The 288,358-nt window shown below is 39.7% G+C and overlaps 13 protein-coding genes across 14 annotated transcripts; 2 read left to right on the top strand and 11 right to left on the bottom strand.

Moving 5' to 3' along the window:
• Window positions 1-24,388: 24,388 nt before the first annotated feature.
• meaf6 (MYST/Esa1-associated factor 6) lies at window positions 24,389-30,533 on the bottom strand. Of its 2 annotated transcripts, XM_088932761.1 has the most exons (8): window positions 30,356-30,533; window positions 29,278-29,393; window positions 29,094-29,181; window positions 28,842-28,887; window positions 28,352-28,541; window positions 27,346-27,375; window positions 25,272-25,305; window positions 24,389-24,948 (listed from the first exon to the last, which is right to left on the bottom strand). In XM_088932761.1, exons 1-8 carry the CDS (start codon window positions 30,443-30,445, stop codon window positions 24,940-24,942), a joined length of 603 nt encoding a protein of 200 aa, XP_088788887.1. In that variant the 5' UTR covers window positions 30,446-30,533; the 3' UTR covers window positions 24,389-24,939. The 2 variants fall into 2 exon arrangements, with proteins under 2 accessions (XP_088788887.1, XP_088788888.1); XM_088932762.1 differs by lacking the exon at window positions 27,346-27,375.
• Window positions 30,534-33,629: 3,096 nt separating this feature from the next.
• Window positions 33,630-40,760, bottom strand: LOC148820645 (uncharacterized). The gene is made up of 10 exons (XM_088933119.1): window positions 40,686-40,760; window positions 39,789-39,915; window positions 39,298-39,398; window positions 38,823-38,892; window positions 38,509-38,617; window positions 38,216-38,249; window positions 36,565-37,666; window positions 34,354-36,110; window positions 34,009-34,075; window positions 33,630-33,748 (listed from the first exon to the last, which is right to left on the bottom strand). The coding sequence occupies exons 1-10, from the start codon at window positions 40,758-40,760 to the stop codon at window positions 33,630-33,632; spliced, it is 3,561 nt and encodes a 1,186-aa protein (XP_088789245.1).
• A 4,304-nt stretch (window positions 40,761-45,064) lies between these two features.
• On the bottom strand, window positions 45,065-52,745 carry LOC148820646 (uncharacterized). The gene is made up of 10 exons (XM_088933101.1): window positions 52,671-52,745; window positions 51,774-51,900; window positions 51,283-51,383; window positions 50,808-50,877; window positions 50,494-50,602; window positions 50,201-50,234; window positions 48,550-49,651; window positions 46,339-48,095; window positions 45,514-45,580; window positions 45,065-45,253 (listed from the first exon to the last, which is right to left on the bottom strand). Exons 1-10 carry the CDS (start codon window positions 52,743-52,745, stop codon window positions 45,135-45,137), a joined length of 3,561 nt encoding a protein of 1,186 aa, XP_088789227.1. The 3' UTR covers window positions 45,065-45,134.
• A 4,304-nt stretch (window positions 52,746-57,049) lies between these two features.
• On the bottom strand, window positions 57,050-64,740 carry LOC148820647 (uncharacterized). Its single transcript, XM_088933120.1, has 10 exons — window positions 64,666-64,740; window positions 63,759-63,885; window positions 63,268-63,368; window positions 62,793-62,862; window positions 62,479-62,587; window positions 62,186-62,219; window positions 60,535-61,636; window positions 58,324-60,080; window positions 57,499-57,565; window positions 57,050-57,238 (listed from the first exon to the last, which is right to left on the bottom strand). Exons 1-10 carry the CDS (start codon window positions 64,738-64,740, stop codon window positions 57,120-57,122), a joined length of 3,561 nt encoding a protein of 1,186 aa, XP_088789246.1. The 3' UTR covers window positions 57,050-57,119.
• Window positions 64,741-69,114: 4,374 nt separating this feature from the next.
• On the bottom strand, window positions 69,115-76,724 carry LOC148820648 (uncharacterized). Its single transcript, XM_088933103.1, has 10 exons — window positions 76,650-76,724; window positions 75,743-75,869; window positions 75,252-75,352; window positions 74,777-74,846; window positions 74,463-74,571; window positions 74,170-74,203; window positions 72,519-73,620; window positions 70,308-72,064; window positions 69,483-69,549; window positions 69,115-69,233 (listed from the first exon to the last, which is right to left on the bottom strand). Exons 1-10 carry the CDS (start codon window positions 76,722-76,724, stop codon window positions 69,115-69,117), a joined length of 3,561 nt encoding a protein of 1,186 aa, XP_088789229.1.
• A 4,304-nt stretch (window positions 76,725-81,028) lies between these two features.
• Window positions 81,029-88,239, bottom strand: LOC148820649 (uncharacterized). Its single transcript, XM_088933138.1, has 10 exons — window positions 88,165-88,239; window positions 87,258-87,384; window positions 86,767-86,867; window positions 86,292-86,361; window positions 85,978-86,086; window positions 85,685-85,718; window positions 84,034-85,135; window positions 81,823-83,579; window positions 81,478-81,544; window positions 81,029-81,217 (listed from the first exon to the last, which is right to left on the bottom strand). Exons 1-10 carry the CDS (start codon window positions 88,237-88,239, stop codon window positions 81,099-81,101), a joined length of 3,561 nt encoding a protein of 1,186 aa, XP_088789264.1. The 3' UTR covers window positions 81,029-81,098.
• Window positions 88,240-92,543: 4,304 nt separating this feature from the next.
• LOC148820650 (uncharacterized) lies at window positions 92,544-99,754 on the bottom strand. Its single transcript, XM_088933172.1, has 10 exons — window positions 99,680-99,754; window positions 98,773-98,899; window positions 98,282-98,382; window positions 97,807-97,876; window positions 97,493-97,601; window positions 97,200-97,233; window positions 95,548-96,649; window positions 93,338-95,094; window positions 92,993-93,059; window positions 92,544-92,732 (listed from the first exon to the last, which is right to left on the bottom strand). Exons 1-10 carry the CDS (start codon window positions 99,752-99,754, stop codon window positions 92,614-92,616), a joined length of 3,561 nt encoding a protein of 1,186 aa, XP_088789298.1. The 3' UTR covers window positions 92,544-92,613.
• Window positions 99,755-104,031: 4,277 nt separating this feature from the next.
• LOC148820651 (uncharacterized) lies at window positions 104,032-111,250 on the bottom strand. Its single transcript, XM_088933100.1, has 10 exons — window positions 111,176-111,250; window positions 110,269-110,395; window positions 109,778-109,878; window positions 109,303-109,372; window positions 108,989-109,097; window positions 108,696-108,729; window positions 107,044-108,145; window positions 104,826-106,582; window positions 104,481-104,547; window positions 104,032-104,220 (listed from the first exon to the last, which is right to left on the bottom strand). Exons 1-10 carry the CDS (start codon window positions 111,248-111,250, stop codon window positions 104,102-104,104), a joined length of 3,561 nt encoding a protein of 1,186 aa, XP_088789226.1. The 3' UTR covers window positions 104,032-104,101.
• Window positions 111,251-115,554: 4,304 nt separating this feature from the next.
• On the bottom strand, window positions 115,555-122,770 carry LOC148820652 (uncharacterized). The gene is made up of 10 exons (XM_088933070.1): window positions 122,696-122,770; window positions 121,793-121,919; window positions 121,303-121,403; window positions 120,822-120,891; window positions 120,508-120,616; window positions 120,219-120,252; window positions 118,567-119,668; window positions 116,349-118,105; window positions 116,004-116,070; window positions 115,555-115,743 (listed from the first exon to the last, which is right to left on the bottom strand). The coding sequence occupies exons 1-10, from the start codon at window positions 122,768-122,770 to the stop codon at window positions 115,625-115,627; spliced, it is 3,561 nt and encodes a 1,186-aa protein (XP_088789196.1). The 3' UTR covers window positions 115,555-115,624.
• Window positions 122,771-125,603: 2,833 nt separating this feature from the next.
• Window positions 125,604-130,071, bottom strand: snip1 (Smad nuclear interacting protein). Its single transcript, XM_088933147.1, has 4 exons — window positions 129,779-130,071; window positions 128,745-128,850; window positions 127,331-127,896; window positions 125,604-126,506 (listed from the first exon to the last, which is right to left on the bottom strand). The coding sequence occupies exons 1-4, from the start codon at window positions 129,952-129,954 to the stop codon at window positions 126,254-126,256; spliced, it is 1,101 nt and encodes a 366-aa protein (XP_088789273.1). The 5' UTR covers window positions 129,955-130,071; the 3' UTR covers window positions 125,604-126,253.
• A 2,634-nt stretch (window positions 130,072-132,705) lies between these two features.
• Window positions 132,706-139,085, top strand: LOC148820654 (caspase-13-like). The gene is made up of 8 exons (XM_088931908.1): window positions 132,706-132,809; window positions 132,999-133,333; window positions 133,482-133,603; window positions 134,666-134,839; window positions 135,548-135,791; window positions 137,027-137,161; window positions 137,574-137,683; window positions 138,992-139,085. The coding sequence occupies exons 1-8, from the start codon at window positions 132,763-132,765 to the stop codon at window positions 139,082-139,084; spliced, it is 1,260 nt and encodes a 419-aa protein (XP_088788034.1). The 5' UTR covers window positions 132,706-132,762; the 3' UTR covers window position 139,085.
• A 735-nt stretch (window positions 139,086-139,820) lies between these two features.
• Window positions 139,821-145,072, top strand: dnali1 (dynein, axonemal, light intermediate chain 1). The gene is made up of 6 exons (XM_088931909.1): window positions 139,821-140,007; window positions 141,035-141,171; window positions 142,192-142,361; window positions 143,455-143,633; window positions 143,824-143,988; window positions 144,477-145,072. Exons 1-6 carry the CDS (start codon window positions 139,927-139,929, stop codon window positions 144,510-144,512), a joined length of 768 nt encoding a protein of 255 aa, XP_088788035.1. The 5' UTR covers window positions 139,821-139,926; the 3' UTR covers window positions 144,513-145,072.
• On the bottom strand, window positions 144,229-169,684 carry gnl2 (G protein nucleolar 2). Its single transcript, XM_088931907.1, has 16 exons — window positions 169,487-169,684; window positions 168,290-168,374; window positions 164,893-164,987; window positions 163,962-164,101; window positions 159,718-159,902; window positions 154,621-154,687; window positions 153,666-153,824; window positions 152,482-152,595; window positions 151,473-151,601; window positions 149,722-149,826; window positions 149,294-149,452; window positions 148,516-148,623; window positions 146,390-146,832; window positions 145,986-146,062; window positions 145,341-145,417; window positions 144,229-145,232 (listed from the first exon to the last, which is right to left on the bottom strand). Exons 1-16 carry the CDS (start codon window positions 169,548-169,550, stop codon window positions 145,086-145,088), a joined length of 2,154 nt encoding a protein of 717 aa, XP_088788033.1. The 5' UTR covers window positions 169,551-169,684; the 3' UTR covers window positions 144,229-145,085.
• Window positions 169,685-288,358: the final 118,674 nt, after the last annotated feature.

The following is a 288,358-nucleotide window of genomic DNA, read 5'->3' on the forward strand; positions in this document are numbered from 1 at the left end:
CTAGGTTCCTTCAAGAAACCAATATATAACAGTCTAGTAAAAATGGCCTCCTCATTTGCAAACTTTCGTATGTATGAACCAATCCACGGTTAAAACGATTACAATGACCTTGTTCAGTATTTAGAAGTTGACGGTTTAATGGTTGCTTTTAAAGCTAGGGATCATCAGGACCCGGTTTGGCAATTACTGTCTTAGAGATTTGAAAAGGTCTTACAAATACACAGCAATTTCCACAAACTAAAAATGAAGAATTGTGATATTAGCCATGATCATCTGTGAATGGATTTACCACATGACGTCATTTTATCATGGACTCTGTAGCACAATAAAAATATCAATATACAGTCTTTATTTTCCATATATTTTTGGATGGTTAATATTTTTAAAGGGCAAGGAACCCCCTCATCCTCACAAATATAGTGGCAACAAGTTGCTGATGGACTGGTTTAATTTACAAGTAGAATGAATTGATCTCCATTTAAAAACTTACTCATACAGTACATGTGTTGCTTTGGTATTTGCACAAGCAAGGATAAACAGCTTGTTCTACCAAGTTTGACAAGTATTTGCCCTGCTAGGCTGAGATCCCCCTACTGCCTTGGAGAACAGATACATCAGCTGAAGGAATGCAAACAGAACTGGCTGACATTCAGGAAAGCTGTGTTTTTCAGTGTATCTGGTCCTGTGGTATTAATTAAAAGAAAGCTTTTAAGTACTGAGGATTATTGAAAGAGAAGAATTTGCTCGATTTCAGTCGTACCTGTTCTTGGCTCCAATAAAATTTAGACATGGAAGAAAATGTACACGAACATTGTACTAGCTTCTGGGTTTCAGGAATTCTGTTTTAGTGACCAGGATTTTCTGCAGCTTGGCCCCATGATCAACTAAAAGGATGATTATTAGGGGAGTGTTTGATATAGTGGAATTCCTACCCATGCCTGAGTGTCTTTAATGGGTAAACTATTAAGAGCTGTTTAGACAGCTATAGGGAGGCAACTATTTATTAAGCTAAGGATTACATGCAGAACAGAGATGTTGTCTAAATGTCTTGGCAACGATTCTCCTAAATAGAGTGTTTCGAAAGCCAAAGTTTCAAAACAGAACAGTTAAATAGATTTGAGGGGCTCAGCTAGGAAAAGTGTTCACTCAGAGTGCAGGCTGAGGCTTGTGGTCAAGATGTCACCAGCTGGCCATGTGAGTGACTAGAATTCCGCACTCCTGGCTGAACAGCACCAGGTTAAGAAGACAGGCTATTAGACAGGGTTCTCTCAGGTTTCGGTGTATCAGCTGCTCCTTTGACTTGCTGGGTGGGTGCTAATTTGCAGTGATGTCCTTAAGACACACGTTGCTCCTTCTCTCAGTCGCTAATTCTCCCATAAGACACTGCAGGGCTCTGAGCATGCCAGGTGGTGAAAGACTCTGAGATGGAGGCGTGTTGAAGGAACTTACCTGTTGGTGTAGCTAGCGCTCATTTTAACTGTCAGGCACAGGGTTTGTAGCTGTAATGCCAAGTCATAACTGTTAATTCCAAATAAAGTGGGTGGAAAAAAAGAAAATATTTGATGGTCAGCTTAAGAATTAGTTCTAATCTAGATCAGTTAGGGCAGTAGAAACCCTAAATAAGAATTGGGCAAGAATGAAAACCAGTGAGACATATTCTGTGACCATGGATGAAAATCTTTTGATTTATCTTGGCACTTTTTAATGATTTTCTCCCTGCGGTGGTCTCTGGTCTTTTACTCACTTACACACCTTGACCTTGTCGCATGGAGTCAAGAGGATATATCAGAGCTGAAGACTTGTAATTGTATCCTAAACAAGACAAGCCCGATTTCCCTTGTGTTTCTCAAATTGACATTAATAAACCTGAAACATCCAGTCCAGGCAGAAGACACCCAAGGTTTCTTGGGTTGAGCGCTTGTCTGTTCTCAGGGCTTGGGAGCGGAGTTAGATAAAACACACTCCAGCTTACAACAAACAGACCCCTGGATACACTTTCCAGTTGGGGGTTTTCAGAACCTTTAGATTTTTTCACCAAAAAAGGAAATGAAAAGCTAAACATGCTCTCATGGAGGAGGGGGGGGGGGCAGAGGAGTGGTGGACGCAGAATTGTAACATCTGGATTCCATCCATGCCGTGATGGGGTCACTGATATACGCAGCCCAGCTTCTGATTTATGGAAAGAAATGGCCATTATGACGCAAAGCTGTGGGTCCCCTAAGAGTCTTGAAAACAAGTGAGAAATTCATTAAAGCTTCAGGACTAGCAATTAGCTCCCAGTGGTTTTGAAATGAGGGGCAGTAATTGCACAGTAAATGAGGATTTGCATCTGTGCCATTAAATAGAAAAAGTACACAAAACAAACAAACAGCTAAACAGCTTGTGATGTCAGAAAACTGCAAGTGCCTGTTGAAAACCAAGCACAGGAAGCCTGATGCAAAAAGACAACATTATTTGATATACAGTAGCACTTTATAGATGTTATAGTTTAAATACTGTACAACCAGACTCATTTAAATATTTGGAGGTGATCAGTGTTTTATCAGCACACCAGCCATTCCTGCAAGGACCATGTGTTGCTGCTTACGAACTCTAAACTGTAGATGCCATGGTCTTGTGATGTGGGAAATGGCAAATGGCTCTGGCAGTGCTACGTTTTTAAGGAGTGCACTGGGCTCACTGCTCCCATGATGCTATGAGGACCATAGTGCTGAGTTTTGCAAAAGCCAATAGCTGTGCACTTACAACCATACTGAGGATTATTTAGAGAATAATTTAGATCATAAGTAACTAACCTATGTGGAAGAAATCCAGAGCATTTAGCAAAAAACCAAAGATGCTACAGGGAAGTCATACAGACACCTCACGGAAGGCACTACCCTAGTTCTGAAGGCAGGACTCAAGAGCTCTGAGACAGCAGCACTAATCATCACCCTGGTGTGCCTCTAATGATGTTAAAAACAGGTTTTGTAACTAAGGACTTGTCTAACTAGTTTTCTGGATACCAGACAGAAAACAGTTTAGTTCAGTATTAGTTATTAGTCAGCACACCTTCAGATGCCAGAGAAAACCACTAATTGCTCTGGATGTGGCAGGAAGAAAACAGTGACTAGCAAGAAAAGACACGTCCTCAGTGCTGCAGAACGTCAGAGGACTCTGTACTGCATCTTGCTTGAGGGGAAGAAACAGGAATCTAAATTTTCATCTGCTTGCAGGCTTGTCTTTATAAGGGAGTCTGCAATTACATCAATAATAAATAAAGCAATAAAGTGAATGAATGAAGAGATTTATTAGAAGCTCTAGACAATGTTATGCCAGTCCCCACACAAAAGGTAACTGAGAAGTAATTCTAAAACCCTTTTTCATTGTTGACAGACAAGAGTAAGACCAAAAAAATCGGGGGAAGTCATGACCTTCCAATAATTTAAATGTACTTTAATACAACAAAAATATTTGTTTTTAATGGGTGTGAAACATCCTGTGATTTACATCTAGGTTTAATATTGTTATACCAGATTATTGAGGCCATATTTGTGTATATTGTTTGATAGTATTGTACTCTGTAATGCATACAGTACATTTTGCATTGCCTGACAGTCTATTTGCAACATATTTGACAATATTTTCTTTTTTTTCTCCAAAAATTATATAGGAAACAATTAAGGAGTTTTATGTGGTGAAACATTTTAAACATTGTAATGCAAAGCTTCCTGGCACACTAAATCATAAAAAGGATTTGTATTATTTTTATGAGGGCAAACATCTTAATTTCAGGATCTTTCTAATGTGTACAATTAATATTAAGACATCAATACATTACACATTGCCCCGTAAACATGCATGAACTGACAAATCTCATCACAGTGCCAAAACGGAAAGGAAATCGTCTAATCGGGTGGTTGATCAGTAAATCTTGAACTGTATGTGGTCTGGCTGGTGTCTTTTACTGCATTCCCACCTGATCCATGTTCTGAGCTCTGCTGTTTGCCAAGAGCCCAAACTTTGACTCTTCTGCTCTCTGACACTGGCTGACACCTGTAGTCTGCTTTCACAGACTGGGATTACCGCCACACTGAAAGATGACGGATAAGCCAAGAGGAACAGCTTTCGCTCTCACTAGGCCTTTAGAGCACTGTTTTCTTTAGCCTTTATTTTTGGTGTTAATTGTTGCTTTTGATTTGGTGCCATGAGTCACAAGACTTGAAGCGCACGGAGTCCTGTAATATCAGAATGCAGACGACACAGCATGAAGTGCAAAATAAGAGCTCTCACAATGAGCAGCTCATTGTGTGCAATATGTTTCTCCTACTGTTCCACTAGACTCTTGGGCCACAATTTGGTCACAGTAACACCTTGGTATTCCTCATACTATGTGTAAATCACACCGAAATCATTATTGGAGATGGCTTTTTTCTAATGAACAGTCATCTACAGAGTTTTTGCTAAAAAATGTCAATTGGCATTTGGTGTTACACAGCTAAATAGGTCATAATGACATCTTGTGGCAGTGCTGCATTTTGTGCGATTTTATAGAGGAGTATATTGTTACTGGTGTCTTTCTCCCCCTGGCAACATGGAGGTGGCAGGACATTTGAGTTTCCCCAACTCTGCATAATTTGCCTCTGAAGGGAAAAGGCTGCTTCGGGGAAGACAGAAAGAGAAGGTCTGTGATTTCAAGGCAGGTCCCAAACCTGGGAGGATGGGCTGCCCTACACTGCATAACTGATTGGCACTTCTGGAATATGAATTGGTCGAAGGTCCCAACTCAAGGACACCCAAATATATTTTTCTTCCACCACAGCCAAGGGCTGCAGACTGGCAGCAGAATGGATTAGCCTGCCATGAGCCCTTTTTTTTTAATACAACTGACACATAACTGTATTTAGCAAATACTTCACTGAAGGTCAGATACGCTGGTTTTTTTTTGGTATTTCAAGACTGCCATAGAGGTCTCCAGCAGAAATGTTTCTCTATCAGAGCAGGCTGTGTTTAACCTTGAATAAGTGCAATAAAAAGTTTGTTTTTTTACATCTTCTTCAAGTAGTTCAGTAGCAAGTGTGACACAATTATCATACAAAGACATAAACCGCAGTTTGGTGTAACTGGTGTGTGATTGTTGTTTCATGCCAGATTTCCACTTCAGCATTACTGCTGGTTTGGCAGCTCAAAATGAGCAACTGTCACACAATGCAATTTGTCTCCAGACAGGAATTGATCTTTTGTCTACTGAAGTCATGTAGTACACTGGCAGGTGAACAAATCCTGTGAGCCAAAAGACTGGTCATGTGGGTTTTGCAACACCTTGCAAAATCCAGCAGGATTCATCACTTTAATATGCTCACCCCACATAAACAGTACACAAACACATGGCTGTCATATATGGAAGGATTGGCGGCACAGTGGTAAGGTTAGCATTGCTGTTCTTGGGTCCTGGGTTCAATTCCGGGGTGTTTATCATCCTTCAAATTAGTTGTATGAAATCATATTTCAAATAAGATTGTTTTTTTTAAGAACCACTGATCGGAACAGTTCCAAATATCTCAAAATCTGCCAAACAAGGAAAAGGTTCAGTTTGTATTTATGTCACAGTATGTTTTTTTCTCACTTTCTTACATTTACTAAAGTAATTGAATGGCTAATCGCAGTTCTATTAATAACTTCACATGTGTGTCATTTTCATATCATTCGCCTTCACATTTGGAGGGTGGCAGAGTGGTACAGTGGTACAGCGCAGGGCTCCCTGGACCCGAGTCCTGGGGTGCTGTCTGCAGAGAATGCTGCTCATGCTCATGTGCGTTTCATCCTGGTTTTCTCGGGGTCTCCCACAGTCCAAAGTCCTGCTGGGAAGTCAAGGGGTTTTTGCGAAATTAGCCCTGGTGTGAGTGTATGTGTGTCCTGTAATGGACTGGTCTCCTGTACAAGCCTTGCGCCTGTTGCTTGCTGGGCTGAACTGGATAAAGAGGATAGAAAATGTATGGATGTAGAAGGGAGACCGAAGTTTACAGGGGGAATATTACACCACTCAACCTGTATTGTGGCAGCATCATTTATGAAGGAGGACTCAACTCTTCAAAAGGAACATTTCCCTCATCTACATTCCCACCCCTAAAGCACAGCCGAGAAACGAAACAAAGAGTGAGAGATGAAAGGGCCTTTGAAAGTGATATATTTAAACAGGAGACAGCCCCACTGGATCAGCAGATAAGAAAAGTATCTCCTACTTATTTTTTTACGCTCCAACAAGATCTAAAGCTGGGGGCCAAAAAAGAAACTCATATTCATGTATGTGTTGAAAGCCCCTCTTCTGTAGCTTGTGAGGATCCAAAACACAATCACTAGCTCAGTTAATTTCAAGAATCCACAAGCTTCCTTCATCTTGTCACTAGTACTCAATTATTTTTTTAATTCCTTGTTCTCTATCTCATCCTGTTTAGGCTTTTTTATTCCTCGTTACTGGCTTGTGACCATGGGGAGGTCATCCTGTCTTCGCAGACAGCCACTGTATCGAAACCTTGATTTAAAAAATGCTGCTGGCCTTGGCTCCTGATACTGAATCATATTTGGTCACCCTTAAAAGGCAAGTTAACAAGAGGAGAGGTCTGAGGAGAGGGGGCGGGTGAGTGTGTGGGCCGTGTGTGTGTGTGTTGGAAAATTGCCACCTTTGTTGGTTACAGAGTACATCATTCTCCTTGAAATGTCTGACCACTGTAAGAAGACTCAGAGAAAAACACCACAAGCTGGCTCTCATCGCTAAACATTTGTAGGTCCGTGTTCAGATATTTAGTTAAGTTGTTAAGGTTTGCCACACAGAAGAAAAATGCCACCTTAGAAATAAAACAGATATGCTAGTGTACCGTGTTGGCTTCAAACACTTAAGGGTATTGCTTCACTGTAAAGGTATTCAGGCCCTTGATCAAAAATCTATGTCTGATATTCGCTCCTTTGGTTGTGTCACAACCTTACACATTTGTCAGGTTCCCGTGTTTGACAAAAGTTTAATTTGCCAGAAAGCTTAGATAATTAGAAATGAGAGGAATGGTTTGTTTGGCTCAAAGAGATGGTGCAAGTTTTATGAGAAAATGTTCACACACAAATGTGATTTTGTGTTCACATCAGTACATAGAGGGCTGTGGTTGCTTCTTTCTTTGCATGGATTAAACAACAAAATCATTACCACAAAGATAACACTTTTTGGGGGGATGGCAGTCCTTCTGTGTTTTCAGATAAATCTTCTTTTTCTAAACTAGTTAAATTTCCAAATGTGCAAACCAGGTCAAAGAAAATTCAGCAGCTATATTTATTTGTCTAACAGTTTAAACCAATAAAACCTTCTTTTGGACACATTTACAAAACTGGGCATTTTAACAGAGCAACCTGAGACAAGTACATTGTTAAAAGTAGTCTTTTATCCTGAGATTGAATAATAATAATCTAATAATGGTAGTCAGTGCTGTTAATTATTGTAGAAGAGTGTACAGAAAAAATGATAAAGTATTTTAAATTTCCTTGAAAATCGTATTGTGGAAAATGTTTATAAGGCTTTTTTTGTAAAACTGTTCAAGGCTCTTCCCTGTCAAGTAGTGTGTAAATGAAATATTCTGTTGCTTTTTTTAATTCACATGTGTCCCAGAAAGCTTATTAAATGCCCAGGCCTACATTGAGGTTTGTAATGAACTGAGTTATTGATTGATCAATGCCATATTTTTCTTCCAAGACAAACATAAAATCACCAAAAAAACATTTTAAGGACTTCAAAACATTAAACATTATGGCCTTGACATGTGAGTGTCACATGAATATATTCTTCCATTTATTATTCAAACAACTGGGAACATTGATTGTAAGAACACAGCACTTCGATCGTATCTTAAAAGAGTAAAGCCATCAATGCAGTGAACTTTCTTTTCTGTACTGCTAAAGGAATCAAGGGTCTTTACAGTACTAGGAAGGACACCCCTATATTGCTCCCAGATGTTTTTCCCAGGTTAGTGGTAGGTCTAATTATGAATAAATACAGCTGGTTGATTCATAGCTTTTGGATTGACTCATTGGCTCAATTTCATTGCAACTGACATGATCAATATATTGTACAGTATAGAGAAAATTCACCCAGATCTACCCTCCCTGATTTTTGTGTATGCCAATGGTTTATTACTCAGAGTACAAATTAAAACATCTGTTCAATCAAGCTTGAGATGCTAGGGCAGGGTGTTGCCATGACAACATAAGCTACATCATTCGTGAACAATTCATTACATCACCACACTTAGGTCTGGCTCAGGAGACTCATGTCTGGGGTTCTTTGTAGTGACTAGACAAGACCTTCCTGATGAAGACTGTAAATAATGTTTAAAGTATTCCAACATGGTACAATATAAAGCCCCCCGTGGAATAACCACATGACTGATATATACCTGAGAAGGATATTAAATCTAAAATGACAGGCACAACACCAAGCACAAAACAGAGCAGGCACAAACACACCCACAACTCCCATATATTCCATATATTACAGGGCCTGATGTAGGTAGAAAATCATGCAGTGTTTTAATATCATTCTTAATTTGTATATGATCCTTACATGCAAAACATATATGACAAGAAAAGTTAAATTATTTGCCATGAAAGCATGGATGCATTTCATAAGGACTGGAGAACAAAGGATGGATGGGGATATAAAACCCTCAGCAGCTGAAATAAAGTCTCAATCAAGACAATGTGGGAAAGCAATAAAAAGCAAACAGAATACTTATGTGTGTGTGCAGCACAAAGTGTGGAATTTAAATTTAGTGAAGTTATGCTCAAACTTTACAATGCATTTTTAAAACCTCACTTAGAATACTGTGCTCAGTTGTGGCCACTATACCACAAGAAACACATTACAATATCCGAAAGAGTTCAAAGAAGACCACCAAAAATGATTCTAGATCTCAGGGAGTTGTGTTCAGCAGTACAATACAGAAAGGTTAAAGGACCTAAATCTATTTAGCCTTGAATTAAGGGAAAATAGTTGAGATTTGATTCTAGTGGAGACAATCTTAAACAAAGTGACCCAGGGGACAATTTCAGATCAGAAATTACATTTCACATTTGGAAAATGACCGGGAATCAATTTAGAACAGAGAAAAGGATGCTCTTCCCATCCAGGTCTGTTATGTCACAACCTGACAAAATGGCTGTGAAATCGCTAATGCCGTAACAGGGTGTCAAAACATGAATACAACCAATGTTGTAACAACAAACCCTACACTATGTGTCAACATAACCTGAAATGTTCTGATTCACTCGGCAGACAAATTTCCCAACCAGAAAGATCAGCATCCTCTCATGTGCAACCTTTCTGATGTTCTTAAACTGAGAGGTGAAGGGGGAATGGGATCACAGAAGTGGCAAAAGGCGCATCAAAGAGTAAAGATGAAGGATGAGATGACATTACGTGGACAGATGGAACTAAACCAACAAGAGGTTCCAAATTCCAGTTCCAAGCTAATCAAGTTATAATGTGTTCTTTTAAGCAGATGAAGCATTCCATTTCATTTGATATGCAATTGGCATGTTCTCTTGGCTTCAAACCAAGCAAACGTTCCTATGACAGGAGAGACTCATGATCAATGTTGAACATGACTCTGGGATTCTGGGACTGCTAGCTCAGAGTTAACAGCACATATTTCCTCCGTGGTCACAACACATCAGATGCAAATAATTACCTAATTTACTTTCGTTTAAAACTCATTTCAATGTTTTAGAACGAGAAAATGTTTTGAACATTAAAAACATGCACCACTTTAATGCTCGAAATGGAAGCAATTATATTGACCGCGATGTTGTGCTTTCTAAGACTAATTCAATGGAAGAAGATTTCTGTAACTTAATAGTTTTCTGCAGTCACTTGATGAGTTAAACAGATAGGTGCGGTATTTTCAGCATTGCCTTCATCTTCTAGAAGAATGGTTGTAGTGTTTAACTGCTGACATGAGTTTTTTGTTTTGTTCCCTGTGACTCTTTGTGAAATGCAATTAAAACCTTGTCTGGTTTGCCTGAGCCAGCAAACTGAAGGCTGCTCCAATTGAATAAAATGAAAGTTACTGGCATAACAACAGAGGACCTTCAACCTTCAGTGTTGAAGCCCTAACGTTTTGTTAGGAGGCAAAAAGAAATGTACTAAGCAAGAAAATGTAAAAGACTGTCCTTAAATCCAACTAAGGAACTAAAAGCAATGGAAAAGTTTCTCCAAGAGTCATTCAACATGCTGTTATCATCTCTGGGCTTTAACTGGACAGCTATTCCTTACCAGCATCACCTTGCTGGTGGAGGCAAAGCTTCCTGTCACCATGGCAACATTTATCTCAGTGAGCCCCCTACACTTTTGTCATTGGCTGTTGAATGCTAAGAACACCATCTAAATCCTTTGAGATTTCCATTGAGAAGTCTGATGAGTGCATCATCAACAAGAACTGTTAGAAAATATCACCACGGGAGGTCTGAAGCACCCATCTCAAAAATCAAAGGATATAACAAACTTTCCCTACATTAAAAGCATCCAGACTGAAACTCACTTTTGGAGTTTGCTTGTTGACTCTCCCAGATTCATCCTAGACAGTGAGCTGCAATTTGGTCTTTACAATCCATATGACTCCTTAGCATTTTAACAGCTCTTGAAAATGTGAATGTGTCTCACAGCAAAGAGACACAACCTTCTGATACAACAAGGGGAGCACAATAACTTTTACCACCAAGGACAATAAAGGGAATTGTTTGGAAATGGAACAGTATGCAGGACATCGGAATGGAAGCAGAGCTTTAATCCTTCCACCCATTTTCAAGAAGAACTTAGTCAAATATACAGTTCTGCTGAGTCATTGCCTGGACATGGGGTGCAAGGCAGGAGGCACCCTGAGCAGGACAGTTAACCTAACAGCGTGTCTATGAACTTTGGGAGGAAGCCAGAGCTCCTGGAGAATATGCAAGCTTCATACTGACAAACCCACAGGCTAGGACCAAATCCAAAAACTTTGAGGCATCAGCACTGACTGACAACCCATTCTTCTTCTTGTTAATATTACACAAAAGTATTTCTATACATTTGGGCAGCAGGTCAGGACTAGAGGAGCCCAGATGCCACTTGTATTATATAGATGGTGTAAATCAAATTAAATCAGGTACAATTAAAGTGCTATAACATGTCATCACACCAGCTTGTCTAAAAAGTTCATTTAGGGGAAGGTATAACCTGGAAAAGCTTGAATGTGTTCATATTGCTCGTCTAGTACAATTTCAGAATGACAGGCAGATAACAGGTTAGAAAAAACAAATACCTTTATTATCTACCAAACTAACAAACTAAAAGTTGAAAAAAAAAAACTTTGCCTTTTAGCTTGACTTTATCGAAGAATCTTTGGTGGAGACCTCTGCGTATTCCTATCCTTTCACTCCAAGAAGGGTTAAAGTTTCGTGTTTATGTCCGAATCCCAAGCTGGACCTGATATGGCTCGCATATGTGCATGCTGGAGGTTGGTTGATATTTATACAAAGGTGCACAAGAGTTACAGGGAAAGGGCTGAATTTCCCTGTGTTTAGATATGTGTGTGGGATTGTTCATCATGTCAAGGGTTTGTTTCTTAAATTATTTGTGTCTTTGGAGTAACAATAAAAAGAATTAGGCTGGGTTGCAGAAAGAAAAGGTTGTGTTATTTAACATAGCTTTGAGCACGGAGCAAAAAAACAAAATATTTCATGGCAATCCTGTTCCAGAGTGCAGTTCCAGAGAAGGGACACCACACCTTTCTGCTTTTTGTAAATTCTTATCGTAAACTGGGCTAGCACTGGTGTTTGCTCAACGTTATCATCACACACACCACTGTTCTCCAGCCAACATGCATCCCAGTGGTGAGATTCAAGGTCTGTCAGGCACGCTTGCCAGTTTCTGAGTGAGGAGACAGAGCGGATGTGGAACGGCCCCACGAGATCAAAACTTTATTATTATTATCCTTGCGAGAAAAGGATAATGAGCCAGCAAGCCAATCGCTGTCCCCATAATCAGCTCTCCACAGATCCCTTTGGGGCCAAAACGCTGTTCAAAGAAAATCACTTTGGGTTGGTTTGTTACAGAGCGGTAGACGCTAAGCACTACCCTGGAACCTGGAAAAATAACACACTACTCTGGCGTCTTCAAGGCCTTGTATATATTGTTCTAGGATAAAAACGCGATTGCTTCTGCCAATCATAGCAACACAAGACTCCTGGCATGTGGATTAAAATGTGAAATCTAAGGGCATAGAAAAATAAGATGGGTCATGGCATTCGTAAGACACAAAGGGAAGGGAATTGTTTATTTCCACTCCAAGCCAGAATTAGTCTCTGATCACTGATGTTTTTCTGTGATTAAGTTTATCTCTCCGTCAGGACCCAAAGAGACCTGAAGCATATGTAGGGCCTCACCTTAAGTCAAGGCCTGGGGACGGACAGATGAGGGAGAAGGGAGAAAGCTGATGGAGAGAGAGGGAGAGGAACTCCTGCCACCAGGTCCCACACATGGGCTTCATTAGGATAGCGTGGGAACTTGTGGGCATGGAGGAGAAGACAAGAGACACGACGCAAGCTCATATTCTGCCCTCCTGCTGCTTACTTGCATGCATAAACACAACCCTCTTCCACTGTTCTTTGAAATGCAGTTAAAGATTCAAGTCTGAGATATACCTTGGAATGTTTTCTTTCTACACGGTTTAATACAGTTGTATAGATTTGTTGAAAATGTCAGCTATAGGCAGTAGTATCATATGACCTGAACAACTGTTACTGACCTATACCTTGACACCTAACGGTTTTCTCCTTAAAAGAACAGTTTAGTCTCAGATGCGGTGTCTCTGGGGCTTCTTACCTTTGTACAACATCAAGAGATTCCCAATGCCCATTGAAGAATTCATTTTGCTGGTTACAGTTCTACTTTTATTATCATTATAAGATTGTAATTCTTCATGTGCTTGAATACTTGATTTCCCTTTGGATCTCCCTCATCTATTTATTCTGTAACAAATCATCAAAGCTATTGCACTGAATATTGGTGCCTCTCAAGGCTTCACATTTCCTCCACTGTTACTCTCATTATTCACAAAAGCCTGCATGGCTCTGGACAGACATTAACATAAGCTCCTGATACTGTTGGACAGGAGATTGGTTATGAGTGCCAATGAACTGTGGAACTTAAAGATGAAGAGACAAAAGAAATCATCATTCACAGTAGAAGGAAAAGGAGCTCGTACAGTACAGCTGGTCATAAAGAATCTCTAAAAATGTTTGATGAGTGGAGGTTTCTTGATACAATCACGTCCCACTGTCCAAAGTAAACGTTAATGCTGTTGTATAAAAGCTAATATATTATATATAGGTTTGTATAGCTTTCTCGGCTACACAATGTGATCCAGGGCATTATAACTAGGGTATTATATCCAGGGCAGGGTATTGTAACATATGCCAGGCTGTATAGCCACTGGTCTCTTAGCAAGGCTAGGTCTAGTGTTATTGATCAGTCTGGTCTTGCTGAACAACTGGGTCAGCTTTTACCATCTGGCAGGTGTTATAAATCAATTACAAAATGAATTCTTTCAGACTCGTGTACCCCCTTCTGCTATGTGAATGTTGTCCCATTATTAAACAGCCTGAAAGGTTTGAGATGTACAGAGCAACGTATAACCAGTGCAGGAATGGTTGTGTGCAACAGGGCGGTAAATTCCATTATTTGTCACTTGACAAAATATAGCAACTGTGTCTGTGCTTAGTTATGCACTAAACAAACCAGTAATAATTTAAACACACACAACTATGTGATAAACACAAACTATGTGACAAGTATTGCATGTGTTAGCTAGATAAAAACTGCATAAATGTGGACATATTTTACACAAATACACACATTATGTCATCACTACATGTGTGATATACAGATCACTGTATATGTGTGCAAGGCTATGACACAAGTCCTTGTCCTATGTTGAATACACATACTGTTTATATTGAAAACATAATGGAACACCTCACAAAACCCACTTATTTTAAGAAACAACAGTATATTAGTTTCTGAGTCTGGTTTGTCATCATCTAAGAATTGTCTTTGAACCTCATTCTCATTTGAAGAAATACAGGCTGGCACTTCACAAAGCTGGACATTCTGGAATGGGAACTTTGGAAATTCTGTGGGATGTCTACAAAAACTGAACCAAAAAAATGATGAGGAAACAGTAGAAAAACCTCTAATTGAAGAGACCATATACAGTATGTTTGTGTGCACAGAGTGACAGTGCGTTTGTGTCTGTGTAACCTGTGATGCACGGGTGTCCTGTCCAACTCAACTGGTAAAATTGGTGTTATTTTAAATAACTTTCAGGTTTCAGTTAAAATACAGGAGAATGTACGTACAATATCATATTCAATATACTTTTTGATAACTCAGAGAGTAGGGCATTGCAGTAATCAATTCTGGAAAAGACAAATGTGTTGACCAGATTTTCTGCTACAGTCAGAGACAACAATGGATGTAGTCTGGCAATGTTTCTGAGACAGAAGAAAGATATTTGTACAATATTTTGCACATGTGGGTTGAAGGTCAAGTCTGGATCAAATATCACCCCCAAATTCTTCAATTTAGATTGAAATTCAAGTACAGTGCCCCCCACAGATAAGATTACTGCAATTGCTTTAGATAGTTGATGGGAGGTGCTGGGAGGGATGACTTCATTCTTCTTCTGGAAATTTTGAGTCATCCAGGATTTTATGTCAGGGATGTACTTAGAGAGTACAGAAAACGCTACTTTAGTGTCTGCTTTAGTATGAATGTAGATTTGAATATCATTGGCACAGAAATGATCATTCAGAACATGTGATTTCAAGAACTGACCAAGTGGAAACATGTAAATGTTGAATAGTAGGGGACCCTGTATCAAGTGTGAGGGACACCAGACTTATTGAACCCAGCATCAGAACTAAGCACCCCCAAAAAAGACAGTGTTGGCGATCAGTAAAGTAAGAGATGAACCATTTAAGAGCAACGTCAAAACCTCCAAACACAGATGAGAAAGTAGGATGTTTTGATTAACAGTCTCAAAAGCAGCACTGAGGTTAAGGAGAATAAGAATAGAGAACTGGAATCAGCAGCCAAAGATTGTTAATATCATATATACAATGAACAAGTAAAAGTTAATTCCAAACTGGAAGGCAGAATGAGGAAAACTTTTGGCTGTTGAGCCTTCTGCAGGTGTGAGAAAGAAGAACACCAGGGATATAAAGCACAGGTCAGTAAGGAGAATGGACAGAGAGAAGGTGAGAAGGATTTTCCCCAGGAAGGGAGCTCTGTGGGAGAATTGTGAGGAGCTGTAAATGAGGAGACATTGAGAAAGAAATTAGTCTTTCTTTGAGAGAAGGGGTAAAGGTGAAAGTTTAAGGAGCGCTTTGACTTCTACTGTCTACTACTGTCCTGAAACTGTTCTAGACGAATGTCCTGAAATCCCTGTAAAAAGACACAGACATTCAATATTTCATGAGTAATGAAATGTTGCTGAAATCATGGCTGGAGAGATGAAATGGGAAGCAGTCGTTATGATCCACACTACTCTGACATGTTTCCTGTTCCAACACACTGTTAATGCATTATCCACCACTCTTCCTTTTCTGGACATAAGCCTTTCTATCTGCTCCCTGGGACTGTTAACGTCTGTGCATTACAAACCCACTGAATCATCTAATCTCCCTTATTCAGTGCTGAAAGAATTCAGGTACCTTAATCATTTAACGTACACCTGTGACTTTCATTTTAGATTTAGAATTGTTCTGGTCACTCTTCTTGAAATATTCCTAGTTCATTATTGTCCCTTTTATAGTGCAACGTCCTGTATTCTAGACTATATTCTAAGTGGATTAGTAAATTTGTATAAATGAGGTGTAATTAGTACGTTTTGCATCATTAACATTTCTGTCTTTGGTTTAAATTCTACATTTACAAATTCCTCCAAAGAAGAATGAAGGCATGTGGCACCAGATTCCTGGCAAACGTACTGTTGCAACAGGCAACCACGGTTCTGCTCTGATCCCTAAAGAAATTATATATTGTTCCAGCATTTTTTGGTAACACATGTTTCAGAATCTTCAAAAGAGCCTTTTCCCCTGTCATCACTCGTGTAAAAACAGGAAAAGACTCTACAGCAAAAACATGCAAAAAACTTGGCGCGTTCCAAAATGTGAAGTGCAAGTTTATGGCGACTTTGAATCAGTGCATAAACAAAGAGTTCATTACTTTCTCGTGTGGAGACACAAGGATGTCTGATCGCACAACAGTGTTGTGTGTTTATCAGATGGGAGCCACAAGCTGTGTGCAGGACATGTCTGGACTGTTTCTATAGCAACGGGATTGCACATCCACATTCTGTGGCTGGCTTCAGTGATGAGCAGCAGTGTATGGAATGTTAAGCAAGATGCAAACAATTTCATCAGCAGAATCAAGCACTTTTCAAATGCCAGGGGGGGTTTAGTAACAATCCATCATTCTCTACGAAAAAGACCTCGGGGAGGTGTCATACATTACAAGTATCAAAAAGAATCTTGATTTGCCTAAACTCAAGGCTCAAAGGTTAAACGTTCACCCGTGGAAATTCAAAAACTTCAGATGTTAATACTTACTGTACACACCGGCTCTTACGTGCAGCTCTTTGAAAAAGCATGTTGTGAATCACAGCATGTTGGCATAGTGTCTCGTGTCACTACTGTCCTGGTCTGTACTATCACTAACTGTGCCCCAGTGCTAACCTTCTGCAAAGCGCTCGGAGAGACAGCATATTAGACCAAAGCAGACATGGGGCAACACCAGCGTGCTCTACTGTATCTAATGCAATACACTTTAACAAATAGAGTGTGTAAGAAAAGTCAGTACATTTGTAAGACAGAACACAAAAAGTCACAAATGAAAACAGGCCATGCTGAGAAAAAAATGTGTACACCCTTTGTTGGTCTCCTCTATTTTAGACCTAAAATGTTATTAGGTCTTCATGAAAATATAAATAGAAGAATGAAGGTCAACTGATTAAATGTATTACACAAAGGCAGAATATACTGTATATTTGGATAATTTAATTAACAAAATGAACCAACAGTAAATATCCCCATTTGAATAAGCTTGTGAAGCCATAGGTTCAGTAACTGGTGGCACCTCCTTGAGCAGCAATGACTTCAACTTCATTTCCTATAAGTGTTTTTCAGTCTTCACCATTGGCTTTTAGGAATTTTGGACCAATTCTCCTCACACAACTATTTCCAGTTGGTGACATTTGAGGGTTTCCATCCGTGAACAGCTCCCTTCAGGTCCTGTCATAACACTTCAATGGGGTTTAGATCCAGAGTTAGACTTGGATAGTCCAAAATAAGAAATATCTTCTTCAGGCATTCTGTCCTAGGCTTCGCTGTATGCTTAGGATCACTGTCCTGCTTCATGACCCACTTTCGACTCGGCTTCAGCTGATGAATGGATGGCTGGACCTCTGGAATTCGCTGATACAAAGCTCAGTTCTTGCTCCAGGTCCTGAGGCAGCAAAGCAGACCCAAATCACAGTTCTCCCACCACCATGCTTGGATGTTGGGATGAGCATCTTCTGTTGGAAGGCAGTGCTTCGTTTTCCACACCAAACATTTATCGTTGTCATCAAAAAGAAACATTCTTCCAGCAGTCTTGGGGATCGTCCAGGTGCTTTTTTGGTGAAGTCGATAGAGGCAGCAACATTGTTTTTGGAGTGGTTTCTTCCTGGCTCTCCTCCCACAAAAACCATTCCGACTCAGTGTTTTCCTGAAGGTTGAGGCAACAACACTGTCTTTAGCTCCAGCAAGAAAGAGACCTGCAGGTTCTTTGATGTTATTCTGGGGGTCTTTGTGACTTCCTGGATAATTCTTTCAGGTTGTTCTTGGAGAGAACAATCTTGGCATGATGACCAGTCCCGGATAGGTCACCATGCTCTTGAATATTTTCTTTCTGTAGACTGCTTGACAGTGGACGGACGGAGCCCCAAAGGTTTAGAAATGCTTTTCTAACTATTTCCAGATTGAAGAGAATCAACTATTATTTTTTTCTGAAAACTCTTTCGAGTATGGATTGATGTGTTTCCCCTAATCTGTATGGCGAAAACCAAACTCACCAAGTTTCTCACCATTGTATACGTCAGAACTGAACAAAGACCTTATTTACTTGTTAATCAATTTACCGCCTGATTCTAATGGCCCTCTTAAATGTGCTAAGTAAACTTGGAGGTTTACTTATAATATCATATACAGTAATTCTTAGCTATTTATTTTGTTTCATACAGCATCACTTCTCAACAAAACATTGGAAACATTGAAAACAGTGGTGGATGACCTCGCTCCACTCCAGTCTAAAAAGTGTTCTGGGTTGCTCTGGGGTGAAATGCACTATATAAACATGAGGAACTTTTTTTAAGATGCTTTATGACACCACTTTAAGGTCTTTTCAAACCTTCTCATTGGGTCCACTACAGTTGGTGCTTTTTTTAGGCAACTGAGTAAAGACTCTCATCACCCAAGCAAGTTCTTTTTGTTCCACTCTTCCTTTCCTACGAACTGGGAATCGCCAATGATTTTGTCCCCACCCTCTGGTAGCGACTCCCACGTGCCCTGTGAAGAAGATGTGACGAGCGTGCACATCAACTCTGGCCTGCAGGTGTCCGAGAAGTCACAGGAGTCGCTGGGCCGCTGAAAGACCCTATCGGGCTAATCCTAAGACATTCCAGTGCTACAAGTGTTTACAATCCTGCACCACTGCTGGAGAAACCACAGTCATCTAGGCTCAGGCTTCAGCTGCGACGAGCAAACACCTCTAGAGGTTGAACTCTCAACCAGATGCGTACCAAAAAACAGACTGACCAGCTGTCCAACCAGAATTACTCACTCCCTCACTGAACTTCGGTTAAATACAGTACACCTCCCCAACATCTGCCTTTACTCACAGACCACATCATTGCCAAAAATCTTTTTTTTGCCAGTACAGCATGCAACAGTGGCAATTATGCTTTAGTTTCCCACAGATTGGAATGAATAATCTGTGTTTACATTAATGCTGGCTGGAAATGCAGATGATTGATTACATGCAGGGTCAAGTGGAACTCATTCACAATAACAAAATTTGAATACACATAAGTCTACTGAGATAAAGCTTGTTGAGTGCAACTTTTAACTTTTAGAGAGCCTCTTTAGCATAAACCTGTATAGCTTGCTGCCTCCATCACGATACCCTTTTTAGCACCAGTTTCAGTTGGTGGTGGAGGTGGTGAGCTCTGGATATAGACAGAAAAATTACAGGGTTCGACATGTTTGGAAGATTTACACTAAGAGTAGCTTTAGCCAGTGTGTATTTAAAACGCATAATGCAATAAAGGGGTTAAGGTAAATTCTTAAATTAATTTCACACATCAGAAGTTGGATAACTGAAATAGCTACTGATTTTGCTCTTGAAAGAGGTTTTGTGTTCGATGCCAATTTCACAATCTCAGCCTTACACAATCTGATTCTGTCTGGCTTTTCCAGTTTCCTTTAATATACAATTTAGCACTTCTGTGCTTCATTTGCAAGGTGCCCTATATAACAACATCCTAATGGCTCTTTACATGGCTGAGACAGAGGCTTTTAGTCTTAGGGTGGAGTAAACTGTATGCCTTTATGTGCCTTTAATAACATAACCAAGAAGGAACCTAATTTAGGAACCAATTAGCAATTTCTGTCGCATGCTAGATTAGCATACCTTTCCGGTTAAGAATAACCTTCCAGGACCCCACTAAAGCTCAGGTTTTGAAAGTGTCAATAAGGTATTAAAAATTCACCAGTTTGCAGAATGTTTGCCCTAACACATGGATTTGTGCAATGAATACTTTTTTCCAGCACAATGGCCAAATTCTTCAATTACGACAAAAACTGGTTTTGGGAGTCGTAGCCGCAGTCTAATAACTTGCAGTCACTGCACTCAGAGGTGTTGTTGATGTTTCCAGCGACCCACAAAACCAACAGCTGGGTTGAACCAGATCTGATGGAGGGACCCACTGGATACGTTAACTTACAGGAAAACAGCACCTGGAATGTATTAGGGGCTCTTGTTATTTAAGAAAATTGGTCTGTGGGTCAGATAAGGTAAGCATTGTAATTTATGAGAAACCAGTTCAGAAAACAGAACCATGACGCTACAGAAAATTAACATTCATCCTGAAAAGTGTCAGTGAATATACCCTTTTACCCTGCTCTGTTGTCGGCATTAGTAGATACTGTATCTGTAGCTTCCAAACTATTTAGTTAAGTTAAATAACACTGTACAATCTAGCAACAGAATGAAATGTTCAGGGAGAAAAGCTATAATAACCTACTGTTCTTTTTTTCTTTTACAACATATAAACTCATTTGAAGTTTTTGAATCCACGGCCAAAAGGAAATAGAGATTTACAGTGATAAAAAATTCCTAATTTGTCTCTGTTCTTGACCCTGGGTTATCATATTTTTCACATGACACAATTTCCAAATAAGGCAAACCCGGACCTGAGGACAAAAGTGACTAATTTGTAACAATTTTCAGCAAGGAATGTTTTAATATGGAGGACAGGGCTTAGACTCAAATGTTATATTAGCATATCCCTGTCTGTGCTGACTTTTTAAAAGTGAAAGCTTTGAACAGGTTCGAAATTAATGTTTCCCATCCCAGAAAAAAAAAAGATCAAAACAAGCTCCTTCACCTGAACCAAAATGACCTCTGACAAACACAAAGGTTTGCCAGTTACTGAGGGTGAGAACCTGCAGAAAAGTACCTCATTTCAAGCTTTATAAAATGAATCATGCTTTAATAAGCAGATGTCTTTCTCCATAAGCCAGCAAAGCTTTCTTCACTAACCTCTGATGCAAGTGTGTCAATTCTGGTTTGTTCAGCTACAGTTTCCAGATGCTGACGTCAGTTTAAAGTTCCAGGTGTGTTTCAGTTAGATCGCTGAAGCTGTTCTTGGCTTCTCCTAGTAACAAACACAGGTCTGGCTGCAGTTAAAGTACATGAAGATAGTTTTATGTCTGCCCCCTAGCTAAAGCATCCAATTTAACGATTGTCATACGTGATATGATATTCTGGATGTAGATGTAGTTATTTACACTGCTAAAGGAAAAAACAGCAAAATCTTGAAACTCGGACAAAAAATGTGAAATGTATTCGTTCTATCCTGTTAGGAAATAAAAACTGATGACTGACAAATGTTTTCATTCCTGTTTATCCATAAAGATGTGGTAAAACTAAAGATTATATACTTAGTTTCCAAAATAACAAAACCACTTGTTGTATAACAGCAGGACTTATTCACAGCACATTTATCAACTATAATGCACATGCTATGAATAGCTAGTTTAGTTTAGTATTTAAAACATCATAAAACAAACCCTGCCATGTAAAAAAATGACATTTACATCTTCTTCTGTAACTTATTACCAGTTCTGTATCGTCTGTATGAGCTCAAATATTTATGGTAATAAACTGGATACAGTATATCTGTTATCAGTCAGCTGGCTGGTAATCGTATTTGAGTTTCATTAAAAATAGTTCACAACAAAAACCTCAAAACATTAAATGTAATGCATATGTCTGAGAACAATTACAAATAATTTTGTGCCAAAAGCAATGTATTCAAATTACTTACAGACCACAGTTTTTGGGTTTAGTGCATCAGAACCAGGAACGAAGAGAAAATTAAGCTAACAGTTTACATGTGTTCTTTCACAAAATCTGGTCCTGCATTGCTTTCTGTTTAAAAACAGCATTTTCCCCAATACTCAAAATCAATTGTTCTGAAAAGTATTATTTGCTCACTCCGTAAATATACACCAGAAAGCAAGCATAATTCAGAAGAGATCTAGGATTTTTTTTCTCTCCTATCTAAAAATCATTGATGTCCTTTCTTATCTCCAATCACTTCATCCATTTCCTTACATGTGGCCCTAATTCTCTGGTGTGTATCGACTAATTAGGAGTCATGTTAAATTTGTGAAAAATAACTATTCTGATAATCGGAGAACATCCGCACTGTGAAAAGTTGCTTTTATTCATTAAGTACTTTAAACAACCTCTGTTAAGTAAGAAGAAAAAAACTTCTAGAGGATCATTTAGATTGTTTCAAGCTTTTGTGCAAAATAGTGTTTACTCTGAAGCAGATGTTTGCCTCTTTTAATATCAAACCCCATCCTGACCAAGTAAGGCTTTGATATTGTAGAGAAGTACCACTTGAAGCTAGAACTACAGAAAACAGCTGATCGTGACAAACATCTTATGAAAGGAGCATAACATCCATCCATTTTCTAAACACTTTAACCAATACTGGGACAAGGGGCCTATCCTGGCAGGCAATGGGTACAAGGCAGGATAGACCCTGAATGGGACACCAGTCCATCGCAGGGCAAGCCAACGCAAACACAGACGTGTGTGAACTCACACCAGAGCCAATTTTCTCAGAAGCCAATTAAATCTACCCGTGTGTCTTTAAGCTGTGGGAGGACCAAAGAAAACCCAAGAGAAAGTGGGGACACATGCAAACATACAACTCCATTTTGAGCTACTCCGATACTATTCAGTAACAATGACAAAAGGCACCCAGGGTGTGCTGCTCTGCAGGAGACAAGCTAAAAAGACAAGTGCTTGTTTGTTTTTTTTGAAGCACACAGAAGACATCACTTGATCACCGATCGTCTGGATTACAAAAATTGTTATTCATTGAGCTAATGTTTCTTATCTAAAATATAGAAAATCTTCTTGGCCAGGTATTGATTTATTAAGCTGAGTTTTCTGGACTACAGCAAGTGAAGTCATTTTGCCTTGCTGGCCCGGCACTCAGAACTCAATCCCCCTGGCTTACACAGGTTTGTCTGTGAAGTATGCGTCTTTCACTGAAACGGTGAATCAATAGAAACTTTATGTTTCGCCTACAGGGAACATAAACGAGTCACAGGCAGACGGTGACTCACATGTCACCAGGCTTCTAAATTGCATGACTGCCAGACCCTGATTCTGCTTACTTTTAGGTGTGAAGTGGAAGGTCAATTCGTTATCCATTAACTTGTCAAAGATCCTAGTGAAAACAGCTGTTCTTAACAGTTACACTTTAACAGGTTTAAAAATGTACTTCAGCAGCCAGCCTGTATCAAGATCCTCCTGAGCAAGCAGGAAATCTCCATATACTGTAATTCTAAACAAAAAACTGCCAACTGTCACTTATTTCATATTATCATTCCAATTATTGTAATATACTCTCATACTAAGACATCTTTCAGCTTTACTGAAAGCATGGAAAGCAATTCCAGCACATTTATAAAGAACCTTTTAGAAATATTTACTGAAATAGGCTCTGGCTCCACAGCGACCCTGAATTCCATTAAACGGATAGAAAAGAGATGGAAAGATGATGTATTTTAAAGTATTCTTTCAAAAACCACGCTAACTGCTGCAAATAATAAAGTGCGATTGTTTTGTGCAAAACTTCTCAACAATGTAACAATAAGTAAATGTAAAACTAATCGCATTCTAAAAAGATAACATTACTCTGCGTTAAAACTACTAATCGTTTAGGGTAGAAGTCCTATATTATAACATCCTTTAGCTCCCTCTAGTGGTTCACATGGAGACTGCAAGTAAAAAGTTTTTTTCTATTTACGCTGATGAATTTGACTTTAAAGCCATGTCATAACAGACCAGTTAGAGGAACTGAACCGCTTCAGTCTCAAAGACAAAAAACTGGAGCAGACCCGATTCAAGCATAGTTATAGGGCACGATAACTACTTCCTCCAATTTGACAAAATTTGTGTTGATCAGATTTTCTTGTTCTCCACAATTAGCTTGCCTTGTCTTTATTCTTATGTACTGAAGTTTGGCATATCCTTATTCTCCAACTGATCACCTTTCTTATTGAAGTGCAAAAGTAAAACTTGTTGGATTCTGTATTATCTAGATAGTGTCAGAGAATCAATGGTTCCAGTGTTTTGCACACAGAAAGAAATACAGGCCAGCATTCATGTGACAATTTCAGAACAAATCCAGTTTTGCAGTTTTAATCTTCTATTACTTTTTTTGGTTTTGTGGTTTTTACATCTCTGTCCCAAGTCTGGCTGGGATCCTGTGTAGCACATTTGAAAGTTGGTCTCAGACTGAGAACAGTGTTGAGCCTCCTTGTGCTCTGATCCAACTGCATAAAATACACCCGGATATAGAAGGAATGCTAGATTCTATATACTAAACTACACAACAAGCAAAAAAAGACTTAAACACCTCCTTAAGGAGATAAATGCTACAGGGTTCTTCAAACACACTTGTTTTGTAATAAAACTGAAAGCTTATGACATTTCATATTTTTATTTTTCTTACAAATGTTAAACTCTTAATTGTACAAAAAACTCCAAAGAAAAAATAACATTGCATGTAGATTAAGGAACAATTACACAACAAAAAAAATAAAAAATAAAATTGCAGGTCTAAACTGCAGCAGCCAAATAATTTTGATGAAAACTAGGTGTTCATGATGTGGGAACAATTTTGAAACAAAAACTCTCCCATTCTACATGCTTTATGCGTCTTCCCACAATGCAGTTACTTTGGGACCCAAGTCTGTGCTGAAGCTTTGGCACATACAGAACTAACTATGTACCTCACAATCCTTCCTCCTGCATTATCAATAAAAAAAATACAAGGGCCATTTACACAATGCACTTGTACTGTAAAAAAAACAGGAATTTATCATTGGAAACAGTAGCTAGGAGAAGGTAGTGGAAACATTTTCTCCATTACTTTGTGAACATTTTTCACACTATAGCTTCTGACAATGCCTGTGAATCCAAGACACGGTATGCCTTCGCTGTACGTCCACTATAACATGCGACTGGTCTGGAACCCTTCAATAGTCCTGTCAAAGAGCAAGAGAAATAAAGAATAAGCTGGATAGCTTTCCAATTTCCAAAGATCAGCTGGTAAATGTACCAACAGCTCACAAATGTAATGAGAATTCAACCTGGATGCTTTTTTAAACATAACTACAAAATGTGATGCACCTTATCCTGCAAGGAAAGAAAGATCACTTTTAGCTTTATATTTTTAATTTTACTTTGATAGGTTTCATGAAGTTTTGAACTACTGTGAAACAAGACTAACTGCAGCTAAGTTTTCACACGACATAGGTTTTAATTCTTCAAACTGAAGATAAAGCAAAGAGGAAAACTGATAACTTACAGCTCTCGGTTTCTTATTCATCTTCAGATCAATTCTAGAACGAAAAAAAGTTTTAAATATTTTAATCTATGGAAAAAAGCAAAGTATGGCTGGTCAGCACAAAAAAAATGAGCACCTCGCTCACCTTTTACCCATATCAACAAGGCTAACAATGAAAACCATGCGTTTGGGATGGACAGGTATAAAGTGTGTGAAGAAATGGCCTGATTCAAGACAGCTGGGATGAAGCCCGTTTCTTAAACACTGCACATTATGGAAACTCAGCAGTCAGCAGAAAAACAATCAAAGCTAATTTTCAAAATGATTTTTCCATGTTTGCTGCAGAACAATTTCACACCTCAAGGCGTTTGTTACTCAGTGTGTATCCACTAAAATGTAACACCACGTTGAGATCTGTAGGAAGCATTCACTTGAAAATTCACCATGAGGTGCATGAATGCATGAGAGGCATACCCCAAGGGATGGCCCTTTCCTGATCTCAGGATTTTATAGTAACTCTTGAAAATTGAGCTCCAGAACACAAAGCAAATGCCACAATATCTGAATGCGAAGAGGAAATGTTGTGTTTGGTGATTTATATTTTATGATATTGCACTCCCTGCCCCTTTAATGGAAATTATCTTTTCAACAATATATTGAGCAACAAAAGAAACTACTAGTAATTTCTACAAATTCACAATCTTTTTTGTAGCATATGCACTTAACAGACATAGCACAGGTAAATTCATTAAGTGGGTTAACTTTTGTGATCAAATGATACTGCAAGACGATGTACCATGAATATCACAAGCTAGAGGCATGTTTGACCACGGTTGGAAGCAGCACAAGTTACATATCTGTGACTCATGCTTCCTACCATTCAGATGCATTCTCTTCTCTTGCATTACACTCTCAGTAGTCCCATAACTCTAGCAGGACCTGGACGAACATGCATCTTTTAACTGGTTTCTGAGCCCTAGAACCCACAAATTTCTGCTCACCATATAAAAGTTCAATGGAGTTCAAGTCTGACATTAGCAGGGTACCCTGTATAAGAGTGAAATTCTTAGATCACAAGAAAGTCATTATTACACTAGCAGCATTAAGATGTGTGAGGTCCCAAAACCTGATCAATGTAGTGCCATGCACTCAGGCTGCAATCTGTCACTACCGGTGTAACTCTGTAACAACACTCTTGTCTGGATCATCACACTAAGGCATCACCATCGCCTCTGACAATGTGTTTCGACCTGTGGTCTCCTCACGGTGACATATCATTGATAGGTAGCATTTGGCTCTAAATGTCTTAACAGATTAGAAACTGTTTGCTGTGATCACACAAAAAGGCAAATAACTGAATGCTGATGGAGTGACTGTCCAGTTCCATACAAATCAGTGAAACAAAGGTAGTGATTTTCAACAGACTTGCCAGGCTTAAATCAATTAATCGTCATCAACTCTCATTAATGGGAAAATGTATTATACTTACAGAATTGTAAATTACCCGTTTATCAAGGTCATTGATAAAACAATCCCCAAAACATCTCTATCTAAAGTATTTATACTTTATTTTTCTAAAAATACAGCAGGAAAAAGTTTCTTTTGATGCTCAGTATACAATTGGCAATTATAACTTTCTCACCTTTCCTTAGTAGAGGGCTACTCAAAACAAAGGGCCCATCAATCATCTCCACAACAGGACTTCTAAAGAACCAAAATATTCATTGCTGAATGAATCCTGCTGATTACTAATTAAGGAGCTGGTTCTAGTAAAGTTCTGTAATAGAGTGAATTCAAAGGGGCATAGTTCGAGTAGACTTTCATTAGCAGTTAGCTGAATTTTTTTCAGAAGTGTGCAAGTATCAGCACTGAATGAAAAGCTGCATCACACAAAGCTTTTATATCTTGCTGGTTTTCAACTATTTTTCTTTCAGAAGAAAACTAAAATAAATTCTCCCTTCACAATGTTTAAGAAAAAGGGTATGCTGTCTACAGTAATGTATGCACAATAACTTGAACAGTGGGATGGCTTCACAAAGACAAAAACTACACTACACAAGAACCACAGCACAAGGAGATTAAAATTCGAACTTACTCAAAGTCATAATCAAACATGCCAGACGGGCTGAAAGGCAGCATTAAGAAGGAAAAAAGCAGTATACAATTAATACACTATTAATTGTTTGGTTGACCTGGTAATGCTTCCGCAAGATTCATTTCTAGAGTTTCGGATAAGAGAACAAAAGGTATTTAGTTAAGTTAAGGATCACTAGTAAGTCATGTTAATTTATTTGTCAAATCATCTCCTCAAATGTAGACTGTAGCAACAATGTACATCTATGTATTTATCATATTCACTGGACAAAATATTATGAACCCCTAGTTAAAGGAGTATACACTAGGTCTCAGGACATGCATGGCTATAGCCACCAGCCAGGGCAATGCCCAGATATAAAAAGGGCTGCTGCATTCTAATCCCACACTTCACTCTGACAATCCTGACTGAAGGCAAAGCAGCTGAAGAATGGGATACCGGACAAGATCAGAACACATGCCACATCTTGTTCAAGCAGATTTTAATGTTTTCAGGGTTCACGCAGCAGAGTTGAATGCCTGGTGGATGGCATTGTTTGGGGGTTCCTAATACTTTGACCCACGTGTGTTTTTGTTCAGAACCTTTGCCAGTACCTATACATCAAGTTATTTTAGCAAAGAATTTAACATTCAACTAATCCTCTGACAACTTACAGTAGGGGTGAAGGTCATGTCATGCTGAAAATAGTTTTAAGGACATATAAAACTTACATGAAAAAAAGACTTTGCAATTTTGTTTTGAAGCATTCACAGAACACACTGAATATTAAGTTTTCAAACGTAAAAAACAAATATGCTCAAATTTTTGCCAAACGTCTGCGACTAAAAGTTAAAGTCTGCGCTTTCTAAACAATTAAATAATTATGACAGAAAGTTTTAGCTCTTTCTCCACACTCTCCCTGCATGGCCTTTCGAAACTGGTCACACTGTGCAAAAGCTCCATTACAATGATCACATTAACTGTAGCTTAAGTGAAACAAAAGTTTTAACACATCACAAGTGGATACCTGTGCCGGTTTTTGTTTTTCCTCTTCTTGTGGTTGCCATGGTGACTGCCAGAAGAGGACGAGGCAGCCTTTTGAGGCTTCATCCCCTGCAAGGGCCCATCCATATCCTCCGTGTCCTCCTGACTGGGCTCGTTCTCCTGGTTCTGGAAATCCGGGGAATTGTCACTCTCCGTTCCACTGCCTGGCTCCCCTGATGGAGAAAATTAAGGAAATCCTTACTGTGAAGCAGCAATGCTCATCACAGCACCACAAGGACTCCCATGACATTTACAGGGCAAGACAAATTCCTCTAGAACCCGGAAAAGAGCTTCACAGAATTACTGCTGGCTGGTCTGACAGAAATCAAATAGGAACAATCTAGGCTTATCTAACTTGTAGTTGTGCATTTTGTGTTAATGTAAATGACAAATATCCTTGATGTCTACTGAGTCGTGTTTACAGGCAGGAATGATGAATGTGAAGAGCACAAGGACAGAAATAAAATGCCTACTTTTTTCTATAAGTTGGTCCTGTATTCCTCCTAGAGCACTAACCGCCTGGAAAAGAAACAGGGACAACAAAAGTTAAAAGCATGAAATGTTAAGAATTCAAACAAATTCCATCACCTTATTTCACAACAGGCTTAACATCTCGTCAATATATGAAGTATTTTACATCTCCAGATAACGTTTAAAGAAACGTTAAAGTTAAAGAAACCTGACGATTTTGCTAACTTCATATGAAATACAAGCGTTTAACTTACTGCGACGGATGTGACAGATGATTTGCTAAAGAGCCGCTCTGCTTCTTTGAATTTTCTGTTCCTTCTGTCATTTTTGCTGTTGGAATTTCTGCAACAGAGGTTAAAAAAAGTGAAGCAAAGCCAAGCTTAGCACAAAATCGCTATTGACTATCGGTATCAGAAGAAAGACATGAACTGATCTTACTTCTGGTTGGTTAGGTACCGATCCCATCCTCTAATGATGTTGCCATACATTTGAGTGTCTTCCAGGTAGCTGCCTTCAAACGCATAGATCTGTCTCTCCAGGTTCGCCAGCGTCTCCTGCAGGATCGGGGCGGGAAATGAGCGCCAGCTGCTGTGCGTCTTACAATTCGACAGCAACCCTCCAGCGGGGCAATATAAGCTAAGGGCTACTGAAATCCACACATTGTCGTTATATGTGGGGTTGAGTGTAAGCAGAAGATAACATTCCTCGGGAGAAGGGTTTCCTCTCTCGTCTAGCTTGTTCGATTGTTAGCAGGCTGTTGATCCGACCTCATCCTGTCATTTATTGAAAGAATCCAAGGAATCGGGTTCGACAACACGACTAGAGAGCCATGCAATGTTGCATAATTCTAAAAAGATCTGGAATTTCTCATGCAACACGATTCCTCGTCGTTCATTCGTCTGCGACATGATGCATTAGTCGCTATGAAGTGCCATTTCATTTATGCACCAAGGTAACTACTTTACATTGAGGTAAACGCCGTATTATACTTGAAATTGTCAGGATGATATCGAATGATGCCGACCTTATTACCACACACACCAAGCAAAGCTGCTATATCCGATGCTAACATCACCTTACTATGTATCGTAACAACTAAATTCCCAAATTTAATACGTGAAGTCATCGTTTAATCTGCTGAAAGCCGTTAATTATTTCTTAAACAAGCCTATATCCAAAGCACAGAACCGACACTTGAGTCCCCTTCCTTCACGCCAGGAACCAACATTAGCGGTGTAGAAAAGGCCGCTAAGCCTGACAATAAGCGGATTTTCCTAAATCTGCTAACCGGAGTGCACAGCCTCTACACCCGGCACTTCTTTGGCACAAGACGGAGCTGCTATTCACTAAAGTCGGTTACGTACGTTCCTCAAACGAACGCAATACAGCTGCAGCAACATACGCCTGTAAACATGACGTTTTGCTTAGAACACTCTAGCAAAAATACACATTTACCCAGATCAATGGCGACTCGAAAAACGGTTTAAAAGACGGTAATGTACAAAAAAGGATTTACCGCGAGCTCCTGTTTCCTCTTCACCAGCTCCGACAGCTCCCTGCGTGTATCTGGAATCTGCGGAGGAGTTACTTTGGTGTGCATCGCCATGTTGGATTTTCAGAGCGGATAGGAGAAACAAAGCGCGTAACGGCAGCAAAACGCCCGACACTACCTGTGCTGTGACGAATTAACCACAAGGGGGCGTTCCACCTGCGAACACGTGGGTATCTACGTCAGATCTGGCTGATGGTCACACCGTCGATGAAGAGAAAACCATTCATTATTCCTGCACCCGCAGATAATTACATTAAAAACTATCACTGAACGGTAAAATATTATCACTACAAACAGTTAACAAAATAAAATGACTAAAATGTTTTTTTTTCCAGATCTCCCGTTATTCATTTTGATCCTAATTGCATTGTTCTTAATTCTCAGCTGAAAGCGTGATTTCCTTTATGGTCTTTATTCATGTCAGGTTCTTCTCATGTTGTATTTAAGACTTAATGTCACAAGTAAGTTTCACACTTGGGAAGAGCAGAAACTCTCGCCTGTGAGTGCATTTATACTCCTTTTTTACTTATTCCTATAATGCCAGATTGTTCAGGCAAAGACTACCCACCCAGTAAAAATACCTTTATCATGCTGGAATTCTGGAAATCTAAGTTTTAAGTGTAATGAGACCAAGATTTTCTGACGGCAAAGGCCTTATTTATTAAATTTTTGTTTTTTAGGTAGTTTTACCGTATATTATGAAACTTATTTCAGAATTGTAAAAAAATTAAGTTTGGGAAGTAAGATAGGAATACACTTAAAAGGTAAAACAGTAAGATCAAAATATTTGCTAGGTCTAAGTACCTTGAATTTTCTGTATACAGTAGATGTACAAATGGAGTCAACACTTAATGGTTCTTGTAAACCAACCCCTGACCTGAAACGCATGCTCATATCAAAACCATCCGTACAGCAATATTCCACTGATTGAAAATGTACCTAAAGAAGACACATTATTGAAGAATACAAGTCTCCAAGGGCCTTTTTCAATGGTTTGGATTCCCACACATCTTAGACAGTGAAAATTTGCTCATATATGCACCTTTTTTTCGGAGACTTTTGGCTTCTTATATTGTATAATGGCCAGTTCTGTGGCTGTAGTCCAATAGTGGAGCAGGGTGCGGAGGAACACAGTTGGGAAGGAGCAGGCCTCTGTCAGGTGGGCTCTGATGCCGTTTTTGACTGTCTGATTCAGTCGTTCACCCCACTGATTGCCGTTGGGTTGTATAAGGCCATACAAGTGTGTCGTATGTCCTGGTCAGCCAAACTCAGTGGACACAAACGGTGGCCCATTGTCGGTGGTGATGTTGGTTGGTAACCCCAGTGGGCAAAGAGGGAATCCAGGAAGTCAATGACTGCCTGAGTGGTGACCGATCTAGTGGAGGCCACTTCTAGCCATTTCAAGAGCAAATTAGAAACCATAATGAGGAAACTGTGATGGGGAAAGACACCATGCAGCTCCCCACAGATGTCCAGCTGGAGATGATCCCAGGGCTCGGCTGGCCAGTCTGGGGGCTGGATGTGGTGCTAGGCTCTCTGTTTTCCTACTTCCTACTTTCCCAGGAGGAAGGCTTCACAGTTCCTGACAAGTGTTTCGATGTCTCTGTCATTTCCTGGCCACAAAACCAGATCCAGACACTGCTGTTTGACTTTGACTATTCCCAAGTGGCCCTCGTGTGCCATCTGCAACACTCGCACCTAAAGGCAGGCAGGAATAACAGCGCAGGTGCCCCGAATGACACACGACTCATTCCAGCAGGAGAGCTCATCTTTAACATGATGGAAGGGGCTCAGGTCAGTGGAGACCTTGGAGGGCCACCCCGAGTATATGAAAGTGTGGAGCTGGGAAAGCACTGGGTCCTGTCCTGAGGTCTGCTGAAGCTCCTGAAGAGAGGCTGTGGCTTAGAGTGGAGTAAGATAAGATAAGATCACTTTATTGGCCATATACAATTTCTTGTTTTAGGAATTTGTCTTTTTTCACAGACCCCAGCTTGCACTCCATAAGACACAGAGACAGGGAGAGAAGCTTTGGGGCAGAGCACAGGGGCAGCCATTTATACGGCACCCCTGGAGCAGTTGGGGTTAAGGGGCTTGCTCAGGGTCCCAACGGAGTAGGATTCCTCTGCCAGCCATGGGATACAAACCAGCAAGCTTCCAGCCACAGGCGCAGATCCTTAACCTCAGAGCCACCATGTAGGTGAGGTTGGGCTTGAGGATCACAGTTACCAGTTGTGCTGGGAGAGAAGTGGGACAGCAAGTCTGTCACTACATTGTCATCTCCGGGAACAAACTGCAGGGAAGAATTGTACCTGCGCTTGTATTGGTGAAGTTCCTCAGACCAGCGGTGGAGCCTGAGCAGCCGGTGGCCAGTGCCTGATGTGGAGAGCAGTGCTGTAAGTGCCTGGTGGTCTGTCTGCATGTATGGCCAGGTACATGTCCCACCTTTCATGTGCCCAAACGCAGGCTAAGACCTCTCTCTCTCACCCATGAGCACTTCTGTCTTGTCGTGCAGAGAACCCGGGAGGAAGTGAGCCATCAAGACTCCCTTTGTGCCAGACCCCAGTATCCCCATATTACCACGACAGTGTCACATGAACCAACACTGCATGTCGACATAACAGGTAAGTAATCCTGTGTTTAAATTGCTCATTAATATAACTGCGATCAATGGTGACAGAACCATTCTCTTTATGTTTCAAATTGTTCCACACCTGGGCTGCTATCTGCCTGGCTTTTACATGTTCTCTCTGTGTTCACATGACTTTCCTACCGCAACACAAAGGCATGCTTTAGTGTCACACATGGTGAACCTTCAATACAGAAGCCTTGATTGCTTTTATAGCCAACTACGCCTTCTAGCAATTTTAAAGGATGTTAGGACCCTTTTCTTCTGCAAAAGGATAGATATACAGTATATCTCCCAGAACCAAGACTGCACCAACAAACCAGACAAGACAGTCATACTTCATAATTCCCTTTTTATTGCGTAGCAATTACAATATCTATTACTGCCTACCCAACACAGTATACAGCATGTACGGATCATTCTAAGCTGCTGAAACATCTGGTTGAAAGATTGTCCTTAATGACACTCTGGTCATGCTGATGACGTTGGGCTATTGACACCTGCTGCCTCACACCCATTCTTTCATTCCGTGACATTAAATTTTAAAAATGGAGTTTTTTTCCTTAAAATGCTAAAATATTCTATATATTAAAATACGACTTCTTCTGAAGATCAATCATCCAACACTGGCTTCACACAAACCAGTTTCCTCATTGCCTGTGAGAATAATTTAAAGATGTTTTTACGTTTCTTCTTGGACTTTTTAGTTTCCACTGCAGGAGATGGAGAATCTGAAAAGAGAGAGCAGAACATTTCTCCCATATTAAACTTTTGCTCAATAGAAAGCTTGAGTGTGTATGCTAAAAATAAAAAAAACATTAATGCACTTTAAAAACATCAGTTCACTTATTCAGTTGTTATGGTGTTGATAAGTTCCACAATAACGACATCAATTTTTAAACAAAAAGAGAACATTCCATGGAATGATGAGCAATCTCCATTTATCTGTAAATGACCAGGTGGGACATGCTATCATTTCTGGGGGACTCACCTGCTTGGTGGCCCTCAGCCTCACTGTATTGTGTTCCTTTATCAAGGCTCAGAGATTTCTGGCTGGCCTGTGTATAGACAAAGAACATGAGGTTAGATTATTCCATCACAAGCAATACCAGGAAAAGCTCTTTGTATTAAGTTCCTACCCAAAAGTCCTCAATACTACGGGGCTATGCATCAGTTACTGGGGTGTGCAATTTGGGTAGTTAAGTAGAGAAATGTAAAAACTTCAAAAACTTTTTTATACTGTGTCTGCAGCTTTTCCACATGCTGCCAACAAAATGTTATATAAAAACAATCACTCCAAGCGTTTGACATCTACATTGCTCATCCCTGTGCTTACCTTTTTGGCCTCCTCCTTTATTTTTCCAGGCTTTCCCTTTTCATCTCTTGCTCTCTCCCGCAACGACAGTGGTTCAGCAGCCATGGCATAGCCTGAGCTGTTCTCCTTTAGAGCTGGGACCGAGCCTGGAGCTGCACTGTGAAAGGCTACTGAATCCAGGGCACCATCGACAGCTGCAGAACCCACTTGACAGGAGGCTTTCTGGCCAGAATGACTCTTCAGGTTTGTGGAGGAAAAGGTGTCTGATTTAGAAAGTTCACTTTGGCTGTTAGGTTGCAGACAGCTTTCATGTATTTCTACAGCCTCCTTCACAGCTGTGCAGCAGCTTTTTTCAGAAAGTACTTCTTCTGTGCCTCTGTCACAGCTCATCTCAGATTCCTTTGGGGCCAGGTCAAAAGTGCCAGCAGGCCCCGAGGAAAGGATACACGGACTGGAACATTCGCTCCCTGAAACCAGGATTTTTAAGACTTCGCGGGTCACATGTGCTATCATCCTTTTGATCACAGCCGGGCTTTGGGAAGCCACTGCTAACTGAAGGTCAAACTTTGAGCCCATTCTCTGGACAAGTTCTCTGTAAATGCAGCTCACAGCATTTTTAATCTTGTCAGGTGGTGGAAAGGTGGTGTTGTGTCCCTCCTCTTGGACTACAGACACCCCAGGGGCATTCATCAGTGCAGCCAAGGTTTGGTAAATCATATGCAAGGCCATCTGGCTAAACTGAAACCTTGGCAGCCCATCTGGCTTGGAAGAGGGATCCAGTGATTTTGAAAACTCAGGATCTATTTTCAGCAAAAGGCACGATACTACTTCCTCTACTAAACCTAAGGGCAAGGATATGGAAGGAGGATCAGCCTCCCTCAGATTTACAGTAGGGTGTCTTGTGCTCATATTGGTAGAAGACTTCTGGTGGGAAATCACAGACTTATTTGGTTTTAGTTTTAAAATCTCTTTAACCACAAGCAGTGCAGTGCTGTTGAGAACCACCTCATTCTTGGCAGCTACTGCAAACTGGATAATGTACATGGAATCATATCCCTTCTCCAGTTGTCTGAGAACACTGTGTACAATCTCACTGATGGTCCCGGATTGACAGCAGACATTGCTTTCTTCTCTCTTCTTGCAGACCGTCATCCCTGGGACAGCAGACAGCCGCTTCACCACATTATTGAACAGAGAGTGGATCAGGAATGTATGTTCAGACACATACCATGGGCTTCCTCCTCTACACAAATTTGGGACTATCTCCAAGAGCAGTGTGGAGATAATTTCTTTCACTGTTTCAGAACACACAGCGAGGCACTCTGAAGAGGGCACCGATGGTGCCGCTGCACAGCTTTGGCCACTGAATTTGACCAATTCATGTGTGGGGGAACAGGAGGATGAAGAATTTTCCCTGCTATTGTAAGACTTCAGTTGCTGCTGAAGAAGTGGGACACATATATTTTGGGAATGATTTGGAATTCTTTTGCCCGATCTGGACTGGCCCTTAGCTGATTCTCCCAAGTCCTTCAAAAATAGTTTGGGTCTCACCACCATCTCAGAAGAGCTCTCTTTATCAGAAACTCTCATTCCTGTTTCAGTGGGGTTTCTGCATGTCTGTTTGCTGTCAACCACTTCACAAGACATTCTGGTTCCGGAGAAGTCCTCATCCTGGACACATACGGTTTGGGGACTCTCTGCATACTGAACCCCTTTTGCACAGGCGTCCTCTTTGGCTGACACCCCTTCTATAGAGGGCAAGCCTGCCTGCCTGAGGTCTGTAAGAGAGAAATGGTTTGTGTTCACAAAAAAAATGTTCAATTTGGAGTGAGAACAAGAACTCAGATTCAGAAGTTTTATATCTCCTAAGATTGCTTTAACTTAATGGCGCTAAAGTGGAAAAAAAAATAGGCTGAAGTGTCTAACATAAAACCACAGCTGACATGTTTTCCCATAATATCTATCCTGTAAAAAACAGACAAACAAGCCTACTTTTCAAGAGCCAGAAGTGTGTAATAGTGATTAAGGGCTATTTCCACATGGGACACTACTACTATACCAATGAGAAAGGTAACTTTACCATGAATAACCCCACAATAATGGCCTGCTTTTGATTAACATACAGTCTGTTAAATAAATAATACAAGTTGGTTCCATTAAGCAAGAAAAGAAAAACCCAATATTCATATACTCTGACAAGAATATTGAATGCGCAGGCAACTGAATACTCACCTTGATGATCAATGTACAACACTTTAATTGTAGAGGTGACAACAGTCATCTGAGATCCTATGAAGGATTTCATCATCAGGCTGCTGAGAACTGATAGTTTGTCATTGTACACCAGTGAACTGGGAGATGGGTGTTTTTTTGTCTCTTGCAGGCTGTTCTCTTTTCCAGGCAGGGATTTCAGATATAGCAATCTGTTTTCATTCGTGCAATGAGGAATACAATTCCATCCCTTGTTCACCTTGAAAGTGATGTATCGTGAGTGGTTAGGGAATTGCGCTGTCGGCTTCCCATCCAAATTCTCAATCTTCAGGGTGAAGATCTGAGGAGATCTGCTGAGTGTGATCAAGGTTATTCTGGAAGAGCATGGAGTATTTTTTGGATTGTAGGCAAAGGTCCGGTCCCTTTCATTGGCAACGCGAGTGGTCACTGCCCTTACAGTCATTGAAGGATGCACTCCTGAAGTCCGTGCTGACATTGATGATGCTTGCGATGATGAGACGCATTTCTGAATCTCTCTTCCAGTCCCATGGCCTTCAAGGGAAAATTCCTCTATAGCCATTTTTTGGACAGCCATGTCTACGCAGCTGAACTGAGGCTTGATCACCAGATTCTCTAAGGTGAGAGTTTTGACTGGTTTCTTGTTCATTATGACTTTCTGAGCCCTCACCTCAGATTTCTCAGGCAGGATTGATGTGATTGAATGGGAAAGGGGCTCATCCAGCTCCAAAACTGAATTGCAGTGTGTGAGATAGCGCTGGACTTGGTGGGATGGGTGCAGTGCTACCTCCCTGTCCTTTCTCTCACACGAGTCTTGACACATGGGGTTTATTATGGAATTAGAGACTGGATCCAGCCACAGAGGTGCCTTCTTCCTGGCCTGCCCCAAGGCATCTAAGTGAGTGAACTCACTGCAGGGAAACAAGTTGCTCAGCAAGGGGCTAAACAAGACTTTGGAGCTGCATGGGGACGCCTCCATATGCAGCACTTTCTGGGAGCACTGTTCCTCTCCAAGCTGTGGAATGGCATGGATCGGCCTGTGGCTCACTCTCTCCATTCTTGTTGTTATAATTTGCAAAATGAGGTTCTGCCCCTCATTTGTAGCCTATTAAAAAAAAGACAAATACAAGACAAACAAGTCCTTAATTGAACAGAAATACACTAAATGGGTCCCCACTTTGTTATTATTAGGATACACAAAACAACTTTAATACATTGTTACGGTATAATTGTATACATTCTGAAATCTGAAAAACAGTTGAATCAGGTGTGTTAGTCTCTGAGTCAAGTGAAAGTTACTGAAGCAGCTACCAGTATGGGATACCAGAGGTGACCAGTCTCCCTTAGTTTTATGAGATATCCTTAAAAAAGCTCTCGAGTTACCCCCAGAAAGGAGGTACCAGGTGCTGTTGAGTACTTGTTTCACTAGATGGCGGCATTGGCCAAAAAGCTGCCTGTAGAGCACAGTCACTAGTGCTCAGTACAGCAAACAAATTCTCTACAAGATTGACATCATGTCATATCCTCCACACTTTGAAGACAACCTCAGTATATTGGGTGTATTTATCATACTGATAGTGATGCAGTGTCTAAAGCACACTACTCATCATTATGATTGTTTTGCCCCAAAGAACTTATACTCATATGTACTCACTATTCCTCTTATGTCCTTTACTATCTTCCTTTCTCTGTAAAAACATAAGCAATGGATTTTGATCAGTGCAAAATTACTTTAAAATCTGACAAACTCTTCAGAGAGTCCTGCACATTTAAAAATAAAGATGAATTACAAGGAATTATAAATAATATTTTTACTGATGTTTTACTGCATGGTGGCATATGGTAATACTCAGGATCGCACCTCTGCTTTACAAAATCTGAAACACATGACGTGACCATATATCTGCCCACTGAAATGACATACAAAATCAGAGAAGAAAGACTCACAAAGCAGAGTGCTTCTGATTCCTGAACTTCGTGACGATTCCTGAACTTTCTACTATAGATGAAGTGTGGCTCATCTTTCCCAAGAACATGAGATGGACAGAATCTGTTCCTGAAGAGAGGAGAAATATCCATTGCTTCAGTTCACTACGTCTGTTAATACAGGGCAGTTAGTAAGGCAAACATATCCCAGCCTGGTCTAAAAGCACTTGTGATTTTTGATTATTGGAAAAGATTTGTATGATTACAGATTTTCTTTATGGATGTATAACAGTGTGCGTTTGCCCTGAACCCTTCTTTGCCTCTGCTGGTCTTACTTGTTTCATTGCCAAAAACATCTGAGGCCTCTTTCTCTGTCTCCATGTCATTTTCAATTTCCAAAATACTCTGCAATTACACAAATAAAGTAGAAAGATACTGTAAACAGCTAGCAAAGAAATCACTGTTTGCATCTGCTTCTATGAACAACATTTCAGAAATTCACTTGTATGTTCGCAGTTATTGTTTGAATATAACAAAACCACAAGGCCCAATTCTATCAGTCTGACAGAAGAGCTGTTCAAAGGTGTTTGGAAGTACAGTGATCAGTTTAAGTGACATAGAACTTTAGAAGCCAAGGTCATTGTTAAAAAGGTTATTCCAAGTTTTGACTTAAGGAAAGGACTAAAAGTAAGATACTGATTATGCTTTTGTGAATGCTCACTTTTCCATTAAAACACAATCCACCCCTGGATTCCACAATAGTCCTCAATAGTTGAGGTCCTTAAAATGTTTTCACCCTGTCTTACTTACAAATAAAAAGTTGCTCAGCATCAGGTGAGATCTGGGTTTGCAGACTGAAGAGATGTTCTCCTCAAGTGGACTGAGAACACTGACATCAGGGCTGCTGTCAGCTGTAAAAAAAACCCTATCATTAACTGCAATAATAGAAATACTAAGAGAGACTGTGCTCTCCCCCCTGATCACAGAAGACTCCACAGCTGAAACGTTGTGCCTCTTTTCTTTTCCTTTCAACATGGAATAAACCTTTACCTGTTCCTTTGCAACCTACACATGCTGACGCAGCTCCCTACTTGAATTTCTAATTCCCAGTACATAGCCCATTTCTCTCAAATAATAGACCTCATCTTAGAATACAGAAATGAGTGCAATAACTACGGTGCGACTGTGTAACAGCTGTATCGAGAATGAATGCTGTTATTGACAATGCAAGTAAAATGTGAATAATTAGAACTGCTAAGCTTCACAAGCTGCTTGTGAAGAGATGTCATGTTATTGCTTACCCTGGTCAGCGCCTGGGGGTATTTCTTTGACCTGTCCGGTCTTGGAAACGCTCCCATGATCTGCTGGTTCATCGCCAGCTTGCAGGTGAGCCTTGAGCTTGAGGGCCACTGTCTCCTGAAGTGCCTGCTGTTAGGGAAAGAGGAGAGACAGCCTGAATGAGAACACGCCACGCGAGTATATTTCAAACTTTATTACACTTCCCACCGTCCTCGATGTCTGTGATGTGTTAGTGAAGATAGCAAAAACAAGAAAACACACGGTTAAAATATAATAAATACATGAATATCTTTAAATTGTTTTTTGGCCGAGCATGCGTTCACTAACTTGATCGAGTCGTTCGTTAAAAGCCGGTTTTGAAGTAAAAATTCACATTTCACTTCCAGCTGAAGACTGACCTTAGTGACATTACTTTTTAAACAGAAAAAATAACAGTTGACATAAGAGCACCAAACCAGGCTATTCCTTTTGTCCAGTAGGCTTGGACTGTATTAAATATATGATTTTGAAAAACAGTGTCTTAAAGGATTGATTATTAAATAACCGAGTGTTAGATAAAATAATTAAAAGCGTTACAAGAATACATAAGTAAAACGTAATTGAACGTAACAACTTCGTCAATTTAAAGTAAACGACGTAAACTAGTTTAAAAGTATTTTGCTTTCCATTTTAACCTTTTAATTTTATTTGAACGTAACTGATATTAACTCCGCTTAACAGAATTGCAAGGAAAAACGTTAACGTTTTAAAACTGCTCACCAGCGATTAACAGGTTCATACATGCCTGGCTAGATATGTACATCATCTATAAAACAATGTAAATCTTTTATGTAAAAAGCTACTTTAATTGAAGTAATATGATGGAGGCGGCGCCCCGACCATAGCCTCCAGAGCATTACCTCAGAAACCATGTGATCGGTTTTAACAGGTGCAGGAACACTACCGCGGGCTTTCCTACGACGTCTTCTTCCCATCTTTCTCAGAATAAAGTGTGTTAATTGTTTATATTAATTCAATTATATTAAATTAGACAGAGCAAACGCGAGGAATTACACCAAGCTAGCTGCAGGTACAGTGTAATTTTAAAAAACCACGGTCCTTCTGTACTATGGCAACCTTTGTGACGTAACATACGGCATACCAGTTGTTGTGATTACGTCATCAATACTAACGGGGAATACATACTGTACATTAAAGCTATGTCCTTTTCACCCATCACACTCGAGGTATAGGCCATGTATATATACTTTATCTTTATATAATTTGTGACAGTCATCAAGTTAATGAAAGCAAATAAATAGCTTTGGCTTCAGCAAGAATATTTGTACAAATTCTTGTATAACAAAATATAATATTGTGTAACGAGTTTAGAAAGCCAACATAGTTTCTAAATATCCATCCATAAAACAGTACTGTACTAACATGATAAATGCTACAAATTCAAATATATCCATTCTTTCAACTAAATGCATCCTTTTAAATAAACATGAGCCACCTCTGAATGCAAAGTGAATGAGATTTCCCATATACGAATTCACATGGTAGGAGTGAAAACTTTGAAATGATCAGAGATTAATTTAAACCACTGTAAGAAAGAGAACAAAGCAGGAATTCAGAAACACAAGGAGAACAACTACAGTATAAGAATAGGATGATACTCTTGATGGAAACAAATGTCATTTGCGTGGAACAAAGTCAAATGAAGGCTACACCATCCATCTCCTCATACTGCAGTTGTATAGAAAATCAAGAATAGGAAGGCTCATTGTTGAACTGTGTTAGATAAAAATTAAGAAATTGAAAAAGGTTTTGAAAAAGTGTGTAGTGTTCCTTATAGCTTAACAACAGCTCTCAATTGTTTTCTTGCACAACATTTTTTTCTGGCAAATGCTTTACAATCGTCTTCCATGGTCTGATAATAAAGAAGTCAATTAAAAGAGTCAGCCAAGTCATACAAGATTGCTCAGCTCTTGGCTGGGAGATGGAACAGTGTGGAGACGACAAGACTGGGCTGAAATGATCAGAGAACCAAGAGCTAAGGGATCCAATGCAGATGTCTACATAGCTGCGCGGGGATTTCTAGGTGTTGTGGTCTTACTGTTTGACAGGAAAGGCTGTTCACCATCACAGCTTCCCAAGTGTCTGGACGTCTGTCATGTGGGCTCATCCTGCATGAGGTTCAGGAGAGGAGCAGGCAGTGCTGCACCAGGCCCAGCAAGCCAGTAGGCTGTGAAGTTGTCCTGGACACAGCGGGTGACAGCAGAGCAGCCCCTCCAGGCACGCGTCTGGGCTCCTGCCCACACCCGCATGGCTCCCACCACCCGGCCACCAGCCAGAGGAAACACCCAGGGCTCATGAGTGACCAGAAGAGTGAGCACTGGATCAGTACAGGACTGAAGAAGACGAGGGAAGAGACCTGCTGAGAACATGAAGAGAGACAAAAGAGCAGCAGCACTGATAACGGCTGCACTGACACACACTGAAGATCAAGGTTAGAAAGAACACTTTCAAACAATCCCACTGGATTGTTGGAAGATGCTGTTTATTAAGAAAATGGTAGACAAACAGGTGCTTTAGTGTTGGTTCCCATGCGTTCTCTATAACACTATACCATTGGGAAAGTCAACTCTGCGGAAGTCTTTTGAATTTTTAAACGCCCAAGACACTTCCTTACCTAAAAGGTTATAAGAGCATGGAACAAGGTACCCAGCCCTGTTGTTAAAGACTGCATCAGTATCTTTCAGGAAATGGCTGCATGAATCATGTACGATCAAAAACCCACCGAAAAGTTATCAAAAGGGACCACTGTATGCTTATTTTTGTTAAAATTGCTTTTCTGTTTAAAAAAGCCATATCACAGACATTCACAAAAAGACAAACAGAAGTGACCAAATACGTAAAAATCTCTTGCTGTTTTGATTCTTTTACCTTCAGATAATTTTACAGAATTAGATTCAATTCTATTGGTTTTAGTCATATGGAGTCAGTGCACGATTTTAAATTGTATTAATAAGCGACGTGCACTAATGCAGGAGGTGTGTAACTTACAGAGTGCAGATGTCCCGCCTCGATCTGAAAAACTGACATCGAGATCGTCTTCCTAGGCATCTCTAATAAAAGATGAACACCTTCTTAGACAGTGAAAATTTGCTCATATATGCACTTTTTTTTCGGAGACTTTTGGCTTCTTATATTGTATAATGGCCAGTTCTGTGGCTGTAGTCCAATAGTGGAGCAGGGTGCGGAGGAACACAGTTGGGAAGGAGCAGGCCTCTGTCAGGTGGGCTCTGATGCCGTTTATGACTGTCTGATTCAGTCGTTCACCCCACTGATTGCCATTGGGTTGTATAAGGCCATACAAGTGTGTCGTATGTCCTGGTCAGCCAAACTCAGTGGACACAAACGGTGGCCCATTGCCGGTGGTGTTGTTGGTTGGTAACCCCAGTGGGCAAAGAGGGAATCCAAGAAGTCAATGACTGCCTGAGTGGTGACCGATCTAGTGGAGGCCATTTCAAGAGCAAATTAGAAACCATAATGAGGAAACTGTGATGGGGAAAGACACCATGCAGCTCCCCACAGATGTCCAGCTGGAGATGATCCCAGGGCTCGGCTGGCCAGTCTGGGGGCTGGATGTGGTTCGAGGCTCTCTGTTTTCCTACTTCCTACTTTCCCAGGAGGAAGGCTTCACAGTTCCTGATAAGTGTTTCGATGTCTCTGTCATTTCCTGGCCACGAAACCAGATCCAGACACTGCTGTTTGACTTTGACTATTCCCAAGTGGCCCTCGTGTGCCATCTGCAACACTCGCACCTAAAGGCAGGCAGGAATAACAGCGCAGGTGCCCCGAACGACACACGACTCATTCCAGCAGGAGAGCTCATCTTTAACATGATGGAAGGGGCTCAGGTCAGTGGAGACCTTGGAGGGCCACCCCGAGTATATGAAAGTGTGGAGCTGGGAAAGCACTGGGTCCTGTCCTGAGGTCTGCTGAAGCTCCTGAAGAGAGGCTGTGGCTTAGAGTGGAGTAAGATAAGATAAGATCACTTTTTGGCCATATACAATTTCTTGTTTTCGGAATTTGCCTTTTTTCACAGACCCCAGCTTGCACTCCATAAGACACAGAGACAGGGAGAGAAGCTTTGGGGCAGAGCACAGGGGCAGCCATTTATACGGCACCCCTGGAGCAGTTGGGGTTAAGGGCCTTGCTCAGGGTCCCAACGGAGTAGGATTCCTCTGCCAGCCATGGGATACAAACCAGCAAGCTTCCAGCCACAGGCGCAGATCCTTAACCTCAGAGCCACCATGTAGGTGAGTTTGGGCTTGAGGATCACAGTTACCAGTTGTGCTGGGAGTGGAGCGGGACAGCAAGTCTGTCACTACATTGTCATCTCCGGGAACAAACTGCAGGGAAGAATTGTACCTGCGCTTGTATTGGTGAAGTTCCTCAGACCAGCGGTGGAGCCTGAGCAGCCAGTGGCCAGTGCCTGATGTGGAGAGCAGTGCTGTAAGTGCCTGGTGGTCTGTCTGCATGTATGGCCAGGTACATGTCCCACCTTTCATGTGCCCAAACGCAGGCTAAGACCTCTCTCTCTCACCCATGAGCACTTCTGTCTTGTCGTGCAGAGAACCCGGGAGGGAGTGAGCCATCAAGATCCCCTTTGTGCCAGACCCCGGTATCCCCATATTACCACGACAGTGTCACATGAATCAACACTGCATGTCGACATAACAGGTAAGTAATCCTGTGTTTAATTTGCTCATTAATATAGCTGCGATCAGTGGTGACAGAACCATTCTCTTTATGTTTCAAATTGTTCCACACCTGGGCTGCTATCTGCCTGGCTTTTATATGTTCTCTCTGTGTTCACATGACTTTCCTACCGCAACACAAAGGCATGCTTTAGTGTCACACATGGTGAACCTTCAATGCAGAAACCTTGATTGCTTTTATAGCCAACTACGCCTTCTAGCAATTTTAAAGGATGTTAGGACCCTTTTCTTCTGCAAAAGGATAGATATACAGTATATCTCCCAGAACCAAGACTGCACCAACAAACCAGACAAGACAGTCATACTTCATAATTCCCTTTTTATTGCGTAGCAATTACAATATCTATTACTGCCTACCCAACACAGTATACAGCATGTACGGATCATTCTAAGCTGCTGAAACATCTGGTTGAAAGATTGTCCTAAATGACACTCTGGTCATGCTGATGACGTTGGGCTATTGACACCTGCTGCCTCACACCCATTCTTTCATTCCGTGACATTAAATTTTAAAAATGGAGTTTTTTTCCTTAAAATGCTAAAATATTCTATATATTAAAATACGACTTCTTCTGAAGATCAATCATCCAACACTGGCTTCACACAAACCAGTTTCCTCATTGCCTGTGAGAATAATTTAAAGATGTTTTTACGTTTCTTCTTGGACTTTTTAGTTTCCACTGCAGGAGATGGAGAATCTGAAAAGAGAGAGCAGAACATTTCTCCCATATTAAACTTTTGCTCAATAGAAAGCTTGAGTGTGTATGCTAAAAATAAAAAAAACATTAATGCACTTTAAAAACATCAGTTCACTTATTCAGTTGTTATGGTGTTGATAAGTTCCACAATAACGACATCAATTTTTAAACAAAAAGAGAACATTCCATGGAATGATGAGCAATCTCCATTTATCTGTAAATGACCAGGTGGGACATGCTATCATTTCTGGGGGACTCACCTGCTTGGTGGCCCTCAGCCTCACTGTATTGTGTTCCTTTATCAAGGCTCAGAGATTTCTGGCTGGCCTGTGTATAGACAAAGAACATGAGGTTAGATTATTCCATCACAAGCAATACTGTAACGACCAGTTCCTTCCGGACCCTATGCGGACGACACAGTCCGACGGAGTGGGGAAACACTAGGGAAACGTCATGCAGGAAAACGGGGCTGAAGACAGGGGGGCGTGTCCAAGGTGCGCTGGTGCACGGGGGAGGTGTGGCCGAGGCGAACAATCCTAGAGAGTAGTCCTTAGGGAATATCCAAAACACAAGGGTAAGTCCAAAACCAGAAGATCCATCAGAAGAAAGAATTAAAACCACGAAGGCCGGGTCGGAACCGGCGGACGGGGAACGGGAACAGAGGTTAAAACCTTAACGGGACCAGGCGCCTCCTGGTCCCGGACTCGCACGATATGGAAATCAGATGCAGAGCCCGGATGAGCGTCAGCGCCTGGCTTTTAAGGTGGGCTGGGAATAGGGAACAGGTGCAGAGAATAAAGTCTTAGTGAAAGGGCTGGAGCACCCTTAAGGAGGGGGAACTATAATCGTGACAAATACCAGGAAAAGCTCTTTGTATTAAGTTCCTACCCAAAAGTCCTCAATACTACGGGGCTATGCATCAGTTACTGGGGTGTGCAATTTGGGTAGTTAAGTAGAGAAATGTAAAAACTTCAAAAACTTTTTTATACTGTGTCTGCAGCTTTTCCACATGCTGCCAACAAAATGTTATATAAAAACAATCACTCCAAGCGTTTGACATCTACATTGCTCATCCCTGTGCTTACCTTTTTGGCCTCCTCCTTTATTTTTCCAGGCTTTCCCTTTTCATCTCTTGCTCTCTCCCGCAACGACAGTGGTTCAGCAGCCATGGCATAGCCTGAGCTGTTCTCCTTTAGAGCTGGGACCGAGCCTGGAGCTGCACTGTGAAAGGCTACTGAATCCAGGGCACCATCGACAGCTGCAGAACCCACTTGACAGGAGGCTTTCTGGCCAGAATGACTCTTCAGGTTTGTGGAGGAAAAGGTGTCTGATTTAGAAAGTTCACTTTGGCTGTTAGGTTGCAGACAGCTTTCATGTATTTCTACAGCCTCCTTCACAGCTGTGCAGCAGCTTTTTTCAGAAAGTACTTCTTCTGTGCCTCTGTCACAGCTCATCTCAGATTCCTTTGGGGCCAGGTCAAAAGTGCCAGCAGGCCCCGAGGAAAGGATACACGGACTGGAACATTCGCTCCCTGAAACCAGGATTTTTAAGACTTCGCGGGTCACATGTGCTATCATCCTTTTGATCACAGCCGGGCTTTGGGAAGCCACTGCTAACTGAAGGTCAAACTTTGAGCCCATTCTCTGGACAAGTTCTCTGTAAATGCAGCTCACAGCATTTTTAATCTTGTCAGGTGGTGGAAAGGTGGTGTTGTGTCCCTCCTCTTGGACTACAGACACCCCAGGGGCATTCATCAGTGCAGCCAAGGTTTGGTAAATCATATGCAAGGCCATCTGGCTAAACTGAAACCTTGGCAGCCCATCTGGCTTGGAAGAGGGATCCAGTGATTTTGAAAACTCAGGATCTATTTTCAGCAAAAGGCACGATACTACTTCCTCTACTAAACCTAAGGGCAAGGATATGGAAGGAGGATCAGCCTCCCTCAGATTTACAGTAGGGTGTCTTGTGCTCATATTGGTAGAAGACTTCTGGTGGGCAATCACAGACTTATTTGGTTTTAGTTTTAAAATCTCTTTAACCACAAGCAGTGCAGTGCTGTTGAGAACCACCTCATTCTTGGCAGCTACTGCAAACTGGATAATGTACATGGAATCATATCCCTTCTCCAGTTGTCTGAGAACACTGTGTACAATCTCACTGATGGTCCCGGATTGACAGCAGACATTGCTTTCTTCTCTCTTCTTGCAGACCGTCATCCCTGGGACAGCAGACAGCCGCTTCACCACATTATTGAACAGAGAGTGGATCAGGAATGTATGTTCAGACACATACCATGGGCTTCCTCCTCTACACAAATTTGGGACTATCTCCAAGAGCAGTGTGGAGATAATTTCTTTCACTGTTTCAGAACACACAGCGAGGCACTCTGAAGAGGGCACCGATGGTGCCGCTGCACAGCTTTGGCCACTGAATTTGACCAATTCATGTGTGGGGGAACAGGAGGATGAAGAATTTTCCCTGCTATTGTAAGACTTCAGTTGCTGCTGAAGAAGTGGGACACATATATTTTGGGAATGATTTGGAATTCTTTTGCCCGATCTGGACTGGCCCTTAGCTGATTCTCCCAAGTCCTTCAAAAATAGTTTGGGTCTCACCACCATCTCAGAAGAGCTCTCTTTATCAGAAACTCTCATTCCTGTTTCAGTGGGGTTTCTGCATGTCTGTTTGCTGTCAACCACTTCACAAGACATTCTGGTTCCGGAGAAGTCCTCATCCTGGACACATACGGTTTGGGGACTCTCTGCATACTGAACCCCTTTTGCACAGGCGTCCTCTTTGGCTGACACCCCTTCTATAGAGGGCAAGCCTGCCTGCCTGAGGTCTGTAAGAGAGAAATGGTTTGTGTTCACAAAAAAAATGTTCAATTTGGAGTGAGAACAAGAACTCAGATTCAGAAGCTTTATATCTCCTAAGATTGCTTTAACTTAATGGCGCTAAAGTGGAAAAAAAAATAGGCTGAAGTGTCTAACATAAAACCACAGCTGACATGTTTTCCCATAATATCTATCCTGTAAAAAACAGACAAACAAGCCTACTTTTCAAGAGCCAGAAGTGTGTAATAGTGATTAAGGGCTATTTCCACATGGGACACTACTACTATACCAATGAGAAAGGTAACTTTACCATGAATAACCCCACAATAATGGCCTGCTTTTGATTAACATACAGTCTGTTAAATAAATAATACAAGTTGGTTCCATTAAGCAAGAAAAGAAAAACCCAATATTCATATACTCTGACAAGAATATTGAATGCGCAGGCAACTGAATACTCACCTTGATGATCAATGTACAACACTTTAATTGTAGAGGTGACAACAGTCATCTGAGATCCTATGAAGGATTTCATCATCAGGCTGCTGAGAACTGATAGTTTGTCATTGTACACCAGTGAACTGGGAGATGGGTGTTTTTTTGTCTCTTGCAGGCTGTTCTCTTTTCCAGGCAGGGATTTCAGATATAGCAATCTGTTTTCATTCGTGCAATGAGGAATACAATTCCATCCCTTGTTCACCTTGAAAGTGATGTATCGTGAGTGGTTAGGGAATTGCGCTGTCGGCTTCCCATCCAAATTCTCAATCTTCAGGGTGAAGATCTGAGGAGATCTGCTGAGTGTGATCAAGGTTATTCTGGAAGAGCATGGAGTATTTTTTGGATTGTAGGCAAAGGTCCGGTCCCTTTCATTGGCAACGCGAGTGGTCACTGCCCTTACAGTCATTGAAGGATGCACTCCTGAAGTCCGTGCTGACATTGATGATGCTTGCGATGATGAGACGCATTTCTGAATCTCTCTTCCAGTCCCATGGCCTTCAAGGGAAAATTCCTCTATAGCCATTTTTTGGACAGCCATGTCTACGCAGCTGAACTGAGGCTTGATCACCAGATTCTCTAAGGTGAGAGTTTTGACTGGTTTCTTGTTCATTATGACTTTCTGAGCCCTCACCTCAGATTTCTCAGGCAGGATTGATGTGATTGAATGGGAAAGGGGCTCATCCAGCTCCAAAACTGAATTGCAGTGTGTGAGATAGCGCTGGACTTGGTGGGATGGGTGCAGTGCTACCTCCCTGTCCTTTCTCTCACACGAGTCTTGACACATGGGGTTTATTATGGAATTAGAGACTGGATCCAGCCACAGAGGTGCCTTCTTCCTGGCCTGCCCCAAGGCATCTAAGTGAGTGAACTCACTGCAGGGAAACAAGTTGCTCAGCAAGGGGCTAAACAAGACTTTGGAGCTGCATGGGGACGCCTCCATATGCAGCACTTTCTGGGAGCACTGTTCCTCTCCAAGCTGTGGAATGGCATGGATCGGCCTGTGGCTCACTCTCTCCATTCTTGTTGTTATAATTTGCAAAATGAGGTTCTGCCCCTCATTTGTAGCCTATTAAAAAAAAGACAAATACAAGACAAACAAGTCCTTAATTGAACAGAAATACACTAAATGGGTCCCCACTTTGTTATTATTAGGATACACAAAACAACTTTAATACATTGTTACGGTATAATTGTATACATTCTGAAATCTGAAAAACAGTTGAATCAGGTGTGTTAGTCTCTGAGTCAAGTGAAAGTTACTGAAGCAGCTACCAGTATGGGATACCAGAGGTGACCAGTCTCCCTTAGTTTTATGAGATATCCTTAAAAAAGCTCTCGAGTTACCCCCAGAAAGGAGGTACCAGGTGCTGTTGAGTACTTGTTTCACTAGATGGCGGCATTGGCCAAAAAGCTGCCTGTAGAGCACAGTCACTAGTGCTCAGTACAGCAAACAAATTCTCTACAAGATTGACATCATGTCATATCCTCCACACTTTGAAGACAACCTCAGTATATTGGGTGTATTTATCATACTGATAGTGATGCAGTGTCTAAAGCACACTACTCATCATTATGATTGTTTTGCCCCAAAGAACTTATACTCATATGTACTCACTATTCCTCTTATGTCCTTTACTATCTTCCTTTCTCTGTAAAAACATAAGCAATGGATTTTGATCAGTGCAAAATTACTTTAAAATCTGACAAACTCTTCAGAGAGTCCTGCACATTTAAAAATAAAGATGAATTACAAGGAATTATAAATAATATTTTTACTGATGTTTTACTGCATGGTGGCATATGGTAATACTCAGGATCGCACCTCTGCTTTACAAAATCTGAAACACATGACGTGACCATATATCTGCCCACTGAAATGACATACAAAATCAGAGAAGAAAGACTCACAAAGCAGAGCGCTTCTGATTCCTGAACTTCGTGACGATTCCTGAACTTTCTACTATAGATGAAGTGTGGCTCATCTTTCCCAAGAACATGAGATGGACAGAATCTGTTCCTGAAGAGAGGAGAAATATCCATTGCTTCAGTTCACTACGTCTGTTAATACAGGGCAGTTAGTAAGGCAAACATATCCCAGCCTGGTCTAAAAGCACTTGTGATTTTTGATTATTGGAAAAGATTTGTATGATTACAGATTTTCTTTATGGATGTATAACAGTGTGCGTTTGCCCTGAACCCTTCTTTGCCTCTGCTGGTCTTACTTGTTTCATTGCCAAAAACATCTGAGGCCTCTTTCTCTGTCTCCATGTCATTTTCAATTTCCAAAATACTCTGCAATTACACAAATAAAGTAGAAAGATACTGTAAACAGCTAGCAAAGAAATCACTGTTTGCATCTGCTTCTATGAACAACATTTCAGAAATTCACTTGTATGTTCGCAGTTATTGTTTGAATATAACAAAACCACAAGGCCCAATTCTATCAGTCTGACAGAAGAGCTGTTCAAAGGTGTTTGGAAGTACAGTGATCAGTTTAAGTGACATAGAACTTTAGAAGCCAAGGTCATTGTTAAAAAGGTTATTCCAAGTTTTGACTTAAGGAAAGGACTAAAAGTAAGATACTGATTATGCTTTTGTGAATGCTCACTTTTCCATTAAAACACAATCCACCCCTGGATTCCACAATAGTCCTCAATAGTTGAGGTCCTTAAAATGTTTTCACCCTGTCTTACTTACAAATAAAAAGTTGCTCAGCATCAGGTGAGATCTGGGTTTGCAGACTGAAGAGATGTTCTCCTCAAGTGGACTGAGAACACTGACATCAGGGCTGCTGTCAGCTGTAAAAAAAACCCTATCATTAACTGCAATAATAGAAATACTAAGAGAGACTGTGCTCTCCCCCCTGATCACAGAAGACTCCACAGCTGAAACGTTGTGCCTCTTTTCTTTTCCTTTCAACATGGAATAAACCTTTACCTGTTCCTTTGCAACCTACACATGCTGACGCAGCTCCCTACTTGAATTTCTAATTCCCAGTACATAGCCCATTTCTCTCAAATAATAGACCTCATCTTAGAATACAGAAATGAGTGCAATAACTACGGTGCGACTGTGTAACAGCTGTATCGAGAATGAATGCTGTTATTGACAATACAAGTAAAATGTGAATAATTAGAACTGCTAAGCTTCACAAGCTGCTTGTGAAGAGATGTCATGTTATTGCTTACCCTGGTCAGCGCCTGGGGGTATTTCTTTGACCTGTCCGGTCTTGGAAACGCTCCCATGATCTGCTGGTTCATCGCCAGCTTGCAGGTGAGCCTTGAGCTTGAGGGCCACTGTCTCCTGAAGTGCCTGCTGTTAGGGAAAGAGGAGAGACAGCCTGAATGAGAACACGCCACGCGAGTATATTTCAAACTTTATTACACTTCCCACCGTCCTCGATGTCTGTGATGTGTTAGTGAAGATAGCAAAAACAAGAAAACACACGGTTAAAATATAATAAATACATGCATATCTTTAAATTGTTTTTTGGCCGAGCATGCGTTCACTAACTTGATCGAGTCGTTCGTTAAAAGCCGGTTTTGAAGTAAAAATTCACATTTCACTTCCAGCTGAAGACTGACCTTAGTGACATTACTTTTTAAACAGAAAAAATAACAGTTGACATAAGAGCACCAAACCAGGCTATTCCTTTTGTCCAGTAGGCTTGGACTGTATTAAATATATGATTTTGAAAAACAGTGTCTTAAAGGATTGATTATTAAATAACCGAGTGTTAGATAAAATAATTAAAAGCGTTACAAGAATACATAAGTAAAACGTAATTGAACGTAACAACTTCGTCAATTTAAAGTAAACGACGTAAACTAGTTTAAAAGTATTTTGCTTTCCATTTTAACCTTTTAATTTTATTTGAACGTAACTGATATTAACTCCGCTTAACAGAATTGCAAGGAAAAACGTTAACGTTTAAAAACTGCTCACCAGCGATTAACAGGTTCATACATGCCTGGCTAGATATGTACATCATCTATAAAACAATGTAAATCTTTTATGTAAAAAGCTACTTTAATTGAAGTAATATGATGGAGGCGGCGCCCCGACCATAGCCTCCAGAGCATTACCTCAGAAACCATGTGATCGGTTTTAACAGGTGCAGGAACACTACCGCGGGCTTTCCTACGACGTCTTCTTCCCATCTTTCTCAGAATAAAGTGTGTTAATTGTTTATATTAATTCAATTATATTAAATTAGACAGAGCAAACGCGAGGAATTACACCAAGCTAGCTGCAGGTACAGTGTAATTTTAAAAAACCACGGTCCTTCTGTACTATGGCAACCTTTGTGACGTAACATACGGCATACCAGTTGTTGTGATTACGTCATCAATACTAACGGGGAATACATACTGTACATTAAAGCTATGTCCTTTTCACCCATCACACTCGAGGTATAGGCCATGTATATATACTTTATCTTTATATAATTTGTGACAGTCATCAAGTTAATGAAAGCAAATAAATAGCTTTGGCTTCAGCAAGAATATTTGTACAAATTCTTGTATAACAAAATATAATATTGTGTAACGAGTTTAGAAAGCCAACATAGTTTCTAAATATCCATCCATAAAACAGTACTGTACTAACATGATAAATGCTACAAATTCAAATATATCCATTCTTTCAACTAAATGCATCCTTTTAAATAAACATGAGCCACCTCTGAATGCAAAGTGAATGAGATTTCCCATATACGAATTCACATGGTAGGAGTGAAAACTTTGAAATGATCAGAGATTAATTTAAACCACTGTAAGAAAGAGAACAAAGCAGGAATTCAGAAACACAAGGAGAACAACTACAGTATAAGAATAGGATGATACTCTTGATGGAAACAAATGTCATTTGCGTGGAACAAAGTCAAATGAAGGCTACACCATCCATCTCCTCATACTGCAGTTGTATAGAAAATCAAGAATAGGAAGGCTCATTGTTGAACTGTGTTAGATAAAAATTAAGAAATTGAAAAAGGTTTTGAAAAAGTGTGTAGTGTTCCTTATAGCTTAACAACAGCTCTCAATTGTTTTCTTGCACAACATTTTTTTCTGGCAAATGCTTTACAATCGTCTTCCATGGTCTGATAATAAAGAAGTCAATTAAAAGAGTCAGCCAAGTCATACAAGATTGCTCAGCTCTTGGCTGGGAGATGGAACAGTGTGGAGACGACAAGACTGGGCTGAAATGATCAGAGAACCAAGAGCTAAGGGATCCAATGCAGATGTCTACATAGCTGCGCGGGGATTTCTAGGTGTTGTGGTCTTACTGTTTGACAGGAAAGGCTGTTCACCATCACAGCTTCCCAAGTGTCTGGACGTCTGTCATGTGGGCTCATCCTGCATGAGGTTCAGGAGAGGAGCAGGCAGTGCTGCACCAGGCCCAGCAAGCCAGTAGGCTGTGAAGTTGTCCTGGACACAGCGGGTGACAGCAGAGCAGCCCCTCCAGGCACGCGTCTGGGCTCCTGCCCACACCCGCATGGCTCCCACCACCCGGCCACCAGCCAGAGGAAACACCCAGGGCTCATGAGTGACCAGAAGAGTGAGCACTGGATCAGTACAGGACTGAAGAAGACGAGGGAAGAGACCTGCTGAGAACATGAAGAGAGACAAAAGAGCAGCAGCACTGATAACGGCTGCACTGACACACACTGAAGATCAAGGTTAGAAAGAACACTTTCAAACAATCCCACTGGATTGTTGGAAGATGCTGTTTATTAAGAAAATGGTAGACAAACAGGTGCTTTAGTGTTGGTTCCCATGCGTTCTCTATAACACTATACCATTGGGAAAGTCAACTCTGCGGAAGTCTTTTGAATTTTTAAACGCCCAAGACACTTCCTTACCTAAAAGGTTATAAGAGCGTGGAACAAGGTACCCAGCCCTGTTGTTAAAGACTGCATCAGTATCTTTCAGGAAATGGCTGCATGAATCATGTACGATCAAAAACCCACCAAAAAGTTATCAAAAGGGACCACTGTATGCTTATTTTTGTTAAAATTGCTTTTCTGTTTAAAAAAGCCATATCACAGACATTCACAAAAAGACAAACAGAAGTGACCAAATACGTAAAAATCTCTTGCTGTTTTGATTCTTTTACCTTCAGATAATTTTACAGAATTAGATTCAATTCTATTGGTTTTAGTCATATGGAGTCAGTGCACGATTTTAAATTGTATTAATAAGCGACGTGCACTAATGCAGGAGGTGTGTAACTTACAGAGTGCAGATGTCCCGCCTCGATCTGAAAAACTGACATCGAGATCGTCTTCCTAGGCATCTCTAATAAAAGATGAACACCTTCTTAGACAGTGAAAATTTGCTCATATATGCACTTTTTTTTCGGAGACTTTTGGCTTCTTATATTGTATAATGGCCAGTTCTGTGGCTGTAGTCCAATAGTGGAGCAGGGTGCGGAGGAACACAGTTGGGAAGGAGCAGGCCTCTGTCAGGTGGGCTCTGATGCCGTTTATGACTGTCTGATTCAGTCGTTCACCCCACTGATTGCCATTGGGTTGTATAAGGCCATACAAGTGTGTCGTATGTCCTGGTCAGCCAAACTCAGTGGACACAAACGGTGGCCCATTGCCGGTGGTGTTGTTGGTTGGTAACCCCAGTGGGCAAAGAGGGAATCCAGGAAGTCAATGACTGCCTGAGTGGTGACCGATCTAGTGGAGGCCATTTCAAGAGCAAATTAGAAACCATAATGAGGAAACTGTGATGGGGAAAGACACCATGCAGCTCCCCACAGATGTCCAGCTGGAGATGATCCCAGGGCTCGGCTGGCCAGTCTGGGGGCTGGATGTGGTTCGAGGCTCTCTGTTTTCCTACTTCCTACTTTCCCAGGAGGAAGGCTTCACAGTTCCTGATAAGTGTTTCGATGTCTCTGTCATTTCCTGGCCACGAAACCAGATCCAGACACTGCTGTTTGACTTTGACTATTCCCAAGTGGCCCTCGTGTGCCATCTGCAACACTCGCACCTTAAGGCAGGCAGGAATAACAGCGCAGGTGCCCCGAACGACACACGACTCATTCCAGCAGGAGAGCTCATCTTTAACATGATGGAAGGGGCTCAGGTCAGTGGAGACCTTGGAGGGCCACCCCGAGTATATGAAAGTGTGGAGCTGGGAAAGCACTGGGTCCTGTCCTGAGGTCTGCTGAAGCTCCTGAAGAGAGGCTGTGGCTTAGAGTGGAGTAAGATAAGATAAGATCACTTTTTGGCCATATACAATTTCTTGTTTTCGGAATTTGCCTTTTTTCACAGACCCCAGCTTGCACTCCATAAGACACAGAGACAGGGAGAGAAGCTTTGGGGCAGAGCACAGGGGCAGCCATTTATACGGCACCCCTGGAGCAGTTGGGGTTAAGGGCCTTGCTCAGGGTCCCAACGGAGTAGGATTCCTCTGCCAGCCATGGGATACAAACCAGCAAGCTTCCAGCCACAGGCGCAGATCCTTAACCTCAGAGCCACCATGTAGGTGAGTTTGGGCTTGAGGATCACAGTTACCAGTTGTGCTGGGAGTGGAGCGGGACAGCAAGTCTGTCACTACATTGTCATCTCCGGGAACAAACTGCAGGGAAGAATTGTACCTGCGCTTGTATTGGTGAAGTTCCTCAGACCAGCGGTGGAGCCTGAGCAGCCAGTGGCCAGTGCCTGATGTGGAGAGCAGTGCTGTAAGTGCCTGGTGGTCTGTCTGCATGTATGGCCAGGTACATGTCCCACCTTTCATGTGCCCAAACGCAGGCTAAGACCTCTCTCTCTCACCCATGAGCACTTCTGTCTTGTCGTGCAGAGAACCCGGGAGGGAGTGAGCCATCAAGATCCCCTTTGTGCCAGACCCCGGTATCCCCATATTACCACGACAGTGTCACATGAATCAACACTGCATGTCGACATAACAGGTAAGTAATCCTGTGTTTAATTTGCTCATTAATATAGCTGCGATCAGTGGTGACAGAACCATTCTCTTTATGTTTCAAATTGTTCCACACCTGGGCTGCTATCTGCCTGGCTTTTATATGTTCTCTCTGTGTTCACATGACTTTCCTACCGCAACACAAAGGCATGCTTTAGTGTCACACATGGTGAACCTTCAATGCAGAAACCTTGATTGCTTTTATAGCCAACTACGCCTTCTAGCAATTTTAAAGGATGTTAGGACCCTTTTCTTCTGCAAAAGGATAGATATACAGTATATCTCCCAGAACCAAGACTGCACCAACAAACCAGACAAGACAGTCATACTTCATAATTCCCTTTTTATTGCGTAGCAATTACAATATCTATTACTGCCTACCCAACACAGTATACAGCATGTACGGATCATTCTAAGCTGCTGAAACATCTGGTTGAAAGATTGTCCTAAATGACACTCTGGTCATGCTGATGACGTTGGGCTATTGACACCTGCTGCCTCACACCCATTCTTTCATTCCGTGACATTAAATTTTAAAAATGGAGTTTTTTTCCTTAAAATGCTAAAATATTCTATATATTAAAATACGACTTCTTCTGAAGATCAATCATCCAACACTGGCTTCACACAAACCAGTTTCCTCATTGCCTGTGAGAATAATTTAAAGATGTTTTTACGTTTCTTCTTGGACTTTTTAGTTTCCACTGCAGGAGATGGAGAATCTGAAAAGAGAGAGCAGAACATTTCTCCCATATTAAACTTTTGCTCAATAGAAAGCTTGAGTGTGTATGCTAAAAATAAAAAAAACATTAATGCACTTTAAAAACATCAGTTCACTTATTCAGTTGTTATGGTGTTGATAAGTTCCACAATAACGACATCAATTTTTAAACAAAAAGAGAACATTCCATGGAATGATGAGCAATCTCCATTTATCTGTAAATGACCAGGTGGGACATGCTATCATTTCTGGGGGACTCACCTGCTTGGTGGCCCTCAGCCTCACTGTATTGTGTTCCTTTATCAAGGCTCAGAGATTTCTGGCTGGCCTGTGTATAGACAAAGAACATGAGGTTAGATTATTCCATCACAAGCAATACTGTAACGACCAGTTCCTTCCGGACCCTATGCGGACGACACAGTCCGACGGAGTGGGGAAACACTAGGGAAACGTCATGCAGGAAAACGGGGCTGAAGACAGGGGGGCGTGTCCAAGGTGCGCTGGTGCACGGGGGAGGTGTGGCCGAGGCGAACAATCCTAGAGAGTAGTCCTTAGGGAATATCCAAAACACAAGGGTAAGTCCAAAACCAGAAGATCCATCAGAAGAAAGAATTAAAACCACGAAGGCCGGGTCGGAACCGGCGGACGGGGAACGGGAACAGAGGTTAAAACCTTAACGGGACCAGGCGCCTCCTGGTCCCGGACTCGCACGATATGGAAATCAGATGCAGAGCCCGGATGAGCGTCAGCGCCTGGCTTTTAAGGTGGGCTGGGAATAGGGAACAGGTGCAGAGAATAAAGTCTTAGTGAAAGGGCTGGAGCACCCTTAAGGAGGGGGAACTATAATCGTGACAAATACCAGGAAAAGCTCTTTGTATTAAGTTCCTACCCAAAAGTCCTCAATACTACGGGGCTATGCATCAGTTACTGGGGTGTGCAATTTGGGTAGTTAAGTAGAGAAATGTAAAAACTTCAAAAACTTTTTTATACTGTGTCTGCAGCTTTTCCACATGCTGCCAACAAAATGTTATATAAAAACAATCACTCCAAGCGTTTGACATCTACATTGCTCATCCCTGTGCTTACCTTTTTGGCCTCCTCCTTTATTTTTCCAGGCTTTCCCTTTTCATCTCTTGCTCTCTCCCGCAACGACAGTGGTTCAGCAGCCATGGCATAGCCTGAGCTGTTCTCCTTTAGAGCTGGGACCGAGCCTGGAGCTGCACTGTGAAAGGCTACTGAATCCAGGGCACCATCGACAGCTGCAGAACCCACTTGACAGGAGGCTTTCTGGCCAGAATGACTCTTCAGGTTTGTGGAGGAAAAGGTGTCTGATTTAGAAAGTTCACTTTGGCTGTTAGGTTGCAGACAGCTTTCATGTATTTCTACAGCCTCCTTCACAGCTGTGCAGCAGCTTTTTTCAGAAAGTACTTCTTCTGTGCCTCTGTCACAGCTCATCTCAGATTCCTTTGGGGCCAGGTCAAAAGTGCCAGCAGGCCCCGAGGAAAGGATACACGGACTGGAACATTCGCTCCCTGAAACCAGGATTTTTAAGACTTCGCGGGTCACATGTGCTATCATCCTTTTGATCACAGCCGGGCTTTGGGAAGCCACTGCTAACTGAAGGTCAAACTTTGAGCCCATTCTCTGGACAAGTTCTCTGTAAATGCAGCTCACAGCATTTTTAATCTTGTCAGGTGGTGGAAAGGTGGTGTTGTGTCCCTCCTCTTGGACTACAGACACCCCAGGGGCATTCATCAGTGCAGCCAAGGTTTGGTAAATCATATGCAAGGCCATCTGGCTAAACTGAAACCTTGGCAGCCCATCTGGCTTGGAAGAGGGATCCAGTGATTTTGAAAACTCAGGATCTATTTTCAGCAAAAGGCACGATACTACTTCCTCTACTAAACCTAAGGGCAAGGATATGGAAGGAGGATCAGCCTCCCTCAGATTTACAGTAGGGTGTCTTGTGCTCATATTGGTAGAAGACTTCTGGTGGGAAATCACAGACTTATTTGGTTTTAGTTTTAAAATCTCTTTAACCACAAGCAGTGCAGTGCTGTTGAGAACCACCTCATTCTTGGCAGCTACTGCAAACTGGATAATGTACATGGAATCATATCCCTTCTCCAGTTGTCTGAGAACACTGTGTACAATCTCACTGATGGTCCCGGATTGACAGCAGACATTGCTTTCTTCTCTCTTCTTGCAGACCGTCATCCCTGGGACAGCAGACAGCCGCTTCACCACATTATTGAACAGAGAGTGGATCAGGAATGTATGTTCAGACACATACCATGGGCTTCCTCCTCTACACAAATTTGGGACTATCTCCAAGAGCAGTGTGGAGATAATTTCTTTCACTGTTTCAGAACACACAGCGAGGCACTCTGAAGAGGGCACCGATGGTGCCGCTGCACAGCTTTGGCCACTGAATTTGACCAATTCATGTGTGGGGGAACAGGAGGATGAAGAATTTTCCCTGCTATTGTAAGACTTCAGTTGCTGCTGAAGAAGTGGGACACATATATTTTGGGAATGATTTGGAATTCTTTTGCCCGATCTGGACTGGCCCTTAGCTGATTCTCCCAAGTCCTTCAAAAATAGTTTGGGTCTCACCACCATCTCAGAAGAGCTCTCTTTATCAGAAACTCTCATTCCTGTTTCAGTGGGGTTTCTGCATGTCTGTTTGCTGTCAACCACTTCACAAGACATTCTGGTTCCGGAGAAGTCCTCATCCTGGACACATACGGTTTGGGGACTCTCTGCATACTGAACCCCTTTTGCACAGGCGTCCTCTTTGGCTGACACCCCTTCTATAGAGGGCAAGCCTGCCTGCCTGAGGTCTGTAAGAGAGAAATGGTTTGTGTTCACAAAAAAAATGTTCAATTTGGAGTGAGAACAAGAACTCAGATTCAGAAGCTTTATATCTCCTAAGATTGCTTTAACTTAATGGCGCTAAAGTGGAAAAAAAAATAGGCTGAAGTGTCTAACATAAAACCACAGCTGACATGTTTTCCCATAATATCTATCCTGTAAAAAACAGACAAACAAGCCTACTTTTCAAGAGCCAGAAGTGTGTAATAGTGATTAAGGGCTATTTCCACATGGGACACTACTACTATACCAATGAGAAAGGTAACTTTACCATGAATAACCCCACAATAATGGCCTGCTTTTGATTAACATACAGTCTGTTAAATAAATAATACAAGTTGGTTCCATTAAGCAAGAAAAGAAAAACCCAATATTCATATACTCTGACAAGAATATTGAATGCGCAGGCAACTGAATACTCACCTTGATGATCAATGTACAACACTTTAATTGTAGAGGTGACAACAGTCATCTGAGATCCTATGAAGGATTTCATCATCAGGCTGCTGAGAACTGATAGTTTGTCATTGTACACCAGTGAACTGGGAGATGGGTGTTTTTTTGTCTCTTGCAGGCTGTTCTCTTTTCCAGGCAGGGATTTCAGATATAGCAATCTGTTTTCATTCGTGCAATGAGGAATACAATTCCATCCCTTGTTCACCTTGAAAGTGATGTATCGTGAGTGGTTAGGGAATTGCGCTGTCGGCTTCCCATCCAAATTCTCAATCTTCAGGGTGAAGATCTGAGGAGATCTGCTGAGTGTGATCAAGGTTATTCTGGAAGAGCATGGAGTATTTTTTGGATTGTAGGCAAAGGTCCGGTCCCTTTCATTGGCAACGCGAGTGGTCACTGCCCTTACAGTCATTGAAGGATGCACTCCTGAAGTCCGTGCTGACATTGATGATGCTTGCGATGATGAGACGCATTTCTGAATCTCTCTTCCAGTCCCATGGCCTTCAAGGGAAAATTCCTCTATAGCCATTTTTTGGACAGCCATGTCTACGCAGCTGAACTGAGGCTTGATCACCAGATTCTCTAAGGTGAGAGTTTTGACTGGTTTCTTGTTCATTATGACTTTCTGAGCCCTCACCTCAGATTTCTCAGGCAGGATTGATGTGATTGAATGGGAAAGGGGCTCATCCAGCTCCAAAACTGAATTGCAGTGTGTGAGATAGCGCTGGACTTGGTGGGATGGGTGCAGTGCTACCTCCCTGTCCTTTCTCTCACACGAGTCTTGACACATGGGGTTTATTATGGAATTAGAGACTGGATCCAGCCACAGAGGTGCCTTCTTCCTGGCCTGCCCCAAGGCATCTAAGTGAGTGAACTCACTGCAGGGAAACAAGTTGCTCAGCAAGGGGCTAAACAAGACTTTGGAGCTGCATGGGGACGCCTCCATATGCAGCACTTTCTGGGAGCACTGTTCCTCTCCAAGCTGTGGAATGGCATGGATCGGCCTGTGGCTCACTCTCTCCATTCTTGTTGTTATAATTTGCAAAATGAGGTTCTGCCCCTCATTTGTAGCCTATTAAAAAAAAGACAAATACAAGACAAACAAGTCCTTAATTGAACAGAAATACACTAAATGGGTCCCCACTTTGTTATTATTAGGATACACAAAACAACTTTAATACATTGTTACGGTATAATTGTATACATTCTGAAATCTGAAAAACAGTTGAATCAGGTGTGTTAGTCTCTGAGTCAAGTGAAAGTTACTGAAGCAGCTACCAGTATGGGATACCAGAGGTGACCAGTCTCCCTTAGTTTTATGAGATATCCTTAAAAAAGCTCTCGAGTTACCCCCAGAAAGGAGGTACCAGGTGCTGTTGAGTACTTGTTTCACTAGATGGCGGCATTGGCCAAAAAGCTGCCTGTAGAGCACAGTCACTAGTGCTCAGTACAGCAAACAAATTCTCTACAAGATTGACATCATGTCATATCCTCCACACTTTGAAGACAACCTCAGTATATTGGGTGTATTTATCATACTGATAGTGATGCAGTGTCTAAAGCACACTACTCATCATTATGATTGTTTTGCCCCAAAGAACTTATACTCATATGTACTCACTATTCCTCTTATGTCCTTTACTATCTTCCTTTCTCTGTAAAAACATAAGCAATGGATTTTGATCAGTGCAAAATTACTTTAAAATCTGACAAACTCTTCAGAGAGTCCTGCACATTTAAAAATAAAGATGAATTACAAGGAATTATAAATAATATTTTTACTGATGTTTTACTGCATGGTGGCATATGGTAATACTCAGGATCGCACCTCTGCTTTACAAAATCTGAAACACATGACGTGACCATATATCTGCCCACTGAAATGACATACAAAATCAGAGAAGAAAGACTCACAAAGCAGAGCGCTTCTGATTCCTGAACTTCGTGACGATTCCTGAACTTTCTACTATAGATGAAGTGTGGCTCATCTTTCCCAAGAACATGAGATGGACAGAATCTGTTCCTGAAGAGAGGAGAAATATCCATTGCTTCAGTTCACTACGTCTGTTAATACAGGGCAGTTAGTAAGGCAAACATATCCCAGCCTGGTCTAAAAGCACTTGTGATTTTTGATTATTGGAAAAGATTTGTATGATTACAGATTTTCTTTATGGATGTATAACAGTGTGCGTTTGCCCTGAACCCTTCTTTGCCTCTGCTGGTCTTACTTGTTTCATTGCCAAAAACATCTGAGGCCTCTTTCTCTGTCTCCATGTCATTTTCAATTTCCAAAATACTCTGCAATTACACAAATAAAGTAGAAAGATACTGTAAACAGCTAGCAAAGAAATCACTGTTTGCATCTGCTTCTATGAACAACATTTCAGAAATTCACTTGTATGTTCGCAGTTATTGTTTGAATATAACAAAACCACAAGGCCCAATTCTATCAGTCTGACAGAAGAGCTGTTCAAAGGTGTTTGGAAGTACAGTGATCAGTTTAAGTGACATAGAACTTTAGAAGCCAAGGTCATTGTTAAAAAGGTTATTCCAAGTTTTGACTTAAGGAAAGGACTAAAAGTAAGATACTGATTATGCTTTTGTGAATGCTCACTTTTCCATTAAAACACAATCCACCCCTGGATTCCACAATAGTCCTCAATAGTTGAGGTCCTTAAAATGTTTTCACCCTGTCTTACTTACAAATAAAAAGTTGCTCAGCATCAGGTGAGATCTGGGTTTGCAGACTGAAGAGATGTTCTCCTCAAGTGGACTGAGAACACTGACATCAGGGCTGCTGTCAGCTGTAAAAAAAACCCTATCATTAACTGCAATAATAGAAATACTAAGAGAGACTGTGCTCTCCCCCCTGATCACAGAAGACTCCACAGCTGAAACGTTGTGCCTCTTTTCTTTTCCTTTCAACATGGAATAAACCTTTACCTGTTCCTTTGCAACCTACACATGCTGACGCAGCTCCCTACTTGAATTTCTAATTCCCAGTACATAGCCCATTTCTCTCAAATAATAGACCTCATCTTAGAATACAGAAATGAGTGCAATAACTACGGTGCGACTGTGTAACAGCTGTATCGAGAATGAATGCTGTTATTGACAATGCAAGTAAAATGTGAATAATTAGAACTGCTAAGCTTCACAAGCTGCTTGTGAAGAGATGTCATGTTATTGCTTACCCTGGTCAGCGCCTGGGGGTATTTCTTTGACCTGTCCGGTCTTGGAAACGCTCCCATGATCTGCTGGTTCATCGCCAGCTTGCAGGTGAGCCTTGAGCTTGAGGGCCACTGTCTCCTGAAGTGCCTGCTGTTAGGGAAAGAGGAGAGACAGCCTGAATGAGAACACGCCACGCGAGTATATTTCAAACTTTATTACACTTCCCACCGTCCTCGATGTCTGTGATGTGTTAGTGAAGATAGCAAAAACAAGAAAACACACGGTTAAAATATAATAAATACATGCATATCTTTAAATTGTTTTTTGGCCGAGCATGCGTTCACTAACTTGATCGAGTCGTTCGTTAAAAGCCGGTTTTGAAGTAAAAATTCACATTTCACTTCCAGCTGAAGACTGACCTTAGTGACATTACTTTTTAAACAGAAAAAATAACAGTTGACATAAGAGCACCAAACCAGGCTATTCCTTTTGTCCAGTAGGCTTGGACTGTATTAAATATATGATTTTGAAAAACAGTGTCTTAAAGGATTGACTAGGATTGATTATTAAATAACCGAGTGTTAGATAAAATAATTAAAAGCGTTACAAGAATACATAAGTAAAACGTAATTGAACGTAACAACTTCGTCAATTTAAAGTAAACGACGTAAACTAGTTTAAAAGTATTTTGCTTTCCATTTTAACCTTTTAATTTTATTTGAACGTAACTGATATTAACTCCGCTTAACAGAATTGCAAGGAAAAACGTTAACGTTTTAAAACTGCTCACCAGCGATTAACAGGTTCATACATGCCTGGCTAGATATGTACATCATCTATAAAACAATGTAAATCTTTTATGTAAAAAGCTACTTTAATTGAAGTAATATGATGGAGGCGGCGCCCCGACCATAGCCTCCAGAGCATTACCTCAGAAACCATGTGATCGGTTTTAACAGGTGCAGGAACACTACCGCGGGCTTTCCTACGACGTCTTCTTCCCATCTTTCTCAGAATAAAGTGTGTTAATTGTTTATATTAATTCAATTATATTAAATTAGACAGAGCAAACGCGAGGAATTACACCAAGCTAGCTGCAGGTACAGTGTAATTTTAAAAAACCACGGTCCTTCTGTACTATGGCAACCTTTGTGACGTAACATACGGCATACCAGTTGTTGTGATTACGTCATCAATACTAACGGGGAATACATACTGTACATTAAAGCTATGTCCTTTTCACCCATCACACTCGAGGTATAGGCCATGTATATATACTTTATCTTTATATAATTTGTGACAGTCATCAAGTTAATGAAAGCAAATAAATAGCTTTGGCTTCAGCAAGAATATTTGTACAAATTCTTGTATAACAAAATATAATATTGTGTAACGAGTTTAGAAAGCCAACATAGTTTCTAAATATCCATCCATAAAACAGTACTGTACTAACATGATAAATGCTACAAATTCAAATATATCCATTCTTTCAACTAAATGCATCCTTTTAAATAAACATGAGCCACCTCTGAATGCAAAGTGAATGAGATTTCCCATATACGAATTCACACGGTAGGAGTGAAAACTTTGAAATGATCAGAGATTAATTTAAACCACTGTAAGAAAGAGAACAAAGCAGGAATTCAGAAACACAAGGAGAACAACTACAGTATAAGAATAGGATGATACTCTTGATGGAAACAAATGTCATTTGCGTGGAACAAAGTCAAATGAAGGCTACACCATCCATCTCCTCATACTGCAGTTGTATAGAAAATCAAGAATAGGAAGGCTCATTGTTGAACTGTGTTAGATAAAAATTAAGAAATTGAAAAAGGTTTTGAAAAAGTGTGTAGTGTTCCTTATAGCTTAACAACAGCTCTCAATTGTTTTCTTGCACAACATTTTTTTCTGGCAAATGCTTTACAATCGTCTTCCATGGTCTGATAATAAAGAAGTCAATTAAAAGAGTCAGCCAAGTCCTACAAGATTGCTCAGCTCTTGGCTGGGAGATGGAACAGTGTGGAGACGACAAGACTGGGCTGAAATGATCAGAGAACCAAGAGCTAAGGGATCCAATGCAGATGTCTACGTAGCTGCGCGGGGATTTCTAGGTGTTGTGGTCTTACTGTTTGACAGGAAAGGCTGTTCACCATCACAGCTTCCCAAGTGTCTGGACGTCTGTCATGTGGGCTCATCCTGCATGAGGTTCAGGAGAGGAGCAGGCAGTGCTGCACCAGGCCCAGCAAGCCAGTAGGCTGTGAAGTTGTCCTGGACACAGCGGGTGACAGCAGAGCAGCCCCTCCAGGCACGCGTCTGGGCTCCTGCCCACACCCGCATGGCTCCCACCACCCGGCCACCAGCCAGAGGAAACACCCAGGGCTCATGAGTGACCAGAAGAGTGAGCACTGGATCAGTACAGGACTGAAGAAGACGAGGGAAGAGACCTGCTGAGAACATGAAGAGAGACAAAAGAGCAGCAGCACTGATAACGGCTGCACTGACACACACTGAAGATCAAGGTTAGAAAGAACACTTTCAAACAATCCCACTGGATTGTTGGAAGATGCTGTTTATTAAGAAAATGGTAGACAAACAGGTGCTTTAGTGTTGGTTCCCATGCGTTCTCTATAACACTATACCATTGGGAAAGTCAACTCTGCGGAAGTCTTTTGAATTTTTAAACGCCCAAGACACTTCCTTACCTAAAAGGTTATAAGAGCGTGGAACAAGGTACCCAGCCCTGTTGTTAAAGACTGCATCAGTATCTTTCAGGAAATGGCTGCATGAATCATGTACGATCAAAAACCCACCGAAAAGTTATCAAAAGGGACCACTGTATGCTTATTTTTGTTAAAATTGCTTTTCTGTTTAAAAAAGCCATATCACAGACATTCACAAAAAGACAAACAGAAGTGACCAAATACGTAAAAATCTCTTGCTGTTTTGATTCTTTTACCTTCAGATAATTTTACAGAATTAGATTCAATTCTATTGGTTTTAGTCATATGGAGTCAGTGCACGATTTTAAATTGTATTAATAAGCGACGTGCACTAATGCAGGAGGTGTGTAACTTACAGAGTGCAGATGTCCCGCCTCGATCTGAAAAACTGACATCGAGATCGTCTTCCTAGGCATCTCTAATAAAAGATGAACACCTTCTTAGACAGTGAAAATTTGCTCATATATGCACTTTTTTTTCGGAGACTTTTGGCTTCTTATATTGTATAATGGCCAGTTCTGTGGCTGTAGTCCAATAGTGGAGCAGGGTGCGGAGGAACACAGTTGGGAAGGAGCAGGCCTCTGTCAGGTGGGCTCTGATGCCGTTTATGACTGTCTGATTCAGTCGTTCACCCCACTGATTGCCATTGGGTTGTATAAGGCCATACAAGTGTGTCGTATGTCCTGGTCAGCCAAACTCAGTGGACACAAACGGTGGCCCATTGCCGGTGGTGTTGTTGGTTGGTAACCCCAGTGGGCAAAGAGGGAATCCAGGAAGTCAATGACTGCCTGAGTGGTGACCGATCTAGTGGAGGCCATTTCAAGAGCAAATTAGAAACCATAATGAGGAAACTGTGATGGGGAAAGACACCATGCAGCTCCCCACAGATGTCCAGCTGGAGATGATCCCAGGGCTCGGCTGGCCAGTCTGGGGGCTGGATGTGGTTCGAGGCTCTCTGTTTTCCTACTTCCTACTTTCCCAGGAGGAAGGCTTCACAGTTCCTGATAAGTGTTTCGATGTCTCTGTCATTTCCTGGCCACGAAACCAGATCCAGACACTGCTGTTTGACTTTGACTATTCCCAAGTGGCCCTCGTGTGCCATCTGCAACACTCGCACCTAAAGGCAGGCAGGAATAACAGCGCAGGTGCCCCGAACGACACACGACTCATTCCAGCAGGAGAGCTCATCTTTAACATGATGGAAGGGGCTCAGGTCAGTGGAGACCTTGGAGGGCCACCCCGAGTATATGAAAGTGTGGAGCTGGGAAAGCACTGGGTCCTGTCCTGAGGTCTGCTGAAGCTCCTGAAGAGAGGCTGTGGCTTAGAGTGGAGTAAGATAAGATAAGATCACTTTTTGGCCATATACAATTTCTTGTTTTCGGAATTTGCCTTTTTTCACAGACCCCAGCTTGCACTCCATAAGACACAGAGACAGGGAGAGAAGCTTTGGGGCAGAGCACAGGGGCAGCCATTTATACGGCACCCCTGGAGCAGTTGGGGTTAAGGGCCTTGCTCAGGGTCCCAACGGAGTAGGATTCCTCTGCCAGCCATGGGATACAAACCAGCAAGCTTCCAGCCACAGGCGCAGATCCTTAACCTCAGAGCCACCATGTAGGTGAGTTTGGGCTTGAGGATCACAGTTACCAGTTGTGCTGGGAGTGGAGCGGGACAGCAAGTCTGTCACTACATTGTCATCTCCGGGAACAAACTGCAGGGAAGAATTGTACCTGCGCTTGTATTGGTGAAGTTACTCGGACCAGCGGTGGAGCCTGAGCAGCCGGTGGCCAGTGCCTGATGTGGAGAGCAGTGCTGTAAGTGCCTGGTGGTCTGTCTGCATGTATGGCCAGGTACATGTCCCACCTTTCATGTGCCCAAACGCAGGCTAAGACCTCTCTCTCTCACCCATGAGCACTTCTGTCTTGTCGTGCAGAGAACCCGGGAGGGAGTGAGCCATCAAGATCCCCTTTGTGCCAGACCCCGGTATCCCCATATTACCACGACAGTGTCACATGAACCAACACTGCATGTCGACATAACAGGTAAGTAATCCTGTGTTTAATTTGCTCATTAATATAGCTGCGATCAGTGGTGACAGAACCATTCTCTTTATGTTTCAAATTGTTCCACACCTGGGCTGCTATCTGCCTGGCTTTTATATGTTCTCTCTGTGTTCACATGACTTTCCTACCGCAACACAAAGGCATGCTTTAGTGTCACACATGGTGAACCTTCAATGCAGAAACCTTGATTGCTTTTATAGCCAACTACGCCTTCTAGCAATTTTAAAGGATGTTAGGACCCTTTTCTTCTGCAAAAGGATAGATATACAGTATATCTCCCAGAACCAAGACTGCACCAACAAACCAGACAAGACAGTCATACTTCATAATTCCCTTTTTATTGCGTAGCAATTACAATATCTATTACTGCCTACCCAACACAGTATACAGCATGTACGGATCATTCTAAGCTGCTGAAACATCTGGTTGAAAGATTGTCCTAAATGACACTCTGGTCATGCTGATGACGTTGGGCTATTGACACCTGCTGCCTCACACCCATTCTTTCATTCCGTGACATTAAATTTTAAAAATGGAGTTTTTTTCCTTAAAATGCTAAAATATTCTATATATTAAAATACGAGTTCTTCTGAAGATCAATCATCCAACACTGGCTTCACACAAACCAGTTTCCTCATTGCCTGTGAGAATAATTTAAAGATGTTTTTACGTTTCTTCTTGGACTTTTTAGTTTCCACTGCAGGAGATGGAGAATCTGAAAAGAGAGAGCAGAACATTTCTCCCATATTAAACTTTTGCTCAATAGAAAGCTTGAGTGTGTATGCTAAACATTAATGCACTTTAAAAACATCAGTTCACTTATTCAGTTGTTATGGTGTTGATAAGTTCCACAATAACGACATCAATTTTTAAACAAAAAGAGAACATTCCATGGAATGATGAGCAATCTCCATTTATCTGTAAATGACCAGGTGGGACATGCTATCATTTCTGGGGGACTCACCTGCTTGGTGGCCCTCAGCCTCACTGTATTGTGTTCCTTTATCAAGGCTCAGAGATTTCTGGCTGGCCTGTGTATAGACAAAGAACATGAGGTTAGATTATTCCATCACAAGCAATACTGTAACGACCAGTTCCTTCCGGACCCTATGCGGACGACACAGTCCGACGGAGTGGGGAAACACTAGGGAAACGTCATGCAGGAAAACGGGGCTGAAGACAGGGGGGCGTGTCCAAGGTGCGCTGGTGCACGGGGGAGGTGTGGCCGAGGCGAACAATCCTAGAGAGTAGTCCTTAGGGAATATCCAAAACACAAGGGTAAGTCCAAAACCAGAAGATCCATCAGAAGAAAGAATTAAAACCACGAAGGCCGGGTCGGAACCGGCGGACGGGGAACGGGAACAGAGGTTAAAACCTTAACGGGACCAGGCGCCTCCTGGTCCCGGACTCGCACGATATGGAAATCAGATGCAGAGCCCGGATGAGCGTCAGCGCCTGGCTTTTAAGGTGGGCTGGGAATAGGGAACAGGTGCAGAGAATAAAGTCTTAGTGAAAGGGCTGGAGCACCCTTAAGGAGGGGGAACTATAATCGTGACAAATACCAGGAAAAGCTCTTTGTATTAAGTTCCTACCCAAAAGTCCTCAATACTACGGGGCTATGCATCAGTTACTGGGGTGTGCAATTTGGGTAGTTAAGTAGAGAAATGTAAAAACTTCAAAAACTTTTTTATACTGTGTCTGCAGCTTTTCCACATGCTGCCAACAAAATGTTATATAAAAACAATCACTCCAAGCGTTTGACATCTACATTGCTCATCCCTGTGCTTACCTTTTTGGCCTCCTCCTTTATTTTTCCAGGCTTTCCCTTTTCATCTCTTGCTCTCTCCCGCAACGACAGTGGTTCAGCAGCCATGGCATAGCCTGAGCTGTTCTCCTTTAGAGCTGGGACCGAGCCTGGAGCTGCACTGTGAAAGGCTACTGAATCCAGGGCACCATCGACAGCTGCAGAACCCACTTGACAGGAGGCTTTCTGGCCAGAATGACTCTTCAGGTTTGTGGAGGAAAAGGTGTCTGATTTAGAAAGTTCACTTTGGCTGTTAGGTTGCAGACAGCTTTCATGTATTTCTACAGCCTCCTTCACAGCTGTGCAGCAGCTTTTTTCAGAAAGTACTTCTTCTGTGCCTCTGTCACAGCTCATCTCAGATTCCTTTGGGGCCAGGTCAAAAGTGCCAGCAGGCCCCGAGGAAAGGATACACGGACTGGAACATTCGCTCCCTGAAACCAGGATTTTTAAGACTTCGCGGGTCACATGTGCTATCATCCTTTTGATCACAGCCGGGCTTTGGGAAGCCACTGCTAACTGAAGGTCAAACTTTGAGCCCATTCTCTGGACAAGTTCTCTGTAAATGCAGCTCACAGCATTTTTAATCTTGTCAGGTGGTGGAAAGGTGGTGTTGTGTCCCTCCTCTTGGACTACAGACACCCCAGGGGCATTCATCAGTGCAGCCAAGGTTTGGTAAATCATATGCAAGGCCATCTGGCTAAACTGAAACCTTGGCAGCCCATCTGGCTTGGAAGAGGGATCCAGTGATTTTGAAAACTCAGGATCTATTTTCAGCAAAAGGCACGATACTACTTCCTCTACTAAACCTAAGGGCAAGGATATGGAAGGAGGATCAGCCTCCCTCAGATTTACAGTAGGGTGTCTTGTGCTCATATTGGTAGAAGACTTCTGGTGGGCAATCACAGACTTATTTGGTTTTAGTTTTAAAATCTCTTTAACCACAAGCAGTGCAGTGCTGTTGAGAACCACCTCATTCTTGGCAGCTACTGCAAACTGGATAATGTACATGGAATCATATCCCTTCTCCAGTTGTCTGAGAACACTGTGTACAATCTCACTGATGGTCCCGGATTGACAGCAGACATTGCTTTCTTCTCTCTTCTTGCAGACCGTCATCCCTGGGACAGCAGACAGCCGCTTCACCACATTATTGAACAGAGAGTGGATCAGGAATGTATGTTCAGACACATACCATGGGCTTCCTCCTCTACACAAATTTGGGACTATCTCCAAGAGCAGTGTGGAGATAATTTCTTTCACTGTTTCAGAACACACAGCGAGGCACTCTGAAGAGGGCACCGATGGTGCCGCTGCACAGCTTTGGCCACTGAATTTGACCAATTCATGTGTGGGGGAACAGGAGGATGAAGAATTTTCCCTGCTATTGTAAGACTTCAGTTGCTGCTGAAGAAGTGGGACACATATATTTTGGGAATGATTTGGAATTCTTTTGCCCGATCTGGACTGGCCCTTAGCTGATTCTCCCAAGTCCTTCAAAAATAGTTTGGGTCTCACCACCATCTCAGAAGAGCTCTCTTTATCAGAAACTCTCATTCCTGTTTCAGTGGGGTTTCTGCATGTCTGTTTGCTGTCAACCACTTCACAAGACATTCTGGTTCCGGAGAAGTCCTCATCCTGGACACATACGGTTTGGGGACTCTCTGCATACTGAACCCCTTTTGCACAGGCGTCCTCTTTGGCTGACACCCCTTCTATAGAGGGCAAGCCTGCCTGCCTGAGGTCTGTAAGAGAGAAATGGTTTGTGTTCACAAAAAAAATGTTCAATTTGGAGTGAGAACAAGAACTCAGATTCAGAAGCTTTATATCTCCTAAGATTGCTTTAACTTAACGGCGCTAAAGTGGAAAAAAAAATAAACTGAAGTGTCTAACATAAAACCACAGCTGACATGTTTTCCCATAATATCTATCCTGTAAAAAACAGACAAACAAGCCTACTTTTCAAGAGCCAGAAGTGTGTAATAGTGATTAAGGGCTATTTCCACATGGGACACTACTACTATACCAATGAGAAAGGTAACTTTACCATGAATAACCCCACAATAATGGCCTGCTTTTGATTAACATACAGTCTGTTAAATAAATAATACAAGTTGGTTCCATTAAGCAAGAAAAGAAAAACCCAATATTCATATACTCTGACAAGAATATTGAATGCGCAGGCAACTGAATACTCACCTTGATGATCAATGTACAACACTTTAATTGTAGAGGTGACAACAGTCATCTGAGATCCTATGAAGGATTTCATCATCAGGCTGCTGAGAACTGATAGTTTGTCATTGTACACCAGTGAACTGGGAGATGGGTGTTTTTTTGTCTCTTGCAGGCTGTTCTCTTTTCCAGGCAGGGATTTCAGATATAGCAATCTGTTTTCATTCGTGCAATGAGGAATACAATTCCATCCCTTGTTCACCTTGAAAGTGATGTATCGTGAGTGGTTAGGGAATTGCGCTGTCGGCTTCCCATCCAAATTCTCAATCTTCAGGGTGAAGATCTGAGGAGATCTGCTGAGTGTGATCAAGGTTATTCTGGAAGAGCATGGAGTATTTTTTGGATTGTAGGCAAAGGTCCGGTCCCTTTCATTGGCAACGCGAGTGGTCACTGCCCTTACAGTCATTGAAGGATGCACTCCTGAAGTCCGTGCTGACATTGATGATGCTTGCGATGATGAGACGCATTTCTGAATCTCTCTTCCAGTCCCATGGCCTTCAAGGGAAAATTCCTCTATAGCCATTTTTTGGACAGCCATGTCTACGCAGCTGAACTGAGGCTTGATCACCAGATTCTCTAAGGTGAGAGTTTTGACTGGTTTCTTGTTCATTATGACTTTCTGAGCCCTCACCTCAGATTTCTCAGGCAGGATTGATGTGATTGAATGGGAAAGGGGCTCATCCAGCTCCAAAACTGAATTGCAGTGTGTGAGATAGCGCTGGACTTGGTGGGATGGGTGCAGTGCTACCTCCCTGTCCTTTCTCTCACACGAGTCTTGACACATGGGGTTTATTATGGAATTAGAGACTGGATCCAGCCACAGAGGTGCCTTCTTCCTGGCCTGCCCCAAGGCATCTAAGTGAGTGAACTCACTGCAGGGAAACAAGTTGCTCAGCAAGGGGCTAAACAAGACTTTGGAGCTGCATGGGGACGCCTCCATATGCAGCACTTTCTGGGAGCACTGTTCCTCTCCAAGCTGTGGAATGGCATGGATCGGCCTGTGGCTCACTCTCTCCATTCTTGTTGTTATAATTTGCAAAATGAGGTTCTGCCCCTCATTTGTAGCCTATTAAAAAAAAGACAAATACAAGACAAACAAGTCCTTAATTGAACAGAAATACACTAAATGGGTCCCCACTTTGTTATTATTAGGATACACAAAACAACTTTAATACATTGTTACGGTATAATTGTATACATTCTGAAATCTGAAAAACAGTTGAATCAGGTGTGTTAGTCTCTGAGTCAAGTGAAAGTTACTGAAGCAGCTACCAGTATGGGATACCAGAGGTGACCAGTCTCCCTTAGTTTTATGAGATATCCTTAAAAAAGCTCTCGAGTTACCCCCAGAAAGGAGGTACCAGGTGCTGTTGAGTACTTGTTTCACTAGATGGCGGCATTGGCCAAAAAGCTGCCTGTACAGCACAGTCACTAGTGCTCAGTACAGCAAACAAATTCTCTACAAGATTGACATCATGTCATATCCTCCACACTTTGAAGACAACCTCAGTATATTGGGTGTATTTATCATACTGATAGTGATGCAGTGTCTAAAGCACACTACTCATCATTATGATTGTTTTGCCCCAAAGAACTTATACTCATATGTACTCACTATTCCTCTTATGTCCTTTACTATCTTCCTTTCTCTGTAAAAACATAAGCAATGGATTTTGATCAGTGCAAAATTACTTTAAAATCTGACAAACTCTTCAGAGAGTCCTGCACATTTAAAAATAAAGATGAATTACAAGGAATTATAAATAATATTTTTACTGATGTTTTACTGCATGGTGGCATATGGTAATACTCAGGATCGCACCTCTGCTTTACAAAATCTGAAACACATGACGTGACCATATATCTGCCCACTGAAATGACATACAAAATCAGAGAAGAAAGACTCACAAAGCAGAGCGCTTCTGATTCCTGAACTTCGTGACGATTCCTGAACTTTCTACTATAGATGAAGTGTGGCTCATCTTTCCCAAGAACATGAGATGGACAGAATCTGTTCCTGAAGAGAGGAGAAATATCCATTGCTTCAGTTCACTACGTCTGTTAATACAGGGCAGTTAGTAAGGCAAACATATCCCAGCCTGGTCTAAAAGCACTTGTGATTTTTGATTATTGGAAAAGATTTGTATGATTACAGATTTTCTTTATGGATGTATAACAGTGTGCGTTTGCCCTGAACCCTTCTTTGCCTCTGCTGGTCTTACTTGTTTCATTGCCAAAAACATCTGAGGCCTCTTTCTCTGTCTCCATGTCATTTTCAATTTCCAAAATACTCTGCAATTACACAAATAAAGTACAAAGATACTGTAAACAGCTAGCAAAGAAATCACTGTTTGCATCTGCTTCTATGAACAACATTTCAGAAATTCACTTGTATGTTCGCAGTTATTGTTTGAATATAACAAAACCACAAGGCCCAATTCTATCAGTCTGACAGAAGAGCTGTTCAAAGGTGTTTGGAAGTACAGTGATCAGTTTAAGTGACATAGAACTTTAGAAGCCAAGGTCATTGTTAAAAAGGTTATTCCAAGTTTTGACTTAAGGAAAGGACTAAAAGTAAGATACTGATTATGCTTTTGTGAATGCTCACTTTTCCATTAAAACACAATCCACCCCTGGATTCCACAATAGTCCTCAATAGTTGAGGTCCTTAAAATGTTTTCACCCTGTCTTACTTACAAATAAAAAGTTGCTCAGCATCAGGTGAGATCTGGGTTTGCAGACTGAAGAGATGTTCTCCTCAAGTGGACTGAGAACACTGACATCAGGGCTGCTGTCAGCTGTAAAAAAAACCCTATCATTAACTGCAATAATAGAAATACTAAGAGAGACTGTGCTCTCCCCCCTGATCACAGAAGACTCCACAGCTGAAACGTTGTGCCTCTTTTCTTTTCCTTTCAACATGGAATAAACCTTTACCTGTTCCTTTGCAACCTACACATGCTGACGCAGCTCCCTACTTGAATTTCTAATTCCCAGTACATAGCCCATTTCTCTCAAATAATAGACCTCATCTTAGAATACAGAAATGAGTGCAATAACTACGGTGCGACTGTGTAACAGCTGTATCGAGAATGAATGCTGTTATTGACAATGCAAGTAAAATGTGAATAATTAGAACTGCTAAGCTTCACAAGCTGCTTGTGAAGAGATGTCATGTTATTGCTTACCCTGGTCAGCGCCTGGGGGTATTTCTTTGACCTGTCCGGTCTTGGAAACGCTCCCATGATCTGCTGGTTCATCGCCAGCTTGCAGGTGAGCCTTGAGCTTGAGGGCCACTGTCTCCTGAAGTGCCTGCTGTTAGGGAAAGAGGAGAGACAGCCTGAATGAGAACACGCCACGCGAGTATATTTCAAACTTTATTACACTTCCCACCGTCCTCGATGTCTGTGATGTGTTAGTGAAGATAGCAAAAACAAGAAAACACACGGTTAAAATATAATAAATACATGCATATCTTTAAATTGTTTTTTGGCCGAGCATGCGTTCACTAACTTGATCGAGTCGTTCGTTAAAAGCCGGTTTTGAAGTAAAAATTCACATTTCACTTCCAGCTGAAGACTGACCTTAGTGACATTACTTTTTAAACAGAAAAAATAACAGTTGACATAAGAGCACCAAACCAGGCTATTCCTTTTGTCCAGTAGGCTTGGACTGTATTAAATATATGATTTTGAAAAACAGTGTCTTAAAGGATTGACTAGGATTGATTATTAAATAACCGAGTGTTAGATAAAATAATTAAAAGCGTTACAAGAATACATAAGTAAAACGTAATTGAACGTAACAACTTCGTCAATTTAAAGTAAACGACGTAAACTAGTTTAAAAGTATTTTGCTTTCCATTTTAACCTTTTAATTTTATTTGAACGTAACTGATATTAACTCCGCTTAACAGAATTGCAAGGAAAAACGTTAACGTTTTAAAACTGCTCACCAGCGATTAACAGGTTCATACATGCCTGGCTAGATATGTACATCATCTATAAAACAATGTAAATCTTTTATGTAAAAAGCTACTTTAATTGAAGTAATATGATGGAGGCGGCGCCCCGACCATAGCCTCCAGAGCATTACCTCAGAAACCATGTGATCGGTTTTAACAGGTGCAGGAACACTACCGCGGGCTTTCCTACGACGTCTTCTTCCCATCTTTCTCAGAATAAAGTGTGTTAATTGTTTATATTAATTCAATTATATTAAATTAGACAGAGCAAACGCGAGGAATTACACCGAGCTAGCTGCAGGTACAGTGTAATTTTAAAAAACCACGGTCCTTCTGTACTATGGCAACCTTTGTGACGTAACATACGGCATACCAGTTGTTGTGATTACGTCATCAATACTAACGGGGAATACATACTGTACATTAAAGCTATGTCCTTTTCACCCATCACACTCGAGGTATAGGCCATGTATATATACTTTATCTTTATATAATTTGTGACAGTCATCAAGTTAATGAAAGCAAATAAATAGCTTTGGCTTCAGCAAGAATATTTGTACAAATTCTTGTATAACAAAATATAATATTGTGTAACGAGTTTAGAAAGCCAACATAGTTTCTAAATATCCATCCATAAAACAGTACTGTACTAACATGATAAATGCTACAAATTCAAATATATCCATTCTTTCAACTAAATGCATCCTTTTAAATAAACATGAGCCACCTCTGAATGCAAAGTGAATGAGATTTCCCATATACGAATTCACACGGTAGGAGTGAAAACTTTGAAATGATCAGAGATTAATTTAAACCACTGTAAGAAAGAGAACAAAGCAGGAATTCAGAAACACAAGGAGAACAACTACAGTATAAGAATAGGATGATACTCTTGATGGAAACAAATGTCATTTGCGTGGAACAAAGTCAAATGAAGGCTACACCATCCATCTCCTCATACTGCAGTTGTATAGAAAATCAAGAATAGGAAGGCTCATTGTTGAACTGTGTTAGATAAAAATTAAGAAATTGAAAAAGGTTTTGAAAAAGTGTGTAGTGTTCCTTATAGCTTAACAACAGCTCTCAATTGTTTTCTTGCACAACATTTTTTTCTGGCAAATGCTTTACAATCGTCTTCCATGGTCTGATAATAAAGAAGTCAATTAAAAGAGTCAGCCAAGTCCTACAAGATTGCTCAGCTCTTGGCTGGGAGATGGAACAGTGTGGAGACGACAAGACTGGGCTGAAATGATCAGAGAACCAAGAGCTAAGGGATCCAATGCAGATGTCTACGTAGCTGCGCGGGGATTTCTAGGTGTTGTGGTCTTACTGTTTGACAGGAAAGGCTGTTCACCATCACAGCTTCCCAAGTGTCTGGACGTCTGTCATGTGGGCTCATCCTGCATGAGGTTCAGGAGAGGAGCAGGCAGTGCTGCACCAGGCCCAGCAAGCCAGTAGGCTGTGAAGTTGTCCTGGACACAGCGGGTGACAGCAGAGCAGCCCCTCCAGGCACGCGTCTGGGCTCCTGCCCACACCCGCATGGCTCCCACCACCCGGCCACCAGCCAGAGGAAACACCCAGGGCTCATGAGTGACCAGAAGAGTGAGCACTGGATCAGTACAGGACTGAAGAAGACGAGGGAAGAGACCTGCTGAGAACATGAAGAGAGACAAAAGAGCAGCAGCACTGATAACGGCTGCACTGACACACACTGAAGATCAAGGTTAGAAAGAACACTTTCAAACAATCCCACTGGATTGTTGGAAGATGCTGTTTATTAAGAAAATGGTAGACAAACAGGTGCTTTAGTGTTGGTTCCCATGCGTTCTCTATAACACTATACCATTGGGAAAGTCAACTCTGCGGAAGTCTTTTGAATTTTTAAACGCCCAAGACACTTCCTTACCTAAAAGGTTATAAGAGCGTGGAACAAGGTACCCAGCCCTGTTGTTAAAGACTGCATCAGTATCTTTCAGGAAATGGCTGCATGAATCATGTACGATCAAAAACCCACCGAAAAGTTATCAAAAGGGACCACTGTATGCTTATTTTTGTTAAAATTGCTTTTCTGTTTAAAAAAGCCATATCACAGACATTCACAAAAAGACAAACAGAAGTGACCAAATACGTAAAAATCTCTTGCTGTTTTGATTCTTTTACCTTCAGATAATTTTACAGAATTAGATTCAATTCTATTGGTTTTAGTCATATGGAGTCAGTGCACGATTTTAAATTGTATTAATAAGCGACGTGCACTAATGCAGGAGGTGTGTAACTTACAGAGTGCAGATGTCCCGCCTCGATCTGAAAAACTGACATCGAGATCGTCTTCCTAGGCATCTCTAATAAAAGATGAACACCTTCTTAGACAGTGAAAATTTGCTCATATATGCACTTTTTTTTCGGAGACTTTTGGCTTCTTATATTGTATAATGGCCAGTTCTGTGGCTGTAGTCCAATAGTGGAGCAGGGTGCGGAGGAACACAGTTGGGAAGGAGCAGGCCTCTGTCAGGTGGGCTCTGATGCCGTTTATGACTGTCTGATTCAGTCGTTCACCCCACTGATTGCCATTGGGTTGTATAAGGCCATACAAGTGTGTCGTATGTCCTGGTCAGCCAAACTCAGTGGACACAAACGGTGGCCCATTGCCGGTGGTGTTGTTGGTTGGTAACCCCAGTGGGCAAAGAGGGAATCCAGGAAGTCAATGACTGCCTGAGTGGTGACCGATCTAGTGGAGGCCATTTCAAGAGCAAATTAGAAACCATAATGAGGAAACTGTGATGGGGAAAGACACCATGCAGCTCCCCACAGATGTCCAGCTGGAGATGATCCCAGGGCTCGGCTGGCCAGTCTGGGGGCTGGATGTGGTTCGAGGCTCTCTGTTTTCCTACTTCCTACTTTCCCAGGAGGAAGGCTTCACAGTTCCTGATAAGTGTTTCGATGTCTCTGTCATTTCCTGGCCACGAAACCAGATCCAGACACTGCTGTTTGACTTTGACTATTCCCAAGTGGCCCTCGTGTGCCGTCTGCAACACTCGCACCTAAAGGCAGGCAGGAATAACAGCGCAGGTGCCCCGAACGACACACGACTCATTCCAGCAGGAGAGCTCATCTTTAACATGATGGAAGGGGCTCAGGTCAGTGGAGACCTTGGAGGGCCACCCCGAGTATATGAAAGTGTGGAGCTGGGAAAGCACTGGGTCCTGTCCTGAGGTCTGCTGAAGCTCCTGAAGAGAGGCTGTGGCTTAGAGTGGAGTAAGATAAGATAAGATCACTTTTTGGCCATATACAATTTCTTGTTTTCGGAATTTGCCTTTTTTCACAGACCCCAGCTTGCACTCCATAAGACACAGAGACAGGGAGAGAAGCTTTGGGGCAGAGCACAGGGGCAGCCATTTATACGGCACCCCTGGAGCAGTTGGGGTTAAGGGCCTTGCTCAGGGTCCCAACGGAGTAGGATTCCTCTGCCAGCCATGGGATACAAACCAGCAAGCTTCCAGCCACAGGCGCAGATCCTTAACCTCAGAGCCACCATGTAGGTGAGTTTGGGCTTGAGGATCACAGTTACCAGTTGTGCTGGGAGTGGAGCGGGACAGCAAGTCTGTCACTACATTGTCATCTCCGGGAACAAACTGCAGGGAAGAATTGTACCTGCGCTTGTATTGGTGAAGTTACTCGGACCAGCGGTGGAGCCTGAGCAGCCGGTGGCCAGTGCCTGATGTGGAGAGCAGTGCTGTAAGTGCCTGGTGGTCTGTCTGCATGTATGGCCAGGTACATGTCCCACCTTTCATGTGCCCAAACGCAGGCTAAGACCTCTCTCTCTCACCCATGAGCACTTCTGTCTTGTCGTGCAGAGAACCCGGGAGGGAGTGAGCCATCAAGATCCCCTTTGTGCCAGACCCCGGTATCCCCATATTACCACGACAGTGTCACATGAACCAACACTGCATGTCGACATAACAGGTAAGTAATCCTGTGTTTAATTTGCTCATTAATATAGCTGCGATCAGTGGTGACAGAACCATTCTCTTTATGTTTCAAATTGTTCCACACCTGGGCTGCTATCTGCCTGGCTTTTATATGTTCTCTCTGTGTTCACATGACTTTCCTACCGCAACACAAAGGCATGCTTTAGTGTCACACATGGTGAACCTTCAATGCAGAAACCTTGATTGCTTTTATAGCCAACTACGCCTTCTAGCAATTTTAAAGGATGTTAGGACCCTTTTCTTCTGCAAAAGGATAGATATACAGTATATCTCCCAGAACCAAGACTGCACCAACAAACCAGACAAGACAGTCATACTTCATAATTCCCTTTTTATTGCGTAGCAATTACAATATCTATTACTGCCTACCCAACACAGTATACAGCATGTACGGATCATTCTAAGCTGCTGAAACATCTGGTTGAAAGATTGTCCTAAATGACACTCTGGTCATGCTGATGACGTTGGGCTATTGACACCTGCTGCCTCACACCCATTCTTTCATTCCGTGACATTAAATTTTAAAAATGGAGTTTTTTTCCTTAAAATGCTAAAATATTCTATATATTAAAATACGACTTCTTCTGAAGATCAATCATCCAACACTGGCTTCACACAAACCAGTTTCCTCATTGCCTGTGAGAATAATTTAAAGATGTTTTTACGTTTCTTCTTGGACTTTTTAGTTTCCACTGCAGGAGATGGAGAATCTGAAAAGAGAGAGCAGAACATTTCTCCCATATTAAACTTTTGCTCAATAGAAAGCTTGAGTGTGTATGCTAAAAATAAAAAAAACATTAATGCACTTTAAAAACATCAGTTCACTTATTCAGTTGTTATGGTGTTGATAAGTTCCACAATAACGACATCAATTTTTAAACAAAAAGAGAACATTCCATGGAATGATGAGCAATCTCCATTTATCTGTAAATGACCAGGTGGGACATGCTATCATTTCTGGGGGACTCACCTGCTTGGTGGCCCTCAGCCTCACTGTATTGTGTTCCTTTATCAAGGCTCAGAGATTTCTGGCTGGCCTGTGTATAGACAAAGAACATGAGGTTAGATTATTCCATCACAAGCAATACCAGGAAAAGCTCTTTGTATTAAGTTCCTACCCAAAAGTCCTCAATACTACGGGGCTATGCATCAGTTACTGGGGTGTGCAATTTGGGTAGTTAAGTAGAGAAATGTAAAAACTTCAAAAACTTTTTTATACTGTGTCTGCAGCTTTTCCACATGCTGCCAACAAAATGTTATATAAAAACAATCACTCCAAGCGTTTGACATCTACATTGCTCATCCCTGTGCTTACCTTTTTGGCCTCCTCCTTTATTTTTCCAGGCTTTCCCTTTTCATCTCTTGCTCTCTCCCGCAACGACAGTGGTTCAGCAGCCATGGCATAGCCTGAGCTGTTCTCCTTTAGAGCTGGGACCGAGCCTGGAGCTGCACTGTGAAAGGCTACTGAATCCAGGGCACCATCGACAGCTGCAGAACCCACTTGACAGGAGGCTTTCTGGCCAGAATGACTCTTCAGGTTTGTGGAGGAAAAGGTGTCTGATTTAGAAAGTTCACTTTGGCTGTTGGGTTGCAGACAGCTTTCATGTATTTCTACAGCCTCCTTCACAGCTGTGCAGCAGCTTTTTTCAGAAAGTACTTCTTCTGTGCCTCTGTCACAGCTCATCTCAGATTCCTTTGGGGCCAGGTCAAAAGTGCCAGCAGGCCCCGAGGAAAGGATACACGGACTGGAACATTCGCTCCCTGAAACCAGGATTTTTAAGACTTCGCGGGTCACATGTGCTATCATCCTTTTGATCACAGCCGGGCTTTGGGAAGCCACTGCTAACTGAAGGTCAAACTTTGAGCCCATTCTCTGGACAAGTTCTCTGTAAATGCAGCTCACAGCATTTTTAATCTTGTCAGGTGGTGGAAAGGTGGTGTTGTGTCCCTCCTCTTGGACTACAGACACCCCAGGGGCATTCATCAGTGCAGCCAAGGTTTGGTAAATCATATGCAAGGCCATCTGGCTAAACTGAAACCTTGGCAGCCCATCTGGCTTGGAAGAGGGATCCAGTGATTTTGAAAACTCAGGATCTATTTTCAGCAAAAGGCACGATACTACTTCCTCTACTAAACCTAAGGGCAAGGATATGGAAGGAGGATCAGCCTCCCTCAGATTTACAGTAGGGTGTCTTGTGCTCATATTGGTAGAAGACTTCTGGTGGGCAATCACAGACTTATTTGGTTTTAGTTTTAAAATCTCTTTAACCACAAGCAGTGCAGTGCTGTTGAGAACCACCTCATTCTTGGCAGCTACTGCAAACTGGATAATGTACATGGAATCATATCCCTTCTCCAGTTGTCTGAGAACACTGTGTACAATCTCACTGATGGTCCCGGATTGACAGCAGACATTGCTTTCTTCTCTCTTCTTGCAGACCGTCATCCCTGGGACAGCAGACAGCCGCTTCACCACATTATTGAACAGAGAGTGGATCAGGAATGTATGTTCAGACACATACCATGGGCTTCCTCCTCTACACAAATTTGGGACTATCTCCAAGAGCAGTGTGGAGATAATTTCTTTCACTGTTTCAGAACACACAGCGAGGCACTCTGAAGAGGGCACCGATGGTGCCGCTGCACAGCTTTGGCCACTGAATTTGACCAATTCATGTGTGGGGGAACAGGAGGATGAAGAATTTTCCCTGCTATTGTAAGACTTCAGTTGCTGCTGAAGAAGTGGGACACATATATTTTGGGAATGATTTGGAATTCTTTTGCCCGATCTGGACTGGCCCTTAGCTGATTCTCCCAAGTCCTTCAAAAATAGTTTGGGTCTCACCACCATCTCAGAAGAGCTCTCTTTATCAGAAACTCTCATTCCTGTTTCAGTGGGGTTTCTGCATGTCTGTTTGCTGTCAACCACTTCACAAGACATTCTGGTTCCGGAGAAGTCCTCATCCTGGACACATACGGTTTGGGGACTCTCTGCATACTGAACCCCTTTTGCACAGGCGTCCTCTTTGGCTGACACCCCTTCTATAGAGGGCAAGCCTGCCTGCCTGAGGTCTGTAAGAGAGAAATGGTTTGTGTTCACAAAAAAAATGTTCAATTTGGAGTGAGAACAAGAACTCAGATTCAGAAGCTTTATATCTCCTAAGATTGCTTTAACTTAACGGCGCTAAAGTGGAAAAAAAAATAAACTGAAGTGTCTAACATAAAACCACAGCTGACATGTTTTCCCATAATATCTATCCTGTAAAAAACAGACAAACAAGCCTACTTTTCAAGAGCCAGAAGTGTGTAATAGTGATTAAGGGCTATTTCCACATGGGACACTACTACTATACCAATGAGAAAGGTAACTTTACCATGAATAACCCCACAATAATGGCCTGCTTTTGATTAACATACAGTCTGTTAAATAAATAATACAAGTTGGTTCCATTAAGCAAGAAAAGAAAAACCCAATATTCATATACTCTGACAAGAATATTGAATGCGCAGGCAACTGAATACTCACCTTGATGATCAATGTACAACACTTTAATTGTAGAGGTGACAACAGTCATCTGAGATCCTATGAAGGATTTCATCATCAGGCTGCTGAGAACTGATAGTTTGTCATTGTACACCAGTGAACTGGGAGATGGGTGTTTTTTTGTCTCTTGCAGGCTGTTCTCTTTTCCAGGCAGGGATTTCAGATATAGCAATCTGTTTTCATTCGTGCAATGAGGAATACAATTCCATCCCTTGTTCACCTTGAAAGTGATGTATCGTGAGTGGTTAGGGAATTGCGCTGTCGGCTTCCCATCCAAATTCTCAATCTTCAGGGTGAAGATCTGAGGAGATCTGCTGAGTGTGATCAAGGTTATTCTGGAAGAGCATGGAGTATTTTTTGGATTGTAGGCAAAGGTCCGGTCCCTTTCATTGGCAACGCGAGTGGTCACTGCCCTTACAGTCATTGAAGGATGCACTCCTGAAGTCCGTGCTGACATTGATGATGCTTGCGATGATGAGACGCATTTCTGAATCTCTCTTCCAGTCCCATGGCCTTCAAGGGAAAATTCCTCTATAGCCATTTTTTGGACAGCCATGTCTACGCAGCTGAACTGAGGCTTGATCACCAGATTCTCTAAGGTGAGAGTTTTGACTGGTTTCTTGTTCATTATGACTTTCTGAGCCCTCACCTCAGATTTCTCAGGCAGGATTGATGTGATTGAATGGGAAAGGGGCTCATCCAGCTCCAAAACTGAATTGCAGTGTGTGAGATAGCGCTGGACTTGGTGGGATGGGTGCAGTGCTACCTCCCTGTCCTTTCTCTCACACGAGTCTTGACACATGGGGTTTATTATGGAATTAGAGACTGGATCCAGCCACAGAGGTGCCTTCTTCCTGGCCTGCCCCAAGGCATCTAAGTGAGTGAACTCACTGCAGGGAAACAAGTTGCTCAGCAAGGGGCTAAACAAGACTTTGGAGCTGCATGGGGACGCCTCCATATGCAGCACTTTCTGGGAGCACTGTTCCTCTCCAAGCTGTGGAATGGCATGGATCGGCCTGTGGCTCACTCTCTCCATTCTTGTTGTTATAATTTGCAAAATGAGGTTCTGCCCCTCATTTGTAGCCTATTAAAAAAAAGACAAATACAAGACAAACAAGTCCTTAATTGAACAGAAATACACTAAATGGGTCCCCACTTTTTTATTATTAGGATACACAAAACAACTTTAATACATTGTTACGGTATAATTGTATACATTCTGAAATCTGAAAAACAGTTGAATCAGGTGTGTTAGTCTCTGAGTCAAGTGAAAGTTACTGAAGCAGCTACCAGTATGGGATACCAGAGGTGACCAGTCTCCCTTAGTTTTATGAGATATCCTTAAAAAAGCTGTCGAGTCACCCCCAGAAAGGAGGTACCAGGTGCTGTTGAGTACTTGTTTCACTAGATGGCGGCATTGGCCAAAAAGCTGCCTGTACAGCACAGTCACTAGTGCTCAGTACAGCAAACAAATTCTCTACAAGATTGACATCATGTCATATCCTCCACACTTTGAAGACAACCTCAGTATATTGGGTGTATTTATCATACTGATAGTGATGCAGTGTCTAAAGCACACTACTCATTATTATGATTGTTTTGCCCCAAAGAACTTATACTCATATGTACTCACTATTCCTCTTATGTCCTTTACTATCTTCCTTTCTCTGTAAAAACATAAGCAATGGATTTTGATCAGTGCAAAATTACTTTAAAATCTGACAAACTCTTCAGAGAGTCCTGCACATTTAAAAATAAAGATGAATTACAAGGAATTATAAATAATATTTTTACTGATGTTTTACTGCATGGTGGCATATGGTAATACTCAGGATCGCACCTCTGCTTTACAAAATCTGAAACACATGACGTGACCATATATCTGCCCACTGAAATGACATACAAAATCAGAGAAGAAAGACTCACAAAGCAGAGCGCTTCTGATTCCTGAACTTCGTGACGATTCCTGAACTTTCTACTATAGATGAAGTGTGGCTCATCTTTCCCAAGAACATGAGATGGACAGAATCTGTTCCTGAAGAGAGGAGAAATATCCATTGCTTCAGTTCACTACGTCTGTTAATACAGGGCAGTTAGTAAGGCAAACATATCCCAGCCTGGTCTAAAAGCACTTGTGATTTTTGATTATTGGAAAAGATTTGTATGATTAAAGATTGTCTTTATGGATGTATAACAGTGTGCGTTTGCCCTGAACCCTTCTTTGCCTCTGCTGGTCTTACTTGTTTCATTGCCAAAAACATCTGAGGCCTCTTTCTCTGTCTCCATGTCATTTTCAATTTCCAAAATACTCTGCAATTACACAAATAAAGTAGAAAGATACTGTAAACAGCTAGCAAAGAAATCACTGTTTGCATCTGCTTCTATGAACAACATTTCAGAAATTCACTTGTATGTTCGCAGTTATTGTTTGAATATAACAAAACCACAAGGCCCAATTCTATCAGTCTGACAGAAGAGCTGTTCAAAGGTGTTTGGAAGTACAGTGATCAGTTTAAGTGACATAGAACTTTAGAAGCCAAGGTCATTGTTAAAAAGGTTATTCCAAGTTTTGACTTAAGGAAAGGACTAAAAGTAAGATACTGATTATGCTTTTGTGAATGCTCACTTTTCCATTAAAACACAATCCACCCCTGGATTCCACAATAGTCCTCAATAGTTGAGGTCCTTAAAATGTTTTCACCCTGTCTTACTTACAAATAAAAAGTTGCTCAGCATCAGGTGAGATCTGGGTTTGCAGACTGAAGAGATGTTCTCCTCAAGTGGACTGAGAACACTGACATCAGGGCTGCTGTCAGCTGTAAAAAAAAACCTATCATTAACTGCAATAATAGAAATACTAAGAGAGACTGTGCTCTCCCCCCTGATCACAGAAGACTCCACAGCTGAAACGTTGTGCCTCTTTTCTTTTCCTTTCAACATGGAATAAACCTTTACCTGTTCCTTTGCAACCTACACATGCTGACGCAGCTCCCTACTTGAATTTCTAATTCCCAGTACATAGCCCATTTCTCTCAAATAATAGACCTCATCTTAGAATACAGAAATGAGTGCAATAACTACGGTGCGACTGTGTAACAGCTGTATCGAGAATGAATGCTGTTATTGACAATGCAAGTAAAATGTGAATAATTAGAACTGCTAAGCTTCACAAGCTGCTTGTGAAGAGATGTCATGTTATTGCTTACCCTGGTCAGCGCCTGGGGGTATTTCTTTGACCTGTCCGGTCTTGGAAACGCTCCCATGATCTGCTGGTTCATCGCCAGCTTGCAGGTGAGCCTTGAGCTTGAGGGCCACTGTCTCCTGAAGTGCCTGCTGTTAGGGAAAGAGGAGAGACAGCCTGAATGAGAACACGCCACGCGAGTATATTTCAAACTTTATTACACTTCCCACCGTCCTCGATGTCTGTGATGTGTTAGTGAAGATAGCAAAAACAAGAAAACACACGGTTAAAATATAATAAATACATGCATATCTTTAAATTGTTTTTTGGCCGAGCATGCGTTCACTAACTTGATCGAGTCGTTCGTTAAAAGCCGGTTTTGAAGTAAAAATTCACATTTCACTTCCAGCTGAAGACTGACCTTAGTGACATTACTTTTTAAACAGAAAAAATAACAGTTGACATAAGAGCACCAAACCAGGCTATTCCTTTTGTCCAGTAGGCTTGGACTGTATTAAATATATGATTTTGAAAAACAGTGTCTTAAAGGATTGACTAGGATTGATTATTAAATAACCGAGTGTTAGATAAAATAATTAAAAGCGTTACAAGAATACATAAGTAAAACGTAATTGAACGTAACAACTTCGTCAATTTAAAGTAAACGACGTAAACTAGTTTAAAAGTATTTTGCTTTCCATTTTAACCTTTTAATTTTATTTGAACGTAACTGATATTAACTCCGCTTAACAGAATTGCAAGGAAAAACGTTAACGTTTTAAAACTGCTCACCAGCGATTAACAGGTTCATACATGCCTGGCTAGATATGTACATCATCTATAAAACAATGTAAATCTTTTATGTAAAAAGCTACTTTAATTGAAGTAATATGATGGAGGCGGCGCCCCGACCATAGCCTCCAGAGCATTACCTCAGAAACCATGTGATCGGTTTTAACAGGTGCAGGAACACTACCGCGGGCTTTCCTACGACGTCTTCTTCCCATCTTTCTCAGAATAAAGTGTGTTAATTGTTTATATTAATTCAATTATATTAAATTAGACAGAGCAAACGCGAGGAATTACACCAAGCTAGCTGCAGGTACAGTGTAATTTTAAAAAACCACGGTCCTTCTGTACTATGGCAACCTTTGTGACGTAACATACGGCATACCAGTTGTTGTGATTACGTCATCAATACTAACGGGGAATACATACTGTACATTAAAGCTATGTCCTTTTCACCCATCACACTCGAGGTATAGGCCATGTATATATACTTTATCTTTATATAATTTGTGACAGTCATCAAGTTAATGAAAGCAAATAAATAGCTTTGGCTTCAGCAAGAATATTTGTACAAATTCTTGTATAACAAAATATAATATTGTGTAACGAGTTTAGAAAGCCAACATAGTTTCTAAATATCCATCCATAAAACAGTACTGTACTAACATGATAAATGCTACAAATTCAAATATATCCATTCTTTCAACTAAATGCATCCTTTTAAATAAACATGAGCCACCTCTGAATGCAAAGTGAATGAGATTTCCCATATACGAATTCACACGGTAGGAGTGAAAACTTTGAAATGATCAGAGATTAATTTAAACCACTGTAAGAAAGAGAACAAAGCAGGAATTCAGAAACACAAGGAGAACAACTACAGTATAAGAATAGGATGATACTCTTGATGGAAACAAATGTCATTTGCGTGGAACAAAGTCAAATGAAGGCTACACCATCCATCTCCTCATACTGCAGTTGTATAGAAAATCAAGAATAGGAAGGCTCATTGTTGAACTGTGTTAGATAAAAATTAAGAAATTGAAAAAGGTTTTGAAAAAGTGTGTAGTGTTCCTTATAGCTTAACAACAGCTCTCAATTGTTTTCTTGCACAACATTTTTTTCTGGCAAATGCTTTACAATCGTCTTCCATGGTCTGATAATAAAGAAGTCAATTAAAAGAGTCAGCCAAGTCCTACAAGATTGCTCAGCTCTTGGCTGGGAGATGGAACAGTGTGGAGACGACAAGACTGGGCTGAAATGATCAGAGAACCAAGAGCTAAGGGATCCAATGCAGATGTCTACGTAGCTGCGCGGGGATTTCTAGGTGTTGTGGTCTTACTGTTTGACAGGAAAGGCTGTTCACCATCACAGCTTCCCAAGTGTCTGGACGTCTGTCATGTGGGCTCATCCTGCATGAGGTTCAGGAGAGGAGCAGGCAGTGCTGCACCAGGCCCAGCAAGCCAGTAGGCTGTGAAGTTGTCCTGGACACAGCGGGTGACAGCAGAGCAGCCCCTCCAGGCACGCGTCTGGGCTCCTGCCCACACCCGCATGGCTCCCACCACCCGGCCACCAGCCAGAGGAAACACCCAGGGCTCATGAGTGACCAGAAGAGTGAGCACTGGATCAGTACAGGACTGAAGAAGACGAGGGAAGAGACCTGCTGAGAACATGAAGAGAGACAAAAGAGCAGCAGCACTGATAACGGCTGCACTGACACACACTGAAGATCAAGGTTAGAAAGAACACTTTCAAACAATCCCACTGGATTGTTGGAAGATGCTGTTTATTAAGAAAATGGTAGACAAACAGGTGCTTTAGTGTTGGTTCCCATGCATTCTCTATAACACTATACCATTGGGAAAGTCAACTCTGCGGAAGTCTTTTGAATTTTTAAACGCCCAAGACACTTCCTTACCTAAAAGGTTATAAGAGCGTGGAACAAGGTACCCAGCCCTGTTGTTAAAGACTGCATCAGTATCTTTCAGGAAATGGCTGCATGAATCATGTACGATCAAAAACCCACCGAAAAGTTATCAAAAGGGACCACTGTATGCTTATTTTTGTTAAAATTGCTTTTCTGTTTAAAAAAGCCATATCACAGACATTCACAAAAAGACAAACAGAAGTGACCAAATACGTAAAAATCTCTTGCTGTTTTGATTCTTTTACCTTCAGATAATTTTACAGAATTAGATTCAATTCTATTGGTTTTAGTCATATGGAGTCAGTGCACGATTTTAAATTGTATTAATAAGCGACGTGCACTAATGCAGGAGGTGTGTAACTTACAGAGTGCAGATGTCCCGCCTCGATCTGAAAAACTGACATCGAGATCGTCTTCCTAGGCATCTCTAATAAAAGATGAACACCTTCTTAGACAGTGAAAATTTGCTCATATATGCACTTTTTTTTCGGAGACTTTTGGCTTCTTATATTGTATAATGGCCAGTTCTGTGGCTGTAGTCCAATAGTGGAGCAGGGTGCGGAGGAACACAGTTGGGAAGGAGCAGGCCTCTGTCAGGTGGGCTCTGATGCCGTTTATGACTGTCTGATTCAGTCGTTCACCCCACTGATTGCCATTGGGTTGTATAAGGCCATACAAGTGTGTCGTATGTCCTGGTCAGCCAAACTCAGTGGACACAAACGGTGGCCCATTGCCGGTTGGGTTGTTGGTTGGTAACCCCAGTGGGCAAAGAGGGAATCCAGGAAGTCAATGACTGCCTGAGTGGTGACCGATCTAGTGGAGGCCATTTCAAGAGCAAATTAGAAACCATAATGAGGAAACTGTGATGGGGAAAGACACCATGCAGCTCCCCACAGATGTCCAGCTGGAGATGATCCCAGGGCTCGGCTGGCCAGTCTGGGGGCTGGATGTGGTTCGAGGCTCTCTGTTTTCCTACTTCCTACTTTCCCAGGAGGAAGGCTTCACAGTTCCTGATAAGTGTTTCGATGTCTCTGTCATTTCCTGGCCACGAAACCAGATCCAGACACTGCTGTTTGACTTTGACTATTCCCAAGTGGCCCTCATGTGCCATCTGCAACACTCGCACCTAAAGGCAGGCAGGAATAACAGCGCAGGTGCCCCGAACGACACACGACTCATTCCAGCAGGAGAGCTCATCTTTAACATGATGGAAGGGGCTCAGGTCAGTGGAGACCTTGGAGGGCCACCCCGAGTATATGAAAGTGTGGAGCTGGGAAAGCACTGGGTCCTGTCCTGAGGTCTGCTGAAGCTCCTGAAGAGAGGCTGTGGCTTAGAGTGGAGTAAGATAAGATAAGATCACTTTTTGGCCATATACAATTTCTTGTTTTCGGAATTTGCCTTTTTTCACAGACCCCAGCTTGCACTCCATAAGACACAGAGACAGGGAGAGAAGCTTTGGGGCAGAGCACAGGGGCAGCCATTTATACGGCACCCCTGGAGCAGTTGGGGTTAAGGGCCTTGCTCAGGGTCCCAACGGAGTAGGATTCCTCTGCCAGCCATGGGATACAAACCAGCAAGCTTCCAGCCACAGGCGCAGATCCTTAACCTCAGAGCCACCATGTAGGTGAGTTTGGGCTTGAGGATCACAGTTACCAGTTGTGCTGGGAGTGGAGCGGGACAGCAAGTCTGTCACTACATTGTCATCTCCGGGAACAAACTGCAGGGAAGAATTGTACCTGCGCTTGTATTGGTGAAGTTACTCGGACCAGCGGTGGAGCCTGAGCAGCCGGTGGCCAGTGCCTGATGTGGAGAGCAGTGCTGTAAGTGCCTGGTGGTCTGTCTGCATGTATGGCCAGGTACATGTCCCACCTTTCATGTGCCCAAACGCAGGCTAAGACCTCTCTCTCTCACCCATGAGCACTTCTGTCTTGTCGTGCAGAGAACCCGGGAGGGAGTGAGCCATCAAGATCCCCTTTGTGCCAGACCCCGGTATCCCCATATTACCACGACAGTGTCACATGAACCAACACTGCATGTCGACATAACAGGTAAGTAATCCTGTGTTTAATTTGCTCATTAATATAGCTGCGATCAGTGGTGACAGAACCATTCTCTTTATGTTTCAAATTGTTCCACACCTGGGCTGCTATCTGCCTGGCTTTTATATGTTCTCTCTGTGTTCACATGACTTTCCTACCGCAACACAAAGGCATGCTTTAGTGTCACACATGGTGAACCTTCAATGCAGAAACCTTGATTGCTTTTATAGCCAACTACGCCTTCTAGCAATTTTAAAGGATGTTAGGACCCTTTTCTTCTGCAAAAGGATAGATATACAGTATATCTCCCAGAACCAAGACTGCACCAACAAACCAGACAAGACAGTCATACTTCATAATTCCCTTTTTATTGCGTAGCAATTACAATATCTATTACTGCCTACCCAACACAGTATACAGCATGTACGGATCATTCTAAGCTGCTGAAACATCTGGTTGAAAGATTGTCCTAAATGACACTCTGGTCATGCTGATGACGTTGGGCTATTGACACCTGCTGCCTCACACCCATTCTTTCATTCCGTGACATTAAATTTTAAAAATGGAGTTTTTTTCCTTAAAATGCTAAAATATTCTATATATTAAAATACGACTTCTTCTGAAGATCAATCATCCAACACTGGCTTCACACAAACCAGTTTCCTCATTGCCTGTGAGAATAATTTAAAGATGTTTTTACGTTTCTTCTTGGACTTTTTAGTTTCCACTGCAGGAGATGGAGAATCTGAAAAGAGAGAGCAGAACATTTCTCCCATATTAAACTTTTGCTCAATAGAAAGCTTGAGTGTGTATGCTAAAAATAAAAAAAACATTAATGCACTTTAAAAACATCAGTTCACTTATTCAGTTGTTATGGTGTTGATAAGTTCCACAATAACGACATCAATTTTTAAACAAAAAGAGAACATTCCATGGAATGATGAGCAATCTCCATTTATCTGTAAATGACCAGGTGGGACATGCTATCATTTCTGGGGGACTCACCTGCTTGGTGGCCCTCAGCCTCACTGTATTGTGTTCCTTTATCAAGGCTCAGAGATTTCTGGCTGGCCTGTGTATAGACAAAGAACATGAGGTTAGATTATTCCATCACAAGCAATACCAGGAAAAGCTCTTTGTATTAAGTTCCTACCCAAAAGTCCTCAATACTACGGGGCTATGCATCAGTTACTGGGGTGTGCAATTTGGGTAGTTAAGTAGAGAAATGTAAAAACTTCAAAAACTTTTTTATACTGTGTCTGCAGCTTTTCCACATGCTGCCAACAAAATGTTATATAAAAACAATCACTCCAAGCGTTTGACATCTACATTGCTCATCCCTGTGCTTACCTTTTTGGCCTCCTCCTTTATTTTTCCAGGCTTTCCCTTTTCATCTCTTGCTCTCTCCCGCAACGACAGTGGTTCAGCAGCCATGGCATAGCCTGAGCTGTTCTCCTTTAGAGCTGGGACCGAGCCTGGAGCTGCACTGTGAAAGGCTACTGAATCCAGGGCACCATCGACAGCTGCAGAACCCACTTGACAGGAGGCTTTCTGGCCAGAATGACTCTTCAGGTTTGTGGAGGAAAAGGTGTCTGATTTAGAAAGTTCACTTTGGCTGTTAGGTTGCAGACAGCTTTCATGTATTTCTACAGCCTCCTTCACAGCTGTGCAGCAGCTTTTTTCAGAAAGTACTTCTTCTGTGCCTCTGTCACAGCTCATCTCAGATTCCTTTGGGGCCAGGTCAAAAGTGCCAGCAGGCCCCGAGGAAAGGATACACGGACTGGAACATTCGCTCCCTGAAACCAGGATTTTTAAGACTTCGCGGGTCACATGTGCTATCATCCTTTTGATCACAGCCGGGCTTTGGGAAGCCACTGCTAACTGAAGGTCAAACTTTGAGCCCATTCTCTGGACAAGTTCTCTGTAAATGCAGCTCACAGCATTTTTAATCTTGTCAGGTGGTGGAAAGGTGGTGTTGTGTCCCTCCTCTTGGACTACAGACACCCCAGGGGCATTCATCAGTGCAGCCAAGGTTTGGTAAATCATATGCAAGGCCATCTGGCTAAACTGAAACCTTGGCAGCCCATCTGGCTTGGAAGAGGGATCCAGTGATTTTGAAAACTCAGGATCTATTTTCAGCAAAAGGCACGATACTACTTCCTCTACTAAACCTAAGGGCAAGGATATGGAAGGAGGATCAGCCTCCCTCAGATTTACAGTAGGGTGTCTTGTGCTCATATTGGTAGAAGACTTCTGGTGGGCAATCACAGACTTATTTGGTTTTAGTTTTAAAATCTCTTTAACCACAAGCAGTGCAGTGCTGTTGAGAACCACCTCATTCTTGGCAGCTACTGCAAACTGGATAATGTACATGGAATCATATCCCTTCTCCAGTTGTCTGAGAACACTGTGTACAATCTCACTGATGGTCCCGGATTGACAGCAGACATTGCTTTCTTCTCTCTTCTTGCAGACCGTCATCCCTGGGACAGCAGACAGCCGCTTCACCACATTATTGAACAGAGAGTGGATCAGGAATGTATGTTCAGACACATACCATGGGCTTCCTCCTCTACACAAATTTGGGACTATCTCCAAGAGCAGTGTGGAGATAATTTCTTTCACTGTTTCAGAACACACAGCGAGGCACTCTGAAGAGGGCACCGATGGTGCCGCTGCACAGCTTTGGCCACTGAATTTGACCAATTCATGTGTGGGGGAACAGGAGGATGAAGAATTTTCCCTGCTATTGTAAGACTTCAGTTGCTGCTGAAGAAGTGGGACACATATATTTTGGGAATGATTTGGAATTCTTTTGCCCGATCTGGACTGGCCCTTAGCTGATTCTCCCAAGTCCTTCAAAAATAGTTTGGGTCTCACCACCATCTCAAAAGAGCTCTCTTTATCAGAAACTCTCATTCCTGTTTTAGTGGGGTTTCTGCATGTCTGTTTGCTGTCAACCACTTCACAAGACATTCTGGTTCCGGAGAAGTCCTCATCCTGGACACATACGGTTTGGGGACTCTCTGCATACTGAACCCCTTTTGCACAGGCGTCCTCTTTGGCTGACACCCCTTCTATAGAGGGCAAGCCTGCCTGCCTGAGGTCTGTAAGAGAGAAATGGTTTGTGTTCACAAAAAGATGTTCAATTTGGAGTGAGAACAAGAACTCAGATTCAGAAGCTTTATATCTCCTAAGATTGCTTTAACTTAATGGCGCTAAAGTGGAAAAAAAAATAAACTGAAGTGTCTAACATAAAACCACAGCTGACATGTTTTCCCATAATATCTATCCTGTAAAAAACAGACAAACAAGCCTACTTTTCAAGAGCCAGAAGTGTGTAATAGTGATTAAGGGCTATTTCCACATGGGACACTACTACTATACCAATGAGAAAGGTAACTTTACCATGAATAACCCCACAATAATGGCCTGCTTGTGATTAACATACAGTCTATTAAATAAATAAGACAAGTTGGTTCAATTAAGCAAGAAAAGAAATACCCAATATTCATATACTCTGACAAGAATATTGAATGCCCAGGCAACTGAATACTCACCTTGATGATCAATGTACAACACTTTAATTGTAGAGGTGACAACAGTCATCTGAGATCCTATGAAGGATTTCATCATCAGGCTGCTGAGAACTGATAGTTTGTCATTGTACACCAGTGAACTGGGAGATGGGTGTTTTTTTGTCTCTTGCAGGCTGTTCTCTTTTCCAGGCAGGGATTTCAGATATAGCAATCTGTTTTCATTCGTGCAATGAGGAATACAATTCCATCCCTTGTTCACCTTGAAAGTGATGTATCGTGAGTGGTTAGGGAATTGCGCTGTCGGCTTCCCATCCAAATTCTCAATCTTCAGGGTGAAGATCTGAGGAGATCTGCTGAGTGTGATCACGGTTATTCTGAAAGAGCATGGAGTATTTTTTGGATTGTAGGCAAAGGTCCGGTCCCTTTCATTGGCAACGCGAATGGTCACTGCCCTTACAGTCATTGAAGGATGCACTCCTGAAGTCCGTGCTGACTTTGATGATGCTTGCGATGATGAGAAGCATTTCTGAATCTCTCTTCCAGTCCCATGGCCTTCAAGGGAAAATTCCTCTACAGCCATTTTTTTGACTGCCATGTCTACGCAGCTGAACTGAGGCTTGATCACCAGATTCTTTAAGGTGAGAGCTTTGACTGGTTTCCTGTTCATTATGACTTTCTGAGCCCTCACCTCAGATTTCTCAGGCAGGACTGATATGATTGAATGGGAAAGGGGCTCATCCAGCTCCAAAACTGAATTGCAGTGTGTGAGATAGCGCTGGACTTGGTGGGATGGGTGCAGTGCTACCTCCCTGTCCTTTCTCTCACACGAGTCTTGACACATGGGGTTTATTATGGAATTTGAGACTGGATCCAGCCATAGAGGTGCCTTCTTCCTGGCCTGCCCCAAGGCATCTAAGTGAGTGAACTCACTGCAGGGAAACAAGTTGCTCAGCAAGGGGCTAAACAAGACTTTGGAGCTGCATGGGGATGCCTCCATATGCAGCACTTTCTGGGAGCACTGTTCCTCTCCAAGCTGTGGAATGGCATGGATCGGCCTGTGGCTCAGTCTCTCCATTCTTGTTGTTATAATTTGCAAAATGAGGTTCTGCCCCTCATTTGTAACCTATTTAAAAAAAAGACAAATACAAGACAAACAAGTCCTTAATTGAACAGAAATACACTAAATGGGTCCCCACTTTTTTATTATTAGGATACACAAAACAACTTTAATACATTGTTACGGTATAATTGTATACTTTCTGAAATCTGAAAAACAGTTGAATCAGGTGTGTTAGTCTCTGAGTCAAGTGAAAGTTACTGAAGCAGCTACCAGTATGGGATACCAGAGGTGACCAGTCTCCCTTAGTTTTATGAGATATCCTTAAAAAAGCTGTCGAGTCACCCCCAGAAAGGAGGTACCAGGTGCTGTTGAGTACTTGTTTCACTAGATGGCGGCATTGGCCAAAAAGCTGCCTGTACAGCACAGTCACTAGTGCTCAGTACAGCAAACAAATTCTCTACAAGATTGACATCATGTCATATCCTCCACACTTTGAAGACAACCTCAGTATATTGGGTGTATTTATCATACTGATAGTGATGCAGTGTCTAAAGCACACTACTCATTATTATGATTGTTTTGCCCCAAAGAACTTATACTCATATGTACTCACTATTCCTCTTATGTCCTTTACTATCTTCCTTTCTCTGTAAAAACATAAGCAATGGATTTTGATCAGTGCAAAATTACTTTAAAATCTGACAAACTCTTCAGAGAGTCCTGCACATTTAAAAATAAAGATGAATTACAAGGAATTATAAATAATATTTTTACTGATGTTTTACTGCATGGTGGCATATGGTAATACTCAGGATCGCACCTCTGCTTTACAAAATCTGAAACACATGACGTGACCATATATCTGCCCACTGAAATGACATACAAAATCAGAGAAGAAAGACTCACAAAGCAGAGCGCTTCTGATTCCTGAACTTCGTGACGATTCCTGAACTTTCTACTATAGATGAAGTGTGGCTCATCTTTCCCAAGAACATGAGATGGACAGAATCTGTTCCTGAAGAGAGGAGAAATATCCATTGCTTCAGTTCACTACGTCTGTTAATACAGGGCAGTTAGTAAGGCAAACATATCCCAGCCTGGTCTAAAAGCACTTGTGATTTTTGATTATTGGAAAAGATTTGTATGATTAAAGATTGTCTTTATGGATGTATAACAGTGTGCGTTTGCCCTGAACCCTTCTTTGCCTCTGCTGGTCTTACTTGTTTCATTGCCAAAAACATCTGAGGCCTCTTTCTCTGTCTCCATGTCATTTTCAATTTCCAAAATACTCTGCAATTACACAAATAAAGTAGAAAGATACTGTAAACAGCTAGCAAAGAAATCACTGTTTGCATCTGCTTCTATGAACAACATTTCAGAAATTCACTTGTATGTTCGCAGTTATTGTTTGAATATAACAAAACCACAAGGCCCAATTCTATCAGTCTGACAGAAGAGCTGTTCAAAGGTGTTTGGAAGTACAGTGATCAGTTTAAGTGACATAGAACTTTAGAAGCCAAGGTCATTGTTAAAAAGGTTATTCCAAGTTTTGACTTAAGGAAAGGACTAAAAGTAAGATACTGATTATGCTTTTGTGAATGCTCACTTTTCCATTAAAACACAATCCACCCCTGGATTCCACAATAGTCCTCAATAGTTGAGGTCCTTAAAATGTTTTCACCCTGTCTTACTTACAAATAAAAAGTTGCTCAGCATCAGGTGAGATCTGGGTTTGCAGACTGAAGAGATGTTCTCCTCAAGTGGACTGAGAACACTGACATCAGGGCTGCTGTCAGCTGTAAAAAAAACCCTATCATTAACTGCAATAATAGAAATACTAAGAGAGACTGTGCTCTCCCCCCTGATCACAGAAGACTCCACAGCTGAAACGTTGTGCCTCTTTTCTTTTCCTTTCAACATGGAATAAACCTTTACCTGTTCCTTTGCAACCTACACATGCTGACGCAGCTCCCTACTTGAATTTCTAATTCCCAGTACATAGCCCATTTCTCTCAAATAATAGACCTCATCTTAGAATACAGAAATGAGTGCAATAACTACGGTGCGACTGTGTAACAGCTGTATCGAGAATGAATGCTGTTATTGACAATGCAAGTAAAATGTGAATAATTAGAACTGCTAAGCTTCACAAGCTGCTTGTGAAGAGATGTCATGTTATTGCTTACCCTGGTCAGCGCCTGGGGGTATTTCTTTGACCTGTCCGGTCTTGGAAACGCTCCCATGATCTGCTGGTTCATCGCCAGCTTGCAGGTGAGCCTTGAGCTTGAGGGCCACTGTCTCCTGAAGTGCCTGCTGTTAGGGAAAGAGGAGAGACAGCCTGAATGAGAACACGCCACGCGAGTATATTTCAAACTTTATTACACTTCCCACCGTCCTCGATGTCTGTGATGTGTTAGTGAAGATAGCAAAAACAAGAAAACACACGGTTAAAATATAATAAATACATGCATATCTTTAAATTGTTTTTTGGCCGAGCATGCGTTCACTAACTTGATCGAGTCGTTCGTTAAAAGCCGGTTTTGAAGTAAAAATTCACATTTCACTTCCAGCTGAAGACTGACCTTAGTGACATTACTTTTTAAACAGAAAAAATAACAGTTGACATAAGAGCACCAAACCAGGCTATTCCTTTTGTCCAGTAGGCTTGGACTGTATTAAATATATGATTTTGAAAAACAGTGTCTTAAAGGATTGACTAGGATTGATTATTAAATAACCGAGTGTTAGATAAAATAATTAAAAGCGTTACAAGAATACATAAGTAAAACGTAATTGAACGTAACAACTTCGTCAATTTAAAGTAAACGACGTAAACTAGTTTAAAAGTATTTTGCTTTCCATTTTAACCTTTTAATTTTATTTGAACGTAACTGATATTAACTCCGCTTAACAGAATTGCAAGGAAAAACGTTAACGTTTTAAAACTGCTCACCAGCGATTAACAGGTTCATACATGCCTGGCTAGATATGTACATCATCTATAAAACAATGTAAATCTTTTATGTAAAAAGCTACTTTAATTGAAGTAATATGATGGAGGCGGCGCCCCGACCATAGCCTCCAGAGCATTACCTCAGAAACCATGTGATCGGTTTTAACAGGTGCAGGAACACTACCGCGGGCTTTCCTACGACGTCTTCTTCCCATCTTTCTCAGAATAAAGTGTGTTAATTGTTTATATTAATTCAATTATATTAAATTAGACAGAGCAAACGCGAGGAATTACACCAAGCTAGCTGCAGGTACAGTGTAATTTTAAAAAACCACGGTCCTTCTGTACTATGGCAACCTTTGTGACGTAACATACGGCATACCAGTTGTTGTGATTACGTCATCAATACTAACGGGGAATACATACTGTACATTAAAGCTATGTCCTTTTCACCCATCACACTCGAGGTATAGGCCATGTATATATACTTTATCTTTATATAATTTGTGACAGTCATCAAGTTAATGAAAGCAAATAAATAGCTTTGGCTTCAGCAAGAATATTTGTACAAATTCTTGTATAACAAAATATAATATTGTGTAACGAGTTTAGAAAGCCAACACAGTTTCTAAATATCCATCCATAAAACAGTACTGTACTAACATGATAAATGCTACAAATTCAAATATATCCATTCTTTCAACTAAATGCATCCTTTTAAATAAACATGAGCCACCTCTGAATGCAAAGTGAATGAGATTTCCCATATACGAATTCACATGGTAGGAGTGAAAACTTTGAAATGATCAGAGATTAATTTAAACCACTGTAAGAAAGAGAACAAAGCAGGAATTCAGAAACACAAGGAGAACAACTACAGTATAAGAATAGGATGATACTCTTGATGGAAACAAATGTCATTTGCGTGGAACAAAGTCAAATGAAGGCTACACCATCCATCTCCTCATACTGCAGTTGTATAGAAAATCAAGAATAGGAAGGCTCATTGTTGAACTGTGTTAGATAAAAATTAAGAAATTGAAAAAGGTTTTGAAAAAGTGTGTAGTGTTCCTTATAGCTTAACAACAGCTCTCAATTGTTTTCTTGCACAACATTTTTTTCTGGCAAATGCTTTACAATCGTCTTCCATGGTCTGATAATAAAGAAGTCAATTAAAAGAGTCAGCCAAGTCCTACAAGATTGCTCAGCTCTTGGCTGGGAGATGGAACAGTGTGGAGACGACAAGACTGGGCTGAAATGATCAGAGAACCAAGAGCTAAGGGATCCAATGCAGATGTCTACGTAGCTGCGCGGGGATTTCTAGGTGTTGTGGTCTTACTGTTTGATAGGAAAGGCTGTTCACCATCACAGCTTCCCAAGTGTCTGGACGTCTGTCATGTGGGCTCATCCTGCATGAGGTTCAGGAGAGGAGCAGGCAGTGCTGCACCAGGCCCAGCAAGCCAGTAGGCTGTGAAGTTGTCCTGGACACAGCGGGTGACAGCAGAGCAGCCCCTCCAGGCACGCGTCTGGGCTCCTGCCCACACCCGCATGGCTCCCACCACCCGGCCACCAGCCAGAGGAAACACCCAGGGCTCATGAGTGACCAGAAGAGTGAGCACTGGATCAGTACAGGACTGAAGAAGACGAGGGAAGAGACCTGCAGCAGCACTGATAACGGCTGCACTGACACACACTGAAGATCAAGGTTAGAAAGAACACTTTCAAACAATCCCACTGGATTGTTGGAAGATGCTGTTTATTAAGAAAATGGTAGACAAACAGGTGCTTTAGTGTTGGTTCCCATGCGTTCTCTATAACACTATACCATTGGGAAAGTCAACTCTGCGGAAGTCTTTTGAATTTTTAAACGCCCAAGACACTTCCTTACCTAAAAGGTTATAAGAGCGTGGAACAAGGTACCCAGCCCTGTTGTTAAAGACTGCATCAGTATCTTTCAGGAAATGGCTGCATGAATCATGTACGATCAAAAACCCACCGAAAAGTTATCAAAAGGGACCACTGTATGCTTATTTTTGTTAAAATTGCTTTTCTGTTTAAAAAAGCCATATCACAGACATTCACAAAAAGACAAACAGAAGTGACCAAATACGTAAAAATCTCTTGCTGTTTTGATTCTTTTACCTTCAGATAATTTTACAGAATTAGATTCAATTCTATTGGTTTTAGTCATATGGAGTCAGTGCACGATTTTAAATTGTATTAATAAGCGACGTGCACTAATGCAGGAGGTGTGTAACTTACAGAGTGCAGATGTCCCGCCTCGATCTGAAAAACTGACATCGAGATCGTCTTCCTAGGCATCTCTAATAAAAGATGAACACCTTCTTAGACAGTGAAAATTTGCTCATATATGCACTTTTTTTTCGGAGACTTTTGGCTTCTTATATTGTATAATGGCCAGTTCTGTGGCTGTAGTCCAATAGTGGAGCAGGGTGCGGAGGAACACAGTTGGGAAGGAGCAGGCCTCTGTCAGGTGGGCTCTGATGCCGTTTATGACTGTCTGATTCAGTCGTTCACCCCACTGATTGCCATTGGGTTGTATAAGGCCATACAAGTGTGTCGTATGTCCTGGTCAGCCAAACTCAGTGGACACAAACGGTGGCCCATTGCCGGTTGGGTTGTTGGTTGGTAACCCCAGTGGGCAAAGAGGGAATCCAGGAAGTCAATGACTGCCTGAGTGGTGACCGATCTAGTGGAGGCCATTTCAAGAGCAAATTAGAAACCATAATGAGGAAACTGTGATGGGGAAAGACACCATGCAGCTCCCCACAGATGTCCAGCTGGAGATGATCCCAGGGCTCGGCTGGCCAGTCTGGGGGCTGGATGTGGTTCGAGGCTCTCTGTTTTCCTACTTCCTACTTTCCCAGGAGGAAGGCTTCACAGTTCCTGATAAGTGTTTCGATGTCTCTGTCATTTCCTGGCCACGAAACCAGATCCAGACACTGCTGTTTGACTTTGACTATTCCCAAGTGGCCCTCGTGTGCCATCTGCAACACTCGCACCTAAAGGCAGGCAGGAATAACAGCGCAGGTGCCCCGAACGACACACGACTCATTCCAGCAGGAGAGCTCATCTTTAACATGATGGAAGGGGCTCAGGTCAGTGGAGACCTTGGAGGGCCACCCCGAGTATATGAAAGTGTGGAGCTGGGAAAGCACTGGGTCCTGTCCTGAGGTCTGCTGAAGCTCCTGAAGAGAGGCTGTGGCTTAGAGTGGAGTAAGATAAGATAAGATCACTTTTTGGCCATATACAATTTCTTGTTTTCGGAATTTGCCTTTTTTCACAGACCCCAGCTTGCACTCCATAAGACACAGAGACAGGGAGAGAAGCTTTGGGGCAGAGCACAGGGGCAGCCATTTATACGGCACCCCTGGAGCAGTTGGGGTTAAGGGCCTTGCTCAGGGTCCCAACGGAGTAGGATTCCTCTGCCAGCCATGGGATACAAACCAGCAAGCTTCCAGCCACAGGCGCAGATCCTTAACCTCAGAGCCACCATGTAGGTGAGTTTGGGCTTGAGGATCACAGTTACCAGTTGTGCTGGGAGTGGAGCGGGACAGCAAGTCTGTCACTACATTGTCATCTCCGGGAACAAACTGCAGGGAAGAATTGTACCTGCGCTTGTATTGGTGAAGTTCCTCAGACCAGCGGTGGAGCCTGAGCAGCCGGTGGCCAGTGCCTGATGTGGAGAGCAGTGCTGTAAGTGCCTGGTGGTCTGTCTGCATGTATGGCCAGGTACATGTCCCACCTTTCATGTGCCCAAACGCAGGCTAAGACCTCTCTCTCTCACCCATGAGCACTTCTGTCTTGTCGTGCAGAGAACCCGGGAGGGAGTGAGCCATCAAGATCCCCTTTGTGCCAGACCCCGGTATCCCCATATTACCACGACAGTGTCACATGAACCAACACTGCATGTCGACATAACAGGTAAGTAATCCTGTGTTTAATTTGCTCATTAATATAGCTGCGATCAGTGGTGACAGAACCATTCTCTTTATGTTTCAAATTGTTCCACACCTGGGCTGCTATCTGCCTGGCTTTTATATGTTCTCTCTGTGTTCACATGACTTTCCTACCGCAACACAAAGGCATGCTTTAGTGTCACACATGGTGAACCTTCAATGCAGAAACCTTGATTGCTTTTATAGCCAACTACGCCTTCTAGCAATTTTAAAGGATGTTAGGACCCTTTTCTTCTGCAAAAGGATAGATATACAGTATATCTCCCAGAACCAAGACTGCACCAACAAACCAGACAAGACAGTCATACTTCATAATTCCCTTTTTATTGCGTAGCAATTACAATATCTATTACTGCCTACCCAACACAGTATACAGCATGTACGGATCATTCTAAGCTGCTGAAACATCTGGTTGAAAGATTGTCCTAAATGACACTCTGGTCATGCTGATGACGTTGGGCTATTGACACCTGCTGCCTCACACCCATTCTTTCATTCCGTGACATTAAATTTTAAAAATGGAGTTTTTTTCCTTAAAATGCTAAAATATTCTATATATTAAAATACGACTTCTTCTGAAGATCAATCATCCAACACTGGCTTCACACAAACCAGTTTCCTCATTGCCTGTGAGAATAACTTAAAGATGTTTTTACGTTTCTTCTTGGACTTTTTAGTTTCCACTGCAGGAGATGGAGAATCTGAAAAGAGAGAGCAGAACATTTCTCCCATATTAAACTTTTGCTCAATAGAAAGCTTGAGTGTGTATGCTAAAAATAAAAAAAACATTAATGCACTTTAAAAACATCAGTTCACTTATTCAGTTGTTATGGTGTTGATAAGTTCCACAATAACGACATCAATTTTTAAACAAAAAGAGAACATTCCATGGAATGATGAGCAATCTCCATTTATCTGTAAATGACCAGGTGGAACATGCTATCATTTCTGGGGGACTCACCTGCTTGGTGGCAATCAGCCTCACTGTATTGTGTTCCTTTATCAAGGCTCAGAGATTTCTGGCTGGCCTGTGTATAGACAAAGAACATGAGGTTAGATTATTCCATCACAAGCAATACCAGGAAAAGCTCTTTGTATTAAGTTCCTACCCAAAAGTCCTCAATACTACGGGGCTATGCATCAGTTACTGGGGTGTGCAATTTGGGTAGTTAAGTAGAGAAATGTAAAAACTTCAAAAACTTTTTTATACTGTGTCTGCAGCTTTTCCACATGCTGCCAACAAAATGTTATATAAAAACAATCACTCCAAGCGTTTGACATCTACATTGCTCATCCCTGTGCTTACCTTTTTGGCCTCCTCCTTTATTTTTCCAGGCTTTCCCTTTTCATCTCTTGCTCTCTCCCGCAATGACAGTGATTCAGCAGCCATGGCATAGCCTGAGCTGTTCTCCTTTAGAGCTGGGACCGAGCCTGGAGCTGCACTGTGAAAGGCTACTGAATCCAGGGCACCATCGACAGCTGCAGAACCCACTTGACAGGAGGCTTTCTGGCCAGAATGACTCTTCAGGTTTGTGGAGGAAAAGGTGTCTGATTTAGAAAGTTCACTTTGGCTGTTAGGTTGCAGACAGCTTTCATGTATTTCTACAGCCTCCTTCACAGCTGTGCAGCAGCTTTTTTCAGAAAGTACTTCTTCTGTGCCTCTGTCACAGCTCATCTCAGATTCCTTTGGGGCCAGGTCAAAAGTGCCAGCAGGCCCCGAGGAAAGGATACACGGACTGGAACATTCGCTCCCTGAAACCAGGATTTTTAAGACTTCGCGGGTCACATGTGCTATCATCCTTTTGATCACAGCCGGGCTTTGGGAAGCCACTGCTAACTGAAGGTCAAACTTTGAGCCCATTCTCTGGACAAGTTCTCTGTAAATGCAGCTCACAGCATTTTTAATCTTGTCAGGTGGTGGAAAGGTGGTGTTGTGTCCCTCCTCTTGGACTACAGACACCCCAGGGGCATTCATCAGTGCAGCCAAGGTTTGGTAAATCATATGCAAGGCCATCTGGCTAAACTGAAACCTTGGCAGCCCATCTGGCTTGGAAGAGGGATCCAGTGATTTTGAAAACTCAGGATCTATTTTCAGCAAAAGGCACGATACTACTTCCTCTACTAAACCTAAGGGCAAGGATATGGAAGGAGGATCAGCCTCCCTCAGATTTACAGTAGGGTGTCTTGTGCTCATATTGGTAGAAGACTTCTGGTGGGCAATCACAGACTTATTTGGTTTTAGTTTTAAAATCTCTTTAACCACAAGCAGTGCAGTGCTGTTGAGAACCACCTCATTCTTGGCAGCTACTGCAAACTGGATAATGTACATGGAATCATATCCCTTCTCCAGTTGTCTGAGAACACTGTGTACAATCTCACTGATGGTCCCGGATTGACAGCAGACATTGCTTTCTTCTCTCTTCTTGCAGACCGTCATCCCTGGGACAGCAGACAGCCGCTTCACCACATTATTGAACAGAGAGTGGATCAGGAATGTATGTTCAGACACATACCATGGGCTTCCTCCTCTACACAAATTTGGGACTATCTCCAAGAGCAGTGTGGAGATAATTTCTTTCACTGTTTCAGAACACACAGCGAGGCACTCTGAAGAGGGCACCGATGGTGCCGCTGCACAGCTTTGGCCACTGAATTTGACCAATTCATGTGTGGGGGAACAGGAGGATGAAGAATTTTCCCTGCTATTGTAAGACTTCAGTTGCTGCTGAAGAAGTGGGACACATATATTTTGGGAATGATTTGGAATTCTTTTGCCCGATCTGGACTGGCCCTTAGCTGATTCTCCCAAGTCCTTCAAAAATAGTTTGGGTCTCACCACCATCTCAGAAGAGCTCTCTTTATCAGAAACTCTCATTCCTGTTTCAGTGGGGTTTCTGCATGTCTGTTTGCTGTCAACCACTTCACAAGACATTCTGGTTCCGGAGAAGTCCTCATCCTGGACACATACGGTTTGGGGACTCTCTGCATACTGAACCCCTTTTGCACAGGCGTCCTCTTTGGCTGACACCCCTTCTATAGAGGGCAAGCCTGCCTGCCTGAGGTCTGTAAGAGAGAAATGGTTTGTGTTCACAAAAAAAATGTTCAGTTTGGAGTGCGAACAAGAACTCAGATTCAGAAGCTTTATATCTCCTAAGATTGCTTTAACTTAACGGCGCTAAAGTGGAAAAAAAAATAGGCTGAAGTGTCTAACATAAAACCACAGCTGACATGTTTTCCCATAATACAATTTATCTATCCTGTAAAAAACAGACAAACAAGCCTACTTTTCAAGAGCCAGAAGTGTGTAATAGTGATTAAGGGCTATTTCCACATGGGACACTACTACTATACCAATGAGCAGGGTAACTTTACCATGAATAACCCCACAATAATGGCCTGCTTTTGATTAACATACAGTCTGTTAAATAAATAATACAAGTTGGTTCCATTAAGCAAGAAAAGAAATACCCAATATTCATATACTCTGACAAGAATATTGAATGCGCAGGCAACTGAATACTCACCTTGATGATCAATGTACAACACTTTAATTGTAGAGGTGACAACAGTCATCTGAGATCCTATGAAGGATTTCATCATCAGGCTGCTGAGAACTGATAGTTTGTCATTGTACACCAGTGAACTGGGAGATGGGTGTTTTTTTGTCTCTTGCAGGCTGTTCTCTTTTCCAGGCAGGGATTTCAGATATAGCAATCTGTTTTCATTCGTGCAATGAGGAATACAATTCCATCCCTTGTTCACCTTGAAAGTGATGTATCGTGAGTGGTTAGGGAATTGCGCTGTCGGCTTCCCATCCAAATTCTCAATCTTCAGGGTGAAGATCTGAGGAGATCTGCTGAGTGTGATCAAGGTTATTCTGAAAGAGCATGGAATATTTTTTGGATTGTAGGCAAAGGTCCGGTCCCTTTCATTGGCAACGCGAGTGGTCACTGCCCTTACAGTCATTGAAGGATGCACTCCTGAAGTCCGTGCTGACTTTGATGATGCTTGCGATGATGAGAAGCATTTCTGAATCTCTCTTCCAGTCCCATGGCCTTCAAGGGAAAATTCCTCTACAGCCATTTTTTGGACAGCCATGTCTACGCAGCTGAACTGAGGCTTGATCACCAGATTCTTTAAGGTGAGAGCTTTGACTGGTTTCTTGTTCATTATGACTTTCTGAGCCCTCACCTCAGATTTCTCAGGCAGGACTGATGTGATTGAATGGGAAAGGTGCTCATCCAGCTCCAAAACTGAATTGCAGTGTGTGAGATAGCGCTGGACTTGGTGGGATGGGTGCAGTGCTACCTCCCTGTCCTTTCTCTCACACGAGTCTTGACACATGGGGTTTATTATGGAATTAGAGACTGGATCCAGCCACAGAGGTGCCTTCTTCCTGGCCTGCCCCAAGGCATCTAAGTGAGTGAACTCACTGCAGGGAAACAAGTTGCTCAGCAAGGGGCTAAACAAGACTTTGGAGCTGCATGGGGACGCCTCCATATGCAGCACTTTCTGGGAGCACTGTTCCTCTCCAAGCTGTGGAATGGCATGGATCGGCCTGTGGCTCACTCTCTCCATTCTTGTTGTTATAATTTGCAAAATGAGGTTCTGCCCCTCATTTGTAACCTATTTAAAAAAAAGACATATACAAGACAAACAAGTCCTTAATTGAACAGAAATACACTAAATGGGTCCCCACTTTTTTATTATTAGGATACACAAAACAACTTTAATACATTGTTACGGTATAATTGTATACATTCTGAAATCTGAAAAACAGTTGAATCAGGTGTGTTAGTCTCTGAGTCAAGTGAAAGTTACTGAAGCAGCTACCAGTATGGGATACCAGAGGTGACCAGTCTCCCTTAGTTTTATGAGATATCCTTAAAAAAGCTCTCGAGTTACCCCCAGAAAGGAGGTACCAGGTGCTGTTGAGTACTTGTTTCACTAGATGGCGGCATTGGCCAAAAAGCTGCCTGTAGAGCACAGTCACTAGTGCTCAGTACAGCAAACAAATTCTCTACAAGATTGACATCATGTCATATCCTCCACACTTTGAAGACAACCTCAGTATATTGGGTGTATTTATCATACTGATAGTGATGCAGTGTCTAAAGCACACTACTCATCATTATGATTGTTTTGCCCCAAAGAACTTATACTCATATGTACTCACTATTCCTCTTATGTCCTTTACTATCTTCCTTTCTCTGTAAAAACATAAGCAATGGATTTTGATCAGTGCAAAATTACTTTAAAATCTGACAAACTCTTCAGAGAGTCCTGCACATTTAAAAATAAAGATGAATTACAAGGAATTATAAATAATATTTTTACTGATGTTTTACTGCATGGTGGCATATGGTAATACTCAGGATCGCACCTCTGCTTTACAAAATCTGAAACACATGACGTGACCATATATCTGCCCACTGAAATGACATACAAAATCAGAGAAGAAAGACTCACAAAGCAGAGCGCTTCTGATTCCTGAACTTCGTGACGATTCCTGAACTTTCTACTATAGATGAAGTGTGGCTCATCTTTCCCAAGAACATGAGATGGACAGAATCTGTTCCTGAAGAGAGGAGAAATATCCATTGCTTCAGTTCACTACGTCTGTTAATACAGGGCAGTTAGTAAGGCAAACATATCCCAGCCTGGTCTAAAAGCACTTGTGATTTTTGATTATTGGAAAAGATTTGTATGATTAAAGATTGTCTTTATGGATGTATAACAGTGTGCGTTTGCCCTGAACCCTTCTTTGCCTCTGCTGGTCTTACTTGTTTCATTGCCAAAAACATCTGAGGCCTCTTTCTCTGTCTCCATGTCATTTTCAATTTCCAAAATACTCTGCAATTACACAAATAAAGTAGAAAGATACTGTAAACAGCTAGCAAAGAAATCACTGTTTGCATCTGCTTCTATGAACAACATTTCAGAAATTCACTTGTATGTTCGCAGTTATTGTTTGAATATAACAAAACCACAAGGCCCAATTCTATCAGTCTGACAGAAGAGCTGTTCAAAGGTGTTTGGAAGTACAGTGATCAGTTTAAGTGACATAGAACTTTAGAAGCCAAGGTCATTGTTAAAAAGGTTATTCCAAGTTTTGACTTAAGGAAAGGACTAAAAGTAAGATACTGATTATGCTTTTGTGAATGCTCACTTTTCCATTAAAACACAATCCACCCCTGGATTCCACAATAGTCCTCAATAGTTGAGGTCCTTAAAATGTTTTCACCCTGTCTTACTTACAAATAAAAAGTTGCTCAGCATCAGGTGAGATCTGGGTTTGCAGACTGAAGAGATGTTCTCCTCAAGTGGACTGAGAACACTGACATCAGGGCTGCTGTCAGCTGTAAAAAAAAACCTATCATTAACTGCAATAATAGAAATACTAAGAGAGACTGTGCTCTCCCCCCTGATCACAGAAGACTCCACAGCTGAAACGTTGTGCCTCTTTTCTTTTCCTTTCAACATGGAATAAACCTTTACCTGTTCCTTTGCAACCTACACATGCTGACGCAGCTCCCTACTTGAATTTCTAATTCCCAGTACATAGCCCATTTCTCTCAAATAATAGACCTCATCTTAGAATACAGAAATGAGTGCAATAACTACGGTGCGACTGTGTAACAGCTGTATCGAGAATGAATGCTGTTATTGACAATGCAAGTAAAATGTGAATAATTAGAACTGCTAAGCTTCACAAGCTGCTTGTGAAGAGATGTCATGTTATTGCTTACCCTGGTCAGCGCCTGGGGGTATTTCTTTGACCTGTCCGGTCTTGGAAACGCTCCCATGATCTGCTGGTTCATCGCCAGCTTGCAGGTGAGCCTTGAGCTTGAGGGCCACTGTCTCCTGAAGTGCCTGCTGTTAGGGAAAGAGGAGAGACAGCCTGAATGAGAACACGCCACGCGAGTATATTTCAAACTTTATTACACTTCCCACCGTCCTCGATGTCTGTGATGTGTTAGTGAAGATAGCAAAAACAAGAAAACACACGGTTAAAATATAATAAATACATGCATATCTTTAAATTGTTTTTTGGCCGAGCATGCGTTCACTAACTTGATCGAGTCGTTCGTTAAAAGCCGGTTTTGAAGTAAAAATTCACATTTCACTTCCAGCTGAAGACTGACCTTAGTGACATTACTTTTTAAACAGAAAAAATAACAGTTGACATAAGAGCACCAAACCAGGCTATTCCTTTTGTCCAGTAGGCTTGGACTGTATTAAATATATGATTTTGAAAAACAGTGTCTTAAAGGATTGACTAGGATTGATTATTAAATAACCGAGTGTTAGATAAAATAATTAAAAGCGTTACAAGAATACATAAGTAAAACGTAATTGAACGTAACAACTTCGTCAATTTAAAGTAAACGACGTAAACTAGTTTAAAAGTATTTTGCTTTCCATTTTAACCTTTTAATTTTATTTGAACGTAACTGATATTAACTCCGCTTAACAGAATTGCAAGGAAAAACGTTAACGTTTTAAAACTGCTCACCAGCGATTAACAGGTTCATACATGCCTGGCTAGATATGTACATCATCTATAAAACAATGTAAATCTTTTATGTAAAAAGCTACTTTAATTGAAGTAATATGATGGAGGCGGCGCCCCGACCATAGCCTCCAGAGCATTACCTCAGAAACCATGTGATCGGTTTTAACAGGTGCAGGAACACTACCGCGGGCTTTCCTACGACGTCTTCTTCCCATCTTTCTCAGAATAAAGTGTGTTAATTGTTTATATTAATTCAATTATATTAAATTAGACAGAGCAAACGCGAGGAATTACACCAAGCTAGCTGCAGGTACAGTGTAATTTTAAAAAACCACGGTCCTTCTGTACTATGGCAACCTTTGTGACGTAACATACGGCATACCAGTTGTTGTGATTACGTCATCAATACTAACGGGGAATACATACTGTACATTAAAGCTATGTCCTTTTCACCCATCACACTCGAGGTATAGGCCATGTATATATACTTTATCTTTATATAATTTGTGACAGTCATCAAGTTAATGAAAGCAAATAAATAGCTTTGGCTTCAGCAAGAATATTTGTACAAATTCTTGTATAACAAAATATAATATTGTGTAACGAGTTTAGAAAGCCAACATAGTTTCTAAATATCCATCCATAAAACAGTACTGTACTAACATGATAAATGCTACAAATTCAAATATATCCATTCTTTCAACTAAATGCATCCTTTTAAATAAACATGAGCCACCTCTGAATGTAAAGTGAATGAGATTTCCCATATACGAATTCACATGGTAGGAGTGAAAACTTTGAAATGATCAGAGATTAATTTAAACCACTGTAAGAAAGAGAACAAAGCAGGAATTCAGAAACACAAGGAGAACAACTACAGTATAAGAATAGGATGATACTCTTGATGGAAACAAATGTCATTTGCGTGGAACAAAGTCAAATGAAGGCTACACCATCCATCTCCTCATACTGCAGTTGTATAGAAAATCAAGAATAGGAAGGCTCATTGTTGAACTGTGTTAGATAAAAATTAAGAAATTGAAAAAGGTTTTGAAAAAGTGTGTAGTGTTCCTTATAGCTTAACAACAGCTCTCAATTGTTTTCTTGCACAACATTTTTTTCTGGCAAATGCTTTACAATCGTCTTCCATGGTCTGATAATAAAGAAGTCAATTAAAAGAGTCAGCCAAGTCCTACAAGATTGCTCAGCTCTTGGCTGGGAGATGGAACAGTGTGGAGACGACAAGACTGGGCTGAAATGATCAGAGAACCAAGAGCTAAGGGATCCAATGCAGATGTCTACATAGCTGCGCGGGGATTTCTAGGTGTTGTGGTCTTACTGTTTGACAGGAAAGGCTGTTCACCATCACAGCTTCCCAAGTGTCTGGACGTCTGTCATGTGGGCTCATCCTGCATGAGGTTCAGGAGAGGAGCAGGCAGTGCTGCACCAGGCCCAGGAAGCCAGTAGGCTGTGAAGTTGTCCTGGACACAGCGGGTGACAGCAGAGCAGCCCCTCCAGGCACGCGTCTGGGCTCCTGCCCACACCCGCATGGCTCCCACCACCCGGCCACCAGCCAGAGGAAACACCCAGGGCTCATGAGTGACCAGAAGAGTGAGCACTGGATCAGTCCAGGACTGAAGAAGACGAGGGAAGAGACCTGCTGAGAACATGAAGAGAGACAAAAGAGCAGCAGCACTGATAACGGCTGCACTGACACACACTGAAGATCAAGGTTAGAAAGAACACTTTCAAACAATCCCACTGGATTGTTGGAAGATGCTGTTTATTAAGAAAATGGTAGACAAACAGGTGCTTTAGTGTTGGTTCCCATGCGTTCTCTATAACACTATACCATTGGGAAAGTCAACTCTGCGGAAGTCTTTTGAATTTTTAAACGCCCAAGACACTTCCTTACCTAAAAGGTTATAAGAGCATGGAACAAGGTACCCAGCCCTGTTGTTAAAGACTGCATCAGTATCTTTCAGGAAATGGCTGCATGAATCATGTACGATCAAAAACCCACCGAAAAGTTATCAAAAGGGACCACTGTATGCTTATTTTTGTTAAAATTGCTTTTCTGTTTAAAAAAGCCATATCACAGACATTCACAAAAAGACAAACAGAAGTGACCAAATACGTAAAAATCTCTTGCTGTTTTGATTCTTTTACCTTCAGATAATTTTACAGAATTAGATTCAATTCTATTGGTTTTAGTCATATGGAGTCAGTGCACGATTTTAAATTGTATTAATAAGCGACGTGCACTAATGCAGGAGGTGTGTAACTTACAGAGTGCAGATGTCCCGCCTCGATCTGAAAAACTGACATCGAGATCGTCTTCCTAGGCATCTCTAATAAAAGATGAACACCTTCTTAGACAGTGAAAATTTGCTCATATATGCACTTTTTTTTCGGAGACTTTTGGCTTCTTATATTGTATAATGGCCAGTTCTGTGGCTGTAGTCCAATAGTGGAGCAGGGTGCGGAGGAACACAGTTGGGAAGGAGCAGGCCTCTGTCAGGTGGGCTCTGATGCCGTTTATGACTGTCTGATTCAGTCGTTCACCCCACTGATTGCCATTGGGTTGTATAAGGCCATACAAGTGTGTCGTATGTCCTGGTCAGCCAAACTCAGTGGACACAAACGGTGGCCCATTGCCGGTGGTGATGTTGGTTGGTAACCCCAGTGGGCAAAGAGGGAATCCAGGAAGTCAATGACTGCCTGAGTGGTGACCGATCTAGTGGAGGCCATTTCAAGAGCAAATTAGAAACCATAATGAGGAAACTGTGATGGGGAAAGACACCATGCAGCTCCCCACAGATGTCCAGCTGGAGATGATCCCAGGGCTCGGCTGGCCAGTCTGGGGGCTGGATGTGGTTCGAGGCTCTCTGTTTTCCTACTTCCTACTTTCCCAGGAGGAAGGCTTCACAGTTCCTGATAAGTGTTTCGATGTCTCTGTCATTTCCTGGCCACGAAACCAGATCCAGACACTGCTGTTTGACTTTGACTATTCCCAAGTGGCCCTCGTGTGCCATCTGCAACACTCGCACCTAAAGGCAGGCAGGATTAACAGCGCAGGTGCCCCGAACGACACACGACTCATTCCAGCAGGAGAGCTCATCTTTAACATGATGGAAGGGGCTCAGGTCAGTGGAGACCTTGGAGGGCCACCCCGAGTATATGAAAGTGTGGAGCTGGGAAAGCACTGGGTCCTGTCCTGAGGTCTGCTGAAGCTCCTGAAGAGAGGCTGTGGCTTAGAGTGGAGTAAGATAAGATAAGATCACTTTTTGGCCATATACAATTTCTTGTTTTCGGAATTTGCCTTTTTTCACAGACCCCAGCTTGCACTCCATAAGACACAGAGACAGGGAGAGAAGCTTTGGGGCAGAGCACAGGGGCAGCCATTTATACGGCACCCCTGGAGCAGTTGGGGTTAAGGGCCTTGCTCAGGGTCCCAACGGAGTAGGATTCCTCTGCCAGCCATGGGATACAAACCAGCAAGCTTCCAGCCACAGGCGCAGATCCTTAACCTCAGAGCCACCATGTAGGTGAGTTTGGGCTTGAGGATCACAGTTACCAGTTGTGCTGGGAGTGGAGCGGGACAGCAAGTCTGTCACTACATTGTCATCTCCGGGAACAAACTGCAGGGAAGAATTGTACCTGCGCTTGTATTGGTGAAGTTACTCGGACCAGCGGTGGAGCCTGAGCAGCCGGTGGCCAGTGCCTGATGTGGAGAGCAGTGCTGTAAGTGCCTGGTGGTCTGTCTGCATGTATGGCCAGGTACATGTCCCACCTTTCATGTGCCCAAACGCAGGCTAAGACCTCTCTCTCTCACCCATGAGCACTTCTGTCTTGTCGTGCAGAGAACCCGGGAGGGAGTGAGCCATCAAGATCCCCTTTGTGCCAGACCCCGGTATCCCCATATTACCACGACAGTGTCACATGAACCAACACTGCATGTCGACATAACAGGTAAGTAATCCTGTGTTTAATTTGCTCATTAATATAGCTGCGATCAGTGGTGACAGAACCATTCTCTTTATGTTTCAAATTGTTCCACACCTGGGCTGCTATCTGCCTGGCTTTTATATGTTCTCTCTGTGTTCACATGACTTTCCTACCGCAACACAAAGGCATGCTTTAGTGTCACACATGGTGAACCTTCAATGCAGAAACCTTGATTGCTTTTATAGCCAACTACGCCTTCTAGCAATTTTAAAGGATGTTAGGACCCTTTTCTTCTGCAAAAGGATAGATATACAGTATATCTCCCAGAACCAAGACTGCACCAACAAACCAGACAAGACAGTCATACTTCATAATTCCCTTTTTATTGCGTAGCAATTACAATATCTATTACTGCCTACCCAACACAGTATACAGCATGTACGGATCATTCTAAGCTGCTGAAACATCTGGTTGAAAGATTGTCCTAAATGACACTCTGGTCATGCTGATGACGTTGGGCTATTGACACCTGCTGCCTCACACCCATTCTTTCATTCCGTGACATTAAATTTTAAAAATGGAGTTTTTTTCCTTAAAATGCTAAAATATTCTATATATTAAAATACGACTTCTTCTGAAGATCAATCATCCAACACTGGCTTCACACAAACCAGTTTCCTCATTGCCTGTGAGAATAATTTAAAGATGTTTTTACGTTTCTTCTTGGACTTTTTAGTTTCCACTGCAGGAGATGGAGAATCTGAAAAGAGAGAGCAGAACATTTCTCCCATATTAAACTTTTGCTCAATAGAAAGCTTGAGTGTGTATGCTAAAAATAAAAAAAACATTAATGCACTTTAAAAACATCAGTTCACTTATTCAGTTGTTATGGTGTTGATAAGTTCCACAATAACGACATCAATTTTTAAACAAAAAGAGAACATTCCATGGAATGATGAGCAATCTCCATTTATCTGTAAATGACCAGGTGGAACATGCTATCATTTCTGGGGGACTCACCTGCTTGGTGGCAATCAGCCTCACTGTATTGTGTTCCTTTATCAAGGCTCAGAGATTTCTGGCTGGCCTGTGTATAGACAAAGAACATGAGGTTAGATTATTCCATCACAAGCAATACCAGGAAAAGCTCTTTGTATTAAGTTCCTACCCAAAAGTCCTCAATACTACGGGGCTATGCATCAGTTACTGGGGTGTGCAATTTGGGTAGTTAAGTAGAGAAATGTAAAAACTTCAAAAAATTTTTTATACTGTGTCTGCAGCTTTTCCACATGCTGCCAACAAAATGTTATATAAAAACAATCACTCCAAGCGTTTGACATCTACATTGCTCATCCCTGTGCTTACCTTTTTGGCCTCCTCCTTTATTTTTCCAGGCTTTCCCTTTTCATCTCTTGCTCTCTCCCGCAATGACAGTGGTTCAGCAGCCATGGCATAGCCTGAGCTGTTCTCCTTTAGAGCTGGGACCGAGCCTGGAGCTGCACTGTGAAAGGCTACTGAATCCAGGGCACCATCGACAGCTGCAGAACCCACTTGACAGGAGGCTTTCTGGCCAGAATGACTCTTCAGGTTTGTGGAGGAAAAGGTGTCTGATTTAGAAAGTTCACTTTGGCTGTTAGGTTGCAGACAGCTTTCATGTATTTCTACAGCCTCCTTCACAGCTGTGCAGCAGCTTTTTTCAGAAAGTACTTCTTCTGTGCCTCTGTCACAGCTCATCTCAGATTCCTTTGGGGCCAGGTCAAAAGTGCCAGCAGGCCCCGAGGAAAGGATACACGGACTGGAACATTCGCTCCCTGAAACCAGGATTTTTAAGACTTCGCGGGTCACATGTGCTATCATCCTTTTGATCACAGCCGGGCTTTGGGAAGCCACTGCTAACTGAAGGTCAAACTTTGAGCCCATTCTCTGGACAAGTTCTCTGTAAATGCAGCTCACAGCATTTTTAATCTTGTCAGGTGGTGGAAAGGTGGTGTTGTGTCCCTCCTCTTGGACTACAGACACCCCAGGGGCATTCATCAGTGCAGCCAAGGTTTGGTAAATCATATGCAAGGCCATCTGGCTAAACTGAAACCTTGGCAGCCCATCTGGCTTGGAAGAGGGATCCAGTGATTTTGAAAACTCAGGATCTATTTTCAGCAAAAGGCACGATACTACTTCCTCTACTAAACCTAAGGGCAAGGATATGGAAGGAGGATCAGCCTCCCTCAGATTTACAGTAGGGTGTCTTGTGCTCATATTGGTAGAAGACTTCTGGTGGGCAATCACAGACTTATTTGGTTTTAGTTTTAAAATCTCTTTAACCACAAGCAGTGCAGTGCTGTTGAGAACCACCTCATTCTTGGCAGCTACTGCAAACTGGATAATGTACATGGAATCATATCCCTTCTCCAGTTGTCTGAGAACACTGTGTACAATCTCACTGATGGTCCCGGATTGACAGCAGACATTGCTTTCTTCTCTCTTCTTGCAGACCGTCATCCCTGGGACAGCAGACAGCCGCTTCACCACATTATTGAACAGAGAGTGGATCAGGAATGTATGTTCAGACACATACCATGGGCTTCCTCCTCTACACAAATTTGGGACTATCTCCAAGAGCAGTGTGGAGATAATTTCTTTCACTGTTTCAGAACACACAGCGAGGCACTCTGAAGAGGGCACCGATGGTGCCGCTGCACAGCTTTGGCTACTGAATTTGACCAATTCATGTGTGGGGGAACAGGAGGATGAAGAATTTTCCCTGCTATTGTAAGACTTCAGTTGCTGCTGAAGAAGTGGGACACATATATTTTGGGAATGATTTGGAATTCTTTTGCCCGATCTGGACTGGCCCTTAGCTGATTCTCCCAAGTCCTTCAAAAATAGTTTGGGTCTCACCACCATCTCAGAAGAGCTCTCTTTATCAGAAACTCTCATTCCTGTTTCAGTGGGGTTTCTGCATGTCTGTTTGCTGTCAACCACTTCACAAGACATTCTGGTTCCGGAGAAGTCCTCATCCTGGACACATACGGTTTGGGGACTCTCTGCATACTGAACCCCTTTTGCACAGGCGTCCTCTTTGGCTGACACCCCTTCTATAGAGGGCAAGCCTGCCTGCCTGAGGTCTGTAAGAGAGAAATGGTTTGTGTTCACAAAAAAAATGTTCAGTTTGGAGTGCGAACAAGAACTCAGATTCAGAAGCTTTATATCTCCTAAGATTGCTTTAACTTAACGGCGCTAAAGTGGAAAAAAAAATAGGCTGAAGTGTCTAACATAAAACCACAGCTGACATGTTTTCCCATAATACAATTTATCTATCCTGTAAAAAACAGACAAACAAGCCTACTTTTCAAGAGCCAGAAGTGTGTAATAGTGATTAAGGGCTATTTCCACATGGGACACTACTACTATACCAATGAGCAGGGTAACTTTACCATGAATAACCCCACAATAATGGCCTGCTTTTGATTAACATACAGTCTGTTAAATAAATAATACAAGTTGGTTCCATTAAGCAAGAAAAGAAATACCCAATATTCATATACTCTGACAAGAATATTGAATGCGCAGGCAACTGAATACTCACCTTGATGATCAATGTACAACACTTTAATTGTAGAGGTGACAACAGTCATCTGAGATCCTATGAAGGATTTCATCATCAGGCTGCTGAGAACTGATAGTTTGTCATTGTACACCAGTGAACTGGGAGATGGGTGTTTTTTTGTCTCTTGCAGGCTGTTCTCTTTTCCAGGCAGGGATTTCAGATATAGCAATCTGTTTTCATTCGTGCAATGAGGAATACAATTCCATCCCTTGTTCACCTTGAAAGTGATGTATCGTGAGTGGTTAGGGAATTGCGCTGTCGGCTTCCCATCCAAATTCTCAATCTTCAGGGTGAAGATCTGAGGAGATCTGCTGAGTGTGATCAAGGTTATTCTGAAAGAGCATGGAATATTTTTTGGATTGTAGGCAAAGGTCCGGTCCCTTTCATTGGCAACGCGAGTGGTCACTGCCCTTACAGTCATTGAAGGATGCACTCCTGAAGTCCGTGCTGACTTTGATGATGCTTGCGATGATGAGAAGCATTTCTGAATCTCTCTTCCAGTCCCATGGCCTTCAAGGGAAAATTCCTCTACAGCCATTTTTTGGACAGCCATGTCTACGCAGCTGAACTGAGGCTTGATCACCAGATTCTTTAAGGTGAGAGCTTTGACTGGTTTCTTGTTCATTATGACTTTCTGAGCCCTCACCTCAGATTTCTCAGGCAGGACTGATGTGATTGAATGGGAAAGGTGCTCATCCAGCTCCAAAATTGAATTGCAGTGTGTGAGATAGCGCTGGACTTGGTGGGATGGGTGCAGTGCTACCTCCCTGTCCTTTCTCTCACACGAGTCTTGACACATGGGGTTTATTATGGAATTTGAGACTGGATCCAGCCATAGAGGTGCCTTCTTCCTGGCCTGCCCCAAGGCATCTAAGTGAGTGAACTCACTGCAGGGAAACAAGTTGCTCAGCAAGGGGCTAAACAAGACTTTGGAGCTGCATGGGGACGCCTCCATATGCAGCACTTTCTGGGAGCACTGTTCCTCTCCAAGCTGTGGAATGGCATGGATCGGCCTGTGGCTCACTCTCTCCATTCTTGTTGTTATAATTTGCAAAATGAGGTTCTGCCCCTCATTTGTAACCTATTTAAAAAAAAGACATATACAAGACAAACAAGTCCTTAATTGAACAGAAATACACTAAATGGGTCCCCACTTTTTTATTATTAGGATACACAAAACAACTTTAATACATTGTTACGGTATAATTGTATACATTCTGAAATCTGAAAAACAGTTGAATCAGGTGTGTTAGTCTCTGAGTCAAGTGAAAGTTACTGAAGCAGCTACCAGTATGGGATACCAGAGGTGACCAGTCTCCCTTAGTTTTATGAGATATCCTTAAAAAAGCTCTCGAGTTACCCCCAGAAAGGAGGTACCAGGTGCTGTTGAGTACTTGTTTCACTAGATGGCGGCATTGGCCAAAAAGCTGCCTGTAGAGCACAGTCACTAGTGCTCAGTACAGCAAACAAATTCTCTACAAGATTGACATCATGTCATATCCTCCACACTTTGAAGACAACCTCAGTATATTGGGTGTATTTATCATACTGATAGTGATGCAGTGTCTAAAGCACACTACTCATCATTATGATTGTTTTGCCCCAAAGAACTTATACTCATATGTACTCACTATTCCTCTTATGTCCTTTACTATCTTCCTTTCTCTGTAAAAACATAAGCAATGGATTTTGATCAGTGCAAAATTACTTTAAAATCTGACAAACTCTTCAGAGAGTCCTGCACATTTAAAAATAAAGATGAATTACAAGGAATTATAAATAATATTTTTACTGATGTTTTACTGCATGGTGGCATATGGTAATACTCAGGATCGCACCTCTGCTTTACAAAATCTGAAACACATGACGTGACCATATATCTGCCCACTGAAATGACATACAAAATCAGAGAAGACTCACAAAGCAGAGCGCTTCTGATTCCTGAACTTCGTGACTATTCCTGAACTTTCTACTATAGATGAAGTGTGGCTCATCTTTCCCAAGAACATGAGATGGACAGAATCTGTTCCTGAAGAGAGGAGAAATATCCATTGCTTCAGTTCACTATGTCTGTTAATACAGGGCAGTTAGTAAGGCAAACATATCCCAGCCTGGTCTAAAAGCACTTGTGATTTTTGATTATTGGAAAAGATTTGTATGATTACAGATTTTCTTTATGGATGTATAACAGTGTGCGTTTGCCCTGAACCCTTCTTTGCCTCTGCTGGTCTTACTTGTTTCATTGCCAAAAACATCTGAGGCCTCTTTCTCTGTCTCCATGTCATTTTCAATTTCCGAAATCCTCTGCAATTACACAAATAAAGTAGAAAGATACTGTAAATAGCTAGCAAAGAAATCACTGTTTGCATCTGCTTCTATGCACAACATTTCAGAAATTCACTTGTATGTTCACAATTATTGTTTAAGTGTGAATATAACAAAACCACAAGGCCCAATTCTATCAGTCTGAAAGAAGAGCTGTTCAAAGGTGTTTGGAAGTACAGTCATCAGTTTAAGTGACATAGAACTTCAGAAACCAAGGACATTGTTGAAAAGGTTATTCCGAGTTTTGACTTAAAGAAAGGACTAAAAGAAAGATACTGATTATGCTTTTGTGAATGCTCACTTTTCCATTAAAACACAATCCACCCCTGGATTCCACAACAGTCCTTAATAGTTGAGGTCCTTAAAATGTTTTCACCCTGTCTTACTTACAAATAAAAAGTTGCTCAGCATCAGGTGAGATCTGGGTATGCAGACTGAAGAGATGTTCTCCTCACGTGGACTGAGAACACAGACATCAGGGCTGCTATCAGCTGTAAAAAAAACCCCTATCATTAACTGCAATAATAGAAATATTAAGAGACTGTGCTCTCCCCCCTGATCACAGAAGACTCCACAGCTGAAACGTTGTGCCTCTTTTCTTTTCCTTTCAACATGGAATAAACCTTTACCTGTTCCTTTGCAACCTACACATGCTGACGCAGCTCCCTACTTGAATTTCTAATTCCCAGTACATAGCCCATTTCTCTCAAATAATAGACCTCATCTTAGAATACAGAAATGAGTGCAAAAACTACGTTGCGACTGTGTAACAACTGTATCGAGAATGAATGCTGTTATTGACAATACAAGTAAAATGTGAATAATTAGAACTGCTAAGCTTCACAAGCTGCTTGTGAAGAGATGTCATGTTATTGCTTACCCTGGTCAGCGCCTGGGGGTATTTCTTTGACCTGTCCGGTCTTGGAAACGCTCCCATACTCTGCTGGTTCATCGCCAGCTTGCAGGTGAGCCTTGAGCTTGAGGGCCACTGTCTCCTGAAGTGCCTGCTGTTAGGGGAAGAGGAGAGACAGCCTGAATGAGAACACGCCACGCGAGGGTTTATTTCAAACTTTATTACACTTCCCACCGTCCTCGATGTCTGTGATGTGTTAGTGAAGATAGCAAAAACAAGAAAACACACGGTTAAAATATAATAAATACATGCATATCTTTAAATTTTTTGGCCGAGCATGCGTTCACTAACTTGATCGAGTCGTTCGTTAAAAGCCGGTTTTTGAGTAAAAATTCACATTTCACTTCCAGCTGAAGACTGACCGTAGTGACATTACTTTTTAAACAGAAAAAATAACAGTTGACATAAGAGCACCAAACCAGGCTATTCCTTTTGTCCAGTAGGCTTGGACTGTATTAAATATATGATTTTGAAAAACAGTGTCTTAAAGGATTGACTAGGATTGATTATTAAATTAACCGAATGTTAGATAAAATAATTAAAAGCGTTACAAGAATACATAAGTAAAACGTAATTGAACGTAACAACTTCGTCAATTTAAAGTAAACGACGTAAACTAGTTTAAAAGTATTTTGCTTTCCATTTTAACCTTTTAAGATTGAACGTAACTGATATTAACTCCGTTTAACAGAATTGCAAGGAAAAACGTTAACGTTTTAAAACTGCCCACCAGCGATTAACAGGTTCATACATGCCTGGCTAGATATGTACATCATCTATAAAACAATGTAAATCTTTTATGTAAAAAGCTACTTCAATTGAAGTAATATGAAGGAGGCGGCGCCCCGACCATAGCCTCAAGAGCATTACCTCAGAAACCATGTGATCGGTTTTAACAGGTGCAGGAACACTACCGCGGGCTTTCCTACGACGTCTTCTTCCCATCTTTCTCAGAATAAAGTGTGTTAATTCTTTATATTAATTCAATTATATTAAATTAGACAGAGCAAACGCGAGGAATTACACCAAGCTAGCTGCAGGTACAGTGTAATTTTAAAAAACCACGGTCCTTCTGTACTATGGCAACCTTTGTGACGTAACATACGGCATGCCAGTTGTTGTGATTACGTCATCAATACTAACGGGGAATACATACTGTACATTAAAGCTATGTCCTTTTCACCCATCACACTCGAGGTATAGGCCATGTATATATACTTTATCTTTATATTATTTGTGACAGTCATCAAGTTAATGAAAGCAAATAAATAGCTTTGGCTTCAGCAAGAATATTTGTACAAATTCTTGTATAACAAAATATAATATTGTGTAACGAGTTTAGAAAGCCAACATAGTTTCTAAATATCCAGCCATAAAACAGTACTGTACTAACATGATAAATGCTACAAATTCAAATATATCCATTCTTTCAACTAAATGCATCCTTTTAAATAAACATGAGCCACCTCTGAATGCAAAGTGAATGAGATTTCCCATATACGAATTCACATGGTAGGAGTGAAAACTTTGAAATGATCAGAGATTAATTTAAACCACTGTAAGAAAGAGAACAAAGCAGGAATTCAGAAACACAAGGAGATCAACTACAGTATAAGAATAGGATGATACTCTTGATGGAAACAAATGTCATTTGCGTGGAACAAAGTCAAATGAAGGCTACACCATCCATCTCCTCATACTGCAGTTGTATAGAAAATAAAGAATAGGAAGGCTCATTGTTGAACTGTGTTAGATAAAAATTGAGAAATTGAAAAAGGTTTTGAAAAAGTGTGTAGTGTTCCTTATAGCTTAACAACAGCTCTCAATTGTTTTCTTGCACAACATTTTTTTCTGGCAAATGCTTTACAATCGTCTTCCATGGTCTGATAATAAAGAAGTCAATTAAAAGAGTCAGCCAAGTCATACAAGATTGCTCAGCTCTTGGCTGGGAGATGGAACAGTGTGGAGACGACAAGACTGGGCTGAAATGATCAGAGAACCAAGAGCTAAGGGATCCAATGCAGATGTCTACGTAGCTGCGCAGGGATTTCTAGGTGTTGTGGTCTTACTGTTTGACAGGAAAGGCTGTTCACCATCACAGCCTCCCAAGTGTCTGGACGTCTGTCATGTGGGCTCATCCTGCATGAGGTTCAGGAGAGGAGCAGGCAGTGCTGCACCAGGCCCAAGAAGCCAGTAGGCTGTGAAGTTGTCCTGGACACAGCGGGTGACAGCAGAGCAGCCCCTCCAGGCACGCGTCTGGGCTCCTGCCCACACCCGCATGGCTCCCACCACCCGGCCACCAGCCAGAGGAAACACCCAGGGCTCATGAGTGACCAGAAGAGTGAGCACTGGATCAGTCCAGGACTGAAGAAGACGAGGGAAGAGACCTGCTGAGAACATGAAGAGAGACAAAAGAGCAGCAGCACTGATAACGGCTGCACTGACACACACTGAAGATCAAGGTTAGAAAGAACACTTTCAAATAATCCCACTGGATTGTTGGAAGATGCTGTTTATTAAGAAAATGGTAGACAAACAGGTGCTTTAGTGTTGGTTCCCATGCGTTCTCTATAACACTATACCATTGGGAAAGTCAACTCTGCGGAAGTCTTTTGAATTTTTAAACGCCCAAGACACTTCCTTACCTAAAAGGTTATAAGAGCGTGGAACAAGGTACCCAGCCCTGTTGTTAAAGACTGCATCAGTATCTTTCAGGAAATGGCTGCATGAATCATGTACGATCAAAAACCCACCGAAAAGTTATCAAAAGGGACCACTGTATGCTTATTTTTGTTAAAATTGCTTTTCTGTTTAAAAAAGCCATGTAACATTCACAAAAAGACAAACACAGGTGACCAAATACGTAAAAACCTCTTGCTGTTTTGATTCTTTTACCTTTAGATTATTCTACAGAATTAGATTCTATTCTATTGGTTTTAGACATATGGATTCGGTGCACAATTTTAAATTGTATTTATAAGCGACGTGCACTAATGCAGGTGTGTAACTTACAGAGGGCAGATGTCCAGCCTCGATCTGAAAAACTGACATCGAGATCGTCTTCCCAGGCAGCTCTAATAAAAGATGAACACCTTACATTTTCCGTGTTAGAGCCTGAAACCTTCCCAGAAGGGTCAATGTCCAGCAGAATATCAAATGGGAGATCAGGGGGGAGAGAGAGAGGAGAAATGAAAGATCAGACTCCTTTTGAAGTGCCTACACTGTAAATACCTATAAATAAATTAGGGATATCTGGGAAAAAAAAGAAAGCTGAATGTGACTCAGTAAAGAGGTCCCTCAGGCATCTCGGACCCCTGCATCCTGCAACTGTGGAAGGTAGTCTAAAAACGAGGCAGAAAAGCATGATTCATTCTAATTGGTGAAAATGCAGAAAATGACTGGAAATCAAGCCTTCCTAAACTGTGCCCAGATTCTTAAAATGTTGCAAAGGATGGGGTTAGAGGTGCACTGAGTGACTGAGAGAACTAGGGGTGTGCAGATCACACACTTCGCTTCCATCCATCTTTTTTCTAATTGTTTACTCCTGGCGAGGGTCGTGGTATTAACAGGATTAGCCGAGCAGACTAGCCTGGCCTTTCCCCAACCAGTGTCCAGGTCCTCCATTGAGTAAGTTTAATTCCAGCATCTATATTTTCACTTAAAACTTGTAAATACTATTCATCCTCTGAAGTTTGTACAATTCATACTGCACACCCTGAAAGGAATCTGGCATTTTTTTCTGTTTAAATGGACAAAATGCTGTTGAAAAAACACATCAGAGGTTTTCTAATGGATTTATTTACATTACAAAACATTTTAAAAAACTAAAATATAACTGTTACACTGAAGGTCTTTTCAATGGTATAAAACATTTCCCCTTAATTACAGAAAACCAAATATGTCAAATACAGGCAGCATCAAATTCCTGTTACAGATCTTCCTGCTTTTTTTCCTCCACTCTTTCTATATCATGTAATGTACACTCTCAAAATAAAACAGTTGCAGCTGATAGACATTTAAAAAATGAATACCAGATTAAACTCGCAGGATTCCAGATATCAAACCTTATACAAAAATCCTTGAGATTTTCTTTAACATAAGTTATCCTTCTCTTTCACTACTTGTCAGGTCTCCTTAGGTAGACATGAAAGCAGAGAGACATTCAATATCTCCAGTGTGTTTCTGTTACCACTGAAGAAATGAGCCTCTTCCCATTGATACAGATTCAAGTGTTCCGTTTAGAAAAATATGTTACTCTTTACACAATTACTGGTATAATGCTCTTTTGATTTGAATGAAGCGGCAGGCATATGTTGGTCAGGTGTGAAATACTAAAGCACTATTTTAAACAACCTGAGATTCAGACGTTTTACGCCCTCTTGGTACAACAAATGAAAGACTTCGTCCTAATCTTTTTCTGCATTAAACTCATTCATCAAGTCCCTCATCGTCATCGTCCTGTTTCTCCTCCACTTCTGTTGTGTCAGAAGATTCATGTAACAGGACATACTCCCTACTGCTAAATCCGAATTTCAGCACATCCTTTTCCTTCAGTTCGTAGTAGCGTTGGGGTTCGATGCGCTGATTGTTCAGATAGGTACCATTTCCCGATCCCAGGTCGATAATGTAGGGTTTGACTCTTCTGCCTGTTGTGCCATCAGAACGGGTAAATTCCACAAGTCTGTTAAATATAAAACCAATATACATACTTAATATTGATTAGATTCAGACAGCACAGGAGCAGTCATCCTTGGCATTTCCCTTCCATGTCATTTTGGGACTTGCAATAAATTAAAGAGGGAATTAAGCCTAAATTAGCACCTCTTGTTTTCCCTCTTTACAGCAGTATAGAGTAGTTCTTATGGCTCTGAATCCCTTACCAGAGGGTTGTCCAGCAGTACTCTTGAACAAGACACTTCACTCAGGTTGCTACAGTAAAATGCAGATCTGTATCAACAGGTGCAAATGCATGTCACTTTAGAAAACAGTTTCAGCCAGATAAGAATTGAAGATTACTTTGATGACTATGGAATAGCTGGAGATAAGACTTGCAATGGGGTGGGACAGCAAGGTTGACTACGACTGGCCCAGTAGGATGACTGATATTAGTAGTCCAGTTCATCTTCAAACCTTAAAAAAACAAAGAGGCTGCTATCCCATCACCTCCTTTCAACCTCACCTTTATGTTCCTGGATTTTTTTACAACGTAATGCAGGACACCCATTTTGAGCAACTGCAGTAACATCTGCTTAAGTCTACTTAGTCTACTAAGAACCACATGTCAATCAGAAACAAACACTTAACTTACATATTGTGTAACAGTAATCTAAACTCAGCAAGCTAGCATTTGAAATTGAATTGACCAAAGGTGGAAAACAAGACAGTTAATACTCTGATTTTAATAACTTAAAGATACCTGGATTCTCTTATTTTTTTTAATTCTGTAACTAGAGCAGGCAAAAGGGCAAACTAACCCCCCCAGATTGCAATGAAAAAGGAGCTCACCTGTACTGGAACACTGCATGCTGCTTCGAACAAGAAGGGTGATCGATGGGAATGTCTGCGATCTTTCTTTGTCTGCCTAAGAGATAGGCGCTCTGGCGATGAATGTACATGACTGGCAGGGGCTCGTCATTTTTGAAAGGGTAGAGTCGCCACCTTCTCTTTGGAATTCGAGCCTCAGGGGGCTCGTTGTATTTAATCACCACCCCCCGGAACGTATTGGTATCTTCCACCAAGGCTCCAGACAGTTCGAAATTGGGCTGCTCCTTCTGGACGGGGTTGTCATCGTTATTTTCCTCTTGGCCGAAGCCCGGGTCCTCCGAGTCCATGCGATCTTCGTCTCTCTGGCGATTCTCCCTCCTCCTTTCTTCGTGTCGCTCCCTTTCGGCCTGCTGCTGCTGGAAAACCTGGGCGTCTCTGTCCCGGCCCCGCTCTCCCATCCTCCTGTCCCGCTCGGGCCCCCTGTCTCTGTGTCGGGCCCTTCCCGCATCCCTGCCCCGCATGTCGTCAGACGCCTCCGAGCGATCTCTGTGCCTCCGCTCCTCCTTCCCTCGGCGGTCATCGCGCTCCTGACAACAACCACAATCCAGGTGATCTCGCGTTAATCTCGGAGCCCAAGAAAAAGGCCTATTCCAAAACAAGGCATACGTTTCTATTCCTGTTCCAGGAGAGGAATAACTTTCATTGGACTTCAGAGCAGTGCTTGAATGTAAAACCCTTCAGACACATCATGCTGGTGCAACACTACAGAATCTGATCTGGGGTTCATTAGAAATTTGCTCCTGTTGTATGTGATATATATAGTCAAAAATAGCCCTTGTGCCCCATTTAGAAATCTCTGCATAGTTTCTAATGCATATGCAGTAATCACTCCTCAACAATCATCCACAGTAATATCAGAAAGACACTGGGGTTGTACTCAGATTATGAAAACTATCTAAGAATAGTTCAATGCAGAGTGCTACAGAAAGATGCACTTTGTATGTGTTCGCCAGAAAATGGCCTTTTTCGATGCAAAGCACATTTCAAACCTTAGCTTACCTGGGCTGTGACTTTTTGCATCCACTAAAACACTACTATAAAATATAAAATACCGCACTTATACCATGCCTCCTACTCTCTCTCTCTCCCCAGAATCAGAATTAACTGAGAGACCTGGCTAACAATGTGTACACGCCATAGTTGCAATCCTACTTCCAGTTAAACCCTTCGACACCTACAGCTTCAGGTCTCTGGCACCATCCTAAACACTTGTATTGTGGTGCTGATGTCACCCTTTCCACCTCCAAACAGGTGCTGAAGCCATTCTCGATGGCTCATCTGGACACACCCCACACTGAGTCGCCACTCAACACAACAGCCTCATAAGAACAAAACGGACTTTGGGAAAACAGAAAGGAGCCACGATGGGAATTACCTGCTTTATTCTTACATCATTACAGGGAGGACTTTTGCTCCTTCTCTTCCTAGGAGACCTGCTGCCCCGTCTCACTGGGGACTTGTCTCTCCTTCTGGGCGGTGACCTATCAACATAGTTTACACATAAATCTACAACAAAAATATTCCTCCTTGCTCAAGTCACTAAAGTAACACTTTATACACTGAAGACGGTAAGAAAACGTCATCGCTAAGTCTTCAACCCCAAAACTTTGCATTACCTTGCCGCAGTACCTGCCTGGCTACACAATCTACTAAACACATCCCCAGCCACCCACAGGATAATGAAGCACAGTGTTCTGCAATGCCTGAGGTCACATCCCACACACAACCACAGCAGGGCATCACTCTGGGAGGCTTGATGCAACCCTTCTAGTGCTGCACTGTACGAGGGGGTGGACAGAGGCAGGTTTACACTTTTCTATAAATCTTTATCTGTCGGTTTGCTAACATCAGCACTGCAAATTGTTACAGGCTGGAGTAAAATAATGAACCTAAGTAGCAAAATCATCAAAGTAAATCAGGCCAGCCTAAACGTTAACTATATATAGCATCATAGAGTGGAGGTGACACCCCCTCCAATGTGATTTACACTACTCCCACCTAATAACGGCTTTGTACCGCGATGTGTAATGTTCAAACACAGGAAAGCGTTGATCCCCTTTGCAATTCCCCCTATTAAATAATACAGTTATTTATATTGACTGAAATTCTGTTTGTCCTGACCTCTTTGTTGATTTTGTTTTCACTGGATTGATCTCAGCCGCAAAATTATTTTCTTCCTAACGGATAATTAAATTTGGACTGTAACAGAGTTTACGTGCCGCGTACACAGTATTAAACTTAATCGAAAGAGCTAGGCCTTCAATCACAGCAGCTCTTATAACGCTATATATAATGCACTACCAAAATACGGCTCCTTTCGTGAGATACGGTATAAAACGCCTAGTCTTCGTAAATACATAAAAACCAATTATTATTTTTTTCAGCTTTCGTTTCTTGTACCCTCCATACCTGCTGGCTCTTCTCCTGTGCGGGGGTGGGCTTGCGCTGCTGCGATCTGACGCCGAACTCGAGCGGCGAGGTCTTTTAGGCCTGACGGGGCTCAGCCTCTCCTGTTTAATTTTCGTCTTTGTTTCCTTCAGTGAAGGAGGGGACTCCAGCTTTCTGTGTTTTTTCTCCTTGTCCATTTCTCAAACGATCTGTCTAATTCCGTTTAGGAGAATTTAAAACACTCTCTTCGCAGACATTTTTCAGATGTAATTCCCTACGCAAACGCAAACTCCGTCTACCACAGAACTCGTATCAGGCTTATTCCGGTTCCGGGCACATCGTATATGGGATCCGGATGTGTATCAAGCCTTTCGAGCTATATCGTTCCGCTTAACTCGATACTATGGCATAAACTTTTTACTACATAAATCAGTTTTAGTGAGACTTTATGATGTACTGGCATTGCTTACAATGAAAATTCCATCATTTACTCAAAATATATTTTATTAAAATAAATGTGCTCTTAAAAACAATAAACTGTATTGCGTAAATAACGTAGCGGACCCAGGCATATGTCTCAGCCTGACCCCGCTTCTGCTTTTCCAGATTTATTGAAACCCATACTTATAATATTTATAATGTCCCGTATTAAATGTAAATTAATGTATTCGTGCGTTCTTCGACAAGCTAGTTTTGTAAGGTTGCGATCTGGCGTAAAACCCGGAACACTAGAAGGTGAACTAAACGTTGTAAACTGGGTGTTAAAACTTAATTTAATATTTTCTCTTATATACCACATAGGGCCTGATAATATATGTCTCAACGTCGGTTATTTGTAATGAATGTATCTTTATATTATTTTATTAATATAAAAATACATTTAACATTTAATGCTTATGCTAGAAATATTCAATGTGTTTACAAGGCACACTTATTCTACATTTTAAATATTTAGAACATTTTTACAGTACAGAACCCATTGCCCATATGATTCGTTACATTTGAAGGCTGGTTATGGTTAGTTTAGCTGTATTTTTATACATTGCATTTGTAATATTTAACAACTGAAATCATTTTATTTTCATATTTGATGAACCTGGTCTTCAGTTCTCTCATGTTCCGAGTGATGTAGCATTTCTGACATTGTTTTAAAAACCTATCTCCAGGTACATGTTTAAAAGCTTCCATTTGGCTCTTTTTTTGTTACCATTTAGGTTTGTGTCTTCAGCCCCATCTGCTACTTGCAATAGTATATAAATTAGACGTCCTCTGCTAAGAGCCAAAGTATTTCTTTTTATATGGTGTTTATGACACAGATGAAAAAAATGGTTTATTCTCGGCCATTTGTTCAAGATCTCACCAGTTGATTGTGGACTTTACTGTCCATTTTTCCTCCAGTCCTAGCAAGCGTTCCAGTTTGTGCTGAGGAGAAGCATCGCCGCCATGCCTTACTTCAGAGTTGACTGGGAAATGTGCTGTGTTGGGACAGCACCAAATGTACTGCTTGCGTTTGCACCGAAAAGTTCCAGTGTGATCTGAGCTGATCACAACATCTTTTGCCACATGGATGCAGGATCACTGCAGTGCTTTGTTGCAGACTCTATGCAGGCTTTGGATTGACTTATTTTTAGAACTGGCTTCCTTACAACCTGCCAAATAGGTTTAGTATGTGACACAAATTATTGACTGATGCATATTTTCTTCCATCTCAGCCGTCAAACTCTTAAAAGTTGTTGTTATTAGCCTTAAAGTGGCATCCCTCACCAGTTTCCTCCTTGCTTGATGCTCCCTTTGGAGGGAGGGTCTGAGAACGCAACAGTGTGGGTGATATATTTCTTGATGATTGGAGTAGACTTTGAATGTTTTCATACCCTTCTCTTGATCTGTGTTTTTAATTGATTTGATCCTTTTTAGTTTGAAAGCTACTTAGTCATGATATTCACTGCCTGACTAAGGACCCTCATATAGAGAATCAGTTGTATCCTTAAATCAAGAGATCCATTATTATGTCATACAGAGGCCGCTCAACGTATTGTAAGACTCATTAAGGTAATTTTGTTCACCTAAATTAATTTAGCTTTTCCACAACATAGGTCTTGAAAGCTTATGTTATCAACACTTTTCCATTTTTAGCCAAGTAAATTATATATTTACTTTTTTTTTTGTTTTGAATGTGTGAAGTAGGTTGCGTATGTAACAGGTATTAATTGCTACTCCAAGGTGTCATGACTGCAAACTTTAAAGCAACACAATGTGAAAACTGTGCAAGGATATGAATTGGCTCTGCATATGCATATCTGGATTATTAAGGATTCTGAATGTGAGTGGAATACCATATAAACATACTGGATTATTTTCACAAATGTATAGCAGCTTTAAAAAATATACAAACAGTAATGGAGGTTTCTGTGCGAACAGAGGATTAACAATTGACCAGCCCACTGCAATTTGAGTTTCACTGCTCTTTCTGGAAAGCTAGAGCTAAGACCATTCTCAGCTGTTTCATTTACTTGTTAGTTACCCACTAACTAGTGGGTGGAGTAGTGGCACTGTGGCTAAGGATCTGTGCCTGTGGCTAAAAGGTTGCTGGTTCAAATCCCATAGCTGGCAGAGGAATCCTACTCCTGAGCAAGGCCCTTAACCCCCAACTGCTGTATAAATTGCCCTATGCTCTGACCCCCCAAGCTTCTCTCTCCCTCTGTGTGTCTCATGGAGAGCAATTCTTGAGGCAAGAAATTGGATATGGCTAATAAAGTCATCTTATCTTATCTCTTAACTGAAAGGCGAAACCAAAGTTCAGTCATTTGGCTACGTATAAAGTGGGATTTCCAAAAGGTGCTTCCGGAAAAAAAATAATCTTGATGCTTCTCTTACTGGAAGAGACACCCATTTTCATTACTGATGGCATCACACAAGGAAATTAAGAAAACGGGTTGGGAGGACTTAAACTCTTACTCCCACTGCTGCATTTAGATTGTAAGGGCTACAGCCAGTCTCCGTGTCTTATGGAGAAGATGGAGCAAGCACCTGATGTCCACTGGAGAAGGAAACTGTAAGTTAAAGAAAATATGTGTTTTAAATTCATAAATCGCAGATTAATGCAGAACTCCTGCTGGGTGTGAAACAAAGTCAGTCTGTTGCTTGCTGGAGTGAATCCTAGTCAGGGATGGGGCGCATCTGTATGTATGTCTTGTTTGTCGCTATAATTTTATGTCTGACTTGTCTGTATTTGTTTAAACAGTATCCGAGGACCAAGGGAGAAAGAGCGGCTTGTATTGGCAGGACCTGAGAGTCTGGCTTCTGAATGGATTGCCAAGAAAAAATCTGAACTTGTGGATCTACTTTCTAAGGACCCTGAAAATCTTTTAAGTCTAACATATTCTAAAGGCCTGATTACTCCAGCTGAAGGCCACTGGTTGAGAAAATATCCAGTCAAACACCAGATGGCTGAACTGGTGGAAGTAATCATTCATAAGAAAAAATCCCTTACTTTCCTTCAGCTTCTGGCAGAACTGTATGGAAAGGCATACCGCAGACACTATAGATGGATAATGTCTGTTTGTTTAGAACAAAAGGGTAAGTAATGGTTTGATTCCTTTTTCTCTAATGAAAGCTCCAATGAGAGCGAATGATTATTTTTTTAAAAAGATTTTTTGGCATTGCTTTTCCACACAGAGGGTGTCCCACACAAGTCACACGAGCTGTCCATCTTTTGTCTCTTTAGAACCTCTGGATGAAAACAGGACAATAGAACAAGCCAGGGACCCTGTGGACAAGCCAAACCTTTTTGTTAAGCCCTGTCCTCTGGAAACAAGGAGACACATTCAGGACAGTCAGAGAGGGGAGGTAGGCCTGCAAGACAAATCTCAAATTCTCTCTTTTTCCTGTGAGTAGAGCCCTGGGGGAAGTTAGATCTGTGGAATTTCTCAAGGAGCCCTTTGATAAATTTTTTTTTAGGCATCAGTAAAATCTTGTGTGATTAACAGTGTTAATTTAGTCTTGCAACACCACCTGATACCCCATTAATCAAAACTAGTGTAGGTGGTTTAGCTGCACTATTCTGATACACACCACACAAATCTTATCTCTCAAAAAAACCAACAAAATGTTAGGATATACCAAGGACAGTTTGTTTTTCAATAAAAGTTCTATTTTGATTCTGTTATGTATCAGGAGGGTCTGATTTACAGTATTGAGAGTATACATTTTTCACCATTTCACAACATTAAAAGGATATTGCTACTCTGGGATAATGTAATGTAATTAAAGTGTAGTGCCATTTCTGGCCTCAAAACAATGTCCTCCACAGGCTGGTGAAGGCAAAGGAATCTCTTTAGTTCTGAAAAGATGACATAGGATTTTGTATTTGTAAGTATTGAAATCCTGGGAGGTATTGACCAACATGACCCTCCATGACCAACAGCGTAACAAGGACCAGAGGCCATAAATGGAAATTCAGACTGGAAAAGGGCTTCAACTGATGGGCTGAATCAAAAGCTCTCATTTGTAACCTTTCATCTGCACTGTGACACGCCCTGGAGCAGGGTGTTATAGGCAGTGCAAGGAAGAACAAACACACACAGCAATAATAAAGTAAAGAAAGATTGCTCTATGACAGGGCAAGAGATAAAAAACAGCCAGTCAGCCAGCCAGTCAGTCAGCTAGTCAGTCAGTTCCTTCCTTTCTCCCTTCCTTTGGTTCAGCTTGAATAACAGAGGATCTGCTCCGTCTTCTACATCTATCTAATGTCTATCACTTGCCTTGCACAAACTGGTCAGGGACTGAGGAAGGCAGGTCATTCGCCCACAGCTTGCACTGTGGGCTCACACAAGAGTCTCCATCTTGTATGCACCTACCACTATCTCACATGCACCAGTTGCACAGTTGTGTCAAGTATTAATGTTGCAGATCTACTCTATTGGAGAAAAGAACAACCGAACCCGTCTGGCTATTATAATCAACAACATGAAGTTCAGGTTTGTGGATAGCCGTGATGGAAGTGAAGTTGACACACAACAAATGAAGACACTGCTGGAGGCTTTGGATTACAGAGTGGAAGTAGTGGAAAACCAGACTGCTGAGGTGAGTCACAAAACATCATAGGTGTGTAAACCTTACTCCTTACAGTAGGGTTATGTATTAGGCATGCAAAGATTCAGACATGATGAACACATTAAAATGCTCTATGACTATCTGAAACAACATCTGGTAGTCATGCTTGTAGTCTTCTGAAGAGGTTAGAATGGGCAGCTTTTCTCAGCCTGTGAGAGGAAAAATGAGCAAGCAGAGGTTCATTCCATGCTAAAAATAAAAAACACAAGCATCATGCACCCACAAAGTTTTGGCTGTGGAGGCTGTGTGACACCATGTTGCATTCCATACATTTTACTTTCCTTGATTATGAACAAAGGCATAATGTGCTATTGACTAATCTTAGTCAAGAGTATGTGCACTGTTAGATGTACCTCATAGTTTAGAGACTAGAAAGTAAGGAACAGATTGGGATTTTATATATATTATATAGTGCCTTGAGTGGAATGTCCAGAAAAGCGCTATATACATGTAAAGAATTATTATTCTTATGTGTTTTTGCATTGATATGCAAAACCTCAATGCGACTGTTCATTTTAAAGTGTAGCCAGTCTCTGTAATGTACCATTATGTCCGCTCAATTTTAATTAAAAAGCTGAGGTATTATTCCTGGGAAGGGTAACGTTAACAGATCTATTCTATTCTGGAATTCTGTCTTCTCTTTGGAAAAATCCTCATTTTCTGTTGACCAAAAAACAGGAGATGGAGATGTGTCTAAGCTCATTTTCCAAGCGAAAAGAACACAAGACGTCTGACAGCACCTTCGTTGTGATCATGTCCCATGGTACAGAGGAAGGGATCTGTGGGGTTGATTACAATCCACAGCACAGCAGGAACGAAACCATCCTGACAACAAAGGCAATAGGCAGGATCTTCAGCAATGACCACAGCCTGAATCTGGTGGGAAAGCCCAAGATCATTATTATACAGGCTTGCCGAGGAGGTAGGTCTTTGAACTACATCATTTGGAACCACAAATCATGAACCACAGTATTTGGAACCTCTAGTCAAATGCATCGATTGTCTGAATGGAAAGCAACATGTGGATGAAATTAAGGAGCAGGAGACAGACTTCCATCACCTTCCCTGGCAAAAACAAAATCCCCAGATCTCACCCTAGTGAACACCGGTAAACCTTGTGAAACATGTAGCTCATCTCCCAAACACCATTACCCTCTTCTCCTTGTCAGCTGAAGGTGATCCTGCTGGAATAATGGTATTGGATATTCTGCAAAAGTATCAGACCTGAGTGGCATGGTGGTGCAGTAGTTAGCTTTGCAGCTATGCAGCACTGGGGCCCCAAGCTTCATTCCGGACGTGGGGTGCTATCTGTGTGGATGTGTATGTCCTCCCAGTGTTACTATGGGTTTCCCCTGAGTGCTGTGGTTACCTCCCACTGTCCAAAGACATACAGGTGGGTTAAGTGGCTTCTGGGAAAGTTGGCCGTGGTGTTAGTGTGTGTACCCTGCGGTGGACCGGACTGGGTGTATCCTGCCTTGCACCCATTGCTTTCTGGGATAGGCTCCAGCTCCTCTGCAACCCAGTATTGGATAAAGCAGATTAGAAAATGGATAAATGGATTTTAGAACTTTGTGGAGTACTTGCCACTTCCTGCTCAGCCTTTCCTTCCTGCTTACAAATGTCTAGCAAGAAGTGTGATGAGGGTTCCTAATACTCTAGCCTGTAATGCAGGATGTGACAGTCTAATATTGCTTTTATTTATGTTTTTTTTTTCTTTTGAAAATGAATTTGCAGTTTTCAAGAAGGACAATAACTCAGACCACATTTATTCCCCTTCATAACAAAATACAAGCTTTCTTTTTGTTAACTTTATTTGTAATATTTCTCCAAACCAGAACATGAATAGAGCAGTGCAACCCAACAGCATTCTCCTAGCCTCATCATCTGTGGCCCATTCTCTGTGTTTCCACACAGCATTAGCGGCATTAATCGTTAATGTTAGAAACTCTGCATCCTTCAGCTACAGCACTCTAAAACAGACCAAATGAATAGTTAATGCTATCTGACAAGAAGTACTGTAGCAAGAGTTTTAGCCTTTCAGTGAATTGGAGAGTAATTTACAATTACGGCTTGAATTTCTAATATTGCAAATTATTACAAGCAGTGATAAATCATTCTTTTTTTAATGAGACAAAACAATCTTCCTTTTATTTGCAGACCACAAGGGCTTTGTCATGATCCCCACTAACAAAGGAGATGATGAAGAGTGTTTGACAAAATATGACTCAGACAGTCCTTTAAACAAAATTCACAAGGAGAGTGACCTCGTCTTTTTCTGCTCAACCACACCAGGTCAATTTTTCTTTCTTTTTTTAAAAGACATTATTGGCATGAGCATACCGTTGCGGATATACAGTATGTACATCAGTGGCCGTTTCTGTGTCAGTATTTCAATGGAGTAATACATGTATTTCTTTTCTGCAATTGTGACTTTCTAATCTCAACCTGTACTCTTCAAGGTAAAATCTGAAGGTTATGATTTTGATACTGCCAACTGTTTTTTGTGATTCTATAAGGTCATATCTACAAAATCAGTCAGCAATATAAGCTGTGTCATCTGTAGAATTCATTTTTACCAGGAAGATTAAAAATCTAGAAGAGCCTAATTTGGGCAGGTTATAATAGGTTTAGTTTTAAAAATAGTTCGGCAAGTATTATTGTCAAACTATCCGTTTTAGAAGTCTTCTCCTTCTTCTTATAATAGGAACAAGAGCATATAGACACCGTAAAAATGGAACAATGTTCATACAAAGGTTGGTGGAAACATTCAGAAATCATGCTTGGAATTTCCACATTGAGGATCTCTTTAAGAAGGTCAGTAATGGCTACATCACCATATCCTGTACCTGAAGTATCTTAAATCTTGTAAAATATTATGTGGCTACATAGCCTAGACCTTTCAGACATGTATCGAACTACAGAAGACCTGATTTATTCAAGGTTATCAGGAACGTGCATAGGAGTATTCATAAAACATATATAAAAACTACTTCCCAGCAAGAAGAATATATTCTGATTTTGGGTCATATTGATCTTTCTTAATGGTAAATATGATTTTCAGGTCTCAAGCTTATATTGAGCTTTCATCCCCTTTTGCCTCTGCTACCGTCAATGGAGCTGTTTCACTGCTATTTCACAGTTTTCTAACATCTTGAAGCTGGAGTGGGTTGCAAAGAGAATATTTGTTACTGTTGCCTGAATGTGGGTATATATAGTAGGGATAATCTGCTCCAATTATTTAATCTGTAGTATCAATGAAAATAATGATTATAAAAATCATTGCTAAATATAAAGAAAATTAAAACAGTTCAAATGAAGTTCTGAGAACCTTAATTGCTTACCTACCTATTCCAGAAAGTTAATTTCAAAGAGTAAGAGTAGATAGAATGCTTGGATTATTACTTTCCTTGTCAATTCGATCGACTGCCACCAGAGGGCAGCTTCATGAGGTTCTTAGAAGCCTGCTATAGAGGAGACCTAGAGTGGTGTCAGAACGATTTTCCACTCAAGCTGGTAAAGCCCTCTGCTGTAGTGATCTCTGTGTACAAGAAGGATAAACAAGTACATTATATTGAATTGCAATACAGAAAGTAAAAAAGATTGGAAGAGAAAGGTGGTGTTGTGAGGTTAACTTAAAAAATGGTTTGTTACTGGAAGTTCTACAATCCTTTTTTAACCTGCGTAGAAATAAAGTAAGCCTGATGATTGAAAGTTATCTTCCAGGAGACTTAATAGTAATTATTACTATTACTATTTTTATTTATATCTAAATAGAAGATACACAAGATAATATCAAAATATAGAAACAGTTCATTAATCAGTTATTTTCATATTTCAAAAGTTTGTAAAGGTAGTGGTTAGAATAGAAGTTCACAAAGTAAGCAATGTGATGTAGGCAGCATGTATTCAATATAGCTGAAATGCAATAGCATTTCTATAGATGCTCGTGCCTTCAGTGTTATTGCTATGTAGCATTGGGCAACTGGAAATGTGCTAGTACACCTGTTTCCTAAATGTTTCCGGGTGGGTTTTTGCTATTTGTCTACATCTACATGACTAAAACATTGTAGCATTTCTCCACAACACCTCGGCTGAAAGAGATCTTGAAATGGTCTCTTACAGGTCCAGCGGTCTTTTCACAACTTTCCTCAACAACTGCCCTGCAAGGAAAGAACAACGTTGCTCAGAAACTTCTACCTCTTTCCTGGACACTGAGACTGCCTGAGAGTAGATCTCCTTCGGCTCTGAGATCTGAGCCCATGTTACAAGACACCCGTGATAAAGAAAGCTGTCTTTTGTGAAAATAGTCAAACAACAAATATGCAATAATAACAATTATTTTAAAAAGATAGCCTTTATTAACAACAATAATTGTAGTTTAAGAGACAGTTAAATCCTTACTTCCTAAAAGAACACATTACAACATATTCATTGTTCCTGTTGTTAACATTGTGTGGTGTTGTCTGTTGCACTGTGCCGAGGGATCAGTGTACATATGGAAATAAACGGTTCTACTGCTCTACTAGAACTCAGCAAATGGTCAAATATTTAAAATAATTTACCTGCACATGTTTATTTTTCAGTATTTATAACATATGGATATTTTGTAAGTAATGTAACTGCATTGGTTTAGTGTTTTGACTCGTTGTCATCAGTATGTCTTGTATTTTCTTTTTGGTTGTTTCACTTGAGTTTTACTCTGTATTGAAAGAAAGCTCTTTCAACTGAAAGCCCACAAGGCTGCAAACGTACGACGTAAGAAACGATATTATTATTAATTTGTTTTCAATTTGTGTATTTGACCGAAATGTTTAATTTCTTCACATCTCCACGGTGTGTCGCTACAATTGCTCCGCTGAAGCCGGACGTGTCTTCGTCTTAACTTCGGGGCCACCGTACACCTGACATGGCCGGGTAGGTTGCCACGGCAACTGTAAACAGTGCTTCCTCTCAGTGTTGTTTGCAACAACTGAAACTTCGCGGGCTGTTGTATACGTTGCCTTGTGGCCTTATTGCTAAATTGGAAATAATAAAAATATTTACTCTAACTCGGCAACATGATTCCGCCGTCTGATTCTCTGTTAAAATACGATAATCCAGTGCTGGTGAGCAGAAATACAGAGAAGAAATCACCCAAGGTAAAAACTTCAGGAAAATGCAAGTACAGTACTTTAATTTGTTGCCTGTAAACATAATTAATTAAAATAGTGGGGATATTTCTGCGCCGCCATATATGTATGTTCATATATCTATAAGACATAGCCAGATTATAAAATAACGGTATTTTAATAACGTACAAAATGTTAATATCAATGCAATAAGAAAACTTGAATTTATCATGGGGTTGGGAAACATCTACTATTCTTTCTTGATAGATGAATAAGGCCTTTAGTTTGAAAAGTCCCAAACAGGAATTTTTTTTTAATTATGTATGCAAGCGGTTTTTAATTAGTCAAAATACCTGGGATTATAGGATTGGTCTGTATTTTTCATTTGATTAAAATTGGTTTTATGGTGGTAAAATTCTAAGGTGGTGACAGTTCATGTGGCAGAGTTCCCAAGTCCAGACGCAGTTTGGTATGTGTAAGCCCCTACAAAAATCATAAATAAAACCTCAAGACCCGAAAAATAAATTGTTATGTAAATTGAAATCAAAGCAAATGCGCACATCTGTCAGATGTTGGTAACTTTTATCTAATGCCAGTAGTACTGACTCAAAGCCCTGGAGTTAGAGTTGGGATGGTGTCCAAGAGGACAGACAGGTCATTTTTTGTTGTTCCGTGAGCAGAAAGCTACTCTACTATATAGCTAATGCAAACTTTTATGTTATTTAAAACAACAGCATATAATATATAAAAGGTCATAAATCAAACTACTGGAGAAGGTGGATAGAAAAACACCAATTCAAAAACCAAGATGTTAAACTTGGCTAGGAGAGAAGACAGTCTGTATCTGAAACTGGGAGGAGGAAAAAACACGTCTGTTTTGGCCTTGAGTTGTGGCTTCTGCTAACTTCACGAATACTTTATAACCAGTATTTGTTTTTCTATCCTTGCAGTTTACAGAATTTAAGAAATTCCTACTGTGCACAACAACAACAACAACAACAAAAAGATTGTGAGAAGAACTGTGTCAGTGTATGGGAATATTTATTTCCTCTTGCAGGCTCGTCCCTTGAAGGTCAGCCCCCAGCAGCCAGTTTTGACTGGACCAGTACCACCTCCCCCCAAACCCAAAGCACCTTCAGTGGATGCTAACAAACAGCAGACTGAAGAAATTCTCAACGCTATCCTACCTCCTAGGTAAATCACCTTATAAGTAGAGATTTTATTTCTGTAGCCACTTTGGTTGTGTTCAGTTAGAGTTTAAGATGGGAACGGAAATGATGAAGCACCAGAAAGAATATCTCACCTTTTAAAATGTACAGTATATTAGCAATGAAGTATACATTCTAAAATACTGAAAACAATGGCATATACTTCTTGCTATCACTGAAAATCAGATTAAAAATGGTCAGAAAGTTGCTTTTTTCCCAGGTAATGGTCAAGGCATGGGACTACACCTGGATGGGACACCAGTCCATGGCAAGACACACAGAAAGTTTACAGACACTAGTTCACCTAATCATGTCTTTGGAAAGTGGGAGGTAATCAGAGCACCTGGAAAAAAAACAGATCTTAGAAATCAGTCTGGAATTGCACCAAGGACCAATATTTGTGAGGCACAGTGCCAACAGATAGCCACCTTCTTGCACTGTGAAATTAAATCATAGAACTATTACCATTAATGCTGGAAATCTTAAGGTTGTGGCTTTTTACTTTCTACTCAATTTATTCTAGATAATACATATTTCTTAAGTCTTCTTGAAGGTCTTAATGGCTGGCAAGGTGGTTAGGGCAGCTGCTGCTCTCAGCGTACACTGGTTTCCTCCCACCTTTCAAAATCGTGCTGAGTAGACTTAATTGGGTAGTTTAGATTTCCACACAAGAGTTCAGCCCTAGCCTGTGGAGTAGCTGTTTGACTCACTAGGAATCAGGTACAAAGAATAGTGTCTCAAAGAATAGTGACTATTAATAAGCAGACCCATTTTGTGGTTTGATATTTAAGCTCAAACACAGCGGATGAGGGTAAGGTAAATATTAAAGACAAATTGAAAGTGTGAAGCAGCGCATAGCTTGTAATGTATAGACGTCGGATTAACTGTAGATAGCGGACTCCCAAAACACAATTCAGAAGTGGCTTAACTATACAGCCCAAACATATTAATATTGCGTACAACATGATACTCACATCAGATATTGTGACTCGCTTTGTCATTGCAGGGAATGGATGGAGAACAATCAGCTGTGGGTGCAGCAAGTGTCCAGCACACCCTGCACTCGTATGGATGTCGTCCACCTCCAGGAGCAGCTGGACCTGAAGCTGCAGCAGAGACAGGCCCGTGAAACTGGGATTTGCCCGGTGCGCAGGGAGCTGTACACACAGTGCTTCGGTATGTGTGGGAGGAAAAAGACAGTAAAACGATCCTCCACCTTCATATCTCATACTCCTATGAATCTTGAAGTTTTTCAATAGGATGGCTAGAAGCCATCTGGCCCAGCTTTTGAATCTAGAATCTCTTTCCACCCATTCTAGAAGGAGGCCTCTAACAGTTGGTTCAGTTTTCCTCCATTATAGAAATTGTTGTAATTATTTGCAATTCATTTGTCTCCAGCTATAACCCCCTTAGCGATGGCTGAAATACCCTATTTAAGAATGTACCAGTAATATCCCGCATTTCCATAAACACAAGTGGAAAGAAGCCATCAGGTCCCAGAGATTTCAGCCACCCTATCCCCTTTGAGCCTTGGCATCAGCATCAGCTATGCTGAAATTGCCTAATACTGCTGGAGTACATTCTACAACAACCTGTCTGAAAAAAGCAACTGTTAACACAATATTTATTTAGCCTTTTTACTATTTCTTTATCTTATTAATCTCCTATTATCATGTGAACTATTAAAACCTTTATCATTTTAGTGCCAACAATAACTAAAGGTGTAGCCTCCAGCCATCCTGTCCTTTTCAGCTGTGTCTGTAGCTTGATATATTTTTCTTTTAATCCTGGGTGCTTTCAAGCATTGTGTTCTTCCTTCAGAGTTTTTTTTCTTAATTTCTCCAATAAACAATCTAGACTATAGACTTTATGTAGTACAGTTTAACCATTCTTCTTTTGACTTTGACTCACATCTTGCAGCAAGGTACTTGCACCCATGTCTACATTAGCTGTTCTATCGCATACACCTTTTGTTAGTTTGTATAGATTCTAAACTGTCTGGATCTACTTGCTTCATTTCATCTTGCTGCTTATTTTCAAAATGCAGTCCCATCACACTACCCCTTCCTTCTTACCCAGACATGCTTTATTTATTCTGTCAGCGACTGGGTTCTTGCATTTTATTCCTTATTCTTTTAAAATGGAAGTATGAGCATTTCATAAAGTAAGAGTTGCTTCTCCCCCATAAACTCAACAGCCTCTTCTTGTATGTAAAATAAAGTCTGCATCTTTTCAGGATTAACCTTCAGATTATGTTCCATTTTCCCAGATGAACTCATCAGGCAGGTCACCATCAACTGTGCCGAGCGCGGGTTGCTCCTGCTGCGAGTCCGGGATGAGATCCGGATGACTATCGCTGCCTATCAGACCCTCTATGAAAGCAGTGTGGCATTTGGGATGAGGAAGGCTCTTCAGGCTGAGCAAGGCAAATCCGACATGGAGAAAAAGGTGCTTTTACTAACTTCAATTACAAACTGAGATTTCTAGAAAAAGTATATAAGGAAAATTAGGTTTGTTTCCGAATGTAGTTTTGTTCGAACAGAAGACATGAAATGTTGCACTGCATTTTTACTCTCTCAAATTGAAACTTGAAAAGGATCAATAGCAATTTTGATTGTTTTCACAACTATCTCCCCAGATTTCAGATTTGGAAAATGAGAAGAAGAACTTAGAGAGGCAACTGAATGAGCAGAAAGCCAAATGTGAAGCCATCGAGAAGCGGGAAGCCGAGAGGAGGCAGGTGGAGGAGAAGAAACACACGGAAGAAATCCAGTTTCTCAAAAGAACTAACCAGCAGCTCAAGGTACATCCGAGTGTAACAAGAGACCTGTAACACAGTGACAAGACAAGCAGTGCCCAACAAGTGACAGAAGACAAAGCTGTGCATTACTTCTGTAACTTTTTAAAACAAGTATACAGCTTGAAAAGTGAAAGCTGTATTAGCAGTCATATCAAGAAATTGTACTAATTGGGTTTACCTGCATTGTCAGTGAAAGAAGTGATGGGAACCTAAATCAGCTCATCAGACTGTAACTTGTACTGGTTTCCATAGTGTTAACTCCTTTAATAATGTGTACCTTTCGATTTTAAGAGTACACTCATGATACACAACCCTTTACACTTGATTGAATAGAACAACAGAATTCACTGTCTACTATGATTGCAGGCAAACATTAATCATGGGTATACATGGCCTCCTTCTTAAAATAAGCCTCCAGCAATGCAAAAAAGTTTTTTACCTACATGTTATGAGCCCATGTTTCACACTCAGGTACATTCTTTGTTTTGCAGGCACAACTGGAAGGTATCATTGCCCCGAAGAAGTAAATGGAATGCTTTTGTAACACATGCATGATTTCTAACAGCATTTTTATTAAACTTTGAAACACCCTTCTTATTCTCTTGAATATCTTAGATAAAATTTAACAACTCAAACAGCTTTTGACAGCTGGTGGCACTTGTGTTTCAAATCTCATTGTTTTTTGCACAATGTTATCAATCATGTTTCGTCTGAATCACACAATTGTACACAGGAATATGGACATTGACTAACCTCCAGTGGAAGCAAATGAATCCTCAGTTAAATCAGAACTTCAAGCCACCTATCACTCACCAGAACTCATGGCAGGAAAAAGCAGTAGCCTCTAGCAAACAGAAATCCACCATCATGTTCTGGGTTTACGGTTCTGTGGCTGGCAGATAAATTGAAATTTTGATTTAATCCAAGCTTTTCGAATGTCTTAATTTATTTCTTCAAGTTTTCAAATGCATTCAATATTCCTTATGGCCACCTCAAAAGTATAGCATCACAGAGATACAAACTTTTACTTCAATTATCTAAAATGGCAAAAATTAAGACTGGTTTAAAATAATTAAATTTTATTCGATACATTGTGTGTCTCAAGATCTATGCTTCAATTTCTTTGTCTTTTTTCCCTCTAAACCACTGGATTTCTTTTTGTTCTTGTTCTTATTTTTGACATTGTGTGTTTCGTAGTATCGCACTCCAACTTTCTTAGACTTCTGAGCTCGTTCATGTCTTCTCTTCTGCAGAGAAAATGGTAAGATTCAGTCAAATTAAGCAAAACAACAGAAATAATGGACTGCTTTAAAACTTTCATTACACCCACCCAACAAGCAGTAAACCATACACACCTCCTTTGAAGTCATTTTTTTCTGAGGCTCATCATCATCATCTTCTGCTTTCCTCTTCGTTCCTGCTTTTGTGAAAACTGAAACAATGGGGATTTGTAAGTTCATAGAGAGCTGAGCTATGCTTTACATTTACACATCTGTAACATCAGGACCCTGCATGCAGTTACAAGTGAAATGGGGGAGCTAGTCCAACCCCCAAATGATGTTTCAGCAGGGTTTCCATGGCAATATGGAACAAGATACTAGGTGTTTTTAATTCTCGCACTGGGAAAAGCAGATTAATTCATTAGTCAGAATTAGGTGTTTTTGTCACTTGTTTGCAGCAGCTTGAGTAGGAAACGGGCCTATTAAAAACTGATAAAACCTCTGTGCAATCCTGAAGAGTGAACATCAATGTGCTTTATTATTTTTATAAAAAAAAAAAGCATTTACGTATCTTGGGCAGAAAACTGTGCCCCTAACACAGCTACCTTCATAGCACTGTTCTGGGAGGAAAAGTTTAGGTAAAGGTTTAGCCTGCTCTAGAGGACTCTAGACCACATATTTACATTCATCTAAACTTTTACTTTTAATGCATTTTTCATGGGTTATCTCCTTTACCTTGGAACACATGATTAATCTGTACTGCTCAGTAAAAATATTCACCTTTTGCATGAGAATCAGCTGGCTTTGTTTTCTGTTCTGTTTTTGTGAATACTTTTTCCGAGAGTCCTTTGGGTATCCTAAAGAAGAGAAGAGAAGTCACAACATTTAACATTTGAGCACTGTAATAATTACCAATGCACCCAGTTGCCTTATCATAATGTACAAATAGTATCCTGTGTATTTCTCCAAGAAAACTCAATTCCTGCCTAGAAAACAGTCGGGCAATGAGTTCAAGCATAAATCTGAAATGAAAAGCTTGCCATGTGGCCATTCTTAAGGCTCCAGGTGCAGAGCTCAGAGAACCCTGCTATAAATCCTCCATTTTTTAAACACGCTCCCTACTTTCTTGCTCCGATCTTAGTTCCAAAAAAAACACATACAAATGAAATGTTGGGTAAACGCACCTTATAGCTGAAAATCTCTTGGATTTAGCTTGTTCCAGAAACTTCTTGTACTTGGCAATTTTTTCATCCAAGGCACGGATCACTTCTTTGGACCCCTTGCCCTCGGCTCTGTTTGGTGCCGAGGGGTCGACTGGCACCTCTTCTCCCTGTTGTTCTTCTCCTCTCTTGTCGTCGTCCTCCTCCTCAGAGCTCTCATGTTCCAGCTCCGACAGGTCAGAAATGTCCGACACTTCCACTGGCACCAGATCTTCCTCGGTGAACTCGGGGGCAACGTTTATTTTCCCAAAGTTCTGCCGCATGTTTGACATGATCCTCTGGATTTGGCTGTGCTTCTTTGTTTCTGCGGAATCTGCTTCACTGCCCTCTGTTCCAGGTGCCTGCTCTGTCAGGGCGATTTCCTGATCTCTGGCAGGTTCTTCTACGCAGCCTGGATTAACCTGAGGCTGCAAGGACAAGCAAGCATACCACACTGTAGGACTTTCTAAAGCACAGAGTCACAAAGGAAGTAATAAATGATGCTTATTTAAAAGGCGTATATTGCAAAAGTGTTAATCTAGGCAGACTGTGGCATTAACCACACTGAATATTATTGTGAATGAAAGAGCAGGCGGGGAGACATGCTAAAGAATCTGCCTTCCTGAAACCAGCTATTATAACTAAGCAGGGAGCAAATGTTATTGAGGAAATTAAAAAACTATTTTTGTGGCTCGCAGATCAAAGACAAAGACACGCCTCTAAGCTGCCTCTTATCAGCAATAGTACAAGGTATGTACAATTACATATTAAATAAATTCTGCAATTGCTTGATAATTTTCCTTTTTTAAAGATTTAATACTGTATGGACTCTAATTTTACATACAAAGGTATCAGATCACATCATGGCTGTAATGTTTTTCTTTATCGTAGGTGTTAGGGTCATTACATACAAAGTGTTTCAAGTGGGGTTATTCCTATAAAAATGCCTTACTCACCTTATAAAGTTAACTTTTTTGTTTTTACTTGAACTGAGTATTCTGTATAACTAACCGACAAGAGGAAGAACTGTAAAACACCCTTTTACAACGTTATTCCCTCTCAAAAGTCCCAAAAGTGCTACGGGGTAACACTCCCAATAAAAGTTACACCTATAATGCTGAGCACAGTATCAACCAGCCACAAAATGCAACAATTAATTGTATATATTTTAGCCATCCATCCATTTTCTAACCGCTTCACCCAATTCATGGTTGCGGGGGAAGCCAAAGTCAATCTCGGCAAGCAAAAGGCACAAGACAGGGTACACCCGGCACAGGACACTAGTCCACTGCAGGCAAGAGGCACAGACACAGTCACGCCAGAACCAGTTTTCCCAGAAGCCAATTAACCTACCAGTGTATGTCTTAGGACTGTGGGAGGAAACTGGAGCACCTGGAGGAAACCCACGTGAACACTGGGAGAACCACACAATCCCCATAAAGAGAGCACACCAGATTCAGAACTGAACCCAAGACCCCAGTGCTTCAAGGCAGCAAAGCTAACCACTACGCCACCATGCAGTCCTATACGTTTAATGTAAAATTGATCTAATGGATAATTTTGTAATATCATGTGCATCACACTGAACTGTTTCTCTAATGGGAAGGTTTACCATAGGTTTTAGACTGAATCCTTTATGTATACTGCACTGTAATTATATGAAAAGGCAACTCATGTAGAATTTGGGTTACGTAGTACATTCAGGAATGTGACCCCTATGTAAGATAATAACTGCCTGTACAATTTTTTTTTACCTGCAGAGGGCATAATTAGTTCATAGCATAGAGTTTTCAATAAAAAAACAAATACTATTTAGAACTCTTTTTCTACAATCTTTTATCTGATTTATTGTATTTATATGGCAAGAATTCATGTTATTAACAGTGATTTAAGAACTGAACCAAACTATCAGGATTAAAAGAAAAGATTATAAGCAGTTTTGGACGTACATTTGTCTTGGAACTCAGTTTTTTTTTTTACATTTGCTAGAATTATTTTTTCATATCCAGACTAAAAAAAACATTCTTGTTTAAATCTTTACATAATAAGTCAAGATGAAAGATAATAAAAATACCAATTTTTAATGAACAAGTAGAAAGAGCCACTCTCACCTCCCCCTCCGATTCTCCAATTGGAGGCTTCACGAAGTACGGAATGCGCCCCCTCTGCCAGTCATTCAGGACCATTTTAGACACCGTTTGCATGTCTGGTTCTCCGCCCTTCATGAGAGCAAAACAAGAAAATATTTACACGGGCTGCCATATGCACTGCACTTTTAGCTTGTATTTTCAGGTAGCTAATTCCCTAGAACATTTTTAACTACATATAAATTGGAGAAAAAGGGTCAATGCCGATGAATAAACTGTACTCTTGGGCTAACATGAGGCATCAAGTGCGAAAATATGTGCTCTAACTTCCTTGCAAGTTAGGGGTCTGAACTGCCACAGGGCTGTTAACTCCTTGAAGCACCAGAGGCCTAAGCCCTGAGAAAAGGGTTAAACTGATGCAGAGCTTCACCAGGCTGATTTAACACTGCTTCACAAATCTTAAGACTTCGACTGTAATGGCTGCTGGACTGCAGCAGTTAAGGACCAGAATTAGGCACCTCTGATTTATAGGACTCGGTCAGTTATACCAGGCGACTAGCCAACAGAGCAAACTAAAACTTTACTTCAAGACTCAAATGAATTTGTATATTTCTGAGCTACGTGTGGTCCAGTCATTCATCATAAATGCTTTTACCCTAATTGTACCTCAGGCATACAAATGGAAGAATATAAACTATGAAGTAGTAAAATGGTTGCAGAGAAAGTACATTGCTTAATGTTTTCCATTTCATCACTGTTTTTGCAACTGAATCCTTCTCCAACTCTGGAAGCAAGAACTGACCTTCAGGAGTTTTCCAGTTCTGAATGCCAGTTTTTCCAAGAAATCTTCTGCCGACTCCCAGGTGTCAATCCGGTACGTCTTCTGGATGTATTCCGTCTTGGCCCTTTCAAGCACTGCGCCAATGTGCTCTTCTGGGTTCTTGATCTTCTCTACTTGAACCTGAACGTGTTGTAGAACACAAACTGAAACACCCCCTCAGGATCAAGGACAGGTGTGGCAATACTCTGTCGAAACAACTTTTCAGTCTGCTGGAAATAATGACAAAATTTGCCATACTCTTTGAAAAGAGTTCTGAATACTTGAAGTTGATGCACAAGCAGGCAGCTTGATGTCATGCCGCAACAACAACGAGACAAAACATTTCCCCAAAATTACAAAATTACTGTGGCAAAGCAAGTGAGACAAAGAAAAGAAATGGAACAACTTACAACTCCTTTTAAGACGATATCTGTCTCGGTGTCACCAGATGGGTACACAACTCCAGGGCAGTCAATCAGGAAAATGCGCCGCATCAGGGTGATGTACTGCCATACCTGTAGGAATATCACCCCATACATCACATAACATCACAGATTAATCAACTTTTTTTTTGGAAACTGTGGCCAAAGTGTCACTTCAGCTGCTGAAATCACAAGACTTCACATGCACGCTAGCTGGATTCATGTGAGGTTTAATAGGCTTCAACCTCAGATGTAATCAACTAGCCAGAGCTGGATGGAAACCTTGTAGAGGATTCCCCTAACATCTGAAATGAATCAAGCTTCTGCAGGGCCAAAACTTATCTGTTTCCCCATAAACAGCAGCTTATTTCTCCTCACAGTGGATAATGAATTTCTTTTAAAATGTATATTTTAACATTTAATTTTTCATCACACTCCTTTTATATAGGAGTGATAAAATAACACAAACGTTACAGCAATTAAGGCAGAAACACAACCGTGTGCAACAGTGCACCTTGTGAAGCACCAAGCCTTCTGCTCAGGACCTTGCAAGAACAATGCTTCTGGAGAAAGAGGTTTCAGAGGTGTGAGGCGAGTACTGTCAATAAACCAATTTTCCATGTTGAAACCCAGCCCCCCAAAAAATAAAAGCAGCAGAATTTCATAATAACAATGAAGTACATCCTCATTAAATCAACGATGTAAAGGGTATTTCATCTAATTTAGTGGGAACAAAAATGACAAAAGAGTGGATAGGTATGGGCAAATTAAGGAGTATCTGCACACAGCTTAAATCAGTATCTGATCCAGTGGCAGTGTCATTTCCTTCTATATCCACCCACTTAGTATCCGAAACAAGGAACTGACTCAATAGGAGCATGTTTTTCTGAAATCTGTAAAGGCACACTCTGTAAGTCGTATTGATTTCTAAAGCATTCTCATGGACAGTGAACAGTGTCAATACCTTAATCTTCATCAATGATAGACTTGCAGTGTTATTTATGAGACTTGAAATTAAATGGCACTTAAAATGCTCACTGACAGTGAAAGGACTGAAGATCGCTGCACATTCCAGATACACCTATGAATATAGGGCTCATTGATGTTCCACACTGATCCGTACCCACCACTATCAGCAACAACGATTGCTAAACATTATACAAACTATATAAACATTTAACATACATAAGCCTGTGTATTGGTTTTCATTTGGGAGTTCATCCCTGCATGTCTCAAAACCTGATACTGATCAGGCACAGACTCCTTTAGCTTTGGAGGTATACAGGAAATAATGGTAAGTACAGCTTTCTTCCAATAACAGGACCTTTTAAATTAAAATCAGTGAAGTTTTAATTCAGTTAACTTTCCACGACATTTTAAGGACTTTCCTCAATGCAAACCTATCTTTTTTGTTCAATTAATACAAAAAAAAAATACAACTTCTAGTTTTGTGGCCTTGAAAATGCTTGCAGATGCCAAAATGCGGTCAAGTAAAACCTGGGAAAATGCCCTTAAAAGGAGAAGATAAAGAAGATTCTGTGTAGCAATTTATTTGCTTGTTGCCTTGGCTTTGAAAACCCAGCTCAAACAGCTCCAGGATTTGATTTGTAGTGTGGACAATTGTTTTTCAGCTGGAAATGAACGCCGATTCATCACTGCGAGGCGCTTACTTAACCGTTGTTGGGGGAAACCGTTGTGGTGAGAAGAGGAGGGGGTGGGGAGGTCTGCCTGTTACCTACCTTGGTCTCACCGGCGATGGGAGCCACGTTGCACACCTTCTTGGACCGCAGAGTGTTTATCACCGAGCTCTTGCCCACGTTTGGGTAACCGATGAATCCCACGCTGATCTGCTTTTTATCAGTGTGCAACTGTAAGAGAGCAATTTACACAGGGGTTCACATTGGTCTGTGTAAAAACAGGAAACAAGTATGGTTCTCATTATAAACGAAGCGGACACTCCAAAAAACTATCCTTATCGTCACTCTAAATCAAAAGAGCGAGACTAAACCCTCCTTCGGGGTCATGGTCTGGCTTGGATTCACTCACACTTCCCTGACGTGGCACTGTATTCTTGAAGGGAATTTTAGCTGCTAAAATATTTTGACTACTTGTCCACGAGGCTATGAAAAAAGATAATAGAATCACTTATGTGCAATTTCAATTCTTATATATTGAATATATAATTCTATTTACATATATGGAGAAAAACTCATGGAGGTAGGGGGGAGGGGAAAAATCCCGAGAGTGGTCAGGGGGAGTTTAAAGATGGCTTAAAGAGGTGGAAGCGAAGGTAATGAATTGCAGGGGAGTGCAGAAGACTGTAATCTGTACTGCAATGGAGAGATTAGTCAATCACTGAGAGCTGGATGAAGGCATGAGGTTTAAGGATAATTTTGACCTCCAATGTGTCTCTTGTGTAGGAGTCGTCAAATCCCTGTTAAAGGACCCAGACATGAAGGTCAGTGTAATTACAGTCTTCCCCATTTCCCCCCACACTACTGAAGAGGCCTCACAGCAAAATGTCTTTTTTCTTTTTACTTTTTTTGTAGAGAAGTAAACCTCTTGTTCTTTTGCAGCTCCCAACTCTTATTATTAGATGGCAATTATGTAAATGTTCTTAAATTCACATTAGAGACAGTATTTATTTCAATTCGCACATGGCTAATAAGGTTTACGCTATTAAAATGACTGAAGGTTTCACTCAAGCAAGCTTGAATTCGCTCATTGCCAAAAATGAGTTAAAATTACCTTTCCAAACTGCCTTAAGAGCTGAATCAGTGAGCCTTTTCCAAAGGAGTTTGTGAGACTGGCATGGAAGGCTAGAGTGGGATACTCCTGTGACAAGATAGCAACCCACCGTTTCTGTGTGAAAGAAAAATATAAATGAGCCAAGTTTGCAGACTAAATACAGATACACAGAAGGATGAAATACATTCAAAATTTAAAATGGAATACATCAAAGCAATCAAGATATATTAGTAAAATGAATTTGAGAATCATCCCTCAAACACACTTGCGAGCTAGGAAAGCACATTCAGACACTGCTTCATAAGGTTGGGTACATTTGCAGGAGACTGATGGTGGCTGTTCACCTGAAGGTCTGACCTTCAGGTCTCCTGCATGTCTTGGCCACTGTTCTGAGGAGGCAGGCAGCTCCTGGAGACAAAGGGCATCATTCTGCAACCTGGCACCACAATTACACACAGCCAGGGCTGCAGTGCAGTTCACCAAAGAGCTGCCTTCCAGCTGGGATACATTGTATGCTAGAGGTATCAGAACAGAAGGGATGTCACTGGGGGTCCGAGGTGCAAGGATGTGACTGAGGTCCCAGCAGAAGTGCAGTGAACCCACAGCCCTGTAACCCAGTAGCAGGAGGGAATGGAAGCTTTAGGGGACTGTGTGGAATGAAACTCTTCCCCACCTGTGAAGCGTATTTGGTGGATGGTTCACAAATTCACTATACTTGAATCGCCCTTGAGCAAAAGGCATTTAATTCCCAGATGAAACTGCAAAAACTACACTTAAAACTACTTTCCATTACTGGCGGCACACAAGTCGGAAAAAACTCTCATGTGAAAATCTAAACACATCAAAGAAAGGTCCTGGCAGGCATCCATCAGTGTCTCTGGAGACAAGGCATGCAAGGTGAATTGCCCAGTACTCTGCCACGTTTCACTAGCTGCTGAAACCTTCTTCCCTTTCTCTGCCACTTGATGACACCTCGATGAAACTATAAACGGCCGACCCAAAAATGTCCTCAATACACTGTTAAGGCACTGAGAGACATGAAGTCCACAAGCAAACATACTTTTAAAAGTTTTGTTGCTCAGAATGGGAAAGTGAATTCAGTCACATTTTAAAGACCTTACTGAGCTTATAAGCTGTTATAAAGAGCTTATTAAGAGCTCCATACCCAACACACAGGCCCTTACCGTAACCCAGGTGGGAATGAGATCACATTTGTTCAGCACAAATATGAGGTGCTTCCAGGGTTTCTCCTTCTTCATATAGGACTCGATGTTTTGTGAACGAGTTCCCATGGGATCTCTGGCATCCAACACTTGAATAATGACATCAGATGAATCTATGACCTTAGAGGAAAAGGAAAAATCAATGTATAAACTAAAGTGCAGAACATACGAAACCTGTTTAATACATCTGCATTGTTTTTAGAAGAACTTCACTGTATTAGAAGTCATAACAATTCTCTTGCTCTTCTGGGCACCAAACAGCTATATAGAAAGCCAACATAATTTGGATATAGTTGAAGATTAGAACAGTTTTTTTTTTCAAGCACTGTCTTACAGTTTTCACTCCACAAGTCAACATTTTAAACCAGCGATAGGCAACTGGCAACTATCAAGGGCTATAGTCCTCAAATACAGCTTCAAGTACAGATACTATTCACCTCTATGACAAATAACACCAACCTCAGGCCCTCAAAGACAGCAGTTAGATTAGATAAGTTAATCTTTCTGCCATACTGAAGACTGCTTTCACCTTAAACTTATAAAACATTCTCAACTGAGAGCTTAGATGAAGAAACAGGGCTTCTTTCACCAGAGTAGAGAACGCCTCCTGTAATGTCTTACTGCTGCTTCTGACACCTTTCAACAAGACTGAAGGAGCAGCCAGCACCTTCACTGCTTTAGCAACTCACAGACATATGCACAAAATACCCTTCAGATGTCCCTCACGTATATTCCTAAAAGAGCTATTAACTTGATGGTTTTGCATGAAGGCTAATCAATAGTACTTATTAGAAACAACACCAGCTTAATCCCATCACTGTATGTCTAAGATGCTCCATGCAGCCAAAACAAAGTAAGGAGATATGGATCATTAGGTATATACACTTAAAAAAAAAACATAAACCGTATTACGCACCTTGTAGAGTTCCCCCCAGATCCTTTTTGACTGCCCCTTTTTGAAGATTTCTTCCCGAGCCTCGTCCCTAAAGAAAAAAAATCAGATGCATACTGTACTTATTCTTGGCCACTCACAACTGTTTTACAACTGAAGCCTGCAAACAGCAACGGTCAATTTCAAGAAGGGAGGTGATCCCGTCATGGGCAGTCAGAGGGCTGGGTCACCTAAACACAGCAGTGCAGTTTCAGGTGCTGCGGGTCCAGCTGATTAAAAGTAGTGAGGACGAAAAAGGTTAGCGGGCAGAGTATTAATCACTCACTGATACATGAACTGTGAATTTACTGCTTTCCAATCCGAGACTCTGCAGGATCTCTCTAATATTTCTTTCACTCCACCACGTTTGTGTCTTCAACTCTGATAGCTGCTCTCATGTTAAGATTTTGTCACCCCTTTATGGAACAAGAAAGGTAAAAAAATAAAATCAAACAAATAAGCCCAGATCTAGGAATACGATCAAATTATTTAAAGCAACAATAAAAAACAGAAGCATGAGAGTGCTCTACAGAAAACTAAAATTTCCCCAGATTCAGTGGAAAAATACACTGAATGACAGGCATAGCTGGAAAAAAAAATTAGAATCAGCAAGACAGAGGCAGAAAAGAACTTTTTTTTGCATAATTGAAGCTGAGGGTTCAAATCACCTTGAAACTAATGAACAGCAGGTGAACTGTAAAAGCCCAAGTCTTTATAAGATATTAGGATTAATATTTGAAGATGAAAAATAAATCACAAACATGCTAAATAACTTCACATAGGTCTTCACAATGGAAGACATCAAGAACACGCACCACGGTCTAGCAGCAGCTAGAGAACTAATGTTTTGCAAAATAGAAGCCGAGGGGCCAAATCGCCTTGAAACTAATGGGTTTCCAGGGCCTAATGGTACTTGCACCATTGTACTTAAGGAAATTAGATACTTTATTTGCAGACCCCTTCCACTGAATTTTTTAACACTTAGGCAATGCAACATCAAATCGGGTAAAGGGGGACAAAACAGCCCAAAGACTATAGACCAATCCGTTTTACCTCTGTGGTCAAGACCGATGGAATCATTTTGTAAAAAATACTTGCAATACAATGGAATCTCAAGAGACATCCACTGTGACTTAAGAAAGAAGATCTTGGTTAATAAGCAACCAGGGCAGCTGATACCTCTAAAGCTTATGGCAAGATACTCTACATTTACATGACCATAAATCTATTGCTAAGGCGTCTCATTAGAGGTGGATTATGAAATTAAAAGTCCCAGGGACCCAAGGCAATTTGGACAGGTATATCAAGAACAAAACAAAAAGGAATGATATATTCAAGAAGATAGCCTTAGACAGATGTATGAAGTAGTAGGTTGCACGGATCTGTTTTAGGCTGCTCTTCCTGATCTATAAAAACAATTTAGATTCTGATATAAGTTACTTTCCCAGATCATATACAAATTGAGGGAAATAGCAGGAGGGGGATTTCATAGAGAAGACAAAATCATGAATCGGGCAGACACTTGGCAAATGAAATAACCCAGATAAATGCAATTGTTCTCAGAAGACACTATGGGGAAGCAGTAAAAAGGCAAAGAGTATGTTTAAATCAAAGGGAGTTATGCTCAAGGTTTAAAGTTTAGCATACTGCTTTTGATTTTGGTAGCCATACCAGAAAAAATTAGATTATAGTCTTAAAAAGAGCAATCATAATGATTCCTGGCCTTAGGGTATTCACATTTGCAGTCAGGTTAAAGGAATTAAATCTCCTCAGTCCACAACAAAGGAGTCTGAAAGAACATTTTATCCAAGTGTATAAAATCCTAAGGGGCACGGAGAGGGTTTACTGACTTTTTTAGACTCAGCAGTGAAACAGGTCAAAAATAGAAAATATAAACAAATTCACTTATGACAGAGAATCGGACATATCTTTACAGAAAAAGCTGTAGGTAAAGGTAGTGGGGAAAAAAAGAAACTCCTAGATAAATGAGGGTTAATATACTGAAAGCACAGGTGTGGCTCAAGTGTTAATTGAGCAAATATACTAGCACAGTTATTGTCACATATAAAAATGGTGGGCAGGCCTGATTCCTTTAAGTATAGCTTGCTGGGCTGCAAGAGTCCTCAGGGACTTTGAAGAGGGGTGATTGTTGAGGAGCATTTCGCAGGAACTTCAATGACCAAAACAACTCGCCATGCTGATGCTTCACCAACAACTGGGTCTAAAATCATGTCAGCACGAAATTTAGGGAAAGACCTCATCAGTAAAGTGCAACGGTGGTCCGTCCTCCGGGATTGCGGTATCTGTGCGATAATTTGACATGTAAAGAAAAACAGGTGAACAACTGCATATCAACTGACTGCAGATATCAACCAGGAGTGGGAGAGGCCAGTTTCCTCAAAAATGTCCACCATGAATTCCACAGAGTGGATACCATAGCTGGGTTACACAAACTGTCCCATGCACAGCAATGCACATGGGAAAACATGATATGGGCATTTTACACCATGTGTTTGACAAACAGATGAATGTAAACCTAAACCTCTAAATAGCCGATTCCAACAGAGAAGGGTTCTGGTGATCGCGTAATGTTGTTGGGGCACATTCATCTGGCACGGTTTGGGTGCACTCATTCCCTTTAAAGTCAAGGTCAATGCTAATTCCTCCTCAACAGCACTGAGTGATTAACCGCACCCCAAGCAGCACCTTTTCTTTCATGCCGGGAGGGTGTCTTCCAGGATGACAAAGCCCCTATCCACAGAGCACGTGTGGTTGCTCAGCAATTTAAGAAGCATGACACTGATGTTAGCCATATGTCATGGCCTCTTGGTCACCAGATCTGAACCCAATCGTTGCAGCATTTCTGGGATATTCTAGAATAACTCCCAAGAAGTTTTCCACCTTCCGTCAACCAGGTATGAGCTAACTGACCTTCTTGTAGAAGAATGGTACCACGTCTCTCCTGCAGAATCCCAGATGTTGGTTGTCTCTAAGACACAAAGTCTTACTGGCAGTGCACGTGGTGGCCCATTGCCATATTTAGAATACTTCTTTTATTAGAGAAATCCAGTGTAGCTCTCAGTTACGTAACTGAAGCAACAACTGTCTTTAGTTATGAATATAATGTCAATTAGGCAGTGAAAAAATACATCTATAAACTTGAAGGAATGGAAGATAAGACTCCAATTTTGGGCAAAACAGTCAAGTTCAAATCAAGTGAAAAATCACAGAAAAAAGGTCAAAACAACAGGTGTGAAATCAAAACTGCCCATGGCTAAATGTTTAGTCTGCTTATGAAGTTAGTTGACTTTAACTGCGCTAAACATGGCTGGATTGGTCAGTATTGGGGTGGGAGACCAGTAAGTGGTGTGAGTGGAGCAGTGGGCGGCTCTTGACTTACTGCATCTCAATTTTCAAACCAGTTTTGCAGGAGGGTATACTATACTATAGAAGGAGTTATCATTACTTACTTCTCATATTGCCCCAGATGGAACACAATACATAATACATATAACACATCACTAACAAACTGAAACCATGAACAAATATGAAGCATACAAGCATAAGATGAGAAAAAATAAATGATGAGTTTTAAGTAATTTTCACTATCTTGAAAAATAAATTGGGTCATCAGTGAGACAGACACAAAAGACACATGCATAATGAAAAAAAAGTAAAATATACATTCTGTTGTCCAGATTGAGTAGGTCAATATCTGTGGGAATAAAGGATAATTTAGTTCTACTGCACTTAAATCTGAGTAGTTTAAATCCTGACAGAAGGAGTTCAGATTCACTGAAGAAGGGGTGTATCTCACCCTTTGCATGCTAAAGATACACAGTAAAAGGCATGTTAATCCCAGTGTCCTATATAAATTCCACTCTGGATTTGCACAATTGAGTATCCATGAAATTTCCTCCTTAAAACAATTAAAGGGGAACTGCAACACTACTTTTATATATTAGGGTCAGAAAGAATCAGCACTGCCAAGTGCATTTCAAACTACAATGAAAGTAAAAGGTACACAGTAACTTGTAAAGCCTCTAGTTTACATCACAAAATAAGACTAAATGGCCAGGTACGCACAGCGTCATACTGCTGTCATTGTCTGCGATTCGGAGACAACAAAATATTCAGTGAGGTGAAGCTGCCCCCTTACAATGTAAACAAGCAGGCTTGTGAATACATTTCTTTTGATCCAACAGAAAAGCTGCTCTCGACTTTGAGAGGGATTTGTCGACAAATACAACTTACTCGTTAAGTGTACATGCAGATCACGTTGAAACATTTCTGTGGTGAAATGTCTGCTGCACAACCTGGACGTATTTGCTTGCACATTGCATTTCATTAGTCATTACAGAGACTAGTGATCAGGAAGGGCTGCTTCACATCGCAATTTGTGCAAACTCCTGCTATTCCCCGTGGCAACATGGCGACCACACAATACGTTCATAAAGTTTAGGATATTGTGCTTAATTTGGAAATTGTAATTTTTTTGATACCACCAATTAAATTATTTTGTTAATGAGATTGAATAACTGGTCTGAGAAATTGTGACTGCAGTTCCTCTTTAAGTAAGTAATTTTTCCATCTCCACCTTATTTGCTACGTAGTGTATGTTACACTTCAGTGATGGGTGATCCTTAAGGATGGAAAAGTACACAAATGCAAGCAATTATTAAAAATCACAATATTTTAGCAAAAAGCAATTAACTTTTAGTACACAGAAAAATAGGATCTTGGGGAAAATGTCAGACAAAAATGGTGATCTTATTTATCCAATATGGAGTATTCTGCTACACATTGTCATTGTCCTTGAACACATGCCCTTTCTGGCTTCACTGGTAAGTGGATTAAATTTCAATACACCACACAATGCAGTTTTCACAGTTGTATGACCAGAGCTGGTAAGTCTACAATCACAATGTGCTCTGAAATTCTTTCACACAGTTTGATTTGTGCTTTGTGACTTGCACTGCTATTCAAAATACAAAACCACAATTCTTACAAAGAGAACTTTAACTGGACCTCAATGGACCGCAGTTCACAAAGGCTACATGGATCGAAAGGCTGCACTCTTACCTGACTCCAGAGGTCTCCATGACCAGATCCCTGTCCTTCTCCTTATCGTAGCTCTCGGCTGAGGCCTCTGCCTTCTCCACCAGGTCCTTCATATCCACCACAGACAGGCTGGGCCTCTTCCTCTGGGCTTTAGGGCCAAACGTTGTCTCGTATGTCTCGGTGTCCAGAATGTGCACTTTTGAATTCTGTGGGTTTCAAGACAAAAACCATAATCTCAATTCTACAGAACACTACCATTTATTCAGCACAAGCCTTCTCTTTCATCAAGGACTGATTTTATCTTTATAGAACAAAAAAAGTTATTAAGGATTACTGAGGATTTCCTTCAGGTAGATGCTGTTCAGAATCAGAATATGCGTCAACTTGCAATAGAGGTACTGTATCTACTGGAAAAGCAACAGTAAACCACAATTTAACTTGCCAGTTTAATCGAAAAACCCATTTATCAAATAAAAAAATGTTTCCGAAATCAACCTATAAACAAGCACTGCAACTCACACAATAAACATTTTATGGCGGTTGTATAAATGGTTGGTAAACCAATCCAATAAAAAATAACTCTTATATGGAGAGAAAATATGAACATTATATAACATGCCCTTCAGCTTTCTGTTTAAAAATGGATAATATATTTTGAAAATTATGTTTTAAATCTTTTACATGTTAAGACTTGGAATAGCCTGTTCTAGAAACTGAAAAGCTGGAAAATAAAGAAAGGACAGTTCCTATAATATCAGATCATCAAATGTAACCTTACTGTGGTATAAAACTGCCTTTAAATGTTAATTACAGCATTTCCAACTTTGACAAAGCTAGTTAAAATGACCTTATATGCACAAATCAGACACACTTGCATTACAGGATGCGTAAAAACCAAGCAACTTGCAGATCTTGTCAAATGCCATAACACTTTACATTTTGGAGTCACACGTGCATCAGTCAAGAAGTTCTGGGAACAGTTTTGCTTTCATGACCAAAAACTGGACTTGTTTTCAGCAAAATATGCTTTTCCCCAAATCACATTTTTCCCTAATTTAGTTATATTGTTTTATTAAATGCACATGAAACACATTCCTGAGGAAAATACAAAAACACGAGACAAAATAGTAGGAACTGAAACCAAATGTTCAGCACCCTGTAACATGTGCTGGACCAGTGAGGGCATTACTGAGCTCATGTGAAAATAAAGCCCTCAATGCCATTACCAGCCAGTAATGATAACTAATGGTTGAAAACTTATTTTCACTCTGACTTTCATTTTTTTAAACCACAGTAAAGGCTGTTGCGTTTTCGAAGTGAATGCATTTGGATTGCATTTGTGGCCCAAAGCTGTTTATTTGGCATTTGCCAAACTGTAAACAGAAAAAAAAGCACTAAAAACTCAGGAGCTCACAGCTGCACCACAGCAGTGAATCTCAGGAGCTCCTACATATGTGAATGAGTCACACTGGGAGGGCTGCACATGACAGCAGTGATCTCTGCACCTCAGGCAATCGGAGGGGGCTACCTTACTTGAAATTTTACCTGCACTGTCCTGAGTGTGGGGTCTCTATGCACGTATCAAGTGCATCCATGGAGGTTAAAACGAATACATGACCACAGTGGTATGAGGCTTACCATATTAGGTAATGCATAGGTGCATTATTGGAAGCAACAATGGGGATACAGCTTTCAGCAATCACACACCTGCACCTCTCTCTGCCACGCAAACCAATTATCTGAGGAGGTACCGTCAGAAAAGGACACAGTTCCAACTTAAAATTCCTGTTTTCAAGAACGCTTAACTGGAAACATGACTTGTGTATTCTTGCCTTATCAAAAAGCCATAGAAATTCCCATAATGTCATCGCCTCCGAATGTATTAAATATTCTCTAAATATGTCTCTCATCAATTTTCAGGTGTAGGAGAGGATCCAAGTTAGGACATGTGGCACCATTCTTCCACGCCTGGTTTCTGAAGGTGAGCATTCCAGAATATCCCATAAATGCCCGATTGGATTCAGGTCAGGTGACTGAGACCGCCGTGACATATGGATAACATTAACCTGACTGCCGAGTTCTCAGCGGATGTTTTGGATGAAACTAGCTGCTCGTGCCCCAGGTTGGAATTTTCAGTTAATTGAGCTGCAGCTGTTTTGCCTTGCATGTCATATTAAAGTATGTATATTGCAATCCTGGAGGATGCACTTCCACTCACTGTTGCCCCTTGTTGTTGAGTTGCGTGCAGACATCACCATAGACACTGACGCTCGTGAAATGTCAGCAAGTTGAGCTGTTTTGGTCACTGAAGTTCCTGCCTTTTTTCTCGTCTTGCAGCCATGCAAGCCGTAATTATAGGCAACCAGGCCTGCCCAGGCCTTTATACGTGACCCTAAGCATGCTGGGATGTTATTTGTTTAATTAACAATAATCCACACAAGAGTGGAAACCCCTGCATTCAATATACTTGGAAACACCTTTGTAAATAGGGAACACCATTTTCTTGTCCACTACTTGAATCTGGTAAGTTTATATCACATATACAAATAAAGTACACTAAAACAGTTATGCTGACTTTTAAGCAGGCCAGAGTTGTCCCACTTTACAGTGCAGAAAGGTGGTTCCCAAAAACCTGGGCACCTTGTGCAGCTTGTGGTATCATCATGGAAAGCTGTATCGCTTATCCAGTCCACACTAATTCTCCTGTGATCAGCTGTAACACATTTCTCATGGACGAGAAATGGATCTGACAGGCAGGCCTGCTGGACAAAGGCACATGTAGAGCCTCATCTTCCCTGCATGCTATGGGAATTAAAAGTAAGTCAATAAAACATGATTCTAGTACTTGAGGTGTAAAACAAAAAAATAATCGTTAATGAATAAATTACCTTGAAAAAACTGCTACTAACCACAGAAAAATATGCCAATCCACACAGCAACATATTTTATGTCAAGAAACATTAAACATTTCTTTAGGGAAAACACTTGATGAGAAGTTAATTTTTCAGGCCATACAAACACCCACCCCAACTTTCTTAGGGGAGGGCAGACATCTGGCTACCACCACATTTGAGAGACAAACATCAGATCAAGTAGATATGACGCAGAAAACAATATTGTTAACTTTAAGAATGCTTCTAGAGTAGTTTTAGCAAACTAACATTATTTTCTGTACTTTTAATTCTTCCACACCTTGAGATGTAGAGTACATCTGCCTTCACAGCTGGCACTGTTATAAATATATATATATAAAGGTCTTTATAAAATACAAATGATAGCAAATAACTCAATAACATAATTGCTGCAGTCTGGTCCTAGGAATGAATATCATGTGTGGGTATTGAGTCTGAATACATTTGTATACAAAGGCTACGTTTTTCATCTAATGCATTTTTCAGTTATCTGTCACAGAATGATATTAGATATAAATGCACAAAAATACTAGCACCCCTAATCTGAAGCATGTTATTCTTCAATTAATTAAGTTTAAAAAATGTTGCCTGTTAAACTACAATACCTATAACTCAGTGACAGATCCCCTGTTTCCAGAACATACAGTGTAACCTAGCCAGCAGAAGTTAGGATGTACCCATCAATCAACTCAACTAATATACACAGTGCCAGTGTTTGTGTCTGCAACTGTATATGGAGCTAGACATCTTGCATCGCTTCAAACAGATTGTCTTGTCCCAGATCACCTTATTTTTCCAAGCTTAAAAACAAGGTAAGAATGATTTAGATCCCAAAAAAGTACACACACTTCATACTTCAAATCGACACTACAGACCTACAGTAGATGAACTGCTGCCGTAGACGGCTAGACATCTCCGAGCTTTAAGACATATTTAAAACATAAAATAGGCATTGATAAAGCTAGTCTGGAGGCCTGTAGCTCTTTCTGGTAAAGATTAAAATCCTGATGAGGCACATGGAAAAAAAAAAAGAAAAGAGAGAAAGGGGTCATTCAGTCCAAAGAGAAGCCTTGCAATGCACTGCACACATATGGAACAGTTTAAAACAACAAGACCAAAGTGCCACAGCAAATCAACAGGTTCAAGAGAACAGAAGTGTTTTGCACTGATGCAAACCAACCTTGAAGAAGCAGTGTATGAATGTAAACTGTATCTGTCAACAGCTACGGCTGAAAGCAAACCCAGACAAATTACCCCTGACCCACTTCTGTTACAGCTTCTCTCCAATTGCAGTTCAAAATAAAGGAAACGGGGGGGGTGGAGACAACGATGTGCGTTTACGACAGGACTTACGTGGGATTTGACTCGGTCATGCAGGAGAGACATGGGAAGCTTGCTCTTCTTCATGACCACCCTGTAGGGGTCCTTCTGCACCTGCTCCATTTCCTCCTGGAACGTCTGCAGCGAGGACTGCTTGATAACCCTGGTGTTCGCTGCACACCACAAGGAACAGACACAAGAGGTTCGGTTTGGAGCTTACACTGAATCAGGTTCGTAACAGGAGGTTTGAAAAACCCAAAAAATCACGGCATCCATTCCCGTTTATTTTGTTTCCAGCTGCGTCACTAAATTGAAGAACCTTTTGCAAGTACATGTACAGAGGATTCTCAGTTTCCTTGCAGCACTGATTATCAATGCCCATAAGGCTCACATGGTTCCAGTGCACCATGTGAGTTACCCAAGTCCAAGCTCAGCTGCTGTTGCTGGCCCCTGGAGAATCTACTGCACAGAATCAAGCTTTCATTAAGCCAAGTCTAGAAAATCCAATTAATCTATTGCTCTAACCCAGCCCTGCTATTACTGAGCTCAACGGTACTGCGAAGAAAAAGCATTACCTTGGTAAAGAGACCATATTAAGATAAATATATGCCTCTTTCAGTTAGTGCCTGACACCTGGAACAACGTTTCTAGCTTTCTGCACTGTGAACACTGATTATATGGCCTTAACAAATGATACGTGTATAACCAATTTCCTTACTGTGAAAAACACTACACACATTTTTTTTTTTGTTTGATTTTTTTTTTCCCCATTCAGTTTTATGAATGAAAAGGTCTTCTCCTGCAGCTTTACTTGATTGGCCAGCAATAACTGGATCGTGAATTTTTTTCTTTTGTTATGCATTTCAGTGGAACACGCAAATATGATCTAGATCCAGTAACGGGACTGAAATACAATGCAGAACTATCATGCTGTAGTTCTATAACATCTGGATTGTTCACTCACCAAACCACTTTATGTTCGGCTCCACTCTGGCTACTGTCCCAGAAGCCACTGAAGACTGGTACTGCAGAGGTTTGATGACTTTGCCCCGGTTGTTACTACACAAGAAACACAAACACAAGGAAGTCGTCTTTTCATGCAAATGACATTAAGACAATCCTAATACAAAGCAATCTGTCTTGCTAAATTATTTGGCAACACTGCCATACGATGATTTGGTGCAAATGTACACAAGACAAGAGAAAAAGCTTTAAATTTCCAGCCTTTGCTGTAGGACATTTACAAGAGCTTGTACTTTAAAACCTCCTGGTATGGGTGGCAGTGAATGTGGCAGTTAGCGTCTAGGACTGTTCAGTTTTTCCCCTGTTAAGGCAACACTGACAATGCCGTTTCATGCAAATTTACAAGTATTTAGCATCATTTATCTTCCTGATGCGTCTTGAAAACGATCACTCACATGTGTAGGAGTACAGGAGGGGTGAGGAGATTCAAACAGATGGGCCCCAGAAACACAGAGGAGCATAATTCCCAGGCTAGCAGCATATAAAATAACTCTTCCACTTTGAGAGCAATATCACAGATCTGTTAACGAGCAGCTATGTGACCAGTTTTTGTAATATTAATAGCAGGTTTATGATCTTAACTCATAAACAAGGGAAGGGCATTAAAAGGAGGCCCTTTACCCATACGCAGGGATTTTTAGAAAAGAACTTGAGAGTGTTTCAAATTTTGTTTTTAAGTTATTGAATTATTACAGACAAATCCTGCACAAAAAAACAAATATAAATAACAAAAAATCAGCAAGAGATAAAACCTGCAAACATGGATATAAAACTATACTTAAACCAAATACTTTAAAAACTTTCATTGGAAAGATGTAGCTAAGAAAGCCATGCGTGGGAACTTGAGCGCCTGCGTGTTCATTTAGCATGTGAACAATAAACCCCTGTGATTTATAGCATCCTTGCAATTCAAGTATTACCTCCTTGAAGTTTTTATTTGGTCAGATTACAGTCCAGAGCTTGAAATACTAAGAAGACTTTAAAGTTCTTGCAACAAGCGATGATAAATTATTATCTAATGACAGGATGGGTTACAGCTGCAAGAGACAGACACCAGGAGGCCAGGATTTGCAGACAAATTAAAAAATACTGAAACTGGAACAGAAGGGGTGAGAATCCAAAGAAAAACTGCAAGGGAGTGCAAAAAAACACAATGTGGAAACTTTGCAGGTGGAGAATATTTTTGACGGCGCTGTAATGAAAAGCTAGAGACGAGCCATTGCAGTGGTACTGCGAGTGCGATTATGATGTGACTAGAATCACAGAAAAAGAGCTCACAGAGTGGAACTGAATACAACATTAGTGGATACACAGAGTTCTGGAGAGACAGAAAAGACAAAAGGGAGAGGGGGTGTAGCACAACACATCAAGAGAGCATTCGATTCTTTAATCAAAGAATCCATGTAGGCCAAACATATTTAATAATAATCTTTCAAAAACCCATACGGTGAGGATGCATGTATACTACAAACAAACCATAACCAGAAATCTCTTATAACTAGTCTTACTGTTGTAATGAAATCATGAAAGCATAAAACATGGATATCATGGAAGGTTTTAATTTTCCTCACAAAAACTGGGGAAAATCACCAGAGATGCCAACAGCTGTCACCAAAATCACAGTCAAAGCTAAACAGCTGCTATCTTCCGCAGTTTTTGAAAGCACCTTTCAGAGGGAACACTGACAGCGATCGAGTGTTTTCAGACACTCAAGACAAGAGGGAGGAACACAGAGGTGCACAACCCATTGGGGACCTGTGATCTGATTTGAGTGACGTTAAGGTCAGGATGACATGGAAATTGACCTGCATTAGAAATAATATACATCCGAGGTTACAGAAATGAAAAACAAAACACAAGTTAATGGATAGCAAAGCAAGTTAATGGATAGGAAACAGAGTGTAGATATGGACAAATACAATCACTACACTGTCACAGTGTTCACAGAAGACCACACTTTTCCTATATAATATAATAACAATGATTTAGATTCTGGTATAGCTAGTAAACTACATGGAAGTGCATTTAAAACCAAGAACAGGATGCACATCTTTGTGTAAAGGGTTGTGGGAGTATGGAGCAAGTAATCAGGCCATGCTATTAAAGTCAATCCCCTGGTTTCTTTCAAAAAAAATGTCTGGATGGGATCCTTGGGTCGAGATGCTACCCAAACAGGCTATTTATATAACTATTTATAAAAATGATGTGGATGATATCAAAGCAACAGAGATTAACAGGGTGTCTAAAAGCCGTGCATGAAAAATAAAACTCAGACAAAGACGAATACAAGACTGTGTAAACAGCAGGATGTGGAGGATTACATGAGAGTAGAAAGAAAAACTGTATATAAGATGGAAACACTAACCTGCAAGAAATGGGTGGAGGAAAAAGAGGTGTATATGCTGACAATTTGCCTCTTATAGATAATGGGACAAACCAATAAAATGAAAAAAAGGTAACTTAGAATTGTAGGTTTTTAATCATAAAGAGTTGTTCTATCAAGATTTTACAACGAACTAGCAAGACATTGATTTTGGTCACCTTGTTACAAAAAAGACATTGCTGCTGTAGAATCAACTCCGAGATAAGCAACCAAGTATGCTCCTAAACATTCAGGCTTGACAAACTAAAATCATTCCACTTTTTCTGTTGTGCAAGGATCTCATTCGAATATTCAAAATTCTCAAGGGTGCTGACAGGCCACCCAGCAGACTTCTTCAGAATCAACAAAGAAACACAAACCAAGTGGAATCGACAGGGTCGTGTGTTTATCAATGAACACGATACCCAGGCATGCAGTAGAAACCAGGGTGTCAGCTTCCTTCAATATACAGCTAAGGCAATATCTTTGGATCAGCTCACTATGATCAACCACACAGGCTACAAGGGCCAAACGGCCTCGTCTCGTTTGTAGCTCTTCTTCCTTTCTGTTGATTACATTTCAGTTCAATTCAAGGTGTTTTATTAGCATGGCCAATGAATAAGTCAGTGTTACCAAAGCAATATAAACACAACTAACATAAAATCAACAGGCATTTACCACCTCATAATACATTTACATACAAACATATGGAGTATTATTGAGAGACAGGCTCACTGTTCCTCAGGCTGTGACAGGAGGTCACATACCCAGTTCAGCTGAGTCCCCCCCCCTTCTCCCAGTAGGATTGGGAGTTCTTGTGATTCTGGCAGGTGGGGGAATAATGGGATTAGATCTGTACATTTGGAGAAGGATGTTTGTCTAATCCCAGAGTATCTGTCACAGTGCAGTAGGAAGTGCATCTCTGTCTCTGTTTCTCCCCGCTGGCAGTGAGAGCACAGCCAGATTGCATACTCACCGCCGTTCCTTCTGCCTGTACATATTCAGACGTTTTATGGTGGCCCGGTCCCTCATATTGTTTCCACCAGCACCCTTGGGTCGATCTTTTTATAAAAAGGAGAAACAAGATAAAATTACTTTCTTCATAATTCTCTAATCGATCTGCAAATTAATACATTAAAAAAATCACTATGAGAATACTAAAACTTTATCTTATTCCATATTTAAGGTACTTCCATATTGTAAGGATCTGCGCCTGTGGCTGGAAGGTTTGCCGGTTCAAATCCCGCAGCCGGCAGAGGAATCCTACTTCGTTGGGCCCCTGAGCAAGGCCCTTAACCCCAACTGCTCCAGGGGCGCCGTATAAATAGCTGCCCCTACGCTCTGACCCTAAGCTTCTCTCCCTGTCTGTGTGTCTCATGGAGAGCAAGCTGGGGTATGCCAAAAGACAAATTCCTAATGCTAGAAATTGTATATGGCCAATAAAGTGATCTGATCTTATCTCTGAGGACTGAGAACGGTTTTCCTCACAGCCATCACACTAAAAAAACTATTGACACGGAAACATGAAATTATGAATGGATGGATGTTTTTCCTCTTTCACTTCTGTTACGTTTTTGTATCCATCTTAAAGGTACCAAGAGAACTAAAAACAAATTTATTAAGTAGCGTTTTAACATCATGCAACTAGATGTTTACTGAAATATTATTTCAATCTCGAAATGCGTGTCTATGTTCTTGCACTTAATGACACCCGAAACCTATTAAATATTGAGCCACCAGGAATCCTATCACTTCCCCCGAGTTATTTTAGAAACTTATAATATTCGTATACCTTATCCTAGTTTTTGACGGCAAAGTCAAAAGTATGTCTTAGAAGTGTCATGTTAATTGGTTAAAGTGCGCACCATTTATAAGGCAAAAACAGACTTTCATGTTTGAAGCGCTTATCTCACTTGTTTTCAAAACAACTGAATAAAACGTTGAGTGCGATACACAAGCAACAGGTTAACCAGGTATCACCATAAACAATTGCGATCTACAATTATTAAGCCCCATTTTGCGTTTCTAGCTTCTAAAGCCTCTAGAAGATAAGATTAATTACGTAAGCTATACATAATGCTGCGGTTTTATTTGCTTATTTAAAAGGTGTTTGGATTTTATTCTTCGTCAACAAAATCAGAAATCAACCCAGCGGATATAGGTTAACTCTTACCTGGATTACTGCTGGATGCAGAAGGGTTGATGGTGCTTCTGCCCTTGTACCGTGGCTTCACCATGGTTCCGATTAGTTGTAGAAAAGCTCTACCGTTTTATACAACGAAAAAAAGGTTTTATTTTTTAAAAGGTTTGAGCTCTCACTCCCGTGCCCTTATGAATCCACGTGTGAAGAACTGCGATAGTCGAGCAGGAAAAACGTCATCAAACAGCGACCAGTCCGTGCATCTTAAGGTGGAGTATAAATGTATAAAACTTATCATTAATTCGAGATGCTAATGCGTAGCAGACTTTCTCGTGTATTGTACGCCATATTATCTGTAGTTTATTTTACGGAGCACATCCTTATGTTTATACATTACTTTTTTTAAAAATAGACGATATTATTTTCCTATTATATATCCAAATTATTATATACACTTCAGTGAATTAATATTCATTGTGTTGAAAACACTTCAGAAATATAATATAGGTATTTTAAACTGCACAGAAACTAATGTTCTTATGTTACAAATTAAAGACAGGCCTAATAGCAGTGCTTGACAAGTGTTTAATTTTTTATTTCAGTTTTCACAGTGATCTACCCTCTGTCTGCAAAAAGGCATAAAGAACTATTTGCCCTTTTCACCCTTTGCTGAGCACAATCTGCTTGGATCAAAGAGCAGTGCTTAGTCCCTATCGTTTTATCAGTTTCGGATCCTTTAAGATATTCTTGTCTATGGCTCTGGGAAAATGGCCTAGTCATTTAGATGTCTATTATTCCTTAAAATGCTTCCTTTTTATCATTCGTGTGGCATTTTATTGGAGATCAAGTGTATATTAAACAGTGTATTGTAAAAATGATGATTAGGTTGAACATAGAAAGTAACTGAGCATAATTAAATAAGTTAATGATTGTTACCTCTTTTCAACAGCAGAAATAATAGACCATATGCATATTTATTTATGTGCAGATACTCAACTGTAGGTTGTCGGGTAGTGGTTATGACATATGATAAGATCGTGATGGGAATGAATAAACAGTAGATTAGAATATCCTGAACTGAGAAACTCAACCTGGTCTGTTTCTGATTTGGCCAGAAGAGGGAACCACTGTATAGCAGCATAACCGGTTGTGAAGAATTGAATAAACTGACCTGTAAGTTCAAATAGTTCTTCCTGTACAGCAATGCAGTCTGAGGGCCATGAAGTATTGAGCCAAGATGCCACAAGCCTATTCAGCATTCACCTGCATTTAGGTACAGTACTTTCCCCATTCTTGTCAATTTGATTTCTTCATTAAGAACATTTTATTAGTCCACTCATGCAGTGTTCTAGAGTGACAAAATTGTATAACCCGTTAATACATAAATTCACCAAAGATGTCACAAGGAGGCATATTGCAAAAATAAAGCATTATTTAATCTGATTGTGGGTTGTGCCCATTTTATTTAAAATTGCCCGAGCTCTTGCACAAGCTGGGATTGCATGATACCTCTGTTTGTACAGCTAATGGGTGCACTGGCAACATGCATAGAAACCATTTGGAATGCGTATCTAATGTAATCAGGGGCAACAGAAAGCCAATGAAAAACAGGAAGAGTTGGATTAAAAAAATCAGCTTTATCAATTTTGTATGAGTTTGACAAGGAATTACCAATGTTTTGTGTTATAGATTTTCACAAAAGACAACCCTTTGCATTCAAATGGAACCTATCTCTCGGTGTAATATATCTAACAGAGAGTGCAGCAGAGTCCAAGTGGATTTTATGTTAACATGCTGATTTTCATGTAAAAAGTGAGTCCAAGGACCTAATTCCTAAAGCCTGACAATCTGGAGTAGAAAGCCTTGGAGCTACTTGTCAGTCACAATGAGTGAGTGAGAGAAACCCTTCTTAATAACAACAGAAAGGTTGGCTAGAAGTTCTAGATAAAGGATCCATCAGCTTTGAAACCCAAGAGAAAAACAGAGGTCTCTCGATGGTGAACAAAAGACACTTCGGTAGTAATCAAGCAGTCTGAGAAATAGTTGGAAAGGATCTTTTGTTCCCCAATACTGCAAAGCCAGTTGGCTACAGAAAAAGGACAAAAGATGTTGCTGATTAAGTACAAAATGCCCTAACTGGCTGCTCTGTGGTACAGTAGGTATGCATGTTATCCTGTTTTTATTCCATGCTAAGTTCACGCACCTCAGACCACCCCTTAAAATATACATCCAAATTTACAGAGCAATACAGTAGATTCATTCTGAAGCACAAGCTAGTTTTAGAAAGGCTGAATGACACTCGCCATGAAGCTAGGCCAGAATTTGACATGCAGAGCACCAAGACCTCATACTGTGGACTTCACCTTTATGGGAATGCCTGTTGCTCCTGCAGGTTTACATTGCAAATGAAATCAAAAGAAAATCCAACAAAAATACTGCAACATGCTGACGCAGGTAAAGCCACCCTGAAAAGTCCATTTTCAGTCTGCTTACTCTGCTGAAGGTTGCAATAAGCAAATTCCTGATGGTCAGTATTTCTGATGATTTTAATATGCTGCACTTTCAGGGATATTAAGTGTAGGACCGTTCTGGACAAAACAGGAGGTATTCCTTTGCATAGAGCGCCGTGGGAGTCTGAAGTCATGGGAATCCTTGTGAAGAAGCTGCTCTGTGGGTTCCATTAAGAGAGGAATTGATGTTAATCTTAGATCTTAGAATATAAAGTTAATGGAAGCAATTTTATTTTTTGGAAGGACAGGCAGGACAGAAGAGATGGTGGTGTGGGACTATATCAAAAATGAATTGCAAAGTTCAGAACTGAAGCTAGAGAGCACACGCAGTTCAACATTAATGTGAATAAATGCTTCTAAGGACTTAACAATAGGTGTATGCTACTGTAGAGACCCTTTAATGCAGACTTGGAACTACTAGGGCTCTATGTATTGCAAGCAGGAAGATCTGGAACAATAGTGATTTTATATTACTGGGAGATTTTTATACATAAATTGAAATATTGTGATGGGGAATACAACTGAAATAGATCTTTTTTAAATAGTTACAGATTTCTTCTTAATCCAGTTTGTAAAAGCACCTACTTTGAAAGATCGTGACCCAATCTTTTAAAACAAACTGGACATGATTAAGACAATTTAAAATGTGAGTAGTAAATTGGGGTTTATAATTTTAAAAAAGTATACTATGAAGAAAAGAGGCAGAGCTAGTAGGTGGTGAAGTGGGAATAGACCCAGACAGATAGATACACACTTGACAGATGAAGAATGGTTATACTTGATCATGATAAAGGCTCATCATGAAGTAATCCTTAAAAAATGAGAAGTCTAGAAAAATATTGCCTTAAAGGTTGAATGGAGATGGTAAGACCATACCATGTAAACGGACTTAAGATTCTAAGACAGAAAAAATAATATTTTGAGCTCTGGGAGCAGCTGAAGAAAGATATAAGAATTGTAAAGGGAGGTACAGAAAATGACATTGCACTGCAGGTTAAATAAAATCAAAGGTTTTCCAGCACTACAACAGTAAAACTCTAGGTTTTATAAATGAATGGGATTAATAACAGAAGACCATTAAGATATAGCAACCACAATGAATGAATATTCCCCATAGGTTTTTACAGTAGAAGTCATACCATGCCACATGCTACAAGATCATCAGCTTTGCAGAGTATTAACATAACTGCCACTGCGGTTCTATAGAAGCTATGGAACCTAAAAACCAATAAATTGCTGGAGCTCGATGTTGTTTTCTCAGTTGTACTCAAGGAAGTGAGGGATTCATATTATTCATTTACCCACAGATATGATATTTCAACTCTGTGGGAGCTAATGTGTCCCCACAGATGGGAGAAAGACAGATGTAACATCAGTACATAAAAACAGTGACAGAACTGAACCACCAAATTCCTGACTAATGAGTCTTACTTCTGTTTAATGTAAGTTAAAATGAAAATTATACTTAGAGCTGAAGAATATTTAGAAATAACAATGGTTTAATACATAGCCATCATGGACTTAGGAAAGGAAAAGTCCTTTTAAAATAGCTCTTCAAAGAAGCAACAAGTATAGAAGATAAAACTAATCCATATGACATGCTATATTTAGACAAGAAAAAAAAGCCTGTGATAAGATTCCTCATAAAAGGTTGGATCTCAAGTTAAAAGTCATAGAATTGGAACTGGAGTGAAGGTTCTAAATGTTCTGCCTGCCCTCTTCATCTTCATCTTAGATCACTCCTACTAGGTCAGAGAACCAGGTAGATTTCAAGTTTTTTCTTTCAACCTAATGTTCAGTAACTGAATGTCAGCCTACAGAGCTCGTTTTTGTAGTTGGGCAAGCTTTTTTCTAAGGTTGTGACTTCCAAACCTTGTCTGACATATAATTTCTGTATAAGTATCTTCAGACAAGCTGGAAAGTCGGATGGCTTTTCATTAGGCATCTGCATAATCTCTCGTCCTGGGGCTCAGAAATATATGCTCTAGTGTACTGAACTACTGTACGTCTTTGGAGACACACCTGGGTTTACCATTGGAAGGAACCTGCGAGGAGTAAGGCATCAAAGTTATGGGCTCTTAGACTCTCTGTGAGTCTTTTTCTCTCTCTCTCTAACCCTTCTGAAACATGTGATCTACCTAGTCCATTCAGGTCAAGTGACCATTATCATTGATAGTTGCCGTAAGAGCAACAATCTTCTGGAATGGCCACGTAGGTTACAGAGCAGCAGTTCACTTCCATTGCCTTGCAAAACAAACAGCAGTACAGCAGTCCTGCTAAAAAGCATGCCGTTTTACAGTTAGATTTGTGTTATTGTTGATCTCTAAGCAGTCGTTTAGCTTGACATTGTCAACACCTCTAAAGATTTTGGATACTTCAGACAAATCTCTTTGCCATCTCTTTCATTCAAGCCCAAGAAATTCAGATATTTATGAACATGGATATGTTTCTCGTGTCTCATTACCTTCATGTAATAAAAAATCAGCATGGTTGCTTGTCTTCTCAACTCGGTAAGGGGCATATCAATCACTCCTTCAGTGGTTGTTGGCTTGAGGACAATGAGACAGGAAACCATCACCTTCTCTGGTCAGAACTTGACGAAAACTGGCGGAGATGATGCAACGTACAGTTGAAATCACGTTTCCCATTGCCCTCATCACAACCTCGGCTGAAGGCAGGTATACAAGAAGAATGGGAAGTGATTGGGCTGCAAGTATTTTGAAGCCGTGTGAAACACTCCGCTCATGTCGTTTACAGAGGCCCAGTGCGACATTTGCTGCGCGTTCCTAATATTTTGACCAGTGACAGTTTGTAGCACTTATATTTTACCAAGCAATTGCACGTAATGCTCAACAGAGGGCTTACATTCAGCTAATGAGACAGCCACTGCTAGTACTGTATGTCTGCAGGCTAATCGCTCAAATGCACCAACAGAAGATAGGCTGGAATGAGGAATGCTTTCTATTCTTTTTCATTCTGCCCGATTGGAGCCAACAACATCGGCATCACCCCCCAAAAATAAAAGGTTTCAGATTAAACATTGTCTGTAGTTACATTTTTTTTTCAAAATTGATTTCAATTCTTTCTCACGCCAAAATCTTGTTTAGACTTAAAAAAACCCACATGCATTATTTTACAGCTTGTGATTTATTTTTGCCATTTTATACAGCTTTAGTTATATCAGCAAAAAAAGCAAAAAAAAAACCGGAGAGTATAAAGAATACAAAGTAAATGAAGCCAAATGGTGGTTTAGTTTCAAGTCTGCTTTCTTAGTCAGCAACGAGGGAGCAGAAGAGCGTAACTCAAATAATGTTTAATGTAAATTGTTCTTATTCAGCTCAGATTTTATGGGCCCTACTATTGTAGCTTTTTTCAAGTTGCAGTGCCTAACACTGATACTGACAGTGGTTCTAGGTCAACTTTCAAACAGCCCTCCAAAGTCAGAGCTGAGAGATCCCACTAATATTGATGAAGGTGATAATGCCCGTTTGTGTTCTGTGTTTTGATGTGATCAATGTTCTGTATTAAGTTATGTACTGTAACTGTGAAGTAACTTAACGCTTGTACTTAATACTGTAAGTGTTTAATTCTAGGGCTTTCAACAAGTCATTTACTGTGTAATTAGCTTTGAAACTAAAGTATGTCCTAAGGACTTTACTGAGGAAAGAGCCATTCCCTTCTGTGTGAGACCAAGCAGACAGGACGTCCAAAGTGGGGATTTGGAAAAAAATGGGGATTTGCAGGAATTCTGGGACAGAGTGCACTCCCTGGTGGGAAATTGAAGTCCTGAAGGAACTGTTGGAATTTAAATTTATTCAATGTTTTGTGTTACTATGCCACTTTCTGTTTATCCTTTTATAAACTGGTATACTTTTGTCTTAACTAGTTCCTGTAATGTCCTCAATCATTTCCTCTTTCAAATTCAGCCTAAACCCAAAAACACCCATATAAGAATTTATAAAAAATAATTCACAGGACATTGTGTTAGGAGTACAGATGACCAAATCCAAATAAAAATTGAAATGTGGTCTTTAATGAAATCAAGGATGTATGTGTGAAGAAAGAAGTGGTTCTCCTTTTGAGATTTTAGCCGTCCCTACACAGAATGGGGCACCAATAGGATTGTCAGGAAAAGAAAGTCCATCAGAGCACTTTCTAGAAGAAACGTGTAGTGTAGTTTTCTCAAACAATCCAGATTAGACTGGATTAGAGGTGAACAGAGGTGAAAGAATCATTACAGAATTGTTTTCATAAAATGGTTTAGTTTTGAATTATAATTTGAACCTGTGCAGGTGGAGTCCAAATGAGAGATTTGCAATTTCAGGCAAGCAGTTTATCAAGGAATGAGGCAGAAGTTAAGAGAGGTAGAATGGAATTAGTTAGATATGGATTCAGTGCAAAATAGATGGCAACAGCTTAAAGACATTCTGTGTGATTCATCCTACTGGTAAGTAAATTAAAGTCAGGAAAGCAGTTGCCCAGATCTTCAATCAATCAGTTAAGAAGAATATAAGGCAGGGAATGTCCATTCCAAGTCCAGGGAGGCTGATGTGTCTGCAGGTTGTTAAAGTCTTTTTAAAGCAGCAGTGTCTGAGCAGCAGGGAGGAACTAACAAATGTGTGTGGTTAAGTCAGTAACCGGCCAGTTTAGTTACAGTAGTTATAAGCTGAGCTGGAATGAAAATCAGTGTAAATACAACCTCCAGGTTCTGATATAAGGATTAAAAACACTTTAAATACAGTTAAAGAAAAGCAGTATAATGCAATACAAGAGCAGGAACATGGATATTAAAAAGGCTGAAAGATATAGAAAGGAATTTGAAATGGAGGCTAACATACAGTACTGTAAGAATTTTTTTTTTCAGTTTTATAATAGTACAAAAATAAGTGTGAAGGGTGAAGTACAAGTGTCAAAGTAAAGAGAACAAAAAAACTAAAGACTAATAAAAAATGAGAAACATCTCAATAATGACAGTGAAATGGCTGATGTACTTAAGGAGTGTTTCATTTAGGTGCTAACAATGAGATAAAATGTCTCAGGCTGGTCATGTGCAAGCTGTATTAAGTAGTATTATCTTAGAATAGCCTGATTATATTCCATCAGTTGTATTTAACAAATCAAGAGGTTATATTCATAGGTCATTTATAAAAGTCTTCCAGCAGTCAGCAGTCTCCCTAGTCTGGGGCACTTGTATTAACACACAATCATGTGTACTTCAGTATTTGAATAGTTTTTATTGAGATTTTTAGTAGTCTTTTCATAAAATTCCTCACAAAAGGTTAATTCTCAAATTGCAATAGTCATTAAATGCAAAATGTGTAGCAGGATAAAGAATTAGCTAATGGGCAGGAAACATACATGGATTTAATGCTCAGTATGAGGTGAGTGTATCTGTAGTCTCTATTGGTCTTCCTAATTTATATGGGTAATCTTGATGCATATAGTTACAGTATTGGTATAGTCTGTAAACTAGTCTGTTTTGCACATGATACCTAGAAATGTCATTCAAGTACATATCTGCAGGATGAAAATACTAAGACCAATTTCAGGACTGGGAAAGTACCTGGGAGATGACAAAGAATATAGACAGGAGCCAGATGATGCTTGCTGGTACCAAGAACATGAACCACAAACATAAAATGGGAAACACTTGATCTTGAAGAGATCACTTCAGAGAACTACTTAGGCGCTTATGGAGACATATTGTTTACAATCTTCCAAACACTGTGGGGAAGTAATAGAAAAGGTGAATAGCATGATAGGGGATAGTGTTAGCAGCTTATAATAAAATAGAGCTCATGTTAGAATTTGTGCTGTGCACAGGTATGTTAATTTGGAATATTGTATGCAATTTTTGGTGCCAGGATACAAGAAAAGATACTGCTACTCTGCCTTTGAATGTCACAAAAAAGCCTTTGAATGCTCTGAAAGGGACATTCTACTCTGACAGACTAAAAGGCTGAACCAGCCCAGCCTTGAACAGAATGGAGAAGACTACAAGATACTTACGGCTACAAGATATTCTCAGATATTCAGAACTCTTAAAGGCTTTGACAACCTAGTGGACGTTTTTAAAATCAGCAATGGAATCTGAACCAGAGAGCACAATTAATGCAAACATATATCGAAACATGGATGATTTTAAGTGTGGTAAAAGTCTTGTCAGACCATCATTAATTAAGACATGAACAGTATGTACAGTAATTGTAGTAGTTACATCATCTTTTTCTTGTGGAGCTGTCATGCATTGAAGGGTTTGGAGGATGTTTTTTTTTTAATTCTCATAGAAAAATTTAGTTTCAGTATCATAAACCTGCTGGATTTCCTGATGTCTTTATCTACAGCATCTTTTGTTCAAAACTACAAATGAACTGTAAAATGTCACCAATGTAAAAATGCACAAAACAAGCAGTACAGCCTACATTTACTTTCAGTTTAAAACAAAAGCAACACAATTGAAAAAATTCCAGTGATAAATTCCACGTTTCAAAGGTAGAGTCCAAACAGGTGGATGTTGTGGAGGCAGTTGCTTTGTGTACATGACATCATACTGTATATATGATATACGGTACAAAAGTCCTAGTTCAAATACAGCATAAGATGTATGTCATGGAAGGTCTAATCAACCATCCATTTTCAGAAAGCTATTTACTTCTGGTGAGTAACTTTAGAGCCTAAAGTTAGACAATATAAAACACACATAAAAGAACTTCCAGCTCACAAAATGTGGTTTGTTTGTAAAACAGCAGAATTATGAGCTCTCCTCTGATGAAAGGAGGAGGTGATAACTGAAGGAGTTATTTACTTGTTTACCACAAACACAGAGAGAGCATACAAACATCACACAGAAGGCAACCCATGCCTAGAATCAAACCTAGAACCCAGTTCTAACAGTCTTAAGATTCTCCCACCCTAGCTAGTAAGCAGAGTTATATCACATTTTGCAACAGAGGAACAGATTTAGAAGTAATTCAAAATATAAAATAAGGTCTCTGTGTCATCTGAAATGCATAAAGACAATATAAAACACACATAAAAGGACTCCCAGCTCACGAAATGTGGGTTGTTTGTAAAACAGCAGGATGGTGAGCTCTCCACTGATGACTTCAGGAGGTTGTGATAACTGAAAGAGTTATTTATTTGTTTTGCTTTTGATTCTGGCAGGGGCAGCTCACGCCATCTATTTACAGAAATACATTTCGTCCATCAATCGCAGTGAGGTTGTCTGAGGATGTTATTGTATCAACGGATTCATTAGCTGAGTCAAGTCATTACCAGCCAAAAATTCTCATCGCTTTGTTTGTTTTTCTGCTGTTGAAAACAAATTGTAACGCTGATCCCTCAGCACGGAGATGAGTGCGCCTCACGGACACACTGCTGCACTCTTCAAAAGGGATTCTTTAACACAGGGCTGTGCATTGTGTGGGGATTTACATTAGTCATTTGCACTTAGCAAATTCTTTAGTGATTTGTCTTCCCTTTGTTCCACGAAGAGATGATGATGACATTTAATACCCAATAAAAGTTTTAATAAATGAAAGTTCTTTGTTTAACAAGAATCTTTTTAATTTAAAGGGGCTGGTTCAAAACAAATGGTAAAAGCATAGCAAATAAGACAGAGACCCCGGATCAAGTCTTTAAGCCATATACAGTGTATCAGGCAATTGTCATTTTCTTTTAGAATGAATGCCAAGAGCTTTATTCTAAGCATGAAAAGATAAACCCTAGAGGGTACTGTTTCACATTCAAACTACTGCTAAACACAGAATTAAAATACGTATATCACGTATAATACGTAAAATACTGTACATTAGAATGATAGATTTTTTTGTATTTGAAATTCAAAGCATTTGCATTCAGCACATCATCTTTCACTCAACTCTGTTTCATCTCCTTTGAGATGTACTCTGCTAGACATGCTTGTACAAAAGCCTGTTGGATGCAGATTGGACTTTTTGTGTCATAGGAGGACCTGGCCTTCTTTTGGGTTTTTCAAAATATTTTCAGTTCCTTGGTTGTTCTCTCCTGCTCCCGATGGCTGCTTAGGTCTTAACCTGCAAAGACTGCAGAGCCTGTTGGTGGGTGGGCAGTGGTATTGACAGGGACCAGGCCTGATACCTGTTAAATGTCCACAAGGTGGTGTAACAGAGCAAAGCTAAACAGTCAACAGTGACACACCGGGACTAAAAAGCAACCCTGGCATTTACAACACATCGGCCTAAATCCAAAGCTCTTAACTAAATTCCCCTCTATGTTTTCTGCTAATAAGACACTTTTAATAGTAAACACGAGAAAAAAAATTCTTGTGGAGCAAGCTCTTGCTTAGTCCAAACAGACACAGGCCGGGAGCAAGCTCCTGATTGGTTTAGACATACAGTACACGGGCCAGTGAAGACGACTGGGGCTGTTTGTTGAATTGGGGAGCATTTGAAATTAATTAATTCCAAGTGTAAATCTATGAATGAAGTAGTTTTATACAAGAGCTTGATAGCTTTGTGTTCTGACCTGAACTATATGTTGAGTTCTGTGGTCACGGGTCTGAGTCTGGGTCCTGTCGCTAACTATGACCGGCAACGCAGTCTGAGCTCAGTCGTCCAGGGATGTCTCAGGCATAGCGAGCCTTGTAACCCCCTGGGCACTGGAAGGCATGTGGTGCCTCTTCTCCGATCAGCCCTGACCCTGCTCTACCTGCCATGTTTTAGAAGGTGAGAAGCTGGAAGGCAGATGTGTCCCAGGATTCTGTCTGCACCTCCTTGCTCTCCACTGCTCATGGGCTTTGCACTGTAGCTACGAGCCAAAATGTGAAAAACATGTACTTGGCTATTCAAAATTGGATAGGTATGAGAAACTCAATTTGCGATTCTAAATATAATTCTTAAGAATGAAAATGTTATGAAAAAACAATGAAAAGCAGAGTTTAGAAAGGTTTTCCACAATTCTAAACGTTAAGGTAATATCATTTTGCTAACACCTTAAAATGGATGCCCTGTAGGTAAGGTTTCTTTTTTTCTTTTTGTTCTGCCTCACACATGTTGGCAAAAGTCACTGATGACCCTCTTTTTCTTTTTAACCATCATTTTCTAGTAGACAGCAACACAAAGACCTTCTACACAGAAATGGGGGCTATGTCATGGTGTTTATCAGATAAGAAATGGTATCTGACCACGCTGGCAGAGTTTGCAACCTAGAGACACTTCTTCCCAATTTCTGCAGATAAATACAAAGTGAAACTTACAATACAAAGTTGATTTTTGGAGTTGCAGTTAGATGCCTCCCAGCAAAAGTAGTTGTGTCTCAAGCTTGCTGGGCACCTTGTAGCATTCAGTGGTTCAGCTACACACTCTCACACTCACTCACACACACTCACACACACTGACACTCACTCACACTCACTCACTCTCACACACTCACACTCTCACACACTCTCACACTCGCTCACCATCACATCAGTAAAACCAAAGAGGACATAGGTCTCATACAGTATTTCCACATGCGCTCAAAAGTGTAAGTTGGTACCACAGACACAATGTGTGCATTAGTGACTGAGAGAGCTGGGAGCAGTCTTAATCTAGAAGTGATGAAAGTGATGGTGTCACAGCAGTTTGTGTATGTTTGTCAGACATACAAGTACAAGTTATTTGTGCCTTAGGAAACACTCAAAATACTCAGAGCATTCTCTGGACAGATGGGCGATCACTAAGAGGATTTAAGGTGTTTATTGGTTCTAAATTGTATTCATTGTCACATTGTTGCAATGTGATTTATTTCAGCATCATTTTGGGAACTGTTGAAAAACATCGAAAGCAAAGATGACGTTGGAAGAATGGAAGAAAATCTCGTTTGGGGAATACAAACGAGAGTGAAAGAGGATCACTTAAGCAAAAATTCCTAATTTGGCGTTATGTCTGCCAATAATTTGCCTCTTTCTGATGTTATAGGTTTAGGTATGTATCAAAACATGGTAAATAAAAATAAAACAATATTAATTGACTAATTTAACAACAGCAAAAGTCTGTACTTCTGGAAGGAAAAAGTAAAGGAAAAGTGTGTTAAATCTGTACAGCTACAGATATTTGACCACCTTATCATCACATGTGTCAAATCTGGTTATACCCACCACCTCTTCACAATATACAGTACAAACTTCTGGCATGGACATGCTTACATCCTACAATTCAAACATTTAGCCACCAGTTATATCTCCCTGCAACTCACAACTGGCAACCCACTGAAGCTCAGCAAGTGTGAGCCTATTCAATACCTGGATGGGAGACCTCCTGGGAAATCTAAGGTTGCCGTTGAAAGAGGTGTTAGTGGGACCAGCAGGGAGCACTCAATCTGAGGTCTGTGTGGGTGCTAATGTCCCAGTATAGTGATAGGGACACTATACTGCAAAAAAAGCACAGACCTGGTTATCTATGGTCATTATAGTGTACTGGCCAAATATCCCCCTGGCCTTTACCCATCTTGGCCTCCCAATAATTCCCATCACTGAATTGGCTTCATGACACTGTCCTAATCCCCACTGAGAGCTGGTGAGTGTTGAGAGTACTGGTGCACTCTAGCTGCTGTCGCATCATCCAAGTGGATGCTGTACAGTGGTGGTGGTGGAGGGGAGTCCCCATTACCTGTAAGGCACTTTGAGTGGAGTGTCCAGAAAAGCGCTATATACAGTAAATGTAAGGAATTATTAACTACAATAACTAATTAAATTAAAATAGAAAATAAATGGAAATAGATCATTATTAATCATGATTATATTATCAACATATAATATAATATATAATATTGTATTACATCATTATAAAACATGTACAGTATGTATAATGTATATAATTTATATTATAAATTATTATATAATTATTATATTAAATATTCTATAATTTAATAATAATAATAACAAAACCTGTGAATAGACTATATGGCAAGTCCGGTGAGGGGTCTGGTTCTGGTAACCAGGTTCTGGTAACTGAGGTGCCACAGTGCATCTTCACATGTGCTACAGCAGTCAATGGCTGCATACTGACAACCTGCCCACTGTTCTTCAATGACACTGTCCACGACAGTAAAGTACTTTTTTACGATCAGATTAAAGCAGGGCTTGTAAATTTGAAGAGAGGAATTTTGTCTCTGGTCCTTTTTCTCATGGAAGGGAAAAAAAATCCACTTTGAAGCTTTTTTAAACGAAGACAGATAAAAAGCATCAGTTCCAACAAGAGCAGTAGACCTCAGCGGTTGAAAATTAAAGCAAAGGGTAAAACCACAGTACCCACAAGAGCTACATTATTCATGATAAACAATGCAATTAGACAATTACTCCTTTGCTGTTATGCAGTTAAGCTTTAATACATTGTGGCAGGAATTATAAACATTTTCTTTCCATTGAAAACATTTGAGCGCCACACTATTGCTAGACAAATACCAGATGCAAGGGCACAGAGGCTGAAAGGTATTGGCTAACAGACTGGGGAAAATACCATAACAGGCGCTGTATAAAATATTACATTTCAGTTAAGTCACTTCAGATTGAAATACTTCTTTTAATAATTGTGTGTAGCAGTTGTGGATAATATTTCATTACACTTCATTAGGGAAGGCCCTGCTTTGAGTCAGGATTGCATTGCCGGTGTGCCAGATGATCACAGATACAACAGGAATGACAAAACAAAAGGAAACAGATCACTTCACTTTAAGGTAAAAGACTGCACACACATCCCTCTTCTGATTCCTAGAAAACCTAAAAGAAAAAAGAAAAGAAAAGTTAACCTAAGAATCCTGCAGAATTTTGTTTTGCCCAGGGACAATCACGGAATTAGTTCACTTCATTTTTTCTTGTTTCATGTATTCTTGTGATCAGTTTTTGCTGCATTAAGTTTAATTGTGAAGCCTTACTGTAGTTGAAGTTGTTGTAAATAACTGTCTTCAACACGTGACCAGGATCACCCTTCTAAACAAAGACCTCTGGTTGGCAATGTTTGCAGCTGAGAAAAAGTTTTTTTTCTTCATTGAAGTGCATTTTTAGATTCAGGTTGCTTTTGAGCTGAATTTTTCACCTCTGAAAGAGGCTCTACTCCTCGATTTCTTTACTAACACCTCTTTATCTGAAAACCACTTCCTTTTTTATTCTCCCCCTACTTTATATCCACCAGTCTGGAATGGCACATCAACATCATACCTAGATCATTGCTAGAAGCCTTCAGTTAGCCCAGGAAAGATGAAAACACCATTACCAACTCGCCTCTTTTCATACTGTGATCTTAGAGCTTAGATCAGCAGAGCTACAGTATATTGCTTGACACAGAGGACTGACACAGCTCCGACTGACTGGAACACAGGTGTCTGTCTCATCACATTAGGTTCTAGTGTGCAGTTAACTAAGACCTTTCACTCACCCACCCCTGGTGAACTTTAAACACTTTTCTACCTGTCTGGCAGGGGATTCCCATGCTGAAAATAATACAAGTGTCCCTCTTTGTGAATTCATCATAATTCTTCTACAGGCTTTCAGTTACCTACAACAGTGTTTTAGCATCCTCTGGACCCTGCCTATATACAGTATATATCATAGTTTCTGTGTCTCTGTAGTTTTCTAAAGTGTCTTAAAAACATAAATGCTCGGAAATTCTTGAAAATAAATAAAATAAAGTATGCAAACAATATAATTAAAATTCTACTTATAATATTTGATATTACAGTTATAATTCTAGAAGTTTCTTGTCACTAATGGGTCGGGAAAGATTCAGATTTGTCTTCTAGTGTGGTGGAGGCCTGGGCAGCACAATATGGCCTGAGAACACACAATCATTCTGAAACCATCTCTCAGCCTGTGGACTGCTAATGTTTCCTTCAATTCTTTTGCCTGTGGGCAGTGAATTGCCAGCTGAGAGGGGAGCAAACTGGCCTTCCATAAATGGAAGAGAATTTAAAGATGGAAAATGGAGCATCCTTTTCAACACAAAGTTATGATAGAGAAAAAAAAGAAATCTGAGATTAAAGCATATTTGTGGTGTTAAAACTGTGTTAATGTGCTAAAGTCATCCTCTTGTTTATTTTACTTTCTTTGTTCAGATTTCATACTGTTGTTTGAGTGGTACAAGATGTGTATTTACATCAATGGTTTATCAATGGTTTATCTCTTGACAAAAGCTCAAATTGAGTTTAAACATGTTCTCATTAATTTGATGGCATTTACAGATTTTAACATCGCATTGCAGACCTCTGTTCTGCATGTAAACTTCCACAGTATAATTTTAGCAGAGCCTTCTGCTCTGTGTCATTTAGCTGCTTTTTTAGAAAGTGCATCTGAGGTATGTGTTACTGTACATTAAAAGACATCATGGAAACTAAAGCATTAATAACTCAACCATTTCCGTTGAACATCTATCTTTGAGTTGTTTATTTTTAAATTACAAAAGGCAAGTAAGCAAATGAAGCAGAGTCGTAAATGTTATGTATTTTTATGAATATGTAAACTTTACTTCCTTGCAGGAAGATGAGCATTTTAAACTTGGCTATGTTCTCTTCTTATAAAAACCCATGTATACCAGCAAAGTGCAGCTGAGGTAGGGAACTCATTTAAACTCTTTTTCACAACACAACCAATCATATTTTCATATTTTCACCCCAGAGCCCAAATTTACAGTTTATAAACTACTGTAATACAGTAATACATCAATCTGTAGATTACTGTGATGTTAGTAACTAACACTAATCCTAACACATAGCGTCAACTACATGATTAAACCTAATCCTAAATTTAGAGATATGTTACAATGTTTCACATCTCTTAATAACAACATTAATGACATGGTAATAGGTTATTTATAGGCATTAATTCCTAAACTAGTGTTACCCATTTCACTTCTGCTTGCGACAATATTTGGTTAATCACTGTTAGAAAATCATTTGATCATTAGTTAATAGCAACACCCAATGAATGCCAAGAAAGGGATCTTTTATTGTTGTGCATCTGAATTTGCCGCCTCTTTTTAGGCTGCTACCAACTTTCTACTTTTTTCTGTTACAGGGGAATGGCATTACAGCCTATTCTAGGCAATCAAGACATCAATGGTTGCTTTTTAATATTTTGTTGTAACATTTCACAAAAAGCAATCAGATGACATTTAATTGTAGGCGGTAGCATTTTTGTTTTACGATGTTGAAAAAATAAAATAATCCATGTTGCTTTTTTTACAAGTATCTTTCCATAGATGGACCGTAAATTGGAATTTAAGGTGTACTTATATTTCAAAGATAAACTCAATATTAGCCTAACTATGGTGCCCCTCATTTCTAGCGGCACAATACAAATGGAAAAAAACAAGAGATTACTGCCATGCTTTGTCTTTTAAAATAACAAATTATGAAAGAATAAAAATGGAAAGTAAATTTGAGCCAACCACTTCCTGCACAAGCAACAAAACAAGTTTTTATTTTTTCTCTCTTTGTCTCCAATAAATTATACCAAAATGTTTGATTTAACCACTGTGGCCTTTGCCATTCGAAACTGTGCTCAGTGTTTCACTTATATCAATAAAACATTCCTCCCATAACCAAGATGAAAAGTGGTTTATTTTATGGACATTAGTGTAGATACTATTTTACTTGTGCTGAAGTATCTTAACATAATAATAAAAGTTGATTTATTCCAAGTTGTAAACTGAACTTTCTGTGGTTATTTTTTCTCTGATTATTACACTTTAAAGACCACATTAGTTAGTTCAAAATACATTTCCACTTTTTCTTATGTTTCATCTGGGAAGATAGATATCTGAAATGAAACATATGGTAGTGATTGTGAGCAAAATAAGAAGCAAAATTTAAATTACTTCAGTTTTAAAAGATGTGTGTGTGTATTGAATGATACAAGTGCTTTCCTGTAGAAGTGACAGAAACCCACACTTGCATCATTGCGAATGAGATGACACAGACACATAAAATTCATTTTGTTGTTGTAGGTGATCCTGTCTTCATGAAACTATTAAAAGAACATTAGGTCACAGATGAGAAATGTCCTTTCAAACCATCTTGCTTTTTAGGTTGCTAGAAACTAATACACAGCAGAACCTCACACATCTTTTCTCTGAAGGGTCCCAGAGTGTATCAAAGTAACAGCTTTGTAATGGAGCAGAAAGAAATGCATCCTATTTTCAAGGCACCTCTTTCAGAACCAATGCCATTTAAATACTGTATCTCACAAGCAGAACTGCAAAAGGCTGGAGATCACACCTGTCTTCTGGTTTTAGAACATGCTTGTGTTCTCAAAACTAATTAAACACTAATGGCAATTAAAAGAACCCAGCAAAGCATGGTTCTGAAGAACAGGGTCCCCTAATTCCAGTAGCACCTTGGTCACTTGCTTATTGTTTGCTGTCTTGAAAAAGTTGCTGAATCTACTGGTGTCTTCCCTTTCACACAAAACCAAAGGTCTATTGTAAATAAGATAACTCCACTGCTCTCTGTAAGTTGATCTGGATAAAGGCCTCTACTAATTGACCAATTGTTTATCTGTATTCATGTCAGATCAATATCATAAACTTCAGTAAGGCTTACATCATGGGCCATAGACCTAATTCTCTTGAGATCCCAATAACATTTAACATTAGGCGGTTTAAATTATCCTCATCTTCCCAAAACCCCACCCGTGGTTTGAATGTGTTTTTTTTAGAGAAGGGTGGTAGTCACAGCCCAGTCTTTGTCAACAATGTCCAACAAAGCATCCACAATACAATAGGCCTTACTCTATACAAAAGCAAGGTTGCTTAAGGTGACAGACCACAATGTAAAGTTGTGACATTTAATCACTAATCCATAGCTTATCTTTGTCCCAGATTAAAGGGAAACACACTATATTTCAGGGGTCTTAGATTCTTTCTTAATGCACAGCTATTTTTTGTTTAAACTTCTATGCCTGTGAGTTTTGCTTCCATTAATCAAAAAGCACCTCATCTTCTGGGCTAGCATGTTTTTCAAACAAAAGATTTCATATATGGGGCTTAAATACAATTCTACATTTTAAGAAGAATCAACAATTAGACACTTTTTTGAGGTTTTTGGAGGTTTGTATTAATATACAGTATCACACGAAATAGAACTGCATTTCTTATTCTTGGGCACATTGAGCCACCTGAAGTGTTGAAATGTCCAATGTTATGGGATGATGTATGAAACTGACAATAATTGAATAAAAAAATAAAAGTGACAATAATTGCAAAGAGGAGCTTTAGAATGAACCAAGTAGTATAGAATACTAACCAGAAAAACTGTAGACTTGTCTTTATACAGGCAACCCATAGAAACGCATTTATGAATTTTATTTATAATTCTAGTCTTTCAAAAGGAAATCTGTGAGCTATCTGCACGTTTGACATAACAATAAAATAATTACCTTCTGATAACATAAACATCTGCCTTGTGATTTCTTGAACTGAGGGAAAATACTAATCTGAGAAGAAATGGAAAATGATCCCTTGTGTGCCGAAGATCTCTGCCTTCGCCCTGTGCAGGGTTTGATCTGTAGTGCCAAGCACTTGTGTTGTGTAGCTGGCAGATGTGGATCTGTCTTTAGTTCGTCCAAAATAAACATGTTCCTCGACTGTGTAGCTATTAAATGTCGTGAGTTTCAGGGGTTCTAGCATCACGTCAGTGCATCTGGTCTGCACACCGTGATTTTAGTAGTCCTGGTTTCGTGCGAAAACACTCAGATCTGAGGTGTAATGTCAGAATTTGGACTTCTGTCAGATTTTGGTAAACTCAGAAAAAAAGAACCTGTGTTATGTTAGAATAAGGCTTTCCTTTCATTGTCTGGGGCATTTTGCAGTGCTTGACGGAACCTGGGTTATGAACGCATGTTTCTTTATAGAATTAAACTCCTTATTGTGAAACTTTCTCTCATTCATCAGAAATAATCTTATGAAATGGTTAAGAAATCAAATATACTGTAGGACAGATCTTAGATCCCAGTTGCCCAGTTCTTATAAAGGAGGGCTATTTGGAGGGGTATTTAGCCAAATTATTCAGTTAGCAACTTTGAAGCCAGTCAGGCAACCCAACAGTTCTTTAGAGTATTTGAAGGAATATTTTGGGTTTGTGTGCTGGAGCAATTAATTCCTGAAGAACATCTTAAAATAAAGAGTTTTAACTGTGCAATAGACTTCCATTGACAATGTATTTAGTAGAGCAATGTTGAAGATATTGAAATAGTAGCAAACACAGTAGTTTACTAATGAGATTAATCCAATAGCAAAGTTGCTCTTGGAAATGATCTGAAAGTAGCTGTTAATAAACATGACATGGTGTCTATTATCAGTACCTGGATTTGCATAATTTATTTTGTGTATACCCATAGCATGATGGGCGTTCAGGACCTTCAAATGGGAAATACTACGACACTGGGAATCGACCATATTCCAGGGTGATTCCTTTATCAGCAGGTTTGATAACATATCAAGTGAAAACACAACATGATTCTAGACTAGAAAAGACCAGGATAGAGTCATTATCATACCACTCCAACCTTGACCTGTTGCTACTAATACTTTCAAAGCCAGATGCCTTCCCCAGTCCACCGCCCAGGCCAAAGAGAGACACACTGTTCATATAAACAAAAAGTGTGGCTGATTTTTTTAATAAACAGAAAATGCACTGTTGCTGAAGCTGAACGTTCAGAGGCCTGAAGCACATGGTGACATCGTTTGTAATGAGTTTGGCAAGATGTTCTTTTCATCTTGAGTTAGGATTAATTAGGATTAGGGCAGTTCTAGACGTAGGTTTTTGGTCCTAGACCTGGCCATCCCTTGTGTAGACTGCATGTAAAAAAAAATCCAAGACAGGTCATGCATAAGTAGCATGTGCTCCCATAAAAACACTTCTCCAGTGATGCCAGGCCACTAGTAAAAAGCTGCAAAATCCCGATGTTTTTAATTTACTGAGTGGGACCTGTGACCATTCACATTAACACTACCATGTTTGATTTAGCGACACTCCTTGTGGCATCATCGCTGATCTGATTGGCCAACATGAGAAAGTACAGTAGGACCCCAGTATGCCCTATTGCATTCGATTTCATTGCATTCAAAATGTTCCAAGGCATGGAACAGGTATTTGTGAGCTGAACAGGATATTTAATGTGAGAAATGCATCATCCAGGTGGGGGCTACACATTGGTGGTGGTGGAGGGGAGTCCCCATTAACTGTAGAGTGTTTTGAGTGGAATGTCCAGAAAAGCACTGTACAAGTGTAACAAAATAAAATCAAAATTCAACTGAAATTGTAGCAATCCAGTTATCTTACTGAGCCTGTCCTATTTGTTTAATTTTTTCTTCTTTCCTTCAATATGAGACATCATTAGTCAATGAGTGTAAGCAAAAAATAAAGAAACAATTTTCACATTTTAAGCAAGTCATGTATTAAGCCTTTTGTAATGTCTGCCTTTTGGTTTTTCTAATGAAAAGCAATAAAAGAGGCCAGGATACATGAAGAATAAAGATCAAGACCTCTTTTAAAGGAACTACTGTTGTCTCTGGAACTGTGTGAGCCATCTGTTATTGGTAGTCCAAAGGCCACCAAAACAACAATTGGATGGGTCTCAGAGGATATTTTCACCAGAGAAAAAGTGCACCAGATTTGTAAAAATTCAAACATGCAAAATACATGCTACCAGTAAAACTGTAAAACCCAGCAAAAAGTTTTTGAAAATGATTGAAAGCTTGCTCTGAAGTGCCTTGCTTTTTTCTGTATTAGTACTTCTGTAGTGCGAAAATATGAAAACTGTACTTAACGACAGTTGTTCCAGGGATTAAAAATCAAATTCCACCCAACCATAGAAAGCTTGGTACGCAGGTACGGGTTAAGGCAGCCTATTTAAGAATCGCAGCACACAAGGTGAGACTGAGAGTAGCTTGTTTGGTATGCAAGCCCATTTTAGGATTGGGAAGAAAGAAAGAATCCAGAATAGCTCATCAAACCTAGCTAGCATGTCTCTGGGAAAAGGAAGGAAACTGGAACACCTGAGGAAACAGGAGAGAACGTGCAAACTCTGCACAGACAGAATCAAACCCAGGACTCTGGAGCTGCACTAATCACCTTGCTATCATGCCACCCAGAGATCCAGCTACAGGCATTTAAATGTGATACAATCAATGTTTATGAAAGGGGTCCCGTGCTGATGTTTTTGACTTTTATTCCCATCTAAAACCAAACTCTGTTTCTGCATTTTCTGACACACAACTGCTCTTCCAAGAGTAAAATTAGAACGTCTCAGATGATTTGGGCTACTTAAGTATTTCCCTTTCAACTCTGAGAAAGATCAAAACCCACATGGGTTTCTGCTTTTTACTCCTGCTGAGCTCTCAATTGCCTAATCAGTATGCTTTGTAAGACACACATTATGCTAAGACACTAAATGAAGACATCAATAAAACCTGGAGACTAGGACTAGAGACCATGGGAGGGCAGGAAAGAAACATGGATGCTGACTTCATGTCACAGAAATCCAGGAGAAGGCAGCCATTTTGATGTGTTTGCATGATACTACTCAATTTTATAATCCATTGGCTCACTTATTAAATTATGGTTTTCTGCTTAAATTAACACACTCATCTTAGGAAGGCATTTCCTATAAAAAAAGAGTGCATAAAATAACTGGAGTGTAACAAATAAGGACCAATTTTGGTAAATAGCTGTGTTACAATTATGTGGAGCACAGCAGTAGTTCCCAATTAGAGGTCTAACATTAACAGATTTTCACTAGTGTGTAGTATAAATGCATCTGAAAATCATTATATCTTTCAACGCATTTTAACTTTGGAAGTGACAACATCCACATCCTGGGGGTTTGACACCAGACTGTTTCTTCAGCTCAGAAGAAAGCAATGAAATACTTTGATCCGTCAGTCCAGCAATTGCGCATATTATCGAAACACATTGAACCTCTTTCATAGGAGCTGTGTTGCCAGTAGATATGTAAGAACAGCCCTGCCATTTTCACAAGAACCCCCTTGATATTGGAGAGACCTTGTGTGTGACAAAAAGGAGAAGACACAAAAACAGCAGCATCTAGTAGCTTGATCCTGCAGGGCCTGACAGAGAAGCGCATGCATAGAGTTTAATATTCACTATAGGCAGAACGTTGTGGGACAAAAGTGGACAACATCCCTTTGGAAGATTCACAGTTTATAAATGAATATTGTCTGTCTCTTGCTCTGTGACTCCCTCTGTATTTATGTGCTGTATATATAAAATTTCTGAACATCTGGACCTTTAGCTTCTTGGGTCAGGAAATGCTCTGCATACAATGTGTTTTTGAAATGCCTCAGCGATGATTGTAAGGTGCCTATAATTTGTTAACTTTCTGCTACTTACAATAAACATACATCTGTTTGATGTGTCATGGTTGGGCATCTGGAAGACTACCTTGTTTAACTGAAACAAGAAAGTGCTCCCCCGCTCCCTCAATAAAAATTAAAAGCCAAACAAAAATCAGAAGAAAACATCACTGCACAACACATTACTCATAGTTTATTACTTTTACCAACATCTCTCTTACAAAATATGGAACAAAATTTTTGTTACGCACTATGGAAGCTATGAACCCCCCTGAGCTGGTAAGTCTCTGCCAAAGGTCATGCTTCCCTGAAATGGACCACTGTCATTCAGGAATGGAGCGAATGAAATCACCACACTAATGCAAAACAATGTTATTAAGCTGCTCACAGTTCTGAGTGGGTGGTGTGTTGGTGCAGAGTTTGACATTGCTGCCTCACTATGCTGGGGCCCTGGGTTCAATTCCAGACCTGGGGTGCTCTCTGTGTGGAGCCTGTATGCTCTTTCCATGTTTTTGTGGGTTTTCTCTGGGTATCTTGGTTTTCTCCCACAGTCCAAAAGACATTAATTAGGCATTAATTAAGACATGTTAATTAGGCTTCTGGGAAAATTGGCCCTGGTGTGTGAGTGTGTTTCTTTCTGTGTGCCCTGTGATGGACTGGTGCCCCATCCGGGGTGCACCCTGCCTTGTGCCCGTTGCTTGTTGGGAGGTGCTCTGGCTCCCCTGCAACCCTGAATTGGATAAAGTGGTTAGAAACTGGATAGATGGACAGTTCTGCACTAGTGCACATTATAGAGTGTTAAGAAATTCTATCCCAGCTTGTCTCAACCTGTCCTATGAGTTAGCGGAAAATTTGAACTAGGCTTCCTTGTCAGGGGAAAAGAAAGGATCAGCATACAAGTATTTTAATATTCAGCACATTCATGTGGCTTTGCCAGGATAGATTGCTATAAAAGTATATGGAGCGTAGCTACAACCCTGCCAATACATCTTTTCATTCCCCATTTGTCTGTTATTGTAGACAGAAGGATTACTTCTCTAAGGGACGCTCTATACATTCAAAAAAGACATAAATACATCTATTGTGAAAGGATATTTTTGATGTATATTGCAACATTTAAAAAATGACTGGAAAAATCTACTGAAACACGTTTGTTTTTTGTTTCTTCTCAGCTACAGCTTTGAGATGGCATTATTAATCTAAAATATATGTATTCTTAATATTTTTCTTCCATGTGGGGGTGATTGGGTTCTCTGTATGCAACCAACGTTAACACTCTGCAGACATTGTGCATTCTTTAAAGGAAAAGTTCAAGATTGATGTCTCAGTGGCATTATTTGTTTTTATATTGAACTTACGTCTTATTTTAAAAGCCATAATTAATTCCAGCCATCGCAATGTCATGAAAGGATCTCTTATTGCCACAACCATAGTCACACGCAAGGATTGCAAACACAGACTACAGAGGCAACTCAAGCCATAGATATGATGCAAGTCAAGTACGTAATGGCAGTGGTATCTCCCCTTTATCTTAGCTTTACTCACAGATAATAACACAAGGTCACTCATTGTATGAGTTAGCCTGCTTGGATAGACACATGGGAAGGTGGTGAGATGCATGCTCACTGCATATTATCTGGGTGATAATACTTCCCTTTCTCTCCCTCCAATGTGTCTGTTTGTTAAGGTTCAAAGCAAACCACAGTAAATCCTGTTCTCTGTCTTGATAAACCTTTTATGCAAGAGAACAAAACTCAGTTTCACCTCAGGCACAGTTCACGTCTCCGAGCTGAGAGCTGGAGCTCTCATAAGATCGAGGAAATAAGAGCATAAGACATCTTGCAAAAGAAAGTAGGCTGTCATTTGACCCATATTCCCTAGTTACTAGTACCTAATTTAATGGAGAATTTCATCCAGTGTTTATTTGTTATGTACGATAAAATATGTTTTCCACCCTTTTACGAATGCTCTGCATTTTTATTTGTCACCCAGGATCTGGTATCACTGTTGATCCACAGCTATTCCATTGAATTGTCAGATTCCTTCAGGATTTGGAATATTTGCATTCAGTCCTATGCTTACTGTACATCCTCTGTTCAGGACTGAAGAGATCGAATTCCTTCAATCTGTGACTGCAAGTCTCCTTACAAGATAAAAAGAAGTTTAAGACCTTGTTAGATTTTATAGCATACACATCTGGAATTTGTTACAAATTGCTTAAACGAACAAAGTAATGAAAACTGTTTTTTATGTAGCAACATTTGTGTTGTGTGCATCACAAGTTAAGCTTTCTAGTTTTGAAGTATTAGTTAAATTGCTTTTGCATGAAGAAGCTATTAAATATTACACAGTGATCACGCAAAAGAAAAGTACCATAACAAATCTAATAGAAATATATGTAAAGTATATAGTATTACAGATAGTTTTGGAAACAGGATAAGGCGGATATATACTTCTAATTATTTTAAGCAAACATGCACAATTAATTGATGCAGAAAATAGACAAACAAATTAATACACTGTTCTGAACATTAATATGGAATGTCTAAGTTTTTTACTTTATACAGAGGCTGACATCTTGTCCTTGTTCAGTTTACCAGTGAGGGATTGTGGGATGCTGTTTTAAATGCCCATGGTCATTCATAAGGTTGATGTATGAATGAAATCTATAGGAGACCTTACTGGGACCAAAAAGTCAGATAAAATTCAGGAAGGATACCATGAATGCCAGGAGATTTACCCACTGTCTTGTCCTGAACTGCCTCAAGTAGCTCAGCCAGGGAATTTAGTGCCTTCAATACAGCAGCCTCTGCAGGACACAGAGATTAGGTAAATGAAGATGATGCAGAAAACTCCTACATTTCCCCTGATCAAATTTAATGTCGAAAGTGTAGGTTACAATATTAGCATGTGAAAGACAGGCCCTATTCCTGCAGTCTGTACCTCATAGAAAACATACCTGAGAAGAATAGTCAAGTACCTATAAATCTGGCAAAGACACTCTTCTGGCATCAAACTGGCAGAGGCATGATTGCTAGCTTTGTCCAAAATGGAGGGTAAAAAAGGTGTTTGCACTCATAAGGACTTGAAATTGATAGTACAGCATAATTTGTGTATTTAACAGAGTGCTAAATGAGTCAATGGGAAGCTCTGCATGAATTTCACATATGGCTCAAATGTGTTCGATTCTGAGGGAGTGCTCTAGCTCAGGGTGAGAGTTAAAGTGCTCTAATAGGACATCTGCAGGCAATTTTTACATATGTACCATATGTCAAGTGGAAAGATAAACCTTTTGTTTAATTAATTATATGAGTATATAGCCCTGCCAGGACTTGGCAGGGTAAATTGTGTCCATCTTTGTTTTAAAATATCATGATATTAAATGAATGTTCTTGGGTTATATAGAATGGAAGAAGATGAGATGATTCCACCTTCTAGGTGGAAAAGGCAAACAAATTTGAAATTACTGTAGCTACCCCTTTCATTCTGTGGATATGGCCTGAAACATTAGGACCTTGGAGTGTCTCTACAGCTTGCCAGTATCTTCCAGGTTTTTGAGGCATCTTTCATGTATTTCTTTAGTTCAGACTTGGAAAACACAGCTGATTTAATATCTCATAACTAAAAAGCCAAATAGGCTTAAGAGACATACAGAGGCATGTAGCTGACAGTTTGAGGTAGGCTATCTTATAAATTTCGCTTCGTTGCTGATAGGTTAAGCTTTTGAAACCCAGCCCCAAAGTAATATGACTGAATTTTTGCCCTGTTTCTTCGTTTCTGATCACAAGCACCGCCATGTTAACTGGGATGTATAGTTTTTAATTTAGTTTGCATTTTAACTGTACATATTTGGCTGGGGCTTTAAAGAGAAGGATATCTTTAATTTTCGGTGCCTCTGTCTCCGTTTTAAAGGTACCCTCCTTGTGGAAGAAATTTCACCTTGTATGTTTGCCCAGCGTACTAAGAGGCAGTTTCCTCTCTTTGGAACTGCAGGAACAGGGGATCTATTTCTTTCACTAAAGGCAACAGCTTCTTCCTTTTGTGTTCTGAGCAATGCATTTAAAAGACTCACAGAGGGTAAAATGAACACAAATAACTGCATAGTTCCAATACATCTATGGACATGACTCCTGTATTTTCCACACTGTTCACTGCCCATCTTTAAGAGTCTTACCTTTATATTTGACCAGATATTGATAAACTTCATAAAGTAACTTTTAGTACAACTGTGGGTTTGAGTGGAAAGCTGCATCCCCATACAATGACTGCAGAGGAACCAGGTAAGCTCTACACCAAGAAGTAGAAAGAAGAAACAGTGATTTAGTTGTTGAGCCTCCCTCACCGCACATGTGATGTGAATGTGTGATGCTACTTATTGCTGACCAAGCTGTATTTTCTCAAGCACCTCAAGCTCACCAAGTTCCACAGTCCTGTAAACTAGATAGGCAGGTTACTAATGAGATCTTTCCTTTGGTGCTCTCACTCTTCCTCCTTGCAGACTAGAGTCTACATACAAACTGATACACTTTTCTTCCTAACTGTTCTTATAAGCCTCTTAATAAGCAGTTTATAAGTGTTATTATATTAGTGGCTAATTCCACACAGAACCTATCCTGACAGCCCTAGGGACACCTGGCTGTATTGGAGACCTGTCAGTGTATGAAAACTGCAGTCTCTGTAAGGACAGCCGATGGAGAGGCTTGAGAGTAGTTTGGGAGATCTTATACATTCTTTTCACTTGAGTTTAGAGCATTTCTAACTGAAGGTGGAAGAGACAACACAGCATGCATCACCATGATGATCACTCATGTCTTCAAACAACCTCTGTTACATGTACATTATGTGTTATGAACATGAACTTTATTAGGTCACATAAAGAACAGAATTATGTATTTTTCATAGATGCAGCATCCACATAGTTTTATAAGTCACCTCTAACCTTGATGTGTTCTTTTGAAGGCAGTATGCACATTTAACCCAAGTTCCAGATTAAAACTATTTTAGGTATAAAGTTCACCTAAACAGCATTTTTCCAAATACAGTCTCTGAGGTCCAAAGGGTCCTTATAGTTTCATTCTAACTAAACTCTTAATTGATAAACTGAGCTAATTATTTACACACATGCATATGTAGTAGAGTTACTGTATTTTTAGGGCTATAGTCTCTGGATCAGAGCATTACAGGTTTAAATTCCATGTGTTAAGCTGTGGGTGGGTGATCCCTTGAATATGGCACTTTTAGTCAGATGTGTTCAATGAATGCTGAAAATGCTGTTCATAACACTTCACTGCTGGTTATATATCCATCCATCCATCCATCCATCCATCCATCCAATTCTTATTTCTTCCAATCAAGGGACACGGGGGAGTTGGAGCCTGTCCTGGCAAGCAACAGCAAAAAGCAGGATACGCTCTGGATGGTATGCCAGTCCATCGCAATGGTTATGTTTCCTTGGTCTTCAAATAAAGTGTGTGACTTGTTTGTTGCAAGGACCTGCATGCACAAGAATTCACAATGGCCAAATCCAGGAGGCTTTGTTTATCTTTTTAGTTGAAACAGAAAACACCAATAGCACCATGCATATTCTTCAAATTCTCTGTTTGAGAATGTCAATTTCTATCATTTCAAAGGAGAAAATAAAAAGCTGGGAGTGTTACACCAGAAATACTCATTGCATGTATCTACCTGTGGTAGCTCCTACTTTTATGGGTGTATGTGTGTTTGCATTGTTTGCAGTGTTACATAATTTCCTAAAGGTCACACATCTAAAATCTCACAGGGGCCAGCGAAATGAAATTCAGGAGGTTTTTTTTATTATTTTCCTTTTAAGGAAAAGCAAACAGAAATCAAAACTCTAAAAAACACCCCAAACACTTAATACTGCCTTTAAATACCTAACTTACAAGCATGTGAGAATGAATTCTACTTAAGTAGTCACCCCTGATGTAGCTATTTACATGGAATTAGAGGGGTATAGTGGCCTCTAGTGGCAGGTCGCTGTAACTGCAGTTCTTTCTTAAATTAGCCTGCTAAAAGTAGGCTAGTTAATAATAATAATAATTAATTGCTTACACTTATATAGCGGTCTTCTAGACACTCCACTCAAAGCGCTTTACAGGTAGTGGGGACTCCCCTCAACCACCACCAATGTGCAGCATCCACCTGGATGATGCGACGGCAGCCATAGTGCGCCAGATCGCTCACCACACATCAGCTATCAGTGGGGAGGAGAGCAGAGTAATGAAGCCAATTCATAGATGGGGATTATTAGGAGGCCATGATTGATAAGGGCCAATGGGAAATTTTGGCCAGGACGCTGGGGTTACACCCCTACTCTTTACAAGAAACGCCCTGGGATTTTTAATGACCAGAGAGAGTCAGGACCTCGGTTTTACGTCTCATCCGAAGGACGTTTTAGTTAGTAAAACGTTGGTGAGACTAGAGAGCTGCTAGTTCAACTGGGTCTTCTTTTTTAGCGCAAAAGTCTGCCTGATATTATGTAATACTGAGCCATAGTGTTTGCACTTCTACGTGCAATGGAAACTTTTAGTGTCTACTTGATGGATAGGAAAGATAATCAGAGAGGAACATTTGTCAGAGAATTTCTCCAAAAGAAAGGGTGGAAAATATTGGAAACCGCTGTGGGACACGACATAAAGCACATCGTTCCGAGAGAATAAGAAAATGTTGGATTCCTCATTTGAATTCCTACAGAAGGAAGAAGGGCCAGACCTGTGGCTTGGCGAATCTATTTCTCCTCCGATGCTCAAACAAATCTCAGCAGTTCCGTTGTGGGGTCAGGAGAACTATGCAAAACAGTTTTATCCCTCTGTTGATTTGTCCTCCTTCAAGTTCAAATACAATAGCTGATTCTTATATTTGTCTTTCTGGTAAGAGTTGTACTTTCAAAAGAAATAAAACTAAAATCCCTACAGACCTAAAATATGTCTGTCTACAGAGCAATGTCATGCCAAAAGAGCAATATTTTTTGCATATGGTTAGCATGGTTCATGCATGGTCTTCCAGTGGATATTATGGGTATCTGTTTTATTTGAAGAAACATTATAGCATATAGCAGTAGGTCTCAATGTGGTCCATATTGTAAAACATAGGAATATTTCAGAAATTAATTTCTAAACAAGAAATGTAGAATTTAACATTTTTCTGTACGGGTCACTGGATAGTTTCAACAAATAAAACAAAGCCTTTCAGTTTTCTAGTCCCAGTGGTCCAAGATTTGGTCTAACAATCCCAGACATTGTGTTGTAGTTACCCAGCAATTACCATGTATTTTTGTTTGAAATCCTACCCTAGACAAAGAGTTCTATAAGACTGATATCTTAACTTTTCTCTAATTTGTTCGGGCATTTTCTTGGTTTTCATGTACAGCAGAGAACGAAATCTAATAAAAAAGATCATTCCATTAAGAAAAAATAAAAAAATTGCCCCCCCCACCCCAAATACATTTGGTGTTCAAGTGTTCAAAATCTGCTTTGCACCAAACAGCACCTCTGTAGCCCAGCACTGTGACATGGTCCTGATGACAGCAAGGTGAAACTGACAGAATTACAATGGTTCAAGTGTTTCCTAGGTGAGCCCTACTGTTCACTGGACAGCCGCTGTGTGTGAGCATGTGACTCCCCGCACTTTCAGGGTTCCACTAAATACAGTACATTAGTCACTATGATGTCGCTTCAGAAGGTGTCTTCCAGATCCCTAGGGGCAATAAGGATCTTTTGTTCTATGTTCTATGTACAAAAAATGTCTGTCACAAGTTTTGCATATTGTTTTCTGAAGGAGAGGCTAGGTTATGCCCCAGTTTACTACGCACATGTACTGGACTAAGTGGTTACCACAGTTGGATAGCTATTGCAATTGATACTATTGAACAAGGCCAGAACCAACATTTGTATGTTCTATTCTTGTAAAACAATGGATAATGCATTAGTTATACGTGCACCATTTGGAACTGCAGAGTCAAAAGATACTTATTTCTCAAAGCCATTCTGCTGTGAGTTAAATTAACAAAGAAAAGGGAAAGGACCTACTGTGTGATAAATGACAGTGATTTACACAAAAAGAGCTGGTTAAAATTAAGAAAGACAGAAATACTACAAAAATGTTCAGTTGCTATCCTGCGAGCGCATCTTAATTTATGCTTTATTCCGTAGAATAATGTTTCAAATTAGTTTTCTAAGTTGTAACTATGCATGGCAGTGTTTTGATGTTACATAGCAATATAATTGCAACTGTCTTTGATAATATCTGAAATATTTCTAACATTTCTATTCCAATATTTCTAGAGAAATCTAGACAGATGGTTGTTTTGACCAGCAAATATATGTAACTAAGAAACCACAGATGATCAGATCTACATTCTTCCTTGTAACCTAAACAAAGGATGTATGTCATGCACTGCACACGTTTTAGTTACCAGTTTGTATGATGTAGTTTATAAGTGGTAATTATGTTATTAAATGTAGCTCTAATATACAGTAAGAGTTTGCACCAAAACACTCCTTGTGTGATTTAGTTAATATTTCATTTAAGAGAAATCATCAATCCAATGTTTTTAGTTGTACAATACATTACCAGTCTGTGATGGTTGTACTGTGATGCTCCATTTCCACCCAAGGAAATCTGACAGGTTCTCAAGAATGAACAGATTTTCTCTCACTTAGATGTTTTTGTCTACTTTAGGAAAATGGTAAAATCCTAATGCACTGTAAAACTTACACTTTTTAGTGGCAGTTTCTTATTAGAGCACAGTTGTTAATTTGAAGTAGGCTATCTGAATGCTACAGCTTATTTTTTATCTCTTTGTAACCTGTGTCTACTTAAATAGAAATCTTGGCTATGTCAGTTTTTGGTCTATCAAATAAAGGCAATAAATCAGTAACACTATAAAACTGACAAACCCATGCAGAGATTCACAGAGATAAAATGGTATCTATTAAAAACAGATTGATGGCCAAATGATAGCAGTTGGTCATTCATCTTTGTTAAAATAATGTTTTGCAGGTGATTATGCAAACTTTTTATTTAATATCCAAAAAGTGGATATGTACTTTGTAAAAAAGCATTTTTATATGATCTGTTTTGTTCTTTTGATGAGGTGGGAACAGATTGTGCGCATCATAAGAATCCTTTTATGGAGCTCTTGATGTTAGAAAGCCAAAATGTTATCCTCAAATTTCCCTTTAACCTCAAGCATACCACTGCAATTTTATGTTGCCACTGTTCAAAAAGAGAAGCCCTGTTGGTTTGAAAAAGGAGGTCCGAATTTGAGAGACCAAGTTTAAGATAGTGGGAGAGCATCAGGGAGGAGGTGGCTGTGAGACAGGAAGAAACATGAGAAGAAACCCGAGTATCAGAGGGTAGAAAAGAAGAAAATCAGGAGCCCAAAAATGATACTAAAAGCTATGGTAAGAGGTAAGAGATGAGATCCCAGGGAGCAAGTATAGAGAGCAAATAATGGGGGGAATAAGGACAGAGTGTTGAGTGACACCGGGTGTTATGCTACAGGAAACGAGGAACTGAGGCGGAGTAGTTTCTCAGATGTCAGCTTTTTACAGCGTATCTCATAGAACTGACAGAAAATGGCAAAAGCCTGCCAAGGCACCTTACTACCTCACAGTGGTGTAAACACAAATGGGTGCCGTGCGCCAACATAACACAGGGAGAGAAAAGAAGGAAAAGGGGGAGTCAGACCAGTAGAGCTAGTATGCGTGATCAGCAAAGTAGAAAGTGCTAGCAGTGCTAGAAGTTGTTAGGTTTGCAAATGTTGACAGAAGAATAGAGTGATCCATAGAATAAGAGGTCCTACTCAAGACAGAGTAGGACAAAGGAGAGGGAAACTCCAGTGACACAGTGAGTTTAGAGTAAACATCAGGCTTCACCTATTTATTGGCAGAGCAACGGTGCTCCACAAATTGTTATAATACCACCTTTCTTGGTGATGGAATCTATTAGTGTAACACACTGGAAATCTCACAGACCTTGGGATACAATGTAAATAGGCGAGTCACTCCAGCATTTACTTCATTGATGACCACCCGTCCCTGACCAGCAACCGGTGGGAATTTGGTGTTTAGTTGTGGTACTCAAAATTCACAGAAACACTGCCTGCTACCTTGAGTAGAGCTTATGATCACTGTCACAGCTGAAATTGTACTCAATGAGTTTTGGCTGGAAGACGAGCCGTAACTGATGAAATGTGTCATCGCTTATAAGTAGGTAAACTGAGCTACAGCCAGAGTCAACTTCCATGTTGTGCCATACTCCACTTACAACACATTTAGCATGATGAGGTGCCATTCTCTGGTGAGTTGTTGGAAATTTAAAACAGATTTTCTTGGCTTCAGTTTTGTCATACAAACATGAACTATATATCCTGTTTTGTCAGCTATAATGAAGTGATATTCAGCAGGCTTATGGATTTTGTCAGTGAAAGCAGGGCTTGGTGGCTTTAGCTTTGTTAATATCCTTCTCCTCAAACCCAGGAGGTAGTCTGATAAACCTCAGCTGCAGTAGATGCACTGGGCCATATTGCAAGGCAGAGCATGCAGGCATTTATTGAGGTAGTTTCCGCAGACAAAGCCTCCTCATCAAACACCAGGAATGTCTGGTTGGTTTCAGCCAGTAGGCGGCATTGTAACACCTTATCTTGCACACCACAGACCATTCAATCCCACGGTGAATTTATAACTGGTCTCCAAATTCACCATTGCACACACAAGTTTTGCATCTGAACGATGATACTCAGATTTCATTGTTGCTGGCATTGGAGAAATTGAAATTGCCAGACAATGGCATGATTGAAAACCATGCACTAAGTCAACTGAGGGCATCTGCGTGACTAAGGCGGTTGCCACTGGAGATTGTAGTGTGATATACTGTAGTAGTCAGGGCTACAAACTTTCAGCAGCAAAGAATACTTATTTTTTGTCTCAACAATGTAATTTAATGAAAAATAAAAACACTTTCTCACAACATATTCTAACAACTTATTTGGCTTTAGGATTCTTCTATTCAATTAAACATAGCCATGATATAGAAGCATGACAACGCAATTTAAAGGGGGAGTGGAAAAGTCTTTATTCAAGTACAGCAAAGTAGAACAGCAGATAAAGCAATGGAGATTGTTCATCTGAGAAAAAGACTGAGAAAGAAAACAGAATACTACAAATGCCATTAGCACAAAGTCCTTATGTATGTTTGTGTATCACCTGAAGAAGGTTCCACAGCCAAAACGTTGTGTCTCTTTTATTTTCTTTTACCTGTTCCTTTGCAGCCTACTTATGCTGACACAGCTACAAACTTGAACTTCTATTCTATCTATTATTTGTTCATTGAGTACTTGGAACACAACACACCAACCTTAGTAACACCATATTTCACTGATTAATAACAAAGCATGAAACTCTGAATATGTCTTCCAAAGCCCAACAACACATTCTGCATGTTACACACAGGAAGCCACATTGTGTACAAAATGTGCTATAGTTTATATAACGCAGGGCAGTTGAGATAGAAAACTGCAGATTGATAGTAAGGGAACTCTAGGAATAACTCCCCAACTCCACTTGCATCCCCAACTTGAAGCATCACTACAACAGTGCTACTGCATTGTAAGCAGAATACTATGTGTAGTCATCAGAAACAATATGTTTTAAAAATCAAATTAGATCGTCCTTATATGATGCTATGAATTAGAATCTTTGAAATTACTGAAAAATGTTTTATAGTATAATTGATCTCTGCTATATTGAAAAGAAATACCATACGACATATAGCAGTTCAATTTCTCTGCAGTTCTTCTGCACCTGTGGTATGAATATTATTTGTCTGTGTGACTATTTACAGTGGGTTTTTAATGAGTTAAATTATCAGACACAGAGGAATTTCTCTCCATTCCATGGTGTGTTCTGCTTTAGCACAAATATGTTTTCCCCAACTGTGAGCTGTTTTTTTTGTAATATGACAGGGCTTTGTACATTTTTATTTTTTCTGTCCTCAATACATTTCTGGTGTTTCCTAATACTCATTAAACCCTTTGCAAAAAAGGTCAAAATTATTTTAATACATTTGCTAGCTTCAATATGTGAAAAACAGGACTTGCAGACACATACTGTATAATAACATTATCCTAATATACTGCATAAGCAACAGAAAGCAGAGCAGGTGGCAACATTACCCAATATTATGATGTTCACTCTACTGAAAAAGGAAGGTTTGTGTGTTTGTGTTGTACAAAGGTCTGGAATCACTTAAGAGAGCAGAGGAAAAGCAACTTCTGTTAACAGAGTGCTTAAAGGGGTCATGGTTCTTTGCTACTGTAGACCTTGAAAGTAATCCTTTATTATACATGTAATGACTTATGATGAAAAAAATGTCTTCTAATGATTTGAATTAGATATCTACAGTTAACAAGAGCTCAGCTCTTTTCTTAGAGCTTTTGGATGGATAAAACTATATACTTTCAATAAAAATTGCAATGTATATACAGTATAATGGTAATATAAAATGTAATGTAAATATAAATTTACAGTTGATCAAACTGCCTTCTTGGTGCAGATGAGACAATGCATTGCTTTTTTTATTTTGTGTGTTTGGTGAAGTTTGAAATTAAAAAGAATTTGTTCATGAAAAATCTTGTCTGATGTGCATTAGCTAGTGCTGAAATAGAGTTAAAATCTAAAACATCTAGAAACATCCACAAATATTTTTGGAAGTACCATTTTTACATTAAAGCAGTAGGTATAAAGCTTGTAAAAAGCAGAGAATTGAAAATAAAATCTATTTAAAGAAACATAAGGTTCAATCCCAGACCATGTCTGGAATTTCAGGCATCTGATATAGGACAGCATTTATTGGCTTGTATTTCAATCAGAGCTACTTTTGGAGCCCCTTGTCTACAGCTCTCGGTGGAGGTTCATTTTTACTGTTTATGGTGAATCTAAGGGTTCTGCAGTGTGTCAAAATCCCAGGAAGATCATTAGATACCATCTTGGCATCCTTTGGAAGAACAGAGAAAGTGGTGATAAGTCTTGCCTTGCCGCCAGGGGTTCCAAATAGTCTGGTCATCAACATTTTGTTTTGTGTCAAGATGTTTGTGAAGTTCAGGCCTGACAACCCAGCATCCCCTAGAGAGCAGTTTGGATGTTAAAACAAAAGGCTTTAAAACCTGGGTCCTGCACTACACTTGAGTCTTCTGGTTTTTGTTCCCATTTAAGTCTTTAATGACGAAGGTCTATTAAACTCTGACATAAACTCTTTATTCTACATTAGGTGTTTGGTTTCAGACACGACGTGATAGGGGCATACATTTGTCAGGAAATTTAGTCAACAGAACATATCATTTGTAAACTTTTTTAGTTTCTTATATTGCACACCTATACCTGTATAAACAACTCTTAATAGGCAATTAATGATGTAAAGCCCAAGATGGAAGCTGCGATGAATCTAATACTCATATCCAAAAGTGCTTTCAGGACTGTTCAAGGCCTCAATGCCAGGGCAGTCTTTAAAAGAATAAAATGAAGGTTCAGATTACATTACAATTTAGGCCAAACCATCCTTAATGAATCACAAACCCAGCTTTGGATAATGGCCTTTACGTTGCCAGGGGCTTAGTTCTTCCACACATTGGAAATCACCTTTGCAAATTATTTGGCACACCTTTCATTTAATCTTTGCTTAAATTGGAAGACTTCTGAAACGCAGTACACATGGATTAAGAGCTGGAAAAAATGCAATAAATGGTTTCAAGAAAACAGTACATATCTTAGCTTTCAATGAAAATAAATACCTTCTTGGCTGCTTTTCGCTTTTGTTTTATCAAGTCTGTTTTGATAAATGAGGATTTCCTAAAATATCCTGGGGTTAGAGAAGTACATTTCTTTTAATAGCATTGCCTTCTTCAAAACAAATATGCAATGTGATCTACTCCATTCTAGCTGTCCAAACTCCACTAGATTTTATAGGTCTCATTAAATTACATATAGGTTAAGACCACAGAAAATGGCTAAATTAGTTCAGTCATGCCCGTAAATAGCTATTTGATGAGTTATGTAATTGAAAGCCCAGCTGGAATTTGAGACAAATGACAAATGGGGTTATGCTGGACTGGATATCTGTGACTCAGATAAACTGAATAGGTTTTGCCAGAACAGAAGAACTGGTAAATACATGACAGAGGTGTAGCAGTATGAACTGGTTGAACATGCATTTCAAACCCTCACTCCATTGCCCTCATCACAACTTCAAATCAAGGCCATCTTTCATTTCTAATCAGTCCCACAGCCTGGTTAACACATTCTAACCTGATCAAATCTTAGAACCTAAGCAAGGCTAGTCAGTACTGGATTGGTGTTCATAACATTAGAGGTGTTAACCCTGGTGTCCTGGCTAAATTCAAGCCTTCCTTCCGAAGCTCCTTTTAATTTAATGGGCAAAGCAATTCCTCATTCTTCCTCTTGATCTGCTGTGTAGTGGGGCTGCTGGTGCAGAATGGCTGCCAGTCTTCACCAGGGTGGAGGGCTGTGTTTCAGTGGTGTATGCAGTGGGTTCCTTCCTACTGTAGTGTGAAGTGTGTAAAAGTGCTTTGGAATGAAAAGCACACATACTGTAAATGCAATTATTTTTTAGTAACATGCAATAATAATTATATAGAATTGAGTTATTTCCAAACCTCTTATAATGCATGCCATATTCAGTTAAACATACTCTTGCTTCTTGAGAGATTTTTAACTAGTCATTTAGGGAAAGTCCCCCAATATTTCAGCCAATACATGCCAATTTCAGTGACAATTTATCTATGACCCAGCCCTGGTGATATCTTCAGAATTTCTTCCATTTGAACTCTAAGACAGTTAACTCAATACACCAGTTGGACAAATAGCATGCTTAATTATTCTTTTTACTTTCAGAATTTACTTTTTTGTGAGAATGACATAAGTCTCTTCTCTTCGTGTGGCTTGTAATGCCTGAGCACTTCAACAAATCACAATGAGACAGAAAATAGCATTAAATAAGGATTTAGGCCAATTAGAATGTGCAGTACACACAAACCCTTTCAATTAAACCATCACCAGCTATCCCTGTGGAACTCTTTTTATACCACTCCTTGGCTAATTGACACCAATGTGAGCTTGTGTCTTCATCAATTAGCCAATTAATTAATTCACCCCACATGAATACAAGTGATTGAGGGCCATACGACCTCTAGTGGCAGGTCAGCTGAAACTTATATACAGTATTAATGTTTCTTGGCCTGCCACAGTGACCATCTCTGATTTAAATTATTTATTAGTAATAATTAAAATATAAGTCCTTGAAATATCTTTTTTACTTATTTATATGTTCATCCTAAAAAAATTAAATGCATAATTTATGTTACGCAACTCTGAAATAGTGAAGGAGTGGGTATTTTTTCATTTTCTACTCTTATTTACTTAAAATATTTCATTTGGTAGTCTTAATTCAGTGTTTATGTTCATATTATGTGAGGCTGTGTTTACCTCTTTCAGTTTGCTTAAAAGCACATATGAATGTTTATTTTTGCATAGTTATTTTTGCAACAATTTTGCAGTTTAAAACAAGCAAGTCAGCCTTAACGCTTCATATCAAAATGACAATCTTTTATAATACTTTATTTTGCGCACAACAAAAATCTAAAATTTGTAAAATAAGCAAACCTAATGATTTATTTTCAACCATTTAACTGCATGTTCCTTAATGATGCTACAAATAACCTGAAATCCCCTACTTTAATTAAGTGCTGACAACAATTAGAATGTTTTAATTGTTATCTGATCAAGAGTAAATGCAACTAATTGAATGGTCTTCTACAGCAAAATGAGGTGTCTCTGGGTCTTTAGTGTTAGAAATACAGAGACACTGAGTTCAGAAGTCACACCACAGCTCTCAGACCCTTGTAGCTGGAGGCTGCAGCCCAAGCAGCTGACAGCAGGCAAGTGCCTGTGACAGTATGCATTCTCGTGCAGAGAGAGCTCAGAGTAGCTGAACTCCAGTCATTTCTCAGCAACCTGTATTGCTGCCAAACTCATTTTTCACAAAGCTGATCCTTGAAAAATGCTAAAGTGTGATTTCTGAAGTTGTACTTTTGCAGTTCTTTGAATCCAGGAACCAGGCAGAACCTGTGACTGTGAGACCCTGGTGTTTTTTGTCATCTTTATTCCAAAAGTACACACACTTCTTTAATGACCCTACCAGAGATGTCAGGACGATGATAAACAGTCTCCCAACTCTTGCTTTCCTTCCTGATTGTGCTGTTTCACTGCTCCTTTCACTGCCCAGCTGGTTAAATAATGAGATTTATCGAAAAGCTGTTATTCTTCCATTGCCCCTCCATTGACCAGCCAGCAAAAAGTTTAACATGCACTTGCAATATCGTTTCTCATCCCAGACGTTAGTCTGCATTCCTGTCATAGAGAAGCCCCCTATCCACATGTGAGTATGTTTCCTTATTTTACTGAAGTAAAATACCATGTCTTGCATTTCTTTCAGTATATGTGAGCTGACATACTCAATGTTGTATTTAAACTCACAGCTTTGACATTTGATTGAATCACATATTATGTTATTCAAATAACAGAAACAGATACTGTATGTGCTTCCAAAGAGATTGTGACGCTATAAAATGTACTACTTTTTAATTTTAAGAATCAATGCTCCAAGTGCAGATATTTGAATGAGATTGTTAGGTGTTGAGTTCATCTTGGAGATTCATACTGTTGATTTTATTGTCCTACAGCTACAATGTAATTGGAATTGTTAGATAGAGAGGCACATTGATATGCTGACATGCTTGCACAGTTAACAGGGTTATCTGGTCAGATAAGCAGCCCCTAATTAAGTGGAGGGTGGAGTGTGAAGCTTTCTGAGAGTGGTCAGTGACCCCATGTGATCAACAAAGTATCTTAAAGGGTAGATTTCTTGTGGAAGAAAAATGTATACAGTAGCAGGGGAAAGGCGTGGTGGCGCAAATGTTAGCAAATGTCACAGCACTGGGGCCCTGGTTTCCATTCCAAATCTGTAGTGCTGGTTTATTGGCTCCTGGGAAAGTTGGCCCTGGTGTGAGTGTGTCTGTGTCTGTCCGCCCTCTTATGGACTGGCATCCTGTCAGGGTGTATCCACCCTTGTGCCCGTTGCTTGCCAGAATAATTAATTCGTTAAAGAATGTCTGTTTCAAAAATAAATTGGGGTCTGTAACCATCTTGGAAAAAAAATGGAAAAGGAAATGGAAAGAATTTCAAAGGGCCCTTAGTGGTTGAGAGCTATCGTATGTCACTTGTGCAGTCATGATGATGCGGTTCAGGTGAGGCCTGTGCCACTCCTCTGCCACTATCACGAACATTGCCTGATACTGAACCCTTGGGGTAGGGAATCTAAAACCAAGAACTAGCAGGTACGTCAGGGGAAAATGAACTGCTGAATCAATAATCTGAAAAAAGGAAATGCAGTTTTCTGATTGAATGTTTAAATATGAAGCTGCTGAAAATTTTCATAAAGGCCTTGAATTTATTCTTGCATGTTTGTATGACAAAGTAGTTTAAGAGCATTTTTGGTTTTTGGGTGCTGGAGAGGAACAGAGTGGGACGTGATGATGCACTTGATGTGTAACCTGTTTTTGTGTCTTTGGCAGACAGAGGTGGACATGTTTGGGTTTGACAACCCTATGCTAAACTCTGTCAATTCCTTTGATCTGTTGCAGGATGCGTATATTTGAATACACCTCTGGATTTTTTTTAGTGCATCATGCTCTCTGGGGGCTGAAATTGCAGATTGGAAAAAGACGAAGGGAGAGAAGAATGATTTCCTAATCCACAAGCAAGATGTCAACAAGATGTCACTGTGTTTATTTCTGCTTCTTTTCTCCAGGACTCATTGCAGCCAATATATAGAGAATTAAAGCTAATTTTTTCAGTGAAACTTGATACTATATTGTGAAGCCTAAAGGAAATGACTCTTTATGAAAGCCATGTTGAAAATATTTACAGCGATATTGAATAGCAAAAATGAAGGCCAAGCTTTGTGTAATCCTTTACAATATAGGCTTGGGATTAAATTTCATGAAGCATGCAAGTGTACAGGTCTTAGTACTACATCTGACACTGTGTGCTCCAAGTAAACTGGGAGGTCATAATGAATAAGGCTACAGAGATGTCCACATAAGTCCACAGAAGCTATGATATAAATCCTTTGTGCATGCCAATGGTAAAGGATTCATACCTCCTAGAGGTCTCTTAGGATCATTAGTCATCAGACATATTAAGTGGAACAAAAGTCTTTATGATTTAAGATCAGATCCTCAAGGCAGAGCTGCAAAATAAATGAGTTATGTGCGGGGCTTCAACGCAGAATGTTATGAAATGGGTGATTTTGGCACGCTTAAATTAAGCCACGGAGAATGCATCCAAATGTCCAAAAGCTATTATTTCTAGAAAAAAGATTGTGCATTCTTGAAATTAGAACATATGTTCAGTCACATAAAGCCAAAAAACAAAGCTTGCTGTTACAAGCATGTATTGTGTGTAGTTAAGATGTACAGAATCAGACGATGGTACAGTAAGTGATTTTCTGATTTTTTATTGTTTTTGTTGGTTAACATGTACAAAACAGTGAGAGTTCTGCTGCTCCTGTTCTTTTATAGCAATTTTCTAGCCCAGAATGTTACTGTTGTTTTGCTTATTTACAGAGCATTATGAGGTTAAATAGCACTTATTTCAATATATATCACTCCTAAACTGTGTGGTGGTGAGATAAGACACTTTTTTACTTTACACTCCTAATTAAAATGAATTGGTCCAAGGATTTAGTTTTTGTCAATCTTGTGAGTGTATTTTAAGTTTTGGAAATATGTAATTTGGTTGGTGCTTAAAAACAACAGCGAATCAGCAATTTGTGAAAACCTATACTGAAACTTATTTTTTACACTAAACTTTAACATCGGGCTGTTTAAGGTTAAGTCCACAGCAACTGCAGCATTTAAACAGGGAGATCACTAGGTACACCTTGACAATGGTGAGCCAAGAAACAAAAAACAGAACAAAGCTAGAACTATAATTTTTCAAAGTCTATGTTCTATATGAACAAGTGTTCTGCAGTTTATAAGTGTGTGAAAAACATTGGAGAGTACCGTTACTTTGGTCTGGTTATAAGCTGGCATTTCAGACAGAAATTAAATTACAAAGGTATTAAGTGAGGGAAAAATCAGTCAAATGTCATTGTTCAAGGGCAAACACCAGGCTGGCGTTCAATCACCAATATTACAAAGGAGAGCAGAAGGGTGCAGAGAGTGGGAAACGGTGTAACCTGTTGCTGTATCCCAGAGAAATTAAACCTGAAGCCACAAGAATGTTATGAACTGCAGAGAGCCCACAGAGCAGATAAGGAAACTCTATAAGACCATTGTGAGAGGATTATTTTTTTTCCCCATAGAGGCCAAAGCCCTCCCTTGTCATCTTTTCCTTTCTTTTTCAGACGCAGGGAAAAAAGTGCTTTCTCTCCATAAACCCACAGTGAATGTCAACGACAAATACATTTCTGAGGCTAGCATTCAAGATGTCCGCAGGGCTCTACAGCACTGGTATATTGCCAGGCAAGCATCATCCTCATTTTGAGTGTTCCTTTACCAACTTCCAAAATGCAGAATTTCTCTAAAATGTAAATTCTATATCCACCTCCACTTCTGTGCTTCATCTGCTGTGTACTATTCAGCTGTTACAGACACTGAGCACACACATATTCATTTTCAATTTGTAATGTTTTCCCTTAGTGCCATAATTGCTGCTTTCAATTATCCAATGTTATTGTTCACATTAGGGTGTTTCTGCGGCATAATTGTGAGGAGAACCTGGCTTACTTGTTTTGATACTAGTCTATCATGAATAAGGAAGAAAAAAGGACAAATTATGATTAAAATAGAAAACAGAATGTCCTTGCATCATTATATAGAAACCCCTCATAAGCCAAGTGGGCTATCTGGAATTTTAGGGGTTCTGCATGACTTACGGGCCAAGCATAGGAGGAGAGGAGAGGAAATCAGCACAGACAACTGGAGACAGCAGTGTGAGCCACTCTGCAGGGCCTGTGGACATTCCTGTGCATTACCGCCTCTTATGTGTTCTTTTCCAACAGCACACCGAGAGAAACCCTTTTGCAGGGTACTGTGCCAGGAAAAATACCACCTTAGATTGAGTTCCTGGCAGGAACAAAGCATCGTAAGTTCACAAACCAGACAAAGGCTTACCTTCAAGTTCATTCCAGGTCCACACTACACAGTAAATCATAAACAGTTTGAGTCCTAACTTTTATTTAACAGGTTGACTGTTTGCAGGCAGCTATTTGCCCACAAACAAGGACCGTTCTTTTTCATAAGATAACTGTATTATGTGTAGAAGAAGGAGTCGCAGGAAGTGGCATGTATTTTCTGTGACTCGCTTACATTGTCTCTCTAGCTGTAAAGGAGTGGAAGCCACTGAAACAGACCGCTTCTTTATGATGACAAAGTTCATGCAGGTGCCATCTTCAACTTCAGCTACTGAAGCCAACCACAACAGTCTCTCAGTTCCAGTCGTCAAAGCAATAAAAATCCTGTAAATTAAACTAGGATCCCTCATGCTTTGGTGATGAATGGTTTAAGCCTATTAAGGGTGTTTTGCGGCACATCTTGCGTCTGCAAAATCTGGCACCGCAGAGTCCATCTCGCTAGGCTTCCCTCATAAATTACTCGCCTTTGGTTTAACTTAGGTTATTTCAACAGCCAGTATGAAAGACCTCTGGTAATTTAATCGAGCCTTTCTTGATAGGTGTTTATATATAGTGTATATAAAAATGGTATAAGGCACTCTGCTAGGGGCCTGTTTGGCTAAAAAAAGTTGAAAATGTATTTTGGATTATAGCCTTGACAAGAGCAATCCTAGAAAATGAAAAAGAATAATAAGTTTGTAAAATCTATTTTTCAAGCATGTTTTTACACTAAATGGCAATAACATGCTCCAGGATATAAAAGGATCCTCAACAGCATTGGGAAATGTTAGGATAATTAACACCAAGGCTCAAATAGGCTATGGTTGCTTAAAATACTGGGATCTGATGGTACTTTCCCAGTCATATTTAAAGAAATTAATTGACTGAATTATTTATAGGCTCTTAGCTAGAATGTTTCATCTCTCCCTAATGATGGAAACTATATGCGTAGACTTGAGAATGACAAATTTAACATAACTTCTTTAAAAAAAAACTAGAACTTAGGCATCTTCTGTTATGTAGTTATGGGCACAATAGAACTAAACTAGATGAATATTACAAATTAGTGTCATTTTAAAGAGATAATCAACATGAATTTAGATTACGAAGGTGTCTTTTCATTAATTTACTAAAATTTTTAAATGTAACAAGGACGGTTGATATTTCTAGTCTAAAACATATGCCAATATATTTTCTATTTCTAGAAAGCTTTTGACAAGGTTCCTTATAAAAATATATTTAAGAATTAAAACCTATTGGTATGATATAGCAACAGAGGGTTCTAAGAATCAATGTATACTTCTGCTTCCAATTATTTATTCTGACTCAAGTCATTTTCTATTATTAAACAACACAAGGACCCCCTGAATGGCTCAAGTGCAGGTTATGTCACTAGTGGACTGTGACTGGAGTGTCACTAGCAGACTGTGACTGGAACCTTCCGAAGCAGCAGTGGATAACTGGCAGAGCTCCTCTCAGGGTAGTGTAGGATTCATCAACTGGGATTCTCAGCTCTGAGAGGCCCCATGTAGCCTCCCAGGCACTTGCTGGTTTGTGGTCCTTTCAGCCATGTTGGCTTTTCAGCCATATCTTTTTCAATTGGCACTGAACCTTCAGTATGGGACTATGCAGACTGTGACATATGAAAAGGTAGTGTGTGGGGGGGCTCAGAGGAATCTGTCTATACTTCCTCACTCTCCTTTGAGAACAGTCATGCTGTTTGTAGTCATGGGCCAAGAAATGAAAAACACACCCCTGGCTATCCCTAATTGAGTGCGGATAACTGAAGATAATTGCACATTCTAAAGAAAAGTCATAAAAGTCTAAAGAGTCAAACATGAATGAAACATATTATTAGTCAGAGGAAGAATCACAACAATTAATGTACTTTCTAATATAAGAAAGTGCTCTACTTTTTAACAGTTTTTAGCCATTCTTTCTGGAATTGCTACATGATTTTAAAATGTTTTACTCCTGAGAAAACATGTCTTTTATTTTCTGAATAGAAACACAGAGCAAGGAAACACACTCTGGTCCCCACTGTCCAGAAACCTGCAGTGTTTCTTTGTCTTTCAGTGTTATAAATAGCTCCTCATCTGGGAGAAGTGTTTAACAGATCCAATTTAGTTTTAATATGACACCCCCTTCTTCATGTCCATAAGCTGCTGACGATTTAAAGAGACCTAGAAATCTCACTAAATTCTAGGCTCTGAGGACTGGGATTAGGAACTTCTAAAGTAGAAAGGTAAAGATGGGAATCTTTAAAGATGCAGCGCAGATGTTGAACTATGCATGGATGTTTGAATTCAAATTTTTGAATATTCACTGGATTTAATTTGGAGTTTGAAAAAGTGAAAGAAAATCCAGTGCATTTCAGGAACCAATCAAGCATTCAATGGCCTCAGTTTGGCCTAATTCTAGTCTTTGGGAATTCCACTCCTTCAGGGTTTTGTATCAGCTAAACTCTCAGTTATGTAACTGAGATTATTGATCTAATATGATCAATTTAAACACTTCAAGCATTTTCTGCTCCCAAACACGTTGGAGTCATGGTGAAGAAGTGGAGGTCTACAGCACGTAATTCCTTTGAATTTAGACAATTCTTTCCTTCCCAAAGGGTCTCACTGGGCTTCACATATAGTACCTGGGTGATATGCACACTTGCAGCCCTGCTACACAGCATCTCAGGAGGAGATGTGAGAATTTGCTTCTCTAGTTGAACTAAGAAGGGGCAGATTATGCTTCTGAAAAGTGGGACAGCCTGGAACTGAACTAGCATTGTTCTGGACCTGACTCACTTTTCTTTTAAAAAGCAATCTAATTATAATTTAATATAAAAAATGCTGGCTAGTAATAGAAGCAAAAATTGGCACCTTATATATTGTTTACTGTAGATACACAGTACATAATAATAATAATAATAATAATAATAATAATAATAATAATAATAATAATTTACACTAATATATAAAATAAACCATCACCAATGTATATACTATACAGCATACAGTATAGACCTAGAAATTGTGTTTCATATCTAAATTATATGTCTTGCGATGAACTGGCTCCCAATCAAGGGTGTGTCCTGTCTTGAGCCCACTCTTGCTGCTCTTCACTTTGACCTTGTATTGGATAAAACAGTTGCAAAATCAATGGATGGGTTATATAGATCAGTGGTTCTCAAACTTTTTGGACCAAGTACCACCCCTGATCAAACCAAAGCATCCAAGTACCACCTACGAGTCATCTTCTCATAGAAACCCCAGAAAATCTCGATGACCAACGCAAGCACACATGTGCGCACACACTCACACGCATGCCTTTAAAGGTGGCTTCAAAGTGCGTTACAGAATGACAACAGGAACAACAACAATTAAAAATTAACTATAAAAAAGCACCCTTTCAGTGAGAGGGGTGAGCCTGTTTTGTCGAGCAAAGCAGATATGAATTCATTGGTTGAGCCTTGATACAATTCACAACCGAGTCAAACAGATTTTAAATCGTCAGGCATTTTTTTGACGGTCAAGGCCTCGCGGTGGATGCTGCAGTGTGTGCACTTCATATCTGGAGCAACCTCTCTAATTTGTGCAACTACACCGCTGTGTTGCTCTAGCACCGTCTGTACAAACTCCGACGCATTTTATCCAGTTGATGCCATTCTCTTCGATAAAGCTGAATTACGTGCTCCCCTGTAGTTCCTGTTGGTAGTGGCTTACAGAACAGAAAGTCCTCAAACTCGTATCTAACGTAAACGAGCAAATTGGCCAAATCAACGACATCTACAGACTCATCTAATAGCACTGAAAAGCATCTTCTCATCTTAACGTGCTCTATCAGCGTACTTTTGATATCATCTGCCATATCAATGATTCTATGAGTGACTGTGTCGTTCAGAGGGAACAGCAGGTCGAGCTGTTTAATAGCTATTTCTCCACACATAATAGGTGTCAGCTCTTTTGCCAACAGTAAACAAAGTTCGTCAAAGTGTGGGGCTTACCTGCTTTATCAATCCACAAGCTTGCATTTTTCCCCGTTTCCGTTTCAGGAGTCCATCTCAGAAGTTAAAAAAAGTTTTTATTTCATAAGCATGGGAGCGAAACACAAAGACTCTCTGTGTATTTTTCTCAAATTAACCTAGAACAGTTCTTAAATATTATTCAGCTATCTATCACGCTTTCTTGTGCTCACAAGATCGAAAGCAATTGTAGTACGAATTTTTATGCTTTCTTGAGCTTACAACATTGGCATTGTTCCAAAATCACACACATTCTCCTACCATTCTCCTACAATTGGTCACTTATGTTCATAGCACGCATTCCTATACAATGTTATAGAATTACACAATAGCTCTTGTGTCCACTTATGTATTAGCGCGCGCTTTATCGTAGTATGTAAGCTGCATATAAGGAACAAACTAATTTTATTAAAACAGAAAATATGAAAACCTACCCCAATTTTTTACTGCACACAACAAAGTTCCAGGGTCATATGGTGTACCATCTGGCAGCGCTGAGCGTACCACATGTGGTACGCGTACCACAGTTTGAGAACCACTGAGGTAGAGTCTACCTAGGTCGAGGTTCAAATTGATCGACTTTTATTGTATTTATGCACACAAAAGGAAAATTTTGATGTGGTTTTTCTGTAGCAGAGCATAACAGTACATAACCTCACTATCAGGAAAAAGTAAAAAAATAAATATGTTAATGAATCTCAAAATTTCCATGAAATTCTTCATTCTACTTGGACTTAAAATGCATTAACGACATTTTTAGACACCTGGGATCAGTGATTCACTAACCCTAACCCTAACCCCATAGATAGCAGTGCTAAAGATTTGTTATTTTTTTCGTGCATTACCTACTATTTTGAATTTTTTCAGCAAGAATCATGAGAAAAAAGAGTATCCAAGGTGAAAGATTGCTATTTTGTTTGGATTTTGAAGAGGCTCAATGAAGAATTTTCAAGATTTACTCTCTGCAGGTCCTGGCATGCAAATGATTGTGCTCGCAGTATTGATAGTACTATAAGAGGTAGAGTCTACTTAGGTCGAGGTTATAGTTCTAGCATTGTCTGAATGAAACGAGTCTGAATAATCTATTTCAATGGGCCAAATTGATAAACGTTTAATGGATTTATGCACACAAAGCAAAATTCTGATGTGGTGTTTCTGTAGCAGAGCATAACAGTACATAACCTCACTATCAGGAAAAAGTAAAAAAATAAAAATGTTAGTGTATCTCAAAATTTCCATGAAATTCTTCATTCTACTTGGACTTAAAATGCATTAACGACATTTATAGACATCTGGGATCAGTGATTCACTAACCCTAACCCTAACCCCATAGATAGCAGTGCTGAAGATTTTTTTTTTTTCAGGCATTACCTACTATTTTGATTTTTTTCAGCAAGAATCATGAGAGAAAAGAGTATCCAAGGTGAAAGATTGCTATTTTGTTTGGATTTTGAAGAGGCTCAATGAAGAATTTTCAAGATCTCTCTCTCTGGATGGCCTGGTGTGCACATCATTGTGGGCGCCGTAGTGAGAGTAGTATAAGAGGTAAACTAGATTATATAACAACAAAGTGCATAATGGTAAGCGATCTGTATCACAAAGGTGACAGAAATCAAAGCTGCTACATCAAAGTTTTGAGAATCTTTGCATTCTCAGTATGGATATTTAAGAAATATTAAAGTTATAATAATTAATACTTTTTATACTGTATATAATGTAAAGCATTCTTCTTCAATTAATTTTTATTAATATCTTTTCATATGAAAAATAATACTGCACTAAGGTAATTTTCAAGTGGTTGAAGACGTTTTACTTTTTGATTAAAAACAGTTTTTAAAGAATTTATCCATTTTTGCAACAAACTGTATTAAATAACGCTGTTCCCTGCTTATACTGTACTTTTCTTTAAAAACAACTTTTTATATCCACAAGTTCAGACCAATTTGTTGAATTTTGTCTTCAGTTTTAAATGTTGCTGTCTGTAGTCTGCAGAAAAGCATTTGCCAGAAATGGAAAAAGCGCGGTCTCATGAAATGTCCATTAGGGCTATTGACAAAAAAATAATTCCTCTGCCCCCAGGATCTGGTCGGGAAGGGAATGTGAAATATCAAGAGCAAGAGGTTAATTAAAATTGAAAAAAATGTAGATCAAACATATTCTTCCAAAATGAGGAGAGATGTTGTGAGAGGAGCTCAGGCCTCTCCAGCTGTGCTGGTGATGAAGGGTTAACACCTGCTCCCTGGGAACCTGACATTTGTATTTACCAGCACCAGGAATTCTTGAAAGGGCTTTCCTTAAAGAACTTATTCAGGCACAGCAGGCACCTCCTGGGTTTCCAAACGCCACTGCTTTAATTATTAATTCGAGCAGAAGCAATGCAGTTTCAAAGGCATGGACTCAGACGGTGCTGACAGAAACACGATTGATTTCTTTAAGCTCCATGCTGTCTGATTGTCGTTATTTCCATCGCATCATGCTGCTGGGACTTTGGTAATCTGGTTGTGTAACAGCACTGCTCTTGGTTTTTTGTCGTTTAGACTAAGCAGTTCTCTGGCTTCTTAAAAAAATGTTCTAATGTACCACATCTATTTCTCTCCTCTTTGTCCTGGTTAATGTTATAAACAATTAATTAAAGGCACAGATTGTAATGTAAAAATGGTAAATATGTAATGTGCTGTGAAGCACAGATTGCCAATTTAGACTAAACTGCTAGAAACTACTAAGATATTTTGTCTTGTACATCACAGGATAGTAAGCCATTGCCTCACAAGATGAGAGTTTATTTAAGAAGAAAATAAGCCTGACTATGTAAATATTAGCTCAAAAGGTTTTACGATACATCCCTTTTCATTACGTTCTAAACTGCAAACAGCTAATTCTAGAGTCCCACGGGAAGACCTCTTCAAAGTCTCAAGGTGGATACTGGAAGGATTTTGGCTACATAATCTCCTGCTGCTTTTCGTATTTGCTGTAGTCCTGCAGGGTATGTTTGTGCTGTTATCTGCAAGCTTGCTTTCTCTACTATTATAACACCCAACCATTTTCAAACTGCTTCATCCAATTCAGGGTTGAAAGGGAGCCAGAGCCTATCCCAGTAAGCAACTGGTGCAAGGCGATCCAGTCAATCACAGGGCAGATGCACAGACACAAACACACACGCCCACTCCCAGAGCCAATTTTCCCAGGAGACAATTAACTTACCAGTATGTCTTTGGACTGTCTAAAGAAATCAGTACACTCAGTGAAAACCCACATGGGAATGGAGAGAACATACAAACTGCACACAGATACCACCCCAGGAATTGAACCCAGTGCCCCAGAGCTGTGAGGCAGCAATGCTAAGTACATTAATGTGCCTTCATGTCACCCTATATCACGACATGAAACTCAGAAATTGCAGACTTCAAGAAAATAATATTATTATAATGTACATACGTTAAACTCATTTAGTTCTTCAAGGATTAACAGAATTATCAAGAACCCTTTTGTTTCCATATTCTCTCTGGTCTCTGCAAGTTATGCTGGAGAGGTGGCTGATGCTCTTCTGCTCACCTCTGAGCGCACATCTGGAATATATCTGCTGCAAGACTCAGGACTGCGAAAAGTTAAGAAGCAGTTAAACACACCAAATATTTAAATTGACCAGGCAGATAGGAAGTGTGAACTACACCCCCCCCCCCCCCGCTACACTTCAGGAATGTGGCGCTTTGCAGCGTCCAGAACACATGCTGACTCTGCACAGGCTTTCAAAAACCATCTTTTTACTTGTCCTTCTCCCCCGCAGAAGGTAAATGTGAATTACATGACACCTTAATGTGACTCTGCTTTTGGTTGTTTACAACACGTGCTGTAAAACCTCTGGCCCTTTTCTGATTCCCTGACATTTGGTGAGCAACAAACTCTTCAAACTCAGAGGAAAAAAGACTGATACAGGCCGACACTATATAAACTGACTGAGTGTTGCTTAGACACAGTTTCGCAATGTCAGATGTCTCTTGTGCTGCTAAATGGCTTGTATTAAAGAGGTGTGAAGTTAATCTTGCATAGATTTATTGGCAGGGATTTGGAGGCATTATATAAATGTCAGGTTTTTTTCATCCATGAAGTGAAAGCTAATATTACTTGGAGGCAATGGACTCCTGCTGATAGCAGATGTGATGCGGGCTTACTTCTTAACACTGCACCAAACCTACAACACAGTATGGACAGCAACTAGCTTCTTCATCACACTGACAAAATAAACAGATCTGTGGGTACATGTATAAGTTATTGAAGTGACAATAAACATTCAGAGGTAAAGAAAATGATGACTTATTAATCATATGCAGGGGTGTAGGTCTAAGCGTTGATAGGGAAAGCTCCAGGGTGTCAGGATAGAGAAACAGGCCTGGGAATTTTGAGTCATGATAAGGTGCAGGTTAGGGAGTAAAGGACTACAGCTGTGTGGGGTAGATAAAGATATGAATATATAAGTGGTTGCAAATGAGAGAAGACCAATCGGTCTGCCTAGCTCATTTGGTTGCTAAAACTTCACTGATCTGAGGATTCTGTCTAGCCATTTGTCAAGACAGCTTTCTGCAGTCATCAGCTTCTAACTGAATCTGTCAATGACGTCAATGAGTCCCCAACATGTCTTGCTCCAGAAAGCTTTTGTTTTAACTTAGTTCACAGTAATTGCAGTAGGGGATCCGTTGTAACACATGTTTAGGCAGTCAGGATCAGTGCTGAATTTACATGGACCCTTGTGCAAGTTGTTCTTCTGTCCCTTTCCAGGGTAAGCTGTTTAGAGCGCCTATCAACCCTTGTGCAGGCAGTATGTAACACCTTCTTAGAATTCCATCCACCTCTTCCACTTAGAGTTTATTCTTTTGTAACATATTCTTTGCATCATTGGACCACCTTACGAAAGACAATATTTTAATCCAAGATCCAAGACTTAAAGGAATCCATTAAGAAAGATACCATGGGACATCTGTGAAACACATCCCCAAATCTGCAATGGTTTTACCATGCTTGCACCATGCATCTCATGTGCTTCATTGATTCAAGCAGTCACACTTTCCTATACCACAGTGCCATACTGTGTCTTAGCCGCAGGATATAACAAAAATCATGATGTGTATATTTCAAGGATTTATTGTGATGTTACACAGTTTTGAGAGCTTTGCAGACTGGTGTGCAACCGTTAATTCTTTATAGACAGAGATTAATTGTTTTTATTGCTATAGGTTTTCAGTCATGGAGACAGAAATACAGTATTATAATGGCTGGTCCTCTGATATACTGAGTAGGTCTTCTAGACTGTCCGTTCACTTTATAGTATGTGATATCAAGTTTTTTATATCAATTTACTCTGGACGTTAAACTCCATTTTCTTTTTCAGGCTCTAACTAAACACTGACCTCTAAACAAAGCACAGGTGTCTTTTCATTTTTATTTGATGCTTCACAAGCCCTGTTCAGAGACTAATTCAACCTACTAGACCAAAGCCTATCCTTCATATGTGAGACAGTAGAGGTGAGTATGTATACTGTAGCTGTATTTAAGATTACAATAAAGCTTCACATTGTGATGACTTTAGGTGATGTATAGAGGCTGGGTGTTATTTTCATGAAGACTAGGAATTGTGAATTAGAAGAAATATACATATATTTGTTTGTGCTTTGAAATATAGTGATGTATTTTTTGACATACTACTGACATATTGGGGGCTGACTTAGCTACCTCCGACATTTAGTTAGGAGATTATCCTCAACCCATGAGCTAGGATTTATTTAATTTTTCTTTATTAAATAAAGTATACTGTATTACACATACTGTATATGTTGGTTGTGGGTGTGTTTTGTCTTGAGACCTACTTTTGATATGACCCGTTTAATGATCACAACCCCAGTGGCATCACAATATGAAAAGTGAGAAAGTTACTACTTGCCATTTTTTCACTGTTACTGTTGTTAAATGATACAGATTATGTTGTTATGTTACTGTTGTTAATGTTGTTAAAATATAGAAACAAATAAGAAAACATTCCTTAAACATTTACAACTACAAAACAGTAAAGTTTTAGCAAAATACATTTGGTGGATATTTGTTTTATTGTTTTTATGTTTATATTCTAACTGTATCTTCAATGTAAGAAAACATGTAAGAATATAAGAAAGATTACAGATTGAGAGAAGTTAATCTTGTTTTACCATCTATCCATTTTTTTCTTCCAATACAGAGTCATAGCAGAGTCAGTGCCTTGGGCCCTAACACTGCCAGGCAGCAATGCTAACCACTGCGCCACTGTGCCCATTTTGCTTTACCACATTGACTAAACTATGGAAATGATATGTCAGTATAAACCCCTGAGTCTTTCATAAGTAGCTACTTCAGCCTTAGTATTTGCCATTTTATATTTGTAGTTTATGTTTTGCTACCTGCAAAAATGTTGCAGTAACAATACAAAAAGCCTACAACATAGAGTTTCAGTGCAATTACAACATAAATAGAAATGAATGTGGATCCACTGCATTTTTCTTAAATAAACAAGACACTTGTAGTTACAAAGGAAGAATGTTTAAATAATTTTCACACTGAAACATTATCTCAAATTAAAACATAGTGAAACAATAGAGTAACAGTGATACTCCAAATTACAATGAACAAACAAAATAAAAATGTTGAGACAGAGTAGTTGCACATATTGAAACAATTATCATGATGCCAACCACAGGGTGCTCTTAGTTCTCTCTTATTTCCACAATCTGTCTCTGCATACATTCTTTGGCCTCGATTTGGTGCTTAACAGTATCTGATTAATTCCATCATTTATTTTTATCTTAACAATGAATGATGTAATGTCTGAGAATAAACTATTGTTCAATCCCCATTGAAAATGGAAATGTCTCAGGTGACAAGTCCAGGTGTCACATGGGCAACTGTTGTGCTGTTACTTTGGCTTTATTTTTGTGTGTTTCTTAATTTCTTTTAAAAAATCGCATTGTTCCCCTTACTTTTATAAATGCTACTATCACTCACACTGTGAACTTATATGTGTCACAACAACACTAAAACTTTCCAGTGTCTTACTGATATTATCCAGCTCCACTACCAGGTCAGGACTGCCACCTGTCATTTTGCCAGACTGAGTCATCTGACCTTCAGGCCCCTGCATTTGCGGGACATGTAACCTCCTTTCCTTTCCATATTCTCCTGAAAACTGTTGCCAGTCTTGTCACATGCTCCAGAACACCAGCAAAAGTAGTTTTGGATTCCTTTCACACCTACGATTTAATGCACTGGTACATGATTACATTTACAATCCTTTAAGTTTTAGAGTCATAGAGAAGGTGTTATAATGGCTGAATCTCTGATATACTGAGCTGGTGTTCTTAAATAATAATTCCTAATAATAATTACTTACACTTTCTGGACACTCCACTCAAAGTGCCTTACAGGTATTGGGGACCCCCCTCCACTACCACCAAAGTGCAACATCCACCAACCGTTCACTTCTAAGCTTGTAGTATCATTCCTGTTTTGGGGATTCTTTTACTCAAGTATCTTTTCTTGTCTAGGTGTACTGTACCTATCATAAAAAGGGAAGAAGTATGTCGTGAAGTATGTCATGAAGAGAATCTTTTTCAAGACCCATCTAAACAGTGACCCTTTAATTGAACTGAGTGGTGAACAGAATGCTCCGCAGCTATGTGTAACCCACTGGTATAACTATGATACCCCTGACACATAACGTTGTAAAGAGCAATTTGCCAAAGTTTTAGAAACACAAACCTGGCCAGAGAACACAAAAAAGAATTAAAGCAAATACTTCCATTGAAACTTTCATTCCATTTTGGAAAGTTATCTGGAGTTAATATGCCATTTTAAAAACAGGAGAAAATGTTGATGCTTGATTAAAAAAGCTTTGAAAGTCTCCCAGTTAGTTTGACACATGCAATGCTTTTCTTTGCTTTGTGATTTTTTGTGTTATTTTTTGTGAAACAGTAATTTTTTACACCAGCTATCACAGTCTTTGATACCATTTTTTTAAGCAGAACATGTTCTCTAAGCATTAAGTTTTTAATTGTGGTCAACTAGCTCTGAACTAAACAGAGTTAAACAACTATTAATGGCTATAAATAACTGTAGTTCTTGTCTGTATCAGGACACCTTGTGTTTGTTTATTCTCCTTTTTTTCAGGGGTTTCCTCCCAACCTCCATTGACATACTGGCTGGGTCAATTGGCATCTTTAAATTATCATTATCCCTGTGTGCTTGCGTTTTTGCCCTGTGATAGGCTGGTGACTCTTCCAAGTGTAGACATTCCTGGCACCCTATGCTTCTGAGACATATTGCTGCAATTTTTTTAGGAATAAGAGACTTTCTAACAAAGAAAGGATGCATGGAATAAGTCAGGTTAACTTGAAGTGAGAATAGGAAGTCATTACGTATAGGGTCATGGAGCAGTGCAACAAGCTTCCCAGCATTAAGAATATCTGGATGAAATGCCACAATGGATACAGTGACTTCTTTCCTTCTTCACGTGTTTTTAAAATGTGTTTAAGAACTAATTAACACTGAAAGATACATTCCCGTTTGTAGTTAAAAAGAAAGGAGTATCTTTTTTCTTGTTTTTTTGTGTTCTAGATTGGTAGTTTTTAAACTATGGATGAGGACTCAAATTCTGTCCTGAATATCTTTCCTCTGTCTTACAGCTTGGGGCCACAACATTCTGACAGGTTACATGAGGCAGAGAGCGAGATGTGAGTTAAAGTGTCTTATTCTGTCATCTATGCCATCGAGAATATGGGTGAAAATCATTTGGCACTAAAGTACAAAGGGGAGCTCTCCTTTGCCCCAAAAAGCCACAGAAAACTGTCAGGATCATACACCCCCCCTCTTAAGGACGCTCCAGCCCTTCCTTGTTTGATACTCATCTCCCACACCTGCCTCTGGTTCCAGCCCCCCGTGTTATATCAGCCAGATGTTCCTGCCTATCGGGGCTCAACTTTGGAAGATGGACGCCCGGAAGCCCGCCTACCCTCGAGTCCAGGAGCAAATAGGGATCACAACGGCGTCATGACCATCTGGGTCCGGGATTAGGGAGGGTCTGGTCCTGTTACCCCCTTTTTATTCCCCTGACCCTCCGCTGCATCCCTTCGGCTTTTAACTCTGTTTGTCTGTCAGGATGGATTACCCGGTCTTGGACATTTGCTACACCCTCGGATTCCCTCGGACTGTTTTCCTTGGCCACACCTCCCCCGAACACCAGCGCACCATGGACACGCCCCTTGTTTTCCTTCCAGCCCCCTTGCATGCCCTTTTCCTCGTGTTTTCTTCTCTCCGCCCCGGATTGTGTTGTCTGCATAGGGTCCTGAAAGAACACTTTGTGACAAAAACATGTAAAAGATAGATATCCTACATCTACAGTGCTTTGCAAAAATATTCAAACCCTTTCAAATAATCAACCACGAAGACATAGAAGCATTCAAAACAACTCAGGTTGCAGAAATTTGTGGGAAGGGTATAAAAAGTTCAAGCACACAGGATATGCCTTTAAGCATTCAGAAGAGGAAGGTGTATTGTACTATCCAAACACTGCCTTGTTCAGGTTGTTGCTACAAACTGTCTCTATTAGTGTTCAAATGGTGGTAGCAACATCATGTTATGGGGTGTGTCTCATCAGCAAAAACAAAAAAAAAAAGTCTTGTCTTTGTCAAGACTGAAGGGAAAATGAATGGAACAACATACAGGCAAATCTTAGAGGAAATTCTGCTTCTATAATTTAACCCAATAGAGACTAACCTAAACAGACTTACTGCTGTAATTGCTACCAAAGGTGTTTCCGTCAAATTTTTCATAGTTCATAGGTCTGAATAACTGTGCTATCAACATATATCAGTTTTTTGTCTGAAATACATTGTACTTGGATGTCTTCAGTTTCAATATTAAATATATTTAATATCTGAATAAAATACAGTATTAATTTAAAAAATGTGCATGCATATTTTTTTAACTATCCCAATTTGGACATCATACAGTAGGAAGGGTCTAAATACTTTATCTCTTAGAAAATCATTTGGTGATTTTTTTTATTTAACTTTCAGATTAACTTTCAGATTGGAATGAAAACCTAAAAATCCTGCAGACCCTGCTTCCACGAATAGCCAGGGTGCTTCTATAACTGGAATTACTAGACTAGTAAATGGTGCTCTTTCATCTGAACCAGGATTTCCAATCCAATCCCCCGGTATGGTGACTGGGTCATTGTGATATAAGATGTTCTATCCTTTAGGTAAGGGTTAATCCATCCTGATTACTTGGTCATTAATTACTTAAGGATTAATTAATCATTAATTAAGGATTCAGTCCTTTGATTGGGTAATGAGTTACGTTCCCTCTTAACTAGATTAAGCTCTTTGGGATTTGTGTCAGAGAATTTGGACTATTTGATACATTCTTGTATTTTTAATTGATTTTCCAGGACTGAAATTTTAAAAAAATTGTTTCATGTTGAAATGGGATGCAAATTGATTGGAGAGATCCCTGACAAGCCCCTTCAGTGAATCCTATGATATATGGGGGATCCTTAACTGAGCCCTTATTGAAAGCATAAATTCAAGGAATTACTGTTTGAAATTCAGACAAAAATCTGTATTATACAAGAGAGATGTGTTGAAACACCATCTGGGGGCAGGAGATGGAGAATCAGTTAGTATCAATCTGCTGGTTTAACAAGAATAATCTGAAATCCCGTTTTGCAGTACTTCACAGCCCTGCATAAGAGAACCCGTTGAATTGGATACAAAAATATAGTCTATTCAAGCTGTAGGATTGAATACCCGAAATAGGTCAACTAAATCTAAATCTGATATGCAGTGTTTTAAGTCTGCAGTTGCATGTTGCACGTGACTAGGCACCGGTATTTGAGGAGCTGGAATGATCCAAAGAGGGGTTCATAACTGTGTTGCAATCGGTAGTGAGCACTATCTTGGAATTGGACATGTGTAGTAGTAAAATACACATTGAACTGAAAAAGCAGGGTCATACACTACAGGAGAGTAAACAGATGCAGTACATGTTTCTGACATTTTTCATATGAGATGGGCCAAACGGGCCTCCTCTCATTTGTAACTGTTCTTATGTTCTTAAGTCCATCTCAACAAAATGTTTTTTTTTTAACAGCAGCAGTATATACAGTTTTTTTCTAAAATCCCTTAAAAGTTGATGAATTGAAAATAACTTGAAAGCGTGCAGCTCTGTAGCATCGATCATCACTTGTCTGATGTGTTTGAGAACACAGTACACAATTGCAAACAATAAGGCTTCATCCACAGTTAAGAAGTAAGTATTGTTGACATTTATTCACAGTCATGATCATATTTCACAGTATTGTGGCATAAGGGAATTGATACTGCAAATTACATAATTAAGACAGAAATAGCTTCTATTTTTTCATGTGCAGCTAGTGTATGAACTTCGCCTGAATTGTTTTGCTGATGTTTTTGAAACTTTGACAACAGATGCTCTTCAGACTTTTTTATATTGACACAATATTAAATCAGAATTGACAAATAGATATAAAAACATGCACATTCCCTCTTCTTTTTTGTGTACACTATTTGCACAAGTATGTTGCTTAATTTGCTTTTCAAGTGTAATGGGAGCCAGTCCAGGCTCCTGTAAAGCGTAGGACCCTATGTAGACGGTATAATCCGGAAGTAACTGGAAAAGGACAACAAGGAAAACACGATGTGGATCAGGATAGGATGACAGCCAGGGTGGGCGTGACGACGGTGATCTGGTGCTCAGGAGGCATGTCACAGGCGAACAAGTCCAAAGAGTCCAAGTGGGAAATCAGGGGTGCAGTCCAGGGTTCAGGTACCGGGAGAACAATCCAAGACAGACAAGGTTAAAATCCGGAATGGGATCCAGAACAGGAACAGGGAGTTAAAAACAGGATAACGAGGCCAGGTGCTCCAACCCCAGACTCAAATGGTCAGGATGCTGTGATAAAGCCTATGCCGTCGGGTCTCTTCTGGACCCGCTGGTAGACGAGCTTCCGGGCGTCCATCTTCCAATGCTGAGCCAGGAATAGCGGGAGAGCAAGGCTTAAATAATAACAGGCAAAACAGGGGGCAGGTGCACATAATCAACTAAAATACGAAAGGGTAAGAGCCCCCTTAAGTGGAGGGATGACGATCGTGACACAAAGTAGTGTCTTTGCAGTATGTTGTGAACATGTTGAAGGGGAATCTGAGAAAGTTGCTGTAATTGCTGACTACTTCATTATTTTCTTTAAAAGTTTTTCACTGTCATTTTTGGACAGTCAGAATTTTGTCAAACAAGCAGAGCTTAAGCATAATTTTGTCAAAATACAAAAATCTTTAAATTTGACCTTAATCAAGATCAGAGCTCTTACAAAGTATTTACCACATGTGACATCTCCAGTTTTGAGTCCTTTTAAAATATGGTTTACATTCTCTCATTTAAAGGGCTTGAAGCCTGCACAGAATACAGTCTTTTTCAACATACTCAGGAAAGATCTCATGCAAAACAGATATAAATCAGTACCTCATTTACATTGCTAATGTACAACACATTTAAAAGCAGGCAGGTTTTGGAAGAAACTGAAAGGGAGTTTTGCCACAGAATTTGATTCTTGCATCAACAAACCACATCATTGCTTCACATTGTGAGGTATAAAACAACTTCAGTGATTGGAAATCCTCAACCTTTTATCGCAGATGTCAACAATTAAAGAATGTGCCTTAACATTGGTAATGATACTTTCCAGTTAATTGGAATGCAAAAGAGGTGCCTTCGCAGCCAGTGACTGACATACTGTAGCATGACAAATTGTGAAAACAACATGGTTTATGTTTCCTTCTGCCTGTTGGCGGCAACCAGGACTGTCAAGGAATGAAAAGGTTAAATGAACTCCAAAATATACACATGCTGTCCTCAGCAGTATGCTTCAGAGCACCTACTCTAACCAGTCTGGATTTCCCTCAACACTCCTGTCCCTTACGTATTAGTCTTTTACAAGAGTATATCAGATCATGCACAGTGCAGAAGTCAAATTAACTAGACACAGGCTGTTTTTCAATCAAACTACTGTAACTAAACCAGTTTGAAAATGGCAGGATTTTGTACTTTAAAGCTGATATATCAGGAAAGGTGCAGAAGGAAGTTGCTGACCCATACAAACCAATTCTGCCAGAAATACGCAGAAAAACCCTACAGAACTCACAGGTACTCACAGATTCCTACAAGTATGTGACAGGACTGCCTTATTAATCTCAATATCCTTTAAGAAGGATTTGTTTGTACTCACGCAACCTATAGTATGCATCTCAATCACCTTAGGGGCTTTCTAATCCTGTTTAGTGCCCATATGACCAGTCTGATGATCTCAATGCAACTCTCTGTGAGCAACGACAACGCCCCAAAAAAATCAAAACAAAATAGTGTAATCAAGGTTATTTGGAGCAAATTTCAATACAACAAGAACTTAAAAGAATGTTTTTCTCCTTATGGAAAACAAGAAAACAAAAAATCCTGGAAGTATGACTTTGAGGCATAAGGGTTCACATCTTCCTATCATGATATCATAACAGAGTTTCGCAAGTGTTATTGTAATTCCAGGAATAAAGACTGCAAGAAACAAAAAATATTGCTATGTTAAGATGCCATAGAAACCTTACCCCTTCTCTTGTCCATAATAATGACCTCCCTGGATGGGAGACAAGACATTTGAAGGAAGAAATCCAGGAAACTGAGGGGAGGGTGGGGATATTGCTTAACTCTCAGGCATACAAGGTTCACAATTTTACTATATATACACCTTTTTCTACAGTGTAGTTACAATATGAGAGCTTCATTAAGTACCATGTGGAATGGACTGAAATATGTTTGTTCAATCATCAAGGAGAGTTTCTTTAATATTGCTCATTTTGTCCAATTGGTTTTAGCTCAAAGAGCACCAACTTTGAAATGTAAATGTAACTTTAATAATAAAGACAGTGATAAACTCAGCCCCAGTCTGTTAATCCCAGTCGTGATCTCAGTGATAAGGTCATGCGGAGGGTTAGGCCCATCTTTCATGAATTAGGGACATAAGAGGCATAACTCATACTCCCTAAGCCTATCGTCTTGCTTACATTTCGTCTTGGTATTTGCAGACCTTCTGGGAACAGAACACTATTCTCCACCTTGTAATAATGCAAAATAAATCAATGTTTTATAGCCATCAATTAATTTATGAGCCTTGAGAGTTTTGCGAGTCCTTTGATGGAGACAGTAAGTAGGTATTTTAGAAGTTTAAAGGCTTGACCTGAGCCAAGCACCAACAGATGTCATTATTTAGAAGCTGCAGGGGAAAGTGTTTGATAATCTATTTTCAGGATGTCAGAATCCATTTGTAGTCTATTAAAATAGTAGAAATAACAGTGGATTAAATATCACCATCTTCACAAAGCAGGCAAATTGGAACAGCTGGGATGAATTTGAAGGTGAAATTGTAGCTCTGTTTGTTGTTTTTCCTTGTGTGCAAACGTTGGTTGTCTCAAACAAGGGTGAGTTATTTTGCTATAGTTCAGCTACACTATCCTGTGTGCACCAGGAGGAGGTGAAACATACTTGTATTCTGCTGCATACAATTTTTTGTTAATTAAAATGTTTTTTTTTTTATTAGTTCAGAGTTTTAAGATTGTCATTTGCACACAGAGCTTTAAAGGAGGAAATATCTTGATATGTAAAAGAGATCTGATCCACACTGAAGGAAAACCTAAATCAGGATTAGCAACTGCCAGTGAAAACTGCAAGAAACAGGACCTGAGGACACAGATGGAAATTGAGAGGATGTGCATTCAGAGCTGAAAACAGGACAATTTCTTACAGAAAGGTTGACAGTGTCTGGAACAAACTCCCTGACCACATTGTTGGAGTGTATTCCCTGGGATTTGTCAAAGCGACCAGTGGGAACAGGTCCACAGATTAGTGAGCAACTATCAACCAAATGCGTCACCAGGTCTTTTGTCCTTATTATATATAAGAACCTAAGAAATGTCACTAAAGAGAGGGGGATATTTGGATCATCTACTGTAGCTCCCTAGGTTTGTAATTAATCAGAATTAAACTGTCCTTTGGATGCGACATTGAACCAGGTCCTGGTTACTTGGTCATTTAACGAATCCATGGCACATTTCATTAGAGTAGAGGTGTTAATCCTTGTCTCATGGCTAAATTCCACTCAAGTCATGTTTAGACTTGACTTTCGAAATCCTTAATTTCTCACTTCTCTACCTGATCTGCTGTGTAGAGGGGCTATTGGTCGAGAATGGCTGCCAGGTGTCGCCAAAGTTTATTATGGTTATGGTTTATTCAGTACTTCAGTGAGTGATGATGCGAAACCCCTCCTTTGGATCTTTTGAGCTGAAAAGTGCTAAAGTACAAATGAAAGGAATCTTTACCTTGAGGTTTGCATATCTCAACAGGCCCGAATAGGCCCGAACACACCACGATTCTGGTTCTCTTTCCCAAAGGATGTGTTACAGTGTGCACATGTGAAATCTGATGCAGAGAGATCCAAGGCTATTAGCTGTTTAGTGAATTAGGCAGAGTACTGTCCTGTGCAAATTTTATGGACCTCATTTACAAAAACGTATTTAAAGCATACAAAAACCACAAAAGCAGCACAATCATCATAAGTGAAATGCCCAAAAGTAGGTGCCATATTACATCCGATAATGAGAGGAAGTGATCTCCATTGCACAACCATATGCATACTTGAAAATGTATTCTTTATGTGAAGATAATGGGCATCTCAGCATATTAACTCTGTAAATGGGTACAACTGACGAAAACATGGAGAATGTGAGGTCAAGCCAAAAAAGCAACTGATTGGAGAATATACTGCCTCCTTGCTTTGATTACAGCAACCTTTCCTGTTGGCAACCACCACTGCCATGAAGAGTTGGAACACTCCTGCTGCATGGTAACATTTTGAAGAAGGATATCAGCTCATTCCACCTGCTTTGCATCAGTGCATTGTGCACGCAAGTTTGGCATGTCATATAATTAAAAGGATTTGGTGAACTCCATGTGCATTTTATTACCCTTATTACTTCTACATTTAACATTTGCATACATTAGCATATTCCATACAGATAGATTTATACATCTTTGTGTGTAAACATCTTTTTGTGAATACAGGGTTTGAGGATATGTCCCTCGCCTTTAGCTTATAGATTTCTAACCAAATCAACCAAATGGTACAGGAAAACTTTAAGGGTAAAATTACAGGTATGTCATGTAACGCTTAAGAAACATTTGCACATAAAGGTCTAGATGAACCTAATGGCTTCCTCTTGTTTGTAACTGTTCTCGTATATTCTCGTATATTGTTATCAAGTTTAATTTGTTTCTACTGCACAGCGGCTTTGACTGAATTAAGGAATACACTCTATAGAAATTAAACAAGAGCTTTCAAAGAAGGGTTGAATATTATAACTAAATGCTCAACAAAACAAGAGACAGACCTTCCCCAGGGCCAGTTAGTGCCTCAGAAGAGTTCATCAGCTTAGCATGTTTGGGGAAAAAAAACATTTCAGAACATCTCATTTGTAGACAAATGAACCTCATCACCACTTCAAGAACACTTCATACTTACAGACAGATCTCTGTCTACAGGCTTATTCATATGCAAATCAATACAGATTTAAACGGAGAAATGGTAAATATAGAAAAAAGTACCAAGTACCAAGTTTTTCGGGTGCATGAGAAAGTATATATTGTGACAAATGCACCCGCAAGTAAAAAAAAACTAGTGCTATTTTAAATGCAATAAATAAAACAAAAGTAAATAAAACTAAGCTCCTCATTGTTAATAACTTTATTTAGTGTAACCCCTGTACACATTGGCTGTGCAGATTTCTGTTGCCTATGGCTTCTGTTCCCTTTCTAGACAACTGGGCAGCCAAGTTGCTTACCAGCAAAGACCAAAGTTTAAAAAAAATACTTTTCTTAAAACTACTTTTGAAAGTTCTACATTCCCTTAGACAGTCACTCTCAGGTGAAATCACACAGTACAGGACAAACCCTCTGTCCTGATGGCAGATGACATACAAACAGCTAGAGGCCTCCATTTCCTGGTTTTTAAATCATCATCTGACCAATTGTCTTCCCCGAGCTGGTCAGTTGATAGTGGCAGTTCATTCCCCACAGCTTTCTGGGGACTGTGGTTCAGATGAGGATTTCCTTCTTGTCTGAACCTACTGTGCCCTTACAGTATTCTAACCAAGGAAAAAATAATTTAAATCAATAAACATGGTAGTATGCCGGAGCTAAAAGTTATACATGTGTGCATTACTTGTTAATACACAGGGTGTCCACTTTTTCAGTTTCCTTGGAATTATTTTTTTTCCAAAGTGTTCACATATTTAAATTATAAAATTTGGGTTATACATGCATAAGAGGTATAGTCAATACTTTTAATCTGAATCCCCAATTTGTCTTTCATTTCTTTACATCTGTAATGACAGGTGATTAAACTGTTAATTGCTCCCTAACTATCAGGAAAAGAACTTACAAAAACAGAACTCTTTTCTTTTCTTTTCTCTTTGCTCCACTGTAAAACGAGTCTGGGTCTTATGACCTATTTTCTAAAATCCAGTGGATTGGATCCTGGATAGGCAGGGTCACTTTTCTGAAGTGTTCAGAAAAAAGAACATATTTTGTACTAGAGTGAAATGATGTGAAGGCATTAACCTAGTGAACAAATAGGAGTTTCAAAAGTTAATTTAAAAAGTAGAGAAAATGAAAAAAATAAACATCACAACTCACTTTAAGCTGACCCTCTGTCTTATAGTAGTATATAGTTGCACCTAGTTCAAATCCAGAATTTCAAAATGTGTAGAAAATATTTAAATATTTAGCATGAAGAGAGACAGGCTGCTCTCCAATGGTTTAGTCTGTAAGCTATACTAACTATTTGGTCTGTCAGCTTCTCTCAACCTTGACAAGTACACACAATAACTAACGCTCCCAGTGGAAACGGAGTGGTTTTTGCATTGAAACAATACACTGATTCAATTTTTTTATGAAGCCACAGTGTTTGAGACTAGAAGGTAGATGCACGGTCTCATAGCTCTCCTTCTTATTTCCCTTCATGACACAGGGAGTCAGAGGAGAAAAGTTGTTTTTGAACCACACTTTGGACAATTATTCAAGGTATTATGTGAAGAACCAATCAATTCACTGCCAGTATTAGGCAGTTTGATTGACAGAAGTGACCACCTAAAGCTGTTCGGTGTAACAGATAGAAAACAAAAAGATTCAAAGATATAAAAGTTTATAAATGTTTACATGGCAATTAATGCTGGTTACTACACATGATGCTTTGAGGGTTTCTGAAAGGCCATCATTTTTCTCTCTTTTGAGGAGATGATTATTAATGGTCAAAAGAGTTTTGAATCATGGTGTTTATAATATGCTGACAGATTAATTACAAGCACATTAAAACTTCCCAGATGTCTCCTGCTTTTAATTATTGCAAATGTGATACTGTACTTTCAAAGGAACGTTTTGACTTTAAATATATATATATTTTAAAAGGAATGTACCATAGAAGAAAACAAGAAAACAATTGTTGACTGAAGGGAATATCATTAAGGAGGGAAATTTGGTAATCACAGATGTACTCCTAACCTTAAATTACACTTAAAAGGGAGAACTACATAAAGATGCTTTAGGTATTTCAAGAGATCTTCTGTTATGGCTTTGATCATTGATGAGAAAATAAACCATCTTTAGACATGTTTATTGATACATGACTTAGCATGTGTTGTGTGAACAAGTGCCTTTACATTTATTTTATTTTTTACCAAAGAAATTGTGAAGCTTGTTGTATACTAAGGTAATGAGACAATTAATCATACTGCTTTATATGTGCACAAAGCACATGTGTCTTGTGTACTGGTAGAAAAGGATAAGCCTCAGAGCTAGAGGGGTACATATGACAGTGTTGCATTCCTCACTCTTTCACTATGGCAAGCCAGTTAGAGACACTTGTGTGATTTAGGAAATCACTCTCAAAACTAGTTCAATTATAGCAGCTATCATCAAACATTAGCATGTCTATAACCAATAGAAGTAAATACTGATTTCGGCATCACACAGTCATCTATGACAGTATACACAAAAACTGACATCTATAAGCAGCTAAACACATGGGGCAAAACTGACTATCTAATAAAGGCAGTTCTAAGCTGTTAATATTAATTTTGGTATTCTGAGTTCACAGTAAATTGGTAGCTAAGGGACACTAAGATACTGTTTTTCACTGTTTTGGCTTTGCAATTCAGATTGCCACCACAACCTATACATGCTTGCAACACACAGCCAATTGCACGTCCATATGGGTCTTACTAGGACAATTATGTGTTTGTGGAATAAAATTTATGCCCCATTTCCTAGTGTTTTATTGCATAAATCTCTTTGAAATGCCAGCATAAGTGAAAAATGCTGCCCTAGAATAAGCTGAAAATCTCTGGTAAAAGACAGAACTAGGCTGTGGATTTGCTTGGAAAGGGCCTTGTGTCTTTTTTTAGGCAGCCAAACATCAGCTTCTAGCTTTTTCACCTGTGAGAGGTCAGAAGAAGTATATTAAAATGAAGTGCCTTTGGTATATTGTCATTAGTTTACCTAATCCCTTCCATTTTATACTGATTTTTTCTCTGAATACGTTTCACGTAAGGATGAAAAGAAATAATCAAACAAACATTTAAGCAATTAAATGTTTTGTAATCAAAATAATTTCTGTTTTCACTTTGCCATTCTGCCAAAGGTCTGCTTTGATGTTTGTGCCTTTGCCAAGGGTAATTAATTTTTCATTGATGATGAGCAAAAATGCTTAAAAGCAAACATATGCTCCTTTTTTTTTCTTTGGATACCCATATTTAGTCCAGGAAAAATATTTAAAGAGTTAAAAATTCCTTCAAAAATTAAAAAAATTCCAAAATTGACTTATTTGTGCAATATGGTGTGTTTCACATTTCTTTTTTACAATATAGTATCATTTTCTTTGGAAGTTCATTATTGGCTACTGCAAATGGAAAAGCTTTCTTTGTCTTAGAGAGAATGTGGCATTCAAAAGTTAAACAAAACTAACGAAAAGGCATCTGAATTATATATAAACTTGAAGACATGGTAAATTCCTTCATAAATTCTGGTGAGCAACTACATATTGTTTTTCCTACTGATTGACCACAAAAATCATTTTATTTTATTTTTTTTCTTTTCTTAACAAGCTAGTCTCTTTTGGGAGAATTCCACAAAAAAGTGGCAAATAGCTTCTGGGAGATTAATTGATTTTAACAGTTTAATGTTTGCCAGAATGAATGAACTAATGAATGAGTGAATAGATAAACAAACTCAGTTCTAAATAAGTCAATTCAAATTGATATAGCTTGCTTTAATATGATGCAGTTGACCAGAAATAAGCATGACAAAACACAACAATAACATACCAGTCATTCTCAGGGTCATCAGCTTACATATCACCTTTCTCCATAAACAAGAATCACAGAGAACTTCACAATAAGGATCCAGCTGAACCAACAGACATACACTTGGGCATCAGCTACAGGAAAATAAAAATAAAAGATCTTTTTAAATTATGGTCTTTAAGGTTAATTCTCAATTATAATCCTCGAGATTAAGTTTCTGACTCAGGAACATTTGCTCTTGAAATCATCCAGAATCAACAGGCCATTGCTGCTAAATGTAAAAGGCAAGAAATCTTGGATGTAATCCTTTTTTAAAGAACTTTTCAGAACGATTTATAGCTGAACATAGAAAATTAACATGACAAAGTATGCTTCTGTCAGAGCCGTATACCAGTTACAAAAGCAGATAGAGTATTACACTGCATGTTTCAAGGAAAAGTGATTCTAGGCTAACTTCAGGTTTTCAGGACATGAGGCCTGGATTCATTTGTTTGACATTTCTGGTGGACGCTCATATGCCACGTCTAATGAGATTGGAAGTGAACTACTCTGAAAACACTCACTTAGCAACAGACTATCCAGACAAAGTGTAGGTCATTTACTCTTAAAAAAACATTTTTGTTACAGTTCTGAAAATGATTATTTCAATGACAAAATCTCGCACTTCCTCCGCATTAATATATTTAGACCATATTTATGTCATTCTTCGCCAAACAAATACAGTCATTCTGTACTGTTTATGTCTACTGGAATATTTAATGTAAAACTGCATTAAAAAATCTTTTTCCATGGATATTAGTTTTTTGCAGCCAAAAATATAGAAATTAGTTCAAAAACAACAAAAAAAGGAAAATAATGTAGCAATGAAAATAAAGTGGCATAGTAGTTAAACATGTACCCCATGTTGGCTTTGACATCCTCCATGTGCTCTGTTTTTCTCCTACAGTCCACACCCCTGCTGGTAGGTAAATTGGTTTCTGGGCAAATTGGCCCTGGTATGAGTATGTGTGTTTGAATCTGTGTATGACCTGTGATGTACTGGTGTCCCATCCATGGTGTATCCTGCCGTGAGCCCATTGTTTGCTGGGATAGACTCGGGCTCCCCCATGACCCTCAACTGGTTAGAAGATGTGTGTTGAACAACAGGGAGACAATGTGTTAGGATGCTCCAGATAGTGCCAGCACAATACCTCAGGAGCCAACATCCCTTCATGGCAGTGGCTAGGCTTTCATTTAATCTGATGACTGACAAAACAGGAATGATAATTACTGTACCGTGAGCAGCAGTGCGAAGCAGCAGTCAGGATTTCTTTCTGGTTCTGGTTGAGGGGAACACTAGCACATTTATATGCCACTCCTCTCGCCCATCACCAATTTCAATTTTCTTTGTCTTACTTACCTGTACTGTATACTGTATATGTTTACATTTCTTCTTCTTTTGCCCAGTGTTGTTATGTCCATTCTTGTAAAGCTTGATGAAAAACTAAAAGATTAAATTAAAATAGAAATATAAACTAAGACAGATTATTATCATTATTATTTTTTAAATTATTGTTATTATTTTTTAATGACCTTGTGGAACAATTTCCAAGTGAGACACTGCTGTTGCATGCTTGGGCAAAATGCCTTGCTATATAAAAGGGTGCAAATATAAGTTGGTTTGGATAAAACCCTCTAGCAGACTGCAACAGCTGCTACCCATCTCCATTATGTCTCAATATGGCATGTATGTCATCTAGTATGGATGGTGAACCAGTTCTGGGTGCTTTGACTACTATACACACAGCTGAAATATTCATGGAACTGTGAATGTGGAGAAAAATAATCTTCTGACAATCTGGTGGAGGAAAGCCCTATTCAGAACCTAGAAAGCGGAAGAACTTCACTCAACCAGCTCATAATTATCACACTGGGTTGGTGGAGTTCTGCCAGCTTCTACAGCTGACTGTTCAAGTAAAGCCTCCAACCACACACAAGAAGAAAGGACAATGTATCCTCTTGAACTTGTCCTTAAATTAAATTTAAATTCAATCTGAAAGAGAAAAGGCAAGAGCCTGCCTTCATTAGTAATGAACATCTGCACGGATTGTGCAATGCTGTTCCTTACTTTGGCACTAGATTGCTAAAGAACATTTTGTCTCGTTTATTGCATTTTGCGCCAAGGCACAAAAATTATACAGAACCTGGGTAATAAAAAACAAACTGAATGCTAAAAAGCTTTTCTTGTGTATTCAGTTTTACAACTCAAAATATAGAACATAGATACAATACTTCTAAATTTGGTTATCTTTCTTACTTGAAGATGGTGTTTCATCATCGATGAATTTCTTTGACCCCTAATTACTTTTCTTCTTTATTCTGTTTTATTTGTTATCTACATGAAGCAGTGAGTTATGCGCTAGAACAGGTTACATCAAAAGGGCCATTTTTTTTCTTTTTTGTTCAACAAACACTTTGAGGGAATGTGATGAAAGGTGTATTTATTAGAGTTCAGCTCCAAAAGTTGTTTCAGATGGTTTCAATTCATCAGGCAGCATGGACATCTGTTCCTGGTTGAGACAGAGGAAAAAAGCTTAACTTGCAAAAAATATGTTTATTTTGGATTATTTTTTCAGCAGCCCTCTCCAATCCTAACAAGTTGTTAAGTATGTCCAATAGCCAGGTACATTAGATACCGCTGGTCATGATCCTCATATAAGTGATAACTTGTGCTCACAGTGTTAATATTTCCATTTGAAACAACAAAGTGTGACGTGGATTAATCTGTTATGTCATGTTTATGATGTGCAAAAGAAAAAGAAATCCTCTTCACTCCATTCATTCTAATCTAATAATTTAGTTGACAAACCATGCTTATCAGTTGGCTATGTTGCTCTCCAAACCTATATTACATTACTTATTCTGTGTGAATAAATTGAGATATTTTACCTTTTGAAATTTAGTGGCACAAAAATGTTTTTCAATATTAACATCTAATTAGACACTAAACATACATGTCACAGCCACTCTGAAGTGCTTTAATGTAAATTGGACATTGCACTTGAAAAATATGAACTTGTCAGCCAGAAGGTGAAACAAGAACAACCTTTCTCATTAATCTAAGGTTGCTGCTTTGTACTGGTTTTGAAAATCTCACCAGTATTAATTTGTTTTCCCCCACGTTTTAGGGATAGTAAGTGGGTACTTACTGACTGATTAAGATGATTTTTCGAATTAGAAAAAACAGAATAGCGTTTCGTGTTCAAACTGTATCCTATTTTTAGTCTGGGTTATACAAGTCTGGATTAAAACAAATCCAAAAGTGAATGAACTCAAAGCAGGAAAATTAGATTATAGTAATATAGTGTATTATAGTGGCTGTTGTAATCCCCTCCCCCTCATTTTCACTACGGAAAAACCAGGGAGCTGCTGCAAGGCTGATGATGGGCTGGAGGGAAGGATATGAAGTGATGCTGTTCTACAATCATGATACTTACACTTGGGTGACAGGCCAAAATAATCGATTATTTCTCATTATTTAAAAATATAATAAGTGTAAAAATAATTGGCAGGCAAGCTATATATGTGTGTGTGTGTGGATATAGACGGTGCTAAATATCAAAGATGACTGCAACAGCTCTAAAATTTAGAGGAGGACTGGCAAGAACCAAACATGTGCCAATTAAGGTTTATGGGAAGAGAAACTGTAATGATCCGAGAAACACACAGACGAATGTTTTCTATCACAATTTGTTAGGAAAAGCACGGAACGCAAGTAATGTCGTTTCCAAGTCATTGATGAGGAAAGTCCCACTGGACCCCAGCCAGGCCTCTAACTATCTTAAATTGTTGGAGAAGGTTGCTGGAGAACTTTGCACATTCTCTGATTCCTTTCAAGCGGTTTCTTTGTGAGCAAAGCAGGATATGGAAAGTCGGAAGAGGGAGTTCTTGCACAGGCTTTTCTCACAGGGGTTGTTTTAGGACACAGTTTGCCATTGCTGTGAGTCATGACTGAGCCAGCAACTTTCATGCTCCCGCTGGTTTGACCACCCCTAGGAATATTCGTCCTAACACTAAGTCAAACACCCATCTTCCTGATCTACAGCTCCCCCATATGTAAAAGCTCTTGGGGGATCCTCTGCACTGCCTTGCCAGCCTCTGAAAACACAAACACCTGCAGCGTCTGGCACACATGTCTTCTTAAAGGCTCCTTCCACAGTATGTGAGTCCAGAAGCTGAACTGCTTGTAATAAGATCATTGCATCTTTGACAACAAGGTGTAAAGGCAAGGGTCAAAATGTACTGGCACCTCCGATTTTAAAATTTTATCTTATAATCATAGCGGGGTGTTTATCCAGAAATCTTCAAAGTGGTTTAATCCTACCAAAGGTTGAATCATGTTGTAGGGACATTATGGGCTTCAGTCTGGGCTATGTCATTAGCTAGTGACCTGTACAGTATACTCTGAGCAGTGGCTCAGAATCTCAGAAGAAGGGTGACATGCAGCCTGACATGCAGTCGACTTCCTGCAACCTTGTAGTACCAGTGACTTTGTGGTGTTATCAGCAAGAGCTGCCATATTTTAACAATCAATGCTGAGTCTTCTGTGTGGCTGTACAAGTTCATGTTTCCTACTAAGCTTTTACCAAAACCATTGTTTATCTTGCCAATACCAGCAGTTAGGGCAGGGTTGAGCTCTCCTGTACTTACTTCCTCTCAGATTAAAAGAACTCAGCTCTCTTACCCACCTTGGTTTCCTTTATTCTTCCTCTTTGCTGGTAAAGAGGAAAATGGATATCCTGGAGCCTGCCTGTGTATCATTCTTTGTGATGTAGAGCACTTAGATGTTTCTCACCAGTTTGTCAGAGTTCCTACAAGATAGGGGTGTCTGTACTGAGACGTGTTTTCAAAACAATCAAGTCAGAGTGAGGAAGACAGCGAGAGCATGATTTGGGAACTGTGATTATTGTAATGTATGCCCTGTTGAATATGTTGAAACTCTGCCAGAAATTCCAAAATAAAGCTGTAAAATTTCAGCAAAGCAAGACTATACAGTATTTGATAAGAAATGTGGGTTTCAGAGAAACAGAATGAGACAAGGTAGATATGGAATAAGTAGAAGATGGAAGGCCACAATATAAAGTTGTTTTTTTCTACTGTAAGCACAGAGCAGACATATCCCAAGAGGGTTTAAAAGGGATTTATAACAGATAATTAACAGCATAGGATGAAGTCAAGTTTCACAGTGATACAAATGGCTGGTATATTAAAATTATTGTTTTGCTTGTGTTTTTAACAAGGATTAGTCAACATGCTTGAGGCTGACATCATACAAAGGCATTTATTAAATAGTATTAGTATAGAAGAGGCAGAAGTCTTAAAGGTACTAGAAGCACTGAAGATAAACAAATCTCCAGAGGTTGATGGTATTCTGTGAATGAAGAAAACGTCAGATTTTATTCATACGATATTTGCAGAACTTTTACCACAATCTGTCAAGACTATGTAGTACACACTGCACCAATCGATTTGCTAATACACGTTTCATCCATTAAAAGGGCAACAAACAGAACCAAGTTATTATAGTTCTATTCTATTGTGTTTCTACTGTACTTGTAAGGTGATGGCAAGTATAATTAAAACATAACTTAGATTAATTTAGTGGTTCATGTGTATGGTAATAGGATTTTAGTGGAGAGTCAGCATGATTTTGAAAATGTAGATCTTGCTTAATTAACTCGTTTCTTTAATCAAACAACTGCAATAAAACATTTGATATGGCATACTTACATTTCAGATCCTCAAAAAAGATGAAATCCTAAAGAGGAGGCTGTAGGTTTATAATGTCATTCATTATGAATTGAGAATTGACTAAAGGAAAAAAGTACAGAGAGAGATTGAATGTATAGATATGGAGCATTTGAGGAGTGCCACAATTATATTTCTTCCAAATTTAGACCAATCAATGATCTAGATTCGGATGCAATCAAGTTTGCAAATAATACCAAAATGGGTGGATACTTTATAGTAGCAGCAAGGACAATTAAAATATATATATATACTGTAGATAAAATTCAAGACTGAGCAAACACCTCACAGATGACAGTTAATGTGCAGCAAATTACATGCAGGCATTAAAAATGTAAAGTATAGACACACTTAACTTGAAGAAACTGCTTATGAAAAAAGACTTAAATATTTATGTTGACACATCATTTATATCTTTGACACGAGGTGGGGAAAAAATAAAAAAGGTGAACTGCTAGGATATACAGTTAAAGTTGTAGTATATAAATCATGTGATGTTATTTTAAAATTGTACACTGTACTTGTAAGACCTCATTTAGAATATTGTGTACAATTTTGATCAGCACATTATAAAAGAAAGTTATTGCTGCTCTGGAATAGAGAAGAGTGACCAGATACATTCCCAGACGTAATGGAATGTCCCGCACTAACAGGCTAAATAATTAAACTTTTTTAGTTAACTTGAACAAAGAAGACTTGGAGGGGACATTGTGAGTATTCATAATATGTGATTTCAAAATCCTCAAACACAGTTGAACAGCATCAACAGTGAAACACACACCAGAGGAAATACCTGGAAACAAAGAAAATATTTGTTTAAAACTCAGAAAGCTGAACTGCTCTGGCACCTAATACAGTGAATAATTAAATTATGTTCAGGAATATTTCATAAACAAGACTAGTCTAAAACTTTTATGTGTTTATATTTACTGTATTTTAACAGTCAAAGCACATCTAGTTGTAAGCAGGTTGTAAGTAGTTATTCCTTTTTACCCAGATATCCACTTTTACCTTTTTTATTTTTACTCCACAGATACCCAGTATTATTATGAAAGTTTATCATGGTGAAGTTGTCTTGGCGTCTGGACATTTTTGGTGAGGTTTCATCTTGTGTTTGCCAAGGTTTGACTGTGCTTTCACCATGCTGCCCTAGGTAATTCCCTCATATGCCACACTACATGCTTTTTAGGAATTTTTACAGTATTATATGCTGTATTCCCATGGTGCAGTGTTTACAGAGCAGAAAGTTTTATAAAGGTCACCAGACTGGGCCTGGTCAGTATCCAAGTGGGAGAGCTCTAAGGGGGATCAGGTTTTGGTAAATGTGGAACAGTAGGTGGCGCTTTGCCCTCCAGAAAAGAAAGTCCTTGAAGGCTAATTAAATTCCTTAGCACGGGGTGACACAAGTCAATAGTAAAACAGAGGCTTGAATTCAGAAGCCCCGAGTGACAGGGTTATAGCTTTGATCCCTGACTACCCAGCTGTACCTGTTTGGAAAAGTTTGAACTCTGAATCATTGAAATGCATTCCAGCATGTATGTAGCATCAGGCATAATTCAGTAACACATTAAGAATAGAAATCAAGGCAACTGTATACAAGATACAAGAAAACACACTATTGTGCAGTAAAAGCTTTACTGTTTACTGTTTACAGACAGAGAACCTGAAGTCTTGTTGTTTTCCTCATTGCCAGCCTCTTACTCCAGAAGGATCCAGAAAAACAGGTTTTGTTTTTCTTTTAGCATTAAAAAGTCTGGACTTACCATTTCCTTGTTTCTAATTAGTGAACATCTGCTGACGTTATGCTACCACTCAAGGAGGAATGCTTCAATATCTGTGTTTGATTTGGTGAAACAATAACTCAAATCACGAACTCTTGGATGATTATAAACAGAAGAAATAATTCAAATCAGTTGTTAACAAGACTGTAAACTGTTTTTCTTGTACAGGATCTTATATCAGATGCATTTACCCACAGTTTCAAAAACACACGATTAAGAAAAGCTTTGGTGGCAAAACTAATTCTGATCCAGTTATAACTGCCAGTTCAGAAAATAGACCTGGAACGCCAACCTGGTAGAATTCAATGAAAAGAGCAGCTACTAATATAAATAGCACTGCAGTATATGAAAAAATCTAGAGATATTTCTGGATTAATTTGGATACATTTTGACCATTTTTTAGGTTTTTACTTCTATGGGTTGTTTATTTTTATTCTTACCATGAATCTATGACAGATACTTCTTATTTATTTTTTCCATACGTTGTTGTTTTCTATCTGTGCGAGTCAATGTGGACTGCTGTCTCACACAATGTGAAGACATTGACATTAATATTTCTTATTTGGTCTTTTGGATACGTTGAAAACATGAACAGAGAGCTATTCGTTGAGTACAACCACTGTGACTAAATTAAAACTTCCTATAGGAAATGCCTGACTAATGTAGAGTTAGGTCTATGATAAACTCTTCATAGAAAATCTTTACTCCCTGTAAAAACACCTGTATAGGCATCACTCATCAGAATCAGGCAATTTCATGTGACATTTTAATAGCTAACATTCATGCATATTTAATCTGTGTTGTTGTTTCTTACTATATATCTTTATACAAAACAATTGCCCTAACCTGCTCACTATACATGAAACAAGCACAATGTCATTCTTTAAAGTTGTCACAGATATTTTGTGTCAATTTATATTTACGAATGTGAACTTTATATATAGAAAATGTTACAGATTTGACTATTTTCAGTCCTAAAATCGCTTACTACAAAGACTAAACTGCAGTACATCCATTCTTATTCAAATTTTAAAAAATCACTCTTTATCACAATCTTCACAAGAAGCTATTTTTATTTTTCCTTCAACACTTTTTTTCATTCTTTATTTTAACTAGATAAAAATAGTAATTAAAAATAAATATTTGATAGGAATCAGGAAAAACTATGGCTCTGGCTTCTTGTATTTGTTTTCCATTCTGTCAGCTGGATAACTGGTAGCCAATCAATTTAGCTGAATTACAAATTTGTCTTTTAAGGATGAGCTCATAGCTTAGTATGTCTAACTAAAGCAGACATTTCACCACACTATAAAAGTTCTTCTATCCTTTTGTGGCAGAACACCTACTTACAGAGGGCCGTGTTAGGGCAAACTGTCATCATGTGATGTCAGCTTTGTCTTGCTCATTGTTTCCAAAAAACGTTAAAAAATATGTTGCCAGTTGAGTCTAATATTGAGCCACATTATAAATCAATGGATTTGGTTAGATCACCTTTCAAAACGGTCAGAATTCTCCTTTCTTCAAAAGAAGTCCATAAAAAACATGGGCCATTTCATCATTTGATCAGAGAGGGGATAAATCTCTGAATTCCCAGCCCTCATTCGAGCACAATCTTTCTTATTCCACGGTTGTCCTAATCATTAAAGCTGTGCCTGCTGGTTGCTATTCAAATTCATTGCAACTTGTTGTTTTCATTATTAAAAGTACTGCGAGGCAGAAATGTGCTCTTAAATTTATTGACACGAAGGCAGCTTAAAAACAATTTATTATCAGGGTACTTTTTTATGATTACTTGGTTCCAATTTGTTGCATCATACTACACTCTTTGCAGTTAACAGGTCTCCTTTGCTCACACCTTTCTTGTTTGAGATCCTTTGAGAAGTTGGATTTGTTTTTGTATGGTAACATCCATTATTGCTGCTCACCATTCTTCAGTTCAGTAATGGATAGATCACAAAACCAAGCCGAACTCAATGGGATAGAACTGCATGTTTTAGCAATTGTGTGTGGACCTTATACAAAAGAAGAAGAAACCATGTTGTTGTTTTTGTTTGTAGCATTTTGATTATTATTACCATAATAAAAATGCAAATGACATTGATTGTTCACGGTTATTGCTGGCACCACTGTTGCAGTGTCCAGCTCCAGTGATATTCACCATAATGATTTTTAAAACAATGTATTGCTTTTGTTGCAGATTTTGCTGGGTCTTTATCACCTTTCTTCTTTACCCTGGCCCTCTCACCCTCTTACATGTATACTGAAAATGTATTCTGAGTTTTTTATGTGTACTAATAATACTCCAAACTGCAATAACACACCAGGTTATTATTTCCTTCCAAAATAATAAGGTAACAAGTTCCAGCATCCTAAGGCTTGTTTACAGCGACTGTCTTGATTAGCATTAGAAATCTACATATACAGTATTATACATAGGTTTAATCCCAGGAGGTACTGTGCCTACAGTAATGCCTCCTATTCTATAAATAGGGTTGAAGAAAGAATATCCAGGGGCATTGCTGGAGTACATTCAGAATGTTATCAGACATTGGCATGGATGTTTTAATGTTGTTTTTAACTGCCTCTTAAATGTGCTCAGGTTTGTAAATTGCTGTTGAAACTGCCAGATTCCCAGGCTGAAGTTAGGCACTAAAGTGAACAATTTATCACCCTGTTGCAGTTTCTTTGCAACATCTGAGACTGATTCTTTCTTGTTAGGATAATTGCAATAGATGGAGGATTTTTTCCCCTTTTTTGCAAACATTGATAGTACCTGCCAATGCTCTGGTTAAAAACAACCCAGTCCCTTACATTCTTTCTTTACTATATCTACAGAAAATAAACAATTCTTTAGGAATCTGTGCCATTTCAGGCCGACTTCTGGAGAGGCTCAAGAAGGGAAAAGCTCGGAGGAGGATTGATCCACACTTAACTATTGCCAAGGCAGCTGAAAGCACATTGGGTCAATTGCTTCAGAAATTCCCTGCTTGCCTTGCACGATATGTTATGTCCGATACGTTACATCCAAACCTGAAGAAGGCTCCACAACCAGAACATTGTGTCTCTTTTCTTTTCGGCAGGGAAAAAACCTTCAGTTGCTCCTTTGCAGCCTACGCATGCTGACGCAGCTACCGACTTGAGCTTTAATATTTACAGTATGTACGACATGTCTGTGTACCTATAAATGTTGTTGTCCAAGGAACTTTCAGTAAATTGTAATGTTTTTGTCCTGACGTACATTGGCCTACAAAATTCTAAACACACACAACGGCCACTGTGTCCCATTTTAATCAATTTTAAGGGTGCAAAAATGCAAACTCAGTTGAAAGTAGTTGCAATCATAAATGCAACTAAACACCGAATCAATAGTGAAACAACAGGCCAAATGCTAAGCTGTGCTCGAATTAGATGAGTTTAACTGCATTAGCTGAAATTACAGAACGAGGTGAGCAGAGACCCACAGAACAGCATTCTTTCTGAGGAGTGCGGTTTACTGCATGATGACACGGCCTGTTTCACCTGCAGCTTGCACTCAAATACTTTTATACAACCTGTGTAGGATACATCTGTGTGCCACGCTGTTTGAAATACACTTGCTTATTACACATTTGAATTGCATTATTATGCTTAAATTGCCCCCCTGGGGATGAATACTTTGGATTGCATTATTCCAGAGAAATAATATGCTCTGTAGTATGACCACCAAGTTGTTAGAAAAATAGTTTAGATATCGGATTTTGAGACATTAATGTATTTTACTGGCCATTACCTCCCAATACATCTGTACTGTATTATACTGTACATCCCAATACAGACAACCCTTGTACAGTATAAATTGTTGGTTGCAGTAAGTACATTTATGTGTAGTAAAACAGCAACCTTCCAGTTGTGTGTCAGGGCATTGATATACTGTAGCTATGTAACTCGTGGAAGAACTGCTGGTAATCATTCAACAATCATTCCTGTTGCTATAATCAGTATTATTAGTCTTACGATTACCACAAAGAATGTAATTAGCATATAAACAGCACTGTTGATAGCTACAGAAATTTAACCCTTTCATCCCTATGAGTATCAGTCAAACAGGAATGTGGACCAACATGTGATTGTGTGTATATTTATGTGGCTTTTAAATAGTAAGTCAGACACATTGTTTCAGCGAGATTGTTTATTAATTCATTGTTACACGAAACGTTTATGACAATAAATATAGTTCCTTGTTAACTAAATTTCAGCTCATATAAACATATCTTTTGTCTAAAGGATAGTTATATTATCCACGATTATTTTGCATTTTTGTCACTCCTCCTAGAACAGAAAATTCAGTAAATAAAAAATCAAGTAAGGAATTGATAGATTCCTAAATCAAAATGTGCTTATTATTCAATGTATGGAATTGTGAATGTGATGTAAAAGTAAAAAAAGGTGATAGTTATCTATAATTTAATTAAATACAATTTCTTCAATGTAATAATTACATCAGACGTAAGTACATTTACATTGTTATATTTAAGCATTTGCAGTTTGCTTATCTGGTCTTCTTTCATGGGTTGACACCATGCTGTTAACATTTGTCCAAACAGACTTATTTCAGCTTCTTCCCAATTAGTAAGAACAGTCAAATGTTTAGCTTTGCTTGTTAAAGTGGGAAAGAGCTCTTGCATTCCTCCAAAATGGCTTCAAAGAAATTCCACTGTCAATCCTTTTTCTACTGACATTCCTGATTTACATCATCGTACTGTAGAACATAATTTAATGGTTCTTTGACCAAAAAAATCTCATCCATCCTTTGAATGTGTGGTTCTGGGCTCCATGTTGATTTTATTTTTGTTTGAACAATCTGTGATCTTGAAACTAAAAGGAAATAATTTGACAGTTTAGTAAAAGTGGAGAAGTGGCCTTAATCTCTGGGCTCCTTCAAGAAACATTTGGACAAAATTGTAGCATCACTTAGGCACAAAACTATGAAACAAGCAGATGAGTGCCCTTTCATTTACAACTTGTTCTATTCCATCTTGTGTTGCCACCTACAACACTGGATTCCAAAAGAGTATACAAGAAAGTAATTACACATATAGTAGGCTGCAAGTAGCTGAGGAATGCATATACAGTACTTTCATGAAATACATGCATTTCTGTATTCATGTCTGTAATTGCTTCTCATAATTGGGATGTTTCTAACACCAGTGCTAAACAGATTGATTGGATGATTATTGTTTTGATTAGTGCCACCAGAGTCCAAATATAGATCTGACTGTATAGAAATATTTTTTAAACTGTTACCTGTACCTGTCTATAAGTGGGCCTGTTCTCCAGTGCTACCCACTTTAATTACGAAGGGTTGAAGTAGGAACACTATTGTAACAAATGTAACAGGTCTCATGGTGTAACACAACATCACTCCTCAGTACTCTGGACAGAATTCAGATTCCATTCTAAGAAATTTAGAAGCCATGGTTCAATTCCGTCAACCTACTGTATCAACATAGGACATTCCCTTAAGCACCAGAATGTATGTAGTAGCTCTCCTCCAGACTGACTCCAGAGCAACAATATCTTTTCTGCTACTCGGTGACCAAAATTATACGCAATATTCTTCCCCTCTAAGTCTCCCCCTAAATATTGGACTAAGCTGCACACCACTATGCAAAACTCCACAGGATTATAGTATTGACACTTAATGAACATGAGAGCAATTTCTCTGAAGCTAACATGTGGCTGATTGACAAAAGAAGAACCTTGTTTTGGATGCCCAAAGATTTAAATAAGGGCTGTAAAAATAAAAAAATAAAAACATTTTTTTGTGCCAATGAGCTCCAGATTTCCCCTACTCAATGATGACTCTTAGTCAGTTTTCATGCATGAAATCATTAACTCATAGATCTAACAGCAGCAAATAACCAATCTTGTAAGGACAACAGAGACTGAGACACTCATTTACAGAAATACAGTAGTTCTTCTAGAAAGAAGTATGGCCAAGCTGTGCTGCGCTAGAACAGAAAACTGGATCAGTCTGGCCAATGCTTACTTGTTCTCTTTTACTTTCTGTTTTAATGTTTTTTTTTAACTCCCCTTTCTGCGTTGTTATATTGTAGTTTTTTTTTTGTTTGAAGTTTGTAATTCTACAAAATTAATAAAAACTTGTTAGAAAAGAAAGTTACGTAAGTACTAGACCACAGAGAAGGGATTCCCAGTTTTAAAAAACCTGTTTTATATCTAACCTATATCTATATCTAACCTATTATCCTTTCAGTAAAGAGGCTTTACTCTTTACACCAAGCCAATATGTTTGAACTGTTCTGTCTATTAAATGAAACTCTGTGGGTTCTTTGACCACCCACAGAGCACATGAACACAGACTCAGGCCAAGAGACAAGACCAAAAGAGATGATTTAACCAGTCAAACAACACAAGAAAAGCTGGTAGCAACTTTCTTTTGAAGGAGATGCTAAAGTGAGTTTCTGACTAATTGTGGTCTTTAAAGATCTCACGGCAGTATTTAAAAGAGATGGGAGCTAATTTAAAGTTCAAGATCTCTCTGTTAATGACTGTCTAAATGTTCCCCTCTAGTTTGATGGCCAAAGTAATGTCTCACAAATATACCTTATCTGAGCTGCTCTACAGAACTACTGATTTGACCATAGTAATGTCCAGATGTCTCTGCAGCAAAGTGGGAGTCATTTAGATAGCAAATTTGTGTCACCTCTTTTTGTGGCTTGGCCTCAGAAGAGTCTTCATCTTTGAAATCCTTACATATAAGCTACATTCTTGCATGCAACTTTGAATGGTGGTTTTGAACACAAGATGTCAAAGAGTTTGGGAGATCTTCAGCCATTACCTTTGGATTGCTTCTCAAACCATTGTCTCACAGTTCATACTGGCAAGATACACTGGCATTCTCAGCCTGTTAGGAATGCCACTATATCAGTAGCCTTAAACACATAGTTTGTCCGGAGGGCATTGGGGGGAACTGTGTGGTCTTTAAGCGCATGTCTCACCTGATCTTCAATGATGGATTTAGGAGGATCGTGAAGGCAGGAAAGGGCATCAGCCTTGATGTTCTTGGAACCTGTGATATAGGTTATGAAAAAGAGGAATCTGAAAAAGGGTTGAGGTGTTTAGCTGATTGTGAGTAGGCCAAGTTTTTGTGATCAGTGAGGATAGTAAATGGATGTTGGGCACCCTCCTGCCAGTGCCTCCACTCCTCAAGGGTGAGCTTCATGGCCAAAAGCTCTCTGTTCCCGACATCGTAGTTAATCTCAGCTGGGGACAGTTTTCTTGTAAAGAAGGCACATGGATGGAGGGTACCTTTCTCTCCATGGTGTTGGGACAAGACGGCACCAACTCCAAGGGCTGAGGCATTGACTTCGAGCACAAAGGGAAGAGTAGGATCTGGATGACAGAGGACAGGTGCTGTGGAGAAGTGCTGCTTGAGACGGTTAAAAGTCTTGTCTGCTTCAGGGGTCCACTTGCCTTGTCTAGGGCCTTTATGGGTCAGAGCAGTGATGGGTACCACAATAGAGCTAAAATTAGCAAAGCCTAGGAACCAATGTACTTGTTTCAGGTTCCTTGGGGTGGGCCAGTCCCGGACTGCAGTAACCTTAGGAGGGTCCATCTCAATCCTGAGTAATGAGATTATATAACCCGAAAAGTGGATCCTGGAAGCATGCAAGGTGCATTTCTCCAATTTGACAAATAATTTATTATGGATAAGTCGAGTAAGGACTTCACGGATGTGAAGAGTATGGTTTTGTAAGTTATGGGAAAAAATTAAAACATCGTCCAGGTAAACTAGAACGTATTTTTGAATGATGTCCCTAAATATATCATTCATGAAATTCTGGAATACGGCAGGAGCATTAACCAAACCAAAAGGCATCACCTGGTATTCATAGTGGGCAAAGGTGGTGATGAAGGCTGTCTTCCACTCGTCTCCCTCACGAATGTGGATCAGGTTGTAAGCACCCCAAAGGTTGAGTTTGGTAAAAATGGTGGCACCCTGAAGTGATTCTAGAGCTGAGGAGATGAGGGGAAGGGGATAACGGTTCTTGATTATGAGTTCATTGGGACCCCTGTAATCAATGCAGGGTCTCAGGGATATTGTGGGCGAGGAGATTAGTCACCCAGTCCAAGACTCGACCAGAGAGCTTGGAGACAATAAAGGCTATTTTGTCTCTGTCTGTGGGGAAACAGTCCGGGCGAAGGTGGTAAGCCATCCACTGCTGGGTTAGAAAGTTCTGGAATTTAGCAGGTTCTCCATCAATATTTTTCCAGGATAGGGAGGGGTAAGGGGCTGAAGACGCCGGCGAGAGGTAGGACTGGGATGGGTTCACCACTACTTGTTGAGGTGGTGGTGAACGGGGGACATGGTCCACTAATCGTTGAACCACCATGGTCAGTGGTCCAAGAGCCTGGGATTGCTGTTGAAGAATGGCTAATGGATCATTCTGGCCCACTGGGTCCATGCTGCTGGCTCGCTATTCTATAAAGAAACAGCAGAGAGGAGACAATAGACCCCATGCAGGGCTCAAAAAGAAAGCATTAGGCGGATCCTTAAAAAACAAGGCTAGACAAAAAGGGCGATTAAAACTCACAAAGTAATTTCACAAGTAATCACAAGTAATTTCTATTAGTCCCAACTATCTCCAGTTCGGTGGTAATGTAAGTATTTTCATTCAGTGTCTAAACACCATGCATACCTTGACTGAGTAGAGAACATACACAATAAAGTGATTGAAAGCTCATCTGGAATGGAGGACCAGCATAACATGTCAAGCTGACAGCTCAGAAACGTCTGTGACCTCCAAGCAAAGTACATCAGTGCTAAAGCTTTACAGGACTGAAGGCACACAGGTAAAAGGCAAAAGATAAGCTACAAACATTTTGGTAGACAAAATTAATCACAGTTGTGGACCTCCAGTGATATGTAACCCGAGTACTGTGGAGCAGAAGCTCGTAAACACAGTTTTCCAGTTATTCAGTGTGATTGAACTCCTCTGTTTCAGTGCTCTGGGGCTTTTAGCTGTAACCTATAAAGCACCCCGTGTTCATTAATGAATTGTGCGCTACTTCTCATTCTCTCACAAAGCAACGCTACTGAGCCTCAGTGCTCTTGATATGAAAAACACCTGAGCCTAAAACTGCAAAATTGACAACAGCAATTAAGAAAGAAAGCACCCCATGGACTATGATACAGGCAGTTCTGTATTTCATTAATGGATCGCTCTTTCTTTATTTTACCTCAAGGGGTTTATGATTAATCACAAGGATGGCTCCAAAGCATCTGCTCCTGAAGTAGCTTATACATGGTGGTCTTGGTTAGAAAGGGAGTATGATTTTGTAGAATTAAATCACTGTGGCAGAGGGAGAGAAGAATTGTGAAGATTTTTATAGCCATCATGGCTAACTAATGATTAGAACATTAGTATTTTTAATGCTGGTGAATCATATTCTTTTTATGTCTCTCTGGCAATTAAAATAGAGGCTGATGTTGGTTCTCAGGAAGAGCAAAGGTTGATTTTTTTTTTTAAATTTGGACCCTTTTTTACACCCAATGGGAAATACCAACTGTTTCTAAACCAGCAGAGGAGAGTGGAAGACATACAGTACATGCATCATCTGAATGCACACAGTTAGGTCATTCTCTTTCTTTATCACTGTGCAGACCTACAGTGCTAACAGCAAGGCTAAGACAGTAGATGGATGACTTGTCGCAGGTCTTTCTGATAACATCACAAGCTTACAGTTACCTGTGACAGCCTGTTCAAGACTTGCTTGATCACAATCTGCTAATGAGGAATAATCTTTTCCTCTGTAGGCCAATGTTGTCTAAGATACTGTAAGTAAATTATTAAGTAAATAATATTAAATGGATACAATTTTAAACAGTTTATTTACTTGTTTCACTGAATGTTGGCTTTTCTGTGGTACATTTGTGTCTAAAACTACTTTGAGAGACTACTGAAAAATTCACTTTTAAGGGGAACTGCAGTCCCAATTTCCCAGACCGGGTATGAAATCTGGATAGCAAAAAAAAAATCTGGGACATGTATTGAACTTTTCTCTGCTTTAGAGCTTACATGATTATGATGACTGACATTCTGTAATATGAAATATATTTTCAAGTCAGACACTGAACCAAAACTTGTGCTCAAACCAGGTGTCATTCATATCATTTGTGCCCATAAAAATAGAAACCGATAAAAAGAGAACACAGTGAGAGGGTGATGCCAGTGCTTGGCAGAAACAATGTCTGATCAGGTCACCTTTAAAAAGGCCTTAATTCAAAGCTTAGGTCACTGCAAGAAAAAGTCCACACTTAGTCAGTTTTCTGTGCATTCCATAATGCCTTGAATGTCACCAGAAGCAAGGGAGAGGGCCATTGGCATGCTGCAGGCAGGCATGTCATGTGCCAGTGTTGCCAGACACTATGGAGTAAGCAGCTCCAGTGTGTCCGCAATGCAAAGAAGGTTGCAGCAGAACAGCAGGACAGATGGATGTTCAAGATCCAGTTGCCTTTGAGTGACCGCACCAGAGCAGGACCGACAGATCAGACTGGTCCATCTGAGAGATCATTTCAGAACTGCCACCCTTACTGCTGCTGAAACTGCCGGCCGACACAATGCCCACATCAGTGACAGGATAGTGAGACTCCATGCTGCTGGGCTTAGAGCAAGGTGACCTGTCAGAGGCCCTCTGCTCACACCTCCTAGACATCACACTTGACTGGCTAGGCCTAGACAGAAGCTGCGATGGACTCATCAGCAGTGGCATCAGGTCCTCTTCACAGATGAGTCACTCTTCAGCCTGTTCCACACAGACGGGAGGGCCAGAGTGTGGAGGAGGAGGTGTTGCATTTCTTTTTTCCATCAGTATATATACAATATATGTAAGAGAAAAACTAAAACTGACAGAAAGACTATAAGATAAGTCATGCGCTGGCATGCATCACCTGTTCTTCAAACTACAGTCTACTTTTTTCAGATAATCTGAAACAGGGCTTAAATACCTGTAAAGAAGAACTTTGAACAAGAAAATTGCTCCATAAAGTAAAAACAGCTGCGACTAACTTCATGTGCATGTATTTTCTGTAAACAGGCTGTGGTCCATCAGGTTAAAGGCATTTCAGAATTTTAAAACCACTAATGTCTCACACTTGATTGAATAGCTGATACAATCTGAAATTGATTCTGTCCCATTTTTATTAAAAAATATGAAGACATTTAAAAATGAACTAAGACTTGGAGGAAACCATCTGGCAATTGTGTCTTACACCGTGTGTTCAGTTGAATTGAATGCAGAAAGAAACATAAGGATGAATTCATACAGCACATTTTTTCTTCCCTTTTCTGTGTGAGCCATTTATCATGAAACAGCTATTCCTTTATTTTAACTAGTAGAACCAAACATTAAAACACTGAGGATTTCAGGTGCTAAGAATATGTATGTTTTCATAGTTTATGAAAACTAATCGAAGTACTGTAATAATTGTGAAGAAGAAAAGAAAACCTTTACTGAATATCCTCACGCAGAAATTTCAAAGTGCTTCATAATATTCTTGTGCTAATAAACAGAAATAAATATCAAAGTTCTGCAAGCAATTACAGTCAACTAGATTCTATTCTCTGTGATTCCTTGCTAATTTGGTTATGTTCTGTCGTTTTCAGGTCGTTTTCTGGTAAAACGTTGAAATCAAATGAAATCTATAAGCACATATTGTGCACTCTACTATCAAAAGCTTGTAGATGAGCATAAACAAGTAACAAAGCAGTTCAACGAATAATAGTGTCTTAACTGTTTCACCACACACAACAACATAATAGCATTTGCAGTAACACTTTTCTTTTCTATCTTTCCATATTTGGCTCAGAAACAGTACTTGTACTAACACAACTCAGTAACACTTCAGAATTGCAATACACAAGTTTCATGACTAATTGTATATTACGTAACTATGCAATCCATCATGGTAATGTTAGCATTTGTTATAAATACCCATTCAGATCGTTCGTGTTCATGCATATTAAAGGAATGCTAAAAATGTTTCTGTTTCTTCCTGCATAGATACAAATGTGGAAAAATCCAATTACAATTACATGTTCTTCATTTAATTAAATACAGTATTGAAGTCCAATATAAATATGGAAACCTTTAATATAATTAACTTCAATACTGTATCTGTATACTGTATACAGGTATCTTTATTAAAATTTTATTTTAAAATTAATATAAAATCATTGCAATACTATGTTCTGTGTCAAAGTCATTAGATTTTGAAAATTAGCTGAATATACCTCAAGTTAAGGTTTTAATATGATTTTGTTTCATGTATTCATTTTTATTTCTGGTTACTTAGTGTTAGTTCAGTACAGTACTTTGCAAAAGTAGTCATCCCTTCAAATAATATCCTATTTTGTTCAATTACAAATGATGTCAACACAATTTCAAATGAATATTTTAAATCAGAACCTGAATGATCAAACATAACTGTTTAATGACCATATAAACCTAAATGCCAACAGAATATAATATAATATAATATAAATACCTCTGTAAGGTTCCATCACTCAGGTAGAGACTTTCAAGCAAAGATTCAGTAATAAAGACCAGGGATCTTGAAGACACTAAATATAAATTTGAGCTTAATTAAGTTAGAAGGTAGAAGTTGTATTGTACCACCCAGCAAATATGCAAATATGCCACTATGCTACAGTCATGCACTGGGATGGCAGCATCATGAGTGTAGTTTAGGGATCTAGTAGACAGATGAAGTAAAATACAGGCAAACCTGTCTTCCTTTATTAGAGGAAAACCTGCTTTCAGCTGGACAGTGATCAAAAGCATCAGGCTAAAGTTATACTGGAGTGGTTAAATATAAAGAAATGGAATGCTCTTGACTGGCTCTGTTAAACTACTGTCTTAAATCTGCTATGTAAATCTGTTGCAAGACTCGAAAATTGCTGTACATCAACAATCCCCAACCACAGAACTTGAGAAAGCTGATACAAAAAGAAAATTACACCAAGCGTGCAAAGTTGGTTGAGACATACTTTGTTCAAAATGAGTCGCAGCTGTAATTTCTGCCAAAGGGGCTTTCACCAAGTATTGACCCAGGAGTGTGAATACTTATGTAATCAACATTTGCAGTATTTGTGTTCATTTATTTAATCTGTAAAAGTGTGTTATATTTCATTGTGTCCAGCATTCAAGTTTTGATCGATATTATTGAATGAAAAGGGACATCACTGGGTGGTGAATATATTTTTAAGGCACTGACATGGTACTACAGTAACTAGCAAACTAACAGATTGATAAATCACTTCACCCCCTCACATGGTAATATGTCAAGGAAGGACAGAGTATAAAATGACATTTTATGAGTTGGAAAATCTGTTGCAAATTAGCCTCTAGTGCCAGGAGAGGTACTAAACAAGTGCAACGATATTTGGAAGGCCTTAAGAAATGTTTTGCAAAGCTAATTCTTCTTGGTAATGTGGCTAAAGTCACATAATTAATTATGTGATTTCCTGGAAGAAATCACAAAACCGGGGTGGACTTTGTGCAAATATTAACATGAAATACTCTAAAGCTGCCAACAGCTGCTAAGCACCAATATATTAAGAACTTTCGAAAGCATGTCTTAAATGGTCTCATTCAGCAAACGTTCATAAGGCAATGTGAGAAAAACACTGCCCTCTGGTCTAGAAGAAGCTATTCTTTCAGAATATTCTTTCTTCGAATCACAGGATGGAAAGAAAAGGGATTATTTTTCCACTCTACTTTTCCAATTACTGTATGTCAAGATGAAATTAAGCACAAAAAAGAAGCCCTGAAACAGCTATCTGTGGAACAGAAACGTGACCTGTGGCCTCTTAAAAAAGTAGCTATGGTACAGTATCCATGCATTCTTAACCCCTGCTTTCAGGGCGCTTTGGCTGCAGTTACTAACATCTCCCAGGTTGCATTTTTTCATGAGTTTCCAGTTGTGCTTAAGGCTTCATTGAGACGTGCAAACAAATTGCTGTTTCCCCCTAAAAATTGTTTAACCAAATTTCTTTGGCATTTCTAGCTATTGTCTAAAAACACGTGTGACTTAAAGCATCAACTTATTCTGAGTGTGCATATTGAAATATGAAATACACTTATATACTGAATGTGCAGGTAGTATGTGATCCAAAAAACGATTCCAAAGATTTAAGTATCCTGGGGCAGTCTGTGATTCCTTCATTTTTAAAAACAGATACAGTACATTTCTCACCAGTTGGGGTGGGGGAAATATTTATTACTTGCTGCTATTTATTTGGAGTGCTGTAACTAATCTCACAAAAAACCTGCTCATTGGTGTATTATTTTACTCTCTATTTAACAACAGATCCTCTTTTAGTACTTAAGACACAGTGTTCACTTCACAAATTGTCAGAACACAGCTGCAGATTGGAACATGTTTGTCCTGGCTCTGGTCTTCTTGATTAACCTAAGGTCTTGCGCTTAGAGCTCAAGATGATTTTACTTTGTTCGAGAAATTAAATAGCAGTTTATTGACAGCATTGTGAGTGAATTGTACTATTCAGAATGAGCTAAAACAGCTTGGTTGTGCAGTGTTAAATTGTCAGTAAGCTAAAATACAATTCCAAATATAAGTTTTATGTTCTGTTATCTCAATCTGGTTCACCTTTGCTATCAGCATCTCCACCAAGCCTTGAGACCTGCAGCTTCAGTACCATATGGGATCTGCTCCATTTTGTGCTTGGGCCTTTGTAATACTTGTTAATTAGGCACATCCCAAGTCAGGACACTCATTCTAGTACCACAATCTGTGTATAGATAGCCAGCGAAACATTTAGTGTTTTGTGCTGTTGGGCGAAAAAAATGTTCTTTCAGTGTCACTTAAGGCAAACACAAAATGAGCTAGCTTGGTTCTGCTTGAATGACATTATATTTTATAGTGGAATACTGAGACTAATATAATGTTACAAAACATTTACACAAGGATCAAGTTCTTAAATCTCTATTAGTTGAAACATCTGGCGTTTTTTGTTGTTGCTGCTCGTTGTTAAGTGCTCTCTCCTTAAACTTTGATTTGAAAACATAATTTAGGTTCTTCTTGAAGGGGAGCAATGAAGCATGAATCCCGGTTCATTTGTTCTAATCGTTTATAGAAAGAGCTTAAGGAGCACAAGTTTTGGTTGCAGTGTGGTGTAGTCATTTGGGATGAGAAACATGAAATTGTGCTTCTTCTTTTTTATGCCTTGAGCTTAGCACTGATCCCACAATAATGAAACCAGCTTAAAGACACATGACACAAATTGTGCCCTAGAGCTAACACAATGTCTCACCACAGATAGGAATTATTTAAATATATAGTTTACCACGGACAGTATGCTCCTGGGAGGGGAGAAGAGAGCTTAGGGAAAAAGAAGGGGAGGTGGAACATGATGTAAGAGGATGTGTGATCAAAGTTAAACTTTCTCTGTTTTACCTAGGGTACATGTTCAATGGGCAGCAACTAAATCTTACGCACGAAACTTCCACCAGGAGCCCCTTAGGGTGCAAACTTCAGGAACAAATGGGAAAATTGTGAAGCTGTATGATACCATTAAAAAAAGGCTTGCAAACAAACAGATTTTTTCTTAATGAGTTCAACAGAGGGTAGTGCAGCCAATGAGACATGTTAACAACCCATATTTATTATCAATTTTGGACCACAAACTGCCTCCAGAAGTCAGGAAATAATCTCCTAAAAGCTTGAAGTGTACATGAAAACCACGAGATGGATGCAAGGCAGGACTCTTCCAGAAGACGGGAACAGAGCTCAGCATCCAGCTGGAGTACTGAAAGCAGAAAAAAACCCAAGATCGTTCTGATACATGCCTACTTCATTCCATTCCTATTTTTTTAAACAATTTTTATATTTTTTTCCAGAGAAAAAGGAAGGGAAGAAATTTTAGAGTTCATTATTCCATGGTAAAATGGTACGATGTAATATATTAGTATAATGAATATAATTCTATTACAAGAATCATTAAAAGAACATCAGTATTGTACAACTATGCTAGAGGAGCAAGACACAGAAACATCACCTTCTCCACACACACCTCCTTTTAATGTCTCGGTTTTGAAAGCATTAGATTTTACTCACTAAGTCCATCAGGTGTCTGGCACTCTGCGGTCAGCTCTGTTTAAAAGAACCAAGCTATCTGAGCCACCCATTTCTCAGGCCCCACCAATAGGTTGGTGTTGGTTGGTTCTGATATGTTGTTGAGAAGACTCATGTTTCACCAATGTTGTTAAACTGGTTAAAAAACCGCCTCCCTACTGTGCATGAGAGCCTCGCATTTAAACACCTTGTAAATTCTGTTTAGGTGAACTGGCAACTGTATTGAACTGTCAGTAATGATTTAGTGGGAAAGCCTCACTTCATTATGCAATGAAGGTGTCTATAAGGAATGGGTTGGTAGGCAAATTCCAGGCAATTATAGTGGGGGTTATAAATCATCTATGGTTAATGGCTCTGTGCTGGAACACTGCACAACTCTCCACATAGGTCTATTTTCACATGTTCCCTATAGAAAAGAGTGATACACAAAGCGGAGAGAGGAAAACCATCAGTAGATAAAGCAAGGGAGAACAAAAGCAGGAGCAGGAGAGACACAGTATCAACACTCAAGTGGTTAACTTGATTTGCCCCTGACAAAGCAGATATACAGTCCTAACAGCTAACGTAATAACTAACAGTTCAATGTCTTTGTGTACTGTATGTCAGGCCTACAATTAAAACCTCCACACAACTATTGCCTGGTTTACGATGCCATACAGTATATCCAACTGCTGGAACAGTGATGGGAATTGCTGGATCTGAGAACTCAAGGTCTCCTGTGTCAGAGAGTATGAACTTAAGAGTATGGAACAAATCTAGTCCCATCTGGTTAGCCTTATCTTTATAGACATTAAAAAATGTAGTGGGCACGGAACGTGTCTTATAACTCACTGGCTGGCAGACCTTCCCTAAAACATTTGAAAAAGACTAAGTGCTAAACTAAGAATACAATTCCAGTTTCTGCTTCAACCCCCATGTCAGTCAGTGGTGGAATTATATTACCAACATAACACCTACACATGTTCAATATTGCTCTGAAATTGGGCTGCTCCTGGCTTCCCACATTGAAACCGAGCTGGACCAGGACTGTCCTACTGTATATAAGATGAGAGGTCCTACACATACACTGTCATTCAAATAGTACCTTAATATAAATACTGTAGTATGGACATATGGACATACAGTATGGACCAGGACTGTCCTATATAAGATGAGAGATCCTAGTCTATGAAAACACTAATTTGTTTTTGATATAAGGTTTGCATAGTCTGTGTAAAAAAACTTTGAAAGTGCTATGTGACAACTTTTTGTGAAGGGTGCTATACAAAAATAAAATAAAACTAAAAATTATGGAGACCAGGTCCTTTTCTACTACTGTGTAAAGTGATGTGTTGTTTTATACTTTCTAAGTTTTTCCTATAGTCAGGTTGTCCAGTTCCAGCAGCAGACCTTTTCTGAGCTGAGCACAGTGTGTTTTTTTCAAAGCGTTCATGTCTAATTACTTAGTCATGCAAATTGTGTCATTCCCAGTGCTATACGAGCTTTTACAGGAAGGAACTGAATTACAAAACCAAACAACTCACCTGGGCATTGAGTCCATTACTGCAGCTGGAAACAATGTAGAAGCAAGAAAACAAAATGTTCTAAAAATGCAATATCTGCTTAACCACTGTCTTTTCATGGTTGCAGAGTAGGAAGTACATGCCAGCCTTCCATGTCCAAGCAATGTAGAAAACTGTCTTGCTTTCAGGAGTATGCAACCTAGATTTACAATGAAGAATCAAGCACTTTTTAAGCATTAAATATAGCAGCTCCACCTCAGTGACATGTCACCTGGGACTTTCAAGAAAGTCATACTCACTACACCAAAATGTAGTATTCACAGCACAAATGTCATTTACAACCCAAACTCTAATCAGACAGAAACAAATAAGCTTGATAGGCATTTTTACCACATACATTATCCATCAATTTTGGTGCTACCAAATAGGTTATTTAGGTGCTTAAGTCAACAGCAATATTTTACAATTAGGCTACAGTTACAAAATGTAGCAGAACATCAGAACAGAGTGCAAATAATTCAGCTATAATCACATCAGGGCTTGCAGCAAGATGAACAGGAACAATATTCTGGATACATTAATTCAGTCAACATACAGAATACTGTATTTTCATAGTCTTGATCATCACTTTCCCTTCTTGCACACCAAGCTCTTTCCCCTCTGTGTAATTAATAGGGGTTGTTTTATTGGCTTCACCATAATGTTCTTTTATTGTTTTCCTCACTGTGCAGCTCTCTCAACCAAGAATGCTGTTTCCCATAGACCTTTGTTTATCTGTGTAACCCAGACACCTGGACCTCAGCTAGGAGATAGGCTGGCACTGGGTATTACACCAAGAGCCCACAAAATTATTCCATTCCATTATATCCATGAATTATTCTAATTCACACAGTTTTCTTTTCCTTTTCCAAAGTAATGTTAAATAATTTCTGAAAGTTTAACAAGAATGCTGCTTGTTCTTTTTAGAATTGATCACATTTTGCAATCTGAGAAGGTGAGTTTCTGCTGTTCACTGCCCCTTGAGACCCAGACACAACTGTTCACTCATAAGGTCTCTGTGAGATGTGATGAAAGCAAATGGCAAGTGAGGTAGGATAGAAGAATGATTAGGCGTGTGGAGATGGAAATGAGCATGTATTTGGTACAGCAAGGAACAGCCAAATACAATTTTTTTTAAATTGTAATCTTGTCTTCTGTCAATGAAGACAGTGTTTTGTTTTAACAAAAATAATCAACACAGGTCAGTGAAAGGGCAGGTTGATGGAGCTTAAGTTCTAGTCATTAAGCAAGTTCATAGAGAGGCAATTACCAGAAGAAACAACTAATATCTAAGAGCACAACACAAGTATATACTGTATGTGTGGAGGGACCCTTTCCTCTGATGTTTCTCCTAGACAGTTGACCCAAAATTGAGCCTTCAGTACTGGACAGAAATACAAGCAGTTCCAGGAAGAAGAGTTTTGCATATCTTCACCCCTTATTAGTAATAAGGGGGTTCAGTGGCTGCAGAAGAGATATCCTCCAACAGCCAAGTGGTTCCCTGTACAGACCCTGGCTTATCCACTGAGTTATCCCCTGCACTTTGAATTCTGCTTTCTGTTTCTGTGTCTCCCTGCTCTGCTCTATGTGATTCTGCAGAAACTGTTCATTTATATTCCACCCTCTGGATTTTGTGAATAGCTTTGATTATAACCTTCTGCTCAGTAACTGATTGCTGTTAATATTCCTATTTCCCTTAAGGTTAGGAACTCCAAGACAGAACTAATCAGAACAAAGCCTTTCCAATGCACTTTGCTGAAGAATCATGTTACACATAATCCCTCAGTTATTCAACTGATCAAAATTTGATCAAAGAACTTACGAATTGCTAAAAGCAAAAGGAAGTGGGAAAGAGGTGGAAAATATCTTACATGACAGAGGACCTACTTCTACTATTATAGCAATCACTGAAAACACTTTTCCCCTTCAGCATGTTATTGTGGTTTGTTTTTCAGCACATTAGCACACCGGCCAGAGTATTAAAGAGTTCATTTCCAGTCTTTGCAGTGCAGGTATGGCAGAATTGCATTTAGGTTTCAGTAGACTCTTGGTTTAATAGTTACTGTTCCTGTTATCAAAATGAAAACATAGCCACCAAACTCTTTAGAAGTCACTTGTGGGCCTGTCACATCTTTCACCAGCTAAATTTTCAAAGAATAACGGAGACACCAAATACGCAAGTTGCTTGAAACAGGAAATGGACTGAATCTTTACTAACCCAATGCAGACATTAACTTTTCCCACAGATACCTCAGAGTGTAAATCTTTGAATACCACTACTGTATTTAATTACACATGATTTTTAAACTATTACTTTAAATCATTCATGTCTTCCTGTTTTTTTAATATTTTATGTATTGCGTGTACTCTCCATTTTTATAGCTCTAAATTAAATTCCTTTATGCGCCTTCTGGGATACTGGAGTCAGAGCTCATTCTGGCTTCAGTGTTAAGTGAACTGAGGGTATAGGGTCCCCACTAGTTAGGACTACAGTCTATCGCACGTCAGCACTTGCTGACGTGGTCTATCGCAATAGTGTCAGCAAGAATGGTTGTATTAATTTGTACATCTGCATAAAATACAGTACCTCACTCGAGGACATAACAGAAGTGCTTGCATTATGTGCCTGAATTTTGACGAGGAAACTGGTAGTAATTCTTAATAGTCTCAAAAAAAGAGAAAAGCAGAAACGTCCCAAATTATTAGCTATAATACAGTAGGATAAAAGATGGTCTAGCAAGTAATCCTAAGATAAACAGCAGTTTCTGTGATTTTATTCACTGCTGCATGTTTTAAGGGCTCCCTAGCAATCAATGTTTCTCAAAGTGTCAATAGCATTTTGAATTAACTGACCTGCTGTGCCACTTGATGGGAATCACTTCATGTTACTTCTGCTCATTCACTAATCTCTAAGTTATACAGTATAAACGGAGACCGTCAAGGCTGGAAAAGATCAGAAGTGCCTTATTGGGAGTGTAGGCAGCAGTTTGGAAAAGTATTTCAACACTAGATTCATGTTTTAAACTACTTATGTGGATCAGAATACTCCATAACCAGCTAGGATACTGTAGAATGACCCGCCCAGCCAATTGTGCTGCTATTAGGGTACTGGGCTAAAAAAATAGTGCCTAAATTCACTACTTTTTAAGCAGAGTTGGCAATTTTTAACATGCAAGAATATGCAATCATTTTCAATATTACTCTAGTGCAATTCTAAAATATTGTCCCCTGTCCTTTCCTAGATTTTGATTCAGCCAGATGTCAAAGACAATGTAGCCTCTCATTTAGCTAAGGCTTTCTGTTATTGAATATGACAGACCAAACAGTGATGTAATCACACCACTGGAACCGGTAGAAAGGACAGCAGAAAAATGTGAATACGGGGAAGGGCAGTAAAGACATTTTAACGTGACAGTGTTATCTTTGTAATTTAATCTACATCTCTATTCATTCACATTTCTGTGGTGTATTGGTTCTGGAAATAGAAGCCACATTCGATACACCTGACATTACAGCAGCTTCACAGCCAGTGCTGAGTGGAACATAAGTAAAATAATGTGCTGATCTGTGTATTCTAATATGTTTTAATGGAGAGGGCCAATAAATGTTTAAATTCATTTATCATTAGGAGCTAGAATAAGTCATATTTCACATTATCTGCTGTTGGATCTCATAGACACAAATATGAAACAGGCTTCCTTATCCAATCAGCATCTTAACTCAAAGAAAAATTTGCAGCTTTGGATAACTTCTAATTACATTAATGCATGTATGATAGACTGTCCCACCAGCATTAACCTGGCAGTGAAAGCAAGAGCTTCCTGCTAAATTGTATTGCTATGAGAGTGGCTTTGTTACACACTGTTACTACTAACTGTAGGCCCAGATTTTTGATAGTGGCGCAAATTCAACCTGTTTTGAAATTATGGTGTTGCTACAGGTGTATAACTGAGGCAGAGACTCCTTGACATCAATCCACTGCATCTTAAGATTTTTTTGTACCTTGAGATATGATTATACACATAACTGTAGTGTGATTTTTAAAATGTTTGGAATTACCAAATGCCTGAATATTTCCTTCTACAGTACCTCACCAAATTTTTAACCACTCATCGATTTGCCTGGGTTCATGCTACCACCATCGCAGGGATGGATGAGGACCCTGCATAGCCCATTAGTTACACTACCATCTCCATGTTGCTCCCAGAATGATTTGCATCTGACCAAACAATGAAGGCCTGAAGTGCCTCTTATTGATGACACAGCAAGCTCACAGATACCCAGCGTGTTACAGGGGCTGCTGCATGACTAGCTGAGGATACACTGAGCAACTGAGCAACTTGGACTCACCCAGTCCTGGCTTCATTTTACCAGTTACTGTATGTGCTTCTGAATGGGAAAATAGAATTACAACCAGTTAATGACTTTGTTGTTTAAAACCAGCCAGACTACAGAGTTCTCCTTGATGTTGCCAAAGCCTTTAACTTATTGTCTTTTCAAGATTGTCATGTATTTGTATATTTCATGCTATGATTATAAATTGCTAAGGACTTAAGAATTCTGAATCAAAAACATATCACTTTACATTTAGATTCACCAATTGTTTTTATTAGATTGATCCTATTTGGATTTTCAAATTGCAGTATGTCTTTCACCTTGGGGATCAGGGCTACTCCTCTGATCTCTGATCTGCTCTCACTTTTGACTCAAACCTGTGATCATAGACCACCATAGATCATAGATCACCCTGCTCTCAGGACAAGCACCTTTCCTGCTTGAGCCACTCAGGAGTCACCCTCCACATCTATTTTATTTAAACCTTATTTTGGTTTAAATAAGTTCACATTATTCTGTTCAGTAGCTGTTCAGTCACTTCAGAGACAATCAGAGACGTTTCTGCAGGGGCAGATTCAGTTTTAAAGTAATCAATGCAGTTGTTTTATTTAAAATTTGTCTCGTGTAAATCTAAGGAGGAAAAATAATAAAATATCTAAAGCATGAGGAGGTACTCTATTTCATCTAAAAATAGGAATATGGATTCTCCGTTTCTGACCAGCTTGCAGTTCTGTGGGCACCTTGTTTATTACCAGAAACACTATGCTGATATTTAATGAGCTTTCTTCCCTTCAGCATGCCAACACATCTGCCTGTGGTTTACATGTACCACCTACCTCAATAAACCATCTAATAACAAAAAAGTCCAAATGTATTCATTTTTGGCACCTCTGTTGACTTGACTCTTAGGCCTCAATATGCTTCTTTATTGAGGTGGCTTAAGGATAAAAGCTTCATTTCAATTCTGAAGACAAAAAAGACCCCTTCCTTGAACAACATATTCTCCTCTTACTGATTTATTTTTTGTGAGCTGTCGGTTTTCTCACTTATCTGGTTTATTTTTCACTCTGAGTCTTGTTTTTCAATGTCACTGGCAGATTTGTGCAAGAAACATTCAGAATTGAATGCTTCTCTATTCTGCTATTGACATTATACAAGTGCTTAATGAGAGACATCCTCTCCCCCGTGCCCACTGACGTGCTTTCGGGGAAACTGATCTGAAAAGAAACACGCCTAGTTATCCTTGAACACTCTGCAAGGATATACTGTACCGTGATTCAAAAGCAGACGGGTGATGATAGACATACCAAGTGCTTGAATGTCCAGCTTTAAACCACATCCTTCTTCGACGTGGAATACAATGGTGAAGGAAAGAACATGAAGCAAAGTATCTTGAAAAATAATTTTTACAGTACAGTACCTATAGCTATTGCTCTATAAAACCTGACTAAAAAGTGCAATAATATACTGTAATTATAATATTATTATTTAATGAAAGGATGTATCCTTAATCAAAGGTTACAAGGAATATTTTGAGAAATATATTAATAAATCATTGATATTTACTTGTTGACCATGTTTCTGCAGGAGTTCATTTCAGCTCAGCTCATCATGATCTTCACTGAAACAGCTGAACAGCTTCTCCCAGGTTTGTAGGTGTTGTGGCTTTCAAGAATTCTGAGATACCTGCAGATACACTGGACCGCCTTCTGGGCTACTGTTGTTTTCATTAAAAAAAAACTTTTATTGCTGAAACAAATGTATTTCCAGTTTATAAGAACATAAGAAATAATACAATGAGTGGTTCATTCTGAAGAAGTCCACTTTGAGGATTTTGAATACTCCCACCAGGTCCCCTCATAGTATTCTCTGTTCAAAATTCCTTCAGCCTGTCAGTGATATTCCTTTAAGCTCCGGAGTGTATCAGACTGCTCTCTTCTGGACTGATTCCAGAGCAGCAATATCTTTTCCATAATGTAGGAATAACACAATATTCCAAATAAGGCCTTATTAATGTGTTGTTGTTTTCGCAACATACTATCATGAAGTCCAGTGATAGACTGTGATGTTCCTTTAAAATAACCATTCAGCAAACACAATAATACTACTAAAAAGAAATTCAGGGGGTCCACGTTTAATGTCCTTAGAGGGGACCGTAAAACATGAATGTTAAACAAGGAATTATTTCCCTTACAAATGATGGAAATAGGATTAACGGGGACTGGATGGACATAAATATTCCCTGGAGGCTCAAGTGTGACATATTTTTTCACAAGAATCATGTATTTTAACAGTAATAGAGACCGGGACATGACAACGGAAGTTGACAGTAGTGTACATTCACCATTTCTGTGTGAAAACAGAATGATTACTGTAACGAACCATAAAGTTGAAAGCTTAAATGTAATTTAGTACAGTATGTTTTAGAAACACTTAGATATTCAAAATGAACAATGAATAAAAGAGCTTTACTGTGTGTAATTAAGAGCATTTTTAAACATTCCCCTCATTTAAATGTTAAACTTCAAATTTTAATCATTATTGTAGTGTATTGTGTACATAATGTACAATACACATGAAGATGAAAGCATACTTTTTTAAATTCAACTTTTACATCATTATAAAATATTTTATTATTATTTTTATTAGAAGTGCAGCAACTACATATAGCTATATTAAATACTGTACATAGTATAAACAGAAAAGTCTAATACTGTTTAAAGAAAAATTTGTTATTTTTAACGTATCTAGCAGTGTAGTCTGTTTGCTCTTCTTAACTATTCTCTGAATGTCTTAAGGTGGTGTGCATTCAGAAGACTTAAAATCGGGGAGTGCAATGATTTTACTGGATTTTTTTTTTACAGTTTTTTTTATTTTTTTGGACTCTGCTTTTAGGCTGGAGTGTACAGTACATAAAGTTGGGGTATTTTATGTCCACAATCAACAATATACTGTACATAAATGGTCCCTCTGTAAAATTATTACAATGAGTGCAGGTGGTGGAAATCTCAGCCTGACTCACCATCAGATTTAAGGAAACATTGAGGTACAGTACAATATGCACATTTTTTTCTTTAGCTGGTGGTTTAGTTTAAAAGCTAGCTACTGTACAGTACTATACAGTATATTGCAGTAGTTGCAATTGATTGAAATGTGTTTTATACCTGTTTTGAATTAAAACCCACAACCACCTCAGCTAACATTGCTGATCTTCCAGTATCCAGAGTGTTTATTAAAATTGAGACAGCAGAGGTGTGTAGGAAGGTTAAGAAAATGTAAGGCAAAGCGCAGGTCCAGATAATGTGTGGGGAAGAGTTCTTATGCAGATCAGCTATGTGATATTTTTAGCTTGCTTTTTCAGATGTTCTTAAATGTAAAAATCATTCCCTCTCTGAGGGCAAAACCTACTATTCTCATTCCAAAAACTGCCAGGCCAATGAGGTTAACAGCTACAGTCCAGTTGCTCTTGCATCTCTCCCAATGAAAAGTCTGGAGAGAACAGCGAAGCAACACGCCACAAAGAGCACACACACCATTACTGATCCCCCGCACTTTGCACACAAAGAAAGGAGGAGAGTAGATGACCCAACACTCTTTCCATGTTAATTCTCATCTATCAGTATTTCGCCCGAGGAAAAACATATGTAAGGATCCTATTTGTTGATTTTCCCTCTGCTTTTAATACAATACAACCAATGCTGCTTGCACAGAAAATCTCAAAGAACTTTATTTGAGTAGCAACTTGATAAGATGGGTGCTGGACTTCTTAACAAACAGGTTTCAACAGGTCAAACTGGGGAAATGGTAATTTGACAGGCGCAACACTGTTAAAAGGAAAACAAAAGAATGGATCACTGATTGTATGAAAAACGCAACACCCCTCCAACCTACTGTAGTTAACGGTTGCACTGTAAACAATGCATACAAGCACTTGGGACTGGACTCACAGACACAAACCTAAGATGAGACAAATGTTGTGACAATATTTATAGAAAAGGCCAATCCAATTGTGACTTATTTTTTCTCAGGAAACTCTGCTGTTTCGAGGCACAAATATTTTCACAGTTTTCTATTAGTCATGTATTGAAAGTGTCTTAAAACACTGTCTCAATTGTTGGTTTGGCAACATCAGTCCTGGTAATTGTAAAAGGTTGTGAAAAGTAGTGAAAATAAGCAGCAAAATAATTGGGCCAAATATCCTCTACAATGAAAAGGTTGTAAAGAAGGCTAAGAGCATTATGGAGTGTGTGTCTCACCCCCTCCATTGTGAATTTACACCAATCTGATCTGTGAGACGCCTCTGTGTCCCCGGGTGTAACAGTAACAGAATGAAGAAATCTTTCTTCTTCTCTTCAATATCTTTTTCAAACACTGTATATTAACTATCTTGTCTCCTGTAACAAAACTGTACTGTCGTCTCTGTTGGTAATGTTTGTCTTCCTTGTTGCATTGGGCTGTGCTGTAAAACACATTTCCCCCAGAGGACAGTAAAGCTTGAATTGAAGTGGAGGAGGAGGAGGAGTTAGTAGTTTAGAGAAAAGTAATGGCAGTATACAAGCAGGTTTAAAAACACAAGTTCATAATTTTATCATTTCATCCTAAAATATTTTCAATAATTATGTTATTTGTGGATAAGGGATATGACTATTAGTTACATTCCTGATATGAGATTTAAATGAAACTGTAAATGTGTGCCAAATAGTAGTGTTGCTGATAAATAGAACTTGTGAATGTCAGGGTAACAGCAAAAGGTCAGCTATTTACTTTGTAGTACTTGAGTTTCACTAAGGGATGGCATTTTTTTATTTTTGCTTGAGGAGTTTTCTGAAAGGGAACTTACTTTTATTGAATGACTTATTTTTGGAAGTAACAATACCTTTGCTCAAGTAACATATTTGAATACTTTTTTTACACCCCTGCTTTTTAATTACTTCCACACATTGTCTAGAGGATGGAAATGATGTGTCAACAAATTATGTTTTTGTCTTGAAGATGGAATGTTATCCTAAATGCTCTGCTCTGTTAGCTTATGGCATAAACAGTTCACATTTTAAAAAACAGGTTTATGTGCTGAAAATTCAGCGCATTACTGTATGGTTAAGATTAGTCACACATTTGAAAAATCCATATTTAATATAACTTACAGACACATATACTACTATACCTGTCATGACATTATTATGTAGAAATTGCTATATTTTGTCAAAAAAAAACTTTTTGTTTGCGTAGGAAGGGCATCCAAGACATGGCTAGCACTAAATTTGATCGCCAGAGATGACCAGTGCAAAATATGGATATTTCTGGTGTTGGTCTCACTGTTTTTTGCTTTCATGTGAATGTGTTGATCTTCATGAAATATGAAAATATGCTGTACTTAATTTATTTAAAAATAATGAATAAAAAAAGAGAGCTTCAAGCTTCATAAATTTAGGCAGTGCAAATGGCAGACTGTACAAGTGAAAACCTTTACTTGACAGTATGGGTGAGATTCTATAAGTTTAGTGAAACGCACCTTTGGTTTCTTTACACAAAGTGTTGTGGGAGTATGGAACAAGCTACTCAGTCATGTTGTTGAAGCCAATGACCTGGCATTTTTCAATTAATGGTTGGATGACTCCCTGTGATCAGTTCACTAAAATCAAACAAGTTGGAAAATACTTTTTGATGGATTGAAAGGCCTCCTCTTGTTTGCAACCTTTCTTTTGATTTTATATAAAACCAGCAGGGAGTAGGGCAGTTAGATGAAAGAAGCATCTGTTTTGAGTTACATATGTCAAAAAAGAAATAGTTCTTTCCTTTTTAGGTCATTGGATAGGATCAGGATTGCTACATCTGAAAAGGGAAATAATCACTTCAGTCAAAATCAGAAATATGAAACTATGGATGAGATAAGTATACACCCACGCCATTCACCACACCATTTAATCCCACTTTGATCTTTAAACAGACCTGCTCCATTATCTTGGATTCAGCTGTTCCATGTCATGTGCCAACTCAAACATCACTGCACACCTGGCTTCTCTATATTGTGTTAAACCTAGCTCAAGCCCACTCACACCTGTTCTATAAATATCCCCATCTATTCCATTGGAGAATTTGAGTACTGCCACATATTCAGCTATTTAGTTACCATAACAATTAATTAAAGTATGTATTTAAAGTCCAGGCAGCATCAAGGCCTTGCTTTGGAATGGATTGAAATGTCAAGCAACAAGTCACCCAACACATCTTGTTCTTTATGCTGCTAATAGCTAATGTCACCTACAGTAGCTGTTTCCTGAAGGAACCCAGAGTGTTTTTTCAATGATTCACAAAAAGCACATTCCAATTTCTGTCCTTCACGCCACTGCGCATATTTCTTCTGTTGCTCCTTGGTCCTCACTGAGCTTGGCAGTCCCGATATCTGTCTTTCAATACCTAAAACGCCTTTGCAATGCCATGTACTCAATTTCTTTATCCACATTTTCCTTTAAGGGCAGGTAGTGAACGTATTCTACAATAAGCTCTCTGGCAAGTCTCCAGCCATCACCACAATTCAATAATGCAATTGAACTCATTTCCAACCAATCAAAGAGCTGTTGAGGTGGCTGGATAAAACCATTGGCATGGGTTAGGTTGGAAGGTCTGCTGTAAGATGAGCCATGCTTAACTGTGATTTAGTCTCCTGAGGTCTGCACAGTATCAGATTTAATGATCTCTCTGTACAGCTCACCCTTCCAGTGTGGCAATTGATATCCTGTGAGCTTGGCCTGTTCGTACCTCCTGTGTGTAGGATGAAAATCCTTGCCATGGAACTCCCTGCCAGTTCCTGTGGTAAGAACCCCCCACCAGCCACCACCCCCAACGTCTTCACGATCCAGTCTAACCCGAAACACATCTGTGTCCTTGGCTTGCCCTTACCTTGTTATGGCTTATAGCTAAGCTAGCTAGCTTGTTATAACAATTGTGAAATCTGGGTAGATTTCTTTACAATTTCTGTATATATTTATTTGTTTTGGTACTTTAACTCACCTAACAATTTTAAGCTTTTTTAACCTTCTTACAAATGCAGGGAAAGCAATTTGTTATTTAAGCGTCAACATGCTCAGAGCCCTGGCAAAAGATGACATTTGCTTCCACTCTTAATCCAAAACAACATTTCAAAATTATCTTAACAGCTGCTAATAATGAGAGTTTTTGGTAAACACATTTGGGGTTTTTTTTAAGTTCAGCATCAAAGATGGAATGTTAAATTGTTCTCGTAACGACTGTTGTTGTTTTTTGAATTACAGCAGGTGAAACAGTAATATTTTTGTTAAATGCTGTTCTCCTATCTTGACTTATCTGGTACAGAATAATGTACAGTATATAAACAGTTTTCAGCATCACCAAGACAGAGATTCAAGTGTTGTTGTTTTTTTTTGACGCACTCGAGTATGAAAAATGGAAAGTTCTTAGAATACATAAGACAATAAATGGCTTCATTTAAGGGTTTCCCATTTTAATGGCCCTCCAACTGAGTTTGTGTCTGCAACATTTTAAGGAAATTAACTAAATCTATATTGCTTGCTTTGTTTTTTGGTCTAGAAAAGGTGTAAAGCCCAATAAAACTCTAAACGTAGATACTGTAAAACATAGGGAAGAGGCATGTCATTCAGCTGATGAAGAGCTAGCTCCCATGGCAGGTTGCTTCACATCGAGCTGTTGATTTTGCACTGCTTGTTGTCCATGAGGTGCAGTTTTGTTGCCTTTGTTAATCACAGCTGATGTTGTTGGTTAGCTAGTGCCTGTCATATGCTATGGACATTATGTAGGAAACAGCGCAAAGCTGTGAGTGTAAATCTTCCTTGTCTGGTGCATGAACTTTTTATGCACAATCTGTCCCCGTAAATGAAGAGAAATATGGTCAGCATATGTTGGCAACAGTCGAATCTTGGGCACATTGTTTCCACTCTGATCAATCCTTTGCATGGAGCAGTGGGAAGAATTTCAAAGGAAATGTTTCCCATAACATTCTTGAGATCCACATTCATCTATTGGGATGACAGGCCAGCATTTATTTGAGTATTCACAATAGAATTGAGTGCATAGTTAAAGTGACAAGATAAACTGCATTAAAGTAGTTTGCCTTCATACCAGAATATACACTTTACATTTTTTTTGTCTTCATGTTCAATTGGTGGAGTTCATCAATTAATGCAATGCATTTTTTTCAAACAGGCTTGGTAAGTTCCTAAGAGTTAAATTCACCCTTTTTTAAAATCAGTCAACAAGACTGATCCTGATTTTTGTTTATTGATGCACATTACAAGTCAGGAATACTGTTTTTTGCTTCTGTGGTAATTGAAGCTCTTATTTGTTTTTTTTTAACAAACTCAAAAATGTATTTGTGCACAAAAAAGCTGGTTTTAGTTAGAACATTCATCACAAATGTTAGTTCTAATACATGATAAGTTCATATACTGTACTACTGTATGTGCTGCTAAAAGTTATATTTCTCAGAAGTAGGCACATACTTATTTTAATTAAGAAACATATTTTTAAAATTATGAGCAACGTAAGCCTTTTCTTTGAGCCATAAGCCTTTATCAGTATTAAAACACAATAAAGGTCAGATCTCAGTTAGTCTGCAGTCTACATCTATCTTCCCAAATGAGAAGGTCAAACAGGGTGGTTGGAAATTTGAAAGATTCCTGATATATATTTCTTTGTAGAATCCAGGATGAGAGCAGCATTTTCTGAATCAACATATCAGTCATTACTAATCTTAAAAAAATATTTTATTTTTTCTAAGATATTTTGTTAATATTTTTTGTCAAATATTTTATTTTTTGTAATGTCATAGGTGCAATTGAGATTGAGATGTTTTTAGACTTGATGCACTATTAAATAAAGGAAACTATAAGTTTTGGCATTGATGTGCATGAAACACAAAAAATAAACACTGAAAAAGGAATAGGCATCAGTCTCATAAGGGAAAATGGGGACATGTGTTACAATAGTCACAGTTTGCAGGTGCAAGTTTGAAAGGTGCAAGGACCCATATGCTCTCACCCATATGCAGATTGCCAGGTGTCATATCCATCCTTTCTTTGTCCTTTTTTCTTCATCTCTGTTCCTCTTTTCCAGGTCTGGTCCCACCCTGCTCAGCACCCCTATATACTACATTTAGTGTCTCGACTCTGACTGCATGGTAATTAATGGGTGTCCAGGAAACACAGTTTTTTTCCAGTCTGGAAAGAGTGTTGTCTGCTGGATTTTTTGCACTAGGGTAACAAGATGGAAGTTAAAAAGATGAAGACAATAAAAAAGAAACAAAAAGCACAGCATACCCAACCACAATACTGACGTTACATGTATAATTCATGTACCCAAGCCACTGCCCTATTCCCACTCCATGACACATGTTTATATACAGTATAAAGAGATGGCAAATCAAAATGTGGAAACACATCGCACAAGCACACGCTTCCTCCAGTATATACTGTAGATTCCTTTTTTTGCAACCTGACCACAAATCATTGCAGTTATTTATATATTGAAATATTTTGACTGTTTAATATAGGTCCAAATATTGTGTCTGATTTTTCAGGTAATATAGACCACAACTTAATAATGGTATTATATTTGACAGTGAGAAATTAATCAGCAAATATGGCATTTTAAATGTTTTCAGCTCTGAATGCACTTTCATCTTAAATTGCAAATGGCACATGTCAGAGAATGATTAATGTTGTTTTCTCAATTTGGCTGCTAAATGCCCAATTAACCTTTTTTCACGCAACCACAAGATTATACAACCAGACAAGCAATGTGTGTTAATTATCGCAGATCATGCCAAATGGCACCAATGTTTGTATTGTATGTGCATGAAATACAACTCTTTTATGTAATCTTTTCACAATGTTTGGTAAAAGCAGGCTTAGAGAAACAAGTGGGTCATGGAGGCAAAATTCAGCACTTGTAGAAGCAGCTGAGTTTTAGTTTTATTGGGGTCATCACTAATCTTACTTTCTTGGAGGCCCTCCATGATCAGATACATAAGGAAAATATCTTAAATCAAAGCCATAGAAAACAAAGCCATGAACATTTTCTAAGAGGTGGAACTCCAGCTAAGGATTCATTGGTTTCCTTCTATATTTCTGCTGACTCTGATCTTCTCACTGTTTCCACATTAGGGAGATACCCTCTCTCCCTCTACTCATCTCCTTTCCTCTTCTACTTTTTTCTGTTAATTAACACAAGATCTGAAGATAGGCCATATTTTGCTCATTGCTGATAGGCGTTGGACTGTAATTTATAGAAATTCTATAAATTCTCCATCATCATACACATAAGCCCTGGGTAGGGGTCTGAATGTAAGATGATTGCAGATTCAAGATGCAATTTCTATATTTCTAAATATGAAATGTAATTAATATAAACAACATTGACTCGTAGGGCTTTGTAGGTAATCCCCTTTTTAAAAATCTCACTATTTATGAGTTTATAGGAAGCTGGAGTATGTGTCAGTAGAGGTATAGAACTGGGGTTTAGTGGATATTTATGTACAAACAAAGTATAGGCAATTAGATGGAGACCCGTTTCTATCTGTTAAACTCACCTTTAACAGGACAAAAAACAGACTTGAAGGATTGAGAGAATACTTAAGAGAATTAGAATGTCATAGGAGAGATCCATCCATGCATTTTCTAACTACTTCATCCAATTCAGGGTCACGACGAAGTCCCAACCACTCCCAGCAAGAAATGGGCACATGCAGAATACACCCAGAATGGGACACCAGTCCATCACAGGGCACACTCTTTGCTCAACACTCATATCTCTCCTATACAAGCTGCCCACTCCCTGAGACCCACGCTGTGACAGTGTGAATCTCTCGTCACACAAAGGACATTGCAAAAGGCATTTAAAACCCATCAATAACAATTTCAACAGTGAACTTCACTGAGGGAATACACTACTAGCAATAACATTTTGCCTAAGTTTAATACAAACAGGGTGGCAGTGGTCAGCATTACTACCTTGCAGCGCTGGAGCCCAGGGATCAATTCCTGGGGGTCTACTCGCACAGTGTTTGTATGTTCTCCCCATGTTTGCATGGATTTCTTTTGCATGTTATTGTTATTTGGTCCTTAAATGTATGAAAACAACAAACCCAACAATAATACAAAAGTCAAATCACTCATAAAATTATGTCATAAAAGAAATCTGCATAGGCAATGAAAGAAAGATCAGGTCATTTAAAACAAATAATCAAGAAATGTGTATGCATTATCCTAGATACTAGGGAGGTAAACTATACTTAAAAATATGTTCCTGCAAAGTCGCTGAGAATATGACCTCATTATTGTTGTTCATCTGAAGGACAGAACACAAGCAGGTTAGGGTACATGTTCATAAAGGTTTCTCAGTAGCACTCAATTATTCTGATAGCAATCCCCTTTTCCTTAACTACTAGGCCACGTAGCCTCCAAACATCGAACCCATTTACTCAATTGAGTTATTTTTTTCAGAGGCAATGAAAGTCTACCTCTCAGAACCTCTTTTCACAATGTCTAATTCACTTTTGTGTCTCGACAACTAAGTGATTTGTCTTTCTTCCTGGTGCTTTTTGAATATTTTTCATTTATGTCCTACATGTCAAAAGCATAGTTTTTTTTATAAGTGTACAAGATAATGTACTTTTTTTTGATTAAGGTTCTTGAAAGTAACTGAACGTATTCAAACCTTTTTATTGTAAACAAAAAATAACTAAGTTCCTCATACGATTAACAATAATTTAATGGATACGACTTTAAAATGATGGTAAATTCAGTCCTTATTCATTTTGAAATTTGGGCTGATAATAATCTTCATCTGACCAGCATTATCTGACACCAGAACATTTTAAGAGTACAGAGGAAGTACTTGGGATATCCAGGATTCCTCTAATATTCTGTCAAATTCATTTGGCTATCACTGTATTTTCAAAGTATAGACTTTAGAGTAAGAATTCAACTACGTTACATAGATGTAGACTTATAAATGCACATAAATTAATTTATTTATATGCATCTTTATAGTGTAGCTTTTAATAAAATGTAGACAATTTACTATATTGAAAAGCTATTCATCCTCTACATAATCCAACATGAATTTCCCCCCAAATTTTCCATGCATCTGTTCTGCAAAAGGAGCTATGTCAGGAATTTATTTAGGCGTAATCCTTTAACAAATATCTGGAATGATAATAATATGTATAAAATGTAAAGTATAAATATGGACTTAAATTTATCCATCAATCATTATTTTTCCTGCTGCAAGCTCCAGTGTTTGCATTGTCCTGTTTCTCTCACTGACACTTGTAATGGGACAGTCATTGCCAGGAACTGTCTGCATTTCCCCACACAGCATCATTACTAAGCAAATGTCCTCTGCAAAGCTTTCTGGCTGAAGCATTAGGTAATCGTCACATTTTTCTGTCGAGGAAAAGATTAACAATTCTGCAAATGCTGCAAACCACCGCTGATCTATTAACACCATGAGAAACAACACAATTGACAGGGGGATTAGCGAGTCTGCAGAACACCCTGTTCGGCCCATTATGTTTTTCCGGTGATGTGCAGACAAGTGCACAATCAGTTAAGAAAAACCATCTTCCTGCACAGGACAAAAATATGATATATTCATACATATTTTGGACTGGAAACTAAAGTTTGGCATGTAGTCAGATTTGGGAGCGACATGTTTGTTTGCTACTGTTTTCAGAGCACATGGGGTCCATGTTAATACAGTTCTTTTCTTTTCTTGAAAGGTTTTCAGTGGCAGCATTGCCAAACAACCTAAAGAAGTGCAGTACTGCTGTTTTAAGTTTTCACTTTAAAGTCTACTATCATGTGATTAATTAGCGCTACTAAGCGGAACTTACTGCTTGTTTGTGTATTTGGGGTTTGAGCTTGCTGATGTCTTTATCCAAGGAAAAAAAATCACAATATACCTCAGGCAAAGGCAAGTCTATATTAAGTAGGATTTGTATTATTGCCACAGGAGTGCTTGAATAATAGTTCAACACTAAGTATCAAATGTTTGCATGGTGATGAAAAAAGCCACTGTGCTGCCGAAGTCTATGTAGAAGTTGATGGGTCATCTTTATTATCAGTGCGAGTAGTGCCTATCCTCTGATATGAGGTGATTTTAGACCAAGATCTTACCATTCTGCTAGATCTGGTTCCTCATAGTAAACTGTGCAATGTGATAGTAACCAGAAAAAACATGTTGACTTGCTGAAAAACTTACTATCTTACTTAAACTTAGATCTGGAGTGGATCTAGAAGTGGTCCCTGATAAGATATGCAAGAGCAAGGCTCAGCATCTCTAAGAAAAGTTACAGACAAAGTTCGACTGAATCTCCAACTCTTTATTTTTTGTGTAGGTTTTTTTGTAACACAACAAATTGGCAACAAGACTGCACAAGACTTGGTTGACAAAATCGCTAGGACAGGAAAGATGACAGGAGCGAGAGTTGGTGTAATCGGAAAGGATGTGTGAGTCTGCAGTGATAATAGATGACAGTTTACTTCTGAGGAGTTCAAACCTTCATGAAGTAGAATATCTTTAAAAATGTCACCTCTGGTCATCACCATCCTGCCACAAAAAATGTAACAGAGTGATTTGTCCAAACTTTTAAAAAAGCTCTCAAAGCAATGGAGAAAGAGACACATTTGCATGTTAAATCGCCGGTCACATAACAGCAAATGCAATAGCAGTGATGATATTTTGAAACAAGAAAATGAGATATCGCATGGGTCTCCTGAAACTATATGTCCAGAGAGAAGTACAAAATAAACAATTTAAACAAATGAATGAGAAACTGATCAGGAGTTTCAGTGTTGGACAGGATGTTCTTGCACAAGATCATCAAATTAACTTAACATCAAATTACATCAAAGACAAATTGGACCTAAATTTGCACAATTGATGTTGGAGACACCACATGGAGAAAGCCTACCAGCAGTCAATGAAATGTTTCAGAGATCACCAGACAAACAGACTGAGAACTCTGCTATGTACAGTATAGTGATTCACCCGCCTTACCTGCAGAGACTACTGTTTAAATTAAAAGTGTACAAATACATTATCTGGATAGACAGAGAAAACCACTTCAGAGATTTAATCTATAAGAGAAAGTTTAATATCTTTGTATAAAGTTTATATGTGTAAAGAAAGAGTTAAATGACTATATAGTGAATGTTTGCAATAGATATTTGATGTTTGGGGCACCAAACATGGGAGCAGCAAAACATGCATAAGAAAACAACAAATGTAATACAATATATTTGTGAAAGCATCTAATGTGATATGAAAGGCTAGTTAAAATAACTTGACTATAACATGTTATGGTCAAGCTCATAGGTTTTCATTTATACATAAATATACTGTACATTTACTATTGTGAACTAAACTATCAAATATGTCTTGAATAATTCTTCAACTTTCAAGAATTATAATGTGAATAATTAAGTTTATATACAAAGATCCGCTGGCCAAACATCCTAAATGAGTTTAAACTCACTGAGAAGACAGAGGTGACTGCATTAGTCGGTGGTCTGACTTAGCAGCTGCTCTCTGTGCATGGAGTGTCCTGGGAACAGAAAAAAAAATTTGCCTAATATTGCAAAGGATAGCTCTGCCAAAGTTAGCATCTTGCTGAACTTCAGTCTGGCCGTAAGAACATGGTTCTTCCTGACTACAGCCTGGTACTGAATATGCAAAAAAAGAGAAAAAAATAGAGTCCAATTGTCTTATTTTGTAGATGAGGAAGAAATGACTGTGGGTTTGTGAAGACAAGATTTGTCAAAAAGAGTATCTTGGGCAGAATTCTGTACTTTCTGTAACTGACTCACTCTTTTGGCTTGGCGTCTCGGAGAAAAGTTTAAGTCCTTACTTGGACTAGACCCACTGACCCATAGCAATTTGCGTATTGCCAGAAAAGGTCAACAGAGGATGCTATTGCCACTGCCCTCCATACTGCCCTCACACACCTGGATAAGAAAGGAACATGTGAGAATGCTATTTGTTGATTACAGCTCAGCATTTAATACCATAGTGCACTCAAAGCTTGTCATCAAGCTCCAGGACCTGGGACTGAACACCTCCCTTTGTAATTGGATTCTAGACTTCTTGAAGGAATGTCCGCAGTTGGTGAGGTTGGGCACCAACATATCCTCTACCCTGACTCTGAACACTGGAGCCCCTCAAGGTTCTTTTTCTCTCTTGATCTTTACAGTACCTCCCTTTATGATTAGCACACACCTGAGTCTCATCACTCTACTATGAAGAAGTAGCCATCAAATGGGCACTTGAGAGTCTCCAGTACTACCTGCTGGGAAGAACTTTCTTTCTGTAGATCATCAGGCCCTGCAATGGCTTCTCTGGAATCTGCCAGGCAATATCCTACACTGACAAGCTGAGCGAACTGAACCTTTTAAGTCTTGAACCAGAAGACTAAGGGGGGACCTGATACAAGTATTCCAAATCCACAATGACATTGACAGAGTTAACTCAGAAGATTTCTCCAGAATGAACAGTGAAGCACAAAAAAGTGCACACCTCTGGAGGCACTTCTTTACTTGTTTCTTCCAAGAAACAGCAGGATGGGATCACAGTAAGTACCAAATGGGGTTCATGAGCTGAATAGTCACCACATATGTTGTTATGCTCTTAACTGTAATTTATTTTTATTGAATATTTAGTTTTTTCTTCTGTAAATATGTCTCCTTGTACAAGAGCGACTCAGTAAGCAGCCAGTTTTTACACTTTATTTTTGTGTCAGGCCTATATTTTCATGACTTCCATGTGCACCCCTGAGATAGCTTAGCCACTGACACTTACAGTACAGTATACGACATTTCTAATCTGAGTCTCGAAAGACAGAATCAAGTAAAAAGAACAGCAAGATGCTTTTAACGGGCAACAAAGTGCTGATTTTTGATGCATCAATAACAATACTAAAGTATTTAAAGACTAAAGATTTAAAGGCCAAAGTCAGATTTAGTCTGCATAGAGACTGGAATATTGTCAGCAACAAAATCTTAATGGAAACTAAACTCATTAAGGTGAATGATTGTGTGGAGAAGGAATCATGTATATAAGAGATCCATATATATGTATTAAGTTTTGAGGAACACTAGAAGAAACTGTATACATATTTCGTGTCACACCCGATGTAGGCTCCACAGCCTAAACGTTGTGTTTCTTTTCTTCTCTTTTCAGCATGGAATAAACCTTTACTTGTTCCTTTGGAGCCTACGCATGCTGACGCAGCCACCTACTTGAAATATTTAAAATAGTCCAATTTAATTGTTTTCTGTCAGACAAATAAGATATGAACAACTTAAAAGCCTAATGAAGAACATAAGAAAGTTTGAAAATGACAGGAACCTAGGACATCAGCTTCAACAAATGACTGGGTAGCTTGTTCCATACTCCCATAACACTTGTGTAAAAAAGTGTCTCCTGTTCACAGATACAGTATAAATACACTTCCCTGCTGTTTAAACTTGTCTCATCGGGTACCAGTTTCATTGTTGATTCTGAAAAAGTGAGTTCAGTTGACACTTGAATCAAGTTTTTCCCATGTTCTTCTCTGTTTGAAACGTAAAATATCTAGTCCTTTTACTCTGTCTTTTTAGAATGTTCAACACATAAAAGGGAACAATAACCAACTGGTTGGTAATACGTAGAGCATGACGAGAAACTAGACTGAAGTGATGACGTTTGAAAGGGAAAAAAAGAAACAATTTAACAATCAACTGTGTTGATGAAGGAACAAAAACAAGACCAGTAACATGGAACCCTTAATGTCAAAATGAAGTATAGCAGAAGGGTGCAGATAATGATATTGTAACAAGTTCAATGCCCCTGAAATGGTCAGGTTAATTTCGTAGGAGGCCATACAGTACAAACAGAAAATACATTTTTGTAGCATTTACCTTGAAATGGAAAAGGTATACTATTGCATTTCTCTTTTCCGGGCTTTTGTCATCCCATAGCTGATTTGCACATTTAAAATTGTTCATTGCTTTATAAAAAAACAGCATCAGTAGAGCTGATGTATCTCCTCTTCTTCTGTTGTCCAGTTAGATCCTTCTTTTCATGCAGTGAACTTAAGCTTTATTTATTGACACACTAACAGCTGAAAGTCTTTCTGGCATGTTTCGAAATCACCATTCTGGCACTGTCTTGTCTGTTTTGCAGCATGGCATGATTCAGGAGCAAACAAAAAACTCACTTACGAAGCCGAAGCATTTGTTAAACATTTCCCGACACCTAATTCATCTTTCCACAATGTTTGTTCCATGAAATGGTTAGTAGTGTTACAGAAATGCTCAAATTATTGTTTTACAATTAGTTGTTGGGTGGATGAAGCCATGACAGCAGCTAGGAAAAACTTTGTATTGCAGTTATAGAAAAAGTTGCCACTCACCATGAAGCAGACCAACGGAAGGGAGCAGTGCACACCATAAGGAGCATTTCAATGGTGCACAGCTTGCTGTATTGTGAGGGATGGCTGTTGTGCTGTTTCTGTTTAGATTTAGACATCACTGCTCAATGTTTGAGCTCTGACCCACTGTGCGCGGCTCAAACAAGAGACAGGAAAAATTAAGTGTTGGACATAGCTTCTCGTTTCCAAAGCACCCACACAAACATTGAACCAAGGCAGGGCCATCGCCCTTCACATGTGTTGAACTCCAAAATGCATCATAAAAATGCCAAGAATGTGGGTAAAACAAATCACTAGGCAGGTCTTGTATACAGCTTGTACTGACATTCTGCCTCATGCCATTGAGTAATGGCATAACCTGTTTTTCTTTCCGAACATTTGTCTGGTTCCTCTTTTAAAAAAGGCCAGGGTGTCTGCTGTACCGTCAGTGTAATTTCTGCAATGTAACACAGACATCGCTTTAAAGTTGTGTAGTGCTTAAGAAAAAATGGATGTCCCAGCAATGACAGGGGTATTCAGATTCATGAATTTCTTTGCGTTGTCTAAAAAACCTGTATGAAAAAGTTCATACAGTAAATGCTACTTCAAGGGAGTGGATTGACTTCAAATTAAGGAAATACTTAAGGAATGTGGGATGTTATTCATAGATCCCTAATTAGGATACTCTCACTTAGAAAGGGAGCAGTAATTTATAATAAAGGTGACAGAATCGAACAAGGAAACTACAGACCAATCAGTCTTCCATATGTTACTAGTAAAGTTATGGAAATGGCAAGTTAGAAGAATGCTCAGAAAAAAAAGCATTCCTACTAGCTGTTTCCTACTAGCTTGTAGAATTATTTGAAAAAGCAACAACATAGATAATACTGAAACATAAAATATAATATATTTAGATTTCTAGATAGGCTTTGACAATGTCCCTCACCAAAGGTTAAATCTCAAATCAAAAGCAATAGGAAGTCAAGGAAATAACTGCGCATGGATTGGGCATTGGTTATCAAATAAGAAATAGTGTATTATCTTAAGGAGTGCAGTTTCTCATTGGGCAGAATAAACAGTGGTGTCCCCCAGGAATCCATCTAAAGCCCATTGCTCTTCTTGATCTATATCAACAATTTACTTTCTGATATACTGTATAGAGCATATTAGCTTAATTTCCAGAGATAGTATTAATGGAATGAAAAGAAAAAGTTATGGAGTGAGCAGACACATGGCAAATTGAATTTAACTTCGATAAGTGCAAAGTGATCTACACTGGCAGTAGAAAAAATACACTATTCATATTACATGGGTGATTTTAAACTATAGAAAGATTACACATGAAAAAGTATTGTTCTTGTTCTCGTTCATCAAGACAATGTGCAAAAAACGAGCAAACATAAGACTTGGGTAAAGTAAAAGTGCAGAATTAAAATCCAGGGAAGGTATGCTTAGGATTCATATTGCATTAGTAAGACTATAGAATATAGTGCTCCATTTTTGGCCATTAGTCCACAGAAAATGATATTATAACCTTAATAATTGTTCCAAGAAGAACTATTTAGGACTGAGCAGTGTCCTTAACTTTAGTGCTAAGGTCCAATGTCAATCAATAAAACTTAGAAGCTTCTGCCTTCTTTTTTAGCCCATGAGCCAAGTCTTTGTCAATTGATGTAACAAGGCAAGTTAAAGTTATACTCAATAAGCAAATATTTTCAAATTTGCAAGATAATCTTGCCGTCTCTACCAAGCATTCTTTCAAAAACTTTCCATCCATGAAAAGCTTGCTCTGTTTCCCAATTTTATATTCCAGTAGATAGCTTGCCTTTGTACACTGAATTGTATACTGTTGTCTAACATATTTTACAGAGCCTGTAAATTTATGGCTAATTTTGAAGCTTTACTCTCCCTTCATTAAGAAGACAAAATCCTATTATAATCATGCTTGGCTGAAAAAAGGTGACTGATGATGTATTCCTTGAACACAACAATAGTTTCCTGACAAATCAGATGTTTTTTGTTCTGACTTCTGTGAAAATTAATTTGGGTGTCCTTAGCCGATAACTCTTTGCTGTCATCTTTTCGTTACTTCGGAAACTACTCATTTTGAGAAAGGGGGTGCCTATTTTTCGGACAATTTTGTTTAACATTTGACAATTACACATTTGAGCACAAAAGTAGAGATGGTAACCTGACCTCTAGGTGAAAAAAATCCAGGCATCTATTTGCAGATCACTATCTAGTGCATGAGTAATATATTTCAGGCAAAAAATCTTGTAAGCTACCACCAGGCATAATTAACGCCACAGTTGAATATTAACAATTCTGAAATGTGCCACAGGCAAGATGGCCCAGATGTGGTCCACAGTCTGTAGTTTGCTCACTCCTGCTCTAGAACATTGATATAAAAGGCTGGTCTTGCTTAATTGTCTTGTTAGCGTTCTTGCATCAAGCAATACGGGATGAATACTAAAACTGGAGTATCATAATTAGTGGAGTACCACAGGGATATGTACTTGGACCACAGCAGTTCTTATTTTCTAATCATTATTTAGGCTCGGCAAAACAAAGCAAGACTCGGACTAAACAGCATCAAGTCACAAACAAACAATTAAACAATAAATAAGAAAACATGGACAAGCTCTATGATTTGTATTCTCAAAATATTTATTTAATTTATATTTATATACATAAAAAACATTTGAACAAAACTGGCCAACTGGTATTGGAATATATCATTTAAAGTATAGATTTTAAATCAATAAATATAATGTTAAAATTGTACAAATTGTTACTAAGACCTCTCTTAAAATATCATTCTGTTGTAATTGTGTAGTAATATCATTCTGTTGTGTTGGGTAATTCTGTTTACCACATTCGGAAAAAAGATACTGTTGTTTTGGAATCAGTCCAGAGAGGAGCAACCAGATACATTCCTGGGCTTAAAGGAATGTCCTACTCTGGCAAGCTAAAACAATCCTTTTAGTCTTGAATACAGAAGAATAGGAAGGGATTTTTTGAAGTTTTCAAAATCCTTACAGACTTTGACAAAGTCAATCCAGTGCACGTCTTCAGAACCAAGAATGAAACACAGACCAGAGGACGTAAATGTAATCTATGCAGAAGAACTTTTAAAACTCAGAATAGAAAGTCGCTTTTAACTCAAGGGGTTGCAGATGACTGGGATACACATCCTAGCCATATATTTGAATCCAAGATACTTGGATCAATGAGCTATTTTACAGTAATTATTTTTCTTCATATTTGTTAATTTGTATTTTGTGGGACACAAAGGACAATTTTTCTGGTGCAATCTACTTATCGACGCTTTTAAAAAACAACCACAAAGCAACTTTTTTTATCTCAGACAATGTTGGTGGTGCTAAAAAGTCTCTATGTGAGCATAACGTGCAACCTGTAATTCATCTTGAAGCAGCTCTTTCTGCTTTTCTGACGAAGAAAGTGTTTTAGCCATTAACTGGAGTACAACTGGGAATGCCTGTGCTGTTTTCTTTTTTCTCTTCCCCCGTTCCCCTTTTTTGTTGGCCACTCGCTTCCTTCTCTATGATGAATTTGAAGAACACACATATATTTTCGTCTGGCATTAATGTACTGTAGTTCTCTGTTAAACAGTCCAATTTGGAGTCATAAACCTATCATTAAACATCATTAAACTCCAACCATCTCTCATTGAGGCTGCAAATCTCATAAACTGGCCCTACTGCAGCTTACCCAGGAGGTATTACAATGACCCTAACTACTGTTGGCTTACAGACTTTGACAGAAATTATGACCTTAATAAAGTCTATTTTGTAATATTTGCATGCATAAGCATCTCATATTTGACACTGGAAAGAATGGCTGAGTCTGCTTAAGGGCACCCCAGAGAGAAATCTTGGCAGTCAGGGTCTAGTGCGTGTCTCCATTAAAGATGGATTACAATGGATTTGTCATATGAGTATATTGTCATTAGCAAAAATCTAGAAGTGGCTCACCAGTCAAAGAGTCTGCCAAGCTAGCCTCAGTGCAGAGTCATGGTTCAGGGTTATGCCTATGTCATCTAATGAACTATAAAGAAATTAACATCTCAGGATTATTAAAGTGGGAAGCCCCTGTAGCACCTTTCCCTCAATACCTGTTCTTTTTAGTCTTATACCAAACCTTCCAAATGCGACAGCCTGTGCCAAGAATGGGAAGCTATCAGTTTTGTCCCAGATTAATTTGATCTAAGACACCATTTTGCAGTA

The sequence above is a fragment of the Atractosteus spatula genome, chromosome 14 (assembly GCF_055471065.1).
Source record: "Atractosteus spatula isolate fAtrSpa1 chromosome 14, fAtrSpa1.hap1, whole genome shotgun sequence".
In the NCBI taxonomy this organism is placed as follows: domain Eukaryota; kingdom Metazoa; phylum Chordata; class Actinopteri; order Semionotiformes; family Lepisosteidae; genus Atractosteus; species Atractosteus spatula.

Bases quoted from the DNA above. Each gene is read 5' to 3' on its own strand.
- LOC148820654 (XM_088931908.1), top strand. From the start codon at position 132,763: ATGGAGAAGATGGAGCAAGCACCTGATGTCCACTGGAGAAGGAAACT. The intron at 133,334-133,481 runs GTAAGTAATGGT...TTGTCTCTTTAG, and splicing joins TGTTTGTTTAGAACAAAAGG to AACCTCTGGATGAAAACAGG. The intron at 135,792-137,026 runs GTAGGTCTTTGA...TTTTATTTGCAG, and splicing joins TATACAGGCTTGCCGAGGAG to ACCACAAGGGCTTTGTCATG.
- meaf6 (XM_088932761.1), bottom strand. From the start codon at position 30,445: ATGGCGATGCACACCAAAGTAACTCCTCCGCAGATTCCAGATACACGC. The intron at 28,888-29,093 runs GTAAGTTAAACG...TTTCTTTTCCAG, and splicing joins CATCTGTCACATCCGTCGCA to GCGGTTAGTGCTCTAGGAGG. The intron at 25,306-27,345 runs GTAAGTTCGAAT...TTTTCGTTCTAG, and splicing joins ATGTTTGATTATGACTTTGA to AATTGATCTGAAGATGAATA.
- dnali1 (XM_088931909.1), top strand. From the start codon at position 139,927: ATGATTCCGCCGTCTGATTCTCTGTTAAAATACGATAATCCAGTGCTG. The intron at 140,008-141,034 runs GTAAAAACTTCA...TTCCTCTTGCAG, and splicing joins CAGAGAAGAAATCACCCAAG to GCTCGTCCCTTGAAGGTCAG. The intron at 143,634-143,823 runs GTGCTTTTACTA...CTATCTCCCCAG, and splicing joins AATCCGACATGGAGAAAAAG to ATTTCAGATTTGGAAAATGA.
- LOC148820646 (XM_088933101.1), bottom strand. From the start codon at position 52,745: ATGGGAAGAAGACGTCGTAGGAAAGCCCGCGGTAGTGTTCCTGCACCT. The intron at 50,603-50,807 runs GTAAGACCAGCA...TCCTCTCTTCAG, and splicing joins TGTTTTTGGCAATGAAACAA to GAACAGATTCTGTCCATCTC. The intron at 45,581-46,338 runs GTAAGCACAGGG...GTCTATACACAG, and splicing joins TAAAGGAGGAGGCCAAAAAG to GCCAGCCAGAAATCTCTGAG.
- snip1 (XM_088933147.1), bottom strand. From the start codon at position 129,954: ATGGACAAGGAGAAAAAACACAGAAAGCTGGAGTCCCCTCCTTCACTG. The intron at 128,851-129,778 runs GTATGGAGGGTA...CTATGTTGATAG, and splicing joins CACAGGAGAAGAGCCAGCAG to GTCACCGCCCAGAAGGAGAG. The intron at 127,897-128,744 runs GTAATTCCCATC...GGTTGTTGTCAG, and splicing joins ATGATGTAAGAATAAAGCAG to GAGCGCGATGACCGCCGAGG.
- LOC148820650 (XM_088933172.1), bottom strand. From the start codon at position 99,754: ATGGGAAGAAGACGTCGTAGGAAAGCCCGCGGTAGTGTTCCTGCACCT. The intron at 98,900-99,679 runs GTAATGCTCTGG...TTTCCCTAACAG, and splicing joins CCGATCACATGGTTTCTGAG to CAGGCACTTCAGGAGACAGT. The intron at 92,733-92,992 runs GTGAGTCCCCCA...CTCTCTTTTCAG, and splicing joins GGCTGAGGGCCACCAAGCAG to ATTCTCCATCTCCTGCAGTG.
- LOC148820645 (XM_088933119.1), bottom strand. From the start codon at position 40,760: ATGGGAAGAAGACGTCGTAGGAAAGCCCGCGGTAGTGTTCCTGCACCT. The intron at 39,916-40,685 runs GTAATGCTCTGG...TTTCCCTAACAG, and splicing joins CCGATCACATGGTTTCTGAG to CAGGCACTTCAGGAGACAGT. The intron at 38,893-39,297 runs GTAAGTAAGACA...GTGTAATTGCAG, and splicing joins TGCTGAGCAACTTTTTATTT to AGTATTTTGGAAATTGAAAA.
- gnl2 (XM_088931907.1), bottom strand. From the start codon at position 169,550: ATGGTGAAGCCACGGTACAAGGGCAGAAGCACCATCAACCCTTCTGCA. The intron at 159,903-163,961 runs GTAAGTCCTGTC...TGAAACCCACAG, and splicing joins ATGACCGAGTCAAATCCCAC to AATTCAAAAGTGCACATTCT. The intron at 151,602-152,481 runs GTAATTTTAACT...GCTCTCTTACAG, and splicing joins TCTTAAGGCAGTTTGGAAAG to TTGCACACTGATAAAAAGCA.
- LOC148820649 (XM_088933138.1), bottom strand. From the start codon at position 88,239: ATGGGAAGAAGACGTCGTAGGAAAGCCCGCGGTAGTGTTCCTGCACCT. The intron at 87,385-88,164 runs GTAATGCTCTGG...TTTCCCTAACAG, and splicing joins CCGATCACATGGTTTCTGAG to CAGGCACTTCAGGAGACAGT. The intron at 83,580-84,033 runs GTGAGTATTCAG...TCTCTCTTACAG, and splicing joins GTTGTACATTGATCATCAAG to ACCTCAGGCAGGCAGGCTTG.
- LOC148820651 (XM_088933100.1), bottom strand. From the start codon at position 111,250: ATGGGAAGAAGACGTCGTAGGAAAGCCCGCGGTAGTGTTCCTGCACCT. The intron at 108,730-108,988 runs GTGAGTCTTTCT...ATGTTTTTACAG, and splicing joins AATCAGAAGCGCTCTGCTTT to AGAAAGGAAGATAGTAAAGG. The intron at 106,583-107,043 runs GTGAGTATTCAG...TCTCTCTTACAG, and splicing joins GTTGTACATTGATCATCAAG to ACCTCAGGCAGGCAGGCTTG.
- LOC148820647 (XM_088933120.1), bottom strand. From the start codon at position 64,740: ATGGGAAGAAGACGTCGTAGGAAAGCCCGCGGTAGTGTTCCTGCACCT. The intron at 63,886-64,665 runs GTAATGCTCTGG...TTTCCCTAACAG, and splicing joins CCGATCACATGGTTTCTGAG to CAGGCACTTCAGGAGACAGT. The intron at 57,566-58,323 runs GTAAGCACAGGG...GTCTATACACAG, and splicing joins TAAAGGAGGAGGCCAAAAAG to GCCAGCCAGAAATCTCTGAG.
- LOC148820648 (XM_088933103.1), bottom strand. From the start codon at position 76,724: ATGGGAAGAAGACGTCGTAGGAAAGCCCGCGGTAGTGTTCCTGCACCT. The intron at 74,572-74,776 runs GTAAGACCAGCA...TCCTCTCTTCAG, and splicing joins TGTTTTTGGCAATGAAACAA to GAACAGATTCTGTCCATCTC. The intron at 69,234-69,482 runs GTGAGTCCCCCA...CTCTCTTTTCAG, and splicing joins GGCTGAGGGCCACCAAGCAG to ATTCTCCATCTCCTGCAGTG.
- LOC148820652 (XM_088933070.1), bottom strand. From the start codon at position 122,770: ATGGGAAGAAGACGTCGTAGGAAAGCCCGCGGTAGTGTTCCTGCACCT. The intron at 121,920-122,695 runs GTAATGCTCTTG...TTCCCCTAACAG, and splicing joins CCGATCACATGGTTTCTGAG to CAGGCACTTCAGGAGACAGT. The intron at 115,744-116,003 runs GTGAGTCCCCCA...CTCTCTTTTCAG, and splicing joins GGCTGATTGCCACCAAGCAG to ATTCTCCATCTCCTGCAGTG.